The sequence below is a fragment of the Neovison vison genome, chromosome 3 (genome assembly GCF_020171115.1).
Source record: "Neovison vison isolate M4711 chromosome 3, ASM_NN_V1, whole genome shotgun sequence".
Taxonomy (NCBI): domain Eukaryota; kingdom Metazoa; phylum Chordata; class Mammalia; order Carnivora; family Mustelidae; genus Neogale; species Neogale vison.
The window spans coordinates 11,339,048-11,627,405 of NC_058093.1; the positions used below are offsets into that span (position 1 = coordinate 11,339,048).

Consider the following 288,358-nt stretch of genomic DNA (forward strand, 5'->3'; position numbering starts at 1 on the left):
TTGGACAGATTGGAGCCAAAGACATCAGTTAAGAAGTCCCTGCTAAGAAAAAAGAAATGTTTTAACATTTCTGTTAATGATAATGCCAAAATTCTGATGAGGGAGCAGGGATCTAGAAGACCCAATCACTGTTGATGGCAACACAAATTATAACAACTCTTTTGAAGAGCACATTGTAATTTGTATCAAAAGCTGTACTACCTCTTAACCTAATAATGAGCTTCCTAAGGATTTATTCTAAGAAAATAACCCAAAAGTTACAAAAGGCTATAATTGTGTTGTTTTCTTGTAATTTCTAAAATTGTTTAAGTCAGAATTGAACGCATGGTAAATCATTTTCATGTAATATCATTCAGCTGTTAAAAGTGCCTATTATGAAGAATAATGCCAGAGCCTAAAAAGTGCGTAAGCAGGCTGAAGATTGAAGACCAGTAGGTCTGGCACTGTAGAAACTGGTGGCCTTTCCTCTGAGACAGTAGTCTCAGCAGGGTGCTAGAAATAGTATAAACAAGAGATAATGATTAATTTGGGGAATGAGGCAGTGACTCTATGAGCAGATTCAAGGGAAATTTAAGGGATACACTAATAAGGGGTATGAGTAAGAGATGATAATGATAATGAAGATTCTAATGGTAACCAGGGTGATAGTTCAAGCATAGACTTGGGGAGAAAATGATCAAATATTAGACTTAAAGTCAGTTCAATTCCAAGTGGAGAGATCCAGCATCTTTCTGGAAATATAGGCTCAGAACCCAAGAAACAAATAGCAAAACTCAAAGTAGATAGTTCGTATTGACATTGAAGTTCATGAAATTATCTGAAAACCAAGGAGACACTCAATAATGAGAAACATTTGTAATTAAAGATAGAAATATACCCATAAGTATCTACTAAAGAAATACTATTAAGTTCTTTTACTAACTAATAGAAGTTCCTTCCTTCTTTTTTTTTTAGTTTTGTTTTTTTTTTTTTCAGTAATCTCTGCACCCAACACGGGGTTCAAACTCATGACCCTAAGATCAAGAGTCACATGCTCTTCCAGTTGAGCCAGCCAAGTGCCCCAAGTCCCCTTCTTTATATGTGAGAGTCTAAATGTGAGGAAAAAATTTAAAAACAGGAGAAAGAGTATGAAAGGAAATTGGAGAAGAATGATGACAAAGACAGAGACAAGAAACAACAGAAGACTCAGATATGACCCCCTTTTGGAGTAATTAACAAGGAATTTAAAACAACTATTATTAAGTTAAAGGCTCTTGTAGAACATGGATATATGCACAGAGTTTCAACAGAGACGGAAACTAAGAAAGACACAAATGGAAATGCTACAAATAAAAACCATGGAAGAGATCAAGAATGCCTCTAATCAGCTCTTCAGTAGACTCAACACTACTAAGGCTAGGGGAAAAAAGAGTGAACTTAAAAATGTGTCATAGAAATTACCCAGTCTGAAACTTTAAAAGGAAAAAAATAATGAAAAACACAGAGCAAAGAACCTAAGTCTTGCAGAACAATATTAAGAGGTCTAATATATGTGTAATGGGAATCCTGATGTAAGCAAGAAAGAGTGGGGCATGAGAAATATTTTCATAAATAATGGCCAAGAATTTTCCAAAAATAATGAACAACATCAAACCATAGATACAGCAAGTCCAGAGAACACTACACATGATAGCCACCACCAGCGGCACTCACAAAAAAAGCCATCACACACCTTGGACACAGCCTATCCCAATAGCTAAAAAACAAAAATAAAGAGAAAATCTTGAAGAGAGTCAGAAAAAAATGACACTACATGCAGAAGAATAAAGATAATAATTTTAACACATTTTTTTTGTCAGAAACTATGCAAGCCTCATAAAATAAGTTGGAAAGTATTCCTACCTCTTGTATTTATGGAAAAGTTTGTGTAGGAGTGGTACTACCTCTTCTTTAAATGTTTGGCAGAAATCACCAGTGAAGCCATCTGGGCCAGGAGTATTCTTTGTTGAAAGGTTTTTAACTATGAACTCAACTTTTGAAATAGATTACAAGACTATTCATGTTACCCTTTTATTCTTTTTTTAAGATCTATTTATTTGAGAGAGACAGAGAGCACACATGGGAGTGGGAGGGGGAGGGACAGAGGGAGAGACATAGTCTTAAGCAGACTCCCTGCTGAGCCCTGGAGACTGAGGTAGGGCTCTGTCCCACAACCCATGAGATCACAACCTGAGCTGAAACCAAGAGTTGGAGACTCCACAGAAAGAGCCATCCAGGCACCCCAACCCATTTATTCTTGAGTGAGCTTTGGGAATTTGTGTCTGTGGAGAAATTTGTCCATTGCATTTAATTTGCACAATTTGTGACCATAGAGTAGCTTATAAATTTCCTTTATTATACTTTCAATGCCTCAGGGTGCCTCGCAATGTTCTTTCTCTCGTTTCTGGTATTGATAATTTGAGTGTTTTCTCTTTTTTCCTCATCAGCCTGGTTAGAGACTTATCAACTTTATTCATCATCTCAAAAACAAGCTTTTGGGTTAATTGAACCAGGTTGTTTAGGAGAGAGAGCTGGAAAAGGAAAGTTACCCTGAAGAATAACCATGAAACTGGAACTTGAAAGAGATAGTACAAGTATCCAAAAGTCAATCAAAGATGGGGTATGTTCTAGCAAGAGCAATTTTTTCTTTTTTTTAAGACCAATGTGGTGGCAGGTGGGAGAGAGGAGACTATTGCAATATGGGGGCTGAGAAAAAAGCCAAGCCTATATAATATGAAGCCATACAGTCATGGTAAGGATTTGAGTGTGAATTTAGGCCAGAAGCAAATGGAAGTCTCTGTAGAGTATTATGGAGCAGAGTGACGTGCTCACTGTGTTTAAAAAACTCAGTCTGGCTGTATTGTGGGGAAAGAATTGGGGAGAGGGAGTAGAAAGGCAAGAATTAGGTGGTTACTACAGAGATGGAAATGGGAACTCAGACTGGGCGAGGGCAGAGAAAAGGAAGGACAGAAATGATGATGTGTAGAGACTAATTGATCAGTTGATTAATTAATTTTTTTATTGGTGGTAATAAAATATTTATTTAGCAGTTACTAGGTGCCAGCCACTAGTTTAAGCATTTTTGTGCCTTATGACAAGATCATGTGGCTAGTCAGAGAAAGAGCAGGTTTTAAAAGCCGCCAGAGCCTATGCACCAGGTCCTTGCTGTTCCTGCCTCTTGCACAATAGGATTAAAGAAAAGAGAGGATACAAGGAGGAATTTGGGGGTTTTGGGTCAACAACTGGGAGCTAGTCACTAAAATAAGAAACATTACAGGAAAACCATGTTTTGCAGAAAAATGATGAGTTCAGCTTTCTACCAAACAAAGGTAGACATAGTTATTATGTAGCCTTAGAAAGAAACCCGAATCCAAGGAAGTCCTTTTTTATGGTATAATAGTTAAAGGGCTTATGCACATACCCTGAAAATTATTAAAGCACATTTCGTTTTATAAACACACAAGCACATGCCTGCACACACACGCATGCATACTTTTTATTTATTTATTTTTTTAATTTCCAAAGGACTAAGGACACAAACAAAATGCTTCTTTTGGAGTTCCAGTTCTGACAACTCGTGTATAGGAATAACCTACAGTCCTGCAGATAACGGTTCTGGCCTCTGGACAAGATACTAAAAATTCTTTGACGATAATGAGAGTGGCCAAGAGAAGACATACATTGGGGAGGGTTTGACCCTTAACCAGAAAAATGGAACCACACTGTGAAATACATACGCATCAGGCTCATTATCTGAAGGTACTCCCCAGTCTATACTACATACTCTAGAAATAAAGCAGAAAACGCAGTCTTTTAGAGATGAAGAGTCGGAAGAAGGTGAACGATACTTTCAGAGCAGCTGTAACGAGGGAGGAGATGCTATAAAGAAGGAAAAACAGAAGTGGGAACTAAAAATCTGCAGATCAATTCTCCTGAGCTCTTGGCTGACCCCTCAGCTGAGAGAGCAGAGTTGGGACTTTCAGGGAATTCAAAGGCAAACAGTATCTGGAAGACTGACCTGTATGAGCAGAACCTTCAGGGGGCGCCCAGTGCAGGGGAGACAGGATTTGAACTCACGTCCTTCTAAGATGGAGGGACTTGGTAAACATCTCAGCCTTTCTGCAGAGACCCCAGAGGACTGTGCTTCAGAGTAAAAATTACTCCCCAGAATTTAAGGGATTCACTCCAGGACTAGGAAAATACTAAAAATAGACCTACCCTAAAAAAGAGAAACCAAGCCTCCAAGGTAACCTGCCAATAATCTAGCTGCTTTTTATACCATGACTTAACACTCTTCGGAGAAAGATAGCAGAACCCCGTCAATCTCAACTACCCATCACCCTGAATATCCAAAATAGAAATCGTTACACAAGATAATGTAATGAATAGTCAAGGGAAAAGTCAGTCAGAAGAAATTTGCCAATAAATGAACAAGGAAGTTAAAATAACCATGATTCATATGTTAAAGAATGTTAATGAATATAAGTTATTCCTCACAAAAATAGTAAAAAACTAACATCTCTTAAAGTGACTACTAAAATGAACCATTTTATCCATATGTATAATAAGTTCTGGTAACTTTTGCTAAATTTATCAAATTTACCGCCCCCCCAAAAATCTAAAATTTCCTGAACTTACACAGACCTTTCCCTACGGTTTCAACATTGGAAGTTAATAGATGGTAGACTATAAACCACGCTCGAATACAAGCAGCAAGACTCACAAGCGCAATCATAAAAAAAAGTGTCTCCAAAAAATAATTTTAGTAGAACTAAATGACGCAGGTACATTCCGGAGAAAAGAATGAGATGAGAACAACCAGTAAACAATGGTGCCTCTAAACTGTTCATCAATTTTCTTATTGTTTGGTTATATTTCATGCTTTGGGTGTTAATATTATCGGAAGGTTAAAACAAAGGATATAACTAGATCATGTACTGGAGGAAGATTGCAACAAAAGGGATCTGGCTAGATCACTAAATTTCTAGAGTAGCCGTCTGATGACCTCTAGATGATTTGGTCAAGAGACCACTCTTGCTGCAGTTAGATCTGGCCAACCCAAAGAACAAATTACACCATATATTCTTGGGTTTGCATAAAGCTGGGCTTATTTGCAACCCTCCCCATCCTACCCCACTCCCCTTCTGGGAGGTAAAGGCCAGGAAATGAAAGGTTATTTTCTGCTTGGAAGGTCTTCTAAGAGGAACTTGATAGTTTCACACAGAGGTGCCCCATTCATAATCACAACACCTAACAATGAACTGGCTGTTCAGAGCTGCTTTAAATTCAAATGGGAAGACTAACGAACATCTCTAAAGCATTCCTAGCCCCCTGATCTCTTTTAAAAATCAATTGTTTTCAATAGCAAACAGCTGCACAAGATCAACAGTGAAAAATCGTACAGTATACATGCTCTGTGCAGAGCCTAGATAAAGCAAGCAGCAAAAGTGAAGAATCCTTTCACAAACAATTTCTAACGCACAATGCAGGACAAGAAGAGATTATACCACGCATTACGCTATCCCGTGTGTTACACCACCGGGTCTCAGAGCTGCACAAATCCTTGGAAGTGGAGTCTGATTCCAGTGTCTTCCAGATCTTGCGATAGAGTCCTCTCACCATATTACTCAAACTACCTTGTAATACATACATTCGATACCGTGTCCTCTTTGACTACTCCTTCAAGGTATGGCATAATAAATTGAAGAAATTTAATTGCAATTGAGCATAATTGATACACAATTTTCTAATAAACTGAAATGAAGAGGTAATTTCCTGATATATTCTTTCCTCTTTAAATAAGCAGTAAGAGAAGTGTATTCCTAATACATTCTAAATGAGGCATGTTATTACAGCTGAATTATTACGAAAGGCTTCTTTCATATACTCGAACTGGCTTGAAACAGCAAGGAATCTGCGGCTCACTAATAAATGCACGGTAATCACATGTTTTCTTATTTCCTAGATGACTTCATGGATTATTTAATTTTAAGAGTCCTCTACACTTAAAGGTGATTGAACGTCAAATACTGCAACATCCATGGGACAGTGCATTCTATGGTAATGCACTGTGCTTACTTACAGTGAGATGCTGTGAAATATCTCAGAAATCTAGAAAATGGGAAACCTTATGGAAACTACAACTTTCATCTTGAAACAATCAGACCACCAAACCCAGTGCTAGTGGAAGTACACTCCTAAGCTTAAACTCCCCTTCCCATTGGAGTCACAGGACTCCCACTGTTCATTCTCTTGTCGTTCTTTTTAACTTTTCATCTTCTACTTGTTTTATTTCACTTTTTTTCGTTCTGTGCCTTTGGATTGACAACCGGAGAATGCTTAAGCATGATGTTCGCCTTTGCGGTCACCGCAGCTAGAAAAGATTGTGAAGTTGAAATATTTTGAGCCTCTCTCTCCTGAGTCAATAATCCATTCTTTCCTTCAACCTCTACAGCAAAACCCCACCATGACATGACACTCAGATGTAAGTAATATCAAGTAAATAAAACAATCTCAGGGATCCTATATAACTAGAGGGCCAGGAGGCCCAAGGGTCAAACTGCTTGTGGATGGCCGTCTTGCCCTGTGCCTTCCCACGATCTTCCCTCTGTGCATCTTGTCGACAGGTTATGTGTGTGATTCAGCCTCGCAACCCCACATACCTCAGCTGCCTAGCATATGCGGCGGTGACAAATCAATATATGTTGACTGAATTCACACTTGTCCTAGGTGCTTTTAATATGACAAGCTCAAAGAAGCCTACTGATGATTCTATCTTCTTCTTCAAACTGTCTTGTCATTTAATAGTAAAAGCTTTGATTAGACATATTATAATTGTTAGTTTGAGCTCCTTCTTTCATACCCTATGTTGGTAAGTTTGTATCCATATATTGTGAAGTCTGATGATTTTTTAAATACTTTTCTTCTTTCTCATATACAAGTCAAGTCTTTCGGGCTTTTAGTTGGTGTTTTTCTATTGTTCTATTTTAGGGGAGACTCTATTGTTTTTATTTTTACCAAGTATACATACATATCTGAAGCTCACACTTACCTATTGATGTAAGACTTTCAGCATATTTTGTAAATATGTGGCAGACAACATCCCAGTCAAAATTTGTGCATGAATTGAATAGCTTTCAACTATTATAAACCTAGGAAAATCATATTGTTCTATATGGCAGGTTGTTAGAAAGGATCTAAGAGAGCTCTAACTAAGGGGCCAGGGACATTACTATGCATTTGTCTATTTAACCTTGATTCAAGCAATGAGAGCATTATGAGCATTTCTATGGAGGCTCAACCACCGAACATAAAGCCTAGTAAGATAATAATAAAAATCCTTGTCTATCTCGACAAGCCTCTTAACACCTGCCACCCCATGAACATTCCTATAGTACCCAACTCCCAGCTCCCTCCTCACATGCTTATTGTCCCCTACAACAAGGTCCATGAACCACTCTGAAGATGATGTCCACCCTTTAATGTCCCGCACAACCCCACACTGTGCACAGCTGGGCCATCAGCAGATGAGGAGAAGGTTCAAAGAATAGCTATTCATGGTAAAGCCACAAGACGCAACGTGAAGACCAAAGGGCATCCGACGAGTGAAGCCACAAGGAGCAGACTGTTGAAGCAAGGCAGAGAGGCTCTTGAGAGAAAAGGAAACTTCGAGAGGCCAGTTTTACAAAGCACTGAGACAAGTGACCCTGTTTGTCCACACAGAGGATTGCTTCCTCTAATTAGAAGTCCCAACAGGAAGAAGTTGTGATTCTGAGGACATCCCAAAGGGCAGGTAATATTCAGATACATCTCTTAAGCATCCTGAAAACCTTGGAGCATCCAACTATAAAAGCAACTTTACAAAAAGAAGAAGAAAAAAAACCCAATTCGTCGGACTGACTTTTCCGCCTGTTTGCATTCACCCAGATACCATTACAGTGCATGTAGGACACGTTTTACCATATCTAACCTGATTCTATATGGAATGCCATGTGGTGTGTTTCTGAGGAATACAGAGTGGTTGCGCAATGATAATAGTCTTCAAATCACACACGTCCTCCAAAAAATGTACATGCCATAACAAAACCCTGAGTATAAGTCAAGCACAAAATTAAATTTTTATGATTTTACATGCAGTCCACTGAACGCTAATAATTCCAGTGACAATAATAGTAATCAGTTTTATTTTTATTTCACTTTACAGTTTAAAAAGTACTTTGAGGGAAGCCTGGGTGGCTCAGTCAATTAAGTGTAAGCCTTGGCTCAGGCCATGATCCCAGGATCCTGGGATCAAGCCCCAGGTTGGGCTCTTATGAGCAGGGACCCTGCTTCTCCCTCCCCCTGCCTGCTGCTCCCCCTGCTTGTACTCTCTCCCTGTCTCTCTCTCTGTCAGATAAATAAGTAAAATCTTTTAAATAAATAAATAAAAATAAAAAGTACTTTGAGCAGGTGAGTTTCATTTAAGAAGCAATATTTGAATTTTAGTTTTTTGAGGAAACTCCATACAGCTTTCCATAGTGACTGTGCCAATTTATATTCCCACCAGCGATGCGCAAGGGTTCCCTTTCCTCCACGCCTGTTATTTCCCATCTTGTGCATAATAGCCATTCTAGTACATAGGAGGTGATATTGGACTACAGGTTCCGTGAGGGCAAGTCTCCTATGCCATTTACCACTCGAGCCAACGACCGATGAGAAGCCTTGGGCCACTTTTTCATAGAGTGTTTACGAAAAGGTGTTTACCACTGTAAATCCTCCCTCTGTCTCTTTGAGGTGTACCTGTATCTCCTACAACGTAGGAGTGTCCTTCTCAAAGGCCTGAAACCCGTTCCTTTCGAACGTAACCATCAGGGTGGACAGGGGCTGTGGATCACACCTGTGTGGGTGGATGGAATCCTGACTTTGGTAACCACCAGCTAAAGCACACAACTGGCCCAGTCAGCATTTATACTAACCAAGTCTTTGTAACTTTTTACTTTGCCCAACTCTGCTGAGCCTGCGCTCACCTCCTCCCTACTCCCTCCTTCTCTTTAAAATGCCAGGTCAACTCTGTACAAATCCAAATTGAGTTCAGTTCACGCTGGGCCCTCTTCGCTTTTGCAACAGTCTATGACTAATTAAAATCTGTCCTTACCACTTTAGTGTCTGGCTTTGTTTATCTCTGACAGAGTTTATCCTTGTCCTCTCTATCATTTCAGCTAATATTAGTGAGCCAAATATACTAACAAAAGTAGTTGTAACATGTTTTTACAGAGTTTTATAACAATGGTATCAACAACTGGCATTTTGTGTGTTGTTAGATACTTTTCTTGCTTACATCCCACCAGAAGCATTGGGCTTATATATGGTGTTAATTTGAATAACATGTTAGACAACTATTTCCAAGCACGAAACCCCAGAGGCCATTAAAAGCTATAAAAATGTTTTAGCATGTGCCTAAAACTTTACTATCAGTTGCTTCATTTGTGCCAAAAAGTATATTATCTGTTCCAATTGAAAAAGAATCAAATCTCATGACTATCTTTTTGAAGTTTTTCCATTTTAAACGTTCCTTGTTTTCTACATCTGCCTCTACGTTTTCGTAGTCCACCGATGAGTCGTGATAAATGGGTCCCATCAGTGGGCGTGGACAGAGCACCCCGCTCTGTACCAGAGGCTCCGTGTGTTTCCTTCAGAACCTCCAACGACACGGGCAACACCGATGTTCTCAAAGACGAGGAAACTGAGGCTCAACAAATCATCGGAGATCGCGGAGTCTGTAAATAACCCAGCTGTGATCTGAACGCGGATTGTTTGACTTCAGAGGCTGTGCTCTTTCTACCAAGCCTCACAACCTCAGTGGGTAGAGTCGGGCATCGATTTTTGGCTCTCTCTGCTCTCTCGTCTTTAATAACTAGCACGCAGTCAAAACAGAAGTGAGGATGAGGGGAAATGATATACAGAATGCATTTTGTCATTATAAGGAAAGAAAGAAGAAAACGAAGAAAATAGTCAAGCTGTGGCAGAGCAAACTCCAAAGCAATCAAGAGGCTTCTGCACCCTGGGTTTTCTCTAAAGGGGCTGTATTTCATTCCTTTGAAAACTCTAGCTTTGGAATGAAGGTGGCATACTGTGGGAAGACCAAGGAAATTAAACTTTTTTCATCTTATTGATTCCTATTCCTTTCATTCCATCTGTCTCCTTGGCATGGCGAAGGGGGTGACGATCAACGCAGAGTAAGTCGGCTCTGTCAGTCAGAAGATGGGAGCTGACAAACCAGACACGGGCTCGGGAAGGCCTTCCATGAGGGAAAGAATTTGTGCCAGATGACAGGACTCACGGAGAGTCTGACAAAATGTTGCAGACAATCAGGAAGCGTCTGATCCAGATTTCATAGATAATAAGCAGACTCTTTCCCGCGTGCATGCGCATAGATTTGAATATTTCTGGTCAAGTGCCTCCCTTTTGCACAGATCAGGAAGTAAATAGAATGGCTAAAAAGAAAATGAAAGGGGGCCAGAATGGGGGTCAAACATAAAAGAAAAACAAACAACTAAATTGGTCATACAGAAACCTTGAGTACTTTAAGTTCATAGTTTATAATATAATGATGTGAGGGGGAAATGCTTCCTAAGTTAAGATTCCTAATATCATTACTAGAGTCCAAATACAACAAGATTTCAGGACCTTTCTACAAGTTAGAACCTTCCTTGAAATCAGAGAAGCACTCAGCTGCTGTTCTACTATAAAGAGCATATTTTGCCATTTCTATAAGGTTGTCTCCAACATAAACTCTAAAATAGCCATTACAAATGAGGACTTCTGCACATGAAAGAATCTGAAGCAGATCACTCGACAGTCTTGTGAATAAATACTATTAAGGGATATAAATCCTATATGTCCTTAAGAGCTTCATGCAGAAGGGGCTTCTACTGTGGCAGAGAAGGCGCTGAAATGGACAATTAGCTCCTGAGTAGAAGTTTATTTTGTTGGAAGTCAGGAGATGCATATATGGCAAGGCTGGACAAGGAATCGGTTTTACCATTTCGGTGCTCCCCTCCCCACACCCTCCCCATTAAGCTACTATCATCAATAAAAGGCATCATGTTATCTCTTTGCCTGCTTTCTCCTGGACTTGGAGGATCTCAGTAAAACAGATAAGAAATGTCAAAAACTCTCATGCTTTGAAAGCACAAGACTGATTCAGAAAATCAACAAGTGAATAATTTGGTTGTAAAATCCCCTTGATCAGCTCCCATAATTCCACTGTTATGGATCGAATTGTGTCCCTCACAAAAGAGATGTTGCTGTTCTACCCCAAGTACCTCAGAATGTGATCTTATTGGGAGGTAGGGTTTTTACAAAAGTAATGAAATTAAAATGATGCCATTAGGTTGGGCCCTAATCCAGTAGGACTGGTGCCCTTATAAAAAGGAAAAAATATGGATGCAGGGAGAGGTATATCACATAGAGAGGATGCCGTATGAAGAGAGAGAATGCAGTTGTTCACAGAGAGAACATGGTTATCTAGAAGCCACAGAGAGATCCGTAGAGCAACTCTTTTTCTTACAGCCCTGAAGGAACCAACCCTGCCATCACCTGGGATTCAGATTTCTTCAGAACTGTGAAACAATAAATGTGTGTTCTTTAAGCCACCCCATTTGTGATACTTTCTTATAGCAGTCCCAGCAAACAAATATAGATTTTGGTATTGGGAAGCCTGGAGTTATTGTAACAAGTACCTAGAAGTGTGGAAGTGCTTTGGAACAAGGTAGTAAGTGGAAGCTGGAAGAGTTTTTAGTTGCATGAGAGAAAAAACCTAGATGGCCTTGAAAAGAATGTTGCTGCAAATGTGAGTGCTCGAGGTAAAAATGAGGAGCATGTTATTAGAAACTGGAGGAACGGTGATCTTTGCTAGAAAGTGGTAAAGGACTTGACTGGTCGGTGTTCCCTAGAATGGAAAGTAGGACTTAAAAATGATGAGCTTGGAGGGTAAACCCTCTCATGTCCCCTCCCTCCTTGGGAGCTCTGTACTATGACTTCACTAACGCTCAATAAACCTTGCTTTGATGCCCACAAAAAAGAAAAAAAAAAAAGGAAGGAAGGAAGGAAGGAAAGAAGAAGGAAGGAAGGAAGGAAGGGGGAGGGAGAAAGAGGAAAAGAAAAAAAAAGATGAGCTTGGATATTTAATTAAATTTAATATTAAATATTTAATATTTAATTAAAGAGATTTCTAAGCAAAGTATTGAAGACATAGCTTGGTTTCTCTTTGCTGCTTATGGTAGATACAAGAGGAGAAAGATAAATTGAAGAAGCCAAAAGGACCCAGAACTTGAAGAGTCGGAAAATTCTCCACCTGTCCATGTTGCAACAAAATGACAGTATGCTCTGGAGAAAACTCCTGTGTGTCTGGACAAACATCTGCCACCGAGATTCAGCATATGACTTGTGGATGTAACTACCCATCTCAGTAAAAACAGTGCCCACCTGGTCCAGAGGGGACAGGACCAGGACAAAATGAAGGAAGGTTGGCAGATTTCTGGGATTCTACTGGCAGGAAATGGACTGATAGAGCTATTCAGCAATGAACACGTTTATGTTCAAGAAAGGGAAGAATGACCCAAAAGGCTGTTCAGAGGCCGGTGGCCACTGCCACCAAGAGCCTAGAAGACAGGCTAAGCGGGTGGGGCGGTCTCCTCCTTGGTGCCAGAGGGTAGGGCTACCTCCTCCATTTCACATGGAAAAACCAGCCTCTTTGCCATTCTCTGCTTCCCCTCCTGACTTTCCTGCTTCTGTGGTCTCACTTCCAGTAACCCAAGTTCAAAACCTGTCATCAGTGGCCGCTTTTCTTTCACTCATATTCAATTACACAGCTGGTCCTGTCGATTCTTCCACGCTTCACAATCATCACTGATGCCTAGGACTGTACTTTTAGTAATAAAATGCATTCTTTACTCTTTCCGCCATCTTTCTGTGCCACCATAATGATGCACATGAATGTCTTGGCAGATGCTCTCAAGAGCATTAACAATGTTGAAAAGAGAGGTAAATGCTACATTTTTACCAGGCCAAGCTCCCAAGTCACCATCCAGTTTCTATGATGATGAAGAATGGTTACTTTGGTGAATTTGATGATTATACAAGTGGGAAAATTGGTGTGAACCTCACAGGCAGGTTAAACAAGCATGGAGTGATCAGCCCCAGATTTGATGAACTCAGAGGTCTAGAAAAATGGCAAAATAATCTGCTCCTGTCCCACCAGTTTGGTTTCATTGTACTGACAACATCATTTGGCATCATGGACCATGAAAAAGCAAGACGAAAACACAGGATGGAAAATCCTGGCATTCTTTTTCTAGGGATGTAATATATACATGCAAATAAAGTGCCTCAGTGGACCAAAAAAAAACCAAACAAACCAAAAAAAAAAAAGAGAGAGAGAGAGAGAGAGAGAAGAAAATGCATTCTTAACTTGTTTTACACCATGGTACAAGAACTTGACATGACTTACGTTCTTTAATCTTTATAACCACGCAATGTGATGGTATACTATTCATAGTCATTTTACAACTAAGAAAAATTGAGGCTCAGACAGGTACTGAATGACTAGTTTGCCAAAGATCACACAGCAAAGAAGCGTCTGAGAAAAGAAACTTGACCCGGATATTCTGGAGCCCTGAACCACACTCTAACTGGCACACTCCTTCCTTTAAAACATCTCTCATGGTTGTTTCTTCCTGTCCATTCCCACTGCTACTAACATAGTTTCATAACCTTTTATTCATAACCCATTCCCTCACCCTTTTATTACTACACAAATCTCCTTGTGTTTCTCCCTTGCTCCAGTCGATCCTCCTTCCAAACGGTCTTTCTGATCTCATCTAAAAACAAAAAAATCTACCTTTGAGTTAATTCTTTTTGTTAATATTTTATTTATTTATTTGATAGAGAGTGAGATCTCAAGTAGGCAGAGAAGCAGGCGGGCGGAGGTGGGGGAAGCAGCTTCCTTGCTGAGCAGAGAACCCGATGCAGGACTCGATCCCAGGACCCTGACATCATGACCTGAGCTGAAGGAAGAAGCTTAACCCACTGAGCCACCCAGGCACCCCCCTTTGAGTTAATTCTTAGCTCGATGACTTTCAGCGACTTCTCATTGCCGGTAGGATAAAGCCTAAGTATCCTAGACTGGCATTTCATAGTATCTGCTCATCATGTCACCTTTTAAAATCTTGCTCACTTAAAGTCCAGTCTCTTTGTGAAAAAATACCTGTTAAACTTTTATCTGAGCATATCACTTGACAAATGTTCCCTGTCCTTGCAATGTTACCAATTGTAATATTCATCTAAACCAATCTCGGGTTTAAGATGCCAACCACAGAGCCTGCGATAATCATCTCCCCTCAAAACTCCCTCTCCTAGAGTTCTCTGTCTACCTCCAACCCCTTAGGATCCACCTGAAATCTGATGCTGCTTTTGACTCCTCCTCTTCACCTGACCTGCTGCCAAATCCTATTGCTTGCTCTGCCACTAAAGTCCTCTTTCATCTGTCCTTTCCCTTCCATCCTCACTATCTTGGGTCTCATTTGTGCTCTTCAGACTTGAGAACATAAGAGAATGACCATTAGATTAAACTTTCACACCAAAATGAGCAAAGATTGACAGGCCAGAGGGGCCAGAGGGAAGAGAATCAGGAGAGAGATAACAAGAGCCTACTTGGAAAGAGCTAGCCCTAGAGAAAATGGAGGGATAGTAAAATTCACATGAGGAGAGCCTGAGTGGCTCAGTCGTTTCGCATCTGCCTTCAGCACAGGTCATGATCCCTGAGTCATGGGATCGAGCCCCACATCAGGCTCTGTGCTCAGCGGGAAGCCTGCTCCTCGCTCTCCTACTCCCTCTGCTTGTATTTCCTCTCTCGCTGTCTCTCTCTCTGTCAAATAAATAATTACAATCTTAAAAGATAATCAATCAAATCCACAGGAGTAGACATGGGGGTGGATGGTGGGAGGTGCTAAAATCTTGAAGATGAGGAATTTGAGAAGAAAAACCAAGGTAGGAGAGAGGTGACTGTGACTATGAATCAGGTCCTTTTAATTTACCTTTGGAAGACAAATGAAGCTCAGTATTCCCTTTAAGTCACATTTTGGCTCTTAGTATTGTGCATCTTTGACATAGGGGTCTTCTCTGAGTCTAGGCAGATAGTCTTCTAGCTCTCTCTTCTGTGCAATTCCGCTCTCAAATGCCTACCACAACTACTTCTACATGACAATTGAGGCTCTGAATCAATGGCCCAAGCCACCATTCCTCAGCACCACCACCCCTGCCCAGCTGACCCCATCACTGTGCCTCTCCTTGCTGACCCCATCACCGTGTCCCCCCACCTCCACCAGCCCCATCACTATGCCTGCCCCCCTACCAGTCCCATCACTGTGTCCCCCTTGCTGGCCCCAATGCTGTGATCCCCCACCCCTGCTTGTCCCATCATTGCGTCCCCCCTTTCTGGCCCCATCACTGTAATCCCCACCCCTGCCAGCCCATCACTTGACCCTCCTCTGCTAGTCCCATCATTGTGCCTCTCTTACTTGCCAGGAGCCATACTGTGGCCCCCACCCCAGGCTGGTGCCATCACTGTGAGCCATCAACAATTTCCTTCTCCACATATGTCCTTACCCATGCTCTTCTCCTCTGACACTGCCTGCCTCTCAAAATCTTCTCGATTTCCTGGAGGCTAAGGAAAGTGCCACCTTCCCAGATTCCCTTATCTGGAAATGCTCTTCTCCCTCCTTTGAACACAAACAATACTTCAGCTTTTTTTTTTTTTCCAAAAAAAATTCTTAGACCTGTTTCTTTTCTAGGCTTGGCGAGTCTCACACTGGAATATTCCCATCTTAGCTTCCTATTGGTTAGTATGTATGAAGCCCCGAAGGTAAGGGATATGGTTTGCTTATCTTGAGTATCTAACCTAATACTGTACATGGAGTAGATACCCCCTACGTATTTACCAAACCCAATGGCATTTAATCCCACCAGCCTAATTTACGTTTGCCCCTATTAGGCAGTGAGTTTCCACTAGGTTTCTGCGTGAGAAAACTTCTTATGGAAAATCTTACCCTCTTTGTTATAGACGAAGCATCAATTAAAAAGCACAAAGTGACACAGTCTGACCCTAGAATATATCCTGGAGCCCAGACCAAAGAAAGAGACAAATTTAAAGTTGTACAAACCAACAGTGGGAGGACCGTCTATACTTAGTGACTAGTCTGTCAGAGTGAAAAACCTCAAGTGGGTTGTAAATATAGGGTTGATTCTTTGGGAAATTTTTCTTCTATTTGCTGATTCAGCTCCTACAATCAAGAGATTTTGTTGTTGTTCAATTTTACTTAAGGCAGACTAAATCAACTGATTTCATGTTTATTCCTGATTTTTGTTTTTCTTACCTTGGCTAAACTCTGTGTTTGACAAGGCCCTCAGTTTCAGTGATCAGAATATGCTTTTATCCTTTAAATTTTTTCTAAGTCATCTACTTCTTGGCTTGTGTCTTCTATGGAAATCCAACTAATTTGTTACAAAATATGATTTTTTTTTTAATTTGCAAGAATCCATAGAACTCTTGCTTCTAACACTGGTTGATGATGATGGATTTTCTTCCCAGCATTTGTTAGGACCCACTGTAAATTCAGTCTGCACAACATTTAGTTGGCTCACTGGTTGGTATAAAAGGGTTGTTTAACATTTTGTATTCCCAAATATACCGATGTAACTCCTTTCGTGGTTCTCACTCTTTAGAAATAGAAGGTAATACTGAAGGCATATCTTTTGAGGGACTGTTCATTTCAGAAAATCCAGTCTACCCAGTGTTTACTTACGTATGATGACCTTAAATGGGGAAATTAGCAAAACAACAATGATTAAAGTTTCCCTAACATTGATTGGGCAGAGATTTTAAAAGGCTTTCTCCCAGAGCTACATGATATGGTCATTAGGCTTTTAGGGAATAACTAGAAGATTAGACAAAACAGACCAGCACTCCCCTTAACCAAAGGGGCAAAGAAAGAGAGAAAAAGAAAATAAAGGAAGAGGTTTTTTGGGTCTACCATGTGTTAATTACCGACGATCTATATTCTCACTGAACAACTGCTGGCTTCCCTTCCCTTAGCCCATCTCTCCAAATTACAATCCTCCAAACCTAAGGCTTTGATTTTTTCGACAGTCTCTTCCCATTTCAGGCACCCACATACGTGTGCAGGCACACACACACACACAGAGTTTTCCTTTCATATTTGGATTTACAGAGGGTCAGAGGAAAGGGAGAGGAAAGACTTAAAAAAAAAAAAAAGAAAAGAAAAGAAACCTCTAGTAAGTTTGATCTAAACAAAATGGTTATTCAAATGGGTCCCCTACTAATTTCACAAAGATGCGTGATAATATCCAACATATGGCTTTAACTATGTTTTTTAATATTAGAAATTGAATGCACATTTTAAGACACAAGTTTTGCTGATATGCTGTTGATAATACAGGAGAACTATTTCCCATTTGTTTCTAATTATCCTAAAGACAGCCTGGGGATCATTTACCCATGGTTTAAGAGTACTCAGATAAGTCCGCAGATGCGACAGGCGGGCATGTGTGTCAGCTACTGCAGAGGGTCTGCGTGAGGGTGGTTTAGCAGAGACTATCCTCTTATGTCTGAAACCACTAGATACGGTTCCTAAGGTCAACCAGTACTGAAAAATAAAATCCTTCCTTTGTCAACATTCTTAGGGTGTGGGCTCTGGAGCCAGACTGCCTGGCTCCGCCATTTAACTGGCTGGGTGAACTTGATCAAATGAGCTAACCTCTCTTTGCCTCAATTTCCTCATCTGAAAAATGGGGATGTGCTCCCATGGTATGGCCACAGAGAGGATGAAATACCCAGAATGGTGCCCAGAGCAGAGAAAGCACTCGACACTTGATCTGGCCCCAGTTTAACTCTTTGCTTCATCTATCTCTGCCTCCCCACCCCCTGAATCTTGCCAGCAAGATCTCTTCCAGTTCTTCCAACATGCCCTCCATCACCTCTCCTGGGACACTTTCTCCCTTCAGGCTAATGGGTCTGTGATAGGTGGTCTTCACCCATAGGCCCACAGCTCCCCGGGTTTCTTCTGTATAACATACATTTTCATACTTACTGGTCGACCCACTGGCCTTTTAGCTCTGAGGCAGGAATTGAGGCAGGTCTGTTCACCGCTGCAATCCCACCTTGTAACAAAGGGCTGTGCACTGGAACTAACTGGATTTTTTCTTTGACAAGCAGAAAAAAAAAAAACTTCCTCCTTCAGTGTATTCCTTGAAAATAGGTCAAAATGCAAAGGAGGTAGGGGAAAATTATATGCTTGCTCGAGAGCATTCTTAATTTTAATTCTTCTTAAGATACGATGACCCCTTTCAGCCTGAAAATTCAAGTGTTTGTTCCGCACAGGGTCTTCTGCGTACACGTGCCCATGGGCACACGCACACGCGTGGTTATGTTCCCATGCTCACTACAATTATGGCTTCACTTCCATTCCTCACTTCCTCTCCTTCAGTAATGGTCATTTGCTTATGAGAGCTCGTGGATTTGTCTTTATTTCTTACCCCACCTTCTCACTCATGACTTTTATTTCTTTCACCTGTTTCTTTGCTCTCTGTTCAAAATTGTTCTTCCATTTGATCTCACAGATCACTAATTTTGTTTCAGTGGTATGGATTCTTTTCCTCTTCTACTCGTGAATTGCTCTCTGTCGAAAATTACGGCTTTGCTGTCTCATTTCCTAAAGCATTGCTTAAGCATTCTTAATTCTTTTTTGTTTGTTGTTGTTGTTTTGTCATGTTTCCAGTTCTCTTCCTTCTTTAAATCTTCACCCATAAATGGTAGCATGCTATCTCATCTTCAAGTAATCGAGAGCCCCTGGCTTGCTCAGTCAGCTCACACCATGGAGGGGGTCCTTTGGTACCAGGCAGCTCAGGCATCTGGAGTCCTGGGCCGGGCTAGATTGGCTGATGGTGAGAAGTAAGGTTGGAGTTTCTCCTTCAGGAGGCTGGCCAGCAGCCAGCAAGGGCCTCATGCACAGAGAACCACTAGATCTGCCTTCCCCTCCCAGGGCCCTAGCGGCCAGGCTCCCCACCACCAATGGCACCGGAATCGTGGGTGCCTTATACCTGTGGGCCCCTCCCCCCACCCAGGTCCTGACCTTCTTCTTAAGACTCCCAGACCTAGAGTGGTTGAGTTTCTTCCAGCCTGAGCATGTCCTATAGGAATCCCAGCAGTAGATGGTGGTCATGGGTACGTGTGAGGCTGCTATTTCCCATTTTTTCTTTTAAAATTATCTGAGGGGGTGGGGGGAGGGAAGGAATAGGACAAAGCTTTTAATATTAAAGAAAACTCTTTTACACTCAAAAAGTTGAAATGCTCAAAGTTAAAACAATCAATTAGGAGCAATTTCCAATTTTTAAGAGAAAACTACAAAATTAAAACTTCTCTGAAGTTTAGTAAGATATCCTGCAAGACACCCAAATTCATATGGGAAAAATTAGCCTCAAAGCTTGATGTACTCTTTGAAATACAGCATGGCTCCCCTTGCAACGCTGAATACAGAGGCGGTGCAGGGATTAAGAACATAGACGCGGGGTGTGTTGTTTGCTCTTGTTGCCCGAGTTTCATCATCTGTAAGAGGGGGTTAAGCATGGCACTTCCCTCATATAGTTTCGTGAATGTTAAATGAGTATTGACTCATTTGGAAAGTGCTTAGCCTGTACCTGCTATACAGTAATGCTACAGAAGTGTTAAGTAACACCAAGTAAAATAGAGTAAGTACCAGATCAGTTACTAAAGCTGTGAACCCACTAGGAAATTTTGACATCTAGGATGTCATGGAATTTTTTTTTAAATCCTTTAAAATTATCTTTGCCATGAAAACAGGTTCACCACTGCCATCAGAAAATAATACTCTGACAGATACGACAAAGACCATGACATAGACAGTTCTGGAATACCAAGAGTTTCCAATGAGAGGAAAGAAGTGGAAAATATCACTTTGAAATGTTTACTCAGGCAGATGTTTTCAGGAGAGTCCATTTTCAACTTTATGGCAGAGTCACATAATCTATCAATTATCTAGTATCGGAAACAGCCCCAAATCTCGTGTGTTTTAAAGGCTGGTATACTCTGAAGACACAGCAGAGGTGTATTTGCCCTTCGTAAGCAAGCCCCACGCATTCACACAGTTACTCCGTTAGAGTCTAATGGACGTGCGCACACAAAGCAACCAGCCCACTGCCCCTTTCCTCCACCTATAGTCACAAAGATGAGAGGAAGAGAAATTAATTAGCAGCATCTGAACAATGACAGAAATGCCCCGAATCCTAGTAAGAGGAAAATTGTTTATAATAATAAATAATGAAACTGACATTCACCAAGGCATCTTGATCTGCTCTTTGCATGCACCAGTTTGTTTGATTTTCTGATAACTGGAGTTTAATATTTTACTTCCCAGACTATTGCTAGCTCTTCAAGGTCTCTCAGGTGAGCTGTCCCTTTCCCATTCCTACAGGCCAGGGGACAAAACAATGAAGTCCATTTCACTTAGTTTTAATCATTTTGAAGAGCCCAGTGACAACAGAGGTCTGAGATAAACGTGTGCTTTTGATCTGCACAGAAGAGAGATGCTAAGTGGCAAGGCATAAATGCCTGACTGTGAGCGGCTGAACAAGCCTCGTGAGCTATATAGTTCACGCAGAACATTCCGCTTGATCCAGACAAGCAAGGACAATGTGGGATTTTATACTCCTCGATCCGCAGTGGAAGCACTGACTCATTACCGCCGTCGTCAGCCTTCCATGTTACTTCATGTCATGTGGAATCCAGTTGAAAGATCATCTTTGGGTAACGTTTTTTTCAACGCAGCTGAGGCGCATGCATTCGAGAGAAAACAAATGTATGTGACACGCAGAGCCAGGAATGAGGTGGAGTCAGCCGCAAATTTGGATTCTCAAAGCTACACCATTGCCCAGGTCCTGACCCTAACCTTCTGTCTCCCACTGGCAAAGAGACCCAGAGCGTTCTGCCTCACATAACACGAGAAGCCACTCTCCTGTGTGAAATCCCCCATCAATTTTGCAGAGGTTTTCTGCCATTATCGTTGTCCAGGTAGGCAGTTGTCACAAAGCATTAGAGCTGAAAGAGGCTGACAGCAGAACTGCGGGCGAGCTCGGGGCTCAGTCCGGCCCAGCACCTGCCGCCTGCTCAGGCAGGAGTGTCCTCTGTCAAGACACAGCCTGGCGAGAGGCTTCAGGAATCACTTTGTATCAGTGCCCTTCATTGACAGCATGCTGGAGGGCAGCCTGTCTAGCAAAAGCAGGACAGAAACCTTTGCCAGCCACCTGCCTGCCCCCATATGGTGGCCATTTAAGAACCCGTCACTTTTATAAAGAAGCTCTCGAATTATTCATTCATCAAGTGCAGTTTTGACTGGCCCAACTGCCTCAGTGTATGATCACCTGATTCTGTGATTTGAAGAACTTTGTTGTCACAGGACTTCCTGTGGGTGTTTCTAAGGAAGCGATTGCTTAAATATACCTGGGCGAGCAAGTCAAGCCCATTCCACATCCTGAGCTCCTGCTCCTTCAAGAAGGGCATTCCTGGGGAGCAAGAGCCCTTTCAGCCCCGAGCGGATACAATCCCATGCCCAGGAGCCTCACTCCAGCCCATGGAGGGAGTGTCTGAGCACTCATTCACCTGTTTCCTTGTTTCCTCATTCACCTGATCCAGAGGCAGACAGCTAATAGGGGAGGAGGTTGGGGCTGGGGGAGTCTGCTCAGAAACCATACAACAACAGCAACAATAAAATCAAAGACACCTGTATGCTCACCTGGGAAGTCAACAGAGTCCAAAAAATCTAACAATGGAAAAATGTACTTTAAAGGGGCCCAGAAATCCATTACTACTTGCACACGCAATAAAATTCTACCAATATTTTTTTCTTTTAAATTAAATTCATGAGATAATGTAAGTATATGGTAATGTTTCAGTGGATGTGCTGGAAATTTCTTTCTTATTTGTTTTAAGAGCAATCTCTCTCCACCATCATGGAAACTCCATGAGATGAGGGGCCACTATGACTCCCTGTCAAGGGCCTGAACAGCGCCTGACACATAAGAGGTGCTCAATAAATAGTTAGTAGGAAAATTGGACGAGGAAATGCAAGAAAGAATGACTGGATGAATGAATGACATCGGGAGTGATGTCTAATGACACGGCTTCTCAAATGTTTTGCAGGGGTTGTGATAGAAGGGGTTGAGTAGAGCCAAGTGCTGAGAGTGATAACTTTTTTACATTTTAAAGTCGACTTGGTACATTTTGGTTGAAGACTTAAGATTTTTTAAAACCTGCAATAATAAAGAATGAATGAACCAGGCACCTGAGAGTTGGACATAGCTCTCTGTTGTTGGAACTTCAGGCTCATTGTACACATCCCACTCCATGACAGAGTGGTTTTAGGAAGGCAAGCAGGTGAGATTTTACATCCTTTCTCCTAAAACTGGCTGCTTATGACCTGGTTCTTTTTCTTTACTCTTGTCCTGCCAATCTCTTCCTATTTCTTCAACTGTCACCTGTGGCTCAGAGACTCTCTCCCTTCTGAGGTTCTCCCATGAGATTGGGCCCCGTCCATGTAACTACTTCCTAGGCCTCTAGCTCCACTCGTGGTCCCATAGATCCTCCAATGTAACAGCCCCAAACTGAGCTGCTGACTGTCTCCCCATGGCAACTCTTCCTTCTTTGTCCCACATCTCAGGGAAGATTGACATCGCCCCATCTAGAACTCTGAAGATACCCAGGATCCCTCTGACACTCCACTTCTCACACCACATCCAGCCAGTCACCAAGGCCAGTGGATTCTAAGTCCTTAACATCTCTCACTTCCATCCTTCCCTCCCCTTTACTGCAAATACTAACTTAGTTCAGGCTTTTATTATCCTCACGAGGATTATTTCTATAGTCTCACTGGTTGTCCTGCCTCTGTGTCTGTCTGGGTGATCTTTATAAAATGAAAATGTGCATGTTACCCCACCCTCCAGCCTTCCAGTTTGGCTTAAAACCTCTTGGTGGTTCCCCATCATCTGTTGGTGTATGGTTGAGCCTCTGTAGTATGGCCTTATATGAGCTTTTGTGATGTAAACATTGTCTTACCTCTCGCCAAGACTTCCTTTGCTTCCTCTACTCCAGCCAATAAGCTACATAGAGTTTCTCAGTAGGTAGGGTCGTTTCATCCATCCAACCAACCAAAGGGTCAGTCTCTCACTAATGCATCTCTCTGTAGTCCATGACGCCGCTTCGGCCCCCAGCACCAAATGAGTTGGGTCTCGGAGAGGCAGTACTCCAGAATGGAACCATCCTCTCTCTCAAGGAGCTGGAATTGGAAACACAGCAAAAGAGAGAAACTTGGCCAATATTGGGACTGCTTACTAAGAAATCCCACCTGGTACATCAACCCACAGAAGTTCTCAATTGTTCTTCAATTTTGGTGTGAGACAATGGCCAAACGTTAGAAGGAGTCGAGATGCCCTTCAACAGATGAATGAGTAGAGAAGATGTGGCTCATATATACAATAGAATATTAGTCAGCCTTCAGAAAGGATGAATACCTACCATTTGCATCCAGTGTGGATGGAACTGGAGGGGATTATGCTGAGCAAAATAAGTCAAGCAGAGAAAGACAATTATCTTATGGTTTCACTCATATGTGGAACTTAAACAATAACCCAGAGGACCATAGGAGAAGGGAGGGAAAACTGAAGGGGGAGAAATCAGAGAAGTAAATAGACCATGAGAGACTCTGGACTCCAGGAAGAAAACTGAGGGTTTCAAAGGGGAGGGGGTTCACAGGGTGATGGGCATTAAGGAGGGCATATGATGTGATGAGCCCTGGGTGTTATATGCAACTAATAAATCATTGAACACTACATCAAAAACAAATAATGTACTATACAATGGCTAACTAAACATAAAATAATAATAATAATAATAATTTGGGAATGAAAAAGTATGGATCAGACCCTCATGATTTCTTGCCTGGGCTAGAAAAATATCTTCTGAAGTATTTCATCTTCAGTCCTTCTCCTGATCCATTCTTCATACTGTTGTCCACCATCTCCCCAAACCTCAAATAGGCTCACATCACACTCCAGCTTAGATGTCTTCAGTAGCTCCTTGTCATCTACTGGGTTCCCAAGAATGTCTCCCCCATCTCCCAAAGCAGTAGGTGGCACACTCAACAACTTTCTGTTGAATGTAAATATATTAGCAATCGAAGGGTTGATCCAACGACATGCTTAATTTTTTTCTTCTTTTCTCAAAGATTTTATTTATTTATTTGAGAGAGAGAGAGTGCGCACAAGCTGGTGGGGAGGGGCAGAGGGGCAAGCAGACTGCCCGCTCAACAGGGATCCTGTTGCAGGGCTCAATCCCAGGACCTTGAGAGCACATCCTGAGCCAATGTCAGATGCCCAACCGCCTGAGCCATCCAGGAGCCCCCCAAATGTTTGGTTTTTAAGTGAGAATAGACAGATATGAAACAACAACAGCAAACATCAGCCAGTCATTGTCCATGATTCTGTGACATGTGTTTAGGGCCCACGGTTGAGTTACAAGTCTTGCCTCTTTGCTTCTTCCACATGGAAGCAGCAGAAAATGGCTGAAAAGCCCTAGGCTTTGGATGGCATGGATGTGGTTCAAATCCTGGCTCTCCCACCTCTCTGTGTGATCATGTACAAATGCCTTACTCTCTGTGAAACTTGGTTCCTCGTCTATAGGTAGCGATCATAATTCCTAGATCACAGAGCAAGCCGTTAAGTATGTCCTTTTCGAAAGAAGTCTAATTCATCTTCTCCAGTAACACAACATGCCCACCCATTCTATCACTTAGCTCAAATTTAAAAGGCACTACATCACTTTCTATTTAAATACTACTGTTAAAGATGAAATAAGCAAAAAACCCCAACAAATATGTTTAGCCCACAGCTAGACGGAAGAGTCTGAGGACTTGAAGGAGAGGCTGGTTTTCGAATTGTTTGTGTTTCTTCTCTTGTGCAGACATTGGGTTGTGAGGGTCTGGCTGACGTGGATGCTCTAGAGAAATCACGTGATGGAAGGACCGGACTCCAAGGGAAGGAAAACCTTGTTTTCAATTCTTTTAAACTCTTAAGGTCAGCTTCAAACAGGAGTCAGAACAACCTAGCCAAATTAGCAATAATCAGGAAGTGGCCCAAGCCAGGTAGCAAATTACCAGCTAATAGAACCAAGTCACCTTTTTGCAATCCTCAGCTGTGCAGAGTGTCCTCAGAGGGACCAGCTCCCACAGAGGCTGCCTCCGGTTCAGGGTTCGGATGGAAGGTATTTAGATACACTAATAATTGCCCAGGGATGTGGTTTGTTCCAGAGAAGTCAAAACTGTGTTTAAATGTCTGAAATTCCTGGTGTCGCTAATAATTGTAACCTCTGCTTCAATAAAACATACAAATACTGCTGCTGAAACATTTCCAATCACAAGGTATTATTTTTGGTCTAAAACAGATGCAGCCCTTGGTGCTTAAAAGGAGGATGTCTGGATGGATTTATACCTCTGCTTGAAGGGAAACAAAACCCCTGGAACGTTGGCCAAGGCCCCAAATGCAAGAAGCATCTATTGGAGCGACGGTAACTTTGCAGCGTGACGGTGGAGCCACTCCTAGCATGAATAAGCGCTATCTTGGGAGACCTACCGAAGGTGCCGGAAGGAATCCAAGCCAGTAGTTTAAAGGAAAATGGGCTGGCATTTTTGAACACTTAGCTGGCAGGCTGGGCGTTAATATGGGCTCTCTCCTTGAATCCTCCCAGCACCCCCATTTTACATTGAAACCCAGAAAGGCTAAATAATCGATTCAAAGACACCCCCATATTAAGTGCAGAATTGGGATTTAACCCCAGGGCCGTCTATACAAAAAGACCCCAGATCTTTGCCACTCGATCATACAACCTCCCTTGGGAATTTTAAGAGCTAACCCCCCAAACAAATGGGGACCTGGAGTCAGACCATCAGGGTTCACGTCGCTCCTCCGTTATTTGCTATCTCTGTGACCACGGCAGTTAACTGCTCTGCTCTTCAGTTTCCTCATGATAAAATGGGAGAGAATACTAGAGTAGTAACGTTAGGCCAATGGAAAGAGGTCGTACAGCTACAAGTGTGGGTGCTATGCTTCTAGCACCCTCGTGTCCAACCCAGACACTCGGACATCAGGCCATCAAGCAAGCCAACTTCAGCCCAGCCTGCTAGGGAGGGCCTTTGGGTTAGCCCAGAGACCTGTCCGCCTAGTCCAACAGGGGACCCAACCTGCCACTAACTCCCCTGCAGACAGCCACAGTTAAAAGCCAAATGCTTCATTTCCGCAAGATAGTAGGTAGCCATCTCCCAAGGTGCACCAAGGCCGATCCTGAAGAACATTCCCCCGAGGCTGTGAAGCTCTCGCCTAGTTGCCGGAACGCTCGTTTCTTTAGTATTTCACATGGCGCTGGAGTACACCAGTAAAGATCTGCTGGGCACATGTGGAAAACATTAGCTGTTATGTGGATTCGGGCAAAAGGTAGTTAGTATCCAAATAAATCAGATTGATGCTTTATCTTACAACCATTAAAGCAAAGCCTGAACTCAACATGTTCTGGCTGTGGACAAGGCTTAATATAAAAAAACAATCACCCCAACTGGAAAGAACTAAAGTCTTTAGGTACAGTAGTGCTTTCTCCTTCGCCAAAAATTCACGTACACCAATGTGATACAAGTTAATATCTCGCATGGGATATATTAAACAAAGATAAGGTACACAGCAATTGTACGGAATTATGAAAAATTAGGCAGTGGGTAAAAGAAATTCTTCCTTTTTCAAGTTAATCATTAACATTTCTCCAGGAAACAAACAACTGAGACTATTGTCTTATTTCCAAAGGTTGCCCAGGGGTGAGCAAAAAAGCTAATTTCATTAGATGCAATACATAATCCAAGGGTGGTCATACAATCATTGCATGCACATGTGCCTGACCATAAAAATACCTCAAGGACTAGGAAGTTCCAAAGTAAATGTAAAAAGTGGGTATACAAAGCCATTTTCGCACAGTGTTTAAACATGTATATGCTTCAATAAAAGACATAAATAATGTAGTCGTTGTTTAAATACAGCCAACTGGCCATTACTCCAATCCATGTCAGGTGTTAGGAAGGCAGAAACTGAATTCTTCTTCCATCCTGTTTCTGGACCCTGAGACCAAGGAGTAGAGAAAGCGTGAAAACAATACATCATACCAAGCAATCAAAGAAAGCAGCCAAGAGGAGGAAAAGGCAGAATGTTAAGTTCTTAAGTAACCAAGAATTTGAAAAGAGCCATCTTTCCAGATTTATTCTCAAAGTATAAAGTTACAAGTTACAAGTTTTTCACCATGAAACGGAATCAAATTCCGTTAAATTTAACGACAACAAGTGCGGGGTTCCATAACGTAAGGAGGGCACTTTGCAGAGTGCCTGACACGCGCAAGGACTTGGGATTCTTCTGAACTACTGTGGATTCCCTTTTCCTGGAACTGATCTGAACGACGTTTGTGCCATGTTCTCCTGGGGTTTTTTGGATGTTTCCTCACTGGAAGTAAACGTTAAAGGCAAGTAGTTGCCTCCTTTGTATAAGTACTTGAGCAGACGATTCAAATTCATGTTCAGTCGTGAGGAGATGCTTGACTCATGCTCCTGGGCTTCGGCCACTTTCATTTCTTGAGGTTCCCAAGGTAAGAGACATGCCAGGAAAAGATTACAAAATGTATAGTGAATTCTAGATGTTTACCCTTTGCAAATTTACATTGTTGACATAAAAAATGCAATACAGTGTGCTCTTCACAATAGAGACAAGATTTACTTTTAAGAAATTGAAAAGTATGGGGGCACCTGGGTGGCTCCGTCGGTGAAGCGGCTGCCTTCAGCTCAGGTCATGATCCCAGGGTCCTGGGTTCAAGCCCCGCATCGGGCTCCCTGCTTAGCAGAGAGCCTGCTTCTCCCTCTCCCTCTGCCTGCCTCTCTGCCTACTTGTGCTCTCTCTATCTCTCTGTCAAATAAATAAAGTCTTTCAAAAAAAAAAAAAGAAGAAGAAGAAAGAAAAAAAGAAATTGAAATGTACGGCCCCATAGTTGGAAAGACGGTTAAGTTTTTCCTATGCCTGTTGTCCTCTCTCAATTGCCAAAACTGGACTAGAGCCTCAGAGATCCATCCAGCCTAGATATGAGGACCCTTGGTGTTTGGGAGTGAACTCTGTCACTCCATAAAAAACTCTGAGAAGATACACTGAAGCCCTAATCCCCAATCCATCAGAACGTGACCTTATTTGAAAATAAGGTCTTGGGATGCCTGGGTGGCTCAGTGGGTTAAGCATCTGCCTTCGGCTCAGGTCACGATCCCAGCGTCCTGGGATCGATTCCCACATCAGGCTCCTTGCTCAGCAGGGAGCCTGCTTCTGCCTGCCGCTCTGCCTGCCTGTACTCTATCTCTCTGACAAATAAGTAAATAAAATATTTTTTAAAAATTAAAAAAAAAAGAAGGTCTTTACAGAGTTAATCAGGTTAAAATAAAGTCCGAGAGGTGGGCCCTAATCCAGTGCGCCTGGTGTCCTTATAAAAGGGGGAAATTTGGACATGGGGACAGGCACATCCAGAGGGAAGATGCTATGAAGAGACACAGGGAATATGATTAAGACAGAGGATTGGAGTGACGTATTTAATAAGCTGCAGAAGGCCAAGGCTGGCTGGAAGACCATCAGAAGCGAGGAAGAGGGAAGGGAGGACTCCCCATCGGTTTTGGGAGGGAGCACGGCCCCTGGTGACACCCTGATTTCAGATTTCCAGCTTCTAGAGCTGGAAAACAACAAATTTCTGTTGTTTTAAGCCACCGTGTGTGTGTGTGTGTGTGTGTGTGTGTGTGTGTAGCTTTGCAGGCAGCCCTCAGAAACTGCGCCTGTGAGCATGGCAGGCCCGCGGGGCAGCCCTCACGGCCTCTCGCTCCTGCTCTGCCTCGACCCCAGGGGCCTCACCCTCACACACACCGGAGGCAGCACAGGAGCGCTCGGGCCAATGGCCACCGGCGTCAGCGCCCGGACAAGGAACCCTCTGCAGCGTCCCGACGCCCGCCGTGAGCCCGAGGAGAAATCTCAGCTCACGAGTGTATGTTTGTACCTTACAAAAGAAAATTCCCGAAGGAAAGCAAGGGAAGGAGGGAACAATCCTCTGTCGTATGTTCACTTTAGTCCCAAGGTTATACACTGTCATTCGGCAGGTCTCTGGCCTTCCTGGCATGATCGCCCCTAACACAGCGCTCTAAGGTTAAAAACTTGTCCTGCGGAGAATGTGGTCAGAGTATGGAACCACACGCAGCCGCCTCACAACCCAGGCCCGGTGAACGTGGGAAGCCCGCCCGAGTAGATTTGAGCTTACACTCGGTTCTTCTGGTTTTCCTTTTCTTTTTTTTTTTTTGGGGGGGGGGAATTCTTACATCTCCTTTTCCCCTGAGCCCCTCTGCCCTGGAATGAGCCCCGGATCTGGTATAAGAATGATGACAGAACAGTGGGAAGACCTGCTGCGGATCACGCTCTACCCACCGCACCCCATCTTTTATGCGCTTCCCTTCACTCAAGCCTCATAGCTGTCTTTCCAAGTACCTACCGTGATTCTTGCAGATGAAGAAACAAAACCAGAAGATATCAGTCATTTGCTCAAGATAACAAGGTGAGGGGACAACAATGAGGCCCCATTCGTTGACCTAAAAGCCCCGCACACTCCTCCACAGTGCACCCCCCCCCCAGGTGTTTCCACTGCTGAAGTCACGTAGATAAGGCTAAATGCTGTGACCAGGGAGCTTGGATGCTTCCTGTTTGGATCGAAGCTCTCATCCTCAACCTGTCAACCTTGAGCTCTGAGCGCTACGTGAAATACCAACAAAATTTCTAATGGTCATTGGGTGGTATTGGTCCTCTCCCCACTGAGTCGAAGTACTTCATTTTTAAACTCTTAGTGAGCCAGTCCAGGCCATTTACAACATCATTTGATAATTTATATATACTTAAAAGCGCCCAGAAGGTCGGTTTTGACTTCAGGCCAGCTATGGCTATTAATTAATAAAGCTGCCATGCTCCTGTATGATAAAAGGCTCAACATGAAGTTTACAACAAATGCACAGAGGCCCAACAAATATCTCACATTTCCAGGTCTCTGCTGAGTCATGACATCAGAGCCAACCCCGGGCCGATTTACCTCTGTGGCACAGAAATACTCCATCTATTGGCAGTATGACTTGGTGGGAGGTTCTTTGCATGGGGAGTGAACAATCCAACAGAACCTACTCAACCAACATGCCAGACTCAGTACTTGGGCATTCCGTGTACAACAGCGGCCGTGAGTCTCTCACCTGACAGCTGGGGAATCTGGTGCCCAGAAGATGTCAGAACATGCTGGTGGCCTCACAGCCAGCAAAAATCAGCACTAGAATTTCAACGGACTACCTCCGAACCCTGCATACCTGGATTCTCCAGCCACATGGTCAGGTGGTGACCCGGAGGACAGATAAAAGTGTAGCCTGGTCACTCAGGCAGAGTCTGGAGTCCTGCCTCCAGCTCCACTGGAATCACCTTTCTACCTGGAGACATTTTTGTCTAGAGACAAAACGAAGAGAAGAGCTACCAACAATCATGCCTGTAATTTTCATTCAATAATCCTTTGTCTGGGGAATCTGTGAGTTCGAAATTGAGATTATCCAAAGGGACCAGAAAAATCACACAGTTCTCTTCATTCACCTTCTCCAAGCACAAAACAGGAGCATCACTTCAATGGCGTTGACAGCAAAAACTTTTAGATGGAGCTATCAAGAGGAATACTTTTATTAGTCGAAAACTCATCTACCCTGAAGTGATGCTTGGGGCCGTCACCACGTAAGTCTCCCCAGTTACTCTGTGGCTGTCGCTGACCTGAGAGTTGATTCAGTCACCTACTACTGGCCCTGTCACCCCGGAGAAGGCCCTAATTGTGCCCAGTTTAGCAACGGGTGATATGGTAAAAAGAACACCTGCCCGTCAGGATACCAAGTGTGACAGACAGAAGTGCTTTCAAGGGTTAATATCAACTACATTACAAATTTGAGGTAAAGAACATGCCCCCTGTAATCCACCGCTAACTGCTTGGAAAGTACTATTGATTCAGATATTCTCTCTTTTATTTTCAGGTACACCTCCATTAGAAAAACTCAGCAGTTTTTTTTTCCTGGACCTTCACCCTGAACTTGTTAGCAGCGAGCACAGAGCCCACCATCAGCAAGGCACCCTCCCTGCCCCCCCACTCAGCCTGTTCTTCCTGGTGCTAAGACATAGCGGCAGTAGGTACACTGGGTCCTTCTTGGCTTGCTAAATACTGTTACAGGGTTAAGTCTTAATTTCTCTTCTCCATTACCTGTTAATTTCTTCCATTTAGTAGGACTGACATCCATTCTACCAAGAAGGAAAACCAATTAGCTCACTTTCTTCTTAACATGTATTAAGTATATTAAAGTTTGTTTGGTTTCAGTTGCTACTACTAAATCTCTCCAGAAGCTTCTTCAACTTTTTTTTTTTTTTATGACTTTCTATGGAAAGAGAAGTCACTCAATCAAGCACATCCATTCATCTCTCATTTTCCAACAAAGAACGATTACTTGTGTACCGGCCCATCACTGCTGAGTATGAGATGTATTAACTAGTTCTCAGAGCACTGGTTCTCAAACTTGGCCGCCCTCTGGCATCCGCTGGAGAGCTTTAGACATGCTGATGGCCAGAACCCATCCTCAAAAATTCTGATACAACTGTTCAGTATGTGTGTGGCCTGGGCATTGGGATTTTTTAAAGTTCCCTATGGGATTCTAAACGCAGTCGAGTTTGAAAGCTACTGATTTCGAGCTCTGGAAAAGCTAGTTTGAGTAGAGTTAGCAAGACAGGGGAGAAAATTATAATAATAATAATAGGGGAGAAGATATCTTGATTTCTCTTTGGTAAGAGCTCACACTTGCAACTGGCAAGACCCGCTGTGTTCCAGCACCCGGCCACACAAAGTCCGAGGTTTACGCTTCCTCTCCGATTTCCCTAATAGCCTCCTTTCTTTGGGAGTTCCCTCCTTGGCTGTCTTTGATTTGTATTTAGCGTGGAGATACACTTTAAACATCCTGAAATCAACTGTACTCTTTGTTTTGCAGTGCCACCACTTTTCATAAAGAAGATCAACTTTCAAAGTGGAGAAAAACCAACCCTCCCTCTTGAAGTTGCTTAATAAAAATTCTTCTAAATACCAATCTCAGCAAAGAAAACAGAGAGGACAACCTAAGGGAACGGGGATCATTTCTCCCCGACCAGTGACCAAGTCGCTGAGTGTCAAAATGACAAGCCAAGCAAACACCAGGTGAGGAAAGAGTCCCGGGGGGTAGCACTCTCGTAGGTGCGGCTAAAAAGGCCGTGTGGTCCTGACTATTTGGACTTAATTTGGAATTTCCTTGTTTTGGTGAATTTAAATCCTTAGCATTAGTGTCGTACGGTTATTTTTGTATGGTTTATTTTCTTTTTCTTTCGGTCATGCAATATTCAAAGCAACATAAAATGTACATTCTTCCTCACATGGAGAATGAATTCAGCAACAAGTCAAGCACATAATTCTTCTCTGCATGGTGGAAGTTGCTGGACATCTGCTCACCCCAGATCTATAAAACAACGGGGTCCATGAAGCACTTCGGGGAGGAAGTCTCCTATGAGGCTCCTCACATCACACATTGGAGGAGAGATGCAAAAATACAAGCTATACTAGGGATAAAGAACCTATCATTACCTTAGTTTTTTTAAAAAAAAAAAATCCTGTTTGTTATTTGTCTGTCCCCTTGAGGATGAAGGCTGTGGGAGACCAGGATAGTCTTTTCAAGCTGTACCCTGAACTCACATAATGCCTGGCACATAGTAGACACTCAATAATTACGTGTCAGTTGAATAAAGCGTTTCTACTGTGAATACCAAATCATGATGATGAAGAAATTATATGTATTTCCTTCTTACTCTCCCTGCAAAGAAATGGGATTAAATTGAGTGTTTTTCTCCTAAATTCCACTGGCAAGTTTTTGCACAGGGAATGGATATTCTATCTTCTGCATACATTCTGCGGGCATCATCCCCAGCCCGGGCAATCCTGGCCCCTCCCACATCACATCCGGGAGTGATCTCCTGGAGCAGACCGGCTTCCATACAGACCCCCACCTTGCTCCCCCACACTGCGGCTCTATTCCCGACTCCCCAAGCATTCGTACACATCAGAATCACCTGGAGGACTTGCTAACTATGGTTTCTGGGACTCCACATTCATACCCCAAAAGAGTACACCTGTTTAACCAAGCCCAGGTTAGGAAAGGGGTTCCTGTACTGTGTCTGGGCTCCTGTGTCTGGGCTCCTGAGTTGCCACTGGGATAATCTGCTTTCATAGCAAGTGCTCCCTGAGCGACTTCCCTTAAGCTCCATAACTTCTCAGAGCCCTGAGCCTCACAGATCTTATCTATGAAATGGATGCGTTTCTTTAACAAAACAAAACAAAAAACATAATAAATTGATTTTTAGAGCAGTTTAGATGTACAGAAAAACTGAGCACATAGTACAGTGTTGCTATAAACCCTTCCCTCATACACATGTTCCCTTATTATTAACATCTTGCTTTAGCGTGAGATACATTTGTTACAATTAAGGAATTGTTTCCGTGTTTATAAGAGATATTGGCCTATGATTTTCTTTGTTTGTGGTGTCCTTGTCTGGTTTTGCTGTCAGAATAATACTGGCCTTGGAAAATGAGGGAAAGTGTTCCCTCCTCTTCTACTGTTTGAAAGAGTTTGAGGGGAAAAAAAAAAAAAAGGTATTAATTCTTTTTAAATGTTGGGTAGAGTTCACCAGTGAAGTCATCTGGTCCTGAACGTTTGGTTGTTGGTAGTTTTTGATTACTGATTCAAATCTGACTAGTAATTGGTCTGTTCAGATTTTCTATTTCTTCATAATTCACTCTTGGTAAATAGTATGTTTCTAGAAATTTGTCCTCTTCTAACCTGTCCAATTTGCTGTTATTTAATTGTTTGTAGTATCCTATGATCTTTTATATTTCTGTGGTATTAGTTACAATGTTTCCTCTTTCATTTCTGATATTTTTTATTTGAGTCCTCTCTCTTTTTACTTGGTAAGTCTAGCAAAAGATTTGTCAACTTTGTTTACTTTTTTTAAAAAACCAGCTGTTAGTAACATTGATCTTTTCTATAGTCTATCTTTTAATTCCTATATTTAGACCATTCACATTGTATGGGATTACTGATATACTCAGATTAACACCTACTATATTTCTAATTGTTTTATATTTATTGTTTTTGTTTCTTTTTTATTTTCCCTCTTTGTCTTCTCTGTTTTTATTTGAACATTTTATACGATTCCCTTTCTCTCCTCTCTTAGCACATAATTACGTTTCTTTAAAAAATGTTAGTGGCTACCCTAGAATTTGCAGCATACATTTACAACTAATCTCAGTCCACACTGAAGTAACACTTAGCTAAACATTAGTACAAGCAACTCATGCAGGGTTCCCAATTCCCCTGCCATCCCTTGTCAAATTGCTGTCATTCATTTCCCTTCTCTATTAGCTACAATCGCCCAATGCATTGCTGCTCTTTTTATTTTGAACAATCATTGATTCAAGTAATTTAGAATAATAACGGATTTTATTTTACCTTCATTTACTCCTTCTCTGATAGTCTTCCTTTCTTTTTGTAGATCTGAGTTTCTGATCTATACCATTATCCATGTCCCCAAAGAACTTCTAACATTTCTTGTAAAGTGGCCATACTTGAGGCAAAATTTCTTCAGTTTGTCTCAGAAAATCTCTTCTTTACTTCTTTTATTGAAGAATAATTGACAGACAATATTATGTTAGTTTCATATGTATCTCTTTCACTTTTGAAGGATAATCCCATTAAACACAGAACTCTGATTTGATGGTTTTTTTTTTTTCTTTTAACACTAAATATTTCTCTCCATCTCTTTCTGCCTGCATGGCGAGTCTGATATAATTCTTACCCCTATTTCTCTATAGATAAGGTATTGTTTTTATTGTTGTTGTTGTTGTTTTTAAACATTTTATTTATTTATTTGACAGAGAGAGATCACAAGTAGGCAGAGAGGCAGGCAGAGACAGAGAGAGGGGGAAGCAGGCTCCCTGCTGAGCAGAGAGCCCAATGGGGAGCTGATCCCAGGACCCTGAGATCATGACCTGAGCCAAAGGCAGAGGCTTTAACCCACTGAACCCCCCAGGCGCCCCCATTATTGTTGTTGTTTTTATTGTCTTCCTTCTTTCAAGATGTTCTCTTTGCTGTTTTGTCATTTGAATACGATATGCCTACATATAGAAATTTTGGTATTTATCTTGCATGGTGTTCTCTGATTTCCTGGATCTGTGGTTTCATGCTTCTCAAAAATTTTTGAAAATTCTCAGCCTTTGAATATTTCTTCTCCACCTTTCTCTCTTCTCTTTTTTGTATTCCCATCATAAGTGTGTTACACCTCTTGTGATTGTCCCACAGTTCTTGAGATTCTCTCCCATTCTTTTCCTTCTTTTTGCTCTTTACATTATACTTTTCGAAGTTTCTGTTGACCTGTCTTCAAGCTCAGATTATTTTCCCCCCTTAGGGCCTGATCTGTCTACTGAAGAACCTGTCGAAGGCATTCATTCCTCATTTCTGTCACCTTTTTTTAATTTCCAGCATTTCTTTTGGTTCCCTCTTAGAGTTTCCGTGTCTCTGTTTACATTACCTACCTGCTTTTGAATACTGTCTACTTTTTCCATTAGAACACCAACATTCTAATCATAGGAATTTTAAATTGCCTAACTGATCATTCCAGAACCTGTGTTATATGTAAGTCTGGAGTTGATGGATGTTCTCATTTTTCAGACTCTGTTTTTTCTTTTCCTTTCCTTTCCTTTGGCATAACTTGTAATTTTGTGTAGAAAGCAGGGCATAATATATCTGGCAATAAGAACTGAGGGCATCATGCTTTCAGTGTGGGGCTTTATGTTAATCAGGCTAGTGGCTGGCTGCTAACGTTTGCTGTGGTGGTAGGTGCCAGAGACTTTGGTTTCCTCTACCTTCTTTGTTGTCTTCTCCCTCTCCTGTGTTGTCCTCTCTTCTCCTCTGTCCCTTCCTCTGTTCGCTTCGAAAACTCTTTCTTAATAGAATATGTGTCCTGCAGCTCTCTCCGCCAGAATCCCTGTTATGATCCCACGGCCCTGTGGATATGGTGTTAAGGTGTCAGAGAGGAGAGGCATCCTATTAGTCTATGATTAAATCTCAAATTTAATTTCTTAGTGGGCCTGAGCACCTGAGCTGTGACGTTCTAAAGAATTTCTCAGTCTGATTTTTTTTGTAAAACAGGAAAGCCAGAGGCAGCGGAGTAGTCCGATTGTCCTTCCGCTGATCAGATGAGGTCAGATAAGGCCCCAGTAAAGCAGTTTCCTTGGAGGGGCAGGTCTTTGTTATGGAGAATGCTCTGGGCACATTTTGCAAGGGTTCTTTTCCCCTCCCTCTGCTGGAAGAAGGAGGGAATTTTTCTCTCACCTTCACCTTGAGACCCTGGGGGAGTTTTTGGATGTAAACCCCGAGGAAGCATCTCCTCTCTCCCCCCAAGTCTGGGCCTCCAGGGATTTTGAGATCTCAACCCACAATCGGTCTCCAGCAATTCATCCGTTGCCATCACCGCGCCCCTGCCAGTTACTGGCTCCAGTTGCTTCGGTTCCCAGTAAGCTCGGCTGAGCTGTGATTTTCTGCACTCTCTTTGTAGTTTTTTGGGGTGGCAGTTTGCCCTGTGACCTCAATTCTCTGAGGAATCTAATAAAAGTCGTTGGTTTTTAGTTTGCTCAGCATTTTTCTTGTAATGACTCCAAGTTCTTTACATATTGGAGTCAAACACATTTCTTAATTCATAGTACTGTTGAGAATACTGAGGGGGGCACCTGGGTGGCTCAGCAGGCTAAGCATCTGCCCCTCAGCTCAAATCATGATCTCCGGGTCCTGGGACTGACCCTGCCTCAGGAACCCCCGCTCAGAGAGTCTGCTCCTTCCTCTCCCTCTGCCCCTCCCCCTGCTTGTGTGCACATGCTCACGCTCTCTCTCTTTCAAATAAATAAATAAAATCTTAAAAAAAAAATGCTGAGAAAACTGATGTCATAATGTGTATGAAAGGCCTAACATGATGCCCATCAAATAGCAAATATAATATTACAGTAGCAGCCAATCACTTTTAAAAGTCCTTCACATGTATTAAGTCGATTAATTCTCACAACACTGTCCTATAGGCAGAATCATTATTCCCATTTTATACCTATGGAAACTGAGGTATATATTATTCCTAGTCAAGGATTCTAACCTGAAAAGTCAGGCTCCAGGACACAGACTGGCATAATCGATCCCTCCAAACCAGCCACACCTTCCCCAGACCCTGCCTTGTCCTGACCAGTTACCCCAGGGACTGGACTCCTGCCTCGGCATCCGTCTCATGGCCAAAGCCCTGCTACTGCAGCTAGATGCCCTTGACCCTGTGCAGATCCTCAGGGGATGGTTCTGGAGTCTTTCTAGATCCACCCACCAGGCCCATCTGTCCTCCGATTTGTCTCATACCCCAGGTTAACATTTCAGGATTCCCATCCTGACCTAACTCAAGTTACAGACAGAAAATTTGACAAAAGATCTTTAAAAGATGAAATGTCAATTAACAAAAAATGCACGTTAACAAAAGCAGACACACTCACGTAATAGTCTATGAATGGTTTTCAGAGATCCTGTGCTGCCAAGGGGGATGACCAGAGACTTAAAAGATACAGTTCAGTCACAGCTTTCCTGGGACCTGAAATAATAGAATGTGAAACAAGGTAATTAATTTGACATAGCATTAAATTAAGGGTCTCAATGTTCCTGGCTAATTAAAGTCTGATCTCCTGTCCATAATGAAAGGGAAGACGCTCTTGTTCAGGAAGAGGACCCCAGTGAAGGTGAGAATCTACAGACCTAATGGCTTCAGCAAAAATGGTGCTTTCTCACTTCTCTCTCTGTGGATGGCAGATGCTTTCTGTGAAATGCTCTTTCACAGGACCTACGGTGGAGTGAACATGGTGAGGAACTCCATTGTGGTGACTCTGAACCTTCCTTGTCACCTCTCTCTGGCACAGGCCCTCTTCAGGGATTGCTCTGGCAAAACCCACTTGATTTCTCATCAGTACCTCACCCATTGATCTCAACAGCCCTTTATGAGAGATCAATTTACATCAGGAGATCAGTATTCCAGCATCGCTGTTCATTAGAATTCATTAACAGCTGAAATCAATTTCCCATTCTGTGCCTTTTACTGCCCTGAAATCATCTGTCCAGCATAGCTTTCTAATAAGTTTGGTTCCATGTAATACCCACTATCCCGCTTCTGAACTAACAGAAAGCAGCAATGTCCAACCAGTGGTGGTGTCATGGTAAAGGTTAAAAACCAACTCTTTCCCTCCAAAAAAAGAGGGGTGCTGATTGGTAGCATTTGCCAGTTTGTGTGGTATAAATCCTGCCACCATCCAAGGACAATTTCAAACTACCAACATGATGTCACCAAACACAGAGTTGGCGAGGGATACAAGGAACCCAGTGTTATGTAGTATTTTCACCATACACAGACAGAAACAACACAAGAGCCTAGGTAATGCTGGAAAATAATTATATAGTGGTACATCTTGAGGATCACCTTTATTTTAATAAAATTCATTTTATCGTAAGTTTATGCAATTTAATTGTTAATAATGACTGTGTTTAGCCATTAGCTCACAACATTCTCAAAAATGTAACAACCGCTAAACTGGCTTGAGTAGGCTCCAGCATGCTCTTAAAAGGCAGTGTGGGAGAGGCATGGAATCAGCATTGCAGTAAGCAGGGCCCTAGATTGTAGCCAAGAGACAGTAGATGACCAGCTTAACTTCCCTAACAGTAGATGACCTGCTTAACTTCCCTTCTAGTGGCTAGAATAGGTAGTCTCTTAAAATACATCCATTCTAGCTGTAGAACTCTAAGTTTGCCATTACTACCTCAAAGAACTCTACGTTGCTGCCCTTTGTGCTTTAGACTTTAAAGTTCCTTTCTACCCAAATGCAAATGAGAAAAGTGAATAATAATTTTCAATAATAATAGCTACAATTTCTTGAGCATATACTATGTGCCAGAAATATATTAATTTTCTAATTCCTTAGAACTCAGTGAGATTGACACTATGATTCTGACGGTTTCAAAGAAGAGTAAATGATTGCATTGAGAGGTTAAATAAATTGCTAAAGTTTCCACATCCTGACCTCTTTGCATTCAAGGATTGCACTCTAGATAAATACACATAATATTCCATTACGGAAGGATCTTCTTAGGACTATCCGGAGTATGATTTCTAAAGGAAAATATGATAAAACAAGAAGCGTGTCTCTGGGAGCAGATACACGAAAGAAATGTCCTCTTTTTCCAGAGTAAATTTTTTTTTAATGGCTCAAACTTTGTAGAGTTTATTCATCATGGTTCATGGCGCCTTTCTTCTTTCATCAACTCTCTGTAGTACTTCCTCACAAAGGGAAGAAGTCTTTGATTTTTTAAAATACTCCCCTGCTGTCCATGAGAAAGATGGCAGCACCGAGTGACACAAACTTCCATCAACAAATTAGATATTCCTTTACCCCCAATAAAATGTTATAAGAAACCACCAATTACTGTGAGAATTATCTTCATTTTAACCATGTGGTTCTTCTGAATAGAGGCACATGAGCCTGAGAACAAGACCGAGGACTGTTGCTATCTTGATCTATTGCAACATGCGAAAATAATTGCTTGTAGTGCGGTTGATACTCCTATCACACACAACACAACTTTAAGGCAAAATTCTTGTCTGTGGTCCACATAAATAATTTGACTCCAACATTCAACACTCCTTCTATGTACAAAACTGACTAGACATCCTAAGACTGACTTAGTTTTGCATAAAATTTTCCACACTAACTCAGTGATGCAAACTCATACGCAAGAATAGGGACTTCATTTATTTATTTCCATAATATTCACAAACATGAGACTTGAGTCTCAAGAAAAGGATAAAGTATGTGTACGACCCGTGCTGGCTGTTCTCTCTCTTCCCCTCAGATCTGTCCCTCACCCTCTGTCGCGCCGCTCTGTGCCAGGAGCATGACCTCTATTGTTCCCATCGCGTGGACCTCTCTGGCCACTGGCTTCAGGTTGGCTTGGGCCAATGGGAGGAAACAAAACATGGAAGAGGAACAAGGGTTTTATGGACACCCCTTCCCCCCGCCCCTCCCCCCCACCCCATGCCTTGCTGTGGTCTTCGGTGTCGGAGGCCAACGATCTAGCCACCCAGCGCCTCTTAACCCTCCTCCTCCTCCTCCTGGACTCTATCTAATACCTATGCTTGGTAACAGCTGCCCCTGTTGCTCTTCCCTTGGGTGCCCAGCATCCCTTCTTGGTTCTTTTACCACTAACCACACCTCTATAAACAGGCCCTTCATTAACCTCATTTTAGTTAAACACTTTGCATGTGCCATCTGTTCTCTGCCCAGATATTCATGGAAACACCATACTTCAAAGAAATTAGATATGCATATCAGAAATGTTTGAAATGATGGGGTTGATGATTTGTTATATATGATAACTTGTCATTTATATGTGTGTGTCTGTGTGTGTCTGTGTGTGTGTGTGTATGTGTGTGTGTGTACACACATAGATACACATAGTTTCCCGTTTCAGCATTCCTTTAAACAGAGCACAGATCCTGAGTTCTCTGACTCGGGTAAAACTGACGTAAAGCAACTTTTCAGGAGACACACTTGTTGCAGACATTGAGGCAACCTGGAAATTCGATTGTAGTTCGATGCTAAAGAAGAAAGTGTTTAAAGCTGCATCCTGGTCTCCAGCCGTAGGTCTTGGCTACTAAATGGCGAAAGCCTAGAGTCCGGAAGAAATCAGGATCCGCTGTATTCCATGTTATGAGAGTTTGATTTTATGGTTTTCCATAACCACCTCAAAGAACTTTCCTTTGCTGTCTTTTGCCCTGCCTATCAATGGACTCCTTTCTGGTCAAACACAAGTAAAATGAATTAATACTAATTTTCAATAAAAATAATAGTAACATTTATGGAGCCAAATATTTCAGGGCATGCAAGTATCGCATATGTACTAAAAATTATTTGTTGTTGATCTGAAATCAAGATTTAACAATATATCCTTTAAAATCGTCTTTTGTTTTTGCTAAATCTAGCAACGCTACACACGTGTGAGGGGCTACCACAGTAGACAACACAGATGGAGAACACGTCCATCCCTGGGGACTTCTGTTCTTGATTGTCATGAGTTCGGTTCACATTATGTGTTTATTAATACAAATCAACAACAATGCCATGCATCATCCTTTCGCCATCTGAAGAGCAACACATTTTGATAAAAGCAGACATCCGTGTAGTTGAAATCTTGAATAATTACACTTACTCTATTTGTTTTGCAGTGAAAGAGAGACTGTGCCTGCTGACCACCAACTCTGAAGTGAACACTTTGGGGAGCTGGATAACCCTTTTCCCCCAAAAATTAACCTTTTGAGATAGTCTTCCTTTCAATATCACACAAGGCATTTTTTTTAAATTTTATTGCATAATAATCTCCATACAGAAATGTATTTAGCACATTATTTGTATAGTTTCAAAAATATCATAAAAGTCTTGAGATTCCTTTGCGGTGTGTTCGAGGCTGGTTGCTCCTATGGGATCGATTCCAAATTCATCCCTTATGATCTTCTAAATTTGGCCAGAAATATTTTTCTTCTGTTTTAAATTCCCCTTCAATCAGCACCTCGTAAATACGTTGTTAGGATCCTCAATAAATTTTTCAGAAACTAAAGAAATAGATTGTACGAAAGGAAGGTATTAAGAAAATTGACCTCTGTTTCTCTAATAAAAGTGGGAGAGACAGGATCTTTTCACCCAATCGATGCCATTAATTGGTTATTGGAGCAAACGAATGATTCTCTTTACCTGTTCTCCCCCAAGTTGAAGAGGAACTAATCTGCTCAATTAACCTTTGCCATCATGGATTGGAAGCAATTTGGAAGAACGCTATTTTTCACTCCCCTGGGCTATTCTTGTGTCCCATGCACTTTAAGAGAAAACTCTATCCAAGACCTTCCAACAGATCCAGAAGGAAAAATTCTGATTCCCCTGATGCTTGAGAAGTGAGAATCACAAGCAGGCCTTGGGCCTTTATTTCTGGAGGGAGACAGCTGGAGCAAGCTCTCTCTGAGGGGCTAAGAGCATCTTGCTCTTTATTCGGCTTTCTCTGATCAGGCCTTCAGTTGGGCATCAGTTTACCCATTGGTAAATGGAGTTGAATAATATATACTTACCACTCCATAGTAAATGAATATTGAAGATCTTTGGCTAAAGAGGGCTATGAATATGTAAAAGCACTGTGAATACAAATCAGGAATTCATGACTTAGTAAAAGCTCAATATGTTGATAAATCTTGAATTTTTGCAAATGCTGAGATGTTTCACTTTTATTCAGAATATATAATAGTTAGGGATTGAGGTTTAGCCAGAGAGGCTTTATGCAAAGGACACATATGTAACTACATACAGTAAAAAGCTGTACATCTGGCATGTTGGGGGAAATTGGAGGCACCAATCAGTCAAAAGTTCTGACTAACAATTTTTTGTTGCTTTTGGTAGCTCTCTTGTTTCTTGCCTTGGCCTTCCTACTAAAACTTAGAGGCGGAAACAACGGCGGTGATTCCACTGAGGCAAAGCTCTATTGTCGCCCGACATCCACTGAGGCCGAGATGCAGCTTGGCCTCACCCCCCGACAAAGCCCATGACAGCCCAGGAGAGCACCCTGGGTTCACAGATCACAAGACCTTTAGGTGTGGGATTCTGATGTCAGAGGGGCAGATGCTGAAATAGGATAGGTACAAGCGAATGGATTTGTGCGTGAGTGTGGGCAGGGGCGCTCCTGGCCCACTCTGCACCTTGGTGCTAATCAGAGAAAAGGGCCTCCTTCTCTGGACAGAAGCAGACCCCACACCGAAGCACGTGATTTGCTGAGCCTCCACTGCCTCTTGGCCTGGACCCAGCACCCCTGTGCTGGGGACAACCTGCACGGTCATTGGAAGTTTCCAGAATATGAACTCGGGGGAGTTCTTTGGTCCCTTCAGATGGATGGATTTAAAAGGATTGATTTTTTAATGACTTGCTGCTAAATCTCTGAACTCTCTAAGCTCAGTTTTCTGGGTAATTTCAGGTGTCGCCTGTTTCCTGTTTAGAAGTACAGGGTTCATTCTGCAGCTGTGAGTAACATTAGAGTTGACTCTGAGCTTCCTAGTAGCTGGGGCAAAAAAGGCAACTCAAAAAGTTCAACTGTTCTCATTATCAGCAAAAGAAAATAACATACCTGTTCTCCTGGAGAGACAATGATCTTTTTTACTTTCAACTCTAAATTTCTCAAGTGGAATTTGACTTGGGAGCCAGTGACAGACTTTATAGGCAACAGCAAAAACAATGGTAAGAGAGCGCCTGGGTGGCTCAGTCAGTTAAGCCTCTGCCTTCAGCTCAGGTCATGATCTCAGGGTCCTGGGACTGAGCCCCGCATCAGGCTCTCTGCTCAGTGGGGAGCCAGCTTCTCCCTCTTCCTCTGCTGCTTCCCCTGCTTGTGCTCTCTCTCTCTGTCAGATAAATAAAATATTAGAAAAAAGGAAATGGTAAGATCCACATGGCAGCAGTTTCTTATAACAAACCTTGATAGCAGCAAAGCACAGTTGAATCCATTCTTTGTAGGCTGAGCTCATTTCAGTTTCAGTGTGGGTCTTCTGGTGCCTGACTTAATCAGAAGGTAGAGTATCTGGGGAAGTAAATGCCCAGTGTATTCCTCAGACCAGCGGTTCTCAAATGTCATCTAGGGTCAGCTTCTGAGCCGTGGTAGAGTTTTCTCTGCCCCCGCACCCAACCCGACAACAAAGAAAAAGAAGACCAAGACATACACATTTCATGGCAGACTGGTTAACTTCCCTCAGACTTTAGTCTAAGATTATGCACGCCCCCCGGGGCTTTGGTAGGGGTTAAAAGTCCTTTCTTTGATGTAATGTTGGTACAGCAGATACCATTTTATATTTAGTACTTTTTATTGAACGTTTTATTTGCCAATATCAAACTTGACAACTCTCTGTGGGTGCCCAAGTCTCGTGGGGTTGGATATTACTGGTCCATGAAACCCAAATGTCTGGCAATGACGCCATGGACTATCATCTCCAAAAGAGCATTTTCCAAAGTAGCACATAGTTGAGAGCCATATTTGATGACGAGGGCTTGGCGGAAGTGCTTCGATTCTATGTGGATGCTGAAGATTGCAGAGTCTTCCTGCTGTTCCAAAGCAAAAGCCCTCCTCACTAGCACTAGAATTGGGCCTCAAGACTACCTGCAGGAAGCAACTTTGATTACGGGTAAGTATTTTGACCCATAATTGGTTGGAACCCCATTGTTCCAGTTTGAGTCTGGAGGCTTTCCACGCAGGGCTATCTGTGAGCCGTCTTTGATGTAGAGAAAGTTTTCTTATGTTTTGATGGTCCTTCTGATGCTCAAGCATCCAAATTTGATAAAATGTTTGATAAAATTGTATAAAATGTGTTCCCAGATAATCTAATGAGTCGGCCTACAACGGGGAAACTTTTAGTAATATCCCATCGAATACAAAAATGAAGAACGATTGATGACTTTTACCCTTGACCAAGTGCACAATCAGTCACTCAGAGTCAAATATCAGAACTAAGTTTAACTTGAGGCCACTCCTAGTTTCTACTCATAAAAACAGACATCAGCACCTTGGAGGACCCTCCCATCCACAGTGGATTTAGGTTTTTTTCCCCTGGGATTTTAGTATTTTGAGGTTTACATGTTACCCGCTCACTGACATTTTTCTTGAAGACAAATACCATGATTTCCATAAACATTCCCACATTTTAAATAATTGAACATTACACCAAGCCCCATCCTTGGCCATCGGAATATGAAGATACTGAGAGAAACCAATCATTTGCAGGCAGGCACTATGTTTTAGATGCTTTTAACATGATTCTCATACACAAAAATACTGCAAGATAGGTATGATGTTTCATGTTTTTATCAAGGTGAAAACTGAGATCCAGCTTAAATAATAGCCCAAAGTCATAGAAAACTAAGAAGTAGAGTAGTCAGGACTCATACCAGATCTTTCTTATTTCAAACCAAACACCATGTTCGAATAAGACACAGGTTCTTTCCTCAAAGAGCTCACAGTCTAGCAAACCCACTCGGCATGCTGTTCAGCCTGAGTACCTCTGACTGTGTCTCCTACGTCTGACCAAGTTCCCACCTATGAACTTGTATTTCCCCAAGGTGGAAGATAGAAATTCACATTCCCAACCTTCCCTGCACATGACTTAGATGACTTCGATCAGTCACATCTGCAGGACACTTTGATTTGGAGAGGGGTGGAACAGGAAAAGTATGCCGTGTGGATTCCCTTCTGTTGAGGGCAGTAATAGAACCATCCAGACTTCAGAGGCACAAGAGGCAGACGTTCTGCAGGTGGTACCCTTGCCCAAGACCACAGAACCAAGTTCTGACGTCTGTGCCCCATGGGGAAGGGGGAAGCAGTGTGGTTTCCAGCAGAGTAGTCTGGGACATTGACTCTAACCTCTAACCCTGATTTTCTGACTCTCCCCAGACTTCAATGAGCACTCCGGTCTGCTAGCAAATTCCTTCTGCTTCTGTGGCTCCAGTGAGTTCTACTGTTGTCAGTTAAAGATCCAGACTTTGTTTCCCTCACAGTGACTTCAACGTAATAGACATTTCATACATTTGGTTTGTGGGTTGATGAATAAGAAAGTCACAGGATAGAATAAGGTAATAGAAAGTAAGCTTTCAAGGCCCTTCACCATCCTGGCTACTTCCTGTCCTCTGACTAGACATCGATTTACCAATATTTTTCCAGAACATGTCATCCAGAACTGAGAATAATGCTGTAATGTGGCCTGATTCGTTTGAAGAGGGTAGGATGATCCCTTTCCTGGATCTCAGCTGTATTCATACAGTTGAAACGACATAAGCTTCCCGTGTATCTATATCACATGATTAATACAAGAAGCCTAAGAGCTTCAGGGAGTTTGCTCCGGCGTGAGCTCACATATGTGAGGTGGTTACTAGAAGAGCAAATGCTGCCTAGGATGGCGCCAGTGGTACCTCAGGGACAGCAGCAGGCCCCGGCAAAGGTGGAATGGGCTGGTTTCCAAAGTCATAAGCTCCTAGTCATGGAGGGACTAGGCTGCATGGCCTCTAGCCAAAAAGGCCTCCAACCTGAGAAGGGATTTCTGTTTGAGTGAGGGGATGTGCTAGACAACAAAATCTGTGGCTCAGCGATTATGTCTTCGACAAAAGCAGAGAATCACAGACCCGAATGAATGACCCAGACGTGGCCTTACAAACGTCGGCCTGAGCGGCTGCTGAGGCATCAGGGGCCTTGGTTATGCATCAAAGAAATAGTCAGATGAGGTTCATCTCTATAATGTAATTCAAATTCAAATCCCTAATCCTGGCTGAAGTTGAAAATCGAAAAATCCAACTACATAAAAACTATGAAAGGTACCCCACTTAAGCGTTTATTGGTTAAAAAAAAAACAACAACCAAACAAACAAAAAACCCAGGATTTGGCCTTCCTGGTGTTTTCACTGGATGGTGAGGAAACTGACAAGTAAATAAAAACCATGAAAAATAAGTAAATTATAGATTATGTTAAAAGCTAGGAAAAAAAGCTAGGATAAGATAAAAGGAAGCCACCAGCAGGAGTGGGGTTGGTTTGCAATTTCCAATAAGCTAGTCTGAGTCTTCCTCCCTGAAGAGCTGATGTCTGAGCGGACTAGAAGGGGTGGAGGGGCGGGACCCGGCTATGGCAGAGGGGACATGGGGTGCTGTCCTAGCAAAGCCAAGAGGTAGAAGGAGAGCAAAGGTGTGAGGGGGCCTGTGTATTGTGGGGAACCCGCAGGCTGATGCGGCGGGAGCCCAGAGTGTGGGGGGAGATTGGAAGGAAAGGAGGTCAGGAAGGGTTCGATCCAGGAGGAAGATGTGGCTCCGACCCCTCTGGGAGCCTAACGAAGCGGGGAGCTTGTTCAATTGTGGATGTACTTGGAAAGCAACCCGATGGAACTTTGCTGACGGAAAAGAAACAGAATAAAGAATAAATCCGCGGTTTGAGGTCGGAGCAATTGGAAGGTTGGAGTTTAGTTTCCATCAGCCCAGGGGGACACTTGTGGGAAGAAGACAAGGGGGTCAGTTAGAGCCGCGTGAAGTGGACGTGCTAGGTGGGCAGGGGAACCGAACAGTCCGGAGACCCGGAGTGGACACTGGGGGGTGGTCAGCGCGCGGGCAGGGTCTCAAGACAGTGAATGAGGAAAGAGCAGATCCAGGAAGAGGAGGACCAGAGAAGGAAGCCTGCAGCTCTGCCCGCATCCCCACCACCCCCACGAAGACCCCAGAGAGAAAAGAAAGGATCCACAAACATGCACAAAGCAAGCAGCGATGAAGCACGAGGGAAAACGAGAGCTCAGTGCCATCCATGTTTCAACAACTCCCTTGGACGATTCCAGAAGGCTACTAAAACGTTGCGTTCATTTTCTTTCTCCTTAAGAAAGAAAACCACATTTTGGCTCTCAAAGGGAGAAAGGGAAGCAGGGGGGTGGGGGAAGAGATGTAATAAAGGAAAATGGAAAGGAGAGGGAGGGAGTGGAGGCACAAAGAAGGGACTAGAACACATGCACATCAGCTTTATTGTTGTTGTTGTTTAAGATTTATTTATTTTAGAAAGAGAGAGCCTGAGTGAATGCACGTGGGGGGATGGAGCCGAGGGAGAGGGCGAGTCTCCAGCAGACCCTGCACCGAGTGAGGAGCCAGATTTGGGGCTCCGTCCCACCGCCTGGAGATCATGACCTGAGCCCAAATCAAGAGCGAGACGCTTAACTGACTGAGCCACCCAGGCACCTCTAGGCACAAGAGCTTGAAATCCTCTAAGGTGACTTTTGGAAAACATCAGACTTGATCCTACTTTAAAACTCATGTGAATTATTTTTAAGTCATTTCTAACATTTTATTATATCCTGCGTCGCTTTCTTTCTTGGAAGATTGGAGGAAGTCAAGGAAGCGGTTGTTCTAGGTGCTTCTACATATTTAATAATAACAATTCTGAGATATATGAGTTATTAGCTTCATTTCCCACAGAGGAAACTGTAGGTCTGAACACTAATTTAAGCTGCAAAACTATTGAGAACTGGTACTAGGATAAATCACTGCCTCTTCACAGTCACCTGGAGACAGACTGAAATTATAAAGACTTTTCTCCTTACCTCTTTTTTAAGGTGAGGAAGGGTCCCTAGGAATGCTCAGTTCAAAGTTGTCACCGAGCCTCCCAGAACTCCTTTCGTCTCTGATGTTTTAATGGGATTATGCCTGTTAATGGATAGTGAATAAATTATAGCTCTCTTTAATTAATCATTGCTCTGCACTATTTATTACAGTGTTAATGGAATATTTTTGTAATTATTTCTCCATATGTGAAGGTAACACTTTAAACCTTTTAGAATGTCACTGAAGAAGCTACTTCTAGATTCTTCTGGGACAGTTTTACTAGCAGAGCATGGTGTTTTTAAAAAAATAGGCTTTGCTTTCAGAACAAAATTCTATCAGAAATGTCAGACTTGGATAAGATTATGAAAAAGTGTGTTAAGAGAAGTCAAAAGGTCATCTCATATAAAGTATGCCGGCCCATACATTGAAGTTCAGTTCATAGGGTCTCTTTAGAACGTTCTAGGACATGAACAAAAAGAGGTGGTGCGATACTAGGTTGAAAGCGCCAGCTGTGGAGGTGCGCAGACCCGGCTTTCCAGCCCTGGCTCCACCACATCCTGGCGACAACGGACTTGGCAGTGTTGGAAATCACCCGAACCTCACTGCACGGTTCAGTCTTCATTTCTGTCTCTGACTCCGCGTGCCAGGCCCTGGGTCGTCCTGGGGGCACGCTCATCCCGAGAAACACTGTCTCTCCTCTCTCCACAGGACGTGTGTCAGCTCCCCTGCCTACCCCTGCATGGACAAATGCAAAGAAAGACTCCACACCAACCACAGCCACCACGATGTGCCACTGGTCCTGTGACAGTCCTGTGACGGTGGCACACCTGGGCGCCGTATGAGCATAGAAGGATGTCTGAGCACACTGGCCCAGCAGTTTAAGAAGGACTTCCTGGAAGAAGTGACACCTGGGCTGATCCTCAGATTTGGCCAGGGTAAGAGCTCTGGGTCCTGAAGAGAAGGTACAAGGTACAGGGAGTAACAGCAGAGCAAACGTGCCTTTCCCTTATCATCTTCCTATCAGTTACGTTCAACATCCTTCCCTGTATCCTCTGTGGGAGAGGCTGTTAGGTGCCTACCCAATATCCACATTGCTCCTTCTCTCTGGAGTTAATGCAGCAGCTAGAAACGCTTACAAGTCTTCCTTGCGTTCAGGTGTACAGCTTGAAGAAGCTCCACAAAAGAAAAGGAGTATGGCGTTCTTTACTCCTTCTCCCATCTCTGTGTCTGGAAGGTGGGTGTGATGGTGAGAGCTCCAGCAGTCTTTTTGGACCATGAGAAAGAAGGAACGTGGGCACACCAGTAAAAGCGAAGCTGGGTGTGTGGGAGTCCCTGACAACTTCATGAAGCCAGCTGACCTCAGCAATTGCTTTCTTGTAAGAAGCAGGTAAATTTTTACCTTGTCTGCATCATAATTACTTTGCCCCCTATTATATGCAGCCAGTGCTAAGTGATCCACCTTTCAAGACCACCCCAGCTCCCAAATAATTATCATTTCTTTCTCCAAATTCATAGCACATGTTTGTACCACTCACCAAACAAATACCTCTCTGTCTGGAGACAACCGCTGTATGACTAGTTCACTTTTCCTGGATCATATTAAACCTTTCCAACAAGTTATAAGTTCTCCTTGAAGGGAGAACATCAAGTCATATATTTTCCCCTTGTCACCTCAGTTCCTAGCAAATCATCTGACACAGAGTACATGTTTAATAAACGTTTACTGTCTCATTGTGCCATGATGGACCTTTAGAAAAAAATGTAGGGACTTTTAAATCTTTGTTTAAATCTTTATAGAAAGGGAAACAACGGTGTAAAGGAAAAGATCTCCTCTAAGAAACACTTTAAAAAGACAAAAAACCAACGGAGTGATGGCCCTCAGATGTTCACAGTAGAACTTAACACAGAGAGTCAAGAAACCTCTCACTCCTTGGAAATGGAAGTTGCTCGCACAGAGACTGCCTTCTGGCAGAAGCCCTTCTGGCACAAGCCGTCTGCGGGCAGAGGCTCGCGCTCTTGACTTTGTCACCTGTGGGGAAGCAGGACCCGTGAAAACACAGCCTCGTGCGTGTAGAAGTGATTTGTGCTAAAAGTCGGTTATCTTACACAAGGCATTCTTCCCAAGTCTTTAACCCCAACGCAGAATTCATTTACATCTGCATAAATACTGTGTTTTGCTTTGTCTTGAGCCTCTAATTTTTCCTTAAAAACCTTCAGAACTCTGTGCTTGGAGGCCATCTGCTTTCCTGGAAATATCCAGGATTCACAAACTGTCCTTAAAACCTATCTACATGGTCTGTGAGCTGTTAACTAAAAAAAAAAGGCAAGTGAAACTAAGGAAGAAAGGAAAGAAAAATCACATCTGTATGTCAAGCAAATGCAAAACACACACACACGCGCACACACACACACACAAAGACGATTTACAATATCAAAAGAAAATAAAATCACTTTTTAATTGACTTTCTCTTTGCCAGTTCTGAAGCTAAGCACTAGCTCCTTCCTTATTAACTTTAGTCTTTTGAGCAATTTTTTCCATTGTAAGCACTTTCTAAAAAATCATTTTCACACATTTCTCAGATACATCAATCCTTCCGGCATTCCTCTATGCACACATTATGGTACTCCAGCTCTAAATATAAAAGACTTTTATTATGTCCATTAACCATGGACATATGTGCTCCAAAAGTTTCCTGACACGCAGTCATTTGTGGGTTTTTAATTATAAACAGAAAATATTCACTAGAAAAATAAAGAAGCAAGCCCATAAATATATCTTTATACATTTGAGTTTTGTTTGTATACGACAAAACGTTGGCGCAATGGCTTTTCGGGTTGCCAGCTCCAGAATGTGAGCACGCGTGCGTTTCCAAACACACAGGGATGCACACGCATTCACACGTACAATTAAGTCCATGCCTCGCACAGGACGCAAACATCTGTAATTGTGGGTGCTGCTCCCTTATTTCTAAAATAAGGGAGCAGGCTCTTCCTGACAATCATCGGGTCTCACTCCACATGAAAGATTAAATGGGAAAGAAAGCAATGCCCAGTAAAATACTTGACAAACGAAGTCATATTTATTGAATGCGTTTTATTTTAACAACCAAAAAATTCTAACAGCCTAACAATGCACATAAGTTAAAAATTAATTATCACTTAGTGATAACAAAGATAGTTGATTTACATGGAAAAAAGAACATTTACAATATGTTAATCCTTATTCACATTGTTGATACCGCAATAAAACACAATTTGTTTTTTTCATTTCACAAAAAAAAAAAAAAAAGGCGGGAAATTGTGCTTTGTCAAGAGGCACTACAAGAGAAAGTTTCTTCTTCCAAATAGATATTATATGACAGATATTGAATAAATAGACATATATGCATTGTAATTCGCAAAGATCTGGCAAGACCACAGGCTAAAATGCCCACAGATTCACTTAGAATCACTGCAAACTCGGCAGTGAAATTAAAAAATAAAAGGCAAGACTTAGCATTGAAAAATACCTAATAAATTTTTGGTTGAAGTGTAAAAGATACCAAATGCGGATGCCATCGATAGATGAACCACCTTGTAAGAGCTTGGCAAAATCAGTTTCCATTACGTGTACAGAGTGACCTTCAGCAACAGTGTAAGAAGACAATTTGGAAAGAGTAACTCGGAGATCAGCAAGCAGCAAGCGTGGACTTTCGGATTAAAGCTGCAGCATACTACGGAAGCAGAAGGACGGGCCCAGGCCTTAACTGCAAACCACCATCCTTTTGCAAAGGTACGTGACGCTCGCGTCAAGAGAATGTTTCGACATCGTTATCTGAAAAAGTACAGGAAAATGTCCCTTTCAAACCTCCAGAGGTTACTGAGCAGCTAGAATTAGCTTGTATTGCAACATGTCTTCTCCCTGTATAGTGTAAGTTCTGAGTTAATATCTACACATAGAGGTTTTTTTTTTAACTCCTACCTTTTATACCTTTCAAATATATAAATAGTATTAACAGTTATATTACAATGTTTGTGTAGTAAACAGAAAATAACTTTCAAAGTGATATTGCATGAGGTCTTTGACAAGGTTGCATGAGAGCACACAACTCCAAAAAAATCCAACCGGATGGGACTGTCTCATGGCCACGCGCAGCAGGGATCGGGTCCCGGAGGGGAGGTCACCTCTTGCAATTACTCTAAGGAGAAGTGGGAAGTAATGCTATGATGCCTCTGAGAGGAAGCCGCAGGAGGTCTGGAGACCCATAGCCCACCGCGGCTGTAATGCTCGTTCCGCTGCACAGCCAGGCGGTGTTAGCTCTGCTTTACGTAAGGTCACGTAAGGTCATCGCTGTGTAGGTAACTGAGAAGATGTTTTCGTTTAGGACGAGCAGGTGATTCCAACTGAAATCGCTTCGCTTACTCTACTGCCTGGAGCTGCACAATGATTCGAAAACGGGTTCTTGTTCAGGCTGCCATACTGGGGAAGGGAGGAGGCATGACAGCAGGGACCACAGACGTTTGGTGAGGTGCATGGAATGTGTACGAAGAAGAGGAAGCCCCAAGTGAAATAGAAATTAAGAAACATCTTTTGGGAGACGGAAGGATGGAGGTTTATGGGAGAGGGAACCCCTTTAAGTGGGCAGCGACTTCTTTTCTAACTTAACATTACATTGAACTATTTTCTATTTAAAAAAAAAAGAGAGAAAGAAAGAAAAAAAAGAGAAAACAGCAACAACAAACAACTTTTAAATGAGCAGGCTTATTAATTTTAAAATCTGAAGCCACGAACAGGTACATAAGTTTCACAATAAAACGTGGCTTGTACTATGAATTCCATACGTCCAACGTCAAAATGTCATTTTATCAAGACTGCACTTAAAGGACAAGTTTTCTCTGTACTGAATTACAGTTTTATTCATTTGGAATTGCACAGAAATGCATCTGTTCACTACAGGAACGACAAGTTGAGTAACGGAACATATCGAGTCATTTTAAGTGTGCATTGTGTCTTATAAGAGCAATTTGACTTGTATCATTTTAAGGTGCCCTGATTTCTTTTCCACTTTACTTTCTTCTTTCTTTTTGGCAGTGTTGATTTATTTTGTTAAATACATACCTCAAAAATTACCCATCAAGCTGCCAGATAGGAAGCCATAGAATTAAAAAAAAAAAAAATCAGGGACGAACACAGAAAATAAATAGGAATTCAAAAATAGTCACCCCACCCTGAGAGCAGGCCGCAGTTTATCAAAAAGCCAAAGCGACTCACTGTGAAGTGGTTTTTTTTTTTTTTTTTTTTTTTAATACATAAACAAGTCTCTTCTTTAAGAACTCATTTCACAGTCTATTCTTTCGGATTGTAAAGTTCTCTGTCCCATGCAATTTAATATATATATGTAAATATATAGATATATACATATACATATACACACACACTTGTAGCTTCCTTCATTTATTTCGTAGATCTTTTCATCCTGGAACTTGCCTGATGTCTCTTCCCTAAGTGCAAGGATAATGAAGGCAGAGTCTCCTGTGATTATAATTATTATGATCCAGTCAATTGTAAAAGTGTAACACTTGAGTGTCTTTGCCAAGGCGATGTCTGATTCGGAAATACTGAACTTATTCAGTCTATAGGTGTATCCTGTGCAACAAAAGAAATGTCAAAAAAGGTAAGAAAAATAAAACAGACCAAAAAAAAAAAAAAGACAAAAATAAGATAAAATAAAGCAAAAAAACAAAAAAACAAAAAAAGGAAGGAAATGTTTTTAAAGAAATTAAAACAGAAAATCCTTGGACCGACGTATTGCTTGGCCTGGTAAGAGTTCACATTATCTCTGGTCAATTTCAGCAGGCGCGGCCTTGCTCTTTTCGGCGTTTTCCTCCTCGGCCTCCACTTTGTACATCTCCTCTGAGCCTTCCTCGCTGTCGTTCTCCTCGGACTCCGTCAGCAGCTCCTCGTCCTTATACTCGGCCACGTCCACCGCGGAGCCCAGGTGCTCCTTGAGCTTCCCGTGATGCTTCACGTGATACCGCTGGTTCTGGAAGAACTTGATGATGGTGTGCTTGGGGAGATCCAGCTGCGCAGAAAGCGTGTGGATGGCCTCCTGATCAGGGTACAGGCCCACATCATGAATAAAGCTTTGGAGGATCCCCAGGGCTTCCAGGGAGATCTTTGTGCGAGAACGGGGCTTTTTGGCACAACTGTCTTCCGAGGGAGGAGGTGGGGGAGGAGCTTCTTCTCTGGGCGGGGAGCTCTCCTTGGCCGGCTGAGACTGCTGTCTGTGCAGGACCTGATCATTAAAATTAAAAAGAAAAAAAAAAATTGAACATTTGACTCAGGATTTCACCTTTCAGAAGCCGTCATCCCTCTGAAGTGTGTGTGGCCTGTCTACCTTCGGACTGCAGTGCTGTAGTCATTTGTAAATTCAGGTCTCTGGCAAACTTGAAAGAATTTCTGGAGATTCAGAATCTCATTTACAAAACCAGAGGTAAATAACAGTAAGGTGTGCTGACATTTATATCCTGAGGCACAAAGAAGTTAAGTCGTTTGTTGCCCCAGGTCATTTGCATTCAGTCTGGCTCCAGAGCATTCCCGGGGTTAACCAGGGTGATCACACCACCTCTCTTTTAAAGCCTGAGTGCAAAGAAATGGAACTCAGAGTGGAGGCTCTACAATCAGACCTCACGGGTTCAAGTCCAGAATCTTTCACTTAATTGGGCATCCCTGTACCAGGCTCTAACATCTTTAAAACTCAATTTCATCATCTATAAAAGAAGGAGAAGACACTGACTTCCTGGAGATGTTGTAAGAATTAAGTAACATAGTATATGCAATGAATAGTGCTTACCTTAAATCAGAGGTTGACAAACTTTCTCAGTAAAAGGCCATATAGTAAATATTGCAGGTTTTGCAGGGCCATACCGTCTCTGTTGCAATGTCTCAACTCTCTTTTTGTAGTGTGAAAGCAGCCATAAGTAATATATAAGCAAATGAGCGTGGCTGTGTTCCAATAAAACTTTATTTACAAAAACAGGTGGTGGATTGGATTTGGCCATGGGCCATAGTTTGTCCACCTCAAGCTTAGGGCTAACAGCCAAGAAATGATAGTAATTATTACCATCAGCCTCATAATTACCCTTAAGAGTGGAACAGAGAATTAGTTGGTATTTCAGTCAGAAAATCAATACTTCATAAAATTAGGAAGAACTTTTATTTTCTTTCAGCCCTGATATTGATCCTTTAATAATGTTTTTTAAAATGCAAAGATTTCCAAATTAATTTAAAGATAAAACATTTTTCTTAAATGAAGAATTTTAAATGGCTATTTTAAACTCACATAGGTGGACCTCAATATCACCACAAACTATTAATATATTCTGTTTTGCACTCACTCCCTAATTTCTGTTTTTTAATCCTTAATTGTTCAGGTTTTCTAGTTGTTGTAATTAACTTAAATTTCTTTTTTAGCCCTACATATTCCCCACTTACTAAAAAAGGAAAACTAAACAAAACAGAAAAAGCCTCTAGTGTTTACATACATTTCTAGACCCAAGACAGAGCTGCTCTTACCCACCGCACGGGATCAGCAGGCTGGACTTTCCAGGTCCTGTAATCGCGCCCCTTGACCAGGAGCACAGGACTTCTTGTCGGCCAATCCCCAAACACCAAGCCAATTCGGGGCTCCACACCTTGTTCTTTGACCTTTCTAAATAAGGTCAGGTATGCAACCCTGGCCACCCGTGCCCTGTTTGTGTTGCCACTTGTGATGATCCATAAAACCTGATCTTGCCCCAAGTCCTTCAGGCATGGTGTTCCACTGTTTGTGAGGTGCCACATCCTCCCAAACCCGGACTGTCTTCCTTGAATAAAGGACACCAAACCCGTAACTGAACTGTTTCCGTTTTTGTCAGACGACCCTAGCTGCGCAAGCTTATGCTTGGTCTTCATTAAATGCTTCTTCAACATCGTCTCTCTGCAGGAAGTAATTTCCCATTTTACTATTTATTTAAGACCCTCTTCAATTTGATGAAAGAGAGAAAGCTCTCTGGAGGAGACTGTCCTTGTCAACTCAAAGACAAGGACCACATTTCCTATTCTCAAATCAGTGCCTTACTTTCTGGGTCCTCCCAGAGCCTTTAAGCATAGTTGAGTTCACATTTTAAAAAACCTACATTTCTCTTTTTACCATTCTCTCCTATTTTATGCAGTCTCTTTCATGTTAGAGCAACAAAGCACACATTTTCCAGAGTCCAGGGGGAAATCGATCCCATTGGTACAGAAGAAAACACATCTATTTACATTCAAGAGTCAATGGTATGTCCCCATCCCCACCCCTATTACGACCACGATCACACGCTACCCACAAGACCCATTTTCTCTTTTTGGCTATGAAATAGCAACATCAAAGCAAGCATCTAAGAAAAAAAAATTCCGTCACCTCTTCCAGTCTCAGGGACCATCTGATGAGAATACAATTCCTTACCAACGTGAAAACGTCAGTCTGTTATATGGAATTTAGAAAATATTAGGGCAGATGAGATCCTTACCTAAATAAGGTAAGAACAAGCAGAAGAGGACGAAACTTTTCAAACGATAATTAGCAATCATGTAACAATCAAAATAATAATACAAAGAATAATCAAGTGCGAATAAGAATATCCATCACAATGAGCTGATGGGTGGCAGAAAGAAATCTGAAACACAGGGCCATGGAACAGGGGCACTAAAGGTCCATATACTGTTGACCAATTAAAGTGAATGCTCTTGGCATTTTCTTTACTACTTTCAACTAAGAGTAAATTCATGTGGTCTGCTGTGGTAAGCTGGCATCAGCAAAAATCTGAGAGCTCTGTTACTTCAACATCCTAATTATAGCCGGAAGGGAACGTAGAGTTGTGCTACGGGCCTGTTCAGGGCACTTTGATGGCAGAAGATATTTGCTCTGAGGTCATAATCTGGGCAGCCTGACCATTGTAATAAATGAATCCCTATGTCAACAGGTGAGGATTTTGTTTTTTTTTGGTGAGAAAGAGAGAGAGGCACTGAAATTATATATGAAATATGTACTCAAAGAACCTATATACTCAAGCACGAGTACCTCCTATTAGAGCAATTGCGTTAATTGGAAAACAAAAGAGAATTAAAATGCCCCATTTTCTAAATTATGCTTGCCTTCTGTAGTAAAAGTCAGCATAATGGTTCCATTTAGTTAAATAATTAGATTGGTTCTTTAGGGGTTTTCCATTTTGCACTGGTTAGATTTAAAGAGATTTTCCAAAACTAGACTTTGAAGTTACTATAATCTTTCTGCATGATAGGGTTCGTTCTTCTCCTAGGTCCAACCAACTGGCCGCCCTTACCTCTCCTTTCACAGACTCTTGCATTGCCAACACATGGAAGCAGAGAAGCCACACATGAAACAGCAGGGCAACAACAGTAAGAACGGCCACTTACTGGATGCTTACGCTGGGCCAGGCAGCGCTAACAACTTTACCCAGACCGGTTTACTCAATCCTCATGGTTCCTCAGTGAGGTGGTATTTGGATCAAGAACACTCTGGAGGGCACGTGGGTGGCTCAGTTGGCTAAATATCTGCCCTGCGCTCAGGTCATGATCCCAGAGTCCTGGGACTGCGTCCCGCATCAGGCTCCCTGCTTAGCATGGAGTCTGCTTGTCCCTCTCCCTCTGCCCCTCCCCTGCTCATGCGTGCTCTCAAATAAATAAACAAAATCTTTAAAAAAAGAGAGAGAGAGAGAGAACCTGAAAATAGGCAGCACCTCAAGAAAACCCTTTACATTGGAAATTATAGACACGGTGACCTGTCAATATGAAAAAGTGGGTTTCCGAGGGACAACAGTAATGTCACGGCCCATCACAGAAGAGGAGATGGTTCTCGGAGAACCAACAGCAACAGAAATGATCTACAAAGAGAAATGTTTTATTTCTGGTCAGGCAATATTGTACAGTGAGTTGGGTGGCACGACAATATTTGCAGGAAGAAGCGTAAGTGACATTTTGAGCATCTTCAAGCCAGTAAGTAGAGAGCCGTCAAAATCGAGAATGACAAAACGGGCAGCTCTAAAGTGAAATCGCCTTACCAGTTCGCAAAAGGGCCTGAGTTTTCTCAGTCACACGGCCACACTGGCTGTCATTCCCTTTCAACTACAATAGGCGTTTAAGACCTGAGACCAAAAGGTGCCCTAAGTTCTGTCCCAGCTAGCTTCATTCCCTCCAAGGTCTTTTCTTTTTTCTTTTTCTTTTTTTTTTTTTTCAAGATTATATTTTTTTTATTTGAGAGAGAGTGAAAGCAAGAGAGATCCCAGAGGGAGGGGAGAAGCAAACTTGCCGTTGAAGGGAGAGCTCAATGCAGGGCTCCATCCCAGGACCCTGAGATCATGACCTGAACCAAAGGCAGACACTTAACCGACTGAGCCAACCAGGCAGAAAGTTGTTTATCGTCTGTTGACAATTTTTAAGAAAGAAAGAAAAACAAAACAAAACAAAAGGGGAAAAAAAATCACGACATAGATTTTCTCACTAACCAACTGCAGTGGCTTTTTATTATGCAAATCAAGGAATTACAGAGTAAAGCCTAATGCTTACAAAACCATCTTTCTGAGAAAGGACGATCAATGCAACCCCATCTTAAAATCCTCCCGTCTAAATGGCGGAACTTTTCTTCATTTTCTTATATCTTGAATAAATAATGTCAACTCTTCTAGCCTCATCTTCAAAGGACAGGTTTCTGAACTCCCATTTAACTGAATTCTAGTTTTTCTGTTTGAATTTCTCAGAGATGCTCAAATTTCCTTGTTGGTTCACTAGATGAATCAAGTCTGCTTCCTGTCCCCTCCACATTCCCTGAGTAACTTAAGTGAGAGGCCAGGCCATTGATTCCTGCTGGATGGGCCAAGAGGTCATCCTGTTCCTCAGCTCATGTGATAATTCAGGGATCTATTTTGTGGCTGATTTTTTTTTCTTTAAACCACAAAATTTACAATTACTTCAACCAAGACAGAGAATGACCTGCCAAATGAATCGAGATATATGTTCTTTTCTAATGAGTTCTTTCTTCACACAACTAGATTTACTGTTTTCTGGGACTTTTCTTGAAGTTAAGGTTGTGAATGGAGCATCTTCCCAGATATTGAAGTAAAAGAAACTGCCCAAGTTCACAAACTTTCCAGCTTCATCCTTTCCCCTCTTTTTTCAAAACGGGCCCAGTAGTTGACCCTTTCTATTCCTAACGCCCACCATCTCTCTTCACGTGATTTCCCCAAATGATGGAATATATCCTTCTGTAAAGATAGCCATCCATCCCTTCACTTTTGACCTTTGCAAACAAGCCTGATCATTCATTCTAGCTCTATTTTGGTATAGATTTTTCTTCCATCACAACTGAACTTAAATTAGTTAACAATTCACCTCTGGTAATTTCTACAGAGAGTTCTATTTCATAGCTTCTCTTGTTGATTTTTCAATATGACCATCAGTGTTCATAGCACAGGAATAGCTGAGGATCTTCGAGAATAACAGCAGTGGCAGGAGCAGTAGAAGCAGTAATAGATGGTAGCATTTGTGTGAAGTTCATGAGCTGAACACTGGCCTAACTGCTAAAAATACATTAATTTTACCTAATTTTATTTATTTTCACAGTAATCCTGCAGGCAGATTATTTTTGCCCTTATTTTATGATGAGAAAAGTGGAGTTCAGAGAGGGTAGAGGTAATCTGTATGAGGCCATATAGCTTAAAAGTAGAACTGTTTTCCAAAACATGGCTGTCTGATTTGAAATCCCATGTCCTTGAGCATTCATGTTCCCCTGCCTTCTGTTAGCGAGATTACATAAGAAAATTGAACAAACTCTCTAGACTTTGAGATGACAGACATAAATTAAATGCCAAGTAGTAATAAATACTATAAGCAAAAAATTGAGTAACGCAAAAGGAGGGGAACTGGGGAGAGCGAAATTCACTTTAGATACGGTGACTCAAGGAAGGCTCCTTAAGGAGGCTGCATGTGAGCCAAGGTCTGAAGGAAGCCAGGAACAAGCCATGAAGAAGAACATTCCAGGCAAAGGAAACCGTAGCACGGTAGGGAGGAATATATTCAATTTATCTGAAGAACATCAAGGAAGGCGGCACATTGAGGTGCAACAGCCACTAGGCACGTGGGGCTACTTGCATTTTGCTAAATTAATTAAAACTAGAAGCAAAACAAGTCTTAGTTCTTCAGTCATATGAGCCACATTTCATGTGCTCAATTGCCACATTGTGCAATACCATATGGGACAGCACATTTTCACCATCACAGGAAGCAGTGGTGAACAGCCCTGTGCCAGAGAGAAATGAGGAGTGGGAGGTCGCCAGGGGCAGACCCTGGCATTCTACTGTCAAGGTGATAGAAAGCCTTCAATGAACTGCAATCATATTCTGATTTAGCCAGAAATGTAGTAGGGCTTGAAACCACCACTATTGCTAAAGAGAAGAGAGATGTTCATATAGCCACATACTAAGTAAGAAAAACTCAATATATTACTGGATTTTCAAGAGACCGTCCCAAAGAGCAACACTATTATAACAACAATCAGTGCAGAAGAATGCACTGATACTTCTATCCTCAAGAGAATAGTTAATTTACATTTAACTGATGGCTGCCTTCTTCATCAGACGTGCTTATCATGTCTGAAAGGAAATATGTTGAAGACAATCAACCCTAGTTAAAGGAGAAAAAAAAATTGTCAGTTTATCAAATATTTATGGAGTTTCTATTATAACTGGACCTATTAATTTACAAAGCTTTCTAATAAGTAGTCCTATCACCAACAATTAAATGTTGATGAATAAGTTATGGATAGGACATCAACAAATAGAAAGTTAAAAGTCTAATAAATTCCTTATTTACTTGCTGAAATCTCTTTGGGCCAAAATATGATATTTACATATATAAAAGGACATAACAACAGCGACAAAGAAATAAGAGTTGTATAAATATTCAAAAGACGCATCAACTTCAAAACAAAACCTCAAACTTCCTTGCCCGGTGACAAAGCACAGCCATAATACGGGCCCATGCTGTTTCTCTGCCTTCAAAACTGGACATTTTTTGAAAACACAAGGACAAAATGGTACCATGACAAAAGTCGACTAAGAAAGATAAAGCAGCTCTTCTTAAACCTCGCAGTGTTCAAATAGATTTTGAAGGCCTCAATGAAAACCAGCTGGGAGCCATGTGTAAAGTGTAATGGTTTTTGCCTGCAGGGAAGGAAGCGAGATCTTGAATGATTAAGTTCAGGAAAGTATATAATTCACTGTATCATTATGGGGTGAACTGGATTACTTATAATAAGCCAAGACTTTGTGGTCTTTTTTATATAGAGAAAATGAGAAATTATTAGAAAGGTGACTGTAGAGGATGCCTGATCCAGTAATAGGTTAAAATAAAAGTTTTCCCAGGTGGACGCATCCACATCTCTGTGACACACCTAACCCAGAGGACGGAGCTTCACCCAGAGCTTCGGGTCCTGAACTGGTGCTGCTCACCAGCCAGCGATGAGAACACAGACAAGATGACCTTTGTCTGCCTTTATTTTGCATTAATACTGGAATTATTTTTACTTGTTTAATTTACTTCATCTACAACAACAGAATGTAAAAGAGTTGATTCACAAAAGAAAAGCATTCTTCCGCTAAGAGTCCTGAGAAAATATATTTAACAGGCAATGAGAACAATTGGTTGGAACAACCCAAGAGCCCCTGTGTATAATTCAGTGAGAATTTGTTAAATAAATAAATGAGTGAATGGTGCCATTTAAAAATACATTATATATAAAATATCATGTAACTGAGATATTTAGGTTTTAGCAATCTAGTTCTACCCCCAATATTCCGTTTTCCACCAAATCAGCATTTAAGACAATTAATTTGGGCTCAAAATTCAGTGGGAAGAACTTCACATTAATGGTTGCTAATTAATATAAATATTAAGGTAACCATTATATATCGATCTCACTTACTGGACTGCGAGCTCCGTATTGGCACACCATATGTCTGGCACACAGTAAGTGGTCAGTACGTCTTTGTTCTGCTCTACTGGATTAATTCCATATTCTTTCTTCTTTATTTTCAGTCCAGTTATTACGCCTATTTTGCATAACTTGTTATTATTACATTTTAGTAAAACTATGTTTAAAAAGTAAATAAACTGTCACTCATAGGAACGTATATCTACTGGATATCTGAAAGCAAATATGATTTTTTTAATCATTTATTTTTAAAAAACTAAAGGGCACCGTATAACCCATATATTAACAGCACGGCATGTAAGCTATGAGGAGTTTTGGGGTCACAGAATTTTGGCTTCGAGTCCAGTCTCCACCCTGAAAAGCACATCTGCTTACTAGCCTTGCAATTCTGAGCAAGCTCCTTTGAGCCACAGAGCTTGTCAATCCGTAAAATCTTCCTTCCAGTGCGATGAGGATTCCGTGAGATAATGCAAGCTCAGTACTTAGGAGAGTTCTCATAAGCAAGACTTCTGTAAGTAATAACTACCGTGAAAAAACACGAGGAGGATTTAAGAATCGGTAGTATAATGCCTCCTGTATTTTTCTATCAGTTAGGCTTATTACAAAAATTAGCAACAAATTCAGAGATCTGTTTTTCTTTTCTACTCCAAAGATGGGGAGGTCTACCAGTAAGTCTCCCTATTCCTTCCACTCATACGCTACATACATCTTTGTTCTTTAACATGGTCCCTAACACAGAGAAGTTGCCTTTTCAGCATCTGTCACGTGGAATTATATCTCATAGTCACAGACCCGTTCAAGGTGACACCTTCTATATGCACAGCCTGGGATCCTTTTAGGAACACAAACTTTATCAGTGGTTCTCGAAATGCGGTCCATGGACCCCCACGGAAACCCTGATTCCCTGTCAAGAGCTCTAGAACACCAAAACTATTTTCATGGCAAAACTAAGACAGTATTTGCCTTTTGGGCCATGGTGAAATGTATACCGATGGCACAGAAGCAACGGTGGGAAACCCGCTGGCCTGTGAAAATAAATGAAGTCAATGGCACCAAACCGCGCTGGTAGCTGTACTCTTCACGGCCACGTGCACCCAGTAAAAATGCCACTTTCATTCAAGACTGTCCTTGACGATGCAGTAATAGATGATTAATTATATTAAACTCAACCCTTGAGTATACCTCTTTTTTTAAAAGTCTGTGAGGAAATGGGACGCGCACATGAAGCCCCTGCATGGAATGCTGCCCGACATGCGGTCCTGAGACACGTGCTTGTGTGATTCTCTGACTTGCAAGCTGATCAAGCCACCTTCGTCATGGGATCTCATTTTTACTTGAAAGAACAACAGGCAAACAAATTATGGTTATTCAGACTTAGATATCCGACAGACATTTTCATAAAAATGAAGTGAGTCTGCCACTCCGAAGAAAATAATCTGAGAGTATTTTTGCCAATGATAAAATTTGATCCTCCCAGTGAAAAATTAAAATTTTGAAAAACATGGAGCTGCTGCTATGTGCTTAACAGCTCCCCAATACTTAAAAGACTCTCCTGATGATACTGGTGATTAATTTAACAAAAAATTTTTTTATCTTTTAAATTATTTATTTATTTATATTTTAAGATTTTATTCATTTATTTGACAGAGAGAGAGAGAGCACCAGCAGGGGAGCAGCAGGCAGAAGGAGAGGGAGAAGCAGGCTCCCCACTAAGCAGGGAGACCGATGTGGGTCTCAAACCCAGGACCCTGGGATCATGACCTGGGCCAGGTGCACCCAAATTTTTAAATATGTCATACAATGGGGGTGCCTGGGTGGCTCAGTCGTTGAGGGTCGACTCTTGATTTTGGCTTGGGTCAAGATCTAAGGGTCCTGAGACTGAGTCCTGTGTCAGGCTCTGTGCTCAGTGGGGAGTCTGCTTGAGATTCTCTCTCTCCCCCCCTGCCCTTCCCCCTGCTTGTACCTTCTCTCAAATAAATAAATCTTTAAAATAATAAATGAATGAATGAAGTCATACAATGAAATGTGTTAGCATTTGGAAGATCGACATCACTCAGTAAATCAATATTTTCCAAATGACCAATGCATGATATTACAAAATTATGTGTAGGTAAAAGATCCATTCAAAGTGCAAGGCAGACCAATGAATTATAAAGCATGCAAGTGTATCAGTACGACTTTGATTCCACTTTGCAACTAACTTTTACGAAACTACTATTTGCAAGGTTCTTCTGTAGTAATAAAGAAAAATATCACAATTACCTGGAAAGGCTATTAATATATTCCTCCCTTTCCTAATCACTTGTCTGTGTGAGACTTGGATTTCTTTTACTCCAACCAAAGCCACATATTGTATCAGATTAAATGCAGAAGTGATTATGAGAATCTAGTTCTCATCCATTAAGCCAAATATTTAAAATATTTGCAAGAATATATATATATATATATAAATGGTAACTCTTCTCATTTTTTTTTGTTTTGGAAATACAGATATTTTTCATAAAGATGCAATATTTACGTATGTTATTTTCAATTATTTTTAAAATTAATAAACATTTAATACATTCTCAGAATTAATTTTTAATGTGGCTAATATTGATAGATACATTATTACTGGAGTCCTCAATAGTAAGACTGAAAGGGGATAGTGAGACCAAAAAGTTTGAAAACTCTCCACTACATGAATTATGCTCAATAGATAACTCTGTCTTTCTCCTAATGAAAACAAAACATTTAATAGAAAATGCAGAATGCCCCCTCAGTTAAAAACATCCTGACTTGTGCCAAGTCACCAAGGAAGGTCTTGGAGAATGAGCATAAGAAAAATTATATGTGCATTATGATTGATCACTTGAATTTTCGCAGGCAAAACATTCTCCTAGATAAATAACCCAGCACTATTTCTAACTTCAAATGATGTTACTTGAGTTGACTCTTAACAGATGTAATTTCACATCCTAACTCTATTATAAGACTTATTAAAAACCATGGTTTAGTTTCGTTGCTTTTTTTTAGACTATAGAGTATCCTAAGGTCAAAACTCAGGAAATCTGTTATTTAAAAAAAAAAAAAAAACACACACACAAAAAAAAAAAAAACCCACCAAAACAAACAAACAACAACAACAACAAAAAACAAGTATCCATGAAGCAATGACAAATTGCACTCTACAGGTGTTAGATTACATTTTGACTCCAGGCAGGTTTAATATAAGTTGGTCTCCTTTTACAATTGCTCTTAGCACATATAGTTCTAGGAAGGGGATTTAAAAGAAAGAAAAAAAAGAGAGAGAGAGAGAGAGAGAGAGAGAATAAGAAAAAAATTAAAAAAGAGTAGTGCTCAATAAAAGAAGAGCATGTCAGGAGAAATCAATACAAACAAGCAAAATGGTAGGAAGTCTGACATGGAAATATGTGTTCAATTTCATCCAGCCTTCGTCTGAGTTTCCTTTAATATTGTAACCAAGATGGTATTGGAACATCGTGTATGTTTTTAATGCAGTTTAATAATTGTTTCTCAAAATAAACACTTTGGTCAAAGATAAAAGCATAAAAACACTGTGACACAATAATCTGTTAAAATAAACTTAGGGGATGGAGGAAGCATAGTTCTTAAAACAGCCTTTGGCTTATATCATTTCCTCTTTGGTAACAAATTGAGAACAACTATACCAACAACTTTGGTATGGTGTGGAGGGCAAAAAAAGAATGTTGTGGTCATTAATCCGCCTATTGGGTGTGGCAAGAGGTGGCTGGGTGAGCTGCTTTTCCGATATAAGGAGAAGAGCTGACCAACGGGAAATTAAGCAGGTTCAAGATGACTGTATCTCATTCAAACAGGTACCATGCCCCATTAAAAAACAAACAAACAAACAAATAAACAAAACAAAACAAAATCTCTCCTGGCAGAATCCAAGAAAGACAAAACATGGACATATCTGGAACCTAATGGTAATTATACCTTTCCCTCCATCAGCATCATCTGTTAAATTAATGTATTTGACCATCGAGGGCCTAACATGACCAAAAACTTTCCACAAATGTGACAGACATAATCCATGAGAGAATCCAGGGAAAATAAACTCTTCAGGACGGTCCAGGCCATGACCATGTGTCCTTCTGCCTGGGAAAACATATCCCAGCCCACCCACCCCAACCTCATTTGCCGAGCATTCATGTCTTCCCTGCTCCCATACACCTCCACTGCCTTTCCCAACGTCTTCTCAAATCACAAAGTTGAGCTGAAAGATTCACGGAGTAAGGCCCAGATTCAAGGTACAGGTATTATCGAAATGTCTTTAGGGACCTTATATTTGAGTTAAAGTGAGATAAGAGTAAGACAGATATGACCAGATATGACCAGATCCAGGATTCTGGTTTTTAAATGAACACATGATTTGTCTCATTGGTATAATCAAGAAAAGAGTGGCTTTTGCACCAGCATGAATGAAAGAAAAGCTCTTAAATCACCTGAAAGACACCAGGGTAACTGAATGAAAAGGGTAAAAAGTTAGGATGCCTTGAGTACCAGGAATTCATAATGGTATTAAAAGAACCAACCAAGCTTAAAAGAAAAGAATACAGCAACTACTTCTGATAAATAAATATCATCCAATAGGTTTAACCAGGGCAGAGTTTTGATTCCTTTTAAGTGAAAACATGTTAAGTTAACCGAAGTAAGAGAACAGATACATTTTGTAAGAACAGACATCATGTGGCCAGCCAAGAACTGTGTCAATGAAGACTTCCGTCCTGATTCCTAAGGTAAAGCTCAAGAGTGATTCAAGCTGCTTCTACAGTAGGGAAATAAACCCTTACTCTCCCCGATTTATACACAGATCGTCTAATGTGCCTTGGTAGTCCTATGTCAGAGTTCTCTAGTTATTTAAATCCTATAATTAGGGTATCATCAAAGCGCTTCCTACCCTTCGGACTTCTTGTTTCTTAAAAACAATAACAAACTAGTCTCACAATGCCAAAGGCCACCAGTGCGTTTATTTGTCAGAGGAGGAAGTGAATATATGAGATTGAGCTCTGACCCCCAAATCATACACCCGAGACTAACATGTAACAAACATGCTTATTGCTGTTTAGCTGGTAAATGGAGAAAAATACAAAAATATGTTCTGTTTAAATGTAAGTTTAAAACACACATTCATGTTCATGTGAATGAACATCTAATTAAAATATAAAAATGACACTAAGAATGACAGAGGACGTTATTCAATGTTTCAAGTGTAGAGACGAAAGTGAAGACAAAGAAGTTAGGGAAGATTAGAATACATTATGGAGAAGTTCCACTCCTAAATGTTAATTCTGAGTGGGTTATAAAGGGATTTTTCCTTTTTCTATCTTTGTGTACCATTTTTAAAAAGCATATACCCAATCTTGTCAAAAATTGCTGGTATAAAAAAGAGATACTCTTCCTGATAAAGTTCAGCCAAGACTCAGTTTAACATAAAAAAAAAAATCCCCATAATTGTGATGGTATTTATGTGTTAATACAACTAGTGACACTGCAGTTATGTTGTTTTCCAAGTTCCTTAAAGAAGTGGGTTTAAATGACTAATGGAGAAAGGGGGTATGGATTACATTCTCTACTTGGGGGGAGAAAGAAGAGAGGAGGTAACCCACGTGCTTGAGGCCTGACATGGGCTATTCAGAATCCCAGGATAGGCCACATTTTCTGTATAATTTTTACGGTTGGGGCACTCAGAAGTCAGAACAATCTGACAGTTATGGTTAGTGAAAATATTAGATGTTCGCCAATAAAATACTACCTCAGCATATTTTTCACTTTCTGGATGTAACCACTTAATAACAGGACTTGAGAAAACTGTACTGTGAGAATCAAACACATAAAAGTACAAATATTCCTTTTATAGAAAGCAAATCTTAAGCAGTGCATTATAATCAACTATTCTGGTAAAAGACAAAATATCTAGGATTACCACACCACTGACATATCGTGGTTTATTATACCCTGACGTCCAAACTGGGTAAACAAAGTCAAATGATCAAAGAGGGGTTTTCTCCTCAGTCTGTGAGGTAAAGGCCACTGATCTCTAGGGAAGATTCCTTGTGGTTTACCAATGAAAAGGTGTCAAGTGAGAGCATGTCGAACGTAACCGTTACTTTTCAACTTCATTTAATTTCATCAGAGACTGGCTTGCCTTGGTATCATTTTCTTTCAAAAGAAGGAGAATATGGAAAAATTTAATGATGTGAGGTAAAACTCCCCAAAGGTTAATTCTAGAGTACCCTTTTAAACTCTAAACCACTTCTGGTTCATTATGCGGACACAGGTTTTGCATCCTCCACATTAATGACCTTACTAACTGAAACCAGGTATGGGGAAACCTGAGCTTCTGAACTCTGCGGTAAGAACACAGGGTGAGAGCTGGAAAGCCAATGGGACCAGGCTCGCTTATTTAGACAGTGCTTTCCTCAAGAAAACAAATCTGCTCCCTGAGTACCAAGGATGGTCACTGGGAAGAGAAATCTCAGTTCCTAATTCCCTGGGATGAGGTAACTAGATTGGCAACTCCGTTCCCCTCAAGAAAGATTCCAGTCTCCAAGCTGCGAACGAAAACTGTTCTATTTCCAGGAGGCCAGTCATGTGACATCCTTATCTACCCAGAGTCACAAAGCAAGTCCAGTTTTGTCTCTGTGCCACATCACCCTGGCTTTTCTAAACACATTTTTCTTGGATTAATTTTCCCTTCTCCCTTATATACCCCATCACTGTTATTCTGTTCATGATAATCTCTCTTGTCTAAATTACTACAACTTCCTCCCAACAGGCCTTCTGCCACGGCCAACAGAGCATCTTGCCAAAGGCCTTCAGTGGCCTTAAGATGGGCCAAGGCCTCTCTCACACCCAAGAAGGCCCTGAGACCTGACTCTAGCTTTTGTCCCTGTCCTTGTTCTCCAACCCCTGCCTTCTGGGCAGTGCTCTAAAGCTGGAACCCTACCCTCATGCTGTTTTGTCCCTCTGACCTCTGTGCCCTCACTTCTGCTGTCTCCTTGACCCAAGAAGCTCCTCTACTGAGGAATTCTGCAAGGGACCCTGAGCAGCACCACTTCCTGGAAGTCTTCCAGGTTCTCCTGCTCACCATGTCGTGGGCAAACCTGTCCCTCATTTGTGTTTCTCTGTGTCTGCACTTACATCCTGTACAGCAGTCGCCTGTGCTTATACCTGTTTCTCCATGAATCCGTGTGCTTCTTAGGGGTAGTTTCTGTGTTACATTCATCTCCACACAGCACAGGGTTCAGGCACTATGTTTTGAGGGAGCAGTTTATCCTAAAATTTCCAGAATCCTTCTGTATTGGTAGTAGTCATATGCTACAAACCCAAAGACTTCTTAACATTTAGAACATATCTAATCGCTCTAAGGGGAAAAATGGAAAGTTCACGTAGGTGCTTCTTACAAAATACACTTGTTACTGAACAGAGTTGAATTATAACAGTTTGTTATAAATTCACACATACACTTTCCTAACAATACCATACAGGGGCTTACACAGTTCTTAATTCCCCCTAAATCCTCCGACGTTCAGAGATATACCATTAGGGGGTTACTGTTCTCAGGGATAAAAACGGACACATTCATCAGTCTGCTTTGCTCTCCCCGTCCCCAGTTGGCTGAAATATTTCTACCCTCAACAGAGCTCAAAAGGCCTATAGCAGTTTCTAGGACAAAAAGAAAAGTTGCTGCAGGCAAAATAGAAAAACAGCAAATAACAAGGACAGAATCCGGGGCACCTGGGTGGCTCAGTGGGTTAACCGCTGCCTTCGGCTCAGGTCATGATCTCAGGGTCCTGGGATGGAGTCCCACATCGGGCTCTCTGCTCAGCAGGGAGCCTGCTTCCTCCTCTCTCTCTACCTGCCTCTCTGCCTACTTGTATCTCTCTCTGTCAAATAAATAAATAAAATCTTAAAAAAAAAAAAAAAAACAAGGACAGAATCCACATAAGACAAAGAAAGGGACCCTTTAAAAAAAGAATATACAAAAACTAGATACATTTGCTTCAAAATGGATCACCTGTGTCACAAGAAAAGCCTGAGACAAAATGGCTCCCAACTGAGTGAAATGTGAAAGACTGTGGTCTCTCTACAAAATGCTATCTACAAAGCACTATGGGTCTTTTCTAAAACAAATATTAAACACCAAAATTGCTTCTCTTTGGAGTATAATGAATGACATTAACTCACGCATGCAGAAACCTCCCAAAAAAGAAAAGTAACAAAATTAATTCAAAGTCTTTATTTTTTGTCCCTACTTTGATTCAATCTCTGTAGTTCCAAACCACACAATCCAAAAGAATGCAAAATGGTTTAAAGGTAAGGCCACGAATTGCCTTTGCTATTTCCTGCCTGCATTGGTAGCTCATTTAGACTTGGTTAAAATTTGTTTTTAAGAATATTCAACTCTGGGACACCTGAGTGGCTCAGTTGGTTAAGCCACTGCCTTCGGCTCAGGTCATGATCCTGGAGTCCCAGGAATGAGTCCCGCATCGGGCTTCTAGCGCCACGGGGAGTCTGCTTCTCCCTCTGACCTTCTCCCCTCTCATGTTCTCTCTCTCGTGTGCGCTCTCTCTCTCTTAAATAAATAAATAAAATCTTAAAAAAAAAAAAAAGATTAAGAATATGCAACTAAAACTAAATAAACCATGGAAATACAGAAAATCTAGAAGCCAAATATAAGCCATCGCACTGACACTTAAGGAGACACTTAAGGAGACCAACAAGCATGTGGCATTAGAGAACATTTGTGTTGTCAGGTATAGTGTGTGTATGTGTGTGTGTGTGTGTAAGGTATTATAGGACCACCCCTACTAAAATATCACTGTTAGCTTTGTCAGGTTCTCTGCTGGAACTGTAATGCCAGACTGAACAAAAAATTGTATGAAAATTCTATTATCATATTAAAACACTTGATCATGTGTTCCCTCAAGATTCCCAACTTTCTATTTCTGAGAAGAGAACAGATTTAATGAGGTATTTTCAAAGTGGAGCTGGTAAAAGGAATATTTGTGAAAAGCACTGCCAAAAAGACAATTCATTTGGTAGACCCAGAAAAGGCAAAATTTACCGCATATACTGGAGCAACGGGTATTAAATAATCATCTCTGAATAAACTCTACAAATCAATATGGTCCTTTTGGTCTAAACTACAGACGGCACTGCCTAAAGGAAATCTCTAAGGTCAACCAGCAATTAACTGAAAGGTTTTGATTGAAAATGGTATTGACTGCTTTCATATCAGACAGCTTCCTGGTTATTATACTGCATGGGCTAAGTAGGTGCCAAGACATTAAACTGTCAATAATCTATTAATACTGGAGTGTTACGCTCACTCCCCCTGAATCTGCAGGCAAAGATACTGAAGCCAAGTACCTGCTTAGAACTCATGCAAATTCCCCAACCCTGATAGGAAAATCGTATCTTTATTACGTCCCAGCTTAAACGCCTTGGAGCGTTGACAGACTATAAGAAAAATATTGAGATAATAAATGCTTATTCAGATGCGTTAAGCTAACATTTATTTTTCAAAGAACTGCTAAAGGGATGGCGACCATGTCCTAGAATCTGACTTTCTTTCTAAGCCATATTTAACAGTTTCTAAATTGAATGTAATAAACACTTTACAAAGAGAAATGAGAAGTTATTTAAAGTGGGGCTCATAGGTCCCTGCCACTCAGCATCTGGAAAGCAGTTATACACGGGGGCGAGGGGGGGGGGACTTTTAATGAATTTAATAGAGAAAAGCACTTTAATTAAATGCTGTCAAAGTGGATTGTATTAATGACTGCACACAGAGGAATTTAGAGCAAGCCAAGTTTATTTAGCAAATAGAAACTGGGCGCTCGAGGCCTGTGAGTATTTATGTTTCCGTGGTTGCCGTACATCTAGGAGATGATGATGGTGCCAAATGAAACCATTGAGTTATTAGATATGATTTTTATTTATTGTGTATTATTAAAGTTTCAAAGGCCTCGGGGGAATTAACTTCATTTTCAAAATGAAATACCACACTTGATCAGAAAGGGTTAAGAAAATATTGTCCCCCAATTTTTTCTGGGCTCTGGAATTTTGATGCAGCCGAGTGGTTAAGAGGGACGAGCTTTTCCGGGGTTACCCCGTCAGAATCCACTCTACTGCAGAGCAGCGGCAAAGAAATCGATGACAGTATTTCTTCTATGACTTTTTTTCCGTGTTTTTTTTTTTCTTCCTTTCAGTGATTTGTCACTAAACATAATTCATTCTATTACACATAGCAATAAGCTGAAAAATGACCAAAGCTCCTAAAAATCTCCATGAAAATTTGGTTGCCATAACTTTCTTAATGAAAAACATGAGTAGCACAAACTTCTACAAAGGAAAAGGTATCAAATGTTTGGCTTGGGGCAATAGGGGAAAAGGGGTCTTCCTCGGTGTCTTCTACTCGGAGCCTGACCGCAGGACCAACCTATTATTAATGATAATATTTTAAAAATAAACAAAGAAAATATGAGCCTTAATGCATGAAAGCTGTAAAAGATTGAAAAGCTGGTCTGGCTGGAAAATACTATGTGTGTGTCAAAATGATTTTCTCTACCGTTTGTAAAAATGTAATTATCCATGATATGCTATTATCCATGATACGCTACAAGGTGAGGGATTTCAAGTAAATCCATTGGAAGCCGAGGATTCGCCTTTGGTCTTTAGTTCCTGACACCACCATGTCTGTGAGATCCCAGCCCCCTGCCATGATTTACCACATCCTTCTCGCAGTTTTATATACACTCTCTCAGCCGTCTTTAGATTTTAATTCAAAACATGAGGAAGGGGGAGAAGGGAAACGTGAGGATAGGAGAAAAAAACAAAACACAAAACCCAGCACCTATTTCCTTTCAAGAACAGAGTAATGATCACAAATGAAGACTTTCAACTTTCTAAATAAATAATCTAATTTTTTACCCCCGGCGCCCCCTCCCCAATCCAAGCTATTGATTAATATCATATGTTAGATCTGTGTCTTTGTAGTTCTGGAGCTTATAAAGCAACTCTGCTTTTCCCATCTGTGCCAAGATGTTTCAGACTAGTCTTTGAAATGCTGCAAATGCAGATGAGGACGGCATAAGATGGGAGCTCAGTCCACACACATTCTATAAGTCACGGCGACACAGAACACAGATGCCCGTGCATGTTGACAGTGTCCTACACAGCCCTGCTTCATATACACAAGTGTGTAGAGATCATCCCAGCACAGCATGCTACTTCTAATGTGTCTGTTCTGGGAGCTCGAAAGAAATGGGTTCGTTCCTTGCAAATAAAATGGCAAGAAAACTTCTCCCCTGGTATATCAGTCGCTCTAATGTGAAGATACAGCAAAGAGTCATCGACAGATAGCGCACACCAGCGCATCTGATCCAGAGTATGTTTTACAAGCCAAAGAATTCATCCATTTGCTTCTCTCCTCTCATTACTAAGTAAGTGCTGTATTAACGTACAGCACACCCGTTTAAGTGTTTCAGTTCTACCTCTTTGCGAGGCTTTCGTGTCCCATGCACAAGCTCCAATGAGGATTTCTCTCAGAAGGATATCCTTCAGTCGTGCCTTACGTGGAAATAGTGACAACGGCCCACAATCCCTTTCGACTCTCCATTACCACACTATTGAGTACACTGTTGACATGAATTGTCCAAAAACTAAAATGAGGAAAACTTTATTTGAAAAATCATTTGCATTTAGACATCGTATCTATATAGTATGTGCTCACGTCAGCATATTCTGTTCATTTAGATCACAAAAGAAATAAGAAGATCTCTCCATAGCCACAAGTATTTCTTTAGGAATACACGTCATAGATTTTTGCTCCCTGAGATTAGAATACCTTTTAAAAAAACAAGTGACTTCTTACTGTGAAATAAAGGGTTCAGTTTATCATCGCTAAGAAAGTAACCATGTTAAAGTAACTTGTCCTTTTTCCTACCTCAAACCTGTAGGGTGTTCAGCACCAGGAAATCAGACTAGGGATTCATTGTGCTGCGTGGTTTGGATTCTGCAAAATGAGTCTAACGAGATACTCCAGTTAGTCTCAACTATTATATATTCACGAAGAAAAATAAGCTTCCTTGAATACGAAAAAATAAATTTAAACTAAGGAAGAGTATGAAGGGGAGAGAGTAGAAACAAGGACTGCTTAAATGAACTATTTTCTGGAAAAAAAAAAATGATAAACTACTTCCTGTGTCTGGGTGATCAGGCGAGCTACATACAACCAACCAGCCATTCAGTTCTAGAAACACCTTTCTTTCCTACAATTGTTTCTGGCATGTCTTTATAAGAAATAAGTATATGGATATCCACAGGGCTTGGGAAAAAAAGTTACCTGGAGTCTTTTCAGTGTTGAGCCTGGTAAATGTGCAGCAACTGATTCTCTAGAGAAAAAAGCCCCGATTGGATCATTTGCAATTTTTGTAGTGTGAATACTCCCACCAGTGCCATTCTACTGAGGGTTTAACAACTGCCTTTCAAAATTCCTGAAAATTGAACAATCAGTGCCTGTGAGCCAGTTTAAGTTTTATCCCGCGCACCCCGAGTCTGCTATGGAACGCGACACCCATCCGCCTCCTGCCGCCCAGACTTGCTCACTGGAATTCCTTTGCCTGGCCCGACTTACCTGTCACTTTCTGAGCCCCAAAGTGATTAGGATGACCCTGATGCGATACACAATTCGACAAAAGACTCCATATCAAAAGGTGAAGGGTTGTATGACTTGCAGTGAATTAGATCTAGAAACAACTTGTGAGGAAATTGAACTTATGACCTTAGAACTGTCAAATCTATCCAGTTTGCTTGATCTCCCATTTCTAGGGTTAAACTGAGTAATCATAAAATAAATGAATTTCAGAACTTTGGCAGTTTTCCTTTAATTGAAAGTGTGCTTTTCTATCATTACAAGGGGAAGTTCCAGACTTCGACTTAATAAAAATCAGCGGTAGTTTTCAGCCACATTAGATTTCCACACTAAACAGAAACAGCTGAGAAGCCACAGTAGGTAGGTTTGGTTACAACAGTTTGAAACTCAGTGGCTGGCTTTCTCTTGCAATTGTCATAACTATGAATCATAAGAAAATCAACTGGAACTTTCTGAGCTGATAAAAGGTGTGCATCTTCTGTTAATTTGTGTTCCCAACATCCATTTGAACCTCTCAGAAGCAATGTGGCTTGGTTTTGTTTTCTACATTTTCATTAAAATACTCAAATGGGAATTGGAAATAAATAAACCAACTCACAGAACGAGTGTTTAAGCTACAGAGAGTCTTCGGGATCCTCCAACCCATGTTATAACAATTTACAAAAAGTGGAAGGAAACTAAGGAATAAAACTCATCATCCACAGTTACATGCTCAGTTCTCGTGACTAGAGTCTATGTCACTTTCAGGGCCATTTTCTTTATTGTATCTTCTTTTTTTCTTATTTTATCAGAGTGGTTGTTGGAAAATAGAGACAGAAAGTAGTGGTTTATTCTTTACGAGACAATCGAGCTCCTGAAATAGCGACTAGAAAGTTTTGGGGGGAGGGTAACAAACACATACAGTAAAATTTTAAGTATTTGAGAACTTTTTACTTTAATGCCATACTACACTTGAATTTAAGCAAATCCTAAGCATCTATTTTAAGTGTGTTTTAAAAAACTATAACTAGAAGGCCTTCCTTTAAAAAAAAAAAAGGCATTTATGTTTGTTTCTACCATGATGTAAGCAAGACATCACCATTTTCCAAAATTAAAATCAAATGGTTGTACTTTTTATCAAGTTCTTAACCCTGTGGCTTTCAGTCACCGCAGCCATCACTTAGACGTCTATTGTGACCTGCACTTCAAACAGTTTGTTACCATCAGCAGGAAAAATTTGCAAGTGTTTTACTTTTTGCTTTTGGTAAATCAAAGCGGATTCTAAACCCCTTCTACAATGACACTATTCAACGTATACTTGCCTTCTTGTTTACTTGCACATGAGGGAAAGAGGGAGATGTCCAGGCAGTGATGCCAGGAACTGAGTCGCTTATACGAAAACCACCCCTTATCATTTGCTCTATGAGGACCCACGAAAGAGTGAGCTGAGATCTTAGTAAATTTCACATCTTTGCTCAACACATCACTATGCAGCCTGCTCTGTAAAAGCCTGTACTCATTTGCCAGTGGGCCTCCAAGCAACTCAAGACCAGAGATCAGTTATTTCCCCAGTGTTGAGTCCGTCGGAGGCCAGTACAGAGCTGCCGAAGTGGCAGACACTCTCCGAACCCTCCGCTAAAGAAACTCCAACGTCATCAGGGCATGGCACCCTCACAGCACTGAGGATTCTAATGCGTTGCATAAAGGACAGCAGAACTCACAGGAATTATACAGAAGGTAAGAGGTCTTCCTGCCTTTTTAAGCTTAAAAAAAAAGTACCAATTTACTTTTATAATATCCAGTGGCATTTTTTATACCCTAGAGGGATTTTATTCAGAGCTGAGAAGAAAAGGGTCTCACTTGCTTTCAAGAAACTTATGCATGCTTTTTGTTGTTGTTGTTTTAATAATTTTGATGCGCAGCGAGCAGGGGACACCTCAGCCTCTGCCCTTACCAGGTGGCATCCCTCGCATCCCCCACGGTGCGGAGGGCCGTCCTTCTGCCCTGGCTCTGGGGGGTAGCAGCTGACACGGGCACTCCTCTATAATAGTAACTTTTAAAAGAGCTTGGAAATGTAGAAAGATCAGATAAAACCACACAGCTCAGAGTTTCTCAATCTGTCCCAAAACAAGTACATAACACGCACACAACAGAGGCAAGGCACACTCTCACATTTTTCTGTAGAATTCTACACTGACACTATCCTTGGTTTCACTCCGAACTCCTCGGAGTAGAATTATTTCACTGAGTAATATTTTTCATACTCATAAAGCTCAGATACCACTACTATTTCTCAGGCGCAATCACATTCTCATGTAAGCCTCAAATGATCCTGAAGATGTGAAGTTTTCCAGAAAACTTAAGTGGCCTCTGCAAGACCCAAGCCCTCCAAGTCCAGTGGTGGCCCTGGAATTCACCCCAGACCTTCTGCGGATCCAGTCCCCCTCTCCTCTTCAGCCACGCTCTTGAAGCTACTGGCAGAGCTACTGTTTTGATAAGGAACATGACAATTTGTATCACTCATGTGTGAAAAAGGAAGAAGAGGAGGTTAAAAGAAACCTAACTTTCATTTGGATATTTTACTTTCTCTAGAAATATTTTTTAATCAGACAGTTCAAAATCTCATAAACCTGGCTGCATGAGGATGTATCTGTGAGTCAAGTTTGTCAGTTCCCTCTGCTTCCCAGCATGAAGCCTCTTACCTCTTAAGAAGGCAACTGGGACTGGGCTTTCCAAGCCCCCTGCCTACCATGTTTCAGCTGCAACCATCCCCCAGATTTACGAACTTGTTGGAGTGACTAGGCCCAAATCAAAGGATGTCAAGTTAGTACCCTCACTCTGACCCATCAAATGAAGAGCATTTCATCCACCGGAGAAGTCTCTCTCTAAGATGTGTACACCGGTTTCCTCTGTGAAGATGAGGAATGCCTTTCAATGACAAATGCTCTGGGAGAAAATTTAAGGAGAAAATGTGAAACAGGCTTCCATGGTCCTAGAACAGCATTTGTTTTTCTGTCACAATAGTCCATTGTTAAGAGACACCTGACCTCCAAGGACCACAGCTTTATCAACACATGCCCAGTGAGCCAGGTAGGTTCACTGAAGGACTCAGTTCAAGTACAACAATGAATTAGCCTATAACCCGCCATGAAGGAATAGGGTTGCTACTTGGAGAAGTCATCCTGGGTGGAGAGAATGAACATGGCCGGGGTGGGGGGGTGGAATGAGGGTCTGTGTGGTCAGGGAGAAATTAAGGTGGAGTGGACACACTTATTATCCATTTTCTTTCTTTCTTTCTTTCCTTCCTTTCTTTCTTTCCTTCCTTCCTTTCTTTCTTTCTTTCAACCAAAACCACATTTTAAAATGCCATTCGATCAGTTCGATCAGTAATCTACACAGGTAATTCTTTCTAGAACTGTGTAGATCACTTCAGACTCTAGAGAATAGATTCAGAAAGTCTGTTTTGATACTTTCAGAAAGCCATTTTTTAAAGGTAATATCATCTCTCTGAGAAGCTCAACATGTTTTAAAGAAATTATCTGGTATATTCGAGAAACAGCTTGAAAACCAAAGAGATGGCGTCCCAAGTCAGCTTCAGAGTAGGAAACAGAGCGTATAGATTCCACTAAATCATAGTCTGAGTTCTAGATTACGGTAAGGTAGCCGGAGGGAAAATGAAATCTGTTTTAAAAAATGCAACTCTGGGGTGCCTGGGTGGCTCAGTGGGTTAAGCCGCTGCCTCGGCTCAGGTCATGATCTCAGGGTCCTGGGATCGAGTCCCGCATCGGGCTCTCTGCTCAGCAGGGAGCCTGCGTCCCTCTCTCTCTGCGCCTGCCTCTCCATCTGCTTGTGATATCTCTCTGTCAAATAAATAAATAAATAAAATCTTTTAAAAAAAAAATGCAACTCTGAGTGGAGGAAAATACTGCTCAATATATGTGTGAAATTTTGTATGTTTCCTTCACTGTTGTACACGTGGTGCCTAGAATTAATACCTGGTATGTTGACAGAGCTAAACAAATAATTGTTGAATAAATAAGTGAAAATACGAGAATATAAATAGCTAAGCTTCTCAATCGTGTCTGTAACTTGAGGCCTAAAAAGTCTTATTAATCAATTTTAATCAACTTTACCAAAAGGCAGACTTGGCTTGATATCTATACAAGTATAAAGGAATGTATTTTCACAGAGGAAGTATAACAAGGCCCTTGATTAGAACAATGACACATCAATACCCACAAATGTCTTCATATTAGCTTAAGTTTGTTGTTGTTTGTGGGGTGGGGAGAAAGGCTGCATTTAATGCACTATCTTAATCTATTTGTTTTGTCTCTTTTTTCCATTTGCTCCACACTGCTTGTATTCAAACAGTTTGCCCCTTCACAAAATTAGCCATTGCTGGGGCACCTGGGTGGCTCAGTGGGTTAAGCCTCTGCCTTCGGCTCTGGTCATGATCTCAGGGTCCTGGGATCGAGCCCCACATGGGGCTCTCTGCTTGGCAGGGAGCCTGCTTCCCCCTCTCTCTGCCTCACTCTCTGCCTACTTGTGATCTCTCTCTCTATATCAAATAAATAAACAAAATCTTTAAGAAAAAAAAAATATTAGCCATTGCCTTCCCATTCTTTCAGATTAAAAGAAAAAAGCATTTCAGACTATTGAAAATTTAAAAAAAAAAAAAAAAACGAGGGTAGGAAGGAAAAGAGAAGGGAGGAAAAAACAACCACATTGAGTTGGCTAGTAGACTAGCAAAAACAACCCCTAACAAATTTCACAGCAATATTTTTTAAAAAGATAACTAAGCTTTACGTTCAAACATATAATCTTTAGTTTTCTTTTCCTACCAGAAAAGAAAAGGCCACGGTGCTAAAGGTTTTGTCTTATACCTCGTTTCATTTAATAACAGCAGAAGGAAAAAGACTACAACAATGTGTACAAGGAGAAGCCTCCTGCCCTCACAACTTCAACAAACAAACACAAAGGAAGTAACTTATATTAGTGATTTTAGTGGTTTCTGAGCACCGGGCCCTGCAGACACTTGTATCCACTAGGAGCATTTGTACCATTGGAAATGACACAGCTAATCCCTTCGCTTCCCTTTATCCAGCAGCGTTAGGCAAAGTGCCTTCTATTCAGTTTTAGGATCTAAAAAAAAAATGAGGAGTGTATCAGTAACCGACAGCATGAGCTAAAGAGACCGTGTTGCCTCTCAAAAATGCAAAATATCAAAATTAGGCTATTATTTAAAAAAACATAGCAATTATAGAACAGCAAGCTACCAAAGAAACCAAGGTTCTCTATGTTCCCACAGGGCAGGAAAAGACTGGAAGAAGTGGAACCCAGCTGTTTGAAAGTTCACTTCCAACCAAAAGCTAACCCTGAACACTTAATTTGGAACATGGTGTGTTATTAACGTTTGGGCACTCATAGGGAGAGCTCTGCTTGGCAAAAACACTAGGACAACCCTACGAAGAATGAGAAGCAGTAAGCTAACTCTAATTATTAAAATCATAAGCCTACTAAATTGTTGAGCCCACTTTAAAGAAATAAATAGGCAGACCCAGGTTACTATAAAATTCTAAGTTTAATTTCTATCAGTATCTATAGCACAGTGCCTAAACACATGGAAGGAAGCACATGATAAATGTAAGAAAAACGGCCATGAAATAAAAAGGCATAATACTTTGGGTATCTAGAGAACTTAAAATCAATCTTTGGCATTTGTTTCCTACTCCTTACATGTCTATAGCATTTCACATTAAAAAAGTCATATAAATCTCCTTTGATATAAGAATTGTATATGAGATTTGTTAATCATTCCTGCAACCATCTACCCTGATAAATGCAGGGTCATAGGAGTCATGATCTACTAAAAGGCTCTAACTTTCCGGCCCAAGGGTAACCCATTCATAAGTTACCTACAGATGGTCCATAGCCAGTTAGCTTTCTACTTCCCTTTCCTCCGGAGCTGATCCTGACATTACCCCCAACAGAGCTCTTCTTGTAAAATGCAGTGCCTTCTCAAGTAAGCATTCAATGCTGGAACACCAGAAAGAAATACAATAAAATGGAAAAATAAACAAAAAATAAAATAAAGTAAGCATTCATGTTACTGTTTGGCAATTAAAGGTCAAGACAGTTCGCCTTCACAAGGATAAGGTGGACCAGTCAGTTTCCCTGTTATAAAAATTCCAATTAGTAGTAAATACAGAGTGGGCAAAAGGAGCTGGGTTTGATAAAGGCACAGAAAAGAAGTCCTGAAGTAGAGCAGAGGTCATGGGCAGGTCAAGGTTTTGAGGGGGAAGGATTATAATCCAATAAAAATCACGAGTAGTAAACAGAAGTTATATGATAGACAAAGATATAAATGATAAATTAGGTGATGATGGGAAAAAGAGCTTGCTACCAGAAGGAATCTGACATGGGTTAGAGCTATGTTACATCAAGGTTAGCAAACGAAAGGAAGAACCCATGAATTTCCATGAATGCTGAACTCCCAGTTCCAGGTTCAGAGAAACCTAACCATATTCATAGTCCTACATCTGAATTTTCAGAGGTTTTATCACTCTCAATTTCCCTTAATGTATCTCTCAAAATTAAGCTGGAGTTCCTGTCTTGCAATAACAAAACAAATTAAAACAAAACAAACCCCCCTCCCAAAACTTGACGAAACTTTTAAAAGGTAAGCAAGCAACTTGTCTACATCTCTAGAAAAGAACAAAGCCACAGCTCATGGCTGATCTGCTAGTTCAGGTGTTCTTAATGAGCTCCTTCAACTTTCTGACAGCATCATTGAAAATAACCTTTCCACTCTCTTTTGGAAGAAATGGTCCCAAGATGGAAATGTTCTTTTTTCTAGGAAAAAAAACAAAAACAAAACAAGAAAAGAAGGTTGCAAATGACCTCCACACCATTTTATTCCTGAATGACAAATTAAATCTGAACATGGTGAAAGCTGACTGAGAACAGCCCAAATGCAGAATGTTCTTCAAGTTGAATAAAAACACACAGGATGACATAATGTTAATATGAAAAAGAGCTGGCGTGGCTCCTCATGGACAGTCAGGGACTCTCAAAGTTTTCCCAAGTAAGGACAGGTCACTTTTTAGGGGGCTGTCCTGGACACGGCAGCCCACACGGCAGCACCCCTGGCCCCCGCCCTGTAGATACCAGTAGCACCTCCAAGTTATAGTAACTGGAAATGTCCGCAGACACTGCCAGATAGCTCACGAAGGGCTAAGCCACCCCTGGTTGAGAACCACCGGCTGATCCCAGTGACAGGGAATTGTTGGCTTTGAAAGTAGTTCGAACTCCCTGGAGTGGGCAGCGGTCCCGACGAGCGCAGGGACGACGCTGGTGTCAGCGGCCACCCGCCAGGTCTCACATTCTTCCTCAGGGTATGGCATGGAATTTTAAAACAAGTACGCGTCAGGAAACCACACGGCAGCAAGCTCAGAATTCCTGAACTTACGAAAGAAGCCATGGAAACACTGTGGTGGAAATATAATAAAGCAATAAAGCACAAACGACACAGACAGGAACAATTTGGCGAACGCTCCCCGATCAGCCCCACTCGCTGACCTAGTCAGGGGATGAGCAATGTCCTTTCTTCTCGCTGCATTAAAAGGGGAGTGTGGTCAGAGGAAACACTGGACGCCAAACACGCCTGTGTTTTCATTCAGCTGGTGATTCTGGCTTCAAGCAAGGCTCAGTGTCTCTGCTCCAGTCTTTCCAACTATAAAATGGTAATAATGAATACCCTGACTTAACTCGTTTTTGATTCTAAGCTGAGGATATCCATTCACCACAGGGCCTCGGGTCATCATAACCACTAGGGGGGAAAATCACTATAACCACGAGAAATAATTTTGTCTCTGACTTTCTGGCAGGACAAAGTGGAATTATTTCATCTTTTTCATGGACTGTTTTAGTTTCCCATGTCAGCTCACCTATATTGGTCTTCTTTGTGGGATCCATACAAGGACGAAAACCATATGTATATCAGTATTTTTCTTTTCATTACCAACCCCTGAAGGAAACTTTTTAGACATTCCTCCCCCTCCCCCATAGTCATTTCCCCTGCTTCGTTAAATCTCAATACCAGAGATACTGAATATCTCTTCATGTGCCATGTCCCTTTGAAAGGCCACAAACCACTATAAAGTGAAGATGTCTATGTTCACCAAGAATCCATTTTTACTCCCTACAGCAGTATTACCCCCACTGAGGGTCATGGTAAAGATGGATCTAGTTTATAATGTGTGTTCAGCCTGGAAAGTTACCTTCTACATAACAGGGATTTTTTTTTTTTTTTTTTTTAAGAAATCTCTATTCCTACCCTGGGGCTCGAACTCATCACCCTGAGATCAAGAGTCCCATGCTCTCGATGGGGCCAGCCACGCATCCCTACACAGCAGGGATTTCAGTGACAGTTTCTAAAGAGATGAAGTCCTGGAGAGAAAACTGGAGAGAGCAGGCAACTCAGTTACAACAGCACAGCTGGACCTCACCGGGGGGGAGTCCGGACTCCCATGGGGGAAACGCCTCACTCTTCTAGGACCACAGGGCTCTGGGGCTCACAGCACCTCTTGGTGGCCCCAGCCTAACTCTGTCTCAACTATAACCCAGCTTCATCTCTGACGGGACAGTCCATCAAACACGCATTTCTTGGCAAGCGTGTAAAAAGCTTCTGCTAGGTGTTAGAATTATAAAAATAAATGGCACATAATGGGGACCATGGAAGAAATCAGAATCATGGGCAAAGGCACCTTGGGGTGTAGAGCTGGAGTCACAGGGGCAAGGCAGCCTTTCAGGGGCAGAGCGACATGATAGGGTCTGAAGGAATGACGCGGACAGGATGTGTGTGCGCATGTGCAGGGGGGACAGTGGGGCTCCATCTCGCCACAGGATGGTGAGCCCTGAGTGTCAGCTCCAGCCATGGGGCCCAGCGGGTCAGATCTGATTTTCTGCACTGTTACACAAAATTGGGATTGGATGTCAGATCTCCTCATTTTGAAGGGTGGGCTTAAATTTTTAAAACCCTCTGTGGCTCAGAAAAAGAAACACAACCACAGGCAATGTCACACTATCAATATGTAAACTGTCTGCCAACAAATGGCAGGAAAAATGTCCCGTCTTCCTCACGGGAAGAGGCTGGGATTCTGAGGGACTTCTCACATCACAGAAAACACCTAATGGGGCAAGGGTGATACGATCAATGGGGCCTAATTCAACAGACAATCCGGTGCACAGTTCAGCATGACAGCTCGTATCTTTACTGTTGAAGAAAACCCAGGAACGGTATACCCCAGCGACTTCAAGAAATGTAAATGGCACCCTTCCGTAAGCACAAGTCCAGTGGACGTCTGCATGATGTTCACTATGCTCTATGTATCAACAGATCTCCGTAAGCATCAATGACACTTCTGCTTAGCAACTAGACCACAGCGCATTTTCTGCCTCATTAGACAAAACTAGTATCACCCCACATCTAATTCCTACAGCATGTCAACAACTGCATCTCCCTACAATTTTGTTGGTACGAGGGCACAGACGAAGCCTAACCCTGAGTCCAGTGGCTTAACTTCCGCACAATTAGACATTTTTTTAATAGTTTGGGATCTTTTATTAAAATGCAGTCATCCCTAAGTCGCAGAGGCTGTGCCCACTGCATTCTCCAATCTCAAGAGCTCTGCCACCTAGTCCCATTTATTTTTCTTCATTTTTCATATCGTGACTATAATATAAAATTAACCCGAAGTCTTGTGTTTTGCTGATAAACAAATGCAGCATTTCAAACCAGTGTCACTGAGAAACTGGCAAAATGTAAAAATAAATAAATAAGTAACATATTGAAGAATTTCACAGTAGTTATGGGATCAAGGTCAATGTCTAAGGCAAAGTCAATGTAGAGAAAATTACCTTATTTGTAAACTCTTTGGCTAAGACCTGAGTGATAGGAATAACCTTTTATAAAATAAGTGAATTCTCTTAGTGATATCAGAAGTTCATGCTAATAGCCACGAAGTGCTTAAAACTGAAAAAGGAAAATTACAGGGTGACTCTTTCTTAGCCATTAAATATTGTTAGCACACTCTAGTTTTGACATACCAACATAAAAGATAATAAAACTCATAAATCAATTGGCGGTCTGCTTCTCTGATTTACTTTACTCAAGCTGGTCAGTTAGAATATTATATATTGAATATCCCCTTAGCTCCCTAAACATAGGGATCTCAGAGAGATGAGAACTTATGAACAAAAAACTGGAGAAAGAAATATATAGGAACCATCACCCAAATGAAGGGAGGTCCTTAATTATAATGGTTTTAGGATTTCATCTCAAACTTCCCTACATTTCCAGCTTTGTCATCATCTTATGATAAAAACTGGATGCTCTAAATGGCCACAGTGAATCAGTTTTTCACTCCCGTTCTATTTCCACTTCACCTAGGCTGAACTAAGATGGACTCTGAATGAGAAGTCCATACAAAGTTGGTGGTTCCCTGAAGCTAGTCCTCGGCCTGTGTTGGTTCAACACAGAAGTTTTGACTAGTTCACATCAAAACAAGAGAAGCAAGGGTGACAGTCAGTTTTTCACATGACTGAATTTTCATATGACTGACTATGATCTCATAGTTGAGAACTTTTGTCTGAGGCTATTCTTTTCGTTAACTTAGTGATATTAAAGAGTATTTTATTTTATGAAATGATACAGATAATAAATTGGAGTATCCCTTCAATTTTTCAAATCAATGAATCCTCCAAAAGAAAAGGTCAATGAACCTATATTAGCACCCTCTTTAATTTCTACCGAATCTCAAAAGCTGAAAAACACGGCTCTTAGCATGTTTGTTTAATTATCTGTAGGAAGGTGTCCTGGTGTTTGGATGAGGCCCCCGCCAGGAAAGAACAGGAGCGGGAAGGGGGAAGGTGGGTCATGAAAGGAAAGCCCTGGGGCTCACCTCAGGGGAAGGGGCTGCCCCTACCACGAGACCAGGCCCAGAACAGGGGCTGAACACTGAGCGGTGTCCTGTCACCACCCACCTGCTCTCCGTTCACTGTGACTGTTTTAAGAGATTGCTTCTAGCTGTATGAACTCATGAGTCTAATCATTTGGGCAATTCACTCTGTGACTTTGGAAACTGACCAATGACAGCATGAAGGCACGGACTGAGATGTCAGTATTTGGATGATAAGTGATAGAACGGACCCACTGACTTCTGGCTGCTCCCCCAGGCGCGTGGGAGATCGAAGAGAAAGGAGGCAAGGAAACCTCAGGGTAGAACATTTTGCCAAGTCCTTCACCGCCTCTCCTCTGACATCTTGATCAAGGAAGGCACCCCACCCTCCCTTCGCTCTCCTCCTCCTCTCTCCCATCTTCACACACATGCACACAGGCATGCATTGCTGCTTCCTCTTGCTACACCACAGGAGGCTCAGACAGGAGCCCTGCAGGGGCCTCTTCGGGGGTAGCTGGGACCGCTGGAACTGGACGGTAGGACAAATCTCAAAAGCTCTCCAAAAATTTGTGGGCAAACTCTAAGGGGTCAAAATTTGGGGTATTAGCCTAGTTAATATTTCTTCCTGAAAGTCACTGATTTTTAGACTGCAGCAAGTCTCAGGAGCTAAACTCAATTGTTTTCAGAAAGAAATACCGTTTCTCTCAAAGAGAGCAAATACTAACTGAACAAAACATGCAACACAAACGAACACAGAGTTCCAAAGGAGACGAAACCCAAAACAGCAAACACTCATCTTAAAATTCTGAGAATCTATCATAATTTCTGTCAAAGGTTCGGTTGAGTTCAATGGTATTCTCTGGCTCATGTGCCTATTTCTGTCCCTCAGCCTAGCCAAACTTTCCTTGAGGGATTTTAGATTAATTTATTAGCTACTTGGGAGTTCTTTCTTTAGAAAATGCTGGGAACTATGAACTGTGTTTTCTGACTGGGAGATTTAACTCTCCACGAGTGCTCTGGCTTCAGAGTCCCACAAGTAAAACCCGCTCAGGAAAGCAGCTGCGTTCGGATTCCACTTCTCACTCATGTTTCTCCACGTGGGCATGCGCGGACACAAACACACGCGCGCGCACCTCGTACTCCCCACCCCTAGGAGAACAGGGTCCTCTGTCCTTGGAGACACGGCATGAGACACCTTTCAGTGGGAGGTTGTGTGCTGTGCCCCTCTGACCCTTGACAGCTGCTGCCACCAACCGCCCTGCTCAGGTTAGGGGAAGGAGGGACGCTGACCTGCACTGGCTCAGGGGGGAGCTGGACCACGTGCTGCATGCGCTCACTGTGGTGATGTCTGGACTCTTCCTCATAGATCACATCCCTCTCGTGCTGGGGAAGGTTCAGGAAGCGGCGGATGGTACAGAGGTTCTCCCAGAGCGTGCGGTTCTCTGGGCTGGGGTTCTCCTTCCAGCGGAGCAGTTCGCACAACCAGCCCTAGGGAAAGAGAGACAGAGACAAGGTCCCCTGGGTTAATCTGTAGGATGCAGAGCAGCAGAGAACGGCTGGACTGCAGGGCAGTGCCGTCCCAGTGTAGCATGGTTTTCTGTCACAATTGTTCCTCCCGACCCAGGAGAACACCGCAACAGCCAGACAACTCTGAAAAACCAACCAGCGACCACGGAGCTGGTTACCCCAATGCCCAAGAGTCTTCGTGCTTGTTAATTACCTTATCCCCTTCCCACTGAATATACTCTCAATGAGTTTACAGGTCCTTTGTAAAAGACACTCAAGCAAGGTGACAGTTACCCAATTCTCTGGAAAAAAAAAAAAAAGGTAATTCATGTTGCTCAGCTACAGTTTTTAAAAATTACCCAGCTGGATAGTTTCCATCCTAGAAAAAAAGTGGAAATGAACATACACATACTACAACATAGTGAATTCTAAAGAAGAAAACATGTCTGAGTGTAAATGGCACTGAACTCTCTAGAAAGGAAATAGTCTTAGAATTATCAGTAACTCCACAAAATAAAATCACCACCTTAGCTAGAAAGAAAAAATCGTATTTTTGCTCCATCTCTGAATGCCTTGGGCTCTAGGCCCCCTACCATCCCCTTCCCGCCACAGCCACACCTGCAGGAAGGTAGGCAGTTGGCCGGGTCACACCTGCAAATGTGTCTCCCAATTCTGGCATCCGGATGTTCTCTCGCTCGAAACTGCACGAGAAAGAAAATGTAATGCAAATAATGATGGATTATATGAAAATAATACAGAGGATGCTGTCAACATCGCTCACTGACTCATGTCAAAATATTTTACCCAGTAGCTTTCTAACCCATCACTTCCAAGCTCCATCGCTAATTTTAAAAACAAGAACTGTCCCACATCACGCCTCTTGCAAAAGAGTCAGAATTTTTCTAAAAAGGTGCCTAAATAAACACAAATAACTTTGCAAAAATTAAATCCCAAATCTCCACAAATTTTGTACCCGAACCTGTAAGCCAGCGAAAGTTCCTGACATGCATTATAAAAACCCCATATAATATCATAAGCCGTTGTTTGTCTAACTCTCCACTGTGTCTTCTGCCTTTACCCAAAAAAAGGCAAGATTTGATTATCTCCGCTGCATCAGCCAAGACAGCAACACCAGCTGTTGTCATTGTGCAGCCTCTTCCTCGCGGCCTCCATGTTAATAACCTGATCATTCCATTTTCTCCTTCAACCGCCGGCTGCAGCACCGCAAAGAGACAAAAACCCAGGCCCATCTGCAGCAGCTGTAAGCACTGAACTGTGAAGCCACTGGGGATTTATAAACTAATCTGTAACACAACACTGCCTTGTTTTTACAAGTGAGAGGCCACATTTGCGCAGACCTGATCTTTTCTTGCAATAAACTGGGAGCTGGGGAGAGTTAGAGGGTTAGGAAGAATGAAAACAAGATATCGAATCATTTGCTTGGAAATGTTTTTCCAAGTATTTTCATAGATTTTTTTTTTTCCAAGTCAGTTGAGAGACAGGTAAATGCTGATTTTCAAGGTGCAACATATATGAAGGTTGAAGACAATTCCATGTGTTAGCGCTATCAGAAAATAAATCATATTAAAAAAAAAATCTCCTAGTCCCATAGTGTTTCCTCAAGGGTTTCTCTGTACAAAGGAAAGAATTCTTGAAATGGAAAATAAACCATCTGTGGAAAAATAAGCTCCTCTTTCTCTGTCTTTTCACAGATCTGAGTAAGTCTCCAACTGAACTCTTTCAAATGTTCCAAACAGGTATGTTTAACATCTCCCAGGGGAAGCTATAGCACAGAGACCCATCATTTGACAGAAAATAAAAACAAAAACCTACATCTGTTAAAAGATGAAGTTCTGAGATACCCAGACCTTCAGGAGGACGGCACCTGCTGTTCCGCCTGAGGAGGGAACTGCATTGTGGGAAGCTGCAGCTTGAAAGGGGACAGGTGACAGCTGAGTGGTATCTCCACTTACGCTACACGGAATGTCTCGCACAACATTCATTGCCGCATTTGATTTATATGCGCTGTTCTAATCTGCACTCATTACAATCACTTAGGACGAACTACAGGCCTCGTTATGGACTGTGCGCTGTCTGCCATCAGTCTTTAAGAAGTGTGGTGCTCAATTTGCCCACTGACATGCAAGGTCCTGACCTTGAAGCTATTAGGGAGCAGATTAGACACAAGTGTGATCATGTGTGCAGACATAAGCAAACCAAATTAATTTCTGGCACAGGGAGGTAGCCAACAAGACCCTGTTCTTCGGGCACCAGAGAACTTCCTCAAATCCCTGATGGAGATGAGCTAATAGCATGTTTAAGGGAACCGGGTTTTGAAGATGAAGCACATTCATGGTATTTAGAGGGTTATTAATCTAGTTTCCCCACAAAGTGTTTGCTTGGCTGATCAGATTAAGGGATGGAGCCTTCAACGGCGCACCCCCACCACAGCAGGCCCCAAGAAATCTGTGATACTTCACAGCCTTGGACATATTGCACCATGTGTACCCAGCTGCTTCAATAATTAGCTTATGAATGTATCAGCTGGTTCTGTGATTTTTATAAATAATAACTAACCTACGGAGCAGAAAGAGTGTCAAGAGCTTTACAGTAGCACAAAATCGCAAGGCGCTCCTAACTCTAACTCACTCTTCCTCTAAAGGCCGATGTTCCCCACGAGTGGCGCGCCCATGATGCCATTTCTAAACCTTTATTTTGCATTGGAGATGGCGATGTCGGTTTGTCAGCGTTCTTCATCGCAGCCACAATACACGTTCCTTTGGCTCCGACTTAGGGCTCGTCCCACGTTCTCTGTAGGCTCACCTTCTGGAAATCCATTCTTCCACCCCACTTCCTGTCTCGCCCTCCATCTTTTGTTCACGAGATCCTTCCACCAGCCCATTTGGGATGCTTATCCCTGTTTTCTCAACGGGGTCTCTTATTAGCTTGTTTGGTGGCTAATGAATGCGTGAGAAAGTGCGAAGCGGCTGCGTGAGCACACACGTATGTAGCTGGGAGCGAACCCACCACAGAAGACACAGAGTCCCCACGCTGGGATTTTTTTCATTTATATAATTTTTGCATGCCGTCCAAGAAAGTTTTGCAGTATCAGGAAAAAAAAAGTGTAAATGTCAAATAAAACAGTGACAGATGACAGTATTCTCTATTGAATAGCACTGTTTCTGTCGTGCATGTTCAATGGGAACTCATGAATTATTAATAAACAAATCTCCTTTTTCTGTTAAAAATCTCAAGTAGGTTTTTTGTTGTTTTTCCCTGTGTGTTATGTGGAGAATTCCAGGAGAATTATTCTCGTTTCAGAAATGCTGATATAGAAGTTTATCTGATTTCCAGGCTTGGTCAGCTCTGTGAGCAGGCGGCATGAACCGTGGGTGTAGACCACTCTGCCATTTCTCTCGTAGGCTGGCTGTAAGTTGCGACCAAAGGTTAGCGGAACATTCGCATGGTCAGTCCCGTCTTTCGAGTATGGTAAAACTGAGGCTAAGTGAATTACATCCGGGAAGCCCAGAGAATTCAGATTGGAGACCTGAAACCCAAGTTCCTGCTCTGACGTTAAGTGACTGGTTACGTTTAGGCGATGGTTACCCTCTTACGGCTTCTGGAATCTAACTGTAAAAGGAGGGGTTTACAAAAGATGGCCTTTAAGTTTCCTTTCCAGCTCCACATTCCATGATCTGTCACCTTGTTATTTGTCAGAAATAGCAGATAATAATTAGCCATCAGGGTTAAAGTACAAAGAAGAAACCACCCTGGCCAAGGGATTAAGGGCAGCATCACCAGTGATAACATATGCACATCATGAAGCCTGTGGTATGAGGCACCGCAAAAAACACAGCCCAGCATCTGCAGGAGTCTTGCCAAAAGTGCCTAATCTCAGCTGAATCAGGACAAACCCAAACTGAGAGATGTTTAGCAAAATGATGTATCGGTATTCTTCAAAAGTGGCACTGTCATTTAAAAAAGAAGAAGAAAAAGAAGGAGAAGGAGAAGAAGAAGGGGAAAGGGAAAAGGAAGAACCAGTTAAGAAAAATAATAATTAAATGCAGGATGGTCTCTGGATGGGATCATGGCACAGAAAATGCTATTAGTGGAAAAACTACTGAAATTGGAATGAACTTTTTAGTGTAGATTAAGAGTATTAAAACAACATTAATCTCCTGGTTTTGATAACTGCACTATGGTGATACTTAGAGGAAGTTAGGTGAGGCATATATGGAAACTGTACTATTTTGCAACACTTCCGTGAGTCTGAAATTTGTTACAAATGAAAAATGTTAAAAAATACAAAAACACCTAAAGTTACATAGAAAAACATACGTGGTGTTTAAGTGTCATGACGTCAAGGAATTTAGGGTTAAAACAAAAAAATTAGGGTTAAAATATTTAGGGTTAAAACTTCAAAATCTGAACCCAGAGAAGGAATGTAAGTTTAAAGGCTACATCTTTGCAATCAGTGGTTAAACAGTTCCCAAGCATTCAGTGCGTAAGTAAATAATATCTATAAACATCTTATTTTAGCCATCTAATCAGCCTTCTAAACAAATATGTTTTTCAGTCAAAAAAACAACTCTGACCACCCTTTCCAACGATGCAGGTGAGGCAACACTCACACAAACCGTGTGTTCCTGAAAAGTTGCACGTCAATCTAAATTTACAAAACAAATCAGGTGCAAATGTATTGGGACTCTTTATGACTTGAAGCCATGTGCCATTATTTGTTTTTAAAAGCTCAATGATAATCCCATAGTTTATCTTTTAGTAAATTGATAGTTTATTACAGATTTACTCAAAAATCCTTAATAGATTTTTGGGTAAATCTTTAATAAAAATCTTTTAAAGATTCACCTAAAAATCTACCTAAAAATCTAAAAAATGAGAGGTACCCCTCATTCCCTCATTCCCAAGTGAAAAGCGTTAAAAAAGGCAACAATAAGAACCACAAGTTGCTCCTGTGTCTCCCATCAGTTCTTCTGTTGACTTTGTGCTCCAGCCGTGGTGAATTACTCACAGACTCTGACTACGGCTGGTATTTCCATCCCTGTGTATGAGATGATTTCTCTTTAGTTTTAACCAAAGGCTGGTTGAATATTCTCATGGTCAGTTGAACTTTCTTAGTTTAGGAGAATGGAAGCCAAGTGAAGTACAAGGGTTTGAGCACAACTGATACTGCTCATGTTACTCCCTTCGCTGGAAGGCCTCACACTCGACCTTCCATCCCTCGTGAGAAGCTGTGCTCCAACGCTCAGCTGACATGGTCTCAGCTGACGTGTAAGAACTGTGTGCTCACTCCTGTGGGACTCCAGAGCATTTCGCTTATACTCTTCTACAACTTGGTGATTATTACAGGTGGGATATGTCATCCCCGTCAGCTTCTTGATGGGGGTGGGGGGAAAGGGTTGGTTTCCCACTCATTTTAGCATTTTCACAGCAGCGTGGCTCCTTACACGTCAAAGATGCTTAATAGTGCCCGCCTGTGCAGCGTATATACTAAAAAGATTCTTGATAAATGTTCACTGGATTGAACTGAAATGATCTGAGTGCATAGAAATTAGCCTACTGGAATGTTACAGTTGGAGAGGAGTCCTGCTTCTCAGAAGGAACCTGTCAATGTTCTGAGGTTTGTTTTCCTATCTCTAATGCATAAATATGATTAAAAAAATGGGGTGACCCAATTTACATTATATATTCATGCATTTTATATATAACAGATAAATGCAAACAGTGACGGATCTCTCAGAATATTAATTCAGTCCCTAATCTTGTACTGAGCACCTATCTACTATGTGCCACGCAATGTGCTGGTATGTTACGTGTATCATTTGTCTTGACTATTTTTCTTGACAAAGTTGAGATCATCAGCAAGGAAGGGAGTATTCTGACTATGAAGCTCAGGAAAAATATCATCATAGAGAATGACATATAAAGTGGATCTTGACAGTAAAGCTGGGTTCACTAGGTGGGGGAAGTCACTAGGTGGGGAAGGGAAGTGATCAGTAGCACATTCCAAGCAGAGAAAGCATTATCAGCAAATGCGGAGATTTAGAAAATTATCACATCCCAGGAATGTGAAGCAACTTTGTGGGGCTAACACAGTCTAGAAACAGAAATGGGGTCAGATTTTAAAGAATAATATGCAAAGAAATTTCATCTTAATCCTATGGGCTATGGGAGCTATAGAAGGTTTCAAAATGATACGACAGAGGATTGACTTTCTTTCTTTTTTTCTTTGTTCTGTTTTCCCTTCCTACCAAGAAGTCCTTAGGGAAAAGAATATGTTAAAGTCAAGAACACCACTTATCCTTGCCTAGATTTTTTTTCCTTTTACAGCATAATCAGGACCCACAATGGCCTGGTAATGGGAAAGCACACACTTCATATGCTTCACCCAATAGGAGTTTCCATTCTAACAAAAAAATGACATATATTGTAAACACCAAGCTATATCAATCATTAAAAAAAAATCTGTTCTCATCATTTTAACTCTTTTCTTTTCTCTGTGTGTTTGTTGTTTTGTTATTCATATGACAAATATTTTCACAGCTTTCCTGGATTAAAAGTCAATCAGTTAGGGTAGTATCTTATTATTTCAGTTATAAAAAATGTTATAGCTTTAAAATTTTCAAGTAGGCAATAACTAAATGACATTCTCCAAACTACATGCTAAAGGTTGAGAATGTCCAAATAACCAGGAAGGTCTTTCACAAAACAATAATACGACCAGTGTTTGAGTTTGGACCCCAATAGAAATGACTTTGACTCCCATAAACTCCAAACCTCACCCGTACGTGATGGGGGAGGGGAAGCAAATGGGAAGACAAAGGCTCCTGTCCGTGGTACTGAAATGTCACTGTGTACTAAGTTACTTGTATTCCTACCCCAGGACACCAGTAATGACTCCAACTTCTCCCAGGTCCCATGTTTTTTCCCTTAAAAAAAAAAATTAAGTTTTATGCTGGTTACAAATTTCCTGGTTTTTCTAATATTTCAGAATAAATCCAAACCAGAATTTGCTTAGCAACAAGCACAAGTTTACGGCCTAGTCTGATCTACAAAGAGACAGAACACATAACTGTTCCTCTCAGGTAATTTTGTACTTGCCTTGGAGGCAAGGCCTGTCACAGTCATTATGTTGTTATGTTGTAGTACTGTGCTGCTCCAAGTGCCTACCACAGAGCTGCTAAGGGAACTCAGTCTACAAGTAGTAAGTACCCTCCACCCTCTCTGCCCCTCTAGGAACTCCAATGAATGAATAAGTCAGCAAATGAACAGTTCTTCAGGAGACTGACTCAAAGCTTCTTGCACAGAAATGGAAAAGGCCATTTACTCACCCACGTCCTCAATACAGAAAATGTCAGCATATGTAACCAAAAGGAAATGTTTTCTGAGCGTCTCAGAAGAAAACTCACATTATTAACCACAGACAGTCGCTTTCTAAATGGAAGCACATAAAGTCCCCAAACAAACTTTGGTAACTGTGAAAGGATTTCTCTTCCGCTGGTTGAGACTCTTCTGAAGTGTGAAATGAGCCAGATAATATTCAGCTCTTGTTTCCTAGTCACCAAATTCTCTTTTCATGAATCCAATAAGTGTCTATTAAAATAAATAAACCCCCTAATGATTCAAGATAACCTAATCAAGAACACTGAAATGGATAAAAGGCAAACTGCAAGGGAGACTTGTCAAGGGCTTCAGGGACTCCCTGATGAGGAGGTCATCTAACCCCAAAAAAGGTTTGTACCGAACATTTGGTTACAGTTCAAGGTTAATTATTTTATACCTTGAATGTGATAAGTAAAAATGATCTGCTTCTTTTTGTGTTTTTCAAACTATACACCAAGTTCTAAACTATTTTCATGGGGACCAATTTTCAGCTGTCTCTGGGCATGTCACTCACATTTCTATGGATGTGTTTGTAAAGATTGAATCTGTAATTGAGAGTAATGAAAATTTTATTTCAGAGCAACTCCTTAACTTCTGTTATGGAAGTCTCAAGACAAGAGGAGATTTCATAAAACCTTGTTGTCCTCCTTACCAAAGATCTATGGGATAAACACAGCTATATAATAATGTAGAAAGCTGGTATGATTTTATACAAATATGTACACAGTTACATACATGCACACATGGGAACATGCACCTGAAAAAGCCATCCATATTTGCCAAAAAGATGAATAAGTCTCAAATCTTGTACTTCTCCACTTAAATACTAGAAAGGTATTAATGGCAGAACGTGTTAGGTTGAACCACCAAGCAGAAAACAACCAAATATTTCCAGTTTCTGACTTCAGGTCCAAATTCTGCATACCTGTGACATCATACTATATATTTTGAAAACTGCCTCAAGAACTTGTAAGTGCATGAGGGAAAAAAAAACAGACATGGCAGAAAACTGTGAGTGAGAATTTTTTTTTTTTTTTGAAAGATCAGAGCTGAGACCATAGTGAGGCAAGCAAACAATTAATGGGCAAAACTTAAGGAATGTGGCTCTGAAAGCGTGTGCCTCCTTAAAATCCATACCAGCTTGCCTCACCCTGGTCTTGTCCCTGTGAAAGGAACATGATTCAAAGCTTCTACAGCAAAGTGGTAGGAACTCTTCATAGGCACCAACATTCTCCAGTTGTAAGAACATGTTTAACCCCTTGTGCTCTTTGTATGAGGCCTGGGAGAGTTTGGGAAAGCAGTTTTAATATGTCAACCTGATTTGCTTCACATGCAAGTTTCCAAAGGTGCCGTGTCATCAACTGGCCAAGTAACGTAACTCAAGGATTTCTGCAGTGGCTTGATGTGCTGAACAGCTGTACAAAACCATGAGCGACTGGTAGAGGTATCTTATGGTTTCAGAACTGCATATGGACTCCGTGATTAATCTTTACTGATATCTAATTAAGGGCTTCCTTAATAGTCGTCTTAGGGCATGAAACATTAACATAATTAATTGTAGGGATAGTAAAAAGAACCAAATTCTCACTCTAAGGTTGATATAAATATGGAGATCTTGAGGCAATTTCTGCTCATAATCTCTCAACAGAATGTAATCTTTTCAGATTATCCTGAGGGGGAAAAAAAAAAGCCAAGAGGGTGAAGGGCTCCATTTGATGCTTATACATCATTGTGCTGACTGCCTAGCATTTGGGGATGTTGAGAAATCTAATTTCTTCGATACTTGGCATAATAACTTTTTTTCAAATGGTAACTGTAGTGCAAATACATTAATTTTTTTCACTTGCATTTGGTGGATAGCCCTGACATTGGAGTAAACATACCCCAAAGGACAAAAGTAGAAACTGCTCCTTGATGGGCTGTCAGTGTGATTAGATTACAAAGGAACCTGCCCAGCAGGAAGGGACAGCTCCTCCACTAGGCTGCAGACCGCCTCATTTTAACCTGCCTTATGTGCTAAATAGGACATAGCAAAAGCGAGATCATCAGGAGTGAGACTGAGACCACTGACTCATTTTACACAAGGTATCGTGGGGTTATTACTTCCTGTCACTCTTTATACCAGAGAGATGGGGCAGCCAAACATCTTCTTCCAACAGCCTGCGCTATCCCGGCTCCAATAAAGCCATTTCCATAAAGGGCACATAATCAGAGAAATGTCAAACATCTTTCTGAGCAAAGTGGCAAAACTCTGATCTTTGTGCGGTATTTTCTAAAGGCTGAGAAACTAGTAAGGAGATAAAAGGTAATATTTCATACTTCATAACTCTACTCTCCTAAATGAGAAGTTGGCTTAAAAAAAAAAAAAAAGAATTACAGTTTTAACTTGTCACATAACAATGTGTTGTATAGTATGATCTCGATTAGGACATAAACATGCATGTCCATATCCACGCACACACTACGCATTAGTAGGATTCTACAATGTGAATAGTAACTGCAATGTCAAGTTACAGGTGATTCATGTTTTCACCTTTATACTTTTCTTCATTTTCTAAATTTTTAAAAATGGGGATGCTATTACTTAGTTAATCATAAAATAGAGGTTATTTCTTTAAAAAAGAAATATGTACAACCAAATTGTGCTTGGCACATTTTTAAGAAACGAAAAAGAAAAGATGACTCTGGTAACCCTTGACCAAATGCAGGAAACACGTTAACACACACACTGAATGTCATTAAAAACTCCAAAAGCAAAGAGCAATAAAGCAATAAAAGAAACAAACCAGATACTACACCCATGGTTTTTCTTTATGTAAACTTGTGTGTCTTTCCTTTGTTTTGGCTTTATTTTCAAAGGACCTGCCATGAAGAGCTGCATATTTGAAATCACTCAGCCTGTTAAGCAAATGAGACCATTTTAAGGAGAGATTTTATGATAGGGAAAAAATTCCTAAAATCTAAGTTTGTAATCTACATCTAAAGCAAAGTAGCCTTCTACTTAGGAACACAATCTATCAAGTCAGTAGAAATATGGAACACTTTTTTTTTTTTGATAGAAACTAAGTGATAAGGAAGGAATAAAGGTCGGTACACAGAATCTACTTAATCCTAATGTACATGAACCACAGAACATACTGAACCCCAGTCACGACGGTGAACACAGCTTCTATGGGGAATGGCTTTCAGAATTGTGTCCTGATGGCCAGAGGCTCATCTTCCCCAGCTGCCGGGGATCATGACGATGGCTCCCTCTCTAACTCCGTGCGGGAGGAAGAAAGACTCTCCTACCCCTGATTCCAGGGCTAGCTCCTGCAGCTTGTGGGACTAGGAAAGTGTGTATGGCAGGGAGAGGAACTGCAAGGTCTTTAAATCTTGGTGGGGATAAGGACATGCTAGTCACCTCATCAGAGAGCTCCCTGGGTCCCTGTTTGTTTCCAGATGACTCCGTCTGCCGCTGGCCTTGCCATCATCAGCGTCTGAGAGATCTCACAGCCAGGTCACGCGCCTCTCCTTGCAGTGCGGTAGCCTTCCCCTGCTTTCTTCATGCAGAAAGCAGCCCCCCTCACCATCACCAAAAAAAAAGGGAAGCAAACCCAGTGCCCTTTTAAAGCTTTAGTTTGTAGGTCTTTTTTTTTTTTTTTTTTTTTTAAATGGGGACAAAGGAGGACAGAAATTGAAATAAGCCCCTTCTAGTCTTTCGACCTCATCCATCCTCACCCAAACACAGTAGGGAAAGGCAGTTACCTCTGCAGAGTTGTGTCTCTGAGTACACAAATAATAAAGATTTACTGTCCCTGCAAAAAAAACAAAACAAAACAAAACCAGGACACCGACTTTAGATCATCACCAACATTCTATGGGCTGACATACTACAGACTATAAAAAGGAGAAGAGGTCAGTATAAGAGAGAAACAGTGAATTTGTTTCTGGGGAGAGGAGCAGTAGGTGTCAAGGGAAAGGAATGTGCTTGGAGATGCTGACACAGAGCACACGGCCAGCGTGGAGGGCTGCGGCGGGCCATGGAACTTCCCCTCTCTGGACTGCCACTTCCCAGCTCGTGCGTGATAAGCTGCAGTTGGCAAGGAAGGGGGCGAGCCACCCCGTAGATCGTCAAAGGAACAGGGAGATGACAGGAGCTCCTGCAGCCACGCAGGCCGTGCTCCGGGGCACTCGCTCCCTACTGGCCCGTTATAGGTAAGGGTCACACCGAACTGGTCAGAAAATGTCCTGTAGGATTTTAAATGATGCCTCCTACTAAGGATCCCTCCTATTAAAGTCTTATATTTCACAAAAAATAATCACTGATTACAGTGTATTCTCTCTCATGAAGACCATCAGCAATGTGACCATTTGAAGAAAGGGGAAAAAAAAATAATCCTCTGAATTCACACATACACACACACTCATCCTAAATTGAAATGAAGGAAAGGTTAAAGGTGAAAAAAACCTATATGCATATAGCATACCTTCTTCCTGTTCCTGTTTTCTTCCCCTTTCCCTTCTTTGGCTCCTTCTCTTCGTGGGAGAGAAAGGCAAGGGCAGACAGACACATTCAGAGGAACGGGATGATGGACCACAACACAGAACAAAGGAGCTGGAGCTGAGCTGGACAAAGTGGCCTACAAAGGCATCTACATGTGACCCACACACTAAGGCAACACACACACACTCCAGTAATAAATATATTGTCACCGATGGGACCACAGACAAAACTGCACTAGGTTGCCACCTTCGCAACCCCTTTTCTGAAGCCCTCATGCCATTGTGTCCCTAGACACTACTGCCCTCGGGGATCATCTTGGCTCACGACCTGCATCCCCCAAAATCTTCCTTTCCTTTTTCCTTCTAACTCATTCGAAGCTTGCCTAACACACAGTTACTGGTGTTATTCGTAATAGTTGATGACAGCAATTCACACCAAAGGGTGGGTAAGTTTTCATGGAGGGTTTGTTTCTATTTTAAAAGAAAGGTAAAATGGAAGGGAAGGGGTTGCTGTGCGTGTTTGAACTGGGCATTCAAGGTTCCAAACCTACTCCAGGTCACAAGAGTTCCTAATTCAAGGTTCTTCTAATTTCACCGCCAAGAGGAGAGAGAGCCCCCGCTAGTCTTTTGCTTCACTCCCAAGAACTTCTGATTCCTCCAAAGAAACAGAGAGAGGGAAGAAAGAAAATGTAGGAGAGGAAGAGAGTATCTTTGTATTCCCCATCCTCACAATCCAATAAAGAGGGTGTGGCCACTTCCCACCCCAGCTTGGAGAAGCTAAGTACTTTGGCCAAAGTTCCACTATTAGTCACACACGGAAACACACACACACACACAGAAACACACCTTATGAATATACACCAAATATGTGTGCAAGGTACCAAACTGTACAATTAATTTCACAAAATACGCTCTTTATGAAATAAATGCTGGTATGTACAAAAGGGAGTAAATACCTTATGTTAAGTTGCCTTTGAAGCTATCAGGTAAGTTCACATTGTTGGGGGGGAACCATTTTTTAAAAATATTAACATCTGATTTGCCAATCTCATTAGCTATCTATCTTACAATAAGGTTCCCCATTCACAAATGAGAATGAGGTCGCTATCCCGATGACAAAAGGTAAAAGCTTAAAGCACCTTTTCCCCACTGAGGCTCCCTCTCACCCTTCCTCGTATTAATTCCCAGAACTACATTTTCCTCCGGGTTCCACAAAAGCAGGGCTCCTGAATTCTTCAGGAGGGATCACAAATTTGGCGAGCCAAGCTCACGGCTACAGGCGGATACAGCTTTCAATCACCACCTGAATTATTCTGGGAGGCTGGAGGCATCACCATTTCCAAGCGCCATGGTGCCAAGTCAACAGAAAGCTCACAGGCAGTTTGAACGACGCTCGAGACGATGGGCTTCCGTTTTTCTTCCACGCTGCTTATGAAAGAAGGACTGAGCAAAACTTCGATATTTACGTCAAGTCACGAAGGGGCAGGTTTGCAAAATCAATTGTGTAGCTTTTATACTCACTGCACATTTACCACATATGTCCTTTATTACACAGTGGAAAACCATTAAATGCACAGTAGTTTTGCCAAGTGGCAGTATGCATTTAACAGCTTTATTCGCTTAACAGCTCCAGCTCTCATTATATTCTGCCATGTGGTACATGGGATTTTATGCATTTAACAGTTTAAGAAGGCTCTATGGTGTTTTCTTTTCATGTATTTCATACTATGGTTGGACATCGTATCTTAGCAAACTGGATTTCAGTGATTTCACTGATGAGGGAGGCGTAAGAATGACCTGGAAAAATTGCTACATTGAAATTAAAAAGGGAAAAAGAGTATTTCAAATCTCTCCAAAATGCCTTGATACTCTACGCCTCTTCTTTATCAACATCTGAAAAATGACTTAAGTAAGGTTACTGCAAAACTATAGGTAAAAAAAAGGCTAATCCCGAAATAATATAATGAGTGTAAATACAATATTTAGCTATCATTTTTAAAATGATAATTTAATTTGCATTGAAAACCTTCCTGCTTAATAGAAATACAATATTCAGTAACTCCCTTTCTTTTCAGCACACAACAGAAGATCTGTTAAGGAGATGCTGGACCATTTCACCATTTACATATGTGGGATGAAAACATTTGTCATGCAAGGCCACAGAGGAAATCAAGCTCAGAATCAAAGGACTCTCAAAATTATGCTTCAGCTAACTTTTGTTTCCTCCACCCTGCACTGGATAATTATTCATCCTCAGGATAAATAACCAAGCTCCTCACCCTAACCTCTTTTAGGATAGGGTCATAGTTATCCCTTTAAACAAACTGAGACGGATAGTGGATCCCATCAACTGTTGCTGTTTTCAGAAATAAAAAACCTAAGCATCTGCTTACCCTTTTCCCTGGAGTGTTCCATTCCCCACGATCCCAGCACTAAGAAACCGTACTGGATAAGCTTCTGTGTTTTCCTGTTATAAATTTTAGCACTCATTCTGGGACCCTCCCCCCTTGCCAGATGTGTTTTCTCCTGGAAAAAACAACTGTATTCTACACATAAAAGAAACACCTGACATGGCAAGGTGTCTCCGGGGCTGGAGAAAAGAGGTTATTATAACAAAGTCAGCAGTTGCCCTGGTGGGAATACGAGAGGGGATGAGACAAGATTCCAACTGGATCTCAGGAAGATGCTATTCGGTACACGCTAAGTCTCGCTCATTTATCGAGAGAGAGAGAGAGAGAGAAGGGATATATAGCCATGCTTAGAATTATGAGAGAAAGCAGTCAAGGCTGATGCTTTTTAGAAAAAAAAAAAAAAAAAACCTTAAAAGAAAAAAAAAAATCTGGGTTTTAACTTAGTCTCTATTTTGAACTCCAGTGGGAATAAAAGCAAACCGTAGAGCAAAAGGCAGAACATGACAGGTTCCCTAGGGATTATTATTGTTATTATCATTATAGGAACAGATGTATTTTTATTGGTGGGAGGAGGAGAACGGTCTAATTCCAACCCTGGCTTTCGCTCGTTTAAAAAACCACTCACCTGACTTTTATTTGCGGCCACTTTGGCAAACAGGGCTTGAGACACCTTGGCCCTTTTCATCTCCTGTTGGATCTCGTCATAAATGGCAGCTGTGATGTTGACGTTGGCGCCGTCCACCTTAATGGGGAGGTCTGTTGTCGGTGTCGAGGTTTTGGCCTACCAAGAGACCATGAAAATAATAATTTAAAAAGTGCTGCATTCAGCCCAGCCATCTGTGCAGAAATTATCAAAGGATTTCAGTCAGCTGATGCCAAACTGCGTTAGCTACAAAGGGACACTTCCTGTCCATTATTCTAATCAGGTTAATTGTGACTGGAAATAATTGCAGCGCATTCCTATAGCACAGAGTCCTGTCTACCCTGCTCCTTTCCTCACGGTGTCCCAGACACTGCCCAGGTAGGGAAGGCTACTCTGGACCCCAAACTGGGAGAGATGACCTAACTGCAAAACACGCACATGCAGAACACACACGCAGTTACGTTTCCCTTTCTAGAAATGGCACACCTTGGAGAAAGAGCCAATTCTTCCAGAAAAAATGAGTAAATGGGTAGAGGTCTCTAAATAATAAATTATTACTCAATTTAATGCACTCCCCTGAGTCTCTCTCATTCTTTATTAAAGCTTTACATATGTCATTCGAGTATGTATGGCTGCCCGTCATTATCATCATTATGCTACCCAGACAGTCACCTAATTTCACCTAGGAAATCAGTGGAAATGAAACAAAATTTCATTTCATAAAACTAGGCTTCAGAATGCCTTTGATGTGCCGTTTTCATTTCCTTAAACTCATATTGTGGTTTTATGTATTCTGCCGTGCTCGTTTTAATTGAATGATTTCCCATCAGCTTCGGAGACAAATGAAGGACAATATAGAAAGTGTCTGTACTTCTTGGGGTTAAGATCAACCTAAAACATTTGCGTCTCCATGATCCAGAAGACCGTCAGGAGCATTTACTCTGGTGTGTAACGGGAGGGGGCTGGGAAGCCTTCTCAGAACCCCTGACCACAGGACTGCAAGAAAAGTCACCCCTGAGTTTTGGCTCCTGAGCACACCTGGTTGATTGGAACTAAACTGTGTATTTTTCTGTCTCCACTTACCCTAGAATCCCAAACCAATCGTTACTTTCCCTCTACGGATGCCCCGAGCTATTCCCCTACTGAATAAGCAGCACAAAGATTTCGAGAAAGACACAGCGTGCAGTCTAGACACTGTAGGATATCCTCCGTATCATCTTGAGGCTGGCCTTAATGTCCCCAGGTTTCTGTGAAGGCTTTCATTCCTAACGGTGCTCACTGACTTTTGCATTCTCCTCTCTCCCTGCCTCTGACTATTTTCTAATTACCACAAAGTAATAATAACTACAATGTATGCGGTACTTTTCATTGGCTGGGTCACTCCAGAAAGTATTTTACTTTTGTTATTTCATTTAATTCTTTGAGGACCCCGGTAAGTTGGACTTCATTATTTTTATTTTACTGAGGAAGACAACTGGAAAGAAAAGAGGATACTTCACTTGCTGGAAGGACATGCAGCACCAAGTGAAGGAACCGGGATCTGAACGCAAGTGTTTCGGGCTCCAGACCACAGGCTCAGGACACTGTGCTGGCCCACCTCCAAAATCTCCAGCGGTTTAGGCTGGGGGCTATTTTTACAAAACATCTTCTTGCCTTCTAGTTTGGGGTCTTACCATAATAATCCAATTTTCTTTCCTTTCTTTTTTTTTTTTTTTTTAAAGAAATTCCTTCTGCTCAAAATTTCTAGTTAATCCACAGTTCTTTTCCTGTTAAATGCATATTTTAGCATATCAATTCTGCCTTTCTGAACTGAAATTTCTTCATTAGCCTCACTGGTTATCTCATCTTACTTGATTGGTCAAATTGTCTCTGGAAGCCTCAGGGTTAAAACAAAACCCCTCAAGGCACTATAATATCCGGCTAGGAGCTCATGCCTTGCAATCAAAATTACCAGGGTTCAAATCCCAGCTCTACCACTCAGTCATGCAACTTTACACAAATTATTTGACCCATGAAAACCTCAGTTTTCTCATCTGTAAAATGGGAATAGCAACACAAAATAGTGAGGACTGAATTCATGCAAAACGCTCACAGCACCAGATATTCAGCAAGTGCTCAATAAATGATCACTCTTCTCTTTATATTGTTTTATCATTAAGTACATCAAGAAATACTGGCCAACTCAAAGATTCTAAGAAGGGACTCTTAAGGTTTAATTTAACATTCTAAATTTCTTCCATTTGTTTTAAATCAATAATAAAGTGTTGATGGGGTCTGGGAAATATTCTCCATCAACCCATGTAGGCTGCCTGGGTGTTCTAGAATGCTGCCTCTGACTAAAGGCTTCATCAGTGGTTGCTCCTCTAACATCTGTTCTCACAATGAAAGCTTTACTAAGCATCTTTACTACTGAGATATGTATGTAAAGAAGTTGGAGTAAGTAGGTAATCAGAAAATGTTTTAAAAGACTTTAATAACTTCCTTTTCTCGATGTTTAAGAGAAGAAGAAGAAAGTTCCAGAGAATGTACCAGTGCCAGTGCCCATGACTGCATTCTCAAAAATATTTTGAGAAAAAAGATTTTATATGTATTCTCAGAAATCTCAAAACTGTGAAATTAAATGATCAATTTCCCTGTTATTCTTGTCCGTAAAGGGCACTTCTACCTAGGAATTTTCTAGATGAGATTTTTCCGCTCTTCAATAAAGCAAAATATTGACCCTGATTGTTTTCCCTGGTAAAATGGTCTGACCCTGAAATCTATCAGGTCTTTGGAAAGACGTCTAAGAAATAATCTCACTAGAAAAATACTACAAAGAATAAACTACCCAGACTGGAGTTATTTTTTAACAAGTAGAAGTGACTTTCTGAGTTAGTTAAATGGCCATGAAGCATGGCTGGTCTCTCTCTCATGATTTATTGGGCTTCAAAAGTGGCAAAATTATTGGTGAATTTAATAGAAGTAAATATTAGTGCAAATTAACAACTCGTCCAACTCAATAGCTCAATATGTACCCCAAGATTTAAAAAAAATAAATAAAAAGAAATAAGCTTAGTTACATTCATCCAAAGTAAGCAGTCAAGAGACTTATTTTTGGTTTAACAGTAACTAAAACCCATAATTCACCAAAGACTAAAGTGTAAGTATCACAATTTGGCACTGCATGATAGAAAATGATCTTCAATTAAAAATCTATTGCAGAGCGGAAAAAAAAATTATGATGTGTGAAAAAAATGGATATACTTGAAAAAGCTCAAATATTTCTACTAGAATAAAATTCTGTTTCTATGTTGAATCAGTTCCTTGGAACCTACTAGAAAATACTCATAACACCAAAATCATAGTATCTATGCAAAAAAAGCAAAACAAAACAAAAAACAAAACAAACAAAAAAACCAAACCCAGACAAACCTTTGGTTTCAAACTACCCATTTTTTTCTGATTTGTGTAAATGTGTACCTGTTAAATATTGGTTTTGAGATAGAACTTGCAGCTATCCTAGCAACAGTGAATGAGATGGCTTTATCATAAATCCATTGACCAGTAAAAGTCTGGGGGAAATAGAAAGCAGGTTACAAATGAATGGGCTCCCATGTGAACTGGAAAGACTGCTTGGCTGACTGGAGACCTTGACTCCTTAATAAAATTAGGATCCCTGAAGCACACAGCATCTCTAGATGCACGCATTTGTAGGAAGACCAGATCAGAAGGCTTATAAAGTGTGCAAAAAGGAGGGAAGGAGAGCTGAGTCACTGAGTTTGGCCGGGAGGATCAGCCTAGGAAGGAAAACCACGAAGGCCTACCTTCCACTGCTGTGTTCAGCACTCACTGAAGGATCCCCCAAACATTCTGATCTAGCCACTGCGTACGCAGGCTTACACCCCACACAGAGTTCTCCCCCATTCTGTCTTTCTTCAGATTGCATAAAGAGGAGTTTGGACTACTCTACTTGTCCCCTGTCCCCAACCCTAACCAACATCCCCCAACCCCCGCTGCCCTCCCCCACCCCCACTCAGTATCCAAATAAATATACAGTTTAAGGAAAAGCAGTGTTCTTGCTATGCAAACTCAGCCTCAACTCGAATCCCCTGGCCCCATCTTAGATAACTAAGCAGCCGTGTGGAAACATTTTGGAGCCTACCCTTCCACCCGTGCTTGTCCCTTCTATGTGGAAGAATGGTGTTTTTCTAAAGGGACAGGAACACCACAGGACACAGGAAAAGATAAACCCTATGACATGACCCGGAGCAACATGATCAGTGAGTCAAGAAATCCTCAAATTAAGTCTCTCGGTTTTTGAGAGCAACCCCGTATCAGTGAAGGCAACATGTTTCCAAGGCCCAGAGGGAAAAGTCAGCGGAGCAAATATCTCACCTGAGGGGTTCGGGAGGAGCTGGGACTGCTAGAGGCTGACGAGACCATGCTCACATTGGGGTTCATGCTCCGCTCTCTCTCGTCCTGGTATATGCGATCCCGCTCCACTTCCGGCAGATTGAGGAAATTCTGCATGGCCCTCAAGTTTACTAAGAGAGACTGAGAGGCTGTCCGAGGGTCTTCTTCCTTACGCAAAATCTCAGACAACAATCCCTGATTACATGGAAGACAAAAAAACAAGAGAACAGGCCAAGTCATATCTGCAGGTGTGTGCGCGGTTTCCGGCACCTGCCCCCCTCCCCCTTGATTTGTTCGGTGTAACCAGCTGGCGGAGATGTCAAGAACCTCGGTCTCATTGCCGAGGTTCTCCAGCAGGGAGATTTTGTGAGAATGTGCTTGCCTTCCAGGGCTGTGCCTTATTCTGGACTGTTCTATTCTGACACTTTATCATCGCTGTAATAATCGTCAGCACACGGAGATGCTAGCTAGCAAGGTAGGCGCTCGGAAGGCTTGTGGGGCTGCAGCTACCACCAGGTGCCTCCTACAAGTATTTCAGGAACTGTTAGAACTCTCTCTGCTTGAAACTGGGAACACTTGGCAGTCCTGCTCAGCTTTACAAATCTGCCAAGTTTGGTAAATTTAGTTCCGACATTTAAACAGCATGGGAGATTTACATCGACTTAAAAAAATAAAAAAAAAAAGTTTGGCTGAATTTCTGTGTGACCGGCCACTGTTTTCAATATAGACGTTTCTCATGGCAAAAAAAAAAAAAAAGACACAAAGCAAATGGCCATTACTTGTGGTAACCCTCTGAAAGCTTCCCAAACCACACATGCCATCGGTACCCTTGTAGATGTACCTGGCGGCACCCAAACCTTTTTTCCCCCCAGGAGGGGGAACAGCTGATCCCACCATTAAGGCCATGGAAATACAGTCACATCTGGTGAGGGATCAGAGCACACATCAGAGAATGCCACGTTTAGGCCAGGATAATTTCTGAATCTGTGACTCATCCATATAGAAAGCTTTAAATAGGAATCTACTGTGTTCATGTGCTCTGATGGCAGGGAACTCGCAAAGAAAAGGAAAACGCTGACGCATCTGGAGAAAAGTAGTATGCACTCAAGAAAACGGCTGGAACACAGAAGTCATTCGGGCAAAAGCTAAAACACGTCTATTCTGCACTCATGTTAGATGATCACCCAGAGGCGTCCCTTTACACTTCCAACTCAGGCCATCTCTTCCGGGAGGAGCATGAGACCAGAGTCTAGGATTATCCTTCCAGGAAGAGCTAAAACGTTCACCTCTGTATCTTAGAACACATGGGGCAACTCCAAATCATGAAAAGTAGATGCTAAAGACAGTTCCACTGAGGGGAATGTTAATGCAAAGAAAACACTATCAGGTTTGTAAAATATGCCTTCAATATAAAAAGGTGTTGGAAGCAAGAAGAATATACTAGTTCTGGTTGGGCAGAAATCTTCAGGATAAGAGCGACAATTTTTTAAAATAAGTAATGCATTATAATGTAGTAAAGCAAATGTCACTAGAATGTGCATCACACAACGATCAGCACTCCAAGGAGGTAACCAACACTCAAAATACCATGTAAGACAATTTAGAAGGAATCGACAAGCGGTATGCCACATGATAGTTCTACAACATGGGTGTTACGTTGCTTTGATTAGAGAAGTCTTTGCAAATAAGAATAAAATATGCCATATAATGAAGCTAGCAGGTATGTTCATAAGCTGTGTCTGTGGGCACACATGCCCAAAGAAAGGAAAAGGTAGGACATATATGTGAATATACCGTTATCGGTAAAATGACTGTTATCATGCTTTAAGAAGCAAGAGACGTCTGTCTTCCAGAAAATGTTATACAATCGAGAAATGGATTCTTTTTTTGATATTAAAAGTCAGTTCGGCCTTAAGTTATCCTACTTTCCACTTGCATTAAGCAACTTGAAATATTAATTATGAATTTGTCCTAAGATAAAAAAAAACTCCCAATTAATATGTAGAAGGGCAATAGGGAAATGGATTTAAAATCAATACCAATAAGACACTAAGACGGATGTTTTCTGAGCTTTCTTTAGTAATGAACTCTGCACAAACAGGATGAGTTGGTCCTTGGTCCCTTCCCTCCTCCTCCTCCTGTCCCTTTCTCTCTCTCTAGTATAAGCAACTTGAGCATTTTAATAAATCTCAGGCTATGAAATTTGGAGGAATTTTAGGGTCTGCCTGGATATATTCTTTATGCTTGTTTGACAATTATAGTTACGGTATCTCAAAGGCAAAATTTGTAAAAGTATTCTTCTGTGAAATTATTTTTGCAAGGGGAAGGAGAGATCTTAACATACAAAATGGTGAAATAACAAAAACTATTATTATTATTGTTATTAACTGTTATAACTTATCATTATTGTTCAAAATAGCAAGTTTCTTCGCGCCTAATCAATAAAAAAATTATTCTGAGGTCTTTTACTCGTTTCTTGTTTGGCTTGGTTGACTTTATTTTTCCCTCACACAGAAACTGTGGAGTTCCTTCCCTTAATTTTTTTTTTACACTTTGGACAATCTTACAGGGAAATAAATCCATCTCTAAGAAAAATCAAGACAAAGCATCCTTGTAAATGATTTTGCTCATCAGCATCATTTCCGAAGTGAATGAGACACAATGTTTGTATTTTGAAGGCCTGGGGGAATATACTATTGCCTCTGTTTCATTTGCCTAATTGAAGATAAAGTCTCAAACCAACAAGGTGGCCAGTGCTGCCTCCATGGACTGCCCCAGAGAAGGAGAACACTGTTCTAAATTATTTACTTAAAGTCTCATCTGTGTAGCCCTGGTCCCAAAGCAGATTTTTTTTTTACCTCAGACATTTTCAATAACAAGTGGCTCACTGGTGAGCACAAAAAGAGTTTTAGTTGTTTTGTTGAGTCTTTTTCATTTTGGTTATTTATATGCTCTTCACTCCTTCAACTGGAATTTTTAAAAATATAGTCCAAGTTCCACGGGCTCATGAATGTAGAGTGAGTTTATTTAGCTAGCTGAAAATCGTCATGGGGGAAAAAAAGAATCAGAAGAAAATCTATGGCATAATTTATAGCACAAACCACCTTATCTAATTATCAGGGTAAGTAAATGTTTATCATATTGAAACTGTCTTGAATTGAACATGAATTAATAATGTATCTCACATAAATATTCCTAAAGCCCTTGCCACTATGTTGTCTGGCATTTTAATGACCAACCGGCCGGGCAGGAGGTGTCACTTGAACATTCCCATTACCCAGCCCGAGAATCAGAGAATACGACATGGCACCTGGGCGCTGGGAAAAAAAAGGATGTACCTTGATGAACAGAAAGGTCATGAATATTGAGAATGTGAAAATTGAAGGAAATTAATAAATTAACCAGGATATTGCTTATTACATTTTCATATCAGTAATCATATTAAAACATATTGCAAGTCTTGAGTAAAGTGGTCATTAAGAATTTTCCTCATTGTAGGCAATGGAGCCTTCTTGAGGGAAAGATTATTACAATTCCCAGCACGGTGTTAGCTGAGGTTATGTAAGACCAGGAAACATGTTGACTGCAAAGGAGTAGAGGGAGCATCTGCACAGGGAAGAAAGACACCTTGCACAACAGCTCGTGGGTTACAAGCCAGGGAAAAAAGAAGGGAGTCAGGCAAAAAGAACCTCAAATTGGCCTTCTCCTTAGCCTTTTAATGGGGGATTTTGCAAGTTTTATATTATTTCCAGTACCCACAAGGAATATATGACGTTGGCAGAAAATTCAATAAAAACAAAATAATTAAAAGCACAAGAGATAATATAATGCCATCTAGCTCAGGGGCTAATATAGGCTATCTCCACTCCACAAACAAAACAAAGAATTAGGGCACATTTTTAAAATGAAAAATTGATGTACTTATTATTTCTAGTTTTTTTTTTTTTTTTTTTCAAGAGACACAGAAGGAGGCAGAGCGAGGAGCAGGCTCCACATGGAGCCGGGAGCCCGATGTAGCACTCAATCCCAGGACCCTGGGATCATGACTTGAGCTGAAGGAAGATGCTTAATTAACTGAGCCACCCAGGCGCCCTCTAGTATTTTAAATAATATTTATTTGCAACAAACTAAATCACCTCATAATTTCTAAATCTGCAATTTCTGTTGATGAGCTTTTTTGTTTATGGTATTATGATTTCCATATTTTCTCAACATTTTATATAGTTTGCCCCAGATTATAGTGTGTAAAATCCACGCTGATATTGAGAAATGCTTGGGAAACATTACCACGACTGGCTCTATAAAGTTTAGTTCTAAGTTTCTGCACTAGCCCTTGAGGCCTTATCTGAAACAGGTGAGAAATTGCTTATGATGGGCCCTTAATTCTTTTTTTTTTTTTTAAGATTTTATTTATGTATTTGACAGATGGAGATCACAAGTAGGCAGAGAGGCAGGCAGAGAGAGAGAAGGAAGCAGGCTCCCCGCTGAGCAGAGAGCCTGATGTGGGGCTCGATCTCAGGACCCAGGGACCATGACCTGAGCTGAAGGCAGAGGCTTTAACCCACTGAGCCACCCAGGCGCCCCGGGCCCTTAATTCTTTAATGGAGCAGAAGAGAACCAGAACCTGCACTGTGTTCTAGGAACACTGAGCGCAAGCCTCTCAGGTCTTCCCGAGACTGGCAGAACAGTTGAGGTCATGACTGCCTAGATTTTAACAAGACACTCATTCTTCACATCTCCCAGACTCCTGGTAATTTTGTGGGCTCTACCTCCCAATGATTATCTAGAGAACCCCCAAATTCTATGTGCCTTTTACCAAAAAATGACAGACCAGTCTATTAATTCATTTCTTATTTATGATTTGGTATGAACCTCAGAAAGGGATGAGGATATTAGGAAGTCACAGATTCCACTGCCAAGGAATTCACTGTATGTTGGTTTATAGAAACACAACGTAGAAGTTGACATGTGTCATAAATTCCAGAGAGAATGAGTGCCGGCTCCGTTCACAAGAGAGTAAAAGTACTGCCAAGTGCAGGACTCGGGGAAAACATTCGGAAGAAGTGGGACTTAACCCGGCTGGAATCTGAAATACACATAGAACATGGATATAGAGATAATGAGGAGACGAGGCAAAGGGGGAGAAGCAAGGGAGAGACAGGCCTGTGTTAAAACACTGTTAGAAAAAGAAAGAGCATGACTGGTCCAGAATGCCAAGAGAAGTTTCTGTTTCTTTAAAAGCTTTAAAAAAAAAAAAAAAAAAAAAAGTACAAAAAACTGATAGAGCAGTAGAAGATATTTTGAAGTGAAAATACTAGAGTCCACATTAATATAACTCTGAACTACTGGAGTATACACAAAATAACCAGCAAACATTACCCCCAAAATGAAGTGATATTAGATAATCTGTTCAGCCTTTTTGTCACCTGCAACAAATTAGGCTTTCAATATGCAAAACATCTTCCTTCCAGAAAAACAAATGATCGTGATTCCATTTAATTGTAATTTAATGAGGCATAATTTATTTTTTAAAGTGATATACACCAGGTGTGTACTGAGGAAACTGGCCCAGCAAACCCCAGAGCTCCCCCTTGGAAAAAGCCTCAAGCTAGCTGGAGACTGTTTTCATTTCTGTAAATTACATTTCTGTTTGTGGCAGTTGAAGAGGGAGGTATAAAGGGTAACATGCAATGTTCACATATTTATTGTGACATATACCTTTAAAGTAACTCAACGAAAGAATACTCATTTATCATATAAGCAAACAGTTCGAAAGCATTGAGTTCCAATCTGAACAAAGATCAATTTTAGAGAACATAAACCCCATCTCCTAATAATATATCTTAATTATTTATTGTTAGATGTATTAACAAAGTATAAAAGCTATTTAATGATCTTCAGAAATCAACTTACAACTTTTCAAGGATGTATGAGGTGAAACATATGTATTACGTGGTAGTGAGTCGGAAAATATAATTAGTTCACATGTCTATACTGCTTTAAATAAATGATGTCGTAACCAATAAGCAGGTTGAAAGACACACATATCCCATTCCCTCCCCATTTCACAGATTAAAATAGAGAGAGAGGAAGGTGGAAGGGGCCTTGTCACTCATCTCGGCCAATGCTTCATCCTGTCCTGAGCATGACCTGTCTTCATGCATTTCCCTTGAATTACAAAACAAACAAGCAAACAAACAAATAAACAAAAACCCTAATAGCTTCCACAGACACTCTTCCCATCTTACTCATCATGTCTCCACTCTTCACGTTTACACGCTTTTTGTTAGCCTTACTTTTCACACACAGTTCTGAAATGTCTGGTTCCAGCTGATGGGAGAGCCAAAAACTGGTATTCTTTTGTGAAAAATCAGGTAATAACCAAATTCTGAGCCTGATCATACAAAGTGAGCTCTTTCTTACACCTTGGTGGTTAATGCACAGTTATCGAAGCTATAAAATCAGCTGCATGGCTGTAGAAAGTATTGACATCTTACCATCCGAAAGCTGACCTAACAAAATTGGTCCTTTCCTCATCTCCAATCTCATTTCCTTCTAGACGCTCCTGAGAGGCATTTCCCCCCTACCCCTGCTCACGAATATAAACAGGTTTCCCTGGGTTCCATATTCATAATCTACAACCCCACTATGAAGCTGAATGCTGAAATTCATTTGTGTAATGCTGAAAATACTCACCCCCCCTTCACCCCCCAGAGTACTGCTTAGCCATGAAGCCAGAGTACTTAGGCTGATTTGAATAAAAGGTATACAGGGCACAACAATGACAATTTGATTTTTATTATTAAAAATGATGTGTTAAATCCTTAAAGAAAATGTCGTTATTGCATTAGTTTAATAAAACCTCTCCTTATTACAATATCTCTTTATTAGGAAAGACAGCCTATGCATGTCACATTTTTGTAGGATGGGGGTGGATAGAATTGAGCATCTAAAGGGAATTAATGTACTCCGCAAATATAAATGCTATATACAAAAGTAACATTTGCAGACAAATGTTGTTGCTGTAGAAATGTGTACTGTAATGCACTAAAATGTATATATATGTATTTCTACTGCAGTTGGCAATAGTCTCTCCCTCCTTTGAACTGAGATGGCAGTAGTTCTACCTCCTATTTATGGCACTTAACCATCTTTCGCATTGTGCTACGATAAATCCTCTTCCCCCATCATACAGTAAATTCCTTGGGAGCAGAATCTGTACACTTTGTGCTTAGTTGGGAACATACACGAACACAGGGCTCTAAGAATGCGCCAAATGCATTTTTTTTCCATTTTTCTGAACAGCCAGCAACAGACCCTGGTGGACCACATATTACACTCGAGATCTTTTCATTCCATCTCCTCTAAACACGAAGATAATGGAAACTGAAATTTGGGGCCACACAGACTCCACTTTAGAACAAATACTTCATGTACTGTAAATCTGCAATTTATTGAATGAAACACTTCCCTCAAAGACACCTTTCTTCCTGACATACGTAATAAAACTTCACTTGTGCCCCTGACACATCAGAATGCAGTAAGCATGCGAAGAATGGGTACAGCAAAAACATTCGCAAAACCAAAATTGTCTGGCTCTCTTAACCGCAACCCCCTTGTCCAAGCCACTCTTGAGCACATACAAAGGAGGAACTTAGCCAAAAAGAGACTTCTAGAAACTTTCTTAATTTTACCTACCTACTCAATGCAAAGATAGATGCAATGAGATAAATGTCCCCCTTCCCTTCTTGTCTTTAGAAAATCTTGGGTACCAGAATGGGGGGCTCTGTGCAATCTAAATCAAAAAATTTTAAACACACTAGTACCCAAGAAGCAAAAGCCAATAGAGAAATGAACAGGTTCCCTTTGAAAACATTTACCAGCGGTGTCCTCAGCTCTGGGCACATACATGGTTTCTACTAACACCTCAAGCACCTGGCACATGACTATTGCATTCACAAAGTTCTGGGCCCTGGTTATTTCTAGTTTCTATGTGTATTGTGTGAAACAACTGTTGGCAAACTGCCCACAAAATTTACTAGCTTTGGCTACTTTGTCAAAACATTGGCAAAAATAGTGCTTTCCAAAAACAAAACAAAACAAACCAAAAACATACATTCGGTGAATATTTATATCTCAAATGTATCAAATGCATTCAGATATAAAAAGTAAAGCAGTCTGTTAACATATGAGTGGTCTCTGTCCTTCAAACAGTTGAAAAACATTTTTTTCCCTAATGAAATATTTCTGCATTAACTCCAATCGCCTGCAAGGTCAAAAACATCTTTTCTCATGCCGCACAGGCAACACATCCCAGTACTTATTACACCACGGTGGGATTACTGGTTTGAAAGCTTGTTTACCCCTCATACCTCCTTGAAGAGGGGACTATGTCTTTCATCTTCTGCCCTATGATAACAGAAATAATTAAGACTAAAGTGGTTGTGAATGTGAGTTCTGAGGTCAAAATTGCTGAGCTCAAAACCGGGCTTCAACTGGATAAAGATTAATTAATCTCCTGTGGCACAGTTTCCTCACCCGTAAAACTGATAGAGTAATCGTACTTCCCACAGAGGATTCCCTAGAGCTTGCCACTGTACCTGATACACATGTTCAATAAATGTTAGCCTCCATTATAATGCCTACCACAGTCTCTGAATGCTTAACAAATGTTTGTTAAATGAATTAATTAATAAATACAGAACTAATACCAAAATACAATTCTTATTCTGAATTTGCGACTTCAAGTTTTCAAGGCCCTCCACTTACATTTCACTGAACACCTTCCCATACAGAAGGCAGAAAATGTAAAGAACACATTTCAGAAAGGAGAATATTTAAAATTATTTGGGACTGAAGATAATGTAAAGAAAAATTTAATTGATTATATAAAGTGGAAGGACCACATGGATATCCAGCATATCACTAAACCAAGATATTCATTTTATACTTCAGGAAAGTAAAACAACTTTTCTTCTTTAAGTAACTCTGTAGTCATTTAAAGAAAAGCCTTCATTTGCATTTTTGTTTAAATATGGGTCACAATTATCAGTGGATGATAGAATTATTTCAATATATCATAACTATTTTTATAATGAAATGCAGTTAAATAGATTGGAAATTACCAGAGTACTTCACACATGATACAAGTATTATTTGATGAAGGCTTATTTTTTTTTCCTTCAAGAAGACTTTGCCTTGGAAACATAGATAAATAAATGGTGGAAATGAAATGGAGCTCAAGATAGACTCACATACGTATGAGCACATGTGTGAGTGTCTGTACCAGCTCGTGATGTACAAAGTACTTCTCACTGGGTACTGCAGTCAGAGAAGTCTGACAGTAAATGCTGTAGTCTACAATGATAATTTTAGGTACAAATCTTGTAGACAGAATGTAAACAACCTTGTAATCTCCAAGTGACTTCAAATTGATTCAGTTATATTTTTCTCACAGCATTTCTGGCCTTTAAATTTAATTTGCTTTATTTGAACAAACATGCACTTAACCCCAGGCCAAATGGTCATCATTTCAATCAATGGCCATGAAAGGAACACTCCTTGTATGTTTTTTTATTACTTTAAATAAACAATGCTGAAAAAGTATATAAATAATGGGATGTAAAGCTAGTGGTCCTTGTATTTCTTCTAGAAAAATTCTACTTTAATTGCAAACATCACCCACGACCGAAGGAGACTAGTTAAACACTAAAATAGGCCTTTACACTTAAAATACAGGTCTATATGGAGATACACTCACTGGAGATAAAAGAAAGTCCTTATTGAAGAGAGAGATTCCACATCTGTGTGAAATGAGTTGATCACTCCTTGTTAGAAAATACTGACAAAAACTTATAAAACCATCCCTGGAAGGCAGCCTTTTTTCTTTCTTTCTTTCTTTCTTTCTTTCTTTCTTTTTTTTAAGCTAACATGGAGAAACTGGAGTTTTCTATAATTATTTCAGTAACTAATTTTTAAGAACTTTGCACACTGGTCAGGGCTAGGACTAGACAGAACAGCATACTATCATCTTTGTTTCCTGACTCTTTGGTGCCACTTTTGTGAAGGGGGGAGTGTCTTTATACATTCTTTTACACAAAACTCTCCTTCCAAGTAGATTTAGGAACAAGGAGAGGTTTATAGATGTTCGACAGTTACTGAGTCAACCTTCTCTCTACCCAGAACACAAAGCCAGTATTCTTCATTGGAATTGTCCAAAAGGTGCTAATTAATGAGAGCTCTTATATGTACAACAGGAGCTACTGTGAGACCACTAGCTAGGGGCCATCCTTAAGCCATCTAATAACTCTGAGACACTGCTATCCTGAGAGATATTAATATTATTACAATCTTTAAATCTTCGAATTCAAGCCAGTGGCTCTGAAATGAAAGAGTGCCTATTTTATGAAGCAAGCAGGCCATCGTTTCCTACTTTATTAATTTAATGTTGAAATCAAAAGAGGTTGTATTATTTGCTTCAAAACCCAATAACATGTTCATGCCTGATCTGCAGCATTTCATATTTAAAGGCCATCTTTCAGTGGATGGACTTCCTTTTTCTCACAGGTTTCCTTGTCATTTTATAACCAGCTCACTGGACCATGGAGTCAAGACCCCTGGGTTTACATTGTGTTCTATTCCTGGAGGACTGGCTCAGTGCCCGTATCTCTACTGCATAGTAAGAAATAATGATGGCTGGGACGAGAGGTTGGCCGAGAAATAATTCTGATTATCTTGAAGGTCAAGTTTTCTACAAACATAAACTGTACGTGTAATTAAATCAAGCCTATCTTTGGCCAACAGTATGTATAAATCAAACACAAGACTTTCTTCTCCCCCAAATTGACTGGTAATGCACTTAAGTTTAGATTTCCAAATATTTTGGTTGCTAAAATGTTCACACTGTTGCTACATATCTCTTCCTAACTGTGCCACTTCAAAATATAGTGCTTAGCAAGTCCTTAGACACTTTTGACCTTAATAATAGAGGCATGCATATATTATAAACATGGTGCCAATAAAGCCTAAAAGCAAAATCCATGTTATTTCACACAGACATGTACATTTCTAGCCATTGACCTCACTGCCAACTTTCCTGATACAATATTCAATCTAATTTTCCAATCTGTTCAAAACATTCTCCAGTTGCTGAGTCACTTCATTAAATTGTATTTATGACCCTGGCCTTAAGTTTCTTCAAATGATGTGGCCTTGATGAGTAAACAGCAGATTCTTTACAAAGTCTCATAAAAAATAAAAAATAGTCCCATAAGGACAGGTCAACCAAATGATTTCCCAAAGGATTTTTAAAATCCTTTTCTCTATGAGATAAGACCACGATGAGGAATTATCTCAAGCAAGGTGTCTGGCAACAAAAGCTTGCAAACTGTAACTTGGGGACTTTTGCATCAAAATGAAGAAGGAGCAAGATACCAAATTAGGGGCCTACAGTTACAGAATAGCACATTGTGTGAAACACATCTGTGCTTCTGCTGAAACCATGTTTCTAAGAATTGGCTCAGGAGAACTACCTGAGAAATGGACCTGACCTGAAAATGGACCTGAACTTTCTGAGTTATGATGTAATCTGCTAGAGGAAAAAGAAAAATAACTCTACGCTATGAATAATGAACGTGGCAAAACTCCGATTTTCAAACTGTAGGAAGTTCTTACTGCTGATTCCTTGTGTAAGGGGATTTCCTGACCTCTACTGTCAAGGAAAGGGGACAGTAACACAGAGATGGGACGTGTCACACCTAATTTCCCTTTTCTGACATTCTAATGCTCCCATTCATGTGGGGCAGGGCATCCGTTCCAATGGATTTAGCCTCGTTTGGATCAAAGCTTCCTCTACTTCATTTAACAGATTTACTCAGATGGAAGGTCTCGGAGGAGAAACTATGTTAGTAAATGGGGGATTTCTGAGCATGTGAATATGTAGGTCATTGGATTTTTAAATAAATTAGAGAATAGTTAATCTATTAAGGAAGAGTCAGTGTACATATTTTATGAAACCATCCTTGTTATAGGTCAGTGGGCATCCCACAACCATTCTTTGCTAATAGTAAGTCTTTTAAAATACGGTCATAAACCTTTTCATAGTGTCACAAGCCTCTGATTACTTTTTTTTTTTTAAGTCCATAAAATGCCACAGGGCAAAACAACATTCAAAGTTAGTATTCATAATCAAACTGTCAAAAAGCACAAATGGAAACACAGTGAATAGGCAAGCAACTTATTTAATGTCCATAAGCCTAGTAAGTGAGAGTAGGCCAACTCTAAATAAATTAAGGAAATAAGCAAGAGAAAACGAATCACAAAAGAAAGGAAGGTAAAAATCTTTAAAAAAAAAAAGGAAGGAAGGAGAGAGGGAGGGAGAAAGAGAAAAAGAAAAAAGAAACTAGATAGAGCACGGGTCCTATTATTTCTTGAAATTATTAGTCCTACAAACACCATTTGCATCACTGACAGAGCATTGGAGATAGGAAGGGCAAGGGAGCAAAGCTACTCAGAAACTCACATGCATCATGTAATTCAGCACTCAGACTCAGTAAGGGTAGTTTTAGTTTAAGTTTGGAAGACCTCACAGGGCTTCAAATCCAGTGTCTGTTTCAGTCTCATTCTCTCTTTCTCTCTTTTTTTCTCCCTCACATTCACTATCTGTAAGTAAATCTAGACAATATCAGTATGAGTCCACTGAATTATGTTTAAAATAATAATAGTGACAATATTTTCAAGAGAAAGTAGGACAGTAAAACATCTATACTATTCCCATAGTGACGTCTTACTTTAGATTTGGAAAGTAGGAGGCATAATATTGAAGATCAGTTTCATTCAACCTACTACCCCACGATAGGCCCCAAAGCCGATTTAGCCTCGCAATGGCCCTGATCCATAATCTGGGAAAAGAAGCACATCCTGAGGTAGATTCCTGTGCAAGTGATTTATTAAGGAAGTGTTTCTGAGGGAAACGGATGAGGGCATGGGAGGGGCACGGAAGGAGGAAGACCAGGCAGTCCCGCCTCAGCCTCTCCACAGACAGCTCTGGAAGAGAAGCCACACTTCCGGGCTGTCCCTACTGCTGCCTGTCCCCAGGCAGGGCAGCTGGACGTTCATCCTCCTGCACCTGTCAGACACTGGGCAAGTATTTCCAGCTGTCTGCCAGTGTGAGGAAAGCTAAATCCAGTAGCCTGAGGAAAGTCCTTTGAATGAAAAGCTGACTAGCAGTTGCTAGCTTCTAGGAGTAAAAGTACGGGGACAGAAGGTAGGAATTAGAACGCCAAAAATAGAGCAGGCGTGTCATCTGCCTCAGCCTCCTCAGGTGTACTGACCACACCACCTCACTCTGTGACCACACGTAACAGAAATGCTTAGAAAGAGACCACAGGACTGCCTGAAAATTGATGACCAGGTCAGAACACATCTTGTGTCTCATTTGTCATAAAATCCTCAGAGACCCAAAAAGTGGGGTTAACCTCTTCCTCCAAAAGACTAATAAAGAAGAAAGGGATGGTGCTCAGAATATATTTTACGTAAGGTCATAATGACAAGAACAGGCTTCTAGCATCTGGTCGGCACAGTCAATGAAGCTCTGCTATACCCTGCATCTAGAACTCCCTCATCTCGAGCCCAAGCCGAAGACGTGCTATCCTAGCGCCGCGGGATCTCAGGACACACTGATTAACATAAAAATGTATTAAAGCCAGCTCTTGGAAATAGAGCGCTACTCCCTCAGCTGTGCTATTTTCTATCACCAGATGATATACTCCCAGGGGCAAAGGATCAGATAGAAACAGTCATTAATAGTTTCTCTTTGGAAAAGTGGCATTTTCAAATGCTGTTTATTATGAATTTGAGCTCTTCATCGGGAAGTTTCAAACATGACAAACTAGGCTGATGCTTTATTGCTTTATTTTTTATTTGTTTAAGATTTTATTCTTTTATTTGACAGAGAGAGACACAGTGAAAGAGGGAACACAAGCAGGGGGAGAGGGAGAAGAAGGAGAAGCAGGCTTGCCGCAGAGTGGGGAGCCCGATGAGGGGCTCCATCCCAGGACCCTGGGATCATGACCTAAGCCAAAGGCAGAAGCTTAACGACTGAGACAGCCAGGTGTCCTGATGTCTATTTTTTTTTAGCTTTAGCTTCATTTATGAATGTTATACATGTGATTTTTTTCTATACACATACACTTTCCCTCTCTAATTACTGGTTATTACTAGTCCAATCATTAAGCACAAGACAATAAATGTGAACTATAGGGTGATCAATAGAGTTACTTCTTCTTAAATTTGGTAATAAATGAGTAATAGAGATCATAAACTATTGGAAAATATTCAGTGGGGGAGCCCTGGGTGACTCAGTTGGTTAAGCATCTGCCTTCAGCTCAGGTCATGATCTTGAGGTCCTAGAATCAAGCCCCTCATAAGTTTCCCCATTAAGAGGGGAGTCTGCTTCTTCCTCTGCCTCTGCCCCTCCCCTCCTGCTCATGCATGTATTCATATGCTCTCTCTCTGTCTCAAATAAATAAATAAAATCTTAAAAAAAAAAAAAGAAAGAAAATATTCAGTGAACTAAAGATATATGACCTATCAGTAAAGCAAGTAAGTACAAGACGGATCCTTGGGTATCCATCTAAAAAAAGAGGTTCTAATCCTGTTTGCTTTGAGGAAAAAAAAATGTTGAGATTCTTTTCTATCCAAAGATTAACTGTTCATTTATGTTCTATCTATGAAGTTAATTTGTGTTTATTATAGCTAGCAAATCATTATATCACCCATCAATGTCTGATTCCACTCAAAAAAGCCTAACTTTTGGAAAATCCATGGTTGGTTTCATGGAGCATAGTACACCATATTTTCCATTTAATGATTCTGCTGGTGAAACCCAGCTGTCCAACCTTGCTGTTAGTGACTACAGTATATGTAGCAAAAACAATCTGCCTGCTGACCTCCAGCTTAAGTTCAAACTATGTCATTCTGTCAATACCATCTACCTTGATTAGGTTGGGCTTTATACACAACAGGTTATGATCCCAGAGGGATGAAAAGCTTTCCCAAATTAAAAGCAGAATTTTAAAAGGAAATACTCATACATTCCTATGCAGTTTCCATTTGATATCCTCAAGGCTGGCCCATGAACTCAAACTCATGTTGATTGAAAGTGAATGTTCCTTTCTGGGTGTAGCCATCTTACAAATTTAATGGCAGGAGGAAAATAATAAAATGTGTTCCATGCTTCAATTAGACCTTTTATAACTTGGCACTTGAACGATGGCACTGCCAAAGAAAAATCATTAATCCATAAAAATAGACAAAAAGGACTGTGCAGGACAAGACAGACCTCCAAGATCCGAGGGCCTTGGCAGAGCAGGCCCCCACACCAGCATGGTCTGTCTTCTGTCTAGTCTCTCTGTGAGTCCTCTCTGAGGCTTCGTGCTATGTGGATAAAATGTATACTGTATTTGATTCTAAAATCCAACCATGCTTTCAGTTTTATCCTTAGCCAAAGGAACTGCATATATAACCAGGCAATAAAATGTTGGCTGGCTATGAAATGCCCATTCATGCACAGGAATGATAGATGAAAGAACACACACACACACACACAATGCAAAATAAAGACTAAAAGATGCACTCTTCCACTGTGTATTTAGCAATAACATGCAACAGACTTGTTCAAAAGAACCGGAGATTTTCATAACACGAGTTCAGATAACTGTGGACGCGCACAAATGCTGCTTGAGTGCTTTCAGTCAAAAAAGAAGTCACAGCGTGCTATCTGGAACATGTGCAGACCTCTGTGAACCTCCAAACGCGTTTTTTTAAAGATGTCAACTGAGTCTGTCAATAATAGGATGTATAAATTAGCTAAGAGTCAAGGGACCAAGAGATTTCCCCCTCTTGGTCTCCTGCCATACCTAATCTGTCAGCACCAAACCTCACACAGCCCCACTGTGCTTCTTCCCTTCTCCCAGTTCCCTGGTTCCGACATTCCTGGAGTCTCTTACCAAACCACAGTGCTTGGTTCCATCACTAGTTCATGCCTGTTAACTTAAGCCGAGATCCCAAACTACTGGGTAATTCCTTCGATCTCGGATTGAAGCCCCATCACATTCAAACTGTCAACACACTTCTGGCCTCCTTTTCAACGCCAGCTCCTGGAAAGAGTAATTTGCAGCCCTTGCTTCTGTATTGTCAATGGTTAGTCACTCCTTAACTCCTAAGTTCTGGCTCCTGCCTTCTCCACTCTAATGAAATTATACTCTCAGTTTGCCAAAGATCTCTCCCAACCAGTCAGCAAGCTTCGTGGCATGGTTCAAGCTTCTTGCTCCCAGATGTCTTAGTCTTGCACACATGGACAAGTCTCCCGGAAACTCTGCTCATGTTCTCTGTGCTCTCACTACTACCTCCTTAACCTTCCGTCCACACCTGCTCCCGTCTCTACCAGCATTTCTTCTGTCTCTTTGCCGGGGCAAGGAGTGGTGATGGTTTTTTCTCCTCCCTCTCCCAACTCTCTAAATCTCAGCCTCTGTCAATGAATTTCTAATCTCTTTCTCCAGCCCTGAAAACTCTTTTTAGCACCGAACTCTTATTTTCAATGACTTCTACATCCCTTCATTTAAGAAATCGGCCAGCACTTCAGAGTCAAATCAGCCTAATCACTCAAAACTTACTCCAACCATCTTTTTCAATGTTCTCGATACTTGAAGTAGTTACAGATTTATTCTCAGTCACGAGGCTCAAACCTTGGCATTATGGTGGTTATACTTTCTGTCAACTTTATTTGTACAAGTCTGTACTCTATTTTTACCACCAGCAGCCTAGTTCAAAACTTCTACACATTTCAGCTGGACACAGGGCTGCCTTCTAAATGGTACTGCTACCCTCTTGCTATCATGAGATCCGATTCTGATTACTGGATCACAGCATATTCCTACATAAGACCTCCCGTGGTTTCCCGTGCCCTGTTAAAGTTCGAAGCCCCTAGCATGGCCCTAAGACATTTTTTGATGTTTCCACCTTTTAAGTTTTATTATCTGGCTTTGCTGTCGACGACCAACTATTCCCAAACGTGCCTGACTCGGCACTTTTCTCGTGAATTCCTTTAGCCTAAAATACCCTTCTTTTCCATCTTTTCCTGTTAAATTCCATTTATCCTTCAAGGTCTAACTTTCCAGCAACTTAATACTCAAGTCAGGTGTTTACAAATGTGTTGGCCCACACTCTTTTTCATCTCTGCATCTGCACAAAGCTTAGCTTCTTGCCTTGCAATTAGGAGGGTGACAAACTTCAACCTCCTGTCCTCTTAAAAATACTATATTCATCCTCCTGTAAGGATTCCCTGCCCCCAGCTCCTCATGGAGCTATAACCCACTACAAGCACAGTTCTTCTCCTACACTACTCACATTACTTCTCGTTTTACTTTCATTATCCAAATACATTTTTTTTTAAATTACCAGGTCATTAGCTCCTTGAGATTAGCATTTTAATTTTTTTTGTTATTCATATAAGGACTAAATTAGTGGTTTTCAAAGTATGACTCCCAGGCCAGTGGTATCAGAATCATCTGGGACTTGGATACAAATGCAGGTTTCCAGGTACCACCCCGGACTATGGAATCAGAAACTCTGAGATGAGGGGCTCAATAAAACAAGATACACATAAATAAACTGTTTATCTTTTTTTTTTAATCCTTTAGTATTACGTTAACATGTAATACTCCCAAAACATCAAAAAATGAGTAAACTATCCATTACCATTTTATCAATATCTTAACTTTAACTTATATATTCTGAAAGGTTTTTTTTAAATTACAGAAATTATGACATTAATGATACTTTTTATGAAGTTAAAAAATGAGGCAAATAATAGATTGCATACGCATAATTAGTTTAAAACTCATTTTTGAAAAACAAGTGAATGATAACCACAAAATTCAAGATGGGGGTTGCACCTGGGGAAAAGCCAATGAAGAGGATAATGGAAGAGAGGAGCGCATAGGCCCAAGTCACTGATAACACTGGGTCCTGAGTTGGGCCACAGGTTCACAGATGTTCATTACCCTACTGAAATTAGTTAATTATGGTCATATATGGATCAATGATGACAGTATTTCCCAAACTAAGGATTATTAGTTAATCCTGAGTGCTCTGAGATCCATAAACACTTTTTTGAAAGGGATAAAAAAGATGTCGCAATTCTGTCCTCAGTATTATTCTTAACCACCCCTTCCCATGTTCAGTGCTAATCATACCTGTGTGCGGTTGAATGCCACTCTTGCAAAGACAGCTTGGGACACACTTGCCCTCTTCAGCTCATCTCTGACTTGCTGGTAGATATCTGGAGACACTTCTACGGAAGAGTTGGTTGGCTCTGGCTTAACTGCTCTGGGAATGGGCGGATGGTTCAGGAACTGCTGGTTGATGGCTTGAGGATGCTGGTGAGCCAGGAGCCGGCTAACAGCAATCTGTTGGTTTATCAGATGGGCCATGGCTATTTGTTGCCTAACAAGTTGTGGACTGAGCTGGGGAGAAAGAAGACCAGGGCTCATGATGGGCTGTAATGCGGGCACTTGGTTTCGGATTGGAGTACTGTGGTGGATTTGGCTATGAGGAGACTGTTCGTTGGTTTTCCCCAAGGATGCCAGCTGGTTCATATTTGGTAAATGCATTGGACGCTGGCCCAGAACACAATAGTCTGAAAGGTTTTCTCGTTCCACTCTTTCAACTGTTAAGAGATAAAAATGACAATTCATCATTATTTCCATTGGTACTATACCAATTTATTGCTACTATACGTAGTACTGAATTATCCTATTTTTGGTATATTAATGACATAAGCTTTTTTCATACAAAGCTGGAAGCCCCAGGGTAAAAGTGAGTTATCCCTCCCTGCAAAATGTTTTCATACTAGATTTTTTCCATAGGTGATATGAAAATAATAACATTTACTTCATTTTTCTTAAATTCTTAAAAGTGGGCATTATATTGAATAACCAAGACAGAAACCATTAAGCATGATAAATTCTAATCCTCTCATAGTCCCAAGATCTCTCATCTCCCTCATCACCCTCTGTTATAAAAACACCAGCTGTTCTCATCTTCTGCAGTTTGTGGTTAATGGTGTAGTTCATGGTTATCAGGAAATGACAAGGACAACATCTCCTGCCAAATTAACTGCCACCTCCTAATAAAATCTCACATAGTAAGTATTATACAACTATGGGAACATTCATAGAAAATGTGTACCGTGTAGTATATCCTTTTATCTACTCACTTGTTATCTTTGTTATAGGAATATTTCTTTAAGAAATAGGTATGTTAATAATAGTGATATGCACTAGGATAAGAAAAAAAATCTCATAATATTAATAACATTGCCTTGACTTTCCATTAAATAAGATCTCCCCCTCAGGATATCTCCCCCAGGATATCTTCCTTATTACATTTTATTGTACTTTACTAGTAAAGATTTAAGGAATAACCTGGAAAAGCAGAAGAAAAGAAAGTGAGTATCTCATATGTTCAAAAATGAGGCACATTTTTTTCCACTCCCAAGAATATTTCCCAAAGAAGAGCAAATCACCTCACAGTCAAATTTCATTTTCTTTTAAGATTTTGTTTATTAATTTCAGAGAGAGAGAACAAGCATGCACAACTTGCTGCCAGTGAGGGGCAGAGGGAGAAGCCGACTCCCTGCCAAGCATGGAGCTGATGCGGGGCTCGAGCCCAGGACCCTGGGATCAGGACCCAAGCCGAAGGCAGATGCTTAACTGACTGAGCCACTCAGGTGCCCCTCATAATCATATTTTTATCTAAATCTCAGTATCACATTATTAGGTAAAACAAAGGTTGGCTTGGAGAAAATGTACTAGGCTGAAATAACCTTCATCATTACTAGTTTTAAACCCTTACAGATGAAATTTAACAAACTCTGGTATTTTTAAAAATATTTATTTATTTGAGAGAGAGAGAGAGAAAGTGGGAGTGGGGAGGAGCAGAGGGAGAAGGAAAGGATTCTTAAGCAGACTGAGCTGAGCACAGACCCTGATGCTGGACGCTGGGCTCCCTCTCACGACCCTGAGATCATGACCTGAGCTGAAATCAAGAATCTGACCCATAACCAACTGAACCACCCAGGTGCCCCAACAAAATCTGCTTTTTTGAGCAATAATTTCAAACAGATTTAGTAATTATTTCTTACAATTGCAAATGCTGGATATAATCATGTAAAAGCCTATTAAGATTAAAGAACAAGAGATCAAAAGTAGTCACCTATATAGGATAAATTTTAAGAATAGCTGTCCCACTATTGTGCAAATGATCCCATAGCTTGGCATAATGTTTACAATGGCAGAATCATATTTGTATCAAAAGTTCAAAGTCTCAAAAACAACTTGAGAAGAAATGGCGTGTCCTAGAAAACTGGGTAAATGACTCCAAACATGGGGTTTTGTAATGACAGACACCAGTGAAGAATTTGAATAAAATCAGTCAATGAACTTTAAAAGCAGAAAAAAATAGTATTTCTAATTAATATTTTATGTACTATATGACTTTAAAATACATATGAAGACATCAATTAATTGTTAATTAAAATGTTGATAAATATCTGATCATTTTACCCAAATGTTTTTGGATTTTACATATTTAAAACTTCTGACTGGGAAAATAAGTGTTAGTGTCTTGGGATCACCTTAGATTCAGACATACACGATATTTATTCCTACTTTGCTTAAAAAAACAAAACAAAATGAATGATTAACTTTCCTATGAACCCCCCAAATAAGTAAAGTTTATCTTAGACTTGTTTAAAGGCCCAATTTGTAATTTAATCCCATCAATGTAATTTGTTTAGTAGTATTCACCTTTCTTCCACAAGGTTCAAGGAGAACAAATTATTTTAATCTTATCCTCTAAATGCAAACATTTCTCAGTCATTGTATTAATTAAACTTTAAGGTATACAATCTTAAAACGAAACCAAGCAAATGGTTGAGAGGCTTCAAAAGGTGATGTAACGCAGTTTCCATACGAAGGATTTACTACTGTGATTCCCTTACGAAAGAAGGAGACAAGCCATGCACTGTGTCCGGAGTAAAGTTGTACTTTACAGACAGAAGTACTTGGCATCTACTAGACACTTGTTTCACTTTTGCTTAATTCCTTTTTAAATCAGCCAAAATAAAGGCAAATTCAAATATTAAATTATGTTTTCAAGTACTTAAGAAGTAAAAGTTTATCCCTTTCTTTATCTACTTAAAAAAAAAAAAATAGAACCATACATTTACAGCATGCACGCTTTGATCAAAAGCTAACTTCCCAAAATTTCGGTATTTACATTCTTTGGTGGTTTAATTACACTTTCTTGAAATATATCTAAATAAGGGTACCTGGGGGGCTCTGTCAGTTAAACATCTGACTTTGGTTCAGGTCATGATCAGGGTCCTGGGATCAACTACCCCTGCCCCCCATACCCGGTCAGTATCCCTGCTCAGCGGGGTGTCTGCTTGTCCCTCTGCCCTCCCAGATGCTTATGTCTCTCTCTATCTAATAAACAAATAAAATCTTTTTTTTAAAAGACTTTATTTATTTATTTGACAGAGAAAGAGAGAGGGGGAGAGAGAGAGCACAGCAGGGGGAGAGGCAGAGGGAGAGGGAGAAGCAGGCTCCCCGCTGAGCAGGAACCCAACTGTGGGACTCCATCCCAGGACCCTGGGATCATGACCTGAGCCAAAGGCAAGCGTTTAACCGACTCAGCCACCCAGGTGCCCCCAAATAAAATCCTTTAAAAAATATAAAAAAGAAACAGATCTACATCACATCATTAATAAGAAAACTATGCACAGATCCAGTCATAATTATGCACACAATTAAGCGTTGTCAGAGCTCCAAAAAACTACATGAGTTGGTGCAGTAAGAATCAGCATAATGTCACTTCATCTTCCTTTAAGATTGTACATAGTATGTCCTTTTTCATATGAGTTCTCAGATAGTTATAAAGTAATATATTTAAAAACAGGGACTGTGGAAGTTTCCTTAAGGACATGCAGTGACACCATGAAGTACCAATTCCTTAGCAAACCATAATGAAGCAATTGCAAAGGCAACTGCCTACACCTCCAGGTAGAGAACAAAAGGCAGAGAAGCCAACTGCAGAGATACAAGGGGAGTGAGAGAAATCCTGCCAGTCTAAAGGAAGTGGTCGCTACCTCGCCTTATCCAGTTTTTGTCTTTCTCATATTGTCATTTCTTCAAATGTTTTCTCAAAAAAATGGAAAATCTGGATTACTACCTGATAGTGCCTATTTTTGAAGGATTGGCAATTAATTTCATTTGCAATGCACAACAATTGCCAAACAAAGCCTATCTGAAAACCAGATATAGTCTGTAGGCTACCTCTAAGACTAAAGACACCCCTGAAGTTGTAAAAAAAAGATACTCAACAACACTCTTTGAAGACAGTAAGACAGACCTTAGACCTTATCCAGGACCATCGCAATAAGCATAGCGACCCACACAATGGGATTTTATGACAGGGGAGAGAGACCAGACTCCACCCCAAATACCACATCAACACAGGGAACACCCTGCCAACGAGCAGGGTGGGCGTCAGTAGACAGAAAATCACTAAGAGGAAACATCAGGAATAAGGGCGGTTCTGGCTAAACTGACCTAACAGGGTTCTTTATGAAGACAGGCCAGAGCGATCAGACATCACCTGGGGGGGGGGGTGGAAGATGGGGAACCTGACCAGATATTGAGGGGTGATCAGATATAGGGGGTTCAGGTTAAACTGACCTAGCAGGGTTCTTTAAAAGGAAGTGCACTGATGGGCCATGGAGAAAATTTAGAAGACTGACTAAAAAATTTGGTCAAATGAAGAAACTTTGTCACTATTTGTCACTATTTTTCAGTGTCTCTCTACCTAAAAGCCAAGTTTTTTTACTTCCTAATAATGAAGAAAGATTTAAAAAAAAAAAAGTCATCATCCTGACTTTTTTTTTTTAAGATTTTATTTATTTATTTGACAGACAGAGATCACAAGTAGGCAGAGAGGCAGGCAGAGAGAGAGGAGGAAGCAGGCTCCCTGCTGAGCAGAGAGCCCAATGCGGGTCTCAATCCCAGGACCCTGAGATCATGACCTGGGCCAAAGGCAGAGGCTTAAACCACTGAGCCACCCAGGCGCCCCTCATTGTCCTTTTAAGAACTGTCCCTCATTGACTTTTAAGAATGCTTAACAATCAAATGCTGACCAACATGCTGCCACCTCCACGGACCAGAGCAGTATATGGTTTCAGTAACAATTTGTACAGATTTTGCCAAACTTGAAAATCTTCATTTTTTTTCTGCTACCACTCTCACAAAAAATACCAGAACACTATTTTAGCCTCTAAAGTCACAGCAGGTCAAAGACAAATGCTTTAAGAAAAGGTCAGAGGAACATGTCATCTAATGTACCAGACTCCAACTGAAAATTGAGATTGTATGTTCATTATTTTTCTTTTTTCCCTTCCTTCCCTCTTTCTTTCCTTCCTCCTTCCCCCTCTGCCTCTCTTTCTTTCTTTTTAAATGTATTTGAAAATAATCACAATAGCTGAAACGCAGACCTAACAGCAGTGCCTGATTTTGTGCTTTGCTTTGTCCCTCTAATGGAAAACATAACAAGTCTATCTTAAACTAAACCAAGTCCAAAGACAACACCTTGGCTCTAAGGGTCCATTTTATCTCTGCAATATTTGGCTGTGAAAAAAAAATCCTGGAAAAAAAGGGAAGGATAAACTGTAGTCCCATTCTGATGATGAAAGCAATGTCCACAGTCACAACCAAAATTGATCTCAGTAAAGCCAAGACGTTTACTTATTAAAGAGACATAAAAAACACAACTACTTCCAGGGCTTTGAATCAGAGCTGCAATTTAATTCACACTGAATTTGATTCTACTGTTGCTGAAGTCCTGAAGGGGATTTGTGGGGAAGTGCCTGGGAAGGAATGATGCCTCCAGCTTCAAGTCTGAATCCCAGATGGGATGTGGCTTGAGGAAATGTCAAGGCAAGAGGGGCTGAAATGGGCTGAAACATTTCTCTGCCTCCTGGCTGAGAGGCCTTCTGTAGCTCTTCTAACCCCTGGGAAAGGATCTCAGACTAGGGGCCTTGCAGGTGAGCAGGTCAGATCTGGAGTCTGCTCAGGTTTCTGAGAAACTCGGAGTTCCAGGATACCTGACAGATTCCTCTGAGCTTTCTGGGAATGAGTGAAAACTTCAGGAAATGGGAAACCATTATCTAACTGCTCTCTGAGTGGTTCTGGGATTCTATTTAACTCCAAAGTAGGAGAGCCCTGCATTAGAATTGCAGGAGCTTCTAGAGCCTTCCCAAGTTCACAGAGCTGATGTTCTAACCAAAAGCAGACTATGACCATTAGCTATTTAGTGGCCATCGTTGCTGGTTAGGGCTGGTGGTTCATAGACTAGAAAGTCACACTCCTCCCCAGGAAATAATCTGCATTATAATTAAAAGATATTTGGGCCTAGGTGTAAAAAATATGGAAATAAAAGTGAATAGTCTAATTGTAAGAACCCCCCCCAAAAAAAAAAAAAGATATTTGGTGCAAGAATCTCATTTTATGTAAGCAATTTTACAGTATACCCAGGAAGTCAAGTATTTATCTTAATTATCACAAGTCCCTGATATATACTTATATTTCGTGTACATTGTACATTTCAGGTACTATTCAGAAGTACAGTCCTTGAACCATCAAAATCCATATCACCTGGAAGATGGTTAGAAATACAAATTCATGGGCTCCAAATCAGAATCTTAGACTTCTTATGTACACTAAGATTCCAATGATTCTTATGTACACTAAAGTTTGTGCATCAACATCTCTGTCATCTGTGTATTATTGGCTTTTGGAATTCTACCAGATAGCTACCAGGTAATTTTTATGTACACTAAATTTTGTGAATCACTATTCTATCTTGTCTTTATATTGTTGTCTCTTTTTTTTTTTCAGAATTTATTTATTTGAGGGGCGTCTGGGTGGCTCAGTGGGTTAAAGCTTCTGCCTTCAGCTCAGGTTGTGATCCCAGGGTCCTGGGATCGAGCCCCGCATCGGGCTCTTCGCTCAGTGGGGAGCCTGCTTCCCTTCCCCTCTCTCTGCCTGCTTCTCTGCCTACTTGTGATCTCTGTCTGTCAAATAAATAAATAAAATCTTAAAAAAAAGAAAAGATTTTATTTATTTGAGAGAGAGAGAGAGAGAGAGAGAGGATAAGCAGGGAGAGGGAAAGAGAGAATACCAAGCGGCTCCATGCTGAGTGAGTGTGGAGCCTGATGTGGGGCTGGAACTCACAACCTCAAGGTCATGACCTGAGCCCAAAACAAGAGTCAGACATGTAACCAAGGGAGCCACCCAGGTGCTCCTCCTGCTGTTGTCTTTTGAGACTATACCAGACACTTACTTATTCACTGTCAAAGTCTGTTGTCTGTTCTTTTCTCTAATCTCACATAACATTCACTACATTATACATGTATAACCATTTTTTAAAAATTATGTGATGGGGCACCCGGGTGGCTGAGTCGTTAAGCATCTGCCTTCGGCTCAGGTCATGATCCCAGGGTCCTCGGATCGAGCCCCCCGTCGGGCACCCTGCTTGGCAGGAAGCCTGCTTCTCCCTCTCCTATTCCCCCTGCTTGTGTTCCCTCTCTCACTGTGTCTCTCTCTGTCAAATAAATAAATAAAATCTTTAAAAATCATATGTGGTAAGTCTTCAGCTTTTGCTGATGGTCACATTATACTAAAGAAGCACTGACTGGACACGGTATTAGAACCTCTACCCAAACCTGCATTCCACAACTTATTAGCTGTGGGGCTTCCTTGAGCAAGCTGGAGGTTCTCCGGCCCTCAGTCTTGCCGTAGGGAAAATATTATTATCTCAGAATTGTATGACCAAAGTTTAGATGATGAGCATCTATGTGAAAGATCTTTGTCAGAGCACTATTGTAAATTTCAGAAAATATCTGTATAATTATGATTAACAGATTAGGCTTCCCATTTCAAAACTTCCTGATTAAGACACTCTGACAAACGTCTGCTGTTTCTCAAAGGTCACCTAAGAAACTGCAGTCTTTTCTTTTTTTCAAGTAACTATGCCATGGTACATCACAGCACTTTTAAAAATAAATCCTATACTTTAGAAAGACTCATTATCAGTATAGAATCGCACACCTCATGGTATACACAGGGAGGTACTGCTATTCAGTTTCTCCAGATCAGGCTTAATAGTGCATATGCTGACCTGCAAATCAGGACGCAGGCTATATGGGATATAAAATGATACATCTCACAACTCTTGAAATTAAATTTATAGAACTGCTACACAAATACTGCTTTAAGCTTCAAAAGTTAATGTGAATAAAAGCAAAACAAACAAACAAAAAAAACCCCTAAGGAATAAAATCCACTGTGAGTATATACATGTTACATTTACATCAACCAAAAGAAAGAAGGAAAATTTTCTACTTTTTTTTTAAAGCAAATGTTTAATGTCTTATTTTTATTTCCCAAGGAAATGAGTAGGCATCGAAATGTCCACACTTTAAAAAAAAACAAAAACATAGTTTTTCCTCTTTAGTTCAGTTCCTTTCTCAGTTGGATTTCATTCTTTTTATTATGTCTATTTGCTGTAGATGCTATGTAAAGTAAACCTACTAAAATTTCAATACTCAAAATATACTCCAATGACTAAATGTCCCAAAATATACTTGCTGAGAATTTAAAAGCAAAAGGAGAGGTGTCTGATGGGCACACATCAGATGCCTGACAATCACAGTGAGACAGCATATGACGGATAGAAAGAACAAACAAGGGATGTTTAGGGCCTGGGTTCTAACTTCCGGGGTGATTTGGGAATTACCTGTAAAACAGGGAGGATTATGTGTATATTGGTTTTAATGCAACCTTCCAGGTGACTTACCTAATAGTAACTGTTGCTAGGATTTTCAGAAACAACTCCCTCTCTCAGAATATCTGCTTCTGCTTCCTGACTCTTCGGCAAGAATTTAAGACTTTCCTAAGGTATCTCTCTTTGCAAAACTCCCCGATTGCAACGAGAATAACAGTAGTTTATGTAGTGACACTCACTGTAGATGTAGGATCGCTCCTGCAGGGTTATCTAACAATACTACTTAAAAGACTGATAAAATTTCCAGAACCATGAACCTCGTGTTTTAATGCAAACCTTAACACAGTTGCTTTTGTGAAATAACCCTGGGGGTCTGTCCATACTTAGAAAGCGGTGGAAAGAAATGAACTGGGTAAAAGGCTTTGCACTGAGAAATTTCTGGAATTTCTGGCCTATGGATTTTTCCTAAAACCATTAAGATGCTTATGCAAATGTAAGTGGATTAGCATGAATGAGTGCTAATGGATTCCTTAATAAGATAACAGTCAGTATTCCCTAGAACATCTCCTGGAAACCCATGGTAGAAGAACAGAAGCGGGGGGGGGGGGGGGGGGGGGGGGGGGAAGGGGAGGGGAAGGAGGATGGCAGAATTTCTCTGCGGCTCCTTCAACTCAAAAAGTACTCTGGAAGTGATATTACAAGGGCATGACACGGGTTTGCCTCTGGCACTCTTGGTAGAAAAGTTGCCAATCAAATTGATAATTTCAAATTGAAACCCAAACCTTGGAGTAGAGACAAAAGATACTCCTGAGTATATAAGTGCCTTGGACCTTCATACCTCCACCCCAAATTCCTTGCTCCCCAACCCTTAGGTCCAAAAACTTGGAGTCCAACTTTAAAGACAACGATCCCATCTAATACCAGAGAGGTCAGATGATTTGTTCAAGGTCAAACAGCTGTCCAAATGCAGATAAATATTTAGGAATATTCAAAATGATTAGGGCTCCTGGCACAAGGCCTCATAACCATGATAAACCACAGGACCAGTAAAAACTCGGGTTTTTTCTTCTCTTTCTCTGCGTTACTCAAAGTTAACTTCTCAGAGCCTACAGATGTCACAAATACTTCCTAATGAATTTTCCTTAGAGAAAATTGTGCATTTTAAGTGCAGAAATTCTCCTGTCTTGCTCATATGCCTCTTCTAAAACACACTGGCATTTCCAGGAACATGAAAGCCTACAGTTAGTACAGCAGTTGAGGCACTGAGCTAAACTCCACACATATCATTGTCATTAAACTCTCACAACAGTATGACAGTGATATCATTATGACCACTTTCCTGAAGACCGTGAAGCTCACAAAAAAGAATGTCACATACCTATTCAAGGAAGAGTCACACTCAAACCTACATCTTTAGGACCTTAAACTTTTGTTCCACTGCGTATGCGAAAAGGCCCAACTGGGTGCATGTGGTTATTATTAATTTTAGGATTTGAGTCAGGACTTATCTCCTTTGCTATAGAAAAGTCCTGCCTTCTATTTGATGCCCGGGCACGCAGCCAGGAGCCATGTATGCCCATCGGTGACATGAGGAGGGATGGGCTCTATGAATGGCGAAGGTACAACCTGATGCCTTCCCCGTATGCTTGTAAACCTTTCTGATGTGACCCATTGAAAAAGCTAGTCAGTTTTACAAAGAGATTAAATCACTGATTCCTCAACAATGGAATTAGCGAATCACTAAAACAGGATTATCCACGTTTGTTATTTTAATTCCTATAACAAGTATTTATTAATCAACTATTATGTGCCAGAAATGATGCTAGCCCCTGGAGATACAGTAGTGGGTACTATTAGTTTCAAATACTCCACTCTGATTTGCTTCAGACGTTTTAACTCTTTGCTACACATAGATGGGCTTGTAACACCTGCCTATATATATATATTTTTTTAATTTCTTTTCAGTGTAACAGTATTCATTGTTTTTGCACCACACCCAGTGCTCCATGCAATCCGTGTCCTCTCTAATACCCACCACCTGGTACCCCCAACCTCCCACCCCCCGCCCCTTCAAAACCCTCAGATTGTTTTTCAGAGTCCATAGTCTCTCATCACCTGCCTATAATTTAAAATGCATTTCTATTTGATGATAAAACATAGTTCCTTACACCCCAATTCTGTTCATTATTAGCAGTTATTCTAGTCATGTATAATATAAATTCACACTCATTATATTTATTTTCATGATTCTCCCCCATTCTTCTTTTTTTTTTTAATTTTATTTATTCATTTATTTGACACACAGAGAGAGGGAACACAGGCGGGGGTTGGGAGAGGGAGAAGCAGGCTCCCTGCTGACCCGGCAGCCTAATGCAGGGCTCGATTCTGGGACCCCGAGATCATGACCTGAGCCAAAGGCAGACACCCAACAACTGAGCCCCCAGGTGCCCGTCTTTTATTTTTCTTGCAGCCAAAAAAGCTTTGTTCCAAAGTGCGTGTCATCAGCACGAACTACCCCCTGACTGATGAAAAGACACGAATCACACGACGGAGAGCTCTGGCAGATACTCTTTATAAACTGTCAATATGAAGTGTTTCTTTGAAACATGTAAATAATAAGAAATAAAAAGGGGTACGTACACTCACGTAAGAAGGCAATAACCATAAATTCCGGTATGACTGAACCACATGAAATTGGCAATACATAATTTTAAGCAACAAAAATGGGTCCTGGGATCGAGTCCCGCATCGGGCTCTCTGCTCAGCAGGGAGCCTGCTTCCTCTTCCTCTCTCTCTCTCTCTCTCTGCCTGCCTCTCTGCCTACTTGTGATCTCTCTCTGTCAAATAAATAAATAAAATCTTTAAAAAAAAAAAATGGCAATTTCATATGCTTCAACCTGATATTTACTTTGACTCTCCTCCCTGAACCGGTTTACATACTATCACTAAACAACCAGAGTGTCCACCCAAAGTCTTCCACTGAGTAAAATTCTTTTTCAAAGGTATCATAACACTAACTTCTCTGACAAACCCTAACAGCATCCTACATGCTGATTCTGAATACGCCCCATCACTGAAAAGATTTCTGATTTATTCTGTCCTGGTCGATAACTGAAGTACAAAGTCAATCTGTACAAACTGAGGTACAAAATCCATTTTCTGTTAACAGGATTTGAGAGCTAAAGCTAATATTCCGTATATATCAAATATAAACCCCACACCATTAAAAAGAAAAAAAAAAAACTATAACCAGAAGAGCTCACTAAATATAATTAAAGAAAAATATTAGGAGTCTGAAAGGGCTGAAGGGCAAAAGGAAAAAAACAAAAAGCTAAGTCTTTTAGGACTACGAAAGTTAAAGATTTGTTTTTCTCTAAATTTGTTAAAGAGAATCTGTCTCTGGGTTGAGAACTTGCTTGCAAAGTCTCTGCCTAGAGCAAGATATTCAGAGCCAACTTGTTAACTCCTAATAAAACAAGGCTTGGAAGGAAAATGCTTCCAGCCCCATAAGCAAAGTGTACCAGCCAGCCCTGTGATAATACCATACGACTGGTTTTCTTAGGTGTATTTTCCCCTTATTATCAACTTCCTTTTTCCATCATATAAGATCCACAAAAACATATACATCTACCATAAAGCACTTGAAGCTGGACACCTCTGTGCTTTGGCAGAAAAAGCTCAGAGGACCTATTATGTTCCATGGAAAAAGTGAGTGTTATTCACTTTCACCCTTATTGTAATCTCAGCCCTCCCCATCTGAACACCACTGTCCCTTTTGGTTTGATAACATTGACCATTTCAAGTATTCCTGGAGCTTTCTGTATAGGTTAAAGCTAATTACATCTAATAATATCTTTGTTTTTATTCTTTATTTTAATCTGAAACTGTAATTTCAGAGGTGAGTTCAGCACAAGAGAAAAAAAACAGCATTTCAGAAACTTAATATTATTGTTTAGGAGCATTCTACCTTTGCCAGTTGGCATTCTGTGTGTATTAATTCTTTAATTCAACCAATTAAAGAAAAGTTAATCAAAGAAAAAATAAACCCATAATTCACTCTTTTCCATTGGCCTTTCTCTTTGCTTTTTACAGGACTTAAATATTTCAGGCCATTATTTCAAGGAAAATATTCAATAAACTAGCTGGAAAAACCTCAAAGGGATGCTTTTTGTAGGCTACATATATGGTCCCTAATTTTTACTTAACAAAGGTGTTACTGTCCTTTTCAGTGGAACTGACTATTGCTAAATCTTTAGCTCAATAATAACCAATAGAAAAAAAGAATGATTTTAACCCGTTACTAATTTGCTAAGGATATTTGTAATATGAGTTAAACAGGCAAAGATTGTCTTTTTTCTCTCAACTGAGATAGCGGATAGCAAATAAGATTAGTCATAATATCATATGTGTACAAATAAAACTGTCTTAAATGCATATGTGTTCAAATAAGTTCATATATTCAATTCGATTCGATTACTATTTACTAAAATAAGTCCTTACAATGTTCAAAGTCCTATGTTCATAGGAATCTGGGGAGAGCACAAAATGGATGTGTCCCTAAGATGTTCTTTGAAAAACCCTGCAGTCTAGTAGTGGGATTATTCAAAACTAAATCAAGGGGTGCCACGGTGGCTCAGTCCTTTAAACGTCTGGCTCTTGGTTTCAGCTCAGGGTTGTGGGATGGAGCCCAGGGTCAGATTCTGCACTCAGGGGAAGTCTGGTTTAGATTCTCCCTCTAGCTCTTCCCTCTCCCTCCCCCACCCCTGCATGCACAAATTCTCTCTCTCTCTCTCTCAAATAAATAAATCTTTAAAAAAAAAAAAATGAGTCGGGCACCTGGGTGGCTCAGCAGATTAAGCCTCTGCCTTCGGCTCAGGTCATGATCTCAGGGTCCTGGGATCGAGTCCCGCATTGGGCTCTCTGCTCTGCAGGGAGCCTGCTTCCCTCTCTGTCTCTCTGCCTGCCTCTCTGTCTACTTGTGATCTGTCTCTGTCAAATAAATAAATAAAATCTTTAAAAAAAAAAAGAGTCAAGGTTACTATAGAACATGGAACTTAGAAAGGTGACAGCTTGAAAGGCCTGACGTTAGAACTCATCGCCTGACTTAAATTCTATATGAGTCCAGATTCATCTACTTCCTTAGGAATTCAGGATTCCTAAATCAGATCATCTCAAATTCCTGCAAAAGGTGAAATGAAGGCCTATCACCAGTCAGGTGAATGACGAGTTCAACCATGTCGAGCACAGGCAATTCTCATGTTCATCTTATAGCTTCTTACATAGCATTTGTACTTAGCTTTGAGCACCCTGTGAATTTAAGTGCTTTGCAGCTTTTAACTGTAAATCATCGAAGAAAAAATAAATAATTTTTATTTAATTGATCATAAAGCTAGAGAATTCTCTGACTCTAACCCACTGATTTTCCCAAAATAAGATGATGTCACCACAATCATACTAGATTTTTAACAAGCTGGACATTTCCTGGTCTACCTAAAAACTCATTTCACAACTCTGTAGGTTCTTCATCTGGGCAGGACAAATGGAAACCTGAAGCTCTGAGAATTCTAAAGCACACTGTAAGAAAAAGCTAAGAACTAAAGAGACCTGAACCTCCATAAACCCCTAACTGTGTCACCTCCTTCAGTTCCCTATGCTCCCACTGTTACCCAAATACGGTTGGTCCAGAATCTGTTTCAGGCATTCTCCTCACCAAACCCCATCCCAACCATTCTCTCTTACTGCCAGATAATCACAACAGCCCCCTGCAGTGTCAGATGCCCCATTCTTTACCCTTCCCTCCATCTTCAAAACCTGTCTCCTCGTCCATCTTCTTTCCTTTAGGTTCTAAAGACAACGTGGCTAATTCTCTTTCCCTTAAAGGCCAAGCATCTTCTGTGCCTCAGATCCCATCCTTTCCTTGTTTGTGAGCTCCTGCTTGTCACCCGTCTCCCTCTCCCGAGCCTTTGCCTCCACCGGCTCCACTGTCTCTCTCTTGAATACGGGGGACAGGGCAGGGAGTATGTGTTAAACTTAATCCTAATGCTGCAGTTAGTTGCTTTATATCCTTTCCTGACTAAGCCAGTGTCTTCTCTCCTCATTTCCATGCCACCTTCCCTTCTTAGAAGCATATATGCTCCCTTTGTTGTCACACTATGAAGAAACAGCTCCCTCCAATGTAATCATGGTCCCCTTTTTGCCAAAGCTAAGAACCTCCAAATACCTCTTCCCCTGCTCCTCTCTTGGCACCCTTGATAACATTTCTCCAGCAGTAACCCATCTTGCCTGGCTTCCATGAAATCTCACTTTCTTCCTAACCATATCTTCTCAACCCATGGCCCTTTTCTTCTCAAAGCTTCCAATCTCTTCCTGTGCTCATCTGCTTTTTTTAGCGAATGCTCTTTGGGTGGGATTTTAACTATCATGTCAAATACACTGACTCCAAAATTCATTCTCTAGTCCTGTCCAATGGTCAGCTAATTCCACATCTTGAATGGCCCAGTGGATATCTCTACCTAGTTCCCCAACTCTCAAAAAGTTATAAGCAATGGATCAATTTATATTGTCCTATCTCTGTCAAAACCATGAAGAGCCACGTAAGCTCAAAACCTTGAATTCTACTTTGATTTGTTTTTCTCTCTCCCACACGTATCTGGCACTGGCCATTTCTCTTTCTCACTGCTGCCATCAAAAGCCAAGGCCTCCCTTTCCTATCTTTACTTGCACAGACGGCCGCAATAGATTCTATTTTGCCGACTTCCTCCTAGGTGCACCTGCTGCCCTTATCCCTGCCACCTGCCTCCTCCCTGCCATACACACTCACCCCCACACACAGAGGACTGCTAAAGAAATTTCTTTTTTATATCACCGTTTACATGGTATCACTCCCTTGCTGAAAAACTTTCACCGATTCTCAATATACCTCAACCGCTTTCAGAGTTCCCCAAGGTAAGGTCCCAACCTTATTCTTTCATCATTAGAACACCCATATTACCCCCAGTCAGATGCCCCCCAAAAATCTCAGCTCCTTTACCATTTTTTTTTAAGATTTTATTTATTTATTTGACAGAGAGAGATCACAAGCAGGCAGAGAGGCAGGCAGAGAGAGAGGAGGAAGCAGGCTCCCTGCTGAGCAGAGAGCCCGATGTGGGGCTCGATCCCAGGACCCTGAGATCATGACCTGAGCCGAAGGCAGTGGCTTAACCCACTGAGCCACCCAGGCGCCCCTCCTCTACCAATGTTTGATGCTATCAACCCCACACCTAGCTTTTCGGTTTCACCAATTAAAATGTTAGCCATCCCGGGCATCACAGGATAGTGCTGCGATACATGTACTGTCATTCTAGACAGAGTGAACAGCCACCGATATTTTCTAGACACTCCTGCTCTTTTGCACCTCTGCATCTATACCGATGAACTTGGCAACTGCCTGAAGTGTTCTTCCTTCTCCTTCTCTCCTTGCAGAACTCTACTGTCCTTAAGGTGTAACTCATGGGCTGCTTTTCAAATTACCCTCCTCTCCGATCTAACACTTGTTAGGTAAAACTTACGGACCATTCTCTGTGCTACTATAACACAAGTTTATACTACTGCTCTACATTCGCCAGATGGAGGGCTGCCTCCCCTGCTAGGTTGACAGCAACCCAACTAGAGGCTGGAACCACATCTTACGTGCTTCTGGATGTTTCTCACTGCTTTTAGCCATGAAAATGGCCTGTAGTAGAAGCACTCACTAAACATTTAATTAAAATGAGTTCTGTAACTGTGACTAATTATCTCGCAAGGAGGGACTATGCAACGTTCCCTACTTAGAATCCTGCCAGGTATATAAAGTTGATGCTCAAACTAATTTTACAGATGCTGGCTTTTTGAAACCAAGAGCTCTGTCTTAAACTTCTTTCAAATAGTAATTATCTATGATAGATAATGGATGGACAGATGAGTAAGGAAAAAAACATCATTTTCCCCTTTCCATCCTTTCAAAATGGCATCATAAATAGTATAAATATAAGGAGATAGCAAGTTCCTTTCTTTTCACCTACAAATCATATTGTTGACAAATGAATGCTTCACATTTTAACATTTATGCCCATTAATGAACAAACAAAGTTCAGGCCAAAGAAGCAGCTGCCAGGACAGCCAGAACGAGCTTCGTGAGATCCAAGCAAGGAACCGGCCCTTAGCTCGGGTCCCTGGCATTTCCCCACACGCCATTCTTCCACTTCCGACACTACCAACATGTTTCTAATCGGGGGGCCAAACAGGCTAACGTGAGTGACAAATGAACACCAGTGACTCTCACAGTAAAAAAAAGCACAAGGCTCTTCCAATAAGATGAAAAGCGGCTGGGAGAGATGTTTCTATTTCCACAAATATTTGTGTAAAATTTGTCTAAGTTCAAGAGTTTCTGCAGAAGCCAAGGACTTGACGTTGGCCTTACTTCAGGCAAGATACGGTACAGGCAGAGGGACCAAATTCCTTGCCGCACACCTTTATTTCCATCCAAAGCTGAAAGAAAATCTCTCTCATGACTCAGAAAAATTAGGTAGACAGAAGTAAGTTGCTTCTACCTCATCAGAGCTAAACAACAGCAGAGGGAGAAGTCCCGGCCGTTGATTAAAGACATTGTCGTGACCACCGATACCGCCGTGGCTAAGCGGGGACTGCCTGGTAGAACCAGGTCAGGGGACATGGATTCTTCTATTCAACTCGGAGGCACCACTTTGTAAATGACACAATCATTTTGGGGTACAAGAGGTGCTTTAAATGTGGTAACATTATATCATTTCAGCTATAATGATCATAATTACTTATTTCTTTTAATCACAACCCACTTAACCACTTTAGTACAGAGGACTAGTTCAAGGAGTTTAATTTTCATTCAACATCTAATCTTTGTGTTTACTGAAACCCTTCACGGGCTTTGTTTACTGTCTGCTTGCTGGCCTGGACGTTTGATCTTGCAAGACTAGATCAGACAGGGTCAGATAAAATACTGATTACTAGAATAAACCAGGCTTGGAAAAGTAACACTGGTTTTTTACAAATCCTCATTTCTTCCAGCTCTTTAATATTTTGCAAAATAAGTCCAAATAAATAAAATTAAGACAACTAACAATCAGGGGGTTCTTGAGCAATGATTGAGAAAAGAAAAGTGATGAGGATAATTTTGCTTTCTGGCCAAAATAGGGGGTTTGGTTAGGTCCGTTCATTGTAGTGGTGTTATTTTATGACACAAATAATTTTACAATATTCACAAGTATTTGTGTGAACTTGCAATGACCCCTTAATTCTTTTTTTTTTTTTTTGACCCCTTAATTCTTGTGACAATGAAATAGTTGAGACTGACCTGACCAAAGATGACACTTCATTTTGCTTTTGGTGTCAGATGAAAAACATTTTAGATATGACATTATTTTAACTTATTAATTTTTAATTAGGAGACATTTAAAATATATGAGTCCTTCTTTGTTAAGGCACTTTTTTATTCTTAGAAGATGCCCTGCAGAAGCAGATTGCCAGAGAGTATCATTTCCAATGGTACTTCATATATAATTGCCACTTAGTTTCATAAAAATGATGAGGCAACTTCATATCTACATAATTAATAGAAAAGAGGTTAAAAAAATAAGTGTTTCATTAAAGTGTGCAGAACTTATGAAAGAAAAACTGATGGGGTAAATTCAACATAATCCCAAGAATTTTTGAAAATCATTTAGTAGCAGCATGAACGTTTCCAGGTCCCTGTGGGTTATCCTTGGGTCCAACACTGAAACTCCTAAACATTAAACAACTGTTAATACTGGTCTTTTTTCCCCTCTGCTTTTACACAGAATGTAGATTTTCTTTTCCTCATACTTAGGAGCTTATGAGCTCTACATGGTAAAATCGAGGCAAGAAGCAATTACAGTATGAGATGAACAGCAATACAAAATACCATCTAAACCAACCTACTACCCTATCTACCCACCAAAAATTCCTGGGAAGCAGGTTCATAGTTCTGGATGTTAAAAGCAGAGGATGCCAACCGTCTCTCCCCATCCATCCTGAGTTAACACTAACGATAACTCAAATATGTCTGTGTCAACCATGATTGTCTTTGAAATTAAAGAAAAAAGGTAAACACAATGTACTCTGCTGTGATCACTGGGGAAAATAAAGTTAACATGCTAAGCCAAACTAACTTAGGACATTTTAAAGAATAAGTGTAAATAGTTTAGCTGTAATAACAACAAATTCAAAAAATGCGCATTAAAATGTTTACTTCCAAATTCAGACAATTCCATTTGTATATCGTTTTTACATCTGTTTTTAATGATATCAAATTATTGATTGTTCATTTTTCTCATATTTATTTAAGCATTAACTATAGAATTTGCAATCTGATCCCTTTTTTTAATCCTACTGTAGACTTTTATTTTTGCCAGGTTTTAGTCATATTTACTTTGATCTTTCCGAGTATATAATTATTTTACTGTTTATTTATTTCTATGAGAAGAGAAAAAAATTTTGACCTAGGAGATCTATATGTGGCAATTTGTAACAGAATCACATAGCTTATGTTAGGAAATCATGGTTTTGATTAAGAAGCAACCATTTAGTTCCCACTGTTTTATTAAAACAGACATTAGCAGATAATAGGAAACATATTTAACAATGTAGCTGCATTTAGTTTGGGACATTAGTAAGTTAGCATGAGATTTTCTTCTATACGTTGTATCAGCCAGGCTACATGTAAATTGGTAATTTGGGGGTGGAAACGGGGGAGGTAGGGGGGCAAGGAAGGACACGACACTCCAACTGCCAGGTTCGCAGGAAGAGCCCTAAGGTAGAATGCTGCTTTTGCTATTACTCATTCCCAGATCTGAAACTCATTCCTTGTCTTTCTCATTTTGAAAATGGATGGACACAAACAGAAATGTTACAAACAAAATCATTCCTTTCCCATGAGAAGTGGATTCTACTCGATGGGAACTCCCACGGTGACATCTATTCATAGCACAAAGCTTCTTTCAGATGAAATGTGCCTGGATAGGTCCGACACTGCCTTTTCCCTGAGGGTCGAAAGTTAATAAAATATACTTCTCTGGGTGTTTATTTTCTGTACACCATTATACCTGCCACGAATTCTTTGTTTTTCCTCCCACTCCCTTGGTTGATGAATCAACACCACTTGAACTGTTTTACGGCAGCTTGTGTTTACTTCACACATACCTTAACCTTCCCTTTTCTCCTCCTACTGACACACACACACATGCACACACACACTTCTCAACAGCAATGACTGGCTCCATCTCCTTGAACAGCAAGTGCACAGAGTGTCTGGCAGCCTCTTCAGGTGTGGGTCCTTGACCTCCTGATTGAAATCAAGGTCTCAGTCCGCTTTTATGACACTTAAGATTTAACTGTGCATTTACTATCTTGAAAAAAAAAAAGAGCTTAAAGAATTGAATCTCTAAGAGAGAAAAAAAAGTAGAAGATATAAGTGCGTGCGCACGCGCGCGCGCACACGCACACACACACACACACACACGCGCGGTTCTGTAGTGGCAATTCTGAAAACACTAGAGTGGAGAGCTTCTGAATCTGGAATTACACTCCAGCCTATTACAAGACGGCTCTCTCTTCCTTTCCTCGTCCGACAGCAAGTAAATGGGATCTAACAAATGACCTTGAAGCTGCATGATTCTTTTGATTTTTAGCCAAAGAGGATATGTTCAAACACTTCAACAGTCTTACTTTAAAAGAAAAACTTGGAGACAACACTTAGAGAAAAGAAACCCTTCTGAACTACACAATCCCATCTTATAATGAGAAGGAGGTATTCATCTTACCCTGTCTGAGAGTTAATATTAGTAATATTGTAAAGCAAGTGCCCAAAGTAGAACCTTCATGCTTCTAAGAATTTTAGGATGCTGAAGAGAAATGGATCTTAATTCAATTTTCAGTGCACTTTAGCTCCTTCTGGGTAGTTCAACATCTTGACTTTCCTTATAAACTGGATATTTGGAATAAAATGCTCTCGGTCTTTTGTAATCAGAAATGTGCTGCCGATGCATGTAAAGTTCACGCCCTCAAAAGATAACCCGGGAAACAGGATCCCAAAAACTAAACGGCCAACAAGCGTTACTTCGATCGCGCCTCCCTGGAGGACACCGGCAGGTAGTAAAACAAATAATTCATCTTTTACTTTTACCTGCCCACCGTAAATGGTCATCTGAACCCCGGATGGGGGCAGGGAACTTTCAGCAAGGCTGTGAATACCTATAATAGGGCTTGATGAATGATGTCATAACCACGAGAAAACAGGGCCGGACCCTCAACCATCCAAGAGTCCCCAAGTCCGCTCAGGAGCTGGTGGCATCTGCATTTGAATAGCATCTGAGTTGGGTTGGAACCTCAGAATGTTTCCAACATTGACATATTTGTACAGAAAAAAGACCACTGATACATCTGAAGGGCTGGATGGTGTAAACAGCACACCACGTATCATACAGGACACTGTCTTTTCAGGACGAGATACATCTCCACATTTACCATATTACTGCTAGTACTACCGTTACTATTAACTATTATTTTAGCATTCTAGTGTTACAGATATTATTTATTAAAAGGTTTCTTTATGCCAGTATTAACCTAATTAGTCCTCACAGCTAGTGAATGATTCAGATACTTTCATTGTTTCAATTTTCAGATGAGGAGACTGAATCTTGGTGAAGGTAAATAACTTGCTGAAACACACACTAGCAAAAGGGAGAACAGAAATTTGAACACAAGGCTGCTTTACAAGAGAGTCCCTTTGACAGAGCGGAGACCACTGCTCTGGAACGGTCACCAAATAAACACATCAAAACTCCATTTCTAACCAAAGATTTCCTGATTCCACAGCCAGCAATCATTTCAATTTGTTAACTGGTACTTGAACTATCAAGTGCAGATTAATCCACAATGACTGCTTTTGAATTTCCATTAATATATTAATGGAAATGATTTATTGTTTGAGCTTTTTAAATAGACATGCCTATCTGAAATAAACCATTTCAAATATTTCTAAAAATCTTGGCCTTCACATGCATCTCTTACGAAAATGGTAAACTTCACGTATTATGCATCAAATTTTACTTTAGTTCTAATACCATCTTAGTTTTAAGGGAGATAATTAGGATCTCCTGTAGGAAATATTAAGAAACTTACCTTGGTAAAAATTATATATATAATTTTATAAAAGTGTATACAGAAAATTAGCATAAACTCCAAAGAACCAATAATTCATTGACCTAAGAAACTAAAAATAGGCTTTAAAAACAAAAATGTCAGTTTACCTTTAATCTTCTTGTACTTCTTATACCATCTCCCAAACTCCTGGCACTTGGTTGCTGACACGTTGGCATAATATGTGCTATTTACAATGGATGAAATCATACTCTGAAAAGAAACAGGAAATAATAGTTATGTTTTCCACCATCAAGTACTTCTTTTTAGGGGTAAGAAGTCTCGCCCACACCTACCTCCGTTGTCTTTTAAATCTGAAGTAGTCATCCTCCTGCAAACTAAACTATCAAACATCAAACACGATTACCAAAATTTACTCTTTCTTTAACTTCTACTTGTATGATGACAGTGTTTTCTCCAAAAAGCCAACCTTGGGGCAATGTCAAAGATGGAGGAGGCAGGACATCTGTACAGATTAGATACAAAGGGAGAGAACAGTTGTGACTTAGGAGCAGAGTAAAAGGTGAGATCAGATGCTCCAGCATTGGTAATTCAAATAATGCCTTTCAGATGTTTCTGTTCTGCTTCCAACTGCAACAAGCTTACACAGCCAAGAATCTGAGAACATCCGTGCTACACACTGCAGAACAACATTTAGGGAAATAAGTTAAATTAATATAATTTATAGAAACGTGTGATTAGCACTTGTGTGAAAATTCACCAAATGAAAAAATTAACAGTGCTATTTTAGAGCAGGAGAAACTAAACATAACACTTGTACTGTGTTTCACCCAAAAATGAATCAAAGCTCAAACTTTCTGAGTGCTTAAGTACCTCATTCCTTTTTGCTTTTCATCCCTTCTCCCTCCTCAGCTCTAGCCTTTAGCTGATTTGTTTGTAAATGGGATGGACAGGAAAGAGAAGAGTATAACCCGACTTAGCACTAAAAAATTAAATTATAATTGCACACCTTGAATGCAATTTCCTACAGGTATGTTTTCAGTCAATATGGCATGTTTAGACCAACATTTGTAACAGATGTTAATTTATATACCTGAACTGACTGTGATAATACAGTCACAAATTTATACAGAGATTTTTACTTCACAAACTCTATCTAAAAACAAATGGACATAAACTCGAGAGATCCAAATGGCTTCTGTAAGGTCTTATATCTTGCCTTTGAAATCTCACCTTTCTTCAAAAAGGTATCTCCAGATATGGATGGAACAGCTGTGTAAAATCTCAAAACTTCAAATGGTATTTCTTCAAAGTAGTCACAATAAAGAAGATAACCATAAATCAAGCCAACAGCAAGTTATTTACTGAGAGGTTCAAACACCAGCAAACAGTACTGCATAGACTCCCATTTAAAACTGCTCCCTCACTGAGCCCATAAAGTCCCTCTTTTTCAAAAATCACTATGCAGTGCTGGTGGGGGAGGGGAATTCTAATTCAATTCACAGAAACCTCTTTGGCCCTTTCTACATAGCAGATGGCTAACCTCCCCCGGTTGCTGATCTCTAAATGACAATTCTGTTCTCTAAGGGGAGATAGTAAGAACCTTTTTAATCTGAGGATCTGAACACAGCCCTGGGAACACAAAGATCCGGTATCACCTGACTGTATCACCAAACTTCCAGATCCTTCTGCACTGACTTAGAGGATCAGTGGACTCCTAATCTTCCTGAGGCAGGTTCTGCTTTGTGTGTTACTAACAAAGAAGTAAAGAAGTCTCTTGGCTAGCTGGGCTAGTTCCCTCTCTGGGCTGAGTTTTTCTCTTTGTCTTAATCTGTGAAACCCTTGAGGACAGTGACTGTGTCTGTTTCATTTCCCCCCCAACCCCCGCCAAGTCTAACACACTTCTGAGGTGGGACATCTGAGTCACTGAAATATAACAGATGAAATTTTAAAATGTCAAACTGAAATGTCATAATAATGAACATTTTAACATGAAAGTGGCCTAATAATAGATACCCCAGCTATGCTGGTGTATATGGATAATTGCGGAGGTACTTGTCATCTCTGTCTGCTGTTTGTATGGATGTTATCCTCCGGAGAGGCACAGGACAGGTGGTCATTACAGGAAATCAAGGTACGCCTCCTATTGCAAAGTCGGTCTGAGAGGCAGACTAAAGTGTCTCAATTACTACCTGCAGCTGTCCAGCAACTCTTCCTCGCCCCTAAGACCAGGCCACCAACCCATGTCATTGCGGCCCCAGATGATCCACATTTCCCACATTCTCTAACCTCCCTATTTTGTCCTTGTTCCTGATGTGTCTTCACTGCACAAAGCCAGTGTCAATCTATGTGGAAATGTACTTAATATCTGGGCTTCCATGGTCTCCATCACCAGATCTTTTTTTTTTTAAAGATTTTATTTGACAGAGAGAGAGAGAGAGCACAAATAGGCAGAGAGGCAGGCAGAGAGAGAGGGGGAAGCAGCTCCCTGCTGAGCAGAGAGCCTGATGTGGGGCTCGATCCCAGGACCCCGAGATCATGACCCAAGCCGAAGGCAGAGGCTTAACCCACTGAGCCACCCAGGCGCCCCTCCATCACCAGATCTTATACTAGAATCAGGTTCACACAACCCATTTAAAAAAGAAGTTGACTCCCCACAGACTCAATCAGATTTGTTCTCTTCCGCAGATAATTATAACTGAGTTTCTATCTCTACTGGCCATGGCAGGGGTGGGGGGGGGTGTAGATTTAAACTAGGAGTTTAGCAAAGGATTTAGGTAGCAGATAAAGAAAATTTCCGAGGTAATGAGAATCTTTAGTCCCTCAAAGGTCTCTGAGTTTGTGGCACATTTTATTCATATTAATTCCCTGCAGGTCTTTACATCTAGTTGACACTCAAACTAGTTCTACTGATAAGAATTTTCATAATTCATCTTCAGAGAGCTTTAAAAGCAGAAGAGATACATCTGGGGCATATTTCAGATGAAAGGTCATGTTATGTCTTATTATTCCAGCTTCAAACATGAATATTCTCTAACCCTAAATTAGACTGTTACATTCTCATAGCCTGAGTTCGAACTTCTGGGCCTCACTGGCACACATACACAAAGACATCTAAATGTTAGTGTCAATTTGTTTTTAAAAAAATCAAAGTTACTTCACTATAAACAACACTGAAAGGAGCCACTATGGACCCAGCATATACTGACTTTGCTCTACTTGGAATAAAGTTTTCCGGAGGTCCTGGGGAATAGACAATCTGCATTTACCACATTTCATCCATTTTACAGCCACATTTTTTAAATACTTTAATGTCACCGAAACTGGAACGCATCTTACAATCAGGAGCATCTCAGACCTGATGAGATACAGTTGCTGCAAAAACAGCATGAGTAATGATTAAAATCTCTCCCACCAACCACTCTGCCAAAAAAACCCTAATTTCCATTTACTGCTTTTTTAAAGTATGTACATAGTTTTATACTTTATACTGCTCTTTTACGTTTTCCAGGGATGCTAGAGCAACCACACAATTGGACTTTTAAGAGCTCCACATTTTTTTGACAAATGAAGAAAGATTTGAGTGGGCTTTTTCAATCCAGACCACAACCAACTTCTGAGCCTCCATGTTGCATAAAAACAATGTTGATACAAATAAGCCAAAAGAGATGTGTGTTATTTTTAACGCTTGAAGGGATAATGTTTCACTGAGGCTCATATGAAAACGACTTTGCCCTTATGAAGCAAGCTTCATGGCATGGTGGTGGGCTGAGACAAGGAAAGTAGAGGGCACACACACACACTGGGCAATCAGACAGACCCTCAGGTACTTAGTCACAGCCATCAGCACCAAGGAATAGTAAGTGTAGATAAAACTGTGCTATGAAAAATGTTATGTGTTAAAATAAATAGGAAGGTTTAACACATCTTCCCAACTACAGAAACTTTTGGAAAATTTCAGACTTCTTTGTAATTCATCATTACATCTTAAATACGAAGATTTTAAATGAGGAATAAAATCCAGGTTTCCTCATTTGCATTCACTCTGACACATAGTTTGCTGGCTGTATTTGAAAATTATTTAAAATAATAATAATAGTTATTATTATTATTATTATGTATTTGAGGGTTTAAAATATAGCAGAATCAAAATTTACTAGCCAATCTGAATTTGCACCAAGCCAAATTGCAAGAGATTATACCGTTTTAAATATATATTGTTTAGACAATAAAATATATTGTTTTAGTATTTGCTACTATTAAATAGATGCCCTTATCTAAAAATAGATTTCCTTTCAGGCTCCTGAGACAAATTTTAAATTTTAAACTCACTTGTTTGTTTTTGACGAGCTCAGAGACTAGATGTCACCTGTGATATGGCTGCATTTTTCTAAATGAGAGCCAGGAAGCTCAGAATGAAGCATCTTGTCCAAAGTCAAATGGCAGTGGAAAGCCCCATAAAAAGACACTAGTACCAGGCCACGTTATTTCATGGGTCTCTTACAAAGGGAAAGCAAATTTTCACCACCACCTCCATCAGCTGGTACAAACTCAACAGCGGATATTGCAAACAATTCTTCAGACCAAGAAGACACAAGGTGTGACCAAAGCAAAACATCAAGTTGTGACCTTGGGCCCCTACAAGAGTTAATTAAGGAGTTCAGAAAACTAAGGAAACTGGAGACAGTTTAAACCGTAATAGGAAGAGCAAAACAATAAACACAGGTTAAGGCGATTGGTACAAAACATGTGAAAGACAGAGACCTCAGCACGGCCTCCCCCTCCCCAAGAAAAGGAGGATAAAATAACTGGATATCCTTTACCACACTCTCCTTGGCTTAGCGGGATTTATTTGTTTGAAAAGCAGTGTTCTACTAAGAGTAGCTAAGCTGCAGATACATAATACACTTGCTATAAAAAAGAACATTTTAAAACCAAAGTGAATGGTTACACTTTCTGTCAGTAGGAACGCCCTGTCTCAGCAAGAAGAGCGTCAGGGTGGGGAGAGAAGCTGGCATCTCGTAGCATGTCTACGGGGGAGAGAGCGTGATGCAGGCCATGAATAATATATGCATTTTTTTGCTCGTTTTCAGCCTTTTTATTCTGCTTTGCGGTATGCTAAATTACATATTAAACATGAGATTATAATGATACGTCCATCAAGTACAGTAAAGGGAAAAACCTGATCTGGAGAAATTACTTTGTCATGAAAAATTCAGTTAATGGTACTTGGCAGCCTTCCGCTCTCCCTTTTGTCCCCATCTCTGAGCTATACGATCAGAATTGAAAACTTGGCCGTTCTAGCTGAAGGAAACCCTTCGGCTGGTCTTCGACTACGGCGGGACGGCATCTGAGCGCTCCTCCCTACCGTGCTGCGGGAGGCTCCCTCGTCTGCGAAAGTCGGATGTCGCTACCTGCCTCAGAGGCTGGGACGATTCAGGGAGCTCATTTGTCTAAGAGGCCTGGCACAGGACGTGGGGTCCGTGAGCGTCTGCTCTCTCCCCTCTACACCATCATTTCACATGTTCACGGCCACGCCCCGGGCAGGGATTCCTTTCAAGCTGTCAGCTGCAAACCTCCTTCAACAAGAGTCGTGAGGTTGGGCCTTGAACAGAAACAACCTCACATGACAATGACTGGAAGGGACGGCTGGCAACCGGTTAACACAAGATAGGACGCATCCCCGCTACGTGCGTGAATTTAAGACAAAACGGAACAGACAGTCGGCAACTAGTTAACGACAACACTGGTCCACACGGTTATCAGCCTCTTGTCTATACATGAGCACATGGTCAATTTGTTTCTTCTATCCACCCAACCGGCTGCTTGAGTTCGGGGCCTGATTATTTCAGCATATTGTACATTCAGGTTGGTCTTGTAAGGATCCGCCAATCGAGCAAGGCTTGCTCAGGATGGCAGAACTAATTATCCTACAGTCTATGTCTTTAAAAGACTGTGAAAACACCACATCACTATCATACTGGAAATCCAGTAACGTTTTCCCGGTTCAGTAACTTCTGCCAGTCATTTTGTTCCTCAAATATTTGGCAATAAAACCTCCACTAAGGGCATGGGACAGAGCTGCTTTAAAAACATATCTATATGTTAAATGATATAAGCCAGATAAAAAAACAAATATTCCATGATTCTACTTTTGAGGCATCTGGAACAAGTAAATTCATAGAGTCAGAGAATACAACAGAGGTTACCTGGGGTTGGGGGTGGGCAGAGGGGAATGGGGAGTTTATTACATAATTGTGGTAGACTTTCTGTTTGGGGTAGTGAAGAGTTTCTGGAAATAGATAGGGGTGATGGCTGTAAAACATTCTGAATGTAATTAATGCCACCGAACTGCAAACTCAAACATGGTTTGAATGATACACTTCATGTTATGTATTTTTACAATGAAAATAAACTTTAAAAAAACCTATCTAGAGTCACAGAAAACCTGTTCTGTCACAGGGGCTGCAGGGGAACGCTGGAAGGGTTGTGCCTTTGCAAATTACTTGTTCTTTCATCTCAATTTTGAGTTAACAAGACTGTCTCTTGAGTCTTTCCATTTGATCATCAAATAACTAATGAGGTAGACAAGGAGGTACTGTTAGCTCTGCTTATGTCAATGGATCAAAACCTAGAGGACCTAGGACTTTGTCTTTTAAATCTTCCTTGAGTAAAAAATAAGTAAGCAGGGGTGCCTGGGTGGCTCAGTGGGTTAAGCCTCTACCTCTGGCTCAGGTCAAGATCTCAGGGCCCTGGGATCGAACCCGTCATCAGGCTCACTGCTCAGTAGGGCATCTGCTTCCTCCCCCCACCCGCCTACTTGTGATCTCTGTCTGTCAAATAAATACATAAAGTATTTAAAAATATATAAGCAAGCCACAGAAAGATGTGTTCATAACATTTCCAAATTGGAATAGTCAGTTAGAGGAGACTATTTAATAAGAGACCTAAGACTAAGGTTAGGATGCTTGGCACAGACTAAACGGCTGGAGGGAGAGGCTGGACGTGGTGACTCAAACGAAAACAAACTCATGTGAAATGTGAGGGGGACATCAGAGGAAAAGGAAGAGGCCATGAGCACTAAAACACATCTGGAAAGGTGAAATCAAAAATAAATACATAGACACACAAATACAACCTATACTTTCCAAGCACCTGGCTAGACAGAGAATAGCAAAATCATGACTTCTCTCCCTTTAAATATATATGCCTTAGCCTGCAATTGTTGCCCTTTTACGGACTTTTCCACTTTTCTTCTGCCTTCAAAGGCTGCTCTTTTGAACTGTAGAACACTGGGATGTTGGACAAAATATATACTGGCCATTGAATCATCATTCCTTTATGTAATCACCACACTTGAGTAAGGAAATACCTAGTATGGTTTGGTTTGGAGATAATAAGGAGGAACTGTTTCAAAACAGTTTGTTTACTCCTGAATGGTGTCTATCTTACATAGTCCAATAAGTTACTTTTCCTTTTTTTTTTTTTTTAAGATTTTATTTATTTATTTGAGAGAGAGAGCGTGAGAGAGCATGAGAAGGGAGAAGGTCAGAGGGAGAAGCAGACTCCCCATGGAGCTGGGAGCCCAAAGCAGGACTCGATCCCAGGACTCTGGGATCATGATCTGAGCCACAGTCGCTTAACCAACTGCGTGAGCCACCCAGGTGCCTGCTACTTCCCCTGTTGAAGTAAGTAGTACTCTTCTTCCGAGGCTGAAAGCTGCACTCCTCTCTCATTTTCCCCATGGCAAAACGCCTGACTCCTAACTGGGACCCTGCTGATGTTGGTGGAATACATTGTTCAAGTACTATGTCACCGTTTCAGCACAAAAGTGCATTCCTTTTCACATTATGTAGGTTGAACCTAAAAAATGCATGCCCCTGGCCTATGACAACCACGAACAAAATAGGTGAGCTTATCCCCACAGTGAAATGCAATCTAGTTATGCGACTGAGGGGACTAATCGAGAACGTGTAGGGGTAATAGCTGTAGGATTAATGCTGGGGCCCACAGGACATGTCCATGCTCACTGAGGACTACCCCGCTAAGATTTTCCATAATCACACAGCACACCAGAAGCCTACATCAAATCTCCCCCAAACTGAAGTAATAGGACCGAGCCCCGTTTGATTGAAAATGTAACAGGCTTCAACCACCAAATTACTGTATTCACTGTTTCTAGTTCAAAACATTCTAGGGCTGCCAAGAAGCCATAAACATAATAAAACTTTACAGTTTATAGCACTTTCTAAAACATTTTTAGACTTAATTCATTAAACATATTACCGTGGTGGTTCTCGACCAAGAGTGATTTACTCCCCTCCTAGGACATTTGGCAATGTGTGGAGACATTCTGGTTGTCACAGCTGGGGGACAAGGGGGATGGTAGCATGCTACTGGCATCCAGTGCATAGAGGCCCGGGACCCTGCTACATATCCCACAATACCCAGGACAGCCCTCCTGCACCTCCAAAGACTTATCTGATACCCAAGAGATAAATAGGGCCAAGCTGAGCAACTCCTGCATCAGAGTAACAACGACCTGCAAGACATACACGGCGCCGCACGCTGACAGAGTGGCGGCCGATCGAGTGAGGAGAACCCGCAGGAGCACTGACAATGGGTTGGGAGGTGCGCTTCAACAGGGGTGTGTACGAGAGGCTCCCAAGGGCAGAAGCAGCAACTGCTTAGACCAGGAGGCCAGGGTATGTCCCCAGCAGTGACTTTCCAACTGGAATGTGCAAGACAACTTCATCAAGCCGAGGCTAGCCCTGCACGCTGGCCATGAGAAATCGCATATGCAAAAGCAAGTGTCAGTCCCCGGCATTGTACACGGGGCTACGGAAGCCGGAGAGGAACACGGTGTGTCTCCCTGGAAGGCCAGTCTCATGTGAACAGGAGGAGAAGTTAACAGGTAGAGTAATTTCTTTGGCATTTTTTAAAAATATCAAAAATACAGGTATATGGAACAGAATATAAATTTTGCACGATTTTTAAAAAATAACACAAGAAGTTGCATTGTTAGACTTCTAATGCTGAAGGTACCAGTTAGGTTGCTCACACCCTCAGGAATATTTTGGTGACATCTGAGCAATGGCAAACGTTCCAAAATTATTAACTCCATGTGTTTGGAGCACATAGAGGATGCAGGTAGAAGGAAGAAGGTGGTGGCTCTGGTGAGAAATCAGGCTGGACAGTATCATCTTAAGAATTCTTAGAGGCCGTATCAGCAGTGGCACCTCCTTCTGGCTGGGCAGGAGCCGTCACTGGAAGCTTGGAGAGAAGGAAATGGCAAGATCTTGGTGTTGGGAAAGCCAGAGACAGGAGAAAGGTCAGGGTTATGAGGCAGATACGAAGACAGAATCCACAGGATCAAATGTGGGAGTGATGGAAAAGAAACTTTTTTAGGCTGGGCAGCCAGGGAAGTTAGTAATGAGAATAGAAAATGGGGGAGAAAGAGGTTTTTATAGTAGGGGTAAAGGTGATCCCATTCAAGCCTCAAGACAACCCTGAAAATTATATGAAACCTGTACAGTCATGCCCAGTTTCCGGAGGAATTCAGTAAGGCCCCGGAAGTAGATGGGCTTGCCCGGCAGCACACATCCAACGAAAGAGAAGGGAGGTGGCGGCCGGGGCTCTCAGCTCCTGATCTGGGTTCTTTCCACTAACGTCGTCTCTAGCCGCATTTTACGGTTGTAACTAACACTGATGATCACAATAGATCAGTTGTGACCAAATTCTCATTGGCTGTACGAGCGCTGGATACAGTTCCAAACTGATATTAAGTTAGGAGCTTGTCTACTTCCAAGCAAAGCCCATTTTGACTTCCAGATAAATCCAAGAGACAATTACTTGTGACTAACTGTGAAATTCAGGACAAATGATTTAATTTTTTTCCCCTAAACTGTTCTTTATCAATCCCTGCATATGATCAGAATAACTTAAAAATCTTATTTTTATAACTTCAAAAGCAATCGCCCTGGAAGAAATCAAAATCTAGCAACAGGTGTTAGCACCTACACACCCACCTACACAGAGGAACTGAAATGGCCCGTGTGCAAGCTGTATGCTCAACAGCAGGGCCCCGACTGATGGCCAAAAGACACCTGTGTTCCTTCCTAACCAGCTACCACTACGCGATCACATGCCTTCTTGACTATTTGGAAGCAAAAATATTAATAGCATGCTTTATCTCAGAGGATTTTAAAGTCCAAAACATGCTCCACGACACACATCAGAAATACTATCGTATCTTATCGTATCGTATCGTACATCAACAATATCGTGTCTCTGTATTAACAGCTGATACTATTAATGGAGAGTCATTGTATGCCAGGCACCAGGCCAAGAACTTATGTGATTTATCTCATTTACTCCTCCTATTACTCTCCTGGTTTTACTGACAAAGAAGAAGGCTCGTAGAAGTGAGGTCACGGAGGCCTGAAAGCCAGGACATGAATCCAGATCTAACTGATTCCAGAATTCATGCTCTTAACCACCAGGCTTCCTGCTTCCCCCAAAGACTCTATTATCCTAGAACATAGCTCAGGGCACATCGGGTTTCTATGGTTCTTGTCACCTTCCCTTGAACTTGACAGACATGTAATTAGTCCATTGTCTTAAATCAAGTGTAGCAACTCACAGAGGAAGTGGATTTCCATTCATAGCTTGAAACAATGTCAACCTGAGTTCATGTCTTAGCGGTCCTAAGCCACTGACTCTAGCCACCAAAATATTACCTCATCATTAGAAAAAGTGGATCCCTCACCATGGACACAAATGGAAAAGGCAGCCCTTTCCCACTCTTATTTTCCTGTCTACCTCTTCTTTTCGTGGCTTGTATGAGTTTCTCATGAGTTCATTAAAAATGGAGTACCGCTTCTTCTCAGGATCTAATTTCACACACAGTATACCCACTGCAGAATTTAGACAAATGTCAACGATGTAAAGATCATGTCTCCTTGCTGGCCAAGGGAAACATTCAATAAACAAGTAAAAAATAATTAAGATGGGCCTGACACGGTTGACTCCTCCCAGCGACCATGTAAAGGGATGGTCTGGAGCCGGAGACTTTGCCGGGGAGATCTGGGTCTCAACTTGCCCCGGAGCCTCCTGAGTAAGCTTAGGATGGATGGTAAAGTGCTTCCCTGAGTCCTGATTTCTTGATCTGTAAAATGGAGACCCTGGCGCCTACCTCCTGTGGTACAGATGAGAGGTTAAGGACTGCATCTGTGAAATGTTTTAATACGCTCATGACATCAAAGCCCTCGGTAAGTGAGAACTTCCACTCCACGACAGAAAGCACCACAACCTCTGCATTTCTCCCCGCTGAAGTGTGGTGTAACTAAACTCAAAGACAGAAGACAGCTCTCTGAGCAGGACCGCCCCTCCTCCCTCACCGCCCATCAGCGGCTTTCTACGTTCCCCCGAACCCCACTCGGGTATACTGACCTGGGAGAGAGGGCATTCTTTGGCTAATGTGCTCTGGTTCATCTCTTTGAGCAGTTCCTTTAAGGCATTGCGGACTGTGGCGTGGTTCCACTGCTCCGCAGGCAAGTCTTCCAGCTTCGAACAACTGGGAAAACAGGACAAGAATGAACAAGGCGCAAAGCTGAACGGAGGGCCCTGGCTGCAGAGGGTACAGAGCGCGACCGTCACGCCGGCCCCTCTGCCAGCAGCGGGACAACTGCTCAAGTTCCGGCTCCAGGGCGGGCCCTGGATGAGGGAAAGGGAGCGAAACTGCTTCTCCAGGATGCACCCAGAGCCCAACTCGGCTCCTTTAAGATTGTTTTCACACTCGCCGAAGAATAGTCCCTTCAGATGGGAAGAATTGCTAATAATTTAAAATATGGTTTTTCCAGTTTGTTGATGAAAATACCAAGGCAATGTGATTATAAACTTCCACTGTATGAGTTTAATTACTGGACACCCCTAAGGTTTAACGCAGACAAGCGGTCCATTAAAATTCAAGGCATGAAGGTCTACTCTTCACTCTCCCAGAACAATTCGGAGACATTGTCTTCCTAACCCAGAGTAACTTTTGGGAGAGGACACTAAAGCCTTCCTAGACAAGGATAGGGACATTGGGGGCCTACGAAGGTGCCAATTCTCCAATATGAGTGAATTCAAAACCCTAACACTAAGGAAAAGCATTTCTTAAATCCCATGACTTACAGGTACTTTACACTACAAGACACTGCAGAGAACTAGATGCTTTGGAAGCATAACTTGTCCTGGATGCTGTACCTGAAAAGAATCATGTCCAGAACCTCTGCAGGCCACAACAGTGTGCTCCTCTAAGGCAGCCACCAGAAAGGGAAGAAAAAGATGCCCGGTGCCAGCACCTTCCTGGTAAGCCTGCTACCCAGGGACAGAACTCAGCCCTCAAAACACACACCTGAAAACAGCAGAAGTGTTTATTCTTCAAATAGTATGCTAAGCATTTAAACAGAGAACCCATTAAATTAGGGGCTGTGGAAAGTTCCCCTTTAAGGGCCACAGATTTTTAATGATTTATCAAGCCCCCCCCTAGGTTCCCACTTCACTGCTTCTGAAAACAAAACATAAAACAGTTGGAATGTGGACGACAAAGATGCCTGGTGAAGTGTCCCTCCTTCCCTCCTCCCTCTCCCCTGTTTTCTTCTTTTTCATTTCACCCAACGTCTAGAAAACAAAGGACATGCCAGTGTCGGCAGCAACCTGACGGACGGAGTAGCTGGGCGAGTAAGGAAGGGCCTAGGTCCAGAGACCCCCACCTTTGTAACTGGATTTTCAGTGTCACAACGTGGTAGACGTCCTGCAGCATGTCGGCCACGGTGGCGTCGGGCGCGTCTGTCACATAGCTGAGGGGGAGAGGGTTCCACCTGCCCAGCTTGATGATGCCTGCAGCAAGAAGAAAAACACCATCAACACATTTCTGCTATTTATTAAACTCTCTCCTTGTTTGCTCAGTGTTCAGGAGGTCATTCAATAGTCAACATTCAAGGCCCACTCAGAAAAATTTTACAACCCAGTGCGATAACCTATTTCTTTCTGGCTGACAGCTGAGTTAACGATACAGGAAGACGGGAATGAAGGGATGAGGTTTAATCACGGACAATCAGTTCTTTTATGTTTTCCTGTTTCTTAAATTACTTAGAAAACCATACGGATACTTCCTTCCCCCAAAGTCTTGTTTCACACTCTAACTTAAGACTGATGCTAAATATACTGGACTGCTGATTTCATAGATTTAAAAAAAAAAAAAAAAAAGCAAGCCTTAAGTAAATATAAGATTTGGTTTTGAATTGTACAAGAAAATTCCTGTGTGTGGGCTCAGCACACACACACTCACATCCTGACTGTGGTGTGATCCCCAGTGCAAACAGCATTTGGAGCTGATGAAGCAGTTCGAGTTCATTTCCAGATTCGTGTTTCACAAGGCAGGGGGGTTATTTTCCAATGGCACAATGACTGACCACAGATCAGAAATAGCAGAGATGCCTTCGACTTCCTTTTTTAAATTGTATTCCTCTGCTCTTTTTAGAGTGACAATGGCCCCACTTTGCTGTGGGTTTCCTGCTGCACATGGTAAATGTGCATGACAACGGAGAGAATAAAAATCCTGGTCAAACTTGGGCTACGAAGTAGTAGTGACTTTAGGAATACCCCTGTGATAAGAAGACTTGTGAGACAGTTTCAGCAACACGTGCTGAAAGTGTGAACTTGTTCATAAGACGGACCCATCTTATCTGGCGCATAAGGGCACATTTAACGTTGATGAAGAAGAATAAAGAAAAACCCATTCGAAAACACACTGTAACACCATTTTTATTTGTAGGTAATGAAAAACCCAACGGTCCCCAAGATGGCCGAAACTGTCACACCTAAGAAACAGCTGTTTTAGTGAAAAGAAAAGGAACAGAATCTCTTTTTTGACGATACAGTTGAGTCCAACCGCACTGTTCTTTCAAAATATTTTTTATCATCAAAGAGAGAGAACACCTGTACACCCAAGTGAACTTCTAAAAGCTTCGCAAAATAACGCCTTGTGGCCGTGGAGTAAAACTCCAGTAACAGGAAATGAACTTTCTGGTCAGGGCACGTCCTGTCCAAGATGAAATAAATGAATGCGCAATGCTTGACATAATGCTTGAAAACAGGGAATAAACAGAACAAAAATATTAAAATGATGCACTGTTTCAGTATTAAGATCTAACAATCTGGTGCTGAATATGCCGCAGTATAAATAGCGCCTGGACCCCGATCCAGTAAAGCAAAAACAGCTCTCATTCATAGCACCGTATGTCTCCAGCTCGGGCTCCGTAAGTCACATTCCACTTGCCAAGAAAAGCTGTTTTCTTGTGGGGATAGTTTTGCTAACATTCTCTCTCATGACAATGAAAAGTGCACAGCAACGTGGCATAAAGTAGCCAGGAAATGAGCATCCGGGGCCCACCGGGCAGCCGCCGTGAGACGCCGGGTCGGCGGCTTTGCGTCTTTGACTCCTCCCGACATTTCAAAATTACTTAAAAAGATCACATATAACGTGTCTAATGCATTTCCTTTTTTTTTTTTAAATCCCTACATAATTTTAAATTCCTTTTAAAAAATCACTATCCCGATAGCCTGTAAGTTGAGTATCAATCGACCATATTCTAAAGACGTGGTATATTTCATTGTAAGAGATTGGAAAGAGGGAAAAATGGAGTCAGCAATGGCCCCTGTGACAGTCAAGGAGAAGAAGCCGACTGTGTGGGTCGTTCTGGTGACTAAGAACACAAAGGTGGGGGCACCTGGTGGCTCAGTGGGTTAAGCCTTAGTCTTTGTCTCGGGTCATGATCTCAGGGTCCTGGGATCAAGCCCGGCATCGGGCTCTCTGCTCAGCAGGGAGCCTGCTTCCCCCTCTCTCTCTCTGCCTGCCTCTCTGCCTACTTGTGACCTCTCTCTCTGACAAGTAAATAAATAAAATCTTTAAAAGAAAACAAAACCAAAAAAAAAGAAAACAAAGGTGACATGAAGCCCACGATTCGGGCCGACGGCCGAGCACAAAGCTAGAAAAGTTTCCTCCATGCTGCTGTGAGTGTGTCATGTTCATTCCTTTTTATTGCTGAGTAGTGCTCCGCTGTGAGAACAGACACAACGGAATCACACACAAGAGAATATCTCTGTATGACACAAGATACAAGAACAGGCAAGACTACAGGGCTAATCTATGGGGACTGAAGTCAGAAAGTGGTTACCTCCAGGCAGCAGGGGCAACTGACTAGAAAGAAACATAAGAGGATTTTCTTGCTTTGGCTGCTGGTTACATGGGCATAACAACTGTCAAGTTCATCAGATGCAACACTTAATATGCACACATTTTACTGTGCACAAATTGTACCTCAATACAAAAAAGGGTATTGGGGGAGGGAACTCTGCAGGAAATGGCAAACAAATCACTCGACTGGAAATAGTAATCTCCACTTGGAAAATTCTCTCCCCACCTTGATGAGCTTGAAGGAGACTTGTCTGGGCCGGAATGAGACACACACAGGTGTCCTCGCAACACTTCATACCTCCACAGGGAGCAGCTGCTACAGGTGGGTTTCTCCATCTTGGGAGAGAGCTGCTGACACGGGCTATTTTCAGGCGATGGCAAGCGGCGTGTGCTTTTTCTTTTTCACACCATATTGAATAACCTGCATGGTCCTGGGAGTCACTTTCTTTGCTCGACACTCTCCCAGGCTCTGAGTGCAGGATTTGCTAGCACAGCTATGTCTAGAAGGCCGCTCTCCTCCAGTAGGCAGGGACGTGGCATAACTCTTTCTTAAAAACCTTTCCTTCCAAACAGGGTCTTTGTGTCTAAAGTATGAACCCTCCTTTGGAAATACATCCCTTGGGATCAATCTTCCTTTCCCAACACCAAATAGACAGAAATATTACTCTGGTTAAAAATCAAATGTTAACTGAGGAAATCAAGCTGGGAAGCACTATCACGGTGACTAAGAACGCAGGCTTCCAAGTGACACTGCTCTGTTCACACCCTGGTTCCTCCGCCTACTGTGACAGGTCCTGGATCTCTCCATACCTCAATCCTTTCTCTATAAAATGGAACAATAAAAGTATTGACCTCATTGGAATACTGTGCAGAGTAAGTGTAAAGCCCTTTAGTACAGAGCCTGGATATAATGAATGTCAACAATTAGCTGTTTACAGCAATTATTTGACATTCTTAATGCTTCTTTATAAAAAGACATAGTCGACTTATGACTCGATTTTTTTTCTTTTTTTTTTTAATGACTTCATTATCTTTTGATCTTTAATTGGGTCATGTGCCCGTAAAAGGCCTTCATTGTTTTAAATCAGAAAGGCAGACTGAGCCTCAGTCAGTCCCTCCCTCTCCTTCCACCTCCCCACCGCCTCCTCCCCATTCATCTCTTCCACCCTTGCCCCTCGGTGTCTCCTTCCCTCTCACCTACAAGTGGGTTCAGAGCTCCCCTACTTGAAAGGACAAAAACATGACAACAGTCTCGTTCCCTTCAGTCTCGCGTGCTCCTGCACCACCAGAGGTACACCAGACGTTCATGCCCAATTCTCCTTCAGACTTTCACCACCTAGATATTTATTTTTCAACTCTTTCCAAGAGGAAATGGAGGTTCAGAAAGGTTGCATTGCCTTGAGGGGTCCTACCAAGGCAATGACTAAACCCAGACTCACGTCAAATACTACGCCCTCAGTCTTCCCAGTACCCAGTCAGTCACAGGGGTTCAAGTGGGAAGCACAGAAGACTGGGAAAGAGCCCGACTCCATCTCTGGGAGGCCCCAAATGCCCGACTCAGAAGCATACCGGGTCAGAGGTGAAGGGCGAGGCCTGGAGTCAAAGAGCAGCCTTCTCTGCTTGTTAGCTGCGAGACTTTGACGGAATTGCGTCTCTCTCCAAGTCTCTGTTTCCATTGTCTGTATGATGGGGATAAAAGCAATGTCTACGCTGGCGGGGGGGGGGGGTGTCACGAGGCTTTGAATGAGAATGAGAATGAGAATCGAACGCTAGAACTGACCCACAGTGAATGCTCAGTAAACATTGGGGGGAAGTAGGTCCTTGGGAGCGTTTTAGTGTAGACGTAACACCACCAAAGCAAAGTGATATGAAGATTCATCGACAGCAAATACAGGTGTATTAAACGAAGGCAACCGTCTAAGGGGGCGATAGAGCTGAGCAATGCAGACGGATGTGTCTAAATAGAACTGTTAATAGCCTCTTCCATGCTCCCTCCACGAAGGATAGAGACCCCACCCGATGCTACAGTGTGGTCAAGGAGCATGAAGAAAGAACTGGCTATGGGCCTGCTGGGGATATCTGACTTGCTGTGCTGGAGAAACCTCAATGAAAACAGCCTATCTGTTAAGTATGCGCACAGAATTTTCAGCCCTCACACTTTGTGAGTAGGCTTTACAACCCCTATGTGAAAAGTGAAAACTAATGATTACATTAGGTAGTACTACATACACACACACACACACACACACCCCTCCAGCCCAGCCAGGCACACAATAAATGCTCAATAAATGACAGTTCCTATTTCTTCCCTGAATACACTTCACACTCTTACTGTGAAGCACTGATGCCCAACATTCATTTCTAGAAATAGTACACATTCTTCAAATTCTCCCTGAAAATAATTCCAACACTGATCAGCCCAGCCTTTTCTCTCCAAGGCATCACAACAAATATTCTGGTCAGTCTGTGTATCTTACAAAGAACTTACTTTATCACAATACCCTTTTATGTTACTTTACAGTTTGTGAAGCGTTTTTTGTTTTTTTGTGGGTTTTTTCCCCCCAAAGCACTGGCTCATCCTCAGGAGGACAGCAAGGGGTCAGTATTATACCTGGAAGCGAGCTGAAGCCCTTTCAAGCACATCAGATGACGAAAGCCGGCAAGTCTTCTAGCTACTGGACCAAAAACTCTCCTCAGCTCTGCTCATGTGCCAGTGCTCAACCACAGGATGGGCCTCTGGAGAGCTTGGTCACGGTTCATCCACAGTCACACATCAGACAAGGTCTTGATATTTAAACAACGAAATATACGAGACCGAACAGGTGACAGGCCCAAGAGACTGAAAAGCCAGCTACACTTGAGACTTCTCGAGAAAAAAACGATCTCTCACAACAGTGCCATTTCAGACATAAACATTTCCCAAATCGTCTTCCCTCTTTCCAAGGAAATTATCATCTGCAAACATTTACAAAACGCCTTGTGCTGGGGATTATTACAGATGCAGTTTCAAGGTCTCTGAGTCACAAATTATGGGACTTTATTTGGGGTTTTAAATTCATAAAAATGTTAACATGATTGAATCGAGCACAATATAAATAAAATTGTTTCTATCCAGACAAATCTGTTTGCTAAAATACAAAGGACCTATATGCATTCTTTGTGTAATGCCTTTAGACCAAATAACAAAATGTGATTGTAGGTAAATTCCTCATTACTGACATAAAATTAGGTTGGGAGTGGAGGCAATTTTTGTCTAAAGTTAAAAAGACAGAGTAATGGAAACCAGTTTTTTACTCTCTCAATGCAGTATTCTACCAGAGTCAAAGAGTTGATATATCACAAAAAGAAATCTCAAGAAAGAGGTTTGTGTTCATGTTTGTTATTTCTAATCGTTTGTAACCTATCTCAAGGAAATCAAATATTCTTCTCAGTAGATATGTAATTCATATCATTAGTATTATTTACCTCTATTTAGTATAATTTACCTCTCATGAAATTCAGAGAGGTGATAATGCACAGTATAGTTCATCAATATTTGATTCAAGTTTTTAGAAAGCCAATGACTTTTGGGGATAAAATAAAATGTGATAATACAATATAATCAATAAAGTAGGAAGATTGTATTAAGCACTAATAATTCATTCGTTCGACAAATTTTTCTTTTGTTTCTCTAGCACAATTCACTAAGATGCAAAGAAAACCCTTAGACACACTCTCCCTTGTAATTATGGAGCTCACAAACGAGTAGAGAAGCTTATTACTAATATATATATCTACATAGCTAAGTGAAACCACTCCTAAAAGAAACCAAAATGACAGCATTTACCCCCTGTGCCTCAAAAATGAGAAATGTTTTCTTCACGAAGACCTGCAACAGACGGCCTGGGAAGTACGTGAGAATAATTCTCACTGTTTGCTGAGGCATATAGATACATACTGATAAAATAGGTATAATATTGGGTGTATTATAGAATAAAGCCCACAAATCAATCTGTAAGACAGATTCAGGAAGCTAGCAAGATATCAGCAGTATTCTTACAACACAGCTCAATAAATAATTTTTTTATTCCAGGTGCATTTCAACATTAATTTTCAAAGCAAAGTGAAAACCCAGCCTGGGTGAGGGGGAACCGAGACAAAGGCCGGGGTTTATATACCTCATAACTCCCTGCAAAAGATCTTAGCAAAGGAGTATCAATAAAAACCCCAACCTCAGAACTAAGCCTTGGGGCTTCTGGTTCACAGTATTATTTCTGCAATACACCAAGTGCTGACGGGGCCCCTCGTAGAAACGGGAGAACTCATGACGTTGATTGCATCAGTTTATCCTCCTCAGTGGCCGCATCCCTATGGGATAGCATATAATTTTCTGTCGTTCAGCTATGCTTTGTTAAAGAAATTAAAAACTGTCTGTCCCATATAATAAGAACATAGAATTATTTATCCATAAATCAGTTCACATGAAATCACTATCCAGCAGTACATAATAACTCAGCCTGGGTTTCTAACCTGGGCCTGACTGTGGTATATCATCAAATTGTAACAGCATAAAGACATAAATTGTAGTTATTATTGTTAAACCTGGGGTGGGAGTGACTTCTCGATGAGGGAAGAGAAAAGAGGCCAAACAGAGATGGTTTCTGAAGTATCCCAGTCTTCCTTAATGCGCCGCTTACCCATACCCCAAGAACACTTCATGAGACTCTCCCACACCTGCTTTGATTTTAAAGACTGTGTTTCAAATGTTTTGCGTTGGGGTAAAGGCAAATAGAAAGTGAAATCACATTCTTCTGGCATTTTACATTATTCAGGTGCCATGATAACTTAAGTGAATTAATGAAACCGTAAAACACAATTGTCTGGGAACCTACAATACGCTTAATCCTGTGTTTATAACAATACAAAAGAAATCAACAGACAAAAATAAATAATTCAGTGATTCAGAATACACGTTGAGGCCATACTGCTGTATAAATTAATCTAAAAATCAATAGACACACACACACCACACTGAATGCTCAGCTGCAACAATTCAGGTATTTCTGGAAAACACAAACAAAGTGCTTTTTTTTTTATTCTTTAAGAATATTAACTTTTATTCTTTTTTTTTAGGATTTTATTTATTTATTTTACTGACAGAGATCATAAGTAGGGAGAGCAGCAGGCAGAGAGAGAGGGGGGGGAAGCAGGCTCCCTGCTGAGTAGAGAGCCCGATGTGCGGCTCGATCCCCAGGACCCTGAGGTCATGACCTGAGCCGAAGGCAGAGGTTTTTAAACCCACTGAGCCACCCAGGTGCCCCCATTAACTTTTATTCTTAAATAATATCTGTATCTTTCAGGAGATAGTATTATCAGGAACAGCACTAGCATTAAAAACCTGAAATATGGGGCTCCTGGCTGGCTCAGTCAGTGGAGCATGGGACTCTTGATGTCAGGGCCATGAATTCATGAATTCAAGCCCCACTTAAAAAAAAAAAAAACCGAAATGTGGATTTCAGAGTACTTTCTGAATAAACTATACTGAGATATAGCTGTCTACCAATCTTTTCTGGAGCTGATCACCCCCTTGTGCTACAGAAACACTCTATTTAAAAAATACATACAGTACCATTTGGTGCCTTGTAATTCTATACACGGTTTTTACATTTTCAGCATAAAGATTTTGTCTCATGTAATAGATGCTGCTTCACATTTGGGAAACGTTATGTTATAACCCTAACTTTTATTAGATTATTTAATATAAGCACTAAGTAACTAGACTAAATTAATAAAGACCCTATTAAAAAAAAAGCAGAGAGAACAAAATTATTCCACAAATTAAATAAAACTTTCTGAAGTTTGTATTTTAAAAACCTTTATTTAATTTTCAAAATTCCAATTCTTCTGAAAAACAGCCAAAATATTGGTCAGGATATGAAAAAAATATGGTTGGCATTTAGTTATTTGTTTCATAAGAGTGCCATTCAAAACTATTACATGGGGAAAGAGGACAAATGAGAAAGAAAAGTGTTATGAGAAATTATTTGGGATCAGTTCTAAGCTTCTGACACTGGTTAAAAATTATTTCATCTGGTATACATTTTCTTATTATTGTTCTCAATTTAATCACTATCTAAAAGAGTTTCAAATTAAAGGATTAATTTTGGCAGGTAACACAAACTTCTCTCTTTTTTCCTCCTTTCTATTCAGAAATGCATTTCCATAAAGAGATTTCCCTGTAGCATTTGTCCCCCTAAAATATCTTCAATAATCAAAGACACAAGGGAAAAAGTATACTCTTTTAAACATACTTTGCTACATTCTAGCAGATGCTATTCATAACTTATGTTTAGCCAGGGTTTCTGCATCCTCTGGGGTAAGAAGTATCCACTGAAGATCTAAAAATACAGTTGCTGCACATATTTCCCATCCTAATTAATTACATGTATTCTTTTCAGACAGGAACTCCAATGCTGCAGTAAGTTTTCCTGATGGCCTAGCTTTCCAGGTACATACTCCACCACTGGGCTCAAGACCCTTGGAAACCCTATCAACTGCATGCTCCCAATTATATATTCCAGAATTGTCCCTCAGGCATATTCTGTTTCCTATAATTTAAGGTTACATAATATCTGATCTTAAGGGCAATATTATGATGGCATGTTGATTATCAAAGAAAATGTGGCCATATAATATGCAGGCAAAAAGTATACTCATTTATGTTGTACATTTTTATTCATGTGCCAACTAATCTGATTTCACAGTAATTTGTTAAGAAACTACAATACATGGAAGTAAATATGGCTATAACTATTACAAAATGGCAACTGCTTTTGGTTTGGAGGCGTTTTGTTTTGCTCCGTTTTGTTTTGTTTTGCTTTGGGTTCCTTGAAGAAATTTGAATAATTTTTGCTTTCAATACATCTTCATACAGACTCTACCATTACATCCAATAATGTCCATGGTTTACCGGTTTCAGAACGCTCCCCCTGAAAGAAGTTTTGAAAATTCCTTGATTTCCATTTTTGGGAGAAATGTCCAGCAAACCACACTTCTAAATATGGCACTACCATTTTGATGGCTATGATACAGAAGCCAAGGGTCCAATACATAGGTGCCTGGTCATTGGGCAAGTGTTTTTGAATTAAAGCAAAGGTAGATCTGTAGCACAACATACATGGTGATGAATAATGACAAGAGTCTGTCTTAGCACCCTAAAATATTCAGCCATTTTAGAAAAATGCCATAAGAATCCATGGGAAACTGAGCTGTGATGGACACCTAGCCATCATTCCTGACAAGAGGTCTAGTTATCCCATGGTAGCTGGGCCAAGCAGCTGGAGAGGATCTGGAGGACAGATGAAGGTCAGAAATGGATTATCTGCCACCCTGACCCCCATTTCCAGGACTTTGCAGTTTAGTGAGGACTGTAATGTTGACAGTGGTCAGATGAAGTGAATGGGTTCCAAGTTTATCTCTAGAGCAGTTGTGAGCACTACCCTGACTTCTGGAACATAAATCTCCAGGGGTAGATCCCAGGAGAGGCTAAGGATCAACCACGTTTGAAAAGCACTGCCCAAGACGTCCAGTAAAAAATGAGGACCTGCAGTAGGGAAAAAAAAAAATCAATCCTCTGACTTTCAAGAGAAGGGCAAAAAGACCACAAGGATCCCAGGTTCCTTTTTTCCCACTCACGAGCAAATATTCTTATTTATCAAGTACAAGAAGTGAAGAGAAAGGAGAAAGTTATGGCATGTGAGAAGAAAAATGGGGTCAGGAGTCCACTGTAAGTATTTCTTTTTGAATTTGCAGGATTCGACGGGGCGCCTGGGTGGCTCAGTTGGTTAAGCAACTGCCTTTGGCTAGGATCATGATCCCAGCATCCTGGGATGGAGCCCGGCATTGGGCTCCTTGCTCGGCGGGGAGCCGGCTTCTCCCTCTCCCTCTACCTGCTACTCTGCCTGCTTGTGCTCTCTCTCTTTCTCTATCAGATAGATAAATAAAATCTTTAAGAAAAATAATAAGTAAATAAATAAATTTGCAGGATTTGGCATAGGCCTAATAGGTAAAAGCAGGAAAAAAAATGGTTCCCCATATAAACATAAACTCTGAATCTCTTTACTTTATATAGACTATATACCACCAGAAAGCAAGGGCCATGTCATTAACTGCTTTATACAACACTAGCTACAGCCCCATAAACATAAGGAGACCTAAAATAGTGTGTGTGTGTGTGTGTGTGTGTGTGTGTGAGACAGTCATGTAACAAGAGAGCCACTTCGCCTGAAGAGCGACAGACCAAGAATCGGGATATTCAGGGTTGGCCTTAGATCTGCCCCCGTCAGTTGTAGCCCGCACCTACAGACAACCCATTAATTTCTCGGGGCCCCTAATTTCTCTTCCATAAAATGGGGATTTAAAAACAAAAAACAATAAAAACACAGTCACCAATAACAACAACAACAACAAAAATTCCCTTGTCTGCCTCACAAAATAGTAATTATAATAAAAGATGAGCTAAACGATCAAAATTATCAAGTGTAGTATAAACACATGCTGGTATCCATGAATTGTTAAGTTAACATGAAAGAGGTAAGCTTTGCATTTTCTTAGAATGCTTTTAAGGGAAAGTTTCCTTTACTTAAGCAAAAACATGAATCTTCTAAAATGTCACTGGCTACCGTGGCGAGTCATTTGGCATAATGAAAAGAATCTGGGGCAAATCACTTAATCTCTCTGAGATTTTACCTTTTCCCAGTCTTTCCTACATCTCACCGCCTGCCTTACATTGCAAAGCATCTCGGAGATGGATGGATGTATAGATGAAACGTAGTGAGGCAGGTGGGTAGGAAGCCAGGAGGAAGAGGGATATGGGGAGGGAAGGAAGTAGGGAAGGAGGGTGGGCCACTGCATACTCTGCCCGGGGAGTACTAGTTTACTCTGCAGGTTCACCTGACGTTCCCTACCAAGACTCGGTCCTCAGCCTCCTGCTAACCCCCAAGAAGCAGAAAAATGAGCTCCTACCCTCTTAGCACCTTGGATATCCAGGAAGACAGCACAAGAGATATTCTAGACAGCTACTGAAGGCACAAACAAAGAAAGGCCTGAGGGGCTAAAATCCTCAAATCAAACTTTCTCATGGAATCCATGCCACCCCCAGAGACTTATTGATGATCTCCCCCTTGTAGCTCTGACATTCTAAATCAAAATACTACCCGAATACTTTGGGGCCCAGTAATGGTGGCTTTGATTACTGTCATTTTAAAGATTTTATTTTATTTATTTGAGAGAGAGAGACAGTGAGAGAGAGAATGAGCGAGGAGAAGGTCAGAGAGTGAAGCAGACTCCCCATGGAGCTGGGAGCCCGATGTGGGACTCGATCCCGCGACTCCAGGATCACGCCCTGAGCCGGAGGCAGTCGTCCAACCAACTGCGCCACCCAAGCGTCCCTGATTACTGTCATTTTAAACACACATTAAGCCTTCAAAACTGTGAAAATAAACTCAACATTGAATTGGTGGGCTGATTTTTCTTTCATTAAAATTCTACTTTTCTATTAAAAAAATGGCAAGCACCCAGCTTTTTGTTTCTCAGGGAGGGCTCATTTTTAAACTTTCAAAGTATAGTAAACAACTTCTAAATTCAGGATAATTGAAGATCTGCCAGTTGGTGAACAAAACAACAATGGCTTTCATATCAACCAAAAAAGGGAACGTGGCTCAATCAGGATTTTTTCTAACCGAATATCGTTTTGCCAACTGTACCTCTCACTAAAATCACAAAAGCTGCAGCCTGCAGACTACTAATGGACCACTACATGAATAAATAGAATTATGATCATCGCCTCTTTACATTAAAATTATTAGCTAAACCTAACTTCCCCAGGGATTCTTTCATGTTAATGAAAGACAGTAACACAACCGTTGGCAAAAGACACTCTTGGATCAATTTTGCACTTCCTTAGACCAAACAGAAGAAATAAATTGTTTATATGCCTCCAAAAATAAGTACTTTCCTCTCCTTGAAGATACATTTGTACAGATCTTCCTCCATTTACAACGGGGTTATGTCCTGGCAAATGTATCTTGAGTAGAAAATACTGTAAGTCGAAAATACATTTAAAATGCCTAGCCTAACAAACCTCATAGTGTAGCCTAGCCTAGCCCACCGTGAATGTACTCAGAATGCTTACATCAGCCTACAGTTGGGCAAAATCACCTAACACGAAACCTACTTTATAATAATGTTGACTATCTCGTGTGACTTACTGAATACTGTACTGAACATGAAAAACATCCCGGCTATCGGGGTATGAACAGTAGTAAGTGTATCAGTTGCTTACCCTGGAGATCGTGGCAGCTGAAGCTTGCGGTCATTTTTAGTTGTTCAATAGTGTATTATTATATTCACCTTATAACTATCCATCAAAAAACCAGGTGTGTAGTTTATGCTTACTGTGGGACTGCTACCTTAGTACACTAGAAGAAAGTAACTGCCCAAGTTCTCCAACTAAACGATTAACCAAATTATCACATTAAATTTGCCACACCAGAAACAAATACTAAGTTATTAATTTTTAAGTTCTGATAAAACACTTTGCAGTATGATTCACGGTGAGTTAAACTTAAGTTAAATGCTCACAGACATTTATTTATCAATTTGTGGTTCTTACACCCTTGGAAACATCTCAAAACCAGTCATGATCAATCAGGGACTATCTCATTCATCTGAACGCCCTAGCCTTGTAACTGACACTTAGCAGAAGCTAAAAAGAAATGTTTGCATAGTATTGCTGAAACATGATTATGTTCTAAGAACTATGAATCCAATAACGATTGCATATTTCCTCCCCAACCACATCTAGGTGACATAGAGCTTTAGCATTTAATTTGTATTTTTGTCAAGTAAAGTAAAAAAAATTTGAAGCAAGACGTTTGCAATTCTTGTCCCTGTTACTGAATTACTTGACGACACAAAATATTGGATCAGGGCGGTACGTGTAATAATGCTTACAATAAACCAGAATAAGACTCCTAAACCAAATCTTTCCTTTATCCGCGAAGCACTCCATGTGAGGCAAACCCATATAAACAAGTTATTATGGTACTGACTTTGGGGCACAGTGACTTCTTTTGCTGGCCTCGTCATGATGATGCGGACTAAGTCAAACCGCTTCATACATTTCTTGTCCCTCTGCTGGCAAGAACTAATTTGGGTTACAAAATGACTTCACACGAGTTATTAACCATGCTAAATATCCAGCAGTTTTCAAATGGGCTTGAATTAGACAATTGACAAACAGAACTCTGTTTTCTATAACTCTTTATGCACCCATACCCAGAGATAAAGCCCCAATTTTGTCTTCTTGAATTTCCAGCTCCTGCTTGGTTCCTACAAACCTTTTATTCTTTTCTCACAAAATGCAGTCATTAGTATCAAAATATTTTCTCAAGATCTGCTCTAATAGAGTCATAAGAGATGCTTGAGATTTCCATATTTACTGTCTCTATTATCTTTTTGGAAGACAATTACAGTTTCACTCCAGGGCATTCAAAATAACTGTCGCAATAATCCAAAAATTCAATTGCCCGGAGTGAGTATCCTTATACAAACATTCATTCTGGACAATTTAAGGTATTTGCTTTTACAAACGTAAGGCCTACAGATAGATATGTTTTACAAAAAGCGACAATAACATTTTGCATCTGGAATGCACAGGAAAATGACCTTTCAAAGTCACCACGGCGCAAAGTCACAGTCTCTCCAGTCTCAGGAAAGCCCTAAGTCCTCAGGGAGAAGCCGTGCGAGTGGAGAAAACCCTAAATGCCCAGGCTAGTTTGCCTCCTCTACCCTGAGACCCTGCCCAAGTGTAACCTGAGTGGTTGTTAGTGAGAATATCACGTCTATTGTTAACTTAACTTACTCCCAGCAAACACATCTCTGTTTTAATGGAAAAGAAGATCTAGGTTCACACTAATCAGACCCAACGGAAGGCCATATTAACAATTTGGCAGGTGCCTGAGGGCCATACCTAATCTGCATAAAATGAAGCAGATTGCAACCGCCCTCATCTTTTTTATTTTTAAACTGGTTTTTGAAGCCGAGCATACATAAAATCTCAGAGGGAGAGACAAGGAGATGGTAGTGCATACATTTTCCTTCATGCCTTGATTTTCATTCTTTTGTACAAACCATCTTCCTGAATGGCTATTTACTGAAACCAAGATAACAAAATAAAAGTTGCTAGGAAAAGGAGCAGGCAGGGATCACAAATGTTATTAAAAAAAAAAAAAAAGAAGAAGAAGAAAGAAAGAAAGAAAGAAAAGAAAAGAAAAGTCTTGTATCTTATAATAGATCTTCACAACCCTCCATAGTATAATTTTAAATCAGTCTGAATTTGAATTTGGTGTTCTTATATTTGGTAAAGACATGCTAAATGGAAATATGCTCCAAATTTGGGAAACGGGCTGTAGCTAACAGAAATTCCAAGACTAATAATTATTTGTAAACTTCTGATCTGTCTAATAGAGAAAAAGTTTATATTAAGTATCACCATTATCATCTCAACACTGGTTTCTGCTGCTCATAGAATAATTTAAACAGACAGTGCTCTTTGTATCCTAGGAATTTATCATCAAAGCCATTCTGATCAAGACCACGTGAATCTGAAAAAAAACTTAGCAATAATGAATGGTAGGTAATGGACGCCACACAAAATCTGGAAAAGAAGAATAAACACACAAAGGTAAGTGTATCAGACAAGTTTTCTAAACGGAGTGAACATCGACATGGAAGTTTCAAGAGAGAGCCATGATGGAATGTGGCTTCTGTTGCTTTAGAAAGACATACAGAAAAGTGCTTAGCAGGATGGTAGGAGCACAAGGATGTTACAAGAAAATGGTTCTACCTCAGAGAAGCCTATCTTTATCTTAGGTACTGATGTTATTAAGGGCAAAAAATGGGAATGCCAGGTGGTTTTGAGGGAGAAGATAAGAAGATCTTGAAGTTGCTTCACAGGGAAATAAGAAGCCATTGGAGAACATTAAGAAATGATTGAGAGTTATCAATCTGTCAATATCAGCAAAAGGCAGGCACCAGCTTTCCCAGAGCCACGGAATGTAGGTCATAGGAGCCTATTGCATGACCTGGACTGTAGGGGAACCAGACAACTGTTGCATTAGAAAGCAGAGAGGGTGTCTGCTGGCCACCGTGGAAGGAATGACACAATCTGAAGACAGGCAAGACAGAAACGCAGGGATGCTATGGAGCGAAAGTACCGGGTTAGAATCCCAAGACCAACTCACCCAGCTCTCAGTAGTGCCTCTTAGACTCCTCCCTATAAATAAGCTCACAGTGGTCTCCATCTTAAGGACTGTTGAAGGCATTAAACGAGGGGATAGGAATTCAGGTTCTCTGTAAATTCTCAACTGCTAGCCAAAAGTAAGTTGCCATTGCTGTTGACATTACAAAGGATAAACACAATGACAAAGAGTTTCAGATGACTGATTTTTTTGTTTAGAATCTTAAGAGTCAGGAGGACTTTATTTTCTTTCTGACAGTAAGGGTGAGATTCCTAAAGAGCTAAGTAAATGTTCTAACACAGTTTGAGTGCTGATGAAGAGCCAATCTTTGAACCTTTAAAGAAAAGGATATAGATAAGATTTAACCAAGTTTAAAAAAAAAAAAAATCATGTTTGACCAGGAAAGGACCTATAATTATGGACTCTTAAGAATGGAAGTTATTTTGTAATTCCCTGTATACAGAAAAAAAGGACAAAATTCCAGTGATTGCAAAAAACTCACACTTTTAAGTTCTTACTATAAGCTGGACACTTTCTCATTATGGTAATTTTCACAAAAATCTTATGATATAAATAAGAGTGTTTCTGTTTCAGATCAGGCTAGATAACTTGCCTAAGGTCACAAAAACGTTAAATGGAAGATACCTGAAGCCAGGTTTGCGTGACCCCAGAGACCATACTCCCAGCTCCGACCCCTGCATCATGGCACATCTTACCCTTTGGAGATGTGCCTTTTCAGCATCTGAGAGCAAACTCAAACCATCCCTCCAGCAGGGACAGCACTTTTCCCAACCACACCCCTACCCAACTACCATGAAGAATTAATCTCACTGCAGATGTATCTGTCCATGAACCAAATAACTACAGTTCGTGTGAAATCTCCTTTCCCCATTAAACTGCAGGCTACTCCACGAAGCCTCCATTTAGTCATCCCTATAGCTCCAGCACTAAGCTGGGCACCTGGCATAAAACAGGCATCCAATAAACATGCGGTAAATGAATCAGCAGAATTTAAAGGCTCCAAATGGCCACTACCTGGATACCAACCTTTCATGCTATTATTTTTATTAATCTCCTGTATTCATTTACGGAGGGTCAACGATGAGTCACACAGAGTTGCTCTAAGTGTCTTACATCAATACACTGATTTACTCCTCAAATTATATCTATAAAGTAAGAATTATCCCTATTTTAAAGATTAAGAAATAGTAGCAGAAAAAGATTAAGCAACTTGCTGTAGGTGCATAGCTTATAATAATGATAATAAATCTGGGAATTAAGTGCCTATTTGGTGCCAAGCACAATTCTAGGATTTAACATATATTATCTCCTTTGATCTTCACAACAAACTAACAAGGTAGATGTTATCATCACATTTTACAGATGAGAATACCAGGGGACAAAAAGGTTAAGTAGTTTCTCAAGTTACACAGCTAACAAACAGGGAAACCACTATTTAAACTCGGGTTTTTATGACTCCAAAGCCCACATTCTTTCTACTATATCAAGATCCTTTCTACTACTTTATGTTGCCTAAATCTTTCTATTTTAAATACCTGAGATAAGCACTTGAGATAAAACAAATCCCTAATAGATTATCTAAATCTAAATTACATTTTTTTTTAAAGATTTTATTTATTTATTTGACAGACAGAGATCACAAGCAGGCAGAGAGGCAGGCAGAGAGGCAGGCAGAGACAGAGGGAAGCAGGCTCCGGCTGAGCAGAGAGCCCAATGTGGGGCTCTATGCCAGGACCCTGAGATCATGTCCTGAGCCAAAGGCAGAGGCTGAACCCATTGAGCCACCCAGGCGCCCCTAAATTGGTTACATTTAATAAACAGGACCATCAGAATTAAAAATAACACACACATAGGTAGGAGGTCCAGGAAGGTAGGCCTGATTGAATGTACTGAATCGGTTGTATTTTGTTGGACCCCAAATACCATACATCGCTGTGAACATAAAGAGCTTTACCTTTCAAATGCATCGTTAACTTTTCTCACTCACTCATTTGTTTTAACATTTAACTCATGTTGTGTTTACCAGGTACTACAAGTACAGGCGGGTGAACGAGATCAGCCTGGTTCCTACACTCGTGAAACTTAGTCTCTACTCGGTCTAACCAACAAGCAAAGACATCATCAAAAATTTAACAAGTGCTAGGCATGAAAATAATGGATGCTGTGAGAAAGAATAATCAGGGAATCCGGGAAAATGGTCCAAGGGATGAAAAGGAACCTGCCTTGTAATGAGTGGTGAAGAGGTTGCTGTGCCCAAGTGGGGGAAAGAATGTGGGACGGCCAAGAAGAAGGGAAGATGGCCTCTGCCGAGTTAAGGCAGCCAGTGGGGCCACGAGCCGGAATGGAGGGAGGAAGTGGTGAAGGATGGAGGCCAGAACAGATGAGAAAGGCCTTCGCAGGTCACAGCGAGTGTTTGTGTACCGAAGCCACCACTTAAGCTACAGAGGTCGTGACTTTGAACAGATGTGGAGCAAGTTCTAGAAGCTGCTGCTGCGGGTTAGGTGAGAAGGCAGGCCAGACTGGACCAGGGGTTTCCAAATCTTCCCCAATCCAAAAATCACTGAGCTCTGTGCCATTAAAAATAGTAAAAAATAATTTTAAAAAAAATAGAGAAAGAGAGAGAGAGAGAGAGAGAGATTGAGAAAGACCATGAAGTAGTTTCAAAGGCCCTGGGAATGTTCTTTCTATTTCCTTCACAGGGTAGTGAGTGCAAGGGTGCTTGTCCCATGGTTTACTCTTCAACGTTAAACATGTATGTTACTTGTGTACACATGGCATATTTAATAATGAAATATTTAGAGACTATTAATGCTGTGAGTTTTAAATGACAGCTATATCCTCAAATACTCAGATGTAGCAGTCTTGTCATTTTAGGCATCCTTTATAAATTCTTTGGTTTGACCCTTAAAGCTCTGCATCTGCCCAAATTCTAATGAAACAGGTATTTTTCTAACCCCAGGTTAGCTGTAATAACAAGAAAACCGTAAGTTAAATTTAAAGTCTAAAGTTTTGAAAATTCAACCCCTTAAATATTGGTGAAAACTGTGAATTTCTCAATTGGGAATATAATCTAGAATTTTTAAAGATACATTGTCTGCTATCAATTAGTCATAAACATAGAATGACATACAAATGCAAAGGTATTTATTAAAGAGTTAGTGGGATGCCTTGCCAGTTCAGTCCATGGAGCACCTGACTCTTGATTTCGGGGTTATAAGTTCAAGCCCCACATCGGGTATAAAGATGACTTAAAAGTAAAATCTTAGGGACGACTGGGTGGCTCAGTTGGTTAAGTGACTGCCTTTGGCTCAGGTCATGATCCTGGAGTCCCGAGACTGAGGCCCATATCGGGTTCCCTGCTCAGCAGGGAGTCTGCTTCTCCCTCTGACCCTCCCACTTCTCATGCTCTCTTCTCGCTTGCTCTCATTCTACATCAAATACATAAATAAAATCTTTTTTTAAAAAAAGTAAAATCTTTTTAAAAAAGGTGATATTATTAATTTAAAAAAGAGTTATCAGTAAAAATAAAAAAAAAATTAAAAAACCTAAATGCCTAAAACAAATGGGATGCGTAAGCAAATTATGGTATACCCACACCATCAACCATTAGGAAGTCATTAAAAATTAATACCATGAGAAACATTTGCTATATTGAGTGAAAAAAATGTTATACAAAGATATAGTTCCGTGCCTATGAGGAAGGAAGAAAAAAGAGACTTTAAGGGGGGATGCCTGGGTGGCTCAGTCGGTTAGGCATCTGACTTCATCTGGAGTCATGACCCCAGCATCCTGGGATCAAGTTCTGCACAGGGCTCCTTGTGCGGCAGGGTGCCTACTTCTCCCTCTGCCTGCTGCTCCCCCTGCTTATGCACGTTCTCTCTCTCTCCCCCCCCACCCCATCCCTCTCTCTGACAAAAACAAAAACAAAAAAACTATGAGGGATGGGGAAAAGACTTTGTTAAGATCAGAAATATCTTGGACTGGGATGCCTGGGTGGCTCAGTCGGTTAGGTGTTTGCCTTTGACTCAGGTCATGATCCCAGGGTCCTGAGATCGAGCCCCATGTTGGGCTCCCTGTTCAGTGGGGAACCTGCTTCTTGCTCTCCCTTTGCCTCTTCCCTTGCTCGTACTCTCTCTCTCTCAAATACATAAATAAAATCTTGGGGGGAAAAAAAAAAAAAACTTTGACCCTACATGACATGAAATGAGTATCTTACTATATCTTTCATACTGTTTTGTATTTTTCAAATTTTCTACAATGGGTGCATTTATTACTATTAAATCACTGTGCATTCCTTGCAAATTATTAAGCAAAGCAACCTACCACAGAAAAAGAAGTTATTTGCATTCAGAAATCTCTGTTCTTTTATAAATTCTTGACTATTTTCAGGTAAGAAACCCTCCAATTTAGAAACCCTTACATAGAAATATGAACAACTCTGATTTTGTCTAAAGGGACATTAAGCAAAAAAGCCCTGATTTTCAAAGTGGCTGGATAGGAACACCAACAATTTAAATCAATTTGGTCACTTAGCAGAAATTAAGTCCTCTCCTACTCTTTACCACCTATTCAGCTAACATCCACGCAGGGCCTTCCGGAAGGCAGGATACTACAGCACAGGGGGATAGAGGAAAACAGAAGGCAGTTCCTGTCGATAGGGGTTTCTCATCACCTGGCTGGAGAAAGAGCAGGTAAGGCAAGACATCAAGGACAAGTCTGCAAGGAAATGGTCCCCATGCAGGTGCCCAGGGAAGGCAAAGCAGGGGAAAGAACCACCTCTGACTGCAGCAGAGAAGTTGTGCCGGATGAGTAACACGCCCCCTTCTGAAATGCTCAAGAGGATTGCCGAAAGGAACAAGCAGCCCATGCCTACTCGGTGTAAGCAATGTCAACACCAAGACAAGGAAGGAGACAAGAACTCTCACACGAAAACAACCATATCAGAGCCTGGCACTCCTGCCTCCTGATCTGGACTTGCTTGCTCTGATTTAGCTCACTTCCCCCTTTGTGGGCTGCCTAAGGAATAATTATTATGTTAACAGACAGAAGACAAAATGTAAGTGTCAGCTCTAATTGACATAACCAGTAACTCTCAGCTAATGGTTACTTACCTTAATTAAAATAGTACACATTATTTAGAAGAAAGTTTTAAAATACCATGACAAAGAGCAATACAGGACGTAAAAGGGCTCGGTATAATTTGGGGTACAACCGCAAAAGAAAAATATGTCATTTAGGCCATAGATTATTAATTTACCATGTATATTTAGCATAAAGAAAGTATATTCACTTAAAAAATAAAAACACTGTGTTCGTTTAATGCTACGTGAGTCTTTTCAGGGCCCCAAATAAATAACACTTATAAAAACACACTTTAAATGACATTTGAAATAAAATCACACAAATCTCAAACAAGTAAATTTTTAAAAGTAATTTGGCATTCTTTATTTTTGCTTCCAGCGTCTTATATTACATCAATTAGAATACTGGACTACCCATTCTTTTTCCTTTCTGGTTATGCTCCCATAGCTAAGAGCTTTACACTTGTAAATAGCCCCTCCCAGAAACCCAAATCTCCATATCTTAATATCATGAAAGCTGGAACTGTAAAATAAAATCTGTTAGCAGCTGAAATCTTAATGAGGTTCTACAAAGAAGCGGCTTTTCTGCAATGACTCAATGCATGGAAACAGTTGAGTGATTATAAATGCATGGGCTGAATGTGAGTTGGCAAATATAATACCACAGAATGTACCAGAACTAGGGTTGTCCCAGTTCAAATGAGACTATATTCCTTTACCAGTGCAAGCACACAACTAACCTGAAATGTCTTTGGCTGAGAGATAGGTGTGAGCCTATAAAATTATGTCCCTTGACTCCCCATTTACATGGTGACAATCTGTTCTGGCCCACCAGCAGCCTGTTCTTAAACAACAAAGCACTTCGGAAGGAACACTGCCGAACACTGGTTTCATCTGACATAATAGAAGCCAATGACAACTGCCTGGAGAGGTCGTTCTCAAAATCTGGGGACATGAGACCCTCCCCACCCCCATAAAGAACTTATGAAAATGAAGATTCTGGGATCTGCCAGTGAGGGCCCAGATGCAGGCTAGGATGGGCCCAGGAACACCGCACTTACATAAGCACCCCACAGCCAAGCTGGCCTCTCAAGGAAATACTAGAAGACGGTATGTTCCCCTAGGAAGGCGAGGGGGGAAATGCAAATGATGGGTGCAGAGAGGGGAGCCACGTTTCTGGGGTTTTTTTGTTTTGGTTTTTGGGTTGTTTTTTTACTCTACCACTATCGATTTTTCAGGAAAAAGGAGACATTTCCTCAAAAGTATTTTGTGCACCTTCACGCATGTAACTGCAAACTTAAAACATGTCCTAGAAATATTTTGGTATACTCCTTCATGGTGAAGAAGTCAAAGTCCACATGCTTATTTCTAGTTTTACATATGTGTGTCTGCATACACATACATATGTACACATGTATATATGTGTATATTCTTTTTTTTCCCCACCCTGCCCCCCATCCCCCTATATGTGTATATTCTTTAAAAGGAAAAGAAAGCAAGAAAGCTCTTAAGCACTAAACCCCCTCAAATCCATTCTCACTTAGGAATTCCAAAAATTTAGAAATGTTTAATGAAATGACTACTGCACAGTCCACAGCAACTACCATTATTTATTCTGCACACACTGCACAGTGAAACCTTTGATTTTCATGATGATGTCTCCACAATTCTCACTTACTTCTTCCCTAAGTCCCTTAAATTCCAAGACCTATAGACTAATAACATGTGTGGTTCTAACACCACGCAGTCCTTTGTCTTCAGCTGACAATCTACCCCCTCTTCAAGAAGAGCACTTTCCAGAGCCTTCTGAGTGCTTTTAGTATCTGGAGAGCTGTAGGGTCTCAGCCAAGTCGTCTGACTTGTGGGACTTGCCATGTACGGCACAATGAACACCTCTACACAGTTGGGACTATGCCAGGCTTCAATCAGAGCAGACCTGAGAGATATGAGCCACAGGAGTCTCAGAGGCACAAAAGCTGGCTTCTTCTGATGCTGACAGTAGAGTTCAAGCAATGGTGTTCTTAAAAGAGCTATATATTCTATGGTCTGGAAAAGCAGATGTCAAAAAGCTGAAAAAAAAAAACGGGTGTGTTTCTATGGTTAGAGTGACTTTAGAGGAGATGGTGTAAAAGAGCCAAGAGGCTGGGGTACCTGGCTGGCTCAGCTCAGAGATCATGTGATACTTGGTCTTGGGGTCATGAATCTGAACCCCACATTGGGCGTAGAGATTACTCAAATAAAATTTAAAAGCAAGAGTTGTGAGGCTGTGAAGACTCTTGTATAACCACAAAAATATGAAAGAATAAGAGTAGGCATCAACACAAGAAATAAGAGTAATAACAGTAACATTCACTGATCACAATGTCACTTTTTAGCCATGAAAATAGTATCTCACTTAATCCTTAGAACTACTAAAGAAAGGAGGGCTCTTAACCCATTTTACAGATGAAGCACAGACACACTAAGTAACTCTCCCAAGGTGAGATGCTCTAGTAAGGAATGAGGCCAGGATCTCAAAACTACCCTAAAAATCCTTCTGTGTGACTGCTTTCGGAAATTTTCCCATGAGCTTAATTTTTTTTTTTAAGATTTTATTTATTTATTTGAGAGAGAAACAGTGAGAGAGAGCATGAGAGGCAAGAAGGTCAGAGGGAGAAGCAGACTCCGCATGGGGCTGGGAGCCCGATGCAGGACTCGATCTCGGGACTCCAAGACCGTGACCTGAGCCAAAGGCAATTGCTTAACCAACTGAGCCAACCAGGCGCCCCATGAGCTTAACTTTTTAAGACTCCATAAAAATTGTGGAAAGTGGAGCAGAGAAATAGGCAGGAATTTCTAAGAATTTTATCAAAGAGGTCACAGCTCAGAAAGACCTAAGAGACAGGAAACTTGCTAACTGTAACATAAAAGTTTTTAAATGAATTCAGGGACCAAATGATGATCTAAGAAAAGATAGGCTGACTGTTTAAGGGAGACGATAGCCTATTAAAAAAAATGCCTTATCTCCATTTTATTTGCTAAAGCAAAAGAAGCTTCAAACCAGAAATACTAGAAAAAGGGCTAAGAAAGACCTGAAAGCTAATATAGGAAACAAAGCCATAAAAGACCATCACACTGCTGTAAATACAAGTCTTCTAGCCCAAAGAATTTATGTCCCAAGGTATTAGAATTTGTAGAAGTGATACCTGATGGTAAAAATAAATAAGTAAATAAGTAAAATCATGAAGAAACAGAAGAATTCCAAAACAAGTCAAATTTTAACTCAAGTTCCAAATTTAGAACATAAAAAGGTTCAGTCCACAAAGAAAGTATAACATCAAACTAAAATCAAGTCTTGAAAAGTCTTTTGGCCAAGGGTGCAGGAATGGCAGAAATATTTGAGAACATCTTTCATCATACCTTATAGACATGACAGATGGTAGAGTTAAGTACTTTGTGCCTTACTGAAATAACTAGTCTCAAAGTAAACAATCAGCCTTACTAGTGCTTCTCAGGGTTATGACCCAGTGTTCTGTCTTCGGCCTTGCCGATTCAACACTGTGCCGATGATTTGGACAAAGATGCTTCTAAAATGTGTAGAGTTCATGAAGCCAGTATAGTTCATTCGGTGGGCTACGAACACTTGAATTGATAAAACAAAAGGAAATTTAAACAGGAATGAAGACATTAATAAATATATATATATATATATATGTAAATTTTTGTCATCCCTAAATTCATGTGAAAAACAAGAACCGGGGTGCCTGGGTGACTCAGTGGGTTAAAGCCTCTGCCTTCAACTCAGGTCCTGATCCCGGGGTCCTGGGATTGAGCCCCACATCGGGTTCTCTGCTCAGCAGGGAGCCTGCTTCTCTCTCTCTGCCTGCCTCTCTGCCTACTTGTGATCTCTGTCTGTCAAATAAATAAATAAAATCTTCAAAAAACAAAACAAAACAAGAACCAACCTTGATTATATTAAGGTTACTAATATGAGCCACTGTTGGATATCTGCTAACCATAATTAATGCACTGATAAAATCAAGATCTCATGTGAGGTCACGAGATGAGTTAGCTTCAGAGGGCCATGGATAACTAGAGAGCAGCCGGATACTAGGGTGGATATTATGGGAGAGTGGAAGGACAGATATGGGACCAAACGTACACACAGAAGTCCGGGCTTGCGTAGCCTGCAAAAAAGGAAGTCCTCAAGAGGGCATTTTATTGGTATCTTCCAATTATCTGAGTTGTCTTCTAAACATGCAAAGGAAATAGTATACTTTGGTCACTATTTCTTTTACAGTGTCCTGGAATGATCAAACTAGTGCAACTGGGAACAGACGCCCACAGCCCACAAAGAAGTGCTCGCCCTGCCCCAAGTGCAGGCTAGACGATGCTGTGCTGGGGAAGTCATAGGGGAAATTCCTGACCATGGTGGGGGACAGGAAGAGATGATGGTGTCCGACTCAACTATAATCCCAGTAGTTCCTTCCAGTTTTCCTCTTTTCACAGTCAATCCTACACACTACGCAGCTATGTTATTTTGATGGTGATCTACACTGCATTGGAAAGGACTTTACAGTAGATTTATTGATGTACGAAAGGCACTGAATAAAATAATAGCTAGAAAGCTGAATTCATTTTTTTTGAAAGCTGAATTTAGATCATATGTAAACTTCCCACAGTTTACAGAGAGATATAGACACGGCACCGTTAATACCATCTCCCAGAAGAAAAGCTTTCTGCACGGACTAGATGGTGAATTAACACATTTATCATGGCTAAATTAATCTGTGCCCTACAACTGTGCCCACTTTATATTTTCAAAACCTTACTCTAACAACCAAGACTAGAGTTTTCTATGCCGCCGTGTCATAACGCCACCTGCAACAAACGTCAACTTTTCTTGCAGGAGGAATCTTTGCTCGGAATACACATGCTGTTTCGCATTGTTTTGTTTTTAAAGACTGGTCACAGCGCAGATGCCCTTTCTACTGCAGGGGGCAATGTTAAGAAATCCAACTTCAAAAGAGTCACTAGCTCATCTTCGCAATGTAATGATACTGCTGCTAAGTCTGGATTTAATTACAAGTGCGCAAAGGAAGAGGGAGGGCGGAAGTCTGTCATGTCAGCACGGCTCCCTGCCCCCCATCACCACCATCCTTCTCCCTCGACTGACTCTTTCCTGGTCTGTACAAACGCCAGAGCCCAGGGTGGTTCGTGAGACTACTACAGAGACGACGAGCTGCTCCTTCCTTGTGTGTATGTTAGTGTTGTTTAAAAAAAGAAAAAAATCAAGAGCAGGTTGTTTTACTTGCTCCCTGAAACTCGGCTAGCACGCCTTGAACTCTGCCCTGCGAGGACACTTGGTCAGCCAAACTTAATCACAGGATCTAAGATTAGTTTAACGATATTTGAGGCAGCTGGGACAGAACAGGCCACATTTCATGGTTCCTGCTGTAAACTGAGTCATTGTTCCATGGGCGGAGTATGCTCATCTCAATCGGTATTCGAGTTAAACTGCTATTATCGATCCCTCATTCCCAATGCAGATAAGTCAACAATCAGGATAGGACCGTATTAATGTCTCAGTATTTCAGAACTCAGTATTTTCCAGTATCATCTGTAAACTTTGCTTCTTCCTGAAGCATCGGACAAAGAATGCCGAGAATTACCATCCTTACCAATCTCCAATCTTGAAGTGAGATTACACTGAGAAATTGACCTCCCAGAGCACGTTGCTGTAACTTTACTGCAGAATATTTTAGGCTGCAGTTCAAGAAAAATGAATGCTCCATTATTTTAACCCACTGCTCGGGGTGGTCACTCTACGTTTTAATGCAATGTGCTACACAGAAATGACATCATAAGGCTATCATAAAAGCAAGTGTTAAAACCTATGATGAATTTTCCTACTATAACTAAGCAGTTCATTAGTGTAAAAGTAGATCAAAACATACACTTATGGTCTGGTAAAACATTTACATTCACCTTTGTAAATACAAAAATAAAAAGTTTTTTAAAAAGCTATAAAAGCCCTTTTTGCCTCTTACTTCTAAAGCTCCATTAGTGATCTTCGACGCCTGGAGACTGTTGTTCTAATTAAAGAAGCCCAAATAGTAATTGCTAATAAACGGCATTTCTTAATCTTGGACAGTTTCTTTCTTCTCATGACAGAGATCTCATTCGGGCCAGTTTACTCTGTATCAAATTCAAATCACATTGAATCACCTACTCTCCACCACATACTTTCCCTTTTCATTCTCTAACAAAGCTTCCTTTGCCACGTCTCACAAGGCTTCCTTCCAAGTAATTCTTTATGTCTAGAAACCCATTTTTTCCCTTCCCATTTATGTCATTCTACTCTCACTTAAAACTCGCCTGTGTCCTTACTGAGTAGAGTCTGTCATCCAGAAGCTCACCAAGTATATAATTACACGATGACTCCCTTTATTTTTCCTTGCTTATATTTATTTCAAACAAGATGGGAAAGAAAAGGGACATGGTATTACCGCCAAATGAGTATCATTCTGTTTATTAATATATTTTTAAAGTATTCTTTTTATGTGACTACCACCATGCTGTAGACAATTTCATCTTCACAACAGTGTGCGGGTAGGTACTGTTTCTCTTTACAGACAAATAAACTGAGGTTCATGGAGGTTTACACACTTATCCAATGGCCCAAAGCAAGCGAGCGGTCCGCCGACTGATGAGCTCCTGCGGTGTGACTCCCAAACCAGGACTTTGGTCTCGAGAGAGGTTCCGGGGTAGTGCGCGCGACACGGCAACATACCTGTCCCGTATGGACAGGACATGGTCCCTAGACTCGAGTCGCTCACAGATGAGAGGAGAAAAAAAGAAGTGAACGGTAGGATGCTCCTTCGAGGATCATTCTAAATGGGCCTTTCATGCTCCAGGGGAACCGGAAAGGGAGCGAGCACTTCAGAGAGTGCGTGAGGACAGAGATTCACGAAAGAGTCCGGTGCGTCTGAAGAACAAGGAGAAACTCCGCTCTGAGCTCTGAGCCGGGGCCAGAGGGAAGCAGCAGCACGGCTGGAAGCACAGGAGAAGGAAAGGAGGCCGAGTGTGCGGCCCCTAATCGCGGAGAACACGAAAGCACTGCTGCCCTGAGAGTGAAAAAGCAATCTGAGGCCGATGAGAGCGAGGCTGGAAGGATGGAGTGGGAGGCGAACTTCGAAACCATCTAACAAGGAAAAAATCAACTACGGCAGTGGCCTGAGTCTGGGACTAGAATACTGAGAATGTCTGCTTCCGTTCGGGGCAACGCTGATTGAGCATTTCTGTGCAGCAAACACAAAGAGCCCATGAAGAGGGAGAAATCAAAGACACAAGAACTCTAGAAACAAGTCACGAAGCAGGGTCCTGGGAAGGTGAGAGTCCGTGGCTGAGCGAGCGAGGAGGGGGCACAGCACATGCGGGGAGAGGACCCCGCCCGGAGCCGCACTCCCGCACCAACCTGGGCAGCTACTTAGGACTGCAGTATTTCGGCTTTTGTGCTCTTCTCTGTTTGCTCTGTGGGTCTCTTCATTCTCCTCCCAGAGCTAAAGTAAGTCCCCGCGAGTCAGGGTCAAATTTGTATTTTGTATCTCCCTCCATATTGGAAACAACGTGGACACATCTGATCTGACCGTATGTGCCTTATCACGGTGTGTTGAGGGCAAAATCAGGAACAGAGCAAGAGACAACACCTCTTCTAACCGGGACAAGTCACAGATGAAAAACAGAAACTATATCTTCGCTTTATATGGTAAGAGCTGCCCCAGATGGAACTGTAAAATACATGAGGAATGTAACTGAGGTATTTATCAGGAAAAGACCGTGTAATAAATTGTCACATTATAAATAACCCTGTTAGAGCAGGGGATCAAGAGTGAATCTGTTACCTTGTACTTTCCCTATAGTCACTAAACACAAATCTAGTTGATAGCAGAAAATTCCAGGGCCATGGAATATTATGGAGTGGTGTTATAAAAAATATTTTAAAAATTAATACATGGAACACTTTGGCTAGCCCTTTGGTTCTTCAAAGTAGGAGAAAACTTTTTTTTTTTTAATTTGTATCTTTTCATACTCAGCATGTTTATCTTTATAATTTATCCAGTGTTTAATCTGAAAACAGTATTCAAAAGCACGTATGCAATCATTTCTTAGCTTCCTAGATCTGGCCTCACACGTTTTGAAGTCAATTTTACAGATAAGAACGCTCAGGGTCAGAGAAATGACTTCTTCAAACACACACATGCTTAACAATGATGCCAGATTTAAAGCCTACTTTCCCTAACTCATTGTCCCATAGTCTTTCATTAAACAAACCTAAAATGGAAAGCGAACTCTGAAGTTATTCTCTCTGAATCTAATCAAAAGTCCTTGCTGGCACGGTTAGCTTTCTGCCCCTCTGCTCTCTGTCTTCCCTGATTTCCCATGATAGATTCACGAACAAGCTGTGGCCAACACTGCTACTTATCTACCCAATACCCACTCTCCCCTCCTTTCTTCCTAAAAAAATCCCATTTTTTTTTTCCCTGAGTAGCATTGTGTCAAATAAAAAACATGATTTCCCAAGCTCTCTAGACCCAAAATCGAGATAAATGACGAAGTCCTGGGGGAAGACGTTCCTTCTGGAATAGTAAAGACAGAGCTTCACGAGAAAAAGCAGGTCATCCTTTGCCCTTTCCCCCACCGCCTTCAAGCCTGGTATCCTAACTGGATGCCTGGAGGTACAGCAACCATTTTGCAACTACAGGAAAAGAGCCAGAGTCCATGGCCCTGGCCGCACTGGGAAGTACTGTACTGGCCGGGATCTGTCACCTGTGTGAGACCAGTGGAACCCCTATTTGGTTAAGCTCCTGTTGTAGAGTTTCTGCTACACACAGTCACTCGCAATATTAACTGATTCGTATCTAAACAAACATCCTCGCTGTGTCTGACGTCTTCTTACCCTGACATAAGGGGAAGACTCGAGCAGGAGACCACGAACTGAAACACTGGCTCTTCAGCCTGGCGTCCGAGGCTCTTACACTAGATTCTCGAGTCCTGATACCTCCTGAGCATATCCTGCGTATCAGCCAAACCCCTTCCCTGCCAACTGTCTCTCTCACCTCATCTCTGTCCATCAAAATCCTACAGCCTTGTCAAGGCCCCTCTCACACCTCACCTCCCTCGACGGTCTACACGGGCCCCTCCAACCTGCTGCAGTTTCTCCTCTTCTGAACTCTCAGAGCAATGCTGTTGGCCCCTCTCCTAGGTCACTTCCCGACAGCCTCTGCGCTGGTGCTCTCTCCCAGGCAAGAGGTACCCTGAGGGCAGGACCTTGTCATTCCAGCATGGAAAGTGCCTGACACATAGCAGATGATTAATAATTGCTTCTTAAATTGAATTAATAAACACTTCCCCCTCTCCTAATGCATCTCTGACTGATCCCGGAAAGAGTCCACGCCAACACTCTAATGACTTATGAGGGAGCATTTGTGACAGCAGGAGTAAGCCGAGCGGCAGTTCAAACTGCTGTATTGTTTTGACACCAGTGCAAGTGATAATGGGCTGTTACTCGGTGTGTCAAAGCGCTCACTCAAGACTCCTGCGCCAGTTTCTCCTGCCTGTCACAAACCCCCACCCGTCGCCGGCTCCCCCCCCAACCCCGCCCGCTGCAGAAAGCCTTTCCCTGTGAAACACCATGTGGCTTCTGCTTAAGAAAAGCCTCTAGCTGGTCACTCCTCTCCCCATGGATCACAAATGAAATCGAATAATTCCAGCAGGTGCAGGGCCTCGATGGCCTCCGTCAACGCACACCTGTCCCTTCAGAAATGATCACAGGCACGTGTGCAAGAGAGGGGTAAAGGAGCAGGACACTGTGGCAGGGGACCCAGTCCCAAGGACAGAACAGCCGTCTCCCTGTTAAGTACAGGGAGGGTGCCCCATAGTGACACTGAGGAAGGATTCAGCTCAGACTGCAAAGAGTTGGGAACAAGCAGAGAAGGAAAAATCTACAGGATGAGAGTCTGTGCAATTTGAATACAATCTAAAAAACAAAATAACTCAAATAAGAATGAGAGCCATAAAATTTACATATTCAAATCCGGGGCCTGAAGTGAGAAACATGCTGTCCTTCACAGCAGAGTTAAACTGAACTAGCTCCCTACCTGAGAGTCCCAAAAGAAAATGTTCTCTTCAGGGACAGAACAGTTCTCTAAGTTTGTCATCCACCCACGGGCCAAGGTCTCGAATAAATAGTTGCTCAAAATAAGTGAAAGCAAAGTAACTACTATATACACAACTAATTGGAATGGGACACAGTCATTAATATTACAAACCTCTGGGAAAATTGCTAATAATTGCCCATATGAATCACTGAAAGCTATAACCTATTAGCTACCATGTATACTATAATTAAAAATGATACTGCTTTAACAAGTATTTAATACTCATGATACACTCTGGTTAAACTGAGGAAGCATTAGCAAGATAATGTATACGGATACCAAAGTTGCATTAAAATGCTATAAAGGAGTTATTTAATTTGATGTGAAGGTGACTACTTCATTCCTGAGAAATTAGATTAAATGAATTAATCCCTCACTCTCCCCAGTGAGACTGCGCTTGCTGGGTGCCCAGTGGCCCGTCGCCTCTCTAAGGCCTCCCGAGAAGGGTGGGCTGTGGTCACATAACCTTTATAATTAGAAGCTAGACCTGTGGTGCCTGTGCTATGCCCTTCCTGGTCCAGCCCTTCCCCTCCTTCCTGACATGACACTGTACCCCACCCGCCAAGGCTTCTGAGGGCAGCCTCCTGGCTCAGCACCTTTCCCTGCACGCTGTCCTCTCTGTGGGACCGCTATGGACCCGCCAAGCCCCTCTGCCAAGGGGTAGCGCCACCAATGCCCTTACCGCAACTGCAAAGGGCCACAGGGTAAAGGGGAAGCTGTCATATGCACTGGCTGGGGCAGGAGTGAGGACTGGGCAAAGTTAAAACTAGAAACAACTGGATCCAGAAGGAGTGGGCACCAAGACTTGGCAACAGTTACATTATAATATTTGGCAGGAGGAACATTATATTTCTATTTTAGTGTGTTTCAGTTATTTCCATATAGGTGTGGTCCTATTATACCAAAGTGGGTTATTTTGCCTAAGATCTAGTGGATTATACTTTGTGGGAAAGAGAATGAATTTTTGAAATGCACAATTTTAAAAACACTCCTTTATATACAAATCTATGAATGGATAATTATCAAATAAGAGACTATCCACTAATAATTATATTTGACTTTGAGGTACACCATGCAATTTTTGATACAGATTTACCTTCGTAATTATACTTTTCTTAGAGTATTATTAGCTTCCAGTTGGTAATTCTAATATTAAAATAAACACACACCAAAACACAGTGGGACCACACATCTACTAGCTGGCAGAACAGAGGTCTTTAAATGCTGTTTTCCTACAGGTAATTTATACCATTTTTTTTTTCTTTTTAAGAATAGAATTGCTCAAAACAGGGCAGGGAAGTTGGGGGGAGACAGGAATATGTTAAATACTAAGAAAAGGGAGAGAACCCGTGCAAATGGGAGAAGACTGCAGGAGCTGAGGGAAGGAAGTCAATACATAAGAACACGTGAAAACTGCTGCTTTGGAGCTCACTGTCCTTGTAGTCCTTGTTGCCCTGTTTACTAGCTAATTGCACTTTGCTGGAACATGACTGAATATAACACAATGTCTTTGTGTTGTAACTAATAGATAACTCGTGTCTTTATCTAGTTGGGCTTTTCAGTCACACAAATATGACCACTCACTTTTTGACTGATTTCTTTGTAAAAAAATGTTTTTAAAGATTTTATTTATTTATTAGAGAGACGGAGAGAGAACACAAGTAGGCAGAGCAGCAGGCAGAGGAAGAGGGAGAAGCGAGAAGCAGGCACCCCCGCTGAGCAGGGAGCCCGATGTGGGGCTCGATCCCAGGACCCGGCGATCAGTGACCTGAGCTGAAGGCAGCCGCTTAACCGACTGAGCGACCCAGGGGCCCCAACTGATTTATTTCTTAAGCCATGGTCATTTAGTCCAAGTGAAAGAGCTCCAAAGTAACGGGATTCAGCCATGAAGCTATCTCCCGTGAGCAGCTCCGGGAAGGGGGATGAAAAGCAGGAGCCCTGATGCATAGGTGACATTACATTCAAATTTCCCAGGAGACAAATACCACTGACAACCAGTCCCCAGGGGAAAACATTTACATTCCTTCCGCTCCGCACAGTCCCAGATTTGCTTTGAGGCAGCTCCACAAGTGAAACGACGTCACAAGAGAAAAGATATGAGCAACTGTTTCGGAGGAGGTATGGAAGGGAAAATAGTCTGGTTTTCAACACAACTGCGGAAAAAGGTTGTGCTAAATAAAATGGCTTCGTGGTACTTAGGTTGCTCTTGTACTTAGGTAACTCGATATTTAGAACTCCGCAGAAGGAGAAGAAATTGAACACATGCAAATTATTTGTCACGTGACTAAAAAACTAGCTGATCTGATTACAAAGCCATCAGTGAACATCTAAATTTCCATTTGTCATTAATAAAGGTGATTTCATTTTTTAAAAAAACACAATTTCAACAGATGACTTGGGGGAGGTTTTGTTCATTATCAGCATGTATAAAATATATATTAAATGCTTTGAATAAAACTGGAAAGAAAAAAATGTAGTGCAGAATGCCTTGTCCACAAGAAAGAAATCTTGGTGAAGAGATAATAGGATTTTGTTGATCCAAACACATGAACATCAGCGGATCTCTTCTTCCTATACTCCACGAAAATCAAAAGGATAATGGAAATAATACCAGTAATTCACATCCGGTTATCTCTGAGTGGCAGGCTTTATGAATGGAAGCTACAGAAAACAAAAGAAATTAACATATCATATTTGGCTTAACATACCATCTCTGGCTTCTGCATTGCAAAACGATTGCAACGATAATAATTATAATAGCAACTAACGTGTACACAGCCCTCACCCTGTGTAAAGCACTTTATATGGATTATTTTGTTTGATCTTCCTACAAGTCGGCAACAGAAGCGTCGTTATTATCCCATCTTATAGATGAAGGAACAAGGCAGAGTCACCGAACTGGGTAGTAATGGCGCCAAGTCTAAAAGCTCGGTAGTCCAACTCCGTAACACCTAGCTGTCACACTCTACTATCCGGTCCTCAATGAGAACAAGATTGTAGAAGACAGAGAATCGGAGGCCCACGCCTCCGTTAACACCATGCTAGACAGCTCTCTGCTGATCTGATAGTTAGATGAGCTAAGCCTGCAGGATCCGTTATGCACCGTAACCAATTCCTAACTGCCTGGGAGAAAACAAACTAGCAAGTCAATATGCTTTAACCATTTACGTTCACTAGGCTGGGAATTAAATACTTTTTTAAAAAAGCTAATGTACGATTGTTTAATTTCATCAGTGACTTTTACTTTCAAATCTTGGTCTGGCTTACTTCTACATTCTCACAATGTTGTACAATACAATTGGTTGTTTCATTTGGTTTAATCAATTCTAACATTTAATTTGAATAACCATTTTCAATCTGCTTTTTGTTACACGTAACCTAGAAAAAGATATTACATAAAGATTCTAATGCAAGTCCCACTTACATAGAGTAACAACAACAACCACCAAAAAAAACCCAAAAAATGTTTTCTGAACTCACTGGGCTGGAATCTGGTAAAAAAAAATTTGACCATGATGTGCTTTATGGGATTAAGTTTTTTTGTTGTTGTTGTTTTGTTTTGTTTTTTTAAATATTTTATTTATCTTTTTCACAGACAGAGACACAGCGAGAGAAGAATCAGAAGCAGGGGGAGTGGGAGAGAGAGAAGCAGGCTTCCCACTGAGCAGGGAGCCTGATGCGGGGCTTGATCCCAGGACCCCGGAATCATGACCTGAGCCAAAGGCAGACACCTAATGACTGAACCACCAAGGCACCCCTGGGATTCTGTTTTTATCTCTGGCCCAAAGTTATAGTCTCCATTACAATTCCCTCCCACCCATCATCACAGATCAGCTCTCACGGATCACAAATGGGACCTAGTGAGCGATTTCAGCAGACTTAGTGAAAACCCATCACTGCTTAACAAAATCCAGTACCACCAGCAATCAGCATGTATCAATCTCTCCCCCACAGAAGATGACACTCTCATTTTCCCAGAATCCCTACTACTACAAACAGAACTATTTTGGTTCCACATATTGCAAAGCCTTTTTTTAAATTCAGGACAAACAAATGACTGTGGCAGCTTGGGGACACAGGTTCTTTGAGAAGTGCTTAAACTCACAACATCCAAATTTTGACTTTTAGCCTTCCACCACCACAGACCTACAACAACACACTCTGTTTTCAGACCAGTGGAAGGAAAAAAAAAATTCTTACTCAATCTTACTATGAATACATGACCCTCCAGAAGAAGTCAACACATACCTTCCAGGAAACTATTAAATGCACTTAAGAAAGAATTTTCTAAATGCCACCCCCAGAGCCCTGAAAATGGTCCATTCTCTCCACAGAATAAAAACACTTGTTTGTGAAGTGCAAGTTAATGCTAAAGAAGGTCAATTAAAGAAGACATATCTGCATGCCATGACTTCAGAAGTTCAACCTAGGCTGTGCCTGACATCATATTTAAAAAAAAAAAAAACAAAAAAAAAAAACAACTTTAGTGTGTGTCGTAAATCAGCTCGGGCTGCCCACGTGAAGGCGGTGCTGCCTGGGAACAGTCTGTGTCATACTACGGCACACTCAGCTGCTCCAGCCCCACGAACGGCACTTGGAATGAAAACACTGCCATATATCTTGATTTGTCAGAGAACAAATCAGTTTTATCTGTTCATTTTGTGGTTTAGTGTCGTAGGTATTTTAGAAAACATAATTTATAATTCCTCATGCAATTATATAAGAAATTAAATCATCTCACTTTTCCAGAAGCATCAAAATATTTCAGATTAAGTAGAATGCACTTGTAATGTCTTTAAAGTTCTCATCTCCCAGTCTAATATAAGAAGAAAAAAAACAAAAAACAAATAAAGGGAAAAGGGAGGGGGGATATGGAAGCATTTTAATGAGTCAGTCTAGTCGTATTAGGTCAGGCCCATAGAAGCATTCACTTACATTCACTATCACGACAATACCTAATAGGCCTGTGGTGGCTAAGCCACTGCCTCAAGAAGCAGAATGCCTGGGTTGAACACATTTGCAGTCAAACGCTCTACCACTGAGCTATACCCCCGGTTGAACACGTTTGAGTGCTGGCTCCCTCACTTAACTTGCTCTGTGCCCTGGGGTAACAGCGAAGCTCTCTATGCATCAGTCCCCTCAGCTGAGAGATGGAGAGAAGTGTACCTAGGTCACACACAGCTTGGGACTATTAAGTGAGTTTTTCTGCATGTAACATACTTAGAACAACGCCTGGCACCTAGTAAGCTCTGCATTTGGTGGCATTATAATTAGCAACAATCTGAGCTTCACTTTTTTTTTAAAGGACTAAACATCCAGGAAAACATAACAAGAGTATGTCTTATGGAATCATCCTGAGGCATTCCAATGAGAGACAAGAGAAGTAAGTCCTACCGGTGGGTCCTTGTTTGGGTGACAAATTAGTTATTTTAGTAAATTTCAAAACACTGTAGCCAAGATCCCTTATTAAGTACTACGGGACGCCTCAGTCACCTGGAAGAATACACCACCCCCACAAGTGTGGGATTTACAACAGAGTTGGGCCTACTCTTTTTTAACTAATCTCTACACCCAACATGGGGCTCGAACTTATGACCCCAAGATCAAGAGTGACATGTTCTCCTGGCTAAGACACTCAGGCGCCCTTCCCCCATTTTTTTTTTTAATTTACCTGAATAAATTAATATCCTTTTAGAAACTCAAACAAATTCATAACCTTATCATGAGTCACAACAGGAAATTTCCCCTTAATAGTAAGACAGAAAAGCAGTTGTAGGGGCGCCTGGGTGGCTCAGTGGTTTAGGCCTCTGCCTTCGGCTCAGGTCATGATCTCAGGGTCCTGGGATCGAGCCCCGCATCGGGCTCTCTGCTCAGCGGGGAGCCTGCTTCCCCCTTTCTCTCTGCCTGCCTCTCTGCCTACTTGTGATCTCTCTCTGTCTATCAAGTAAATAAATAAAAATTTAAAAAAAAAAAGAAAAGCAGTTGTTGATGTTAATTGCATTAGTTTCAACTGCAAATGTGGATGCATTTTAATACCCATTAGGGGTTACAAGTAAAAAAGAAATATAGCAGCAAATTATAACTTAATGTGTTACATAGAGTATCTGACATATACTTATTTTTATCATAATGAGACCCTGACTTCATAATTAATAAAACTTTTTCATATAATGGGCATTTTGGTCACATGAGTACATTTCAATGGATAATCTAAGGTATATCAATCCTTACTATGTCTATTATTAAAACCCACGGAAATATTTATTGAAAGCAAGCAGCTTCTCTCTATCAAGGACAACGGTCATAAACCACATAGGAAGAGAACAGTCCCTAATGCTGAGGACACACCTCAGTGTGGGCTGAATGACTCCAGAAAAGCACATGAAAAGGAGCTAATCAGAATGTGGCCAATGATACTATTGGGAAGGGGTCCAGGATAGGAGGCCAAATAGATCTGAATTCTAACTAGACCTTTTCACACCTGTTAAGCTACAGGGAAGACTATGAAAAGAAATTGGGTCAATCTTAGAACTATAAAATACAGGGCGCCTGGGTGGCTCAGTTGGTTAAGCAACTGCCTCCGGCTCATGTCATGGTCCCAGAGTCCCAGGATTGAGTCCCGCATCAGGCTCCCAGCCCCATGGGGAGTCTGCTTCTCCCTCTGACCCCTTCTTGCCTATCATGCTCTCTCTCACTGTCTCTCTCTCAAATAAATAAAATCTTTAAAAAAAAAAAAAAAACTATAAAATACAGAAGGGAGCCAGAGAGCTACTCATCTCTTTTCCCTGCCCAGCAGGGTCTAAGGTTCTCTAGAAACCAACTACCAAAGTGACGACAACCCACTGCTCCTGCATGGACGGGAGCTTTCGTGATTTGTTCGACAAATTCCCTACCTCCAACAGTGGGCTATGCTCGATCAATTCAAGTCCAGGAAAAAATCTTCCCTAAGAGTTTCCCCCAATGATTCCCACATAAAATCTCCATCCTACTGTACATGGCAAAATCCAGAAGCCAAAAAATAGACAAACTGTCATCAGTTATTAATTCCTGGGCCAAGGGACATCTTTAACACAGGACTGTCATTGTAAAACTAGTAAGCACTCAGTAACTAACCCACACAATGCTGTGTGTGTGTTTTTTTAAGAGGAAAAAGACCAAAATGTGGGTAAGAACAAGACTATTATAAAAACAAAACATGAAATCAATTAACTGAAGTTTCCTGAATGACACAACGATTTTTTATTCTTCTACCACATTAAAAAACTCAACTCTTTACCACAAGGCAAAGGTAAAAAGAAAGTAGCGGGTCAATGCCAATTTCTTTCTTAGTAACTGGCCTTTCACCTGCAATGAACAAAATAAGAAAAAAAACTATTTTCAAAGGATAACTATATTCTCATGTAAATGTTGGAATAAGTCACTCTGATTGTCTAGCATGGACTAGGTACATTGTCTGTACCTAATATCTCCCAATTTACTGACTGTGCCTAAATCCTTCTAGATACCCAAAAGAAAGATAGTATTTCACATTTGATTTGAAAACCAAAAGCTTTACTATTTTGTAGTACTAAAAATAATAAGACATATGTAAATTATACATTATAATATTCAGTAAAAAGCCACAGGTGAAAGTATTGCATATATACAATCTCATCTGTGTAAAAGAGTGCCTTGAGCCAAACTAAAGGGGAACGCCTGAAAATGGTATCTACACTTATCTCTAGGAAGTGGGTCCTCAGGTACCTTTGTTCTTCTTTCTACTTTTTCTGTATTTTTTAGTTTTCTGTAACTAACAAGCATTAGTTTACTACCAGAAAAAGGGTTTTTTTTTTTTAATTTGAAAGTTTATATAAAGAGCTTAGACATACAAAAATGGGGTCTCATAAAATAAGTTCTCATAAAAGGCCATCCCAAGACAGCAAGTTCAGTTTTGTTATTTAAACTTAAAACAAGCTCCCCACTCAGTTTAAAAATAGATATGTTCAGTTACCAATTCCAAAATGTCAATCTTTGGTTCATGCTTGTAAAAGATAGTTACTATCAGTTTGAACTGTAGACGAAATTCACAGACTGGAAATATAATGCCACTGAATGGGATATTGGTTAAGTACACATTCTCTGGAGCCAGTTTTTGGTGTCAGCCAAGCTTTTCCCCTCTCTGAGGTAAACTTACCTCATTACCTCACCTCAGGGTGTCTTCGTTTCCTCATTGGTAAAATGTGGACAATGATTATGAATTTGGGGCGCCTGGGTGGCTCAGTCGGTTATGGATCTGCCTTTGGCTCAGGTCATGATCCCAGCGTCCTGGGATCAAAACTTGCATGGGGACCCCTGCTCAGCATGGAGCCTGCTTCTACCTCTGGCTCTGCCTCTGCTCCTCCCCAGCTTGTGTGCGCTCTCCCTCTCTCAAATAAATAAATAAAATCTTAAAAAGGGGCGCCTGGTGGTTCAGTGGGTTAAGCCTCTGCCTTCAGCTCAGGTCATGATCCCAGGGTCCTGGGATCAAACTCCACATCAGGCTCTCTACTCAGCGTGGAGCCTGCTTCTTCCTCTCTCTCTGCCTACTTGTGACCTCTGTCAAATAAATAAATAAAATCTTTTAAAAATACATATATTACGTACTTTATGGGGTTATTATAAGGATTGAATGAGTGAATACATGCGTAGCACCTTGAACAGTGTCTGGTACCTAAAAAGTACTGGATATTAGTGCTTAATATTAATTAATAATACACACATAACATGTCTATCTGGTAAAAATTAGTTTCTCTTAAAAAAATTAAACCATGGCTTAATATAAGCTAATTCTGACAATATTACATTTATCCTACTCCAAAAATAAAAGAGTCCACACAGGTAAAATTTTCAGAAAACTGAGACTTCACCTTTTAAGTTCCTACACCATTTTATTTTTAATCCTCAAATCCCATTCGAGATCTTCAATTTTTTCTGGGTAAGGAGAAGCCTAAATTTGCCAGACTCCCTTATGGAAAAGATGGGAAGATTAAAGTCAACATAGCATAATATAATGTCAGATCCTTCCTAACATTTTATTACATATTTCTGGCTTTATTACATATTTCTGGTTTATTTTTTTATGTCCCCTACTGGAAAGTACCTTGAGGACAGGCGCATTGTGTTTGGCTCTTTCCTGTGTCCCCAACACTCAGAACAATGTCTGGCACAAAATATCTGTGAAATCAATGAATAACATGACAGTGTGCAAGAGAACCAGAGAATTAAGAGAGACTAAAGATCTTAATAAAGAGGTTTTTTTTCCAAATAATTCGGATATATTTTCCATTGCAGAGTGTTTAAAGCAGGCCCCCTTTCAAATAAGTCTTTTCCTCACCCCACAGGGAGTCACTGTATTACAGCAGTAAAACAAGGCATTTAAAATTGTTCTTTATTGCTCTGGTTCTGCAGCTCCGCTCCTCAAGAAGAACCACCATCTGAAGTTGGTAAACCGCTCGGAGCTTTTGATCAAGAACAGACCGCCCTCTTAATCTGCTCCAGGGAAGGGAGGCCAACCTTTACCTGGGAGATTTTCGAGTTTGTAGGGCCACATCTTGGGAGGACAGAGGTTTGCCTGTGCTAGGAGTTTTCCAGCATCTCATCCTCTGATTCACAAAGCTGACAGAGAGAGGATGTCGGACGCATTCATTTCTCTGGCGAAAGTGCAGCAGGGAGAGGCTGGAAGGAACCTCGGGCACTCTCTATTTGCATATAGCCTGCAGCGATCTTTTCAAACCCTAGTAACGGGCTTGTAAAACAGTAGTGCCGATTTGCTGTTCTGTCCTGGGTGATATTTCCTCAAACCAAAAAAAAAAAGAAAAAAAAGAAGAAGACGACAGAGGAAAAGCTCTGTATTTTTTTCTCATTGACACGCAAATAATTTTGCCAATTACCGTTTTTGAACGAGCAAATGGCACTCACTCCAGAGCTTCCAAAGCAACCATAAAGGAAGAAAACCAAAAACCAAAAAAACAACCCACTGAGTTTCAAAGTGATGGGTTTTAAATGCTCATCACAATCCTGTGAAATCTCTCTAGCACCTGGGAAACCCGCAAACGACCAGGAGGCTGCATTTCATCCCTTCCTCCAACCACCACCCCTGAGCTTACCCTAGTCACACTGTAGATAAGAGAGGTCCCTGGCATCTCAGGACCCCACCAGCTGCCTAAATAAATAATAAATAAACTGCCCACTAACTGATGCTATGCAGACGAATGAATTACTGAGTTGAAATGCCGCAATCATCTTAAAATACAATAAGACTGCATCTGAGAAAATCTGGCCATCCTAAGTATAAATTACAATGTACACTAAGATAAGAAGTGAAAGACCCATGATTCTGAAATTTCACAGTTTCACAAAGAATTAACTGAAATTATAAGATTTAGATGACAGAACCCTTATCCATTTAAAGAAAGAAAAAAGGAAACAAGGAGTATTTAAAAAGCATTTTAATATTACAAAATGGTCTACGGCCAAGAATTATTTTGTTGTCTATCACAAAGATCAAAATAGACTCTTCCTAGAGTTGCAGTATGATGGTATAGCACCAAGACTGAGAGTTGTATCATTGGGGAACTTTAAATATAAACGATCTGCCCAAAAGGTAACAGCACTATGTATTGTAGCACCGACAAGTATTCCAATGAATACGCTTTTATTAAATGAATTTCTTGAATGGAATCTATACTACACCTTCTTAAGGCACAGAAAGACCTGGGAATTTCAGTAAATGACAACCTTACATTTAAAACCTTTTACCAATGTATTGGTAAAAGACGGTTATGCTTTAGAAGGATAGAATAAAAAATTAATCACAATATAAATTGTATCCCAGTATCACCAATTTTAGGTTGTAGGTTTCCTACTCATAACTCCTCAAAGCTATGTATTTTTAATGAGATATACTTTAATTATTAAATAAAAGCTGTATATCACCGTGGGTCAATCTATTTAACCTAGATCATTTTACATGATGCCAAAATATAGAACTCCGATGATCAGTCCCCTCCAGCTCATGGGCATTTCACATCTATCCCAAAAAGAGACCTGCCTTCAGCTCAGGTCATGATCCCGGGGTCCTGGGATCAAGCCCCGTATGGGTGCCCTGCTCCGTGAGAAGCCTGCTTCTCCCTCTCCCACTTCCCCTGCTTGTGTTCCCTCTCTCTCTGTGTCTGTCAAATAAATAAATAAAAACTTAAAATATTTTTTTAAAAATTCACCAAAGCGAATGGACCATGTCCAATTGCCCCAAACAAACAGCTGACTAAAAGTATTGCTAAGCATTTCTCTCATCATGGAAGAAATAATGAGCTAGGTTTTTTGTTGTTTTTTTTTTAAGATTTTATTTCTTTATTTGACAGACAGAGATCACAAGTAGGCAGAGAGGCAGGCAGAGAGAGAGAGGAGGAAGCAGGCTCCCCACAGAGCAGAGAGCCCGACGTGGGGCTCGATCCCAGGACCCTGGGATCATGACCTGAGCTGAAGGCAGAGGCTTTAATCCACTGAGCCACCCAGGTGCCCCATGAGCTAGGTTTTTAATGAATTATCTTCACTGATATGATTCTTTTAAATAGGCGTTAAAGTAGAAATTGCAAGGTCAGAGGTAAAGTGAAATCAGACTAAATTTTTTTTTTTTTTTAATTCACTGCCCTAAACAGTTTTTATCAAGTATTTCCTACTCAACTTCTAGGCAACCTACATGTCAAGGTGGATGGGGTCTTCATCCTCTGCAAATTTACAGGTAGACTATAATTCAGTTGACTTTCATGTGAGCTGTAATTATCCATATATTTTAAATAACCCATATTTGTGCCAATATAAGCAAATATAAGGAATACAGAACTACAAACATGTATATTGGTATTCATCCTTTTTTATTTTTTTAAGATTTTATTTATTTATTTGACAGACAGAGATCACAAGTAGGCAGAGAGGCAGGCAGAGAGAGAGAGGGGAGGAAGCAGGCTCCCCACTGAGCAGAGAGCCCAATGTGGGGTTCTATTCCAGGATCCTAGGATCATGACCTGAGCCAAAGGCAGAGGCTTTAACCCACTGAGCCACTTATTTATTTATTTGAGAGAAAGTGCATGCCCATGTTAGGGGAGGGGCAGAGGGAGAGTGTCAAGGACACTGCGCTTAGCACGGAGCCCCATGTGTGGCTTGATTTCATGACCCCAAGATCACAACCTGAGCTGAAACCAAGTATCAGGGGCCCGTGGGTGGCTCAGTCACTTAAGCCTCTGCCTTGGGCTCAGGTCATGATCCCAGGGTCCTGGGATGGAGCCCTGCATTGGGCTCCCAGCTGGGTGGAAAGCCTGCTTCCCCCGCTCTCTCTGCCTACTTATCCTATCTTCCTGTCAAATGAAAAAAGAAAATCTTAAAAAAAAAAAAAAAAAATCAGGTTGCTGAACCAATTGCGCCACCCAAGCACCCCTCATTCTTAAATGTATATTGGACAAGGAAGTGAAGTGGCATCATTCTTCATTTGGCATTTAAAAGTAGTATTTCAGGTTTTGCTCTGTGCAGGTGAATAAGCGTATGTACACATGCATATATGAAGACTCAGTTTTATGTAGTAGAGGAGGGAAGAGTACAGAGGGCTGTTAGAGATCTGTATCAGCACAGCCACTGTTTTATATTTTGGCCTGTCCAGCTCTAATGAGGGCTGAGACATGGTTAACAGCAATTTTGGGTAGCTTTTTTAGCTCTCTTTTGAGAGCCACAGAATTTTTTAAAAAGCAGTTTGTTTGTTAAAAGATTGCTCCAAGGCCTAAAATTTCTAAATATGCACCTTTTTTCAACATTGCCCTTATAAAGAAAAAACTGCTGAGAGTCTCCCAAACATGAGAGTTTAATTAAAGAAGGAAAAGTGGGGTGGGGAGGGGTAGAAAGAGCCAAAGAAAGAAACCAAGAAAGCAATACAAAGCAAGAGATCATTTGAAAATTTTCAACAGGGAGAATATCAAACTTTCATTTAAAACAAAAACAAAAACAAAAAACTCTGGGCTCCAGGAAACCTATGCCTTTTAAGCATCCTCCCTCCCCCGCCTCATCAAAAAAAGTGTGATTTTTCTGAATTCCATTACAAGGTTATGATTGAGCTTACTAATTGTTTATTTAAAATCATCATATTTGTAGGCATTCATAGGGTTAAGATTTTCATTAAGTTCAGCAAAACAAAACTAATTCTGTATTAAAATGGCAAACATGAGTTTTTGGAAAGAACTTTATTTCTTATTTATTTATTTATTTTAAAGTAGGCTCCACACCCAGCATGGAGCCCAATGCAGGGCTTGAATTTAGCTCAGATTTAAAGTTAGATGCTTAACTGACTGAAGCACCCAGGGGCCCCTAGAAAATAATTTTTAAGAATTTAAGAGAATGAAAGAGATACATCAACCAAGTGCAATATATATCTATCTGTATGTTTCTTGACTGGAGTAAAAAAAAAAAAAAAATGTAGAAAAGAAAATTATAAAACAGGAAATTTTTGAACATTGGATATTTCAGGACATCAAAGAATTATCTGCTTTTTAAGACTCATGCGGTATTGTGGTTATATTTTTAAGGTTGTCTCTATCTTTAAGAGGTACTTGGTAAAATATTTATGGATAAAATATGAGATTTAGGACATACTTTAAAATAATCCAGTGGGAGAGAAGTAAGGTATGGGTAAGGGCAAAGATGAAACAAGACCAATCATGAATTGCTAATCGTTGATGCTACATGATAAATTTTGAATATTTACTACACTACTCTATTTTGTATATGTTGTTTGTTCCCAGGATAAACATTTTAGAGAAATAAAGAACTGAGCATTTCAAGCACTGAATAATCTAAAATGGAAGCATATTCATTTCTAATGATAAAATTCACCTTCAAATTAGCTTTTTTGTAAAGTTTTTCCCAATAGTAGGCTGTAAAAAGCTAGTTCCCTGAAAAGCATATAATGAATGAATGAATATACAAAACAATAATAAATAAGTAATAAATAAATTGAGCCATTCCTTTAAAAAATATCCTTTACTATTTTGGTTTTAAGTCTGATTCTATATATTCTCACTACTGTTTCCAGTTCCAGACTGAAATTACTCTCCCTGTACAGACTGCCTTCAAAGAGATGAGGTCCAGATAGACACAAATACCTCTATGTTTTAATCAGAAGAACTTGGATCCCAGCAAGCAGTAAGTATGTTTTGAATAAGTAGCTCTTTTGAGTCTAAAATCTATTATTCGAAGTGTTTTGCCACCATGAATGGAGCCAAAACAGCACTGCCCATGGGATGATGACTTGGAATAATTTGGAAATGGTGAAGCTGATCGCTAAGGAGTCCAATCGTATTTTACTTCAGATAAAAATAGCTAGTTCATAAATAGGAGCCAACTTCACAGTGATACACAAGGAGAAATAAATTTCACAGATAAAGTTTAGTAAAAATGAACCTTAAAAATACCTGATTTCACTGTCAACAAACATTTTTGAATTCTGTAGACTTAACACTGTGCTATGCATCACTCTATTTTAAGGAAACAAAACAGTTTCTACTTCATAAGTCCAAAGATAATTACTGAAGAGAGTAAACTGGCACCTTTTAGAACTGCATATATATCTCCAGGATAATCAATAATACCTTCAATCCATTTGTTCAGTCTTTCGACATTGACTAAATGCCTACAGGTACCACCCTCGTGTTCTAAAAAAATGGGCCACTGAGAACACAAGAATTTCACCAATAAAAAGCCAACAACAGGCCTATTTTGAAAATGGAGATAACAGCAGTGGCAAATAAATAGCTTTCTTTTAATGAGGCGAAGCAAGAATTTTCTGGAAATTTAACCCATATTTTCCATCTGGTCACCTACTTCCAAAAACTAAAAAAAGTAATTCTTATTTTTTTAAGAATAAAATGAACATTTAGTTATAAATTAGCACTAAACTTGTAAACAGATCTTACAGGTACTTCCATTCTCTGAACCTCAGTATTCGATATTTCTAAACTCAGAGGAGCAAAAATCAAATAATAATCTATGTACTAAACCATTCTTATGTTACTGAACTACCAAATGTAAGCTCAATGAAAGCAAGACCCTTTTTCAGTTCCTTATCCCCAGAACCTAGAATAATGACAGGAACGTGGCAGGCATTTAATACTATTTAATCAGTTAATTTGAAAATCAGAATTGCTGAGGGATATGCTTTATTTTCATATCAAGAATCATTCATGCTTCACAAGTAGGAACAGTATATTTGAATTACTCAACCTATTATAAGCCTTCTATTTCGTTTTAGGAATTGTCTTCAATAGACAACAATTCTAGGAGATTTGGGTTTTTTTGTTTGTTCTTAATGAAGGGTGTCTCAGTTGCCTTGAAAAAGTATCTCTATGTATAATTTATCATTATCAAATATATATAATCATTATCAAATAAATACAATCCTGGGGTGCCTAGGTGGCTCAGTTGGTTGAGCATCTGGACTGATTTCAGCTCAGATCTGGATCTCAGGATGGTGAGATTTAGACCTGCACAGACTGGGGTTGGGATTCTTTCTCCCTCTCCCCCTGTGCCCTTCCCACACTCTTTCATAGATATATAGACAGATAGACAGATAGATGGATAGAATCCTTCTGTACTCACTAAGCACCCAATCTAAAAGTCCTGCCTTTTAGGGCTTATGTCAAATAGTAAAGAGCAAGCATTATTTTTTTTTTTTTTTAAGATTTTATTTACTTATTTGACAGAGAGATCACAAGTAGGCAGAGAGGCAGGCAGAGAGAGAGAAAGGAAGCAGGCTCCCTGCCGAGCAGAGAGCAAGATGGGGGCTCGATCCCAGGACCCTGAGATTATGACCTGAGCCGAAGGCAGAGGCTTAACCCACTGAGCCACCCAGGTACCTGAGAAGCAAGCATTAAATAAGAATTGCCTCCTACCCCAACTACAAACTCCCACTGATCATGGCTATCACAGAATAGCCCTGACTCTGGGGTTGGATCCCTGGGCTTCAGATCTCAGCTCTTCCATCCATAGCCCTGTGCACCCAGGAAAGTTAATTCCCTTCTTTGTTTGCCTCAGTTTCCACATCTGTGAAATGGGGGAACATATGACTTACTTCAAAAAGCTGTTGCAATATTTGAATGAGTCAGTACATACAAATATTTTAGAATAGTGCCTGGCATACTATAATCGCTCAATTAATATTACTTAGCACTATTAAAACTCTTAAGAAATCCCTTGGTTTATTTATACATCACAGGGATTCATTAAAGACGTATTCTATTTTTCATCTTAAACTGAAAAAAAACAAAAGAAATACATCTGTATCATAGACAAATTTTCACACTTATGGATACATTAGGGACAAAGTGAACTGCTTATCAAAATTGGGTAATAAGGTAAAAATAACAAATTCCTACTTATTAAGAGAACTCACGGAGAAAGTAGAATTTCATACTTATATATTCTTACTGATTAGAAAAAGAAGGCAATCCCACTACCATATAATCCCCCTACCCACAATGATAACATCTGAATAGATTTCCTTTGTCTTTTTTCTATGCATATATGTATAATTTTACATAATTATGACTGAATCTGGCACTCCTTGATTCACATAACATGGTACTAAATGCACTTTTGCATCAATTTTTTAAAATAACATTTAAAATGACTGTATAAATTTAATTATTCCAGCATAAGAAAAGAATGGTAATTAATACACCTCCTTTTCCATAATTTTTATATACTCATGAACCCAAAAATAACAAGCCAGAAAGAATTTTTGCTTATTTGTTGCTCAGCATGTTTGCTTCTAAATAAAATTTTCTGGTTAAAACTAAATTTTACAATCTTAAGAAACAAGAACTAAGCTGGAGACAACACATTCCTGATCTCAAACTATAGTACAAAGGTATAGTAAACAGTATGGTATTGGCATAAAAACAGACATACAGATCAATGGAACAGAATAGAGAGACCAGAAATAAATCCGTGTGTATACTGTTAATTAATTTACAAGAGAGAAGCCAAAAATATACATTGAAAGAAGCACAGTCTCTTCAACAAATGGTGTCGGGAAAACTGGACAGTATTATGCAAAAGAATGAAACTGGACCACTACCTTACACCACACAAAAAAATTAACTCAAAATGGATTAAAGACTTGAATGTAAAACTTGAAACCAAAAAACTCTTAGAAGAAAATACATGTAGTAAGCTCCTTGACATAAGTCTTGGAGATTATTTTTTGGATCTGACACCAAAAGCAAAGACAGCAAAAGCAAAAAAAATAAACGAGTGGGGCCACATCAAACTAAAAATGATCTGCACAGCAAAGGAAACCACTAACAAAACAAAAAGGCAGGGGCGCCTGGGTGGCTCAGTGGGTTAAGCCGCTGCCTTCGGCTCGGGTCATGATCTCAGGGTCCTGGGATTGAGCCCCGCGTCAGGCTCTCTGCTCATCAGGGAGCCTGCTTCCTCCTCTCTCTCTTCCTGCCTCTCTGCTTACTTGTGATCTCTCTCTGTCAAATGGATAAATAAAAAATCTTTAAAAGAAAAAAAAAAAAGGCAACCTGCTGAATGAGAAAAAATATTTTCAAATCATTTATCTGATAAGGGGCTAATACCCAAAATATATAAAGAAGTCATGCAACTTAAAAGTAAACAAAACAGGGACGCCTGGGTGGCTCAGTTGGTTAAGCAGCTGCCTTCAGCTCAGGTCATGATCCCAGCGTCCTGGGATCGAGTCCCACATTGGGCTCCCTGCTTGGCAGGGAGCCTGCTTCTCCCTCTGCCTCTGCCTGTTACTCTGTCTGCCTGTGCTCACTCTCGCTCCTCTCTCTCTTACAAATAAATAAATAAAATCTTTAAAAATAAATAAATAATTTAAAAAGTAAGCAAAACAAAACAAAACAAAATCTGATTAAAAAATGGGCAGAGAATGTGAACATGCATTTTTCCAGAGACATACAGATGGCCAACGGGGACATGAGAAGAGGCTCAGCACCACTACTTATCAGGGAAATGCAAAGCAACATCACGGTGAGATACGACCTGACACCTGTTAGAACGGCTAATATCAAAAAGACAAGAAATAACAAGTTTTGGCCAGGACATGGAGGAAAGGGAACACTTGTGCACTGTTGGTGGGAATGGGAACTGGTGCAGCCACTGGAGAAAACAGCATGGAGGTTCCCCCAAAACATTAAAAATAGAACTACCATATGATCCAGAAATTCCACTTCTGGGTATCTACCCAAATAAAGAAAACACTAAGAGAGAAAGAGAGAGAGAAAGGAGGGAGGGAGGGAAGGAAGGAAGGAAGGAAGGAAGGAAGGAAGGAAGGAAAGAAGAAAGAAGAAAGAGGGAGGGAAAGAGAGAGAGAAAGAGAGAAACAGAGACACAGAGAGAGAAAAAAGAAAGAAACAAAGAAAGAACGAATGAACTTGAACAGATATGAATGGCCACATTCACTGCAGCATTATTTATAAAGCCAAGACATGGAAACAATCGATGTGTCCGTCAGTGGATGCACGGATAGAGAAAATGAGGTATACACATATGCACACACAAGAATTATTGAGCCTTAAGAAAGAAAGAAACCCTGTCATTTGTGACAGCATGGATGGAACTTCAGGGCATTAGACCAAGTGAAATAAGTCAAACAAAGACAGTATGATATGATTTCACTTCTAACTGGAATCTTAAAAAAATACTAATAACTAAAAAAAAAACAAGACAGCAGATGGGTGGTAGCCAGAGGTGGGGCTGAGGGTGGGCAAAACAGGTGAGGGAGTCAGAAGGCACAAGCTTTCGGTTATGAAAAAAATAAGTCCTGGGGATATAATGTACAGTGTGGTGACGACAGTTAATAACACTGTATTGTACGTTTGAAAATTGCTAAGAGAGTAAATCTTAAAAGTTTCCAAGGAAAAAAATTCTCTATGTGTGGTGATGGACATTAACTAGACTTACTGCAGTGATTATTTCACAATATACACAAATATCAAGTCATTGTTATATATTTATGTCAATTATGCCTCAATAAATACATATAAATAAAATTCTAAAGGTTACTTTAAAATTTATAGGAAGCAGAGGAGAAATAAGATGCCCACTTACAATTTTAATCAAATGTGCACAGTGAGGAATCACGTCGCTTTCACTGCCACCTCCCCAAACCCACCATCCACGTTAGTACCTATAAATAGCTACTTAGGATAGAGAACTCTCAAGGAGAGAGAACTCTCAAGAGATCCATAGCTATTACCCAAAGCCATGCGGAGCAGAACTGAAAGGATGAAAAGGAAAGAAGGAAGGGAATGACCAAGTTTAATTTGGGGGAGTGGGTAGGGTTACTATGTAGTAGTTCCCTAGGTTAACACCCCTCTTCCAAAACTGGAAGGCTTTTGATTCAGAGATACAGACTCCTCAAAGTCTACCATAAAATGTACTTGCTATTCAGTAGCTCTTAGGCTACCTATGCCAGGAAAAGCAAAAAGCCTGGCATCTTTTCACTTTTTGCATATGCAAAACAGCAGGTCAGATATATCCTGGATCTCTCTCATCCCTGAGAATCACAGAGTTAATAGTATGTGTCCTGGGAAATGGAGGGTTTGGCTCAGTTAGAAGCACCATGCCCATCATTTATGACAGTATCTTTTGCCCTTATCTTCTCTTGAGTCCCAATATGTGGCTTCAGATAAAGGCTACTATCCCTGACCTCCATTTTAGTGGAACTTCTATCATCCTTTAGAAGCAAATAGTCTTTCTTAATAAAGTCTCTCAAACTCACTTGGAGGGAAGGACTCTCAAAAAAGAAACTGACCATCCCACACTCACAAAAGCACAGGTTTACTATTTTGTCATTAGGACCTGAGTATCAATCCAAAAAATGACATTGGTAATGTATTTTCTCATTTCAAGGCAATTTGAATACTACCCAATTCAATATTGAAACTCTTTTCTGGTCATACCAAAATTGAAGTAAAAAATGTCTCATGAACCTCAGTTTTTAAAACAGGCTTGGGTGCATGGATGGCTCAATCAGGTAAGTGTCTGACTCTTGACTTCGGCTCAGGTTATGATCTCAGGGTCGTGAGATCGAGCCCCACGTCAGGCTCCACTCTGAGCACAGAGCCTGCTTAGGATTCTCTCCTTCTCTCTCCCTCTGCCCCTACCCCTGAACCCATTCATGTGCTCTCCCTCTTTAGAATAAAGAAATAAATCTTTTATAAATAAATATTTTATAAATAAATACATAAACAGGTAAATGAATAAATAAAATTGGCTCAAACAACCCCCTCTCCTTGCAGTTTAGTTCTGTCCAAGTTTTCCAACATAGGAAGAAGTTGTTCAGAAATGCTCAGTTTCTCTGCTGCAAATGGATTTGCTAGGTCACCCAATGACTTCCCCATCTTGGGGCAATTACCTGAACAATGAACAAACAAAATCAAAACAAAACAGGAAACTAGACCCATACAAACTCGAATAGGCAGTCATATTTTGTTCTACCTCCTTCTCTGGCTTTCTCTCCCTCTGCTGCTTGTCCAGCCCACAGATGACCGTCTTTTTTTTTTTTTTTTTAAGATTTTATTTATTTATCTGACAGACATATATCACAAGCAGGCAGAGAGGCAGGCGGTGGGGGGGGAAGCAGGCTCCCCGCTGAGCAGAGAGACCGACGCGGGGGCCGATCCCAGGACTCTGGGATCACGACCCGAGCAGAAGGCGGAGGCCTCAACCAGGTGCCCCCAGATGACCAGTCTTACCATGTACTCTGTTTGGTCTATAATAAACATGCAGCAAATTGCCCACGTTTAATGGTCTGAATGACAACATATATCTAATACCTTCATTTCAAAATAAACAATTCCAGTTTTTCCCTTTATCCAAAACAGAGATCAGCAGCCTAATATAAACCTAAACAAACTGTAATTTCTTGCCCTCTAAACTTACAGTATGGACCTAGGGCTAAAACCTCAGTTTACCTACAAAAGAAGGTATTGGCTGTGATCTAGAGCTAACCTTCAGAATGTTGCTTCAACTTTTTAAAAGTGTAATATTCAGTATTTTTTAGCCATGGTTTTCAAAAACTTTGAGGAAGTAAATATTTGCTTTTGACTTTTCTGCTGTTTAATCTCCGCTGGAGACCATATCCCTTGCTAGTGTGTCTGCCTCACCTTGCTAGGTAGAACTCTCAGTCCACATCACTGAACGGAACACTGTGGCTCCCTGGTGCAGACTTCCTGCGCGCCTCCTCCCTGAGCATGTGCCAAGAATCAAATCTTGGCCACTTAGTGCTCTGGGCTCCACATGTGAGCTCACGGCGCGTTGAGCAGCCGTGCTAACTGAGATGGATAGGCCTGTCAAACAGGAAGCTGGCACACCGGGACGCAAGCAGTGGGACACAATGACCTTTACATTCAGAAAAAATGTCCCTAAAATGGCATGAAAAGTTTATGGGGGGGAGCGAGGGGGACTCCTTTATTTCATTTAGGCACATGGCATAAAATAAAAGCGATGGTGCCCAGTATGCAATTTGCTCGGGATCAAATCTTGAATCCCTTACACAAGAAAGAAAGTCGTCAGAGAAAGGAAATGAATCATCCTTTATCACGCTGCTTTGAAAGCAGTGGACTCGACAGTTCAGCTGTCATTACGGCACCCGACAGGCCAAGCGCTCAGTTTCAGGCCACGCTTGGGCTCAGAGTGATCCATGGGGTTACTGCCTGCCCTGGGAAAACATTCTTGACCCCTGGTTTCAGATGGGTCGCTCTCTTGGTAGAATTAAAATCTAATTTAAATACTTAAGCATTTTTTAGACAGTGATGATCTGCTCACAGAATCAGAATCAAGCACTTGGATGTTAAATGCCATGTCCTTGGTCGCCATGTTTGTAACTTTGTATATATCGCTTAATCTCTTATCGTTTTTTCATCTGAATAAATGGAGACTCTGACTGACAATTCCTAGGAATTTTATGAAGAGGGACTCATAAAAAAAGTTTGCAAAATCTGTGGCACACATACCAATGTTAAGTAAGAACAGTAATATAGAAAATTAATATATGAAGCAAGACCTGAATTTAACATATTTTTCTCCTTTGGTTATAACCATTATCATAAATTGTACAATTCAATCATTTCAGCTGAAATACAATAATCATCATTCCATTGGGTCAACTTTTTTTTTCCTATTTTTCAAGGTTCGGGGGATGTTTTTATGTTATTTGTTCTTTCAGTTCTTTGCCATGAAAGAACCATGGGCTTTGCTTCAGAGTTAAGCAACACAAGCTCACAACGGGCTCGCCAGGTCTGTACAATACACGCAGAAATCGTCATGCAATTTTAATGATTAGTTAAATAGATAAAATGAACGATCACAAAGACACTGAGATTTTTGCTGCTGCTGTTGTTGTTGTTGTTTTGTTTCGTTTTGGTTTTTTGCTTTTGTTTTACTGAATGGACTACCCTAGACTACAGAGCATTTGTCAAAGATACAAAAGTTTGGTAATTTTTTGTACTTAATTAGAAAGCTGATTGTAAAGTGCAGAAGCTGCAGGCCCAATGCAAGAAATAAATTTAGAAAACCAAAATCTTATAAATCACGTATTAAAGTCTGGATAAGTTGGGATTAGAAACCTCCGCACTCTGAGAACCCCACTGCAGGGACTTAGAGAAAATAATAGCAACTCTCAGTGCCAACAAAGCTACAATGATCACTTCAACATACGAGTTTATTTTGGTGGCTCTAGAGGTGCTGGTCAAATGCTTCCCGAAGCTCTCTAACAATACACTGCAAGAAACATTCCACAGCTAGCTATTTGGAAAAGATGTTAGACCTGACCATTCTCCTCCAACCCTTGTTTGGAGAATTATTTCAGGAATTGCATTCTTCCTCAAATCATGCCACACAGAGGCACCGGGAGGGGAGGGGACACGCAGTAATACCTTGTGCCTGAGCCGCAGAGCTGTGGGAGTACCCCAGGGCCAGGAGCGCGGTCTCCACCAGCTGGCTAAAAAGCACATCTTTTCGAACCAGGACGAACTCCGCATGTTCTTCTCTGTTGTCATATTCAAGAGAGCCATCCAACTGCTCCACCACACAAAAGACAGGAATCATCAAACCTGGAGAGACAAAATTCAAGAGCAAAACACAAACATTACAAAGCAAATCTCAGTCACCATGATGAGAAGGGAAGAGACAGTTATAAAAGTTACTCATCTGTGATCGACAATGGTTTAGATTAAACAAGCCTCTTAGTTGGATGGGCCTAATGGGAAAGCTGTGGATTTTTTTTTCCTTCCTTATTACTATCAGACTGCAGCAGAATTGCCCTGGGCAAAGACAGAAGCCCTCAGATTCCAGTCATTAAAATGTGGAGTGTGGGGGTGCCTGTGTGGCTCAGTGGGTTAAGCCCTCTGCCTTCGGCTCAGGTCATGATCCCGGGGTGCTGGGATCAAGCCCCGCATCAGGCTTGATCGGCAGGTGGCCCACTTCCTTCTCTCTCTCTGCCTGCCTCTCCACTGCTTGTGATCTCTGTCTGTCAAATAAATGAATAAAATCTTAAAAAAAAAAAAAAAAGGGTGCCTGGGTGGCTCAGTGGGTTAAGCCGCTGCCTTCGGCTCAGGTCATGATCTCAGGGTCCTGGGATCGAGTCCCGCATCGGGCTCTCTGCTCAGCAGGGAGCCTGCTTCCTCCTCTCTCTCTCTGCCTGCCTCTCTGCCTACTTGTGATCTGTCTCTGTCAAATAAATAAATAAAATCTTTAAAAAAAAAAAAATGTGGAGTGTGCCCATCAGAGGTATCCTGACTAAGACCCTGACTCCAGAGCTGGCACAAAGCGGAGGTCAAGGTGACCTTCCAGACCCTCTTATCCTTCATGTCTATGGTTTTATCATTAACTATGAATCAGGACTATTATTTCCAGATCAGATCTGCTTTTGTCTGCAAATGCTGTAAGATACCTAGGAGAGAGGAATATTTGATTTCTGGGCCTAAGCTATCATGTGAATATGTCTAAGAAAGTCAATGGGAATTTTTTAAGGTCCCTCTTGTATCTTTTATCTAAGTCCTGGCAAATAGGTCATCAGTGAGCCTGAAAATATCCCGCTCAGGAAAATCTTAACTGGCATTTAACTTATGTCAAAATATACATCCAAATGTAAAATTCTGTCCTTTTTTAAATTATTATTTAACATATTAACACCAGTTACCCCTCTTAAGGGAATTATCTCTTCTTGTGTTTTCGGAGAAAAGAAGTAAACTACTCTAAAAAATAAAGCAAATTAGTCTAGTTGAAAATCTGTTGAAATCTGTTGTCACTGAAATATTTCTCTGCTTTGTATCAAAGTGTGAAAAGCTAAAAAATGTTTAATTCGCCAAAGATTTTTTATAAACTGTTTTTTATTTTTAAAAAAGTCATACAGGCATTTAAATCTAAAAACATAGCCAAGGCATAAGAAGATCAAAGTTTTACCAACATACAAGTAATAAACATGGACTCTGCCCCATGTATTCACACAAATTAGTATGTTATGGAATAAGATCTGTTCTGGGTCTTCTCTCTTCTTACAAGAAAACCAAAAGTTATGAAGGACAGGTGGGCCAGCCGAGAGGGGTGGGGAGGTGGACAACTGGTTGGTTACTGCTGAAGACACTTCACAATAAAGATAAGACCTCTGTGTAAATGACACGCAGGAGTTCTGCCTGTGAGACACAGACAGACAACACAGGAGTTTCTGTAAAAGCCCCTCCCCTCTGCCTAGCCCCTAGAAGCCTCCTGACTCACTCTGATCTGGAAAGCAGAGGGTGGGAGCAGACACTCTGCAAACTACCAGGTCACAGATGCAGATTTCTGTTCTAAAGATAATACAATGGTGCAACTGGTTCCCATGTGCTAATTATTATTATTAAAGATAATAAGTATAGGGTGTAATTATTAAATATAATCATTATTAACAATAATAATACTCATTAAGAATTGTTATCATTAAGGATCACGGTAATTATTATTAAGCCAGCACAACAGTCTAACAGGTCACACCATACCTATTCCCCGGGACAACTACCAACTCTGTGTTCACTCTTAAGAACAATAAGACAGCATTATTGTTTGTAGCAAATACACTATCTAAGGTATAGATTTATAGAAAATAGGAAATAAGGGCAGAACAGACTGATCATTTTAGACAAATAAGGGAATTTAGCCTGGCCCCACGATGCCTTATAAAATATTTTTTTTTTAGAATTGTGACCAGTACTTGCCTATCAAATGCTTACTTATTTATGCCCAATTTATTCCCAAATGTAGGTAAGACATGAAATAAATATATAAATTACAGTGCCTCCAAATTATCTTTGTGCTCATTCATTTATCCAATTTTTATTCCCTGAACACCTATTGTGTGCCAGGTAACCCCTGTGGCCTCAGAATACAAGTAGGAACAAGTCTGATGTGGCTCCTGCCCTCAATGCAGTTGAAGGGGCTGTAAAATCTTCCTGAGCAAGCATAATGGCATTTTACAGGATCTATCCATCAGAGTCCTTCCCAGCAGGGAGTAGCCCCCATTTAGACCTTTTAACTCTTACATACTGGTATATGATCTTTGTCCAAGGAAGCAGGTTGATTTCTACTCTCAATGATTTCAGCGTATGCACACATAGGGCCATGCAGTCAGTGGTGCCATAAGCTACTTCATCACTAATACCTATGTGTACATAAGTTTCAATGCTGAAAATCATGTGCAGTTCCTAATGTCAACATCTGAGTGTCACACATCTGGGAATCACAGATAAGGCCTTTCAGCGAATCCAGCTGCCCCCATAAGCTATCATGTATCCATTACTTAGGAACCATAAATCATTCTCAAGTCTATGATCAACTAAAAAAAAACCCAAGACCCTATTAATTTTTGAAAATAATATTAACAGTTCATTGAGTGAGATATGAGATACAACATTAAAGCACAGGGGTCTATGCCATTCAGGAACTTATTTTTTGAAAGTGTCAGCTACCAAAATATTTCCTGAACATTTCAGTTCAGTGATTAAAGAAAGCAATTGTTATCTGACATCAGAGCAATAACTTCTTCCAGTCAAAAAGCATCACCTATTTTGAAAATACAGAGAGAGAGAGAGAAAGGGAGAAAGAAAGAAAAGCGGGGAGGAGGAGAGGAAAGAAAAGGCCTTTGAGGTCATTTATAAAATAAAATAATATTAATCATAAATGTCTGATAACAGAATTTACTCTGAAAGCACATAATTATGAGCATTTAAAAAATAAAGAGGTTATATAAAAAAGTACTTTTATAGAATTTTATAGATCTAAACAATTATGAAATTTGTACAATGAAACACAATTTTTACAAAAGAAGAGGAAAAATAGGTATGATTACTAATGACAACAGCAAGAGAATTGAAAAATGGTAAAACAATTCAATTGGGGTCAAGTATGAGGAAAAAGAAATTAAGGCATAGGTTTTAAAAACTTAAAAACAGCAAATCCCTGGCAAAGACAACTAAGTAAGGGTGAGTAGGTATAATAAGAAAAGACATCCATTTGGTGCCCCCCTCACTGTCTCCAGGCAAAAAGAGAGAAAAAAGAAAAAAAAAAAAAAAGAAAGAAAGAAAGAAAGAGAGAGAGGGAGGGAGGGAGGGAGGGAGGGAAAAACAGACAGGGAGGGAGAGAGAGAAAGAAAGGAAGGAAGGAAGAAGTGACAATGGCTGAAAAGATGGGGAGAGTATTTGAAAGCAATTCAAAAAATAAACTAAGAAAGAAGAATTAAAAGGCAGGTTCCAATAAAAGAATAACAATGTAAAACTGAAATGTATTTATAACAAAATTTAGAAATGATCAAGAAAAAAAAGAAAAAAAAACTCTAGCGCTGTATCTGGAACTTTTGGCATTATTTCTCTTTTATTGTAGCACAGACCCATTTCCATATGATCAAGTAGGGAACTTTGAACCCTTTGATTATAAGCCCCGCTAAGCTTTTTACAATTGCGGCATGTTAAGCAGGTAGTTTCATCTAAAGGACAGATACACAGTCCCCGCCATTGGCTAAGAATTAAGAGTTATTCTGACAGTTGGGACAAAAGAGAATTCTGTTGTCACAGGGACAAAGTAAGCAGGAGATTCCTTCCACTAGAAAAATGCATTCTCCCAACTGTCATTAGTTCCAATGCTCAAACTGTCATTTTCCTTGTGACATTATTTCTGAAGAAGTGTGTGTGATGATAAAGGTAAACTCATCTTCGCCCCAGCAGCGGCCATGGGAATAGAGACAAAGGGGAGATGGTCAACCGTGGTGGTGATTAGTCCTGCCACAGCAGGCAGGGAACTCTAGGGTCAAATCCTGGCACGGTCATTCTTTGCCTATTGTAGTGACCTTGGGTAATTTATCTGACCTCTCTGAGGCTCAAATTCCTCCCAGGTAATATGCAAATAAAAATATCTACATCACAGAGTTGTTGTGAGGATTAAAGCACTGTGAAATAGTTTTCTGGCCTCTCTCAAACAATGGAACCTGTTTTCCTTTTTTTCTTGTTTTTCTTTTTTTTCAAAATCAGTATTCATACCAGTAATTAGTGCCATTAACACAAAATAAGAAACCAATCATTTTTTTCAGAGTCCATAATCAATGATCATGAAACTCACTAAAAAGCTTTTCTTCAGAATAAAAATGATACTCATAATCATTGAATTACTTAAGATATTCAATGCGCCCCAAGCAAAAGGGCAAAAGCTTTAAAAACATTCTATACGCTAAAACCGCTTGCCCTACACTACAATAGCTATTAGCCACATGTGGCAACTAAAACCGTGAAATGACTAGTGATGAATGGAGATGTGCTGTAAGTATAAAATACACACTCAATTTCAATGATTTAATACCAAAAACCAAATAAATATAGCATGAATAATTTTTAAAAATCAGTCGCAGGGAGAAATATTTTGGATGCCCTTAGTTAGATAAAATAGATCACCAAAATCAATTTCACCTGTTTAACTTCGTTTATTTATTTTTTTAAAGATTTTATTTATTTATTTGACAGACAGAGATCACAAGTAGGCAGAGGGGCAGGCAGAGAGAGAGAGAGAGAGAGAGAGAGGAGGAAGCAGGCTCCCTGCTGAGCAGAGAGCCCCGATGTGGGGCTTGATGTGGGGCTGGATCCCAGGACCCTGGGATCATGACCCCAGCCACAGGCAGAGGCTTTAACCCACTGAGCCACCCAGGCACCCCTGTTTAACTTCTTTTAAATGAAGCTACTAGAAATTTTAAAACAGTCCAGGTGTCTCCTGTGATATTTCTAGGAGAGCTGCTCTAAGCAATCTGCCAGCGCGGACATATACAATGGTTTTTTTGACACATGATAAAGTCATCACAAGCTGATAACTAAGACAATTGTGCAATTGTCTTGAGCATTTCTTGGATGCCCCTCAGTTATCTTTCCTCAGTGTTCCAGATCTTAGGAGACCTGAGGACAGATGTGCTATTGGTTAAACTCCAAAATCTAATGCGACATCTCTGCATCACCAAGGGAAGTGTGGGCCATTGTTTTATTCCTAACTCTAATAATCCAATTTCTCTCATAAGGGAAAGGCTTCTTTCCCCTTCCCTTCATTTTAAAGAACAGCCTTCAGGAAATGCCCCAACACCGCCATCAAAGTGACCCAAGGAACAAGTATCCTGTAGAGCTCTGCAGAGCTCACCTCCACAGTGAAAGTTGAAAGAAGGTCCAGTGGCCAGGGTCTGGAGGACAGGATTACACCGCTTTCCACAAAGCCACCCAAAACAAACCTGTCACTGGCACGGCACCTGCCGACACACCCCACACTCCGGCATACACGCGTACCTTTATCTTTCTCCCCACCGTTAGACATGAGGGGACAGCATTATTCCCATCCAACAACTGAGGAAACCAACCCTGGGAAAGTAAGTAACATGCTCAAGAGAAGCACAAGGAGAACCCTTCAGGTTAGCCAACTCTAAAGCCCAGCCATGCTGCTTTCTTGGGGATGGAAAACTACACTTGGAAACCCACACCCACACAAATTCAAAGGCTTGGCCTTCTAGTAAAGGCCCCTTCACTGCTTGTGAAGTCCAATGGGTGACATGCATCGCTTAAAAGTGAATTCCCCTTTCGACGTGGGAGGCACTGAGCTAGGCACACAGGAGGAATCAGACAGGAATCTGCCCTTAGTCACTCACAGACAAAGGAAGGCTCAAATAATGAGTCACACTCAAGTGGAGGTGAGTGGGCTCCAGCCTCTACCCTGGTCCCTTTGTCTCCTGGGTCCACCCTCATTCCTGGACCTGCCCCCTGAATGACAGAAGCCAGTCTAAGGCGATAGGAGCCCAGCCTTTCTCCTCTCTTTCCGGGGGGCTCCTGAAACTGTTTCCAGAAGCAGGGCAGCCACAGAACCCACTCCCTTCCCTGAAGCTGACTGCATATCTGGTTCTATCACCTGAGAAGGTCCCAGGGCTAATTGAAGATTACAAAGGCTTGAGGGCAGAGCCTCTCATATCTGCTCTTTGTATAAAACTCAACCTGGAGTCAAGAACCACACTTAGCAACCACCACAATCAATAAATCACAGAACCCTGAGACACTGAAACAAATTCTACCGTATACAGGGTCTACCGGAGGACTGGGAGAGAACAGAGGGGCGGCAACTACCATTTCTTATTGCAGATTTATTAGAAGAACAAAACAATTTACTTGCTCTAAAACCTCATTCTCCCTCCCCTTCCCCTTTCCCTCTCCATCTCAATCTCTATCTCTCTCTTTCTCTCTCTCTCTCTCTCTCCCCCATACACACACACACACACACACACACACACCCTGAGTCACAGACAAGGAGTAACTTCAATGTTAACCTTTAGGATTAGCTTCTAGACTCTTCCTTCCACCCTAAAACAATAAAGGCAAGTATCAAGATTGCAGTTAGAAACAAAAAGAAAGAATAGGGTGCCCCTCACCTCCTTCTAGGTGAGGCAAAACTTCAAGATGGATCAAGTCTGTCTTTGATCCAGGCAAAACTTTTTTTTTTTTTTTCCCAGGCAAAACTTCAAGATGGATCAAGTGTGTCTTTCTCACTCTCCTCTTTTCTGCCCCTGAGGTCCCCTCCCAGGCACCCAACCTCCTGAGCTAAGGTAACCAGAGGCTCCACATTCCACCTTTCCACTCCAGCCTCCCATTCCCCCCAGGGGCTGAGCTCAAAAATTCCAAAGAGATTAATAGATAAAAAGATGCTACAGTTTACTGTTCGAATGGTTTAGCAGTCCTTTAATTTCCTTGGATATGTTTTCATTGTAAAAGAAACTCACTGTATCCTATATTAACTTTGAATGGAAAGAATTTCAGGTAATGGGATTGAGAAAAAAAAAAAAAAAAAGTTTTCACCAGGCTTGGTGTGGCAGGGGAGCAAAAACATCTGGGGGCAAGGGAGACTAGCACAGGTGGACTGGAGGTCCTCTAGGCTCCCGTAAACTGCTCCACTTTCTAAAGTTTCTCTCTGATCCTTGCTTGCAAACGAAGATTCTCTGAAGGATTCATTCATTTGTCTTTGTTTTGGCTTTCTTTTTTAACTCTTACTGGAGAAGCAAGAGCTGACAGAGGTGGGGCAACCCGCATCATTCAGAGGAGGAGGAACACAGTTAATCCTACAACGTCGGAGAAGGGCAAAATTTGCTTTAATAATAATGACTCCAAGAGCATATTAAGTCATATGTGCAGAAATTTTATTTCATGTTCATCCATGACCCAGTTATTTGTAACTCAAGTTTAGATCTCCAAATAAAGTCTCAACAAGAACGCTCCTTGACGCCTCTCTCCCTTTAGGGAAGTGTGGAAGGGAGGTAAGATTGCCAAGAAATACTTGATTCTCAGAATCCTGTCTAGTCAAACCAGACACTACCTGGCAGCCCCTGAGGCAGATCTTAACTTTAGGAGATAAGAACAAAAATAGGCCAGGGGTGGGTCAGCCGCCTGAACTCTGAGTCCTCTCACTTACCACCCTAAAGGCTCAAACTGCGCTTAAAGCGGTAGGGCGGGGAGTTGGCTCCTGGACTTCCAGGCCTGTCCCCAGACTGAGAGATCACAATCCACCCTCAAGTCGGAGCTGAAGCTGCGGGATAAACTCCGTGTCTCTCAATACGCCTCATTTATAGAAATGTGGTAGCAGGATCAGGTTGGCCAGGCCGTTTGCAAAACAGGATTTTTCAGGCACACAGGAGGCACAGTGTGGCTACTTATCTAAACAAAGAAGCCTGAGCTACACCTGGGAACCGGGCCATAGCAAGCCTGACCCGCGGAACTCCATGCCCTGAGGTCAGGCATGCCCAGTGGGAGCGAATGAGAGGCCTGCCTTTTCCTTCTCCGACCTGGGCTGGAATGAGAGAGTCTCTTCGCTCCCTCACTGCCCACCCCATCCCTGAGCCTGACTTACAGGGAGTCCAAAACAAATGTTGGCCGCAGTTTGACAAAATGTTAATTCCAGCTAGACATTCATAACCACCGTTGAGAGGTAATGTCAGCTCTGGGTTTTTCCCGTTACTTCCCCGCCGAGCGTGTCCCACCACGGTAGCCCACTGTACTGCCTTCAGCATCAACACACACACACGAGAAGAGCTTTCCAAGAAACGATCCCCACGGGTGGACTCAGGAGCTCACGCCATGCTCTCCAGGGGCGGTCCGCCAGACCACAGGGCTGCATAGGACCTCTGTGGACAGACACTGTTGGTTTATTACCAGGAAGGCATCGCAGTCTATTGGTGCAGGACTCAAGTGGCGAGCAGCACTGGGCTCTGGGACCGGACACATCCTGGAACCCTGGGGCTCTGAGCCACAGTCCCACAGAGCCTGCACTGAAGGGCCACAACGTCTTTTGTAAATCAGACCAACAACAATGTTTACTGACCCAGAAATTTTTAAAAAAAAATTTTTTTAAAGATTTTACTTATTTATTTGTCAGAGAGAGAAAGCACAAGCAGGGGGAGCAGCAGGCAGAGGCAGAGGGAGAAGCTGGCTCTCCACCGAGCAGGGAGCCCGATGCGGAACTCCATCCCAGGACCCTGGGATCATGACCTGAGCCAAAGGTAGCCACTTAACCAACTGAGCCACCCAGGCGTTTCCCCCACTCCAAAAAAAATTTTTTAAAGAAAAAAGTAGAATATGTAAGTTTGATGATCACAGAGGAGTTCAAACATGAGGTATCCCTTAGTTCAAACTAAATTTTTGAGGTTCTTTTCACAGTGGGTTATCAATGCATTTATGGAGTCCTGAGACTCAATGGCTTGTTAAAATAACTATACCATAATTCATTAATGCTAAGATTTCTTCTGCCTGTCATAATGTAAAATATTATTTTAGAGGACTCTGAGAAGATAGATAACTCTTCAGGTAGTGTTTAAGTGAGATGTAGGTACTGCTGCCTTCATTCTTACTATCCTCTCTGGAAAATCTATTTGCAACTTAGAGTCCCAAAAGTCAGAAATAGAGTCAATAAAAACTATCTTTGTACCAACATTTGCTTTATCATCTCCAGTTTTGAGATTTGCCTAAATGTTATTCTATCTAATTTAACAATTAAAATAAAAAAATCCTTGATTGATTTCTCCAGTGTAGTGTTAAGGAAAGGTTAACTGTACTGAGGTTCACTAGCAAGAAATTAATAAAAGAATCAAGCACTCGGCTCTCAATAAGACAAGACTACCCAGATTTCTAGTGGGAATATTTCATAGCACAAGCATGTTTTCTTTGGGGAGTTTAACTCACCAAAATTATTAAAAATTGAGATCAAACACTGGTGCAAAGCCCCAAAGGAAATCATACTAGACTGGAGAGATTTTTATCAAATAAAAACCTGAAAAGGTGAAGTTTTTATAGTAAAAAATAAAAGGTTTTCTCCTTACAAGAGGAAATCCTACTCTCTATGTTTAGGGATAAAACAGCAAAACATGTAGGGATGTCTAATAGCTGTGTAAAAATCATCACTGTGAAGTGAATGCAGATTTCACAAAGCTGAGTTTAGCCATCACCATTATAAGCCACTCTCGTTCTGGTACCCAAAAATGCCTCCTCCCGGTAGGTAATAGCAAGCTAGCCCTTGAAGGGGCTGACACTAGAAGAAAAAGGAAAGAATAAGGAGAGAGCAAGAAAGTCAGAATCATAGTGTGTATTCTGCAGTTCCCTAAGGGTACACCGAGATCTCTGGATTGCAATACGTAGGATATTATTATTGTGACTGAGACGAGGTTAATAAAACCTAGCATACAGACTGGGGAAACTCAGGTCCCCACTGGTGGAATACTTCCCAGAAAAGATATTTTAAGTATATATGTACCTGTGAAATTTACAGCAATTACTTAAAATAAGAAAAAGAGAACAGAGAAAACTCATTATTATTTTTTCACTTTATGATTCTTTAGCCATCCCTTTTGTAATGTATGTAATTTCCAAGAGAATGTTAAATTTAATATTTAGAAAAACCTAAAGAGATCACTTAAGCTACAGCACATAAATCCACTGAAAATCTTATTCTCATCCTTAATGTTATCCAGGATACCATCCAGCCATAGGAGGAAAGTTATTCCCCTTTTAACTATCTTTGAAAATTGTCACCAAAGCCTAAAGTGATTTATTTGTCTCCTGAGGGTGGGGGGAGGGGGAGAAGGATGAAAAATCTTCATCAGGAAGATAATACAAGTTTCTACCTTCATTAAAGGAAAAGACCCTGGAAGAATACCGCACCTTTTAAAATCTGGGGTAATCTCAGATATGAAACAACTCAATCTCAAAGATTCCACCTCTAGATTCCCTGGATTCTGGATTTCTTTAACTCTCAAATTAACTTCTGAGCCTCCAAATCAAGCATATCAATGTAGTTTCACCCCCAAAGGGTCAGTTTCAAAACAGATCTAATCTCACCCACTCAACACAAAATAACAGAAAAGACAAGACTAAGACTCTTTCTCAAACTGGGCATTCGATGAGAAAGGGTTCCTTTTGGGGTGAACTGAGGTTCAGATGTGTGCATGAGCTCCAGTGTGACGGCGGTGCCTTGCCCATCACAGAGAAAGTGTCCCTTCTTCTTGCCATCGCTGCCTGCATCTCGGCAAAGATGATGGAAGGAACTAGACCTCACAGTTTTCGTGCACATAAATGCATCTCTTTATTTTGTTAAGAGAAGTAGGACTGACAAAGGGATATGTTTTCAAAGAGGGAGCCTGTGTTTATTACATATCTGAGAGGCCCGCGGCAAGAGAGACTTGGTGAGTTGTATCAAAGAGAGAAAACCTGCACCTCCGAGGTTCTTCTCGGGTAAAGAGAACTGTCTCCCTCAAACTTGCTTTCAAGCTCTACATCAATCTTCAATATAATTATGTTTGACAGAATATAAGCTCTTGGCAGTTAACTTGTTTACAATAAATGTTTAGTTTGGGTACATGGACTGTATTTCAGCTTTATAAATATCAAACACAAACCTACAACAGTCCCATTATGGGGCTGAGAATTATTCTGCTATAAATCTTTTTATTGGGGGGCCAAGGGAATTACTTTGCAGCTTGTTTTCCACTAACCACTCGGAACAGTGTGAAAAGAGGTACATTTATACCCTGACCCTGTGCTAATTGGAATTCTATACATTTCCATGGGAGAGCTTACAGTATCAATCCTGAACACGCAGGCCGCCTCCCTCCCGCCCACGGTTTTGCCATGGTGGTAAAAAAAATCCACGTGCAACAATGGTTATTACCAAAGCCATGGCATTTTCGCACAGCTCTTATTCTCAAAGTCTCCTGGGAGCTAATGGCCATTTGTGACAGCAATGGCAGGCCTTCAATGGTAAGCTCTAGTATTGGGGGGTTTATAAGTTAGCTATAAAAATGCGCTTAAGGCTCAAACTTACTATATGAACGTGCCTGTAAATAAAGTGAGTTTTGCTGAATGTTACATGGAGATTCATTTGAAAAGGGGGGGGAGAGTCACCTTAGTTACTCTTGTAAAGTACCTTTACTTGGGTCTTAAATGTGTATAACTTACTTGGAGAGAATAATATGCTCTTCTTATACCCCTTCAATAATAAAGCGTGTTAAGTCTAATACTACATCTGCCACCCCTATAGCACAAAATCTTGTCTGAACAGAGACTGAGAAGCTGAACACTGCACAAAGCCTCATGAGCACCCTGGCCTAGCCCCACTCTGCTCCTTGAGCACTTTTCTCCCGGCCTGCACCCTCACTAGGGTTTGGAATGCCTTCTAGTTTTCAGAAGATGACAATTCGCCAGTGCAGGCTGGTTTCCTCACTTGTTTTTAATTTCACAATTATCTTGTAATCACATATCTGCATAATATTTCAACTCCAACATAGTATTAACATACAGAAAAGATCATTCTTAATTTTCCAAAATACTACTGGGGTACTGTCACTTTATCATTTAATAGTGAGATCCCAACTTCCTTCCCTCTGATCAAGGTTACAATTTCAGGTGATGTAAAATAATTTTTTATCTTTCACCTTCTAATAAAGAAGATAAGAAATTAATTTGTAAGTCTCGTGGGTCATCAAATTTGATTTTATTTAAAATTTTACCACATGAATTTCATACATGAGAGACAGAAGAAAAATATTTTCATTGCATTATCAGCCTCACAGGTCTTGTTAATATCAAAAGCACAGTTTACAACGTGAACTAATGGAAAATTGTTAAATTCACCTAAAATAATCAATCCTTTTTTTTCCCCTCTTAATTTAAATAAGCCCTTTTAAGACCCTCACTATTTAACTGCTATTTACTTGGGGAAGGGGAGACATGGAGAAGGTGACTGCATGAAAAGGAAAAAAAAAAAACAAAACACTTTTTTTAATTGTACAACAAAAATTCCCTCCAAGGCAAAACGACATTATGCCAAGTTCCACCCAGAATTAATGTTTAGGTTTAAATTATAAAGTCCAGAAAAAAACGGAACCACTAATAGACCCTTAAAGCTCCGTGGCATTCGTCACTGCTGTTAGGTTATGTAAATGTTAAAACTGAAAACCCTTTGCTGACAAAAGTATTTTAATGAAGGTGCTATTAAGTAGACTCTCTGAACTTATTAAAAAAAAAAAAAGGCTTTTGAGCTATTTGATATAAATTCCACTCTAACGGGGATTATCCTTGGGACAGTTCTGGGATTATGAGACCTCGGCCAGTAAGCGTTGACTGCCTATCTTTTTCCTTTCGCTTTACCATTCTCAGAAAGATTTTTAAGTATTGAACCCAAGAAAATTCTTAGCTACCAATCAAAGAAATATTGTCCTCTAACTCTGTCAACAGAGTCAAACTTTGGGCTCCAAATGTTCCGATGGCCAACATTATTTGTGGCTTCAGTATCCCCACAACAAGCGGGCGTTAAGGCCACTGGTTGGCCAGCTCCACCGTCATCAAAGTTGCCAGGAGCTCACAGTTTCTATGAACAGAGTAAGAAATATAGCCCACAGTGAAAGAAAACTAGCCACTGATGTGGGCTGCTGCCGGCCGGCTCACTCCAAGTTGCTGAAAGCTCCACGCCGGGGAATGAGTTCTGGAGGCTCAGCAGTGGAAAGGACTATGGATTTAATAATGGCTCCAGTGGCTTCCAATGGAGGCCGGAGCCTATGCATCCCAAGTGACAGTCTCTGTGACCTGAGTGACTGTCCGTGAGGAGCACACATGGAAACTCCCCCAACCCCATGAGTGCAGAGAAGAAATAAGGGTGTTCATGATTCACCTTCAGTTCTCTCTCCCCCCTTCAGCCTGGTGATGACTTCGGAGAAGAAAGAACAGCAGGCCTAGGGATCACACCTAACCTTTACTGGGGAGAGTTTATAGTAAGAGAAATATGCGTTACTCTTGTCTTCCATTTATACAGGTTTAAAAAAAAAAAAAAAAAAGAGGTATTTCTATTAGGTAGAATTTAAGAAAATTTGATTCCTTTCTCAAACATCATATGAAGACAAAATCAATGAGCACTTTTAATTGTCTCCTGAGCAACCACCTCCCAGGGGCTCCTCTCCCAACTTCCCAGGGAGGATCACCAACCAAATGGTCTCTCCCCCAAAACAGATTTTAGCTAATAAACACAACAAAGTAAGCGAAAAGCATTTCAGTTATTCTGCATCCTCTCCAAGACTAAAAATTTGTACATTGTGTGACAGGTCCACCTCATTTTTCTTAATGATGTTTTTATTATTCTTTCACTCAATTAAAGCAGAAATGGATATTGCATCTTCTGACTGTATAATTGTTATTGTAATCTGCTTTCGATCACTGCTTGGGAAATAGGTCCAAAACAACATAAACTCTCCACTGCCTCAGAAGGCAAGTCATTTTCTTTTACTACGACACTTAAAGAGACATTTATCATGCTGCTCTGTTAGCATCTTTGGATTATGATAAAAGAAGTTCTTGTTCTGTTAACCAAAAAAATATAATATTTTGAAAACACTGCCATTTAAGGAGTTTTGATAGGAATGCCTTTTCCTAATAAGCTACGAATTTTGCCTTTCCTTATACATACAAATAACTGGAACAAATGCAATAAAAATATGCGATTTTAATATGGGGAATAATCAAGAAATTTGAAAATCAATCATATTCAGTTATAAAAGAACTGATACACTTGCTTTCTGGCCAAATACAAAAACAAGTTAAAAAAACTCTTTTGAAGAAAGAAAAAGATAACTCTTTTGTAAAATGTGCTGCTGGGCACATTTCAGTAACTGTGCCACCATCAGTGGGCACCAAACAGTGACCGTGGTACGAAATCCCTACTTTTTTGTAAGTGGTAGCTTGCAGTGTTTCCCCTGAACTTTTTAATCTCTGTTGTTATGTTAAATGCTATCACTTAATAACCCTCTGTGCTAAGACAGAACTCCAGTCCAATGATAAGCAACTAGTTAAGGAAAGAGCCAAATTTGCCTTATACCGTGAGCAACTAAAATGGAAATATACTTCCCCCAGAGTTTTCCTAACGTGTCATAACTACAAATAAAGAACATTCTTACTACAATACGGCTGCCATAATTTGCTGATAACTTTATTGTAAAGTTCAAATTCTTAAAATTTCTATTAAAACTTTTTTTTCATTTTAAGCATTTGCCAAACTAGTAACTACAATATTCACTAGTTTATCTTTAAAGTTTTAAAGGTACATACATCAATGAAAAATGGAAAAAATACATCCCATAAACCCCACTGCCATAATTATATATCTAAAGCACATTTATTCCATATTAGGTCATTTTTAACCTAGTTCTTAAAAAAATCTATAATAAGTAGAACTTTGCAAATGAGAAGAAAAGATGCAAGTTGTAGAAGACCATTTCTGATGTAGCCTTTCACTTTATTATACTGATTTTGCCACAATTTTAAAATCACTTGCTACTAAACAGCAAAACAATCCTGTTAATTGAAAACAAAAAAATTACACAGATAGAGTTCCATGCTTTTGAAAACTCCAGCATGGAACATTTTTACATAAACACTGCGTAGTGTGAGGTGCTCATAGGGCTTATTTCATGTAAAAGAAGAAAATAAATGTTTGGCTGATCACTGACAATAAGGGAACCAATGTGACTTCAGAAAATGGAAAAGAACACACTATAGAGGCTACATCCGTGCTTTTTTGGAAATCTGTAAGTACTCAACTGGGTTTTGTTTTAACTCATACCTCAATTCCACTCAGGGCCGTCTACTTGGACTTTGAAATATCTATCACATTACCCGTAAGTAGTAGGATGATGAATCCTTTGTATATAAAAATCCATTTTTAACACATAGACATTTTCAAACCTCTATCGCACTTTAAAATAAAAGGAATTCACAACTCTTTTTACTGGCACCCTAAATTAATGCTGGACAGCAGTGGTGATTGGAAGTGAGAAAGGCCCCATATAATCAAAGTCAGCAGATGGAAATCACTCATTTTAAAATCACTATAAAGAAAAGGATGGAAGCTAAAAGGCAAACTCTCTTCATTTTTTGAGCTAAGCATAAAGGTCTTCTACTTGAAACTATTTTCACTTCTTTCTTTCTTTCTTTCTTTCTTTCTTTCTTTCTTTCTTCCAAAATAATGAGTTAAAATGTATGGGTTAGATCCAATATTTCACTGCTGTTCTTATTCTTGGGGGTGGGGGGAACGGTACTGCCAAAGCTTCTGAAAAGAGTTTGGGCTGCTAATTTTCCGTTCACAAAATCTAAATTCCCCTTATGCATCTCACACAACTCATGAAATAATATGAAACAGTATTATATCACTGCAAATTGAGACATTTTTATCAAAATAAAGAGCTATGATGCCAACATTTCATTTGTCATTTCCCACTTGTCACTTTTCACTGACAAACTGTTACACATACAACTTTTGTCAAATGCTCCATCTTTAAATATGTTCCAAAATGCCATTGTACCTCAGCATTCATATAAGGATGATAACAAAAAGTACTGTTACCACACCTTAGTTACATAGGTTTTTTAAAAAGCTTACTTATTAGATAAAAGAATATAAAGGACTTTTTATTAATTTACAGGCTATGTAGGATAAAGTTTGGCTTTCTGAAATAAGACAAATTATGAACATATTTTATGCACCTAAAGTGAGATTATTAATTATAAGGAACTTTTTTAATGGTGAAGAAATGGATCATTTTTATTCTCAGCAGAAACCTAAACACTCTAAAAAGACCTAAAAAAATAATACAATTTGGAATTCATCTAGCCCTGTTAATGCCTTTTTTATATATGCATAAAGTCTCTACACTGAATTCTCTTTTAAAAAAACAAATAAAGGTTTTAAACTATTAAACTAGAACCATCAAACTTGACAGCTTATCAGATACACCAAATAATTACCCTGTTTTGCCTAGAATAAAACTGACTTCCATACTCTTAAAATAACTCAAATTCATATCCCTACATCTTTAAAAAATGACAATAAGTCTGTTTATATATATATATAAATATAATAATATATATACAAGATATCTAAGATGTACAGGCTGATTCTACTAGACACAACCCTCTGGGAAAGGATTATATTGCTTATTTTCTACAGGGGTTAAAAAACAGATGCCTGAAGGGACATCTATGTATTCCAACACACATACACACACATTTCACTGCAGATGATCTTGAATATATAATGGTCAGTGGGTTTCTGTTGATGGAACACAAGGCTTCCAAAATTACTTGAAACATCAAATTATGCTCAGGACTTTGAGGGGCGGATACCCTATGTTCTGTTTAATGTGTATGTTCCATTGCATATATTTTTTTAACCAAGTATATCTTTATTTTAATAACAGGCCAAGGACTAAAAAACACTTTAGAGAAGGGCTATTTTTCTACCTCAGCAAAACTACAGAGGACATGCTAGATTGTTGGATGACCCCAGAGCCTAAGTTCATTCTATTTAAAAGATCTTAAACCCTTAAAAAAAAAAAAAGGAAAGAAAAGAAAGAAAGAATGTAAAAGAGAAACACAAACTTTTCTCTTTTGAAATAATAACATTGAGTCCTCCCTATAAGGATGATGGGTATCATCCAAGTATCATCCTTGGCTAAAATGAATTTAATGAGTTTTTGTCATTTTACCCTGGTTGACAATATGTTTCTAAATTTCCAAGTATTTTATACATTTTAATATGTCAATATGATTACTCTTTTGTATCTGCACTCCTTTCAAAAAGTAAAATGTCTCCCTACAACTGCTAATATGGTGACTGCACCTGACCTGAACTGCATTTCTTTTAATCTAAAAGGAAATGTTCCACATGTAGACAATTAAACTAACTGTTGTTGTAGACAATGTTCAGCTCTAAATGAGGCCCTGCCCAACAATCGTGATCACATTTGCTTCCCTATTTGAATACATCAGTGTGTATTGCATAATGATTTTTTTTTCCCCTTCTAACAAGACAGTTATGTTCTTCAAAGGGCTGCCTATTAGCAAGAAGAATAGGCCTACTTTGGGTCAACTAGTTTATAAGATAAATTTAACAGGCAATTTCTCAACAAAATTGAATCATTATTTTAAAAACAAATTCTTTAAAAAAAAAAAAAGCAAACTTTTTTCAAAAACAGCAAATATCCCTAAAAGATATCCCCAGTTTTCAAACATTTTCTCCTAAAATATAGAACATTTAACACCAAAAATTATCAAAATTCATAGGAAAATGAAAAATATCAAAAAGATTTCTGATGTTTAATGCCTCCCATCAGCAAATACACCATCTGGTATACTCAAGCGCTGTTCATTCAGTTTAAATAAAGCTGTCTGAAAGTTCTTCTTTAAGCCAAACATTTAAAAATGAAAATGCTTGTGTTAACAATGAATGAAGCACAATAATTTATTGCTGTTAAAGCACAACTGGCCAGAGCCTTTCAGCAGTCCAGGAGGAAAGCAGAAGGCCTTGCTTCCTCTGGAAACTTGACTGGCATCACTTTCATTTTAGGGTGTACGTTTTGTGGCTAAAGCATCACACACAGCAGAACATTTTAGGTACTTATGTTAATGGTGGTAAAAGAGATCATCTGATTCTTATTTTCGTCATCCTTAATAATCTTCTCTTTTTCTAAATCTTCAAATGGATCTGTAAGTTTTAATCAACAATTTCACAAATATAAATTTCCCCACCATTAATCATCCTTTCTCAAAATCCTTATGGAGTGAATTACTAGCTGAGAGGGGACGCCAATTCTAGTAAGTGAATGTTACCCAGCAGGGACATAAAGCTGTCAACACCGCGGTGCTCTTGCTTGCTCTAAACTCTCTCCCAGCCTTCATATGTTTTTTAAAGAGATATTAGCCTTTTTTTTTCCCTGGGGACCTTCTATAAAAGCTGACTGTCATACACATCTGAGCACTTATTTTATTACACAAATGTTTTAAAACACACTACTTAGATAAGAACAAAAACAGCCGAGAAAAGTGTTGTAAAGACAAAGCAAAACTGATCTACTTTCTAATTGTCTTCTAAAGCTAACCACATTATAAACAACACACTAACTTTTAAGTCCCCTATTAAAACGCAACCTTGAAGACTGTGACAGTGTATCTACCATCTCAACTAGTTAAATCCAGACACTAAAATAATTTCTTTTTTTTCTTAACAAACACATTCTCATCAAAAACATACCAAACTGTCTCTCTAAAAATGTGAAATAATGGAAACAGAATTTACTATTGCAACCATTGTATTTAGAAACATTTATTCACCTCACTGCTTATCAAAAATAGTAAGATAAATTGCCATGTTATTGGACAACCAATTAACTTCATGATCTCCCCTATTTTTAGGGGGAAAGCTTTTAAGAAAAAGCATCACTAAAGATTAATGAATACACCCTCCCAAATTTTGAGCTCTATTTTTAAAACATAAATTATTATAACCATCTTTACAACACTGACAAGATTATAATATATCTGAAAATGGCAAAAAATGATAGTTATAAATGTTTTGTAGTTGTCTATGCTTATTATATTGCTTTATAAAGAAAATTTAAACAAAGAAAGGAGAGGAGAGAAATATAATCTATTTTATATTTACTCTATGTTCCAAAAAGTCTTTCAATTACAAAGAACTGCTAACTAGAAATGTATTTTAAACATTCTTTTAAAATTTAAAAAGTGTATTTTTTAAAAGACTTTGCTTTTCTTTAATCTATACACATTATTAAAAGTTATAAAGAAATGGAATTATTTCTATCTCAAGGTACATTAGGAAACTATATAAACTTAAACCCCAAAACCAATATTAACATTTAGTGAAAAACTTTACACTATCAAAATATTATGTTCTAAGTTGTTATAAAGTTTTCTAAATTAAAATTATTCCAAATAATCTATTGTGCTATATAGACCAAAATCCTCCTTTAAAAAAATATTTTAAAACCCACCACATGTAAACTCTTTTAACCACTTTATTATTAAGTATTATGCATAGTACTTATTGAGACAAACTAATGACATCTATTTTCAGTTTGGAAAGCAACTAATAAGACCTTTGATATTACTAAATTAAAGTTCACAAAAAATGACTAAAGCAGCTTGTTGAAACAAACCCATTATTCTTCCTGAAGACTTAATTTTGCTTTACATCAAATTTATAAGTGGTCCAATGTAAATCATAGTCTCAGAAAATAAGAAACGCAACCACTCTTACACAAAAGGTATCCCTGGTCAACAAAATCGATATGCTATAGGGAAAAACAAAAAAACCACTTGTTTTAACACCACTTGTTTTAAGAAATCACAGTTGTTAACAATTACGTTCCAAAATGTAATTTAGTGGATTTTAGTAGGTCTTCAGAAAGAAACCAAAATTTCAAGTCCAGGTTTTTTTCTATGCGCATAAGGCCCCTTGGAGAACACATATCCTCCAAAGATTTCCCAGTTTTTCAATCAAACAGTATCAGCACTTACACCACCTTACACTTGCTTCTATCATATTTGCTATATATTTCTCTCATATATGCAGACACTTAAAGATGTTACAAGAAGTCTGAAGTTATTGTTCTAGTGTCAAGATAACACATAATACCACTTTTTAAAAGTGGGTAGCACTATCAAGTTTTCTTTTGCTTCATTAAAGTCTATCTTTAAGTCCGTAATATTTTAAAAGATATGTAAGCCACAATGTATAGCCAAATAATTTTTTAAAGCTTTAAAAATTGTGAGAATGAGTACTTCTGGAGGGAGATGAGTAAGATAAGGAACTAAGGCAAACCATTCTAAATGTCTACCATGAAGAAATAATAATAGCAAACCAAGTAAAAATAGAAACATGTTATTTTATAAAATGTCTGTTTTAACTCTTTAAAAGGGCATAGACATTTAGACTTAAGTCTGTATTTTGAAATACATACTATGGCTATTTAGAACATGGGGTTGGAGCTTATCATTAAGTTTTGCCATGGTTTTGCATCATTTCAGGCAGGCCAATATAAAGAATTACATTAAATTAGCTACTGCTGAAAATATTAGGGGGCAAAAAACCCTCTAAAAGTAGAAAAAGATTTAAACTGATGATTGATCTCAAACACAAAAAACTGCATGCCATGTCGAATTGTGCATTTTATATGTAGAAAACAACCAAGCAAATGGCATAAGCCTCAAAATATTTTAATAATGTTTACAATATGTATCTTTATTTTGTAAAATTTTTTTCCTAATCACTTTAAAAGGAAGTGGTGTTTAAATGGTAAAAATCTACAAAAGCTTTTCTTTAAATAATATTAAATTCTTGGGAAGGTAAAGCAGCATGTAGCCATTAAGACTACTTTGCTATTTTTACCTGCTGTGCTATGACACACATGTAACAAAGTTACAAACGCATATGACTTTGAACTTCATAGAAAACGGTGACCTTAAAACCTCTAAGGGCCTGACAGATTCATTATGATTCCTTATTTCCCACTTGCAGTGTGGCAGGAAATATTCCCAGTTGTCACTGATCTATCTCGAAGCACTGTCCTAACGACAAAGTAACCCCAACACTCTTGCTCCTGTGCATTAGAAACTAGTCCACAAAAGCGATCGCACCTAAACTTCATCTCTACAACAGACACTCTGAGGCAAAGCAAAAGAGTTAAATCACTAAAAAGCTCTCTAGGAAAATCTAGAAACAGTTAGCTGGCTGTGACATAAACCTGCCAACACCTCAGCACACAGTGGCAAAGTGCCCAAAAAATGCCACCCTCTGGGTAAACCACTTTCTTCTTTTAACTCTAGATGAGCTACCAGTTGCAGAAGAGAGGCGACGGGGGCATTATTCGGCAACCTGGAATTCACTTCCTGTAATCCTACACCGCGACAGCGCCTAATCAACCTGAACCCTGACACCCGGGCCATTATCGCCGGGCCGCGGGGCTGCGCGCGCCTCCCCGCTCCGGGCTGTTACCTCCCACGGCCTTGGCCACGGCGCCGTTGGGCCTCCCGCGGGCTCCCATGGGGCTGCCGTTCTGCTCCAGCCGGGCCACCTTCACCGGGGGAGGCCCCTTGACGTCAGGGCTGCCGCTCCGCCGGTCGGGGCTGTCCCGCAGACACGGGCTCTCGCTCCGCCGCTCCATGCTGCTCCGACTCGGAGACAAAGTTCCCACCGGCAGGTCGCAATAAAACGCGCAGGGACCTAGGGAGGGGGCGGGGGGTAGGGAAGGGGGAGGGAGAAAAAAGAGGGAAAACCGCTCACACACGTGATAGACGTTCAGGCCAGTGGCAGAGCGCTGCACCGCAGCCACACAAACTTCCTCCCACGCTGCCTGAGGGGCCCGAGCCGGGAAGCGGGTCCCCACCTTACACTGGGCGGCCCCAAGGAAGCTCGAGGAGCTGCGACACTGCCCAGTCCCTCTCCAGGAGTCAGCTCTCGGCGACGGCCACCAGGCCAGCGTCCAGGGGCGCCCGGAAGTGGCCCATTCATTGGGACAGGGTTGGCATAAGCCGATCTCGGAGGAGACAGCCTCGCCGCGTGGGGGTCAGGGTTGCGGAAGAAGTGAACTTCATAAAAAGACATGTCACCCACTCGAGGAGGGAGTGGGGGATGTACCCAAGTCCGTGAGAAACCGAATTAAGCACATGAGGAATGTACTGTGAATGGCGGGGCAGGAGCCAAAGGCCTGGCATAAGGACTCCTTGAATCCCCGCTTTTACCTCTACCGAGCCAGTCTTGAGACACAAACACTCTTTGCACAAAACCAACCCCAATTCCACATTAAGCGTCCAAAAACGTTTCGAGGTATTCACCAGAATACTCTCCGTAATCACCTTGGCCGCGATGGCGGGGGCTACAATCGTTATTATTTTGGAACGTCCTCCTGTTCTTCCGATCTTAAGTGATTTTTAAAAAGCTCTTCAGCATAAAACACAGAAGCCAAAAGCATTTTAAACTATTAGGTCAAGGAGCAGCCGATGAACCCCAATTTAAAAATTTCTCCAAAAAGTTTTCCTCTGGGTCTCTTGGCTGGCAGCGTGCTCCTCCGGGAACCCGCGGGTCTCGGCACCCCTGGATTTTTGGGGGGCGGCGGAAGAGGAGGAAACACCTGATGAGACGCGCTCGCATCGCCACCGCCATCCCCGAGAAGCAGGAACCCTGCACTGCCAAGTGCGCTAGGAGTCCTCGCGGGCGCTCCCGCCAGGAGAGGAGCCGCGTGTGGACGAGCCGAGGTGGGGGTGGCAGAGGGGAGGTGAGAGGAGAGACGCGAGAGACGCACGGACCGCGCGGGAGGGCGAGGCCGAAAATGCCGCCCGCGCTCCCTCGGCCGCGCCGTCCGAGAGGGCGAGAGCTGCCGGGAGGGAACTTAGCCGGACCCGGGGCTTCCCCGAACTCCCGAGCTTGGCGTGGGAGTCCTCGCCCTGCGTACTTACTGCTCACGGTCTGTCTGTAACTTGGCTGGCTGAGGCTCTGTCCATGGAGCAAAAGTAGAGAATCCAGGGTGGAAAGTTTCTGGTGCTTTGCCTTGCGGTGTTCTCCTAGTCTTCTTTCCTCTTTACTCCTTCCCCTTTTCCTCTTTCCCAGGTCCTAACGTTTAAGGTCCTGGGTCAGGATGTCTTCTAGTGCAGAGATGGTTGTTATGATGATGATGATGGGGGGGGGGGGTAGGGGGAGGAGGAGGAGGAGAGGGAAAGGAGGGTTCCTCCAAAGGGGCACCCGAGCGAGCGGGGGAGGAGACGGCGGAGGAGGGGAAAAGAGAGAAGGAGACTGAAAAAGCCTTTTCACACCTTCGGGAAGGAGACCCGTTCTGGAGAGAAAGGGCTGAGGACTGGGAGGAGGCGGAGGCGGGCCGGTGCTGCCGCTTCGCGGGTCTGCTAGTTCGCGAGGAGGCGCGGCCGGAGCCTTAGGGCCGGTGTCACCGAGAGCCGAGAAGGCGCAGGGACCCGAGACCGCGCGCGGGAGGAAACGCGGCGGCTGCCCGAGCTGTCACCTCCAGCCTCTCCCCTCTCGGCCGCCGCCGCCTGCAGCCGGAGCCGGACTCACTGACAAGCCGCAGAGAGAGATACACTGAGAGGGAGATGATTATTAGTTGCGTTGAGTCATCAGGCAAAGTGAGTCCTTTTGGGTTGTCCTCGGTTTCCGATTTCTCCCCCTCCCCCTTTCCGTCCCCAGATCTAGCGCCTTCAAAATAATAATTTGGGGTGGGGGTAGGGGAAGTCTCTGGGTTATTTCGGGATGGGGGTTGGGGGGGAAAGATCTAAACCCAAGCCAGACTGGTCCACCGCAATGAAGGAGGAGAGTGGGGGGCGGGGAGGAGGGCTGGGGAGGTTGCGGGGGGAGGGGGGCCCCGCCTGGCAGGAAATTAAACATCAATCAATCAATCGCTGTGAGCTCGGCGACCCAAACAGCGGCGGGGCTGAGGAGGAGGCAGAGGGACTGGCGAGGGGCGGGTGGGAGGCAGGGAGGAGGGCGGAGGAGGAAGGGGAGAGTCGGCGGTAGCAGAGCGGTGTGGCGAGGACCGCGCGCGTCGGGCGGCAGAGAACCGATGGCAGAGCAGCGAGTGCCGCGCGAGGCGGCGGCCGAGGCCGGCGGGTGGGTGCGCCCGGGTGCAGGCGGGCGCCGGGGCTCGGGTCCGGTCCTCCTCCTCGCGGCGGGTCCTGGGCGCGGCCGCCTCGCCCAGCCCCGAGGCGCACTCGTCCCGGCGCGGAGGCGGCGGCGACAAGGCAGGCGCTGGTTGCCTCGTTTCCCGGCGGAGGCGCAGACCGACGCGCAGTCGGCGACCGCGGATGCCTCGGCTCCGGGTTCTGCTAACTGCGCGGAGTACTTTCGACTTTGGAGATAGGAGGGCTATCGCCTCCCCCACCCACCGCCTCCGCCCACCACCCACCGCCTCCGCCCCTCCGAGCAACTTTTCCCGATGCCTTTGAGCTCCCCCCTTCGCGCGGAGCCGGCCGTCCGGGCCCGCCGCGCCGCAGGACGCGCGGCGAAGGCCGCTTCTCCCTCAGAGCCGGCGCGGCCGTGGGTCCAGAACAATAGCCCGGGTGTCCTGAGTGGCAGGAGTGCCGGCACGGCCCGCCGGGCTGCGGGTGGGACAGGAGAGGGGGCTGCGTGGGGGGCGCAGGGCGGGGGGCATCCCTGGATGACGTCCCTGGAGCGCTCGCGGCGCCGGCGACATCTCGAGCAGCTCAGCCCGGGCCGCCTGGAGGCCGTGACGCGGAGGCTGTGAGGGCGGTGGGGCTGCCTGTCCTCCAGCTGCGGGTCGGGGACTCCTGGGACCCAAGCGGCTCAGGCACTAGGCTTCGAGTGCGGGCGGAGCGTGCGATGAGGACCGGGTCTCCTCGTCCCGGAGGAGGCCGCGCGGGGGCGTCCACAGCAGGTCCCGCGAAGGTGTAACTGAGCCACAAACTTTTGCCGACTCCCGCGGCAGCGGCCGCCCGCAGCCCGACTCCGGCCGCGGTGCTCATTTAAGGTGGCGCAGGCACTAGCGGAGCAGGCCGAGCTCCGGCCACGCTTTTGTCCCTGAGGTCCCGCTTCGGCGCGGGACCTCCTTAAAAAAAAGCACGTGGGCCGGGGCCGCGGCCCCCGCAAGACGCCCGGGGCGCCGGCTTGCACTCTCGGTGCCGACCTAGGGCGGGAAAGCGAGGACGCGTCCCCTCCCGCCTTGAGGCCGGTGAAGCCCCTCTCCTGGCGGCACCTCCAGTCCCTACCGCGCACCTTGTGTCTCCTTCCTAAACCCCTGGACGCGGAGAACTCCGCACCATGTCGCTGCCTGAGCCGCCGGTCCCCCTTAAGAAGTATGGGCTGTACGGCGGCGCCAGAGGGCCAAACTAAATTCGGTTTTGGGAAACGCGCTCCGGGGGTAATTCTGGAATTCTTGGGCCGGTGCACCGACAGCGGGAAGCCGCGTCAGCCTAGTGTGTCCGGAGGTAGGCCGCCGTCTACGCGCCGCACCTACCCGGTGGGCGGCGTGCGCGCAGCCGTCCCCTCCGAGCGGAGGCCTGGGAGGCGAGGGAGCCTCTGGAAGAGAAAGGGTCCCAGAAACCAAACCTGCCCCGGCCTAAGTCTCAACGCCCAGATCCCGGAGAAGCCCGCACCCAGGCGCCGCCCACCAAGTTCCAAAGGAGCCCGAGGCAACCCGGGAAGCGGTCGGAGCCCGGCGGAGAAAGGAAGCGAGCTTGAGGGTAGACCTTCGGGGAGCCACCTTGGGAGTTTTAGGCAGCATTTTCTTTTCCCTGTTTTTTATTCCCCAAACCCCATCTCCCCCACTTCCCAGAACGAACGGGTTAGAGAAAATGCACAAATCGAAGTCTGTGAGAACAAAGTGGCTCAAGTAAACCAACTCGTGGTGGTATAGCTAAAAGGTTTTTGGCTGCAAAGAAACAAACTGTAAGTTTGATCAGCAAACTTTTTTTTTTTTTTTTAATCTGTGCTTTCACGTCGGATTGGGAAGGGGGGTTTGCACAAAGCAACTACCACTGTCAAAGTTTGAGCCCGTTTTCAAAATGGGGAGAGGCGCAATTCTTATAAATATCTTAACAACGATAATAATGCTGTTTCTTTCCTTACCTTGGTGTTGAACTGCAGAATCCTCCTGCGGATCAGTGTCCAGGAACTTAGAAGAAATGGTGATATTAGGACTTCAGTACTTCTGGAAAAAAAAAATGCAAATGGTTTAGCCAGGATCTTTCCTGTCTGATTCGTCACTATTATTATATCTGATGATGCGAATGGTTGGAGCGATTCAATCTTAAGTCATTAATGAGCTATTTTATAAACACCACTGTCTGAAGATCTTCATTTACATTTTGCGAAGGAGATCACTTCGCTAACCTCACATGCTTATGTCAACAGCATAATTATGGGACTTCAGTCACACTCTTATAAACAACACAGCGGTATTGTTAATGAGTTAATATTTTATAAAGTGTAAATATTTTATTATGTTTTGAAGGGAACTATTGATTCTAAATTATTAAACCCCTGAGAAGGGTGACTTAAATAAAGTATACAATTAAGTACAATTAAATGTACATGGTGGCTAGTTTGTTTTCAGACTCTGCACCCTTTTAAATTAATTGATTTTCTCATTATTAGAGTTTCTTCTTGTCCATTTTTGGTAGTGCCAAAACTATCATTTTGGGCAAAAGAACTCAAAATGTATAAAGGTGCGTTTAGCATGAAAGAAAATATCGGAAACTATGAGTTATTACCAGAAATATATTTTTAATATTTGCAGATTTGTGTTTACTAACACATTTTACAAATTTCTTCTGATTTAAAAAAGGAGAATTCTCGAAAGTTTTGTGATATATGCGTGGTATGTTTTTCCCCCCTTAAGTTTTGTCCCTAATAAAGGCCTTTTCTGTTTCAAATTACATAAGCTTTTTACTGCACAATTTTTGTATTGACCTTATTTCAACTGAAGTAAGCAATTATTTTCACCATGTTTAATTTTAATAAGAAATTTGAAATAACATTTTTATCTTTTGCTAAGACTTTCTAGTTTTTAAAACAGTAAATAAATTATGATTCAAAAGTTTTGTTTGGTTTCGTTTTATATTCCTCAAGTGGTTTATTTCCAAACATTTTTTAAAACAAAATCACACTCAAGGAAAGAATTGGTTTTAATTACGTGGTTTTTTTTTTAATAATTTGATCGGAAATGCATTTTTATACAGATAGTTTGCCCCAGTGCTCAAAGCATTAAGTTCACATTGGGGGACATTTTTATCCCTCGTCTTGCTTCTCACTGACGTTTCTGTCGGGAATCTAAGACTTTTTCCCCTCTCCTCCCCACCCCCAATTTTTTTTCATATGTCATTTAGTCAAAGGTCGCCTGTCTTTCATAATCACACTGAGATTTGTTATTTTAAAAATCAACGGATCTTTATGCGCTGGGCTTAAATATGCATGGTTTTGCTTATTTTCATGTTCTCCCATTTTCTCTCTATCTCTTGTCATGCCTTTCTTCTCCTTTTATGGCCTGCACTTTTAATGGCAACATTTCTTGATTTCTCTCTCTGGACACCGAGGTTTCTACTGTGCTAGCTCTTGACTGTGACCAGCCCTCCTTCCCCCATGACCAAGCAGGACGGCCTAGGCCCAACTGCCCGGGCGTAGGGTACCGGGTGCCGGGAGTGGAACGCCGGCCGTCAGCGGGGCCACCCACACCTCTGAGGGCCCAGCATCCATCACCAGGCTTCCTGGGTTTCAAGTCCGGTCGCCCAGGCGCCGAGGCCCTCCCGGCGGTGCGCTGCCTCTTAGAGAACACGGGAAGTTGTGCCGCGTTTTCCCTCCACTCTCGTACGCACAAGAAAAACCACGGGAATTGCCAGCGTCGAAAGCCTTCTATGGCTCCCAGGAACCCACGCAGGCCTGCCTCTCCCCCTCTCCGCGCCCCCCCCCCAGCCCGGGGCGCTTGCTCTGCTGGGGGCGAGCAGGAGGGCGGGAGGGAATCGTTCCTTTCAAATGAAGCCCACACCAGTTCTGAAGCCAATTTCCGCCGCGGACTGTCCGGGGAGAGTTGGGCGACCAACATTTTCTCGGACCGCATAACTGCCCCAGGCATGGATTGGAAATGGACGTGCCAAGGGAACTGGGACCCGGGGCCAGAACGCCCCGAGGGGAACGCGCCCAGAAGGCGGATCAACCAGGGTGGGCTCGAGCCCTTTCCCAGACTGCCCCGGGGCTTCTGGGGACTGACCAGAGCTCAGGGGCGGGGGACACTTACTTCGTTATCCGCACGCCTTCCTCGTTGGCATCAGAGCCCGACAAATCCCAACCCGCGCCAGGCAAAGATAAATTACTGCTGGCTCCCCCAGCGGCTCTGGGGCCTGGGCGGGGGCGGAGCGGCGAGGAAGCCGTCGGGCCGCCTAAGGTACGGGCGGTGAAGGTCCTGCTCCCATCCTCAGATGAGCGAGCCCCCGAGGCCCGGACGGAGAGACGAGTCCCAGGGAGGCGGCGGACTGGGGACGCGTGGCGGACAACTAGTTTGCATTAGATAGTGAGCTGAGCGCCCAGGAGGTCGGAGGGTCGGGAATCGGGGGAACAGACAATGCAGACGCCCAGAGGGCGGGAGGGGACACGCGAAGGTCGGCCCAGGAGCTGCCTTAGGCGAGGACTGGGAGCTTTGTGCACTGGGGTCCCAAATACAGGGGGTGGGAGAAGGCGTCGGGGGTGGGCACTGCCTGCCCTGAGTACGGAAAGCGAAGGGACATGACCTGAAGGTAAGGGAGCCTCTGGCTGAAGGTGTGGACGTGCTTTCTCCGCGGCCGCGGGCTGGGAAGGCCAGGAAGGCGGAGGCCTGCGGCGCAGGGCACAGCTCCCAGCGACACATGACAACGCCCCCAGGCTCCTGGATCCTTTCACTCTTTCTCAGAGTCGAGAGCTTAGTAGCTGGATCTCCTGCAGCATCGCAGGCAGAGACGGACTGCCCTGCTAAACTAGTTTTTTAAAATAGAAATCGTCTTTAAACGACCAGTAACAAGGCTATGGGGGACCGAAAACGGAAAACGCCCGAGGAGCTGTCGCGGCCTCCCCGCCCCCACCCAGGGGCGGCCGGGGTTGGAGCCCGGAGTCTGGCTCCCGACCCGCTGCGTTTTCTGTCTGGAACACCGAACAAGGAGGACGGGGTCTGTCCCATCTCTAATCCTGGGACCCGAGGTAGCGACGAAGAACCCCGCGACCTCGACTCATCCTGACGGCCCCGTCGCCTCGGAGCCCGGGTCACCGCCCGGGTCCCGCACCGACATCAGGCGTCCTCTTCCGACAGCGCCACCGCGTGGGCTGCGACAGAAACCCGCTGCGCCTGTTCAGTCCGCGGCGTCCCGGACCCGGCCCTTCCGCGCCGCCCCAGTTCCGCGGGTTAAGGATGCGGCGGGGGATGGGCAGGTCCCCGACCGAGATCGCAATCTGAACACCCTACACAAAAACCCTCCCGGCGAGCAAAACCTCGGCGGCGTCCCAGCCCCTTGTAATGAAAAGCATATCTGGGAAGTCCAGGCCACCGCGTCCCACCCGTGCCCTAAACTACAGGCAGGGCAGCCTGCGTGCTGAAATTGGCGCCCACCCGCAGCAGGGGCGCGCGGGCCCAGGAGCCCGGTGCGGGGCGGCCCGAGCTCCAGCCGCTCCGGGAGCGTCCAGCGACCCTGGGCCCGCGCTGGTCTAGAACCGCGCGGGAGAGAGCGAGAAAGCCTGCTGCGGGACCCAAGGTGCCAGGCACTTACTGGGACCGAGGACGAGGCGGGGGGTCGGTCTGTTTGGCGGTCCAGACCTTTCTGGAGTGGCGAGGAACACAGAGGGTTTCCTGGGTTGGTGACTCGCCTGTTCTCTCCGTCTCACGAAGCCCCACGGAAACTCTCAGCCCGGCCAGGCTTGACCCCCGGGTTAACTCCCGGGTGCCTGTGACAGCGGTGTCCTGGGAGCTCGGTTCTTCCCCGCCCCGCCGCGCCTTGCCTCGCCGCCCCGCGGCCAAGGCCAGCTGAGCTAGGCATCACCTCGAGCTGCCCCAGCGCTACGTCAGATTTGGAGAGAGCCCCCATGTCGGGCTCAGAGGACTTCAGTGGGTAGGCTGGGGCTTATTTTTAATAAATTCAACTGTTAACACGCGCGCCCGCACGCACGCACACACACATTTGGGGACTGTCAGCTACTAAAAGGGACACCGGCCCAGAAAGGTGTAAATTCACCTGGTGCCCATCCAATTACAAAACTCTTAGCCCCACACTGAACAGAAGTCTGCTCTGGAGGCCCGAGCGATCGCACTCTTGGAGTCGCCAGGTTAGGGGCGAGAACCGGCGTGCTGTCGCCGGGGCCGCAGGGGCCGGGGCCCAGCCATACCCGCGGCGCAGCAGCTCCGACAGCGCGCTGAGTTCCGGTGCCCATTGTCCCTGGCCTGCTCGCCCACACCCTCATCATTGGCCGTGACCTGTTCGCTTCTAAATTCTAATACCCGTAGGCCACGCGGAGCTACCTCCAAGCGCGCCAGGCCCGGCACTCGCGCCAAGTGGCTCACCTCAGCTCGCTGCGCCCGCCTTTGCCCCCGGTGCCAAGTGCCGGGCGAGAGGCGGCGGGTCAGGACGCGGACGACGTCTGCTCACCTCCAGAAGCCGACAGTGGGTGCCTGCGGCGTCGCTCGTCCAGCCCTGGGGCTGATTTAAATAACTAATAAGCTCAGAGAAATTTTACGAGGGGAACTTTTCCTTTTAGTATCAATAAAGCCTAGTAATTGGGTTCGTTGGTTACCTAAGCTCGAGTTTCCTAGTCTGTCTCTCTCCTCTCTCTCTCTCATTCAAAAGCAACGTTTAAAAAAAAAAAAAAAGGCAACTGTGTGTGCGTTTGTGTGGGGTGTGCAAGTGTGAGTATGTGAAAGAAGTTGTTTGTTTCAAAAGTCCTTCTTCGCCCGAAGAACAACCGTCATTGTCGCTGTGCGGTGAAGAGCTTGGAAAGGTGAACTGTTGTTATTTCAGAAGAGAAAAATGTTGACAATAATTCAAGTCTAACAACACAAGTATGAAACAAGGGAGGGAGGTTTCTAAAGATTTTTCCTTTGGGATGTGACAAAGACATTTGCAGTGCTTCCCTAATAGTTTGCATTTTAATTAACTTTTACTACATTTTGACTTCAACTCCTGGATGGTAGTGGTATCTGTTGTTTTCAGTAAAGACTTCTATACTAGCACGCACTCTAAATTTTTGTTTAAATTTTCTAATCTTTTTGAAAGCATGTTCTTAGTCATAAAGAATTTTTCCACCTGGGAACCATGCCTCAATTTAAAAATATAAAAGACCTTTCATGAATAATAACTGCAAATAGCCCATTCGTTTGTGTCCACGGAGTTGTTGGCGCCTATACAAAATCTCAAAAATCTAAAGGCAATCTAAGCATGTTTCTCTCCAATCTTATATATGTATGTATATATATACATATATATATGTTTTCATTTGCTATATGGAAGTAAAAAAAAATCTTTTAAAAGACTTTTTCGAAAAGCATTATGCTAAAATTTAACTGAACTTAAATTCCCTACCAGATACAACATAACCAGTGCCTGCCAACGTCAGCCTAACGAAATGAAGAGTATTTCTGAATCAGATTACTCTTGGGGTCAGAAGCTAGTCAATGAAAAGCAATGAGAATTCAAGTTTGCAAACCGTGGAGGGTGGAGGAGGCAGCTCCCCAAGTTCCCAGGAGCACACCCAAACCTGTGCGCTCATATCTTCAGTGTTTACATATTATGGAGAACTTCTCCTTCTCACTTTTAGTTAGCAAATCCATGAGCTCCCCTTAGATCGTCTGGTTTCAGGCTGTGAGACCCAAAGTCAGCTCTAGGGTCCCTTTCTGCCAGGTAACTTCCGGAGGCCCCGAATTTTTCGGAGGTAGACCCAGCCCTTTGCATATTGCGGGCCGAAAGGGCGTCTTGCGGGCCCTTCCCAGCGCCGCCACTTCCCCCAAGCTCTCCTCCGCACCCACGGGCTGATGGTACCAGAGCGCCGGACCCACATCCAGCTTCTTGAGATCGCGCCGCGGTGTCGGCACTTGGCTGAAGAGGGAGTGAACCTTGGGCTATGGGTGTGTACGCCCCGTTTCCCGCTTTCCCAGAGGATTACAGACAACTTCCCTTCCCATTTGCTCGGGCTGAGCTCCTGTTCCCACCCATCCCCTCCAGTCTTGCCCTCACTAGGCTCCCAGCGCCCCACCATTGGGCTCCGTGCTAAGGGCACTCACCGCAGCGGCCCCTTGTCCCCCACGCTGACCGCCCGAAGGGAGGACGCGTCTCCCCGCGCTTTCCTCCGAGTGCCAGAAGTCGAGAACAGGGGCAGGGAAAGATGGAAGGTTTGGGAAGGAAAGCGCAGGGCTGAGTGGGGTAACTCAGAGCCTCAGCATGGAGCACCTCAGCCTCCCCAAACAATCTGGGGCCTCCCCTTCCCTCCCGGGGCTTCCCCCGCGGTCTCACCCTGGTCTGCGGGTCCCCATGGAGCTGCTCCATCAACCAGGTTGTCCCCGGCTTTTAAGGATCTCCCCTTACCCCATACCTTCTAGCTGATTCGAGTTTGGGTTTCAGTTAAGCTGTTTTCTAAGGTCGTAGAAGCTCCACTTTTTTTTTTTCTTTGCCTCATTTACACTCCTTTCTTTAAAGAGCATCCCTCAAGCCTAGCTTCTGCCAGACCCTGTGCGATCTCCCAGAGCTCTATGTGCAAGAGGAGAAGTGATTTGTCTGTTTACAGCAGGTTTAATTAAGACAGTTATGTGCCGTGAACTCTTCAGGCCCCAATCAATGCATTTTGATTTGGAAAGTCAAATAGAATCATGTCTTACTCTTGTGGGTCCCGTTGCCTGCCCAGGCCAGCGATAGATGCTGCTGTCCATCTACACCCACCTCCCTGGAACTGAACAAGTCTCTCCCACAAATCTAGTCACCCTGCTTGTCCCAATGACCCCCCCAGTTGGGTCTTTCGGCAAGAGCAAGGCCTTCTTGGTCTGGGCAAGAAAGACTGAACATACGGAGCACTGCCAGGGACCTTTAGCTGAGGAGCCTGGCCCTGAACTGGATCCTGCTTCCTGGCTACCAAACTGCTCCCTAGCTCCATGCCCTAGTCCTCTGCTCTCCTTTGCCCCAACCCAGCAGAGACAGCCGGAGAGGCAAGACTTTCCTTTTCCCTAGTTGTGCATCCAGTATCCTATCTACCCCCAACTCTGACTTAGGTGCTGGGCTACAGCAGAAGCCTCTTTCTAATTTGTCATCATCAGAAACCTCAGACAACTGGAGTGTAAAACTTTAAGGGCTTCCAGGGATACAATGACTTCAGGAGCTCAGTGAAAGGGGGTTGGGGAGGCTGAGGGTTGGGGACAGGGTCGTCTGACAGACATCCCTATTTGCCCTCCTGAACTTTCCTCCCTTGGCAGCTGGGATGCACTTAGCGTGAGCAGTTACCCACCCTCCCTCCTACCCCCTCCCAATCTGCTCGCTCCCCCCTCCCAGACTTTCTGGAATATCCCACCACTTTTTCAGCCCTCGAAAATGAAAGGGGCTAGTGAGCATGTCAAAGGTCGCTCAGCCTTCTCCCCTCCCCTGATGCTGTCCATCTACCCAGGACTCCCGGAGCCAGAGCCCTGTGTTGCCTGCCGTACTTGTCCTGACACCTTATGGGGTGTGTGCATCTCATCTGCTCCTCTCCGTCACCTACGTCCATCCTCCAGGAGTAGCACCCACGTTGCCAGCACCCCCCTGCGGTTCTGACCCCTGGAGAGCTGTGGACCCGCCACTAACTTCATCATACCATCTATAATCGAGCCCCTCGGTTTTCAGTAGATTTGGAATCCAACAAGGGTAACCATATATATGTAGATAGATAGGATTTGGGGGCTTGAAACATTCTGAGCATGTTGGGGGAGGAGGGGGGCAGTCTCAGGGGAGTTGTCCTGAAAGCTGATGGGAGCAGCGACCTTTGCGGCTGCCAAGGCCTTGACAGGGTTAACTTTGGCAGGCTGTGTGTACTAGGGCTCCCAGGACAAACCCCCTCCTTGGCCTCCTGCACAGGGGACAGAATTAGGTTGGAGAGTTGAGTTTTAGGGGCCTTTTTTTAAAAATTGTTTTTATTTCTGTAAAGGACTAATGCCGGTACTAGACGGGTGCAGCATTTGGCCGCAAAGTAGCCTGTGACTCGCCCCTCCCCCCCTGTTGTCAGGCAGCAGAGGGTGAGTGTCTGGCATTAGCTCTGGTAAAGCTGTCTGGCAGGGCTTTGGGCCTTGGCATCCAACTGAGGCCCAGTAACCCCCATAATGCGTGCATCTTGCCTGGGGTGTTTGTGTGTGCGTGTGGGTGTAGGGAGAGTTGGGCTAGTGCTGTATTCACCGTGTCAGCGCCTTCCCGCGCTGGGGCTCAAGTGTGGACGCAGTGGATGAATCCATGAATCAGCTCCACAACAGAGGGGTCGAAGAAACACCCATGTCCGTTAAATGGGCTGTAGGCAGCTGCGGATGCTGCCCCCTCCCCTCCTCTGAGCAGGCGTGAGGTGGCCCGGGAGCCCTGCCAGCAGCCCCCGCCCCTCAGGCGGAGCTCGGGTCCTGGCAATCTCTGCACTTTGTCATCACGCCCCAGTATTTGACATTCGCAATTATCTGCAAATACCCTGATCGGTTTGTATATGAAACACTTTTTTTCCTGCCTTAAGGTTGGAATCTGGTAAGTTTCAGACAAGTGGTTTGGGGGGGAGGTGACCCGGGGACCGCAGGGGACCAGCCCAGTGAACCAGGCTCGGCTAGGTAGGCGACGGGAAGGGACGGATATGCATGTCGCCCCCTTCTCCCCCCGCCCTGCTCAGATGCAAGGCCACACGGAGCTAAGGAAGGGCCAAGGCCGCGACCCTCCGGTCCTCTTTTGAAAGGAGCGCCCCCTAATCCGCGTGAGAGAAAAGGTGAGAGGGGAGCGGAGATCCGACCAGAGGCAAGGCCCGGAGGTTAATCATCTTGATAATCGGAAAGGGTGCTGCCCGGCCTGGTGGCTGTCACCGAAAGTGTCAGTCACCAGCTCTCGACCCCACCGCAGAAATTACCTGCTCAAAAAGACATTCCGCAGAGCCCTCCGCTCGGAGCTCTCCCCGCCCGCTGCCTGCGGGAAGTAAACCGCGCCCTCGTTCGAAGGAAGCGGATGCCCCTATGACCTTCCTCCTCCCCCAGACCGTTCCTAAATCCAGAAGGGCCCGCTCCGGGATCTCTCACAACTCCTACATCGCAGCTTCGGGGCTACCTGCCCATCACACAGCCCGTCTACAAAAAGGAAAAGACAATACAAAACAAAAACCAAAAAGTGGTGAGGGGGGGCGAGGGAGGATAAAGGAGTGAAATTACAAGTCTGCGTTTTCCTACTGCCTTAGGAGCCCCATCCTGGCTCCTGGCTGATTCCAAGGGCCTGGAGCCCACAGACCGTAAGGCCAGACCTTCCTCGTGGGAAGTGCACACAGCTCCAGTGCGCCGGGACACAGCGTCTTACTGGCCAGCAAGCTCAGCTACTTTGCTACGGGTATATTAGCAACTTTAGAAACACCAAACCGTGCAGGGAAGCCTCTTCGCACTCAAATCGCAGCTCTGCTACAGACACCAGGCTAAGTTGCTTTTCCCACATATTACTCACAGTTTCCAGGAAAGTGGGAGGAGGAGCAGGTTAGAGAAAGGTGGGTGGTTGGGGGATATTGCAACACCTTCAAGAAAAATCAGGGAGGGGGGTGTTATAAAGTCCGTCTTTGTAAGAGCCCAAACTTCAAAGCCTTGGTATATTCTGAAAAGTTAAAGGGAAGACAGAAGCAGGTCGAAAACGAATCTCTCCATCCCCCAACTCCCAAACCCCCCAGAGACGCCCAGCCTAGTTCACCCCGACTGCATACACACAGTGTGTTGAAAAGACATCAGCTCCTGCTCAGTGCAGGCGGGCAAGGAAGCACCGGGGACTGGAGAAGGTCCTTACAGTCTACCCTGGTGCCCTTGACCTAGGGAGAGCCCCACACTGGAAAGGCCGCTGAGATCGGAGCTGAGGTCACCTTCTCCACCCTCAGGTTGCAAGGCCTGTGACCCTGTGCCCAAGGTCAACCCGGGGAGCAGCCTGCCACGCCAGAACATTGGCCTTCCTTTCCCTGGACTCCTTGGAATTTGGTCTGAAGTGGGGCCGACTGCGGACACCCACCAGGGCCCTTAGATGAGGCCCTGTGTCAGCCGTAGATGCCAAGACTGGGCATAAGGGCCTCAGGAGAACCAAGCTGGCCGGTTTCCACCAGGGTCAGGGGCGTGGGTCACGACCTCAGAGGTGCCAGGTGGTAGGGTGACACCCACCGCGCCTCCTGCCAGCTTCAGGACAGCCCTCCGCCTGCAGAGAAGGCAAAGGCAAGACGCAGTATGACGCATCAAACCTTCACCCTTTTACAGTCTTTTTTTTTTTTTTCCCGTGTCCTTGTCTTTGTAGATAGGTGTATGGCTGCTATATTCCAACAGCTTATTCTACACGAAATGCCCCGAGGATTGGACCAGACTTCGCAGATTCGGCTTCCCAGGTGACTGCTCTTAGGTATTCTGTTCCCTACCCGCGGCCGGCGCCCGGACGAACCCAGGGCAGAGCCCACTGTGGCAGGACCGAGAGCCGTTCGGGCCCAGCAAAATCCTCCTCCTCCGAACCTACGCCGGAGCGGCCACCTCGGCCGCGCTCCTGCGGCGCGCACCCTCAGCGAGTCGGCGTCCCCGAGCACGTGCAAGCATCCCCCCACTTGGAAACAAATTCGCCCTGCGTCTGTCACCCCAAACGGCTTTGCCTTCGGGGCTGTACTGGGACCCAAGACCGGGACAAGAAGTCGCGAGGACAAGGGCCGGAGGCTGGAGGTCTCCTCTGCTCACCTTGACTTGAGACAGTCGAGGACCCCAATTAACTATCGATTGTATCAGGGCCGACGGGTGCAAAGTGGCTGCGCCCCGCAGAGGCACTCGCTCCCCGAATCCGGGTCTCCAAGGGCATCTGGTGTCGGGGTAGACTGCACCGGCTACCTGCAGCGCGCGCGCAGATCCCGGGCGGGGAGAGGGTGCCGTGTCACTGGACGGTCGGTTGCCTCTCCGGGGGTCGGCCCTGACTTTGTTGGTAACTTAAGAAGCGCCTCTGAACTCGGGGAGCGCGTGTCGGGGCACCTCCCTGCACGGTCCCCCACCCCCTGCTTTCCCCGGCCTCGGATCTTACCATCCCGCCCTACCCCCCACGCAGCCCCGCCCGCTGGAGGCGCACGGCGGGCCCCCGGTTTACGGAGCCGCCGTTTCAGATGTTTATTCACAGTTAATTGCTTATGCAGGAAAATGCTCGTTACCCGGGCCGAGCGCTTCCGCCCTGGGCTGGTCGACCCCGCCGGCGGCAGCTCGCGGATCCCACCCGCGAAGCCGCGAAGGAGCCGGCGGCAGGAAGGCGGCTGCGTGCCACCCGGGGCCCGGCCGCCGGCACTGCTCCGGACTCCCGGTAGGGGGAGCACCTCGGGCGCCAGGCCAGCCCGGGTCCGGGCCGCTCCGGGCCGCCCCGCTGCCGGCCGCAACCCGGACCGCGGCGGCCTTTCACCTGCGTTTCCGCGGAGCACTGCGGACCGGGGAGGGAAGGCAGGGCCGCGCCTTGCTCCTGGGTCCCGGTTGTTGCACAGCGAAGAAGCTAGACAAGACCCAAGTATATTCTTTAGGTCCAAATATAGTCAAGGAAGTTTGTAGGTGAGGTCACCTCCTTTGACCATATCCAACGAGAGGAAAAAAAAACATTGCAGCGGTTAAGAACTGTTCCTGAGCTCTTAATTTTTTTTTATACTTTAGGTGATCTAATCCCTTCTCATTGTTTCCAAGTCGTCCAGGAAGCTTTTAGATGGTCCTAGCACAAAACAGCATCTCAGAGGACACTTTCCTGCAGTAACAGCACCAAGGAGTTCTGCCCCTTCTGACTGCATGTACTTAAGTCACGGCTCAGAATTTTCGTTTTAAGATATGACCAATGTCTAGAAAACACCCCGAATCCAGGGCCAAGGGAAAAGAAGTTAGCTGGGCGGTGAACCCACAGACCACTCTACTGTGCCCAGCGGGGTTGAACACCTGAGCCTGAGGGCCAGATTCTTTCTGGAGAAGGTTCCCCCAGTCTGCAAGCTCTCCTTCCACAAAAAGCCATCCTTCCCACCGGAACCGACAACTCAGAAGGCCAGGGCATCACAGGTCTTCAGACAGAATCCTATAAGCAAAGAATTTCACAGTTGGAAGGAAACTTAAAGACCAAGTAGTCTAATGATTGTAGTTTACTGGTGAGAACTTGCGCTGAGTAGAGACTAGGCACAGATTCACACTCTAGGTGAGAAAGCCCCCGAATGCTGAGGTGAGACTAACTCTCCTCTTCTGACTCTCAGTTCAGTTCAGTTTGGACCAGAAATGCATTTTTTTTTTTTTTTTTGCTGTTGTCACTCTCCTTGTCATTATTAATATATTTGCACATATTTAAGGGTTCTTAGTAAGACATACTCCTTTAATAATATTGCAACAATAGCAAAATCTGCCAGGTCTATGTGAAAAGAATATTACAGTTGATTCAAGGGAGGTTGAATTTTAGAAGTGAAGTTACATATAGCATTTGAAGCATTTTGGGGAAAGACTAAACAAAACAGTTTTATCCCAACTTAAGAACATGGATATATGCAAATATATGAATGAATGAACAAAACAGTACCAAAAAAAAAAAAAAAACCAAACCAGGATGTCTGGTATTATAAAGGCATTCTTTTTTTAAAAAGGCATTCTTCTAAGTTGTGTAATTTACCTCCAAAAAAACAGAGCTAATTTAGTGCATGTGTTTGTTTATAAGGTTCGAAGGTATTAAATTCTGATGTCATTTCTAAGGACCAAAGGGAAATAATACATATATTTCTAAAATCAGACTTGAAAAAGTAAAAATCTAATTTCTAAGAAGTTGAGTCAGCCACAGTAGGATTTTTTTTGAATAAAATATAAGTCTAGAAAACACTCCCCACTGGGTTTGTAACAAACCCGGTGATATAAATTACATGCTATCATTCTCTCCACAATTTATTTTTTGATAAGGTCAACATAAACATTTTTATTTACACGGACACTCCACAATTCCTTTTCTGTATCTGGTTCAAAAAGGCAAAGAGATACATTATCAAATGGAAATGTCTCGGTCTCTTTCCGTAACTCGTGTCTGATCTTTAGCAAATGGCGCTGTGATGTCATTGAAATGGGTATTGGACAAGGTACAAATTGATTTATTGATTTCCCTTCTTCAAAGTCCTTTGGGAATTGGGGAGAAGAAGGAAAAACATAGGTTGGCTGAGATGTGCAATATTTATACTATCATACACATGCAAACATTTATTTGGCTGATAACATTGACAATTCAGAAGCATTGCTTACAGAAATTCATAAAGGAATGACGCAGAGACCTCTCAATTGATCAACTTGCTTCTCCCCCACCCTGTCATTTTATTCGTCCTTCCAGTTTCAACCTTATAGAAGTTAAAAAAAAACAAAAAACAGTTTTCGGTTAACCTCTATACAACAATGGGAGCTGGAGGGATAAAGGAGGCTAGTTGGGGTGGGGGTAGGAAACAGAACAGGCACATTTGCATTCAGATGCAACCTCATGAATCCTGCTCCAGGGCCCTGACAGCTTGGCAGGGTCCCCAAGCCTAGCACTTCCTGTGGATCTCGCAAGGGGTCTCCGTGGTCTGAAGGTTCCAGTGATCTCCCACCAGGGAGGGGCTGAGACCTTCCTGTGGCCTACACCTGTGAAGGTTTACAGCCGATTCATGAAACTAATGACAATCATGCTGCTCTAAATAATGACAATATTGCTGCTCAGATTGTGTTTGGTTTCGCAGGAGAGGATTTCAAAGCCAGACTCCTTCCAGCCTCAATCGCTGAATCGGTTTTTGAGGACAAAGACTTTTAATCCAAGTCCCGTTAAAAATGCCAACTAAATCGCCTGGAGAAACTCTACATTGTAACATTTGCCTAGGAATTACCACACACAACAGTATCTACAGCAAAGCTGAAAATAAATGAATAAAAACAAATCTCAGACTTCCTCTCCCCTGGCACTCCTTATGGGTGAATGGCATTGAATGACAGGGAAGATTTACTATCATGCATTCTAAACCCAACTGCGTATTGGCTACTTCATTTTTCCTGTTCCCTCCAAGAAAAATTGAACATCTTTGCCTTCCAGAGCTTTCTATTCATTTAACTCAGTCCTCTGGGTTTAGCATCATGATCTAGGAAATCCCTGCTGGTTAAGGTGAGCCGACTTTTTCTCTGCCTTGTGCTTGTGGGAGTGAGGGGGAGGATATGGTGAAGCAAGTCTCTCTTGCTGGCCACTCTAGAAGAGGGGTGTGCTTCCAGAACATGTGGTTCGTTTTGCTCTAGTCATGCCCGCTCTCCCTGAAGCTGGAGTCTAGGGATTCTCCTCTCCAAGAGAAACTGGATGAGGATGGCAATAAAGAAGGATCTGGAACACTGCCTACATCCTCCTCAGAGAAATCTCGTGTCAAGAAGATGTTGGGTGTAGGAGTGTGATGGAGAGAAAAGTAAAACTATGACCACTTTTACTTTTTTTTTTTAAAGAATTTATTTATTTATTTGACAGAGAGAAATCACAAGTAGGCAGAGAGGCAGGCAGAGAGAGGTGGTAAGCAGACTCCCCACTGAGCAGAGACCCTGATGTGGGGCTCGATCCCAGGACCTTGAGATCATGACCCGAGCCAAAGGCATAGGCTTTAACCCACTGAGCCACCCAGGTGCCCCTATGACCACTTTTAAGGAGTTTATGCTAGTGTGGACTTGGACCTAGTGCAGAAAATGCTTACAAAAATTTTTATTTAGACAATAGTATCCAACATCCTACAATGATAAGTTCACTAACTATTGAACATTCTTAAAATCTAAATATTGGGGGGCTATGAAGTAGTGTGCTTTGGGACTTTTAATCTATACGGTAAGTCAATTCTGTCTTTGCTGTTTACTAGCAGTGAAACATGGGGAAAGTTAACTCATCTTTCTGAACATCATTTTCCCTGTCTGTCAAATAGGCATAAAATCAACAGCTACGTCATCAAACTGAGGATTGAATGAAATACGGCATATAAGTTGCTTAAAACAACTTAACAAATGTTCGCTCTATTCTGATGTGGGAATTGCTGATCCTGCTGTCTCTGTCAGCTCATGTTGCAGATCACTGAAGGGGACCTAGAACTTGAAGCTCAGATCTCATTATTCTCTGAGACCCATTTCTTAAAGATAAAATAACACAGAGAACCTTACATGACTTCATCACCAATGAATTTTTTCTGAATTTTATTTTCTGAATTTTAGAAAGCATTTCCTGAAAACATTTTCATCAGCTGCTCTACACTCCGTCCCTACACCGGAGGCTCCTAAGCTGGGCAAGATGTGTAGAGATGACAAAGACTATCTACCCAGAGGTCACTTCAAAGCCTTCCACTTGGGGATCTGCTCAGGCAGGTGGAACTTTTCATCATACTGTCCCTCAGGTGTGACATTGTGTTGGTTCAGGGTACAGTAAAAGAGACTCAGAGACCATGTCCTTTGGTCTTTGTTTACTGCTTCAGGGACACACGGTGTCACACCAAATGCGGAGACCCCTTAGGATGACTCAGAGAAAGAGGTCTCTTACCCCTCTGCATTGAATTTGCCCGGGAACCAATGTTGTTTCATTTGGTGATGGCCAAGAAAACTTTGCCATTTGCCTGTTACAGTCACCTGATTTTATGAAAGGGTTACACCTCGCTAGGTTAGGCAGTCTTCTCCGTCCTGTGCACACATTCCCACGCTATACTCTTTGTGGTCTGGTTTTTCTCTGGGCCATGTTCTTTCAGCTATACCGAGAGCACCAGCAGCCCCAGAAGAGGGCAGTGGGAAAGCAGAAGATTCGGGACCAGCAACGCCAAGCCATTCCCTTCATCTGTCTGGAAGACCAAATGTGAAACAGGGGAATTATGCTTGAAGCCTCTAAGGAACTTTAGCAAAAGTAGAGCAGACGGTAGGAGTTATGGCCAAAGACCCACTTTCTCCCTCTTGTGGCTTCGTGTCTCTCTTTTTGAACGTTTCTCAAAGTCCACACATGCAGCCAAATGAGTTCCATTTATGCAGACTCATTCTATACCTGGCCTACCACTGCCTTTGACTTCAGACGTAGGTATTAAAATGCAGTCGTGAGGCCCAGGAAGAGAATGTCAGAAGGAAAACACCCAAGATGCTGTTCTGTCTAGTTCTCTCTTTGATTCCAAGTTTTGTCGCTTAAGAGCTCAGCCTCGTTATATACATCAGTTTGAAGCATTCATACAATAAAATTTTGATGACCTTCCAGACCGTGTTCCCTCCCACAAACCAAACATAAATTGATTGCTTTCACCGGTCAGTTCTTTACTGCAGCTTAAGGGAAGATGTCATCAACGGTCTGGGGACCCTTGTCCCAGATGAAAATCTTTGGGCTCTTTGGGTTGGATTGGGTTATGATAAACCACAGCTGACCTGTGGAGCCCGGTGTATTAACACTCTCTTTCCCTCCCCTCCTGCAAAATAGCCATTTGTTTTTATATTTTCTATAGATCGCTTCAGTCCCAGGGAAGGGAGAAGGAGAAAGAAAGAGGAGTGGATAAGGCTAACAACCACCAAACCGGATTGACTGAAAGGCTCAGGCCTCTGTTGACCTCTGTTGACCTCAGGAACCCCCAAACCCAGGTCACTGAACCATTTCAGTTCAACAAATACAGGGGGAAGTTACCGGCTTATACATCCTTCAGCTTGGCTATCCTACTTCAAAGAATAACTACAACTACAAAAATAATAAAAACAACTACAAAAATAATAGCCATGAATGTTACTAGGCACCTCGCATGTATTATCTCATTTAACCCAGTACTGCACGACACGTACTATTATCATCCACTTTTCATTTTCAAAAGTGAGGTCAGAGGGATGACTGGGTGGCTCAGTCGGTTAAGTGACTGCCTTCAGCTCAGGTCATGATCTCCGAGGTCCTGGGATTGAGTCCCACAAAGGGCTCCTTGCTCAGCAGGGAGCCTGCTTCTCCCTCTGCCTCTCCCCGCTGCTTCTGTACACTCTCTCTCTGTCTGACAAAAAAAATCTTTTAAAATAAAAATGATTTCAAAGTTAAAATAATTGGTACGAGATTACATTGCTTAAGAGTGGGATTTGACTAGTAGATCCGAGCTACTCAGACTTCCTATCTGGTTCTATCATCAGCTTAACAGCGAGAAGTGAGAGATATGTTTTTATGCATGTGACCTTATTTAAAGGTACTATTTAGCAAACATTTTGAAGTGTGTTTTCAGGCCAGGAATGGCCCCTGGCCCATCAAAAAATGCACCATGTGCACCTTCAAAGAACTTTCAACCTAAGATCAACTATTGAAAGGAACATAAGCTGTTAGACCACATAGATGGAGGACAGGGGTAAGCAAACAGATCTTATAGCCAAATATGGCACATGTTCCTGTTTTAGAGTGACAACTGCACAGGTGTAGCCTATTTGGAAACCAGGGCTTGGAGAAGAAGTGATCACTAGCTCAGTGACAGTATTTAGGGCCTGCTTCTTGGAGAAAGGGCTATCTTTGATGCTGGCGGAATTGAGACAAATCAACAGAGTTCTCCACAGGGGTGGGGGGAGCAACCTGGTATGGACAATGAGGTTCACAATCTACTAAGGACATACAGTGGTCTCACCGGGGGTAGAACAGCCAACAGGAGTCACGTGGAGAGTGACCGGCAAGTCCAGGCAGAGGGAGTGTTTTCTAGGACCTCACAGTCAGCTCCTTGCTGATACCCCAAACTCCCCCCAATAGCTTTTGGTTCCTCTGCATTCATGATTACCTTCCTTATGAAATCCTCCTCCAAATGTTATGGAGGAAGGATGGCACAGTGGTCTGACACATGGGCAATCTTTCGGTTACAAAGTGAATAAAGCTCTCAAATATATATCAGTGGGTAATGTATATTCTGTGTTCAGAACTACGCCAGATGGTATGAGGAAAGCAAAGAATTTGGAAGAGTACCCTCGTCCTCCAAGCACTTGGGATTCATTCAGGAGACAAGATTTGCTCAGGTAAAAGACTTGGCAACAACTAAAAGGGCGTCCGAAGGAATGTGGTACAGAAAAAATAAAATGTCACGGAGGTGACAGATGAGTTTCCGAGTTAAGTCCAGTAAGGTGACGTGTCAACTAGACCTGGAAAGACGGCGGAGACTTAAGTGGGCTGGGGCACAGGATGTGGCAAGAACAGGAGCTGCCACAAGGAAACAGTAACACTCTCCACAGAAGGACTGAAGGAAGGTACGTTTGGTAGCTGAAGAAGGACCGCCTCTGGAGGCCTTTAATATTCCCCAAAAGGAAAGAGACTTGATGAAGAAGAAACGAGAGCCACACTACTCCCAATGTCCCCCCTTCAACTACTGAGACATTTAAACCTGGCCCTATCTTTTCATTATTATAAAAATCATACATATTTCTTGTAGAAGCATTTAAAAACACATGTAAGGAAAACCACAGCTCAACACAACAACAATGGAAAAGAAAGAGTTAAAAAAAAAAGAAATATAAAACATCTCTAATAACTCTATTTGGTAAATGCTGAGGTAAAAGAAGGTTCACAATGAAAAGGATTTTGGAGGGGCGCCTGCGTGGCTCCGTCAGTTAAGCATCTGCCTTCAACTCAGGTCATGATCCCCGGGTCCTGGGATTGAGCTGCATGTTGGGCTCCTTGCTCTGCGGGGACACTGCTTCTCCCTTTCCCCCCTGCTATGCCCTTTCTTACTATCGCTCTTTCTCTCTCACACATAAATAAAACCTTAAAAAAAGAAAAAAGAAAGAAAGAAAAGGATTTTGGAGAATTATCACGACAGCTATATGCAGGATGGCTTTGAGGAACAGAAGATGAATGGCAAAGAGACAGATTAGAAGGGTGGCAGGATTAACAGGCCTGTCTTGAGGGTCAAGTCCAGAGCAGGAGTAGTGGGAAGGGGGAGAAAGGCTGAATCTGAGAAACTTTCCAGGGCAGGCCGCTATCGGGCATTCTTCTGATAACTGAAATGGTACAGAGAGCCCCCCCACCCCGCCCCAGCCTACTGGAGCCCCAGCTCTGGGGGCATCGTCACTGGAATCCTTGCTTGGATTTTTTCCATCTCAGTCATTCCCTTCCAGAGCCTGGATCACCTACCATCTCACAAAATAGTCTGATACTAGTTAAGTGGCCCCAAAGCCCAAGGGGCTGTTAACATTCTAGAAATTACTTTTTGAGAAGACACTGGAAACTGTTTTCCAGGTTTTCAGAAATTGTTTTATGAATTCAGACTCTTAGACTGGCCTCCTGAGCCTTCTCTCGATTGAGCAGGCGTAGAGGGGCTCCAGGTCAGCCATGTGCTGACCAAACCATCTCCTTCAGAGGAAGAAATGTCACCCCCAAACTGTCAAAACAGCATCTCTATTTCATAGTGCGGCACACCACTGCCTTTTTTGATGTCTGTCTCTCTCTCTCTCTAATAGCAGTCACCTTCTCAGTTGCTTCCATGGTTCTCCACTCATTTTCCAGCCCTCCAACCAGCAGCCAAGGCCCCACATCTATATGACTTGAATCACAAACCAAGAACCAAACTCTTTTGACAGTAGCGACTTTTCTAGGTCTTCTGTGAAAAGGGAAGTGGATAAATCTTCAGAAATAATTAGCACTTACATTAATAGCAATTCCCATGGATGTAACAATAAAGAGCTTGTGACAAGCCTCGGGTTTTCATCTAATATTGCTCATTTTCCTCTGTCACATGCCTATCCAGCCAAAGCCTACATTTTCCAGCTCCCCCTGCCATGAGCTGTAACCACGTGAATGACTTTTGGTCAATTAAAGGAGAGTGATGGGTGCTATTCTTCGTCTTAATTTTGAAAGGACCAGGCATGCACCATCTGGTCCACTTTTCACATTTATGCATTCATGCCCGAGGAAATATAAAAACTAGAGGAGTCACTTTGAACCTAGATACCAGATTCGAATGTGGAGGATAGCAGAGTGCCACTAGACTTGTGCTGCCAACCTCTGGACTGTTTCATGAAAGAGAAATAAGCTCCTCTCTCGCTTACCCTACCTAGGAGTCATTTTGTTCTATCAGCCAGCCTGGAGCCTGACTAGTGTTATCCTACATTATTGGTAAGGAAACGGAAAAGTCAAATAACTCCCTTAATACCATTGATACACTCTTCCATGAAGATATCACAACAGAATGAATACATAGGGAATGGCATAGGCATGCAGAAGTCTTGAGGAGGACTGGGGGAGGCTGCCTAGTATAAAGAATGAGTTCTGGCCTGAAGGTCAGAAAAGCTGCATTCTAATAATCACATCGTTATCACTTACTGAATGTTTACATGATGTTTATAATGAGCAGCTATTATGTAAATGCTCACGTTTATTATCTGACTTAATACCCTTGAGGTAGATACTTTTTTTTAATCCTTATTATGCAGATGAGAAAACTAAGACCAGCAAAGTGAAATAACTTGCCTAACATCACAGAACAAATGATTGTTAGAGTCCAGATTCGAAGCCAACACATGATTTCATCAGCTGTATTCCTGACCGGGATACTGATACTTCACTGTCTTTAGTTCGTACACGAGGCCACCACTAGCTATGGGACCTCTGGCAAGGAATTCTCCACCTCTGGATCTCATTTTCCTTAATTACAAAACGAAGGCATTGACCATCAGTTGGGCCTCCTTTAATTCCTTCACTCTGTTGAACGATTGTGTTCTAGGTCTGACCGTGCAGTGATTTGCTGGGACCTAGATAAGGAGTTGGACCTATTTTTCCAACATGTACCATGTCACTGATCATGGTGATCTGTCAATATAGCACCAAAGTGTGGCCAAGCCCACCGAAATAATCTGTGGTACTGACCAGAGATCACTGCGACTACCTCCCCCAGCCCTCTGGCTCCTTCACTTTTCTGTCTCCCACTTCCCGCTCCTCGTTGGCTGCCATTTCACAACTAACAGCCTTAACACAAGCACACGGTGGAAGCTGAGGATTTGTCCTAGATCTTCCGACATTTCCCAGTGATACCGTACCTACCATGCCTATCTCGGCTTTTATTAGTATCATCATCACAATCACCATCATCACTACTCTACTGACAGGAAAGCCCTTGTTTCCTCCTCTGGCACAGCCGACCTCTGCAAGGGGGAGCGTTCTTGCCCATTCCACCCTCAAGCGGTGGGCTCTCAGCATCCTTCCCTGGGGCTCTGCCTGCAGCTCAGAGCCTCTCTCTGCAGAGGAACCGTCTGGGCCTCCCTAACGTGGACCAGGGAGGCCGCCCGAGGGAATTAAACAGAGGCACTGACTTCAAATGCATTCCTGCTGAGCGGAAGGCAGTTCTCCAATTTTGTTCCTTCCTTCCGTGGATGCCCAAATGGCGGCTTTCCAGATCTTGACATCTGGACCTATATATTATTTTCCTGATCTTTAAGGGGGCAGAATTGTTTGAATTCAGGAAGCTGGGAGCCACTCATCCCACGGCCCACCTTGGTGACCCCTCTGTATACCAGAAGAGGCCACCAAAGACAGGAAACCATGCTTCCCAATTAGACTGTTCACGATCCTTCCCTGATGCTGTCATTTAACAGCTTTCAAATGCTGGTCAAGGCAACTTTTTTTTAGTTTCTTAGCTATAACATATGGATAAAAATCTATACATGCTTCGCCTGCCTCACAAGATGTTGTGACAATAAAAAGTGATAATTTGCTGAAAAGGACATTGAAAACTGTAAACTACTATGCAAAATCCAGTTATTCCTGCTTTGAGATCAATGTCTCTGCAGTGATCGGCAAAGTCCGTTTAGAAAAGGAATAAAGCAAATTCCTACAAAAAAGGATTATCTGAAATGTTAAAATCAACCAAGTGAGTCGAATTATTCACCTTCCCAAGCCTCGGTGGGACATGGCGCTCGGATAGAACATGATCAGGAACCTACCAAGTATGTTCTGCCTGTGGAACTTGGGATCGGAGCGTGCAAGGATCACTCCAGAAGCTAATCCCAGGCCAAATCTCATTAGAGACATAGGGACCTGCACCAGGTCCCCCCCTCCATCCTCCACACTGGAGTCAGGAGGTGGGAACTTAACCAACTAACTCGAAGTGCCTGGGATGGGAAGAGAGAGTGGGAGTTCCTGTATCCCCCAGATACACTGGGAGTCTCTATAATTCTTTATAATTCCCCCGGCACCAAGGCTCCTCTTTTCTTCTGGTGATTTTCCTGCCTTTGCAGTCTCAGTCCTTCGGCGCCTCTGCCCGTGCACTGGGCTACAGCACCTGCTGGGTGGCGTCTGGCCTCCTAGCTACCAGAACGGTGCTGTCCAAGAGCAAGATGGTGCCTTATACATAATTACATTTTTTTCCAGCACCCATCTTTAAAAAAAATACAACGAAGCAGGTATAGTAATTTTAATAATAGACTTTAGTTATCCCAATAGATCCAAAATATTTTCATTTCCACATGTAATCACAATAAAAATTTACTAATGACATGTGTCTTATGTTCTTTTTTTTTCAACGATAAGTCGTCGAGTACAAGTATGTATTTTATATTTATAGCCCTTCTCAATTCGGACTAGCCGAATTCCAAGGGCTTAAGAGCCACATGTGGCTGATGGTGTCAGATTAGACAGCGTAGCATTAAAGTGTATCACCCAGTGCCATTTCATTTCCTATATCCTCAAAGCCAAGTTTCCAAGGCTTACAAGTGCCAGTAAATGGCCTGATGGAAGCTATCTGTGGCTCAACGGTAATAAGAGGAAATTAGAAGCATCCAGCCTCTCTACTCTTCCTTTTCCTTTAATAACCACCACACCGCACCACACACACACACACACACACACACACACCTGCACACACACTTGAACCAGCACAACAGGTCATTCCTCTCCTTGTAGTAACTTAGGCATTCGAATGAGAGCAGTGGCTTCAACTCCAAGCGTGCTCTTAAGGTCATCCGTGGAGGGAGAGTGACAGCCATGCTGGGCTTACCGGAAGCCCTTGCATGGTTCCTCAAAACAAAAGGGGTGGGGGGGCTACCTACCTCTTTTTGAGTAGGGACAGTCCTCTCCAGTGCAGTGGCCAAGACAAGGACTAACCTTGGGTTCTGGGGATTTCAGGGCAGTGGACTTCGTGGATGTAATCACCTCCAGCGTTTCTTGGCTCTTGACTTAATTCAACAAGCATGTGTTGAGTACTTACCAAGTATCCCGCTAGACAGTGAAGACTCTGAAAATAGGACCATCTCTTCGTCATCTCCGTATGGCCAATGTCTCAACACTTGAGTTTATACAATTTCAGCCAAAAGCAAAAGACATTTGATGTTTTCATGTTCCTGTGCAGCTTTAGTTCAGATAAGTAAACATTTGGGAGGCTTTCTTAAGCACAGGACTCGGCTGCTGGAACTTCATGCCTACCTAGAGCTCTCCTGGGTGTGTGCGAGAGGGGGCTCCAGAGTGAAGACCACAATTCTGTCTCCATTGTCTGACAAAGGAGGGAACTAAGGTCACCAGACCTTGAAAGATCTATAAAGAGCTTTTTACAATCTGGTACTTTTCATGGGGAGAAGGGCGGGGAGCAGTTGGACGATGACTACAGTTTTATAGAGCTTAGGGCACTTCACCTTTAAAGAGCCCAAACACAACTCCACGCCGGGCTGTGGGGAAGAAGGCGTCAGAGAAAAGGAGAAAAGGAAGACCCAGCAATCCCTAGCAGGGGAACCTGGGGCTTTTAGGACCCAAGTGGCCAACAGAAGTCTGTACTCTTAGAAATTCATCTCAAGCTTTTGGTCCTGTAAGCTGCCAAACTTTATGGATCGTTTTGTAAACTACAAAATTACCAGTATAAAACAGTATAAAATAGCCAGGCCAACCCATAAGCATCCCACACAGTACTTTGTAGCTTGTTACAGAGGAACCTGGAACAAAAAAAACCCTTGGCCTGGGACATCTCCCAGGGAATCACAAAATGAAACTTTTGGAACACAGAAACGTCTTGTCATCTCATCTGTGGTCCATGGGAACAGAGCTCAATCAGGAAAGGACTGTGCACAGAGTTGCGTCTGTAAGTCCGCTGCTGGTGACCCGAATGCATTTTCCCATGCATCCCACAGAAACGTTGTTGATTAGGGCCTCAGCCTATCCCAAAAGGACCGTTTAACCCAAGGTGCTGCTGAAATAGGATACCTTTACAGTGAAAAATAGTGGGGTATAATGTCATTTCCATACTAGAAATTAAGCACTAGAGGCAAATAAATACATTGAAAAAGAACTTGATATTCGGACAAAACACGAGGGAGAGCCCATCCATCACTTCTCCCTCACCCCCACAACAGAGAGTCTGTGACCCGGAGCCCCTGACCTACTGTCCCACTGAGGGCTTGGGACCATCCCTTCCAGTCTCCCACCGTCTCTTCCCTCCTCCAGAGGACCAGAGAAAGAAATTTTGCCCAGTGTTTGCCAGCAGTTTCTTCCCCAATACTGCCCCCTCCTGGAGAAAGGAGCTCTCTCTCCAAAAGGCTGGCCTCGTTCAACTCGCCCCATTTCCAAACAGGAGCACAAAGGAATCCCCTTAGAAAGGAGCCAGAAGGAAGGAAGGGGAAAAGGAAACTCTGAAATTATTTTCTGGGTGAATGTCTTCCTTGGACGTGAAGAGGAGAAACCAAAAGAGCTGGTGTTGGTCCTTCGACCTAGGAGGTAGAGCAGGTCACAGATTCAGGAGAATTCGGGGTTGTTCAATAGCAGAACATTTATGAATACTAAATCTACTATCAGTGACGTCGACACATGCTACATTTCATAATTATTTTATAAACCTGTGTTAATTTCAATGTTCTAGTTTTCTTTTCGTATACTGAAACAAACGTTTTTGTCAGATCTCAGACCTTTCAGTAGGCCCCAGAAAAGCTGTATAGAGCCTTCAGAATTAGGACACAACACAATTACCAGCACTGAGGGCTGGACTTGTCCTTGGATTGATGTTAACCTTAGTATGGCTCTTGTCAAGATTCAACTGACTTTAACATTTCATGACAATTTTTTGTTTCAGTACAAACAGCTGGAAGCACATGGTAAGATGGAACAGCCTGAAGCAAAAATAAAATGAAATACCCTTAGGACTGCCCACCACTTCTACTTCCTCAGATCTCCCACCGAGAAACGTTTGTGAAGGTATGTAAAAAAGAGTGTTCAGAGGTATTCATTTTTATAGTCTTGGGGATCTGGAAGCAACCCAAGCATCCTTCAGAAAGGGAATGATTAAATGACAGACATGCATCTTTGTCGTGGAAGACTACTCAGTAGTTGAAAAATAAAGAACTGGATTTATATTTAATGACGTGAAAACCTTTGAAGACAAATTTTTAAGGGGAAAAGATTTCAGAGTAATCTGAGTCCAAAGACAACACATAAAACTACATATTGTTTCTGTGTGTGTGTGTGTGTGTGTGTGCGTGTACACGGGCAAACACGTACTCTGAAGCACTGAAAAGAGATACATTATACTTGTAGGAGGGAGAGTAGTCATTTTTTACTTTTCAAGGAAGGGGAATGAAAGGAGCCTGTCAAAACTTTGTGTATTTCTGTGCCATTTGCATTTTTTAATAAGGGAAATTATTCATGTATGAGTTGAATAATTTAAAAATTACATACAAATAGTAACAAAAATCCAATAGTATTAGAGTTAATTAAGTTAAGGTAGGTCCAGGCTTAAGTCTTGGCCCCTTTGGGATTTCGCATGCCCGAGCATGTCCGGTGGGGCAGAATTGCTTGGAATCTATTTTCAAGACAGACAGAGCGCCACCTGGGAGACATTCTCTCCCAAAGGAAGAGAGAGACGGGCTCCCATGTGTGACCTAATAACTGCGACTCAGTGGGCGGAAGGGAGAAGCAGGTGTGAGGCTACTTTACTGGCCAGGTGGGCTCCCCCATTCACTGATGGTTGGAAGTAGGAAACCACCATTCAGGGGCTTGGAGAGGAAGGATTCTACTACCCTACTTGTCTCCTTCTACACTGCTTACCAGGATACATGCCATTGGGCCATCCAAGTTTAAAAATATGCGCAGTCCTGTTTCTCCTGTTCCATTGTTCAGCACACCTACGTCACAAACCCTCTCAACCTTCCCTCAAAATGCACCTCCTGTCCCTCACCATCTCTCCCTTCTTTCTACCATGACCTTGCTCTGCCCAGGAGAACAGCAAAAACTACCTGCCTCAAACTGTCGACCACACAGCTGCCAGTAAAATCTTTCTTAAAACTCTGAGATGATTTCACCTTCTTTAAATTCAATGGCTCTTCCGACGTCCCCAGAAAGTCGCTTCCATCTCCGGGCCGAGCAGCGCAGTCTGCCACTCTCTTTCTCCTTCTGTGCCGTGTCTGTGCCTCCTGCTCCCTGGGCACAGCAAAATGACTAGCTTCCCCTATGCCTAAAGTTTTTACAGCCAGACTTCTGCACACACGATTTCTCTGCTTGGAACGTTCTCTGCAGACGTCTCCATTCGGCAAACTTTCGCTCGTCCTTCAAGACCCAGGTGAAAACCCCAGCCCTGCCTTCGCTACACAGAATCAGCGACTCTGTTCTCTGTGTTCCCCCACAGCTTGTGCATGCGTCTGTCACAGCATGATCATGCTGTATGGCCGTGGCTGTCTCCAAGGCAGCCTTCCAATATGGTCAATATGGTCTTTCAGGATAGGTTTCATTCATTCATTCATTCAACAAATATTTATTAAGTATTTACTATGTGACAGGCACTGTTTTAGGCACAGGGATTACAGCAGTTAACAAGATGGACAAAGCTCTTAGAGCTTCATTTTAGCGGGGAAGAAAAATGAAAACAATGATGAATACTGAAAAAGGCTATGAAGATTAAGAAAATATTAGGGCAAGGGGAGAGAGAAGAGTTGGGAGCCTCTGCTGCGTTAGATCCTTTAGGTCAGGGAGGACCGCTGTGAGGAAATGAGATTTGAGCAGAGACCCAAATCAAGTGACTCTCTGGGGTCAGGAGTCAGGCCAAAGAGAGGATGAGTCTGAGGAAGAAGGAGCTGCTGCAAAGTCCCTGGCTCGGAATGAACAAGGGTGTTCAAAGTACAGTGAGCAAGTTGGCGTGGCTGGGCTGGAGTGAGCGAGATGGAGAGCAGAGGGGGCAGATGAGGGAGGACAGAGAAGCCGGAGACTTGAAGGTCCCAGCAAGGAGTTTGGAGTTTTTAGCATTTTTAAAATTTATTTGACAGAGAGAGAGAGAGAGAGCAAAAGCCGTGTGAGCAGCAGAGGGAGAGGGAGAAGCAGGCTTTGCACGGAGCAGGGAGCCCGATGCGAAACTCCACCCCAGGACCCTGGGATCATGATCTGAGCCAAAGACAGACATTTAGCAAACTGAGCCACACATGCGCCCCAACAATTTGGATTTTATTTGGGGTGTTGATGGGGGTGATCTGATTTAATTTTTAGAATGGTCGTCCTGGCCGCTGTGTGGTGAACAGACAGGACAGGGTGGGAATGGGTAGAGGGAGGACAGTTAGGGGGCTGCCTCTGTAGTCCGTGAAAGAGAACAGTGGTCAGGACTAGAAAGGGGGCACGGAAGGTGGCAGGGAAGGTCTGGATCAGACGGTTCCGGCTAGTAGCTTCCACAGCACTTACTGAGGGCTTGGAAAAGGGAGAAGCCAAAGTGTTCAGAGTTTAGCTTTTTGGATCAAGCAACTAAGGGATAGGAAGTGAATTATTTTATTTCTTTTCGTACATCCTCCTCACATGGTTCTGAGCATATAGCAGGTTGTCAAGAAATACTTGCTGAAATTTACTCTGCAAGTCTTAGTTGTCATGACATTCATCTTAACAGTGCTACTAATGTATTTTTTTAAAATAGGTTCCACACTCAGTGAGGAGCCCAACACAGGGCTTGAACTCATGATCCTGAGATCAAGACCTGAACTGAGATTAAGAGTTGGATGCTTGGGGCACTTGGGTGGCTCAGTAGGTTATGCATCTGCCTTCGGCTCAGGTCATGATCCCTGGGTCCTGGGATCAAGTCCCACATGGGGCTCTCTGCTCAGCAGGGAGTCTGCTTCTCCCTCTCCCACTGCCCCTTCCCCTTGCTTGTGCTCTCTCTCTCTCTCTCTCAGATGAATAAATAAAATCTTAAAAAAAAAAAAAAGAGTTGGATTCTTAACCAACTGAACCACCCAGCTACCCCAAAGCTGCTACTAATTTAGTCAGTCTTATACAGTATTTTTATGAAGATCTTACCTTGATTTGGTATTTTAAGTGAGAAATCTGGTGTGATGATCCACCCTTCGGTGGCGGCACGCAAGTTCTGAGTACTAAATTCTGTGTGTGTGCGTGTGCTTGTGTGTGTGCGTGTATTTTCAAAGAATGCAGCCAGAAGAAAAGTCAATCCCTTAAGAAGAAAAGTCAATCCCTTAAGAACAATAGTTGGTTTCTTTATAGTGTTCCTCTGTTTTAAAAGTACTTAACAAAGGGGTGATGAGGGTACAGAGTAGGCACGGGAAGAAGTCAGCAAAGCCTCTGAATGACAGAACACCCTTTGTCACCCCCAACTCCACCTCTCTCTCTCACACACATACCCCACTTCCTCTGGGCATTATGCCAACTGAAATGCCTTACATGTCTTTAGCTAAACTTATGTGCGGTTCTCCATCGGGCCGCATGTGTAACAAGGTGCTGAATTACTAAAACACAACAATGATCCGAAAAAACAATGATCCCCCCCCCAAAAAAAAACACCGCTTTTCTGATTTCACCCAGAAATCAATCTCCATCTTCAGCACAGAAGATCAATTTTATTACTGCTTCGTTGTGGCAGCTTCTGCTTGAAGAATGAGCATTGTTTGATGTAACAACATACTGCATTGGGGTCTGCATTGGGATCAGAGTTAGATAAGAACCTGGAACTCCTTAAGAAATGCTGGGTCTAAGCAGAGGCCTGGAACACTCAGTGAAGACCCTCAGACCATAAGCACATGCATTTACAGATGTTTCTGTTGGAATGGTGTATATGTGATGAAGTCGTCCTGAAAATACTGAGTTCTGTGTAAGCTTGCACTCAAAATAAAATGTTTGTGGATAAAATATAGTCCAGTTGACCCAAACCATTCAAAACTTATGGAACTTAAAAAGAAGGACCATATGGACCCCAATGTCCATAGAAGCAATGGCCACAGTCACCAAACTGTGGAAAGAGCCAAGATGCCCTTCAACAGATGAATGGATAAAGAAGATGTCCATATACACAGATGACCATATACACAATGGAATATTACTCAGCCACCAGAAAGGATGAATATCCAAATTTTGCATCAACATGGATGGGCCTGAAGGAGATTATGCTGAGTGAAATAAGTCAAGCAGAGAAAGTCAATTATCATATGGTTTCACTTACTTGTGGAACATAAGGAATAGCATGAAGGACATTAGGAGAAGGAAGGGAAAAATGAAGATGGGGAATCAGAGGGGGAGACGAATCAGGAGAGACTGTGGACTCCAAAAACAAACTGAGGGTTTTAAAGAGGAGGGCGTTGGGGGGGGGATGGGTAAACCATACCCATGGTAATGGGTATTAAGGAGGGCATGTATTGCATGGAGCACTGGGTGTTACATGTAAACAATGAATCTTGGAACACAACATCAAAAATTAATGATATACTGTATGGTGACTAACATAACATTTTTAAAAAACCCTATGGAACTTAATAATTAGACCACCACTTAAGTCAACAAGCAGCACAATTTAAAATGAATATACCGGGGCACCTGGGTGGCTCAGTGGGTTAAGCCACGACCTTCGGCTCAGCTCATGATCCTGGAGTCGCAGGGTGGAGTCCCCCCGTTGGGCTCCCGGCTCAGCTGGGAGTCTGCTTCTCCTTCTGACCATTCCCCTTCTTGTGATTTCTCACTCTGCCTCTCTCAGATAAATAAATAAATAAATAAAATCTTAAAAAATAAAATAAAGTGAATATACCAGCACAACTTAAAATGATAATTTCCCAGTAGAAAGTACTGTAGTAAGTAGGGAATTTGAACTGAAAAAATAAAATTATATTGTTGAAAGGGGCTTTTGATAGATAAAAGATAATTATGATTTTTTTTTCAATATTCCTTCCATTGAGAAGCAGAGTCGAGCTCCCTCTCCTTGAATCTGATCTAGCCCTGGTGACTTGCTTGGCCAACAGAATGTAGCAAAAAGAACGTGTGAGGACTTCTGAGTCGGATTGTAAGAACGCGTGAAGCTTCCACCACAGGCTCTGGGAAGGCTGGCATTTAGAGAAGTCTGCAGGCCTGGAAGCAGTCCAACCACTTGACATCGGTGCGCTGTGAGGAAGCCTGAGCTGTTCACATGGGAGGGGAGACACAGAGACGGGGCAGAAACACAGAGAGACAGAGACTGAGAAAGAGAGACTCAGCCAGCCCCAAACTACAATACTGTACCCTGTTGTCATCCTAAGGAAAGCCCCAGATCCCGTGAAGCAGGGAGGTATCCCTTCCAAGCTTTGCCAAAATTGCCAGTACATGAGTAAATTCAATATTTATGTTGTTTTAAACCACGAAGTTTGGGGGTGGCTTGTTATAGAGTAACAGATAAATGAACAGAGCTGAAAGGAAGAGTTAAGATTGCTGAGCTATGGCAAAAAATGAAAACCACACAGTGATGGGCAGAAGCAGCCAATCACATCGGTGGACACAAGAAGACTGTGGGCCTTGTACTCACACCTGTGGCTTTGGGCTCTCCGGTTGTGTTAGGGGCTTTACTCTCTGCTTCTGTGACTTACTGGCACAAAATGTCAACATGCTAGGGAAAATCACATTTAAGTAAGCATGACTTCTGCATGATACCCGAATTACTAATAGCATCTGACCTAATTCCTACTTTAAATATATAGGCTGCAGGACAACAGAGTGTCCTTGCTTCGGAAGCCCATGGAGTCCACAGTGTAAGCAGTGAAAATGACTTGACTGTTTCTTTGGATGTTTGTACTTCAGATTGAATTCACATGAGTCACTGAGGATAAAGGACAGCAGGCAGGAAAAGGCTGCCGAGCACAGGAGAGAGAGGAAGAAGAGTTGCCACAGACAGAGCTCTCTTAATTATAATCAGACGGAGACTAGAAGAAAACATCCTCAATCAGGTAAAAGACATCTATGACAAACCTGCAGTTAACATAATATCAACTCGTGAAAGACCAAAATCTCTCTCCTGATAGCAAGAACAAGGCAGGGATTTCCAATCTCACTGCCTCAATTCAATATTCTACTATGGGTTCTAGACAGTATAAAAAGATAGAAAAAAAGGAGTTAAAGGCATGCAGGTAGAAGAAGAAAACTGATTCTGATTCGCAGACTATGCGATCCTTTGTGTAGAAAACCCTGGAGAATCTACAAAAGCTATTACAACTAATAAACGAGACCAGCAAGGTCATGATATATGAGATTAGTATAAATGTGTTTCTACATGCTACCAATAAACAGTATGAATGTGAAACAATTTCATTCACAATGGCATCAAAATAATTTCATTCACAATGGCATCAAACTTAGGGATAAGTTTAACAAAGTATAAGACCCATATACTGAAAACCACATAACTTTGCTGAGTAAAGTGAAAGAAGGTTTGAGTAATTGGAGAGATGCTCCCTGTTAAGATGTCAGTTCTTCCCAAGTTGATGTATAGATTCATCACAATCCCCATAAAAATCCCAAGAAGGTCTTTTTTTTTCTATTTTTAGGAATTGACAATCTGATCCCATAATTTACTTGAAATGCAAAACTTGAGGTAACCAAAAAAATTTTTTTGAATTTTATTTTTTTCAGTGTTCCAAAATTTATTGTTTATGCACCACACCCAGTGCTCTATCCAATACATGCCCTCCATAATACCCACCACCAGGCTCACCGCCCCCCAAACCCTCAGTTTGTTTCTCAGAGAAACCAAAACAATTTTGAAAAAGAACGAAACTGCAGGACATCCACTACCTAATTTTAAAACTTTCTGTAAAGCCATAATATTCAAGATATGTGTAATGATCAAAATACAGATCAATGGAATGAAATAAAAAGTCTAGAAATAAATGCTTACATTTTATGACCAGTTGATTTTCAACAAAATAGTGTCAAAATAGTGGCATGGCCAAAGGACACGCTTTTGAATGCATTGTGCTGAGACAATGGAGTCTCCACAGGCAAAGCAAATACTTGCCTCCATACTTCATACTATATACAAGAGAATGAAAAGACGACTCCTTGACTAGAAAGAAATATTTACAAATCACATATCTGACAGATAATTTGTGCCCAGAATATATAAAGACCTCTTTTCCTTAAGAAAAAAAGAAAACCAGTAAACAATGAGCAGTATGTTCAGAGACATTTCCTCCAAGAAGACATGAAGATGGCAAATAAACCCATGAAAAGTCTCTCCTCATCATTAGTCATTAGGCCACTGCAAATTAAAACCTCTCTGAGAAACAGGACCTTCTGGCTTAACTGACTAATGTAATAAAACAGAGAGAGAACACAGGGGATGGAGTTGGATGTGGAAAGACTGGAACTCTTACACTACTCGTCAAAATACGCCATGACGCCACTTTGGAAAATAGTCCTCTTATAAGACCCACTTACTACAGAACCCAGGAATCCCACCTGTAGGCATTTACTCAAGAGAAATGAGAACTTATATTCTCACAAAAGCCCACAGTAAATGAGTTTAGCAGGTTCATTCATATTTGTCAGAATGTAAAGAATCCATACGTCCCTCACCTGGTGAATGGATAAGCAAACTGCGGTATGTCTATGTAATGGAATACTACTCAGCTACCAAAAGGAAGGAACTACTGATAAATGCAACAGTTTGGTTAAGACTCAAGAATCTAAGTCCTGTATTATTTCATCTGCAGAACACCCTGTGAAAAGCAAAACCGTAAGGATGGAAAACGCATCAGTGATTGTGAGAGGATGTCGGTGTAGGTGGGTGTGACTACAAGGGAATGACACAGGGACTTTTTTGAGGGGAAAGAACTGGTCTGTATCTCATTTGTGGTGCTGGTGGTGGTTACATGACTCTGCATTTGTCAACACTCACCAAACTATACACAAAAACAAGTCAACTCTGCTCTGTGTAAGCTTAAAAATAAACAAGCCTGGTAACATTCTTATTTCCCATCCATTGTGTGTGACTTTTCTTTTTTTTTTTTTTTTTTTTTGGAAATTTTTAGAATTTTCTCTTTGCCCCAAACGTTCTAGAATGTTTCGTTATTGTGCCCTAGTATGTATATTGTCTTCACCATTCTATGCCCTACATAGGTCTTTTAATCTATATATGTATATCTGTCAATTCTAGGGAATTTTCTTTTTTTTTCTGATTTTTTAAAATTATCTAGGGAATTTTCTTGAAATATTTCTTTTGAAATATCGTCCCCAATGTTTTTCATGTTTTCTCTTTGTCTTTCTATTAGTAAGGCATTAGCACTCCTGGACCGATATCTTTCTTTCTTCTTGCTTTTCTAAATCATTGTACACCATGAAATTCACCTATTTAAAGTGTACAATTCAAACTGTTTTTAGCATAGTCACACAACTGTGTAACCATCACCATAAATTAAGGTTATATATATATATATTTTTTTTTGTGTTGTGTCAGTCACCATATAATACATCATTAGTTTTTGATGTAGTGTTCCAAGATTTTGGTGTTTATGTATAACACCAAGTGCTCATTTTCACCACCCCCAAAAGAAACCACAAATTAGTTAATAGCCACAACTACCCATATTTATTATACAATTATCTTATCTTTTCTTTTATTTTGCATCCTTTTGTGTACAACTTTCTGCAGATTTCTTGGCATGTACCCATGTATTCCTTCCACTGATTTAAAAAATTAGGTTGGCTGTTGTATTTTGAATAAAGCAACTATACATGCAGTCATAAAGAAATAATACAGAGAAGTGTTATATACCCTTCACCCTGTTTCCCCCAATAACATCTTGCCTTACTGTAGAATAACATCAGAAGCAGGAAACTGACATTGTTATCACCCACCAGTTTGCATGAACTCATTTCTTAAAAGATTTTATTTATTTATTTGAGAGAGAGAGAGACATCCAGAGAGGGAACACAAGTAGGGGGAGTGGGAGAGGGAGAAGCAGGCTTCCCAATGAGCAGGGAGCTCCATGCGGGGCTCTTTCCCAGCACCCTGGGATCATGACCTAAGCTGAAGGCAGACGCTTAGCCACCCAAGCACCCCATGAACTCATTTTTTAAACATTACTTATTTATTTGTTTGAGAGAGAGAGCAAAGTGATAGAGAGAGAGCACCAGCGGGGTGGGGAGGGGCAGAGAAAGAGAGAGAAGCAGGCTCCCCACCAAGCAGGGAGCCCAACTTGGGGCTCAATCCCAGGACTCTGGGATCATGATCTGAGCTGAAGACAGGTCATGTCTTTGGCTTAACCGACTGAGCCACCCGGGTGCCCCATGCGGGCATTCATTTCTGTCCTACGTCAGTTAACCACACGCCTAGATTCAGGTGATGACATCACATCCAGAAACAAGAGCCCCATCCACAGATCTCTCAGGCTACATGTTTATAGCCACAACCACCTCCCTCCCCTCACCTTGAATCTTGGTGCCCACTTATTGGTTCTCTTTCTCTATAATTTCATAATTTGAGAATGTAGCCTTTTGGGATTGGCTTTTTCCACTAAGCATAATTCCTTCAAGATCCGTCAGAGCTGCTGCACGTGTTAAACACACCAAAGTTTGTTCTTTTACTGATGAGTAGTATTCACAGTGTGGATTCACTACTACTTGTTTCATTCCTCACTTGTTGAAGACCGTTTGAGTTATCTCCAGTTTTGGGACTATCTGGATAAGGGTTTCTGTGTGAATGGATTTCGTTTTCCTGGGATAGATGCCTAACAATGCAATTGCTAGCTCATACGATTGTTACCCCCAAACGGTAATGGGAACTTCCTAACAACCAAGGACAGATCACCTGACCTCTCGGTGCCTTACTGTCCTTGTCTGCAACAGGGAATGCTACCCCTTATCCATCATCGTCCAGGAGTTGTTGTGATGTAAGTGGGTTAGTACATACAAGGCACTGAGAACAATGTCTAGTACACAGTAAGTGTTGCTTAAATGTAAGTTATTATTACAAACACTTTACCACTCAAATGATAGATGTGTTGATGTGTCATCTAAAATCAACTCGCATTATATTAGGGCTGTATATTCTACACTAACCCATGTGATCAATTATTCCCTTCCCTCCACTGCTACCCCTCTCCATGGAGGGTCTTCAAGCAGTGCATTCAATCTTTGAAGCTGCTTGAATCCAATTCAGTAAGAAACTGCTTCTGCCCGGGAAGCCTCAGTTACGGCCACCCCCCAGCCCGCAGGATGAGTGGGAGAACCATAGGTTTGCAGGGAGGAAGGGGGGGCCTGTAAGAAGACCCAGCATTTAGAATTTCTCCCTGACTGATCCCCAAAGGGCTCTCTGGCAGAAAAGCAGTGTAGAAGGTCTCCCACTTCTGGTCTTTGTTCCTCCTTAGCACCACTTCTAAACTTTAAATTTAATAGAAGTTCCACTCCACGCTGAATTGGCCTTCTAGACTTCAAGTTTGCAGCACGCGTTCCTGACAGGCTTGAAAGAGATCCCGGCGTGCTGCTGAGAGCCTGACTCCTGGAGGGCAGTTTTACATGGGGAGCCTGACCCGGGGTCCTCCTATAATGACCTGCTCTACACGACATGCACCTAGTTATCTGTAATGTAAGAATAATCCTGTGATTTAACTGCTGATAATACTTGTTTTGTGGATGAGAGCCATGTTACAACTGTGTTTGAAAAGAATTTTAAACTAACCCTACTGTGGGCAGGGCCCTTGGTGGGCGCATGTGTGCTAGTTGGAAGGGAAAAATGTGTGTAAGAAGCATGTGATGTTTTTGCAGTGGTTTGAGGGCTGGGTTTGGTGATTATACTCTCGAATGCGAAAATCCGATGTGGCATAATGAGAAACACACCTCTGTTCTGCTTCCAAAACTAATTCCAAATACAGGGACAGTCTCTGCCCAGGCCGACTGTGTTCCATAAAGTGTAAATTTTCTCCGCTTCTGGGTATATAGGAGCACCAGGACAAAAATCAGAGACCATGAAAATGTGTGCCACCGCCTTCCTTTTGTTTCTAAGTCTTTTCCTCATGCTTGTTGCTCAGTCTACGTGTTTCAAAATGCACACAAAGCCAGTCTTAACCGGAGAAGAGAGAGGTAGACGTGTGGGTAGTAAATCAACGGTGTCGCTCGCATTACTACCACAATACAATATTGCGCATTAAGTGCCCTGCCGAGTTACAGAAAGGGTAGTTTGTACTGGGTAGGAATAAAAAGCCAGCGAAGAATTTCACAGAGTTTCGCTGTGAAAGTCCTTTTTTGCTACAAAATTCTTATCCAAGCCCTCCCAGCTACATCAAACATGTCACTACAGGAATTCAAAGGGACCAAAATTCCCCTCATGGATCTTGAACCACACGTCATGGCCATTCGGAACATCTGTCTTCCTTTATCTAACAGAATCTGCTAATCAAGAAAGAGGAGACATTTTCAGTCATTTTTATATGAGAATCAGTGGGTGTAAAAATATTCCCTTAGCTGCCTACACGGAAGGCGTGTATTGTTCATGGTTCGTATGTTGCCGAGGGCTAGTCAACGAGGTTATAGGCATTATTGTCTTTATGCCTCTCAGAACTCAGCATCAGGAATGATGGTCCTTTTCCTGAAGAACTTTCATGGAAAGGTTTCACTCTTTTTGCTTTCAATGCTAGGAAGCTGAGTTGAATTCCTGACCTTATTTCACAAATTATACTAAACTCTTAGATACGTATTTTGTGCAATAATGTTATCCCCGGTTTTAGCTTATTGGCCTACTCTAATTTTCCCCTTTCCACAATTTCTTCACTTACTTTTTTCAGCTTGTACTACGTTTTTGCATGTAAGCAATTTCAAATCCCTTTTTGGGAAAAGGCATGATTTAAATTGCTAAATAAAGTGTCTAGAAAAAGAAGTGACTGTATTTCTTTAGCAGTTATGCTGACCAGAGAACAACTTTTGCTTTCTTTGTCGTGTGACACATTTCAGAGGATACCAGCCTGGTCTGAAATTCTCACCACTGCTAGCTGGTCAACATGGCTGACAGGCTGTCACATGCAGCCTGTCACATCCTGTCACACTGTAGGACAGAGGCCCCATGACCTAAGTCACAATAGCTGGAACCCATCCTGACTTCAGGGCCTAACGAGGACTGTATCATGTGGTACAGGTGAGTGGAGGTAGATACAGTCAACCCAACATCACGGATATATTTTGGTTCATCTTAAACATTCCCAGCAGGTTCAGATAATGATTATATATTACTTCAATCATCTTGAAATGTTGACTTTTACTCCTACTATTAACAGCTTGGTACCAGCTGTTTGTTATTTGTACCAGTATCAGCTGGTTCGGCTCAGTCATGGTCTCAGGATCGTGGGATCGAGCCCTGCATTGGGCTCTCTGCTTGGTGGGGAGCCTCCTTCCCCTCACTCTCTGCCTGCCTCTCTGCCTACTTGTGATCTCTCTCTCTGTCAAATAAATTTTTAAAAAATGATCTTATTCAGAATACTTGGGTGGCTCAGTCAGTTAAGCGTCTACCTCTTCTCAGGTCATGATCTTAGGGTCCAGGGATCGAGCCCCTCATCAGGCTCTCTGCTCAGCAGGGATCCTGCTTCCCCCTCCCTCTATGCCTGCCTCTCTTCTTATTTGTGACCTCTGTCTATCAAATAAGTAAATAAAATCTTTTAAAAAAAATGATTCTGAAGTTTATCTGAAAAAGATTGACCAAGAAAACATCTTAAGAAGAAGAATGACAAAGATTATTGATTTATTTTTTACCCTATTAGATTATTAAAACCCATGACTAAGGTAATAAAAGAAGGGATGTGTAGATGTGCAAAGGGAGGTAAGGAATATGAAGTCCATAGGCCTGAATTCCTGGGGAGCTGCAGCACTGAGATAAGATCTTGACGGGTTACTTGCTTCAGAGTCTGCCCTCAATGGGAGGCACCACTGGAGCAGGAGCCCCCACTTCCAGAAGAGGACTAGCAAGTGACTGTGCTCTGGTGACTAAGATGAGACAGAGGGAAAAGTCAACCTATACTTGTAGCTTTGGGGTGGTGAGTTTGAAATTCTTAGATAAAACTTTGGTAGATGGTAAGATGGCTAGTTAAAAAGAATTTTCAGGAACCTGCTTCCTCCTCTCTCTCTGCCTGCTGCTCTGCCTACTTGTGATTTCTCTCGGTCAAATAAATAAATAAAATCTTTGAAAAAAAAAAAACACAACATAGTGAAACATCCTAAAAGAAGCACAACCAAATGAAGGTTTGACTTCTTTTGTGCATTCTCCTTCCAGGCTATATGTTTCCTCACAGCCTATTGTGTAATTTATGATTGTATATTACTTATATAATGATGTTACTCTTTAATAGGTTTTAATTTTTAAGGTGGTTTTAGATTCACAGCAAAACTGAGCAGAAAGAACAACTATTTCCTATATACCCTCTGCCCCCACATATGCATAGTCCACCCCACTATCCCCACCAGATGAGAAATTTGTTGCGATAGATGAGCCTGCACTGACACATCATTATCACTCAAAGTCCATGATTAACATTAGGGCTCACTGTGATGATGTGCATTCTATGTGTTTGGACAAATAAATGACGACAGGCATCAACCCTTATGGTTTCCTCAGTGCTCCTCGATGCTCTGCCTAGTCCTATAAAAAATTTGAGATTAAAAATCTGTGTTTTGCTCACTGCTCTCCATCACAGTCCTTTGTCACAAGGAAGATATGAGTTTTCATCAATCTGTGATTTTTTTGAGAGTTTTTATTATGAAGAGGCATTGAATTTTGTTCAATGAGTTTTCTGAATCTGTTGAAATCATAATATACATATATATTTTTTTCTTTTATTTTGCTATTGTGGTGAAATCTATCAAATGGTTTTTGAATACTGAGCCAGCCTTGCATTCCTGAGATAAAACCCAGTTGATCATGACATATCGTCTTTTTATATTTTGCTTTGAATCAATTAGTTAGTACTTTATTAAGGGTGAAGCAGTGAATTTTTAATTGCTGTTTGTTTGTTTACTTCTGCTGTGAACGATGCAAGTGACAGAAGGACTCATTTCCTCAGCAACTGAAATTACCCTTCATAGTCTCTATCAAATCAAATGTCACCAAAATAAGACAAAGCAAACAAAGAAACAAGCAAAACCCCAAATATCAAGAAAGCAAATCTAAGACATAACATCAGAAAAATCCATAATGAAAGTAAAATACATGTGTTTTAAAACCATAGATACTAAAGCTCTGGGAATTAAAAAATTGACTACATTTATTGAAATATCAATCATAATTGTTATAGGTTAAGTTAAAGACAAAAGAGGGTGGTTGTAGTATACTACGTTTCAAGTGTGAAAACTGTAAATTAGAGATCAGTCAGTTAAATAAACCATATGTTTTTAGAGTCTTTCTTGGAAATGCTCTAACATCAAAAATGTGTTTTGCAAATACCGTCTCCTTTGGTTTGGTTGGTTACTTTCTTTCCTGGTTGCCTCGATAGAATTAACGTTCCTCTTAACCCCACTCTCCCTTTTCCCCACTTCCCACCCCTCAACATATAATTGGATTTTTCTGATTTTTTGCTCTTAAGCATTACCTCCAAAGCCAAAACCATAAAGAGACAGCTACAAGGCCAAAAGCAGACCAAACCAAACAGCAAACAAACAAAAAACCAAAAACATCTCCCTTACCACCACCAGCGATACCATAATAAATGAAATTTAAGACAAATAATAAAATGAGAGAAATATCTGCAATATATGACCACAGGTCCATTTATTTTATTTTAAAGATTTTATTTATTTATTTGACAGATAGAGATCACAAGTAGGCAGAGAGGCAGGCAGAGAGAGAGGAGGAAGCAGGCTCCCTGCTGAGCAGAGAGCCTGATGTGGGGCTCGATCCCAGGACCCTGGGATCATGACCAGAGCCGAAGGCAGAGGCTTTAACCCACTGAGCCACCCAGGCGCACCCCCACAGGTCTATTTTAATATAAGAGTACTTCTCAAAATAAAAAGAAATAGGAGCACCTAGGTGGCTTAATTGGTTGAGCACCCAACTCTTGATTTTGGCTCAGGTCCTGATCTCAGGATCATGTGATCAAGTCTTGTATCTGGCTCCTTCTTTAGTGGGAAGTCTGCTTGAGAGTCTCTCCCTCTCCCTCCTCCCCATGCTGCCACTCATGTGCTTTCTCTCCCAAATACATAAGTCTTAAAAATAATAATAATAATAAAATACATCCCAGAAGAAAAGTGAATTAAGGGCAAGAGCAAGCAGTTGACTAAGAAGAAATACAAATGAATAAAAACAAGTATGAAAAAAATTGTTTAATCTTACTAGCTATTTAAAAATGCAAATGAAGGCTATATCAAGAGTGTTTTACTTATGAGATTGGGAGAAAATGAAAAGGAGTTATAAAACCTGATGGGAATGTGGCTGAATCTTCCTGAAAAAAAAAATTGATGATGAAGATGAAAAGTCTGCAAACTGTGTGTAATCAGCCCTCTCATTGATCCAAGAAGAAACTTGCATAGTCTGTGACGGCAAGGAGTGGGGGGCAACCTAGATGTCCATAGCCTGGGCAACGAATCAGTAAACATGTGCATACACACAGAGGAATGCCAAGCAGCAATGGTAACAAACCAGTTGTATTTTCAAAGTGCATGGATATATCTCAAAGTCACATTATTTAAATCTAATATGTAAGAAACAAAATGAGATTTTTAGCATCATGTCATTTATACACATTGAAAGCACATAAAAAAAAAACAACTAAACACAGCACCACCATGAATTTCTCAAGGATATATATGTATCTATATAGAAAAATGGACAAAGAATTGAAAGGACAGACATTAAATACACTAGGATGGCTATGTGGGAGGGAAAATAATGAGGAATGAGGAGAATAAAAATAACATGAAACAAAATGTGAGAGCAGTCTCGTCTGGACTGCTGAGCCATGATCCGAAGGGCAGGAGAAACTCAACTTTGGGCAGATAAGGTGCATTTCTATGGAATCAGTAGTTGTACTTCTGTTAGAATTTACCCTAAGAGACTAAAAGTCTCTGTTGAGTTTTTACTTTTTAAAAAACTGAAGTACAAGGGCACCTGGGTGGCTCAGTCAGTCAAGTGAACAACTCTTGGTTTCAGCTCAGGTTGTGGTCTCAGGGTCATGGGATCCAGCCCTGTGTGGGGCTCCATACTCACTGGGGAGTCTGCTAGGGATTCTCTCCCTCTCCCTCTGTCCCTCCCCTCTCAATAAATAAATAAATCTTTGGGGGAAAAAAACTCTGAAGTACAACACATTTCACGATTTAAAAAAATCCTAAGTAGAAAGTCTGATTTTTCACACAGTGAACACATTCGTGTAATCACCTCCCCAATGAAGAAATACAGTATTTTCACCTCCCAGAGGTCCTTTCAGTCCTACCAAACCATCACTGGCTCTCCTCAAAGGTAACTGCCGTTCTGATTTCTCACACCATACATTAGCTTTCTCTGTTTATGACCTTCCTACAAATGGAATCTTGGAGTATGTATTCTTTGTGTTTGCTTCTTTCATTCTCGATTAAGTTTGTAAGATTAACCAAAAGATAGTATAATATTTTATGGTGTAAATGTACCACAATTGAGTCATTTTACTAATGATGAATGATTTATTCTCAGTTTTTGGTTATGAGGGATAGCATTGCAATGAACATACTTGTCCATGTCTTTGGGGACACATGAATGTTTCTCTCTTTGGAGAAGACCAGTACGGAGAAGAGGAATAATTGGATGGTACCATTTGCATACGATCAGTTTTTGCAGATACTGCCAACTCATTTTCCAAAGTCACTGTGCCAATTTTTACTTCCACCAACAGTATACAAGGATTCAGCTCCTCCACAACCTCACTAACACTTGGACTTGCCAGTCTTTTTAATTTTGACAGTTCTGGGGGCAGATGTCTTGTTCTCATTATTTTTTTGTTTAAATTGGTTTCTGGATGTCATTTCTTTTATAATCCAGATTAGATTATGTAGTCTGACACTTTCATCCCTTTCTCAATAGTCCTAAGCCTCAATGTCGTCCCACTGTACTTGTTGGTCAACGTCCCAAGTGCAGATCCATCATTCCGCCTTCTCTGCCTTACGCATCGCCTACTATTCACGGCCAGAGGAACCCATGCAACAGTACAAAATCGGTACATCTCTGTGTTGAGGACCAACCATCAGTGGGCTCTCTCTCCATCCCCATCACTACTCTTTTACTCCAGACCATCTTCATCTTTTATGCCTTAGTACAATAGCCACCCGTGCCATATCCTGACACTTCTTTAATCTTTTCATTAGTGGGATCTTTCCAAAACACAAAGCTGATCACAACATTCCCTGAACTGCTCTTCGATGACTCCTTCTGTCTTTGGGGTGTACTACAAACTCATTTCAGATCTCATCTTTAACACTCACTAGGCTGCCTCCCCCCCATACCCTTGACACTCCAGCTCAGTGTTTCTCAAATATGTTTTTAACTTGGTTCATGCACAAAATGAAACAAAATTTTTTTAAAACAAGATTTAGCCTTCTGACAGTGATGCACTCTGGTATTTTCCCTTCCCTTTTAAATAAGATATTGGCGTGACCAACAAAACTGGTTCCATCATTGACTAAATGGGTTGTAACTAACACTCTGTAAGATATATTAGTCCTACTGCACATCTTTTTGTTTTCTGTAAAACCCCCCATTTCTCCTCTCCAGGAACTCTCTTGCCCCATATCTCTACCAGTAGTCTCTCATCTTTCAGGACTCTACCCCAGAAGATTTTCCCGATCGCTCCTCCTTTGTACCTTGATTATATACCCGCTCTGTATTTTAATTGCCTGTCTACTTCATTTTCCAATGCACTGTAAGCTCCCTGAAGCCAAGGAATAGGAATTCCTTGCTCATCTTCAGAGCTCTAATACCTGGCACATAACAGGCACTCAACAAATGTTTGTTGAATGAATGAATGATATACAGAAAATGTTTATTATAGCACATAATAAACACACATACATGTTATTATTTATCCTTCTAATTTTATAATATTGAAAACAGTTTAACCTGACAATATTAAGACATTTAAGATTATGGAATATTGTTGTGATATAATGTAGGGGATGAGTCACATGAATATTTATTACGATAAAACAACATCATTGGTCTTTTGGGAAGATGAAATGAAATAGAGCAGATAAAATGCTCCTTGGCACCTTGCAAGTACTCATCCAATATTCAACAGCCACTTTTGTTATAAACTAATGAGATGCATTCACAACAGACAGATACTAGGATAAAAGAAAAGTTGGCAGTGAAGAAAGGAAGGCGGTTCCAAGAGTCCAAAAAAGAAAAAGGAAGGAGGCAGAGTCAACACCTCTGGAAGTTGTCTTTGTGTTTTAGTTCCTCACCCCCATCTTACAAATGGAGAAATGAAGTCCAGAATGCATAGACGGCCCATCTTTGGACATATGCCTGGAGCTCAGGTCCTGTTCTCCAGCCTGAAACTCTTTAAAATACTGAATGGAAAGAGTCCCTGAAAATATATCTTTCAAAAAAATATTTTTGAAAATGCCTATTGGAACTGAGAGAAACCTCCCAGGAAAGCTAGGTAGCATCTTTACCTTTGTTAGGACACAGGTATTTACAGGGTTCAGTGCACTGCCGAATCCAGACTCCCTGAAGTCCCTTTAATATGCCACGTTAACTTATTCTCAGATGGAATGCAATGCAGTTATTTTGATTTAATCTTTCTTCGTTATAATCATACTTTAGTCCTGCCTTTTTGTGGTCACCTTGCTTCTATCTTGCGTGCTTTTTAATCACATAGTGACTGATGTGTATGGGGACAGTGTTATCAGTGACTCATCACATCTTTTACAGTTTAATCCTTCCTAATTTCAACCTGAAAGGATTCATACTTTTTTTTTTAATTGAAGTATGGTTGCCATACAGTGTTAGCCAGTTTCAGATGTACAGCATAATGATTAGACAAGTCTTTACATGACCCTGTGCTCACCATGACAAGTGATCTTTCACCATACAACGTGATTACAATATTGTTCCCTTATTCCCTATGCTGTCCTTTTTATCTCTGTGACTTACTTATCTTTTAACTGGAAATTTGTACCTCTTAACCCCTTTCCCTTATTTTGCTCATCCTCCCAAACCTCTCACTTCTGGCAACCACCAGTTTGTTCTTTATATTTATGACCCTGTCTTTGTTTTTGCTTGTTTGTTCATTTAATTTGCTTTTTATATACTATATAGAAATGAGATCTTATGGCATTTTTTTTCTCTCTCTGACTTATTTCACTTAGTATAATACCCTCTGGTGTCCATCCACATTGTCACAAATGGCAAGATATCATTCTTTTTTTTTTTTGCAGCTGAGTAATATCTCTAGCTCTATCTGTCTATATGTCATATTTTTTTTTAGCCACTCATCTATCCCTGGGCACTAAGGTTGCATCCCTATCTTGGCTGTTGTAGATAATGCTGCAATAGACGTAGAGATGCATACATCTTCTGGAATTGGTGTTTTTATTTTCTTTGAGTAAATACCCAGTAGTGGAATTACTGGCTCATATTGTATTTCTATTTTTAATTTTTTGAGGAAACTCCATACTGTTTTCCACAGTGGCTACAATTTATATTCATATGAACAGTGCATGAGGGTTCTCTTTCCTCCACATCCTTGCCAACTCCTGCTATTTCTTGTATTTTTAATACATACAGGGTGATCTCTCATAGTGGTTTTGATTTGCATTTCCCTGATGATCAGTGATCATGAGCATTATTTCATGTCTGTTGGCCATCCAGTTATCTTCTTTGGAAAGAATGTCTAGTTCCTCTGCCCATTTTTCTTTTTCTTTTTAAAAAGATTTTATTTATTTGAGTGAGAGAGAGAGAGAGATCACAAGCAGAAGGAAGGGTAGAGGGAGAAGTAGGCTCTCCACTGAACCAGGAGCCCAGTGTGGGACTCAATCCCAGGACTCAATTCCAGGACCATGGGGATCATGACCTAAGCCGAAGGCAGACACTTAACCACTTAATGCTGAACCACCCAGGTGCCCCTCTCTGTCCATTTTTAAATCAGATTATTTGTGGGGTTTTCTGGTGTTGAGCTGTGCAAGTTCTTTATATATTTTGCATATTAGCCCTTTATCAGATAGAGCATTTGCAAATATTTTTTCCCTTTCAGCAGGATGCCTGTTCATTTTGATGATGGTTTCTTTTGCTGTCTAAAATGAAAGGTTTCTTACTCTTAGTTTTAATTTGGAATCACTTGGTGATGCCACATTTATACATAAGCACTACAGTATAACAGCACCAGTGTTGTTTTTAAACAAAGCTTGATGAATGGCAAAAAATTTATTACATTTTATTGACACAGGCTTATTAAACATATTCCTGAGAAATGTAATTAGATCCACCCACATAAAGTGTAAAATATTTGGGTTGGGTTTTTAGTTTAGTTCATTAGTTTATTTGTTTTAACTTTGGCAGGACCTAAAAGACTGGTTTATATGGCTCTTAAAATCCAATCTGCAACTGATTGGAAAGAAACAGCATTCAGACAACTTTGTAAGGAAGTCAAAGATCAGCTGTAAAAAATGACTTAAGTTTTAATTATTTTTGTATTATTAAAGTAATACAATGGGAAAACATAGTAGTCATATGAAAGTCATATGAAGGAATAAATATGCAACAATGATTTCATTTCAGCAGATACCTACAGGGTAGACTCTGAGGACAGCTTCTCCTGCTACTCCAAAAACCCGAGACTGGGAGATTTGAGTCTCTCTCTTGTTTCTACCCTCCATCTGGCTGCCGTCTCAGCTCCTCTGTCTCAACGCCTTCCCCACATTCGTTCCTTCACTCTCTGCTGGCTCCGTCCCTCTCTGTACGTCGTCTGGCTTCCCTCCTGACTTTCTTACATTGTCCTCCCTCCTCCCTTCATTCTCTCCGTCCTAACTTGGTGGCCCATTACCCACCTCTCGGGACTTCTTGGCAGACACGGCCTTTGCTCTGGTCCCTACTGCAAACCCAGCCTAAACCTCTTATTTCAGAGTCCTGAGCCCCACGACCCAGGAATCCCCTTCGCTGTTAGGATTTAAAGATAGGTGGTTCGTTTCTTGAGTGAGAGCACTTTTTGACACCATAGGAAGCAGCCGCTTGGCAGACGACCTTGGCCATCGCCGCACAGGTACCATGAAAGGGAAAGCAGCAGCAGCGGTCTTAGCAACAGGCCTCTTCCTTGGGGCTGAGAAGGGATGGCTCCTTGCTCCCACTTTCTTTATCTCCTTAGGTGCCTGTCTAGAATGTGAGACTGGGCTGCCCAGGGCAATCTGCTCCTCCTTGAAAAGAGGGCAATTCTGCATTCATCCAAACTTCAGCAGCAACTGACCCGGTGCCCCCCGTACACTGAGCAGTCTGCTGGGGCGGTACAGGATGCCTGTCTAGTCCTTGGAGTGTTTCTCAGGCTCTCCTTGTTTACTCTCTTTGGAGAATGGGGTCGCCTCCCTCTTCGTTCAATATAATTAGCTTGATGGGGGGAAGGGAGCCTTCAGACTAGTAATGGTGGAAACACCATGTCCTTGGATGCTTTCAGCCAAGAGAAGGGAGAATGTGAACTCTGTGTGGGGACTGAATCTCAAAGTCTTCAAAAGAACCTCAGGACTGCCTCCAGCATCACTTAGTTCCCTCACTTCCTCCCTATTCTCAGGGAGGAATGCTGGGCTTGACTTTTTAAAATAATACTAATTACCGTCCTTTACATGAACTGCTTATGCATTGAAATCTAACTAGCATGTTAGCATCTAGGAGGCTGATTATGGACACCATTACATATGTGTCAGACTAGCACTGTTCGTAAGCTATATTTGGTTTCATCTCTCCACTATATTTTCCCATGCCTGGCTATTACAGTTTTTGCTTATGTAGTATACTCATGTACTCCAGTTTGAACAACTAAAGGGAACCTTAGCCTATACTGCATTATTCAAATCAGAATAATTTGTTTTATATGCTTGGCTTGATCATCTGAAAATTAACTCCACCAGGATTTATGTCAAAAAAATGAATATATAAACCATCCCTTCTAAGTATAATTTACTTGTGTGGGCATTTAATAGAATGCCTTGTCTCATAGATAAAGAATCACTGTATGACTTGAGCATATATAATTATACAATGTACATATATATGTAGAGGAGAGAAAGGAGTGTGGGAGTGTAGAAACTAAAATTCAGTTGCTACCACAACTGTATGTGTCCTAAACTTTCTTGCATCTTGGGTATTTTATCCTCAAAACTAGTTTTAAAATTTGAATATGTAATTACTTCCATTTCTTTATGGTTTGTAGAAGAAGTTAAAAATATATATTTATTCATTGGAATCTATTACACAGAATTTTTAGATATTGTGAAAAAAATTCCTATTCCTCCTTCATATAAGTGCATTTTTGTTTGCTTGTCATTTAATAAAATGTGGGGAGAGGATGAGTTGAGGATTTAGTCTCTGCTGAAGTTCTACTGTGCTTTCTTAACTTGTGTTATATGATTGATAGAATGTTCTAGAATCTTTATATAACTATGGCTATAAAGCTCCTGAGGTCAGGGATTAGATCCTCAATGCATTGCCCC

General features: G+C 41.7%; 1 protein-coding gene and 1 pseudogene across 3 annotated transcripts; one reads left to right on the forward strand and one right to left on the reverse strand.

Moving 5' to 3' along the window:
* Nucleotides 1-12,980: 12,980 nt before the first annotated feature.
* On the forward strand, nt 12,981-13,428 carry LOC122901708 (annotated as a pseudogene).
* Nucleotides 13,429-54,297: 40,869 nt separating this feature from the next.
* On the reverse strand, nt 54,298-240,499 carry SATB2 (SATB homeobox 2). 3 transcript variants are annotated; one of them, XM_044241237.1, is made up of 11 exons: nt 237,341-237,480; nt 235,881-236,108; nt 213,902-214,078; nt 159,871-159,997; nt 158,567-158,690; nt 147,265-147,367; nt 125,302-125,774; nt 107,030-107,242; nt 102,638-102,793; nt 87,500-87,697; nt 54,298-54,853 (listed from the first exon to the last, which is right to left on the reverse strand). In XM_044241237.1, exons 2-11 carry the CDS (start codon nt 236,047-236,049, stop codon nt 54,392-54,394), a joined length of 2,202 nt encoding a protein of 733 aa, XP_044097172.1. In that variant the 5' UTR covers nt 236,050-236,108; nt 237,341-237,480; the 3' UTR covers nt 54,298-54,391. The 3 variants fall into 3 exon arrangements, with proteins under 3 accessions (XP_044097172.1, XP_044097170.1, XP_044097171.1); XM_044241235.1 differs by lacking the exon at nt 237,341-237,480 and adding an exon at nt 236,741-236,759; XM_044241236.1 differs by lacking the exons at nt 235,881-236,108; nt 237,341-237,480 and adding an exon at nt 240,474-240,499.
* Between the last annotated feature and the right edge of the window lie 47,859 nt (nt 240,500-288,358).

Bases quoted from the DNA above. Each gene is read 5' to 3' on its own strand.
- SATB2 (XM_044241237.1), bottom strand. From the start codon at position 236,049: ATGGAGCGGCGGAGCGAGAGCCCGTGTCTGCGGGACAGCCCCGACCGG. The intron at 214,079-235,880 runs GTAACAGCCCGG...TTGTCTCTCCAG, and splicing joins CGTGGCCAAGGCCGTGGGAG to GTTTGATGATTCCTGTCTTT. The intron at 147,368-158,566 runs GTCAGTATACCC...GTTTCTTTTCAG, and splicing joins AAGAATGCCCTCTCTCCCAG to AGTATGATTTCATCCATTGT.